The 288,358-nt window shown below is 46.1% G+C and overlaps 1 protein-coding gene and 1 long non-coding RNA gene across 3 annotated transcripts; one reads left to right on the top strand and one right to left on the bottom strand.

Moving 5' to 3' along the window:
- Nucleotides 1-85,110: 85,110 nt before the first annotated feature.
- On the bottom strand, nucleotides 85,111-86,246 carry LOC125533370 (Calcium-binding EF-hand family protein). Its single transcript, XM_048696974.2, has one exon. The coding sequence runs from the start codon at nucleotides 86,002-86,004 to the stop codon at nucleotides 85,423-85,425; it is 582 nt and encodes a 193-aa protein (XP_048552931.1). The 5' UTR covers nucleotides 86,005-86,246; the 3' UTR covers nucleotides 85,111-85,422.
- Nucleotides 86,247-171,092: 84,846 nt separating this feature from the next.
- On the top strand, nucleotides 171,093-173,170 carry LOC125533359 (uncharacterized). Of its 2 annotated transcripts, XR_007294245.2 has the most exons (3): nucleotides 171,093-171,681; nucleotides 171,788-172,351; nucleotides 172,465-173,170. It is a non-coding gene; the product is annotated as an uncharacterized LOC125533359 (long non-coding RNA). The 2 variants fall into 2 exon arrangements; XR_015602343.1 differs by having other exon boundaries at nucleotides 171,788-173,170.
- The last annotated feature ends 115,188 nt before the right edge of the window (nucleotides 173,171-288,358 follow it).

The raw sequence follows: 288,358 nt of genomic DNA, 5'->3' as shown, positions 1-288,358 counted from the left end.
TCTTGTAATGGATTGAGTTTCCCCTTTGAAGTTATCTTATCGGATTGAGTCTTTAAATATTTGAGAACACTTGATGTATGTCTTGCCGTGCGTATCTGTGGTGACAATGGGATACCACGTGATTCACTTGATGTTTGTTTTGGTGATCAACTTGCGGGTTCCGCCCATGAACCTATGCATAGGGGTTGGCACACGTTTTTGTCGTGATTCTCCGGTAGAAACTTTGGGGCACTCTTTGAGGTTCTATGTGTTGGTTGAATAGATGAATCTGAGATTGTGTGATGCATATCGTATAATCATACCCACGGATACTTGAGGTGACATTGGAGTATCTAGTTGACATTAGGGTTTTGGTTGATTTGTGTCTTAAGGTGTTATTCTAGTACGAACTCTAGGGCTGTTTGTGACACTTATAGGAATAGCCCAATGGATTGATTGGAAAGAATAAGTTTGAGGTGGTCTCGGGAGGGCTAATCTGGAGTCCGTTCGGGGCTCCGGAGAGGGGAATCCGTCGCCATCGTCATCATCAACCATCCTCCATCACCAATTTCATGATGCTCACCGCTATGCGTGAGTAATTCCATCGTAGGCTTGCTGGACGGTGATGGGTTGGATGGGATCTATCATGTAATCGAGTTAGTTTTGTTAGGGTTTGATCCCTAGTATCCACTATGTTCTGAGATTGATGTTTCTATGACTTTGCTATGCTTAATGCTTGTCACTAGGGCCCGAGTGCCATGATTTCAGATCTGAACCTATTATGTTTTCATCAATATATATGAGAGTTTTTGATCCTATCTTGCAAGTCTATAGTCACCTACTATGTGTTATGATCCGGCAACCCCGAAGTGACAATAATCAGGACCACTCCCGGTGATGACCGTAGTTTGAGGAGTTCATGTATTCACTATGTGTTAATGCTTTGTTCCGGTACTCTATTAAAAGGAGGCCTTAATATCCCTTAATTTCCATTAGGACCCCGCTGCCATGGGAGGGTAGGACAAAAGATGTCATGCAAGTTATTTTCCATAAGCACGTATGACTATATTCCGAATACATGCCTACATTACATTGATGAACTGGAGCTAGTTCTGTGTCACCCTAGGTTATGACTGTTACATGATGAACCGCATCCGGCATAATTCTCCGTCACTGATCCATTGCCTACGAGCTTTCCATATATTGTTCTTCGCTTATTTACTTTTCATTGTTATTGCTATCATTATTACAAAATACCAAAAACATTACTTTTTCTACTATTACCTTTTGCTACCGTTACCACTACTACCATATTACTTTGCTACTAAATACTTTGCTGCAGATATTAAGTTTCCAGGTGCGGTTGAATTGACAACTCAGCTGCTAATACTTGAGAATATTCTTTGGCTCCCCTTGTGTCGAATCAATAAATTTGGGTTGAACACTCTACCCTCGAAAACTGTTGCGATCCCCTATACTTGTGGGTTATCAGGGACTTGCCCTTCTTCTTGAAACTAGTGGTCTTGTTGACCATCAACACTATTTTGTTCTTCTTCATTCCAGATTCCACAGTTTTGATCATAGCAAACAACTCATGTGCACTTTTTCTCCACCCATTCATGTTGTAATTCATGCTAAAGCCATCATAAGATGGGGAGTGAAGCAAGTACAATATATGTATCGAGTGTTGGTGGAATTCCAAATTTCAGTGAAGCCAGTCTATCAACATAGTGATATGTCTCCAATGTATCTATAATTTTTGATTGTTCCATGCTATTATATTATCTGTTTTGGATGTTTTATATGCATTTATATGCTATTTTATATTATTTTGGGACTAACCTATTAACCAAGAGCCCAGTGCCAGTTCCTGTTTTTCCTTGTTTTTGAGTTTCGCAGAAAAGGAATACCAAACGGAGTCCAAACGGAATAAAACCTTCGCGATGATTTTTTCTTGGACCAAAAGACAACCAAGAGACTTGGAGATGAAGTCGGAGGAGCCACGAGGAGGGCACAAGGACGGAGGGCGTGCCCAGGGGGTAGGGTGCGCCACCAGCCTTGTGGGCCCGTCGTGCACCTCCTGACCTAAGTATTTCGCCTATATATACCCATATATCCCCAAACCAACAGGGGAAGCCACAAAAACACTTTTCCACCACCGCAACCTTCTATACCCGTGAGATCCCATCTAGGGGCCTTTTCCGGCGTCCTGCCGGAGGGGGATTCGATCACGGAGGGATTCTACATCAACTCTATTGCCCTTCCGATGAAGCGTGAGTAGTTTATTTCAGACCTACGGGTCCATAGCTAGTAGCTAGGTGGCTTCTTCTCTCTCCTTGATTCTTAATACCATGTTCTCCTCGATGTTCTTGGAGATCTATTCGATGTAATACTCTTTGGCGGTGTTTTTTTTGAGATCCGATGAATTGTGGATTTATGACCAGCTTATCTATGATTATTATTTGAATCTTCTGTGAATTCTTTTATGCATGATTTGATATCTTTGTAATTCTCATCGAACTATCGGTTTGGTTTGGCCAACTAAATTGGTTTTTCTTGCAATGGGATAAGTGCTTAGATTTGGGTTCAATCTTGCGGTGTCCTTTCCTAGTGACAGTAGGGGCAGCAAGGCACGTATTGTATTGTTGTCATCGAGGATAAAAAGATGGGGTTTTCATCATATTGCTTGATTTAATTCCTCTACATCATGTCATCTTACCTAATGCATTACTCCGTTCTTTATAAACTTAATACTCTAGATGCATGCTGGATAGCGGTCGATGTGTGGAGTAATAGTAGTAGATGCAGAATCGTTTCAATCTACTTGACACGGACGTGATGCCTATATTCATGATCATTTCCTTAGATATCGTCATAGCTTTGCGCTTTTATATCAATTGCTCGGCAGTAATTTGTTCACCCACCGTATTATTTTCTATCTTGAGAGAAGCCTCTAGTGAAACCTATGGCCCCGGGTCTATTTTCCATCATATAAGTTTCCGATTTACTATTTTTTCAATCTTTTACTTTCCGATCTATAAAACAAAAATACCAAAAATATTTACTTTACTATTTATCTATCTTTATCAGATCTCACTTTTGCAAGTAACCGTGAAGGGATTGGCAACCCCTTTATCGCGTTGGGTGCAAGTTGTTGTTTGTTTGTGCAGGTATTCTGTGACTTGTGCATTGTATCCTACTGGAGTGATACCTTGGTTATCAAACTGAGGGAAATACTTATCTCTACTTTGCTGCATCACCCTTTCCTCTTCAAGGTAAAAACAAATGCAAGCTCAAGAAGTAGCAGGAAGAATTTCTGGCGATGTTGCCGGGGAGATCTACGCCAAGTCAAGACATAACAAGTACCCATCATAAACTCTCATCTCTTGCATTACATTATTCGCCTCTTGTTTTCCTCTCCCCCACTTCTAAAACGATTTTCAAAAAGATTTGACTTTTTGTTCGCCCCTCTCTCGTTCGTCTTCTTCATTTGCCTTTGGTTTGCTTGTTGGTTTGTTGCTACCATGTCTGAAATTGGGGATGTTATCACTGAAAAGGATAGTAGTAATGATGGGGGGAACTTTAATGCTTTTGCTAATACTAATCCTCATTAAGAATCTACTATTCTACACAGTAAAAAGCTTCGCATAGGTAGCGGAAATATTATTGGAAAAGGGGTTATTCAAGATTTCTTTACTTTTGCCGGTGCGCTTCCCACTTTGGGTAGATCTATTCTCCATAAAACTAGTAGTCTTGCGGATGCTATATCTTTGCTCGTAGTTGAACTTGAAAGACAATCCATACAAAGGATTTTTCTAGAGTTTTCTAATATTGAGCATTGTTCTGTTAAGCGCGCCACCACTGTATTTCTAGCCCACGAATTTAGATTTATTATGAAAGAAGCTAGTGAAATTTTTGCGCATTATAAAGTAGATGGTGGTCGTCCTCCCATACAGGGAATTCTCTTCAATCAAGAGTACATAATGTGTTACGATCTTTAGATCATGTTGCTTACAATGAAAATTTAAGAAAGAGGGTCACTACCGATGTTTTAGTTGATAAGATTTCCGAGCTTAATAATAATTTTGCTATACAAAACAAGGATTGGGTTTCTCTCTTGGACACAAGCTCATGATTTTTTGCCAGAAGAATGCTTATAATGATGAGTTTATCATACAATATGAGGGGCCGAAGGAGGAACCAATTCCTCCCAAACTTGATCTTGGGGATTCTTATCCCATTAAATTTAGCCCTTTTGATTACTTTTGCTTACCACAAAGAAAACTTGCTGCTGAACAAAGGGAGTATGAGATGAGTTTTCGATATTTGCCTTACCATTATTACGGTTATACCTAGATCTATTCGTGTTTTTATGCCTAGCTAGGGGCGTTAAACAATAGCGCTTGTTGGGAGGCAACCCAATTTATTTTTGTTCCTGCTTTTTAGGTCCTGTTTTGCATTAAATAATTTATTTAGCCTCTGGTTAGATGTGGTTTTTTTGTTTTAATTAGTGTTTGTTCCAAGTAAGACCTTTGGGATAGCTTACGGTGATAGTTGATTTGATCTTGCTGAAAAACAGAAACTTTTGCACTCAGGAAAATGCTACCTCTTGAGCACTGCGTTGGTTTTCCCCGAAGAGGAAGGGATGATGCAGCAAAGTAGCGTAAGTATTTCCCTCAGTTTTTGAGAACCAAGGTATCAATCCAGTAGGAGGCTACGCGCGAGTCCCTCGTACCTGCACAAAACAAATAAATCCTCGCAACCAACGCAAATAGGGGTTGTCAATCCCTATAAGGCCACTTACAAGAGTGAGATCAGATAGATATGATAAGATAATATTTTTGGTATTTTTATGATAAAGATGCAAAGTAAAATAAAGGCAAAGTAAATAGCAAAGGAAATAACTAAGTAGTAGGAGATTAATATGATGAGGATAGACCCGGGGGCCATAGGTTTCACTAGTGGCTTCTCTCGAGAGCGTAAGTATTCTACGGTGGGTGAACAATTTACTGTTGAGCAATTGACATAATTGAGCATAGTTATGAGAATATCTAGGTATGATCATGTATATAGGCATCACATCCGAGACAAGTAGACCGACTCCTGCCTGCATCTACTACTATTACTCCACTCATCGACCGCTATCCAGCATGCATCTAGAGTATTAAGTTAAAAACAGAGTAACGCCTTAAGCAAGATGACATGATGTAGAGGGATAGACTCGTGCAATATGAAGAAAACCCCATCTTGTTATCCTCGATGGCAACAATACAATACGTGCCTTGCTGCCTCTACTGTCACTGGGAAAGGACACCGCAAGATTGAACCCAAAGCTAAGCACTTCTCCCATTGCAAGAAAGATCAATCTAGTAGGCCAAGCCAAACTGATAATTCGAAGAGACTTGCAAAGATAACCAATCATACATAAAAGAATTCAGAGAAGATTCAAATATTATTCATAGATAGACTTGATCATAAACCCACAATTCATCGGTCTCAACAAACACACCGCAAAAAGAAGATTACATCGAATAGTTCTCCACAAGAGAGGGGGAGAACATTGTATTGAGATCCAAAAAGAGAGAAGAAGCCATCTAGATACCAACTATCGACCTGTAGGTTTGAGGTAAACTACTCACACTTCATCGGAGGGGCTATGGTGTTGATGTAGAAGCCCTCCGTGATCGATGCCCCCTCCGGCGGAGCTCCGGAATAGGCCCCAAGATGGGATCTCGTGGATACAGAAAGTTGCAGCGGTGGAATTAGGTTTTTGGCTCCGTATCTGATCGTTTGGGGGTACGTAGGTATATATAGGAGGAAGGAGTACGTCGATGGAGCAACAGGGGGGCCACGAGGGTGGAGGGCGCGCCTGGGGAGTAGGCGCGCCCCCCTACCTCGTGGCCTCCTCTTTTCTTTCTTGACGTAGGGTCCAAGTCTTCCTGGTCTTGTTCATTGAGAAAATCACGTTCCCGAAGGTTTCATTCCGTTTGGACTCCGTTTGATATTCCTTTTCTTCGAAACCCTAAAACAGGCAAAAAACAGCAATTCTGGGCTGGGCCTTTGGTTAATAGGTTAGTCCCAAAAATAATATAAAAGTGGATAATAAAGCCCAATAATGTCCAAAACAGTAGATAATATAGCATGGAGCAATCAAAAATTATAGATACGTTGGAGACGTATCAAGCATCCCCAAGCTTAATTCTTGCTCGTCGTCGAGTAGGTAAATGATAAAAACGGAATTTTTGATGCGGAGTGCTACTTGGCATAATTTTAATGTAATTCTTCTTAATTGTGGTATTAATATTCAGATCCGAAAGATTCAAGACAAAAGTTCATATTGACATAAAAATAATACTTCAAGCATACTAACAAAGCAATTATGTCTTCTCAAAATAACATGGCTAACGAAAGTTATCCCTACAGAATCATATAGTCTGGCTATGCTCTATCTTCACCACACAAAATATTTAAATCATGCACAACCCCGATGACAAGCCAAGCAATTGTTTCATACTTTTTACATTCTCAAAACTTTTTCAATCTTCACGCAATACATGAGCGTGAGCCATGGATATAGCACTATAGGTGGAATAGAGTGGTGGTTGTGGAGAAGACAGAAAGGAGAAGATAGTCTCACATCAACTAGGCGTATCAACAGGCTATGGAGATGCCCATCAATAGATATCAATGTGAGTGAGTAGGGATTGCCATGCAATGGATGCACTAGAGCTATAAGTATATGAAAGCTCAAAAAGAAACTAAGTGGGTGTGCATCCAACTTGCTTGCTCATGAAGACCTAGGGCAATTTGAGGAAGCCCATCATTGGAATATACAAGCCAAGTTCTATAATGAAAGATTCCCACTAGTATATGAAAGTGATAACATGAGAGACTCTCTACTATAAAGATCATGGTGCTATTTTGAAGCACAAGTGTGGTAAAAGGATAGTAACATTGTCCCTTCTCTCTTTTTCTCTCATTTTTTATTTGGGCCTTTTCTCCTTTTTTATGGCCTCTTTTCTTTCTCCTTTTTTTATTTTTATTTGGGCTTCTTTGGCCTATTTTATTTATTTTTCGTCTGGAGTCTCATCCCGACTTGTGGGGGAATCATAGTCTCCATCATCCTTTCCTCACTGGGACAATGCTCTAATAATGATGATCATCACACTTTTATTTTTCTTATAACTCAACAATTACAACTTGATAACGGAACGGTGGAAAGTTGCATGGCAATATATCTCGGAATGGCTATGGAAATGCCATAATAGGTAGGTATGGTGGCTGTTTTGAGGAAGGTATATGGTGGGTGTATGATACCGGCGAAAGGTGCACGGTATTAGAGAGGCTAGCAAAGGTGGAAGGGTGAGAGTGCGTATAATCCATGGACTCAACATTAGTCATAAAGAACTCATATACTTATTGCAAAAATCTACTAGTTATCAAAGCAAAGTATTACACGCATGCTCCTAGGGGATAGATTGGTAGGAAAAGACCATCGCTTGTCCCCGACCTCCACTCATAAGGAAGACAATCAATAAATAAATCATGCTCCGACTTCATCACATAATGGTTCACCATACGTGCATGCTACGGGAATTACAAACTTCAACACAAGTATTTCTCAAATTCACAACTACTCAACTAGCATGACTTTAATATCACCATCTCCATATCTCAAAACAATTATCAAGTATCAAACTTATCATAGTATTCAACACACTCATAAGAAAGTTCTATTATTAATCTTGTATACCAAGCATATTAAGATTTTAAGCAAATTACCATGCTATTTAAGACTCTCAAAATAATCTAAGTGAAGCATGAGAGATCAATGGTTTTTATAAAACAAATCCACCACCGTGCTCTAAAAGATATAAGTGAACACTACAAAAAAAGACACATCCGTGACATTTTGGGCTGAACGAAAAAAAAATCTGTCATACATATGACACTTCTATGACGATAATTGTGACAAAACCTGGTATCATCATAGATGTGGTGGGCTCCTACTTCTATGACAAAAAATCATAACAGAAAATGGGCTTTTCGTCCTGGGCGGGCCAGAGACGCAGCTGCATGACATTCTTTGGGCCGTCCATGACGGAAAAAACCGTGGTAGAAGCAAGGGGGAGGAAAATTTCGGGGAGTTCCCGGTTACGGTGGGAGGTCGGGGCCGAGCGATGCGCGTTTCTCTCATACACGTACGCGCGTGTGTGCGAGGCGTTGGCTCTAACTGAAGCCGAGCGAGGCGTTGGGCTCTAATTAACTGAACCCAAGCGATTGCACTGCATGCTACGCGTTAATGAACCCGAGCGATCGATCGATGGATGTTAACTGAACCCGATCGAGCGATTCCTTCGCTACTGCTGCTAACAGAAGCCGATCGATGCTGCCTCTGGGATGAACAGTGAGCATTGCGGGGGGGGGGGGGGTTGGATGAACAGTGAGCGGTGGTGTTGCCTCTGGATGAACAGGACCCCGTGGCGTGGTGGAGGGCTGGATGAACAGTAGACGGTGGAGGGGTGCCCGTGGAGGGGTGGTTGAACAGGACCTCGTGGTGTGGAGGGCTGGATGAATAGTAGACGATGGAGGGGTGGTTGAACAGTAGCCGGTGGAGTAGCGCGCGGTGGAGGCTGGATGAACAGGAGCCCGTGGAGGCTGGAGGAGGTCGACGGTAGCCCGTGGAGGCTGGAGGAGGTCGATGGTGGGGATGAACAGTATCCCATGGAGTCCCATTTTGCGGTACGCTACACCCCTCCCGATGAACAGGACCCCCGTTTCGACCATAGCGCTTGGTGTGGAGGGCTGGATGAACAGTAGACAGTGGAGGGGTGGTTGAACAGTAGCCGGTGGAGTAGCGCACGGTGGAGGCTGGATGAACAGGAGCCCGTGGAGGCTGGAGGAGGTCGACGGTAGCCCGTGGAGGCTGGAGGAGGTCGACGGTGGAGATGAACAGTATCCCGTGGAGTCCCGTTTTGCGGTACGCCAGACCCCTCCCGATCAACAGGACCCCCGTTTCGACCGTAGGAGGTCCGTTTTCTCCGTTTTGCGGTACGCCAGACCCCTCCCGATCAACAGGACCCCGTTCCGAACGTAGGAGGTCTGGTTCCTCCATTGTGCGGTACGCCAGGCCTCGTTTCCATCGCATGTTCCGTCCAAGCCCTCCCGATGAACACGACCACGCATTCCGTTCCGACCCAGCCGGTTGGCTCCCACGCGTTTCGTTGTCTCCTGATGAACACGAGGCATTCCGTTGCCTCCCCATGAACACGACGCATTTCGTTGCCTCCCCATGAACATGACGACGACGTTGTTTCTCCATTCTGACCCAGCCATGTACACGAGCCCTGTTCGTACATATGCGCGTGTAGGCATTCAAGACCCCGCCCGTATGTACACATATGTGGCCGTATTTTCTCTCTTGCACCCTGGCCGCTATACGTGTACATGCTACGTGCACGCCTCTACTACGACATGTACGCGCCTCTACTACGACACATGCGCGCCTCTACATCCACCAGTATATATGTACGTACACGTTCGCGACTAGAATGACAACGCTACGTACGCTTCGACCAGGTGGGTCCCGACTGTCAGGCACTTCCTTGCCTGCGAAGATGTAGCTGGTGGGTCCCAGCAGTCAGGGGGGCGAATCATTTTTTTGCCTGGACGCACTTCCTTGCGTGCGAAGATGTAGCTGGTGGGTCCCAGCAGTCAGGGGGAAACGTTTTTTTTGCGAAATATGGTGGCCCGTCCGGTGGGTCCCCGCTATCAGGTGGACGAATAATTATTTTGCGCGTAATAAGGAGGCACTTCCTTGCTGCGGCCATGGACCCAGCTGTCAATCTCTCCACGTACAGTCCACGTCCGATGGAAGCCATTCCTTGACCACGTTGACCACGCCGCGCCGAGAGCACCAGGGCGGTGGACGATGGCGAGGCCTTGGAAGGGGACGACGCGGATCCGGGGAAGACGCGGCAGTGGATGCCCACGCGTAGAGGAGTATGAGGGTTCACTCGTTCGGCTGCGGTGTGAGGCTGCCGTCGCCGCAGAATAACAGGGGGTGTGGGTGCGTAGAGGGATGGCCTGGCCAGCGGTGGGAGTAGTAGGGGGCGGTGAGGCCTCCGCGGCATCACAGCCGGCCACGGGCGGCAGGAGCAGGCGGTACGACCGGCGCTGCTTTGGGCGGCTGGAGCAAGAAGACCAGAGGTTGAAGAAGCACTACGGCCATTGGATGGACATCGTACGGTCACTGGAGCTAGAATCGTTCATATATTGACTAAAGTTGACAAAGGCCTCCGTCCCAGTCAACTTAGTAGGCCCACAAGTCAGCCTCCCACCAAGGTGGGTCCCAGGTAGCAGGGGGTATTCATTTTTTGTGCGTAATAAGGAGGCACTTCCGGTGGGTCCGAGCTGACAATGGGGGGAACGTTTTTTCGCGAAATACGATGGCCCGCCTGTGGGTCCCAGCAATCAGGGGGAAACATTTTTTTCGCGAAATACTGGTGGCCTGTCCGGTGGGTCCCTGCTGTAAGGTGGAGGAATAATTATTTTCCGCATAATAAGGAGGCACTTCCTTGCGGCTGCCGTGGACCCAGCTGTCAGCCTCTCCACGTACAGTACTCTTCCGATGGAAGTCGGTCGTTGACCACATTGACCATGCCGTGCCGAGAGCACCACGGCGGTGGACGATGGTGAGGCCTAGGAAGGGGACGACACGGAGCCGGGGAAGACGCGGCAATGGAAGCCCGCGCGGAGAGGAGTACGAGGGTTCACCGGTTCGGCTGCGGTGTGAGGCTGTCGTCGCCGCAGAATAACAGGGGGTGTGGGTGAGTAGAGGGATGCCCTGGCCAGCGATGGGAGTAGTAGGCGGCGCTGAGGCCTGCGCGGCAGCACAACCGGCCATGGGAGGCGGGAGTAGGCGGTCCCGCCGGCGCTGCTTTGGCGGCTGGAGCAAGAAGATCAGAGATTGAAGAAACACGACGGTTGTTGGATTGACATCCAACGGTTACGTCTGCTAGAATCGTTTGTTGACGTATATAATAACTAAAAAAATCTTGCATGCGCGTCAACTAAACAGGCCCACAAGTCAGACCACTCCCTCTTTTTTTAATAATTTATATATAGCTCATGGCAACTTCTTATGCAATTTATTGCAGTCATTTTTTGGTTGGCCAGGGCCAATTTCGCATATTTCTGTGGGTTCCAAACTATTTTTAATACTGAAATGTCGATCCAGATTTAAAGTACTTTGAAGATATATTTAAATTAGGTTAATGCCCAGTGAAATAGGAATCTAAAAATGTGAAAAAATTTAGAAATTATAAAGTAATTGCCAATTTGTCATCTGTTTTTATATTTACAACCCATTTCATATTACTTTCAAGATTTGCAGGCGTCTTGAAAGAGTTGCAGCCCATTAGGGCGTAGAAAAATAAGTAGGCCTAGATTGGGTATTCTTCAGAAAAAATAAACTGGGCTCATTTTCACAAAGAAAAAATAGCTGGGCTGGTCACATGGTGAACATAAATATAAGCCCGGGCTAGACGGGCCACAACCCAGTTCAAACCCTACTCCGTCTCAACAATACCAAACAAAAAAATACTGCTCGAGTAGCTACGTCCCAGGTGTCAGCCGATCTTGTGCTGTTCTCTTGTCTATTGACTATATATGCTCACAATGTCGTGGGTCCCAGATGTCAGGAAAACACTAGGAGGAAGCATTTTATTTTTCCATACACTGACGTGGTGGGCCCCTACTGTCATCCTCTCCACGTACTTCTGTCGATTCCTGTTGTTTGTTGACCATGTTGACAACGCGAGAGGGCGGCGCCGCGGCGAGCACACCAAAGCACGCGGAGGACGTCGGTGTTAACGATTTTGGAGATGGTGGGGCGGCGATGCGTGCGCTGAGGCGCAGCCAGCCATGGGAGGCGGAAGCAGGCAGCCCCGCCGGCGCTGGTTTGGTATTGGCGGCTGGAGGAAGACATGACTGAAGAAACACGACAGACTGTAAAAGCAGCAGGAGTACTTAACAACCTTAACTGAAACCAGCAGGGGCACTTAACAACCAAAGCTGAAAGCAGTATGAGTACTTATACAGGTTCAACCGTACAAAGCACGCCTCGAACAGTGCTACTTTGCCTACAGTTAACCAAGGGTGAGACCGCCAAGTCCCAGGACAAGGCCCAGGCGCCACCCCGCGCATCCACAACCTTCTGAAAGCGGCTTCATCTCGCAACGTGGTCAATAAACAGGATATTCGCTTTAGAGCCATGGAAAAGCATGAACATAATCTTCTGTCCTATTCTCCAAGATGGACGGGCCTTCATTATTTGAGACCACCCATGAATAAGTATCTTTTCACCTCCAAGTGGAATTGAGTAGGTCGACATAAACATCATGTTGTGACCAAGCGCAAGTCTGACCCGACCATGGTCAGGCATCTGTATAGGAACAATATAACTCGGCAGTTCATGTTTCAAGAAGAGCACAGCTGTAAAACTGTGTATAAGCAATAGTTTATGAACAACATATATAACAGAAAACAGCTCGTACCATAAGTTTCTCGACACAGTTGGACCTGTTCAACGAGTGCAGCAGTGGCACACATATCCCACGTGGCCTTCCACCATTGAAACGCCCCACAAGGACCTCAAGACGATCAATAAAGTGTAGGAACTTGTGGATGTCGATCCAGTCAACTTCAGTGCCATTAGTAACAGCCGAGTTATTACAGAGTAACAAACGAGCAGACTGCTTAACTCTGAAAAAACCTACACATGCCACCAACTATAAGAAAATATTAGTTAGAAGTAGCATCTTCGTGAGAGATTCGTTGCTACTTCTAAAGTTAAATTGTGATTAGTTAGACATAATAGGTGGATTAAGAAGTAATCGAGGCAACAAGCAAGAACCAGATACAAAACTAACATGGATGAACAATTGGAATGACGTCGGGGTGGAAGATCGCAGTGAAGATGAGACCAGGTTCTGCTATTTCCATCAACATTCGTGCACCAACTTTCAATCTGTAACACTTGAGAAATTTTATCCAAGTTCGGCCATAAAAAAAGCAGTGATCTTCTTGGTTCATGAACCCAACTCGGAACTTATATCCATGGCTTGTCTTCACTGTGACCATTAAACTAGTGTATTCAGTTATGGCAAGGCCGAGTTTCTTGAGTACATGTGTTCTGGCAGAGCAAATAATACACTACAGGAAAAATAATATGAGAACACAACATGTTCAAAAAAACCCCACCCTCCCAGATAGAAAATAGGATTCTAGGAACATACTGTGCGCGTTTCAAAATGATGTGTTAGGATGAGAAGGAACAAGTGTGGCGTCTCGCCGAGGGCGCAGAAACCTGTAGGCTACTCGCACTTTGGGCACTGCACATGAAACACACTAGATTCAGTAGGAAGAAAAATGCATCAACGGCGGCGGCTGCCATCCTAGGATTACCTGCGACCAAGGGACTTGGATTTATCAGGGGTGGATGAAGAATTGATACCTGGTTCTCCATGAGAAAACCCTATGCAATCGCCGAGAGGGTTTTTTCTCTAAACAAGCAGACGAGGGAGAAGGGGATTCAGGCCCAGTGAAATATTGCCGCTTCGTCCGTCCAGCTTACTGCTAAAGCTAGAAAGGGGGGGTTGTGATTTGACGGCTCATTGGGCATTACTGCGGCGCTACGACCGGGGTGTGTCTACCGTGAAGTTGTGCACTCTAATTTGTGCATATGGCACGTGGACCCCGTTGCCGGTTGCCCCACATATCAGTGAAAGAAAGTAGAAAGACATGAGTAACTAGTTACACATAAATATATTTTTTGACAGAGAGAAACTCCCTCTATAAAGAAATATACAAATCTTTTATATCACAGGCTCACCTTGCCGCTCTGCAACGCACGGGCATTATGGGGGTTCAGCTAAGAATATAATACTCAGATAGGCTCACGGTTCTGGACTTTGGGCCGCAGGCCGACCCTGCATGTTTGGGGGCCCATGTGTTCTACCTCAGCGCTTTTCATATTGCAAGCGATCGGTACGGCGCTGGTTTTAGATGCTGTCGCAAGGCGAATACACAAGATTGAATAAAGCACGGCAGCTGTTGGAATGAAATCGAACGACAGTTCCTAACCAGCAATCAGAGTTGCAATTCTATCAATGATATACCATGTGATAAATAATATTGTCGTACTACTTATATACACAGGACACTTGTTTCACCATGCCAGGTTATTACATCAAAATCTCTCGGAGGATAGATCAGTTCGGCAGTTGCGTGCTGCTACTGAAGAATTTCAAAGTTGATTTGGACCAGCTCTCCTTGCCGAGAAAGTTCGATTTTAACATCATCCCCTACCGCAAGATATGATTTAGATTTGAACGTTGACCATCCTTTAGCATCAATCATCATGCGACCATCCTTTGTACTTACGGTATATTGAGCAGGTTCATTCACACCAAGGCTGCGCATGGTAAGAGAAACTTGTCCATGGTCGCTCGGATTGTTGAACGACTCCCTCGTTGCTCTAGGAATTCTCTGTTTGCAAACAAGAAGACATACCCAAATAGTTAGATCAACATAGTGAATCATGTGAAACAACATGGAAAGAAAAAAGAACGAAGCACTTGGGCGGCCAATGCTTACCAAGAAGGTGGACATGTCAGTTTTTGTAAGGACTTTGGTATATGAAGTGCGAACTGCAGCCCAGTCTGTTGCCGGTGCAACTGCACAGGTCAAAGCAGATGCAAGTGCAAGTGTTGGTGCAGGTGCCGAAGCCGCTGCCGCCGCCGAAGATGGTGCTCCTTGTAGAGCTGGTGCCGGTGTCGAAGCGGGTGCCGGTGTCGATGCCCGATCCTCCGGTAGATCAGACTGATCCGCTGACGCCGTCAGTGCCCAATCCTCAGCTGGATCAGACTGAGCTGCTGCCGCTGTCAGTGCTAGAGCAACTGCCGGTGCTCGATCTGTGCTCGACAGCGGCGATCGTGTATGGTCTGCTATGATTAGCTTTCTAACTTGACTAGGATCCGTAACCATGATCCAGTTTTTTTCTTCATTTCTTTTAAACGCGAGAAGGAGTAATTGTGGCATTTTTGTTAAACCAAACCGCAGTTCATCATAGGGATTCAGCTTGTACTCAGACAACAGACTGATCCAATTTTTTCCAATAATATAAGTGATGGACAGTGCCTTCATTACTGACATGACATAAGAAGTGAAACCTGCAAAAATAGCCATCGTAGAGCAAACCAAACGGTTTATTCTGTGATGAATGTCACATGGCAAAACCTGCATCGTAAAATTGCAGGAAAAGAAAGAAAACATGACATTAAATCAATAAGATTTAGATAGTAAATCAATAAGATTTACTTGATGTGACACGAGTGAATCCCTACCAGGAAATCACTATGTTGAAGTACTAAACAGAAGATTGATCATCCAACTACGCGTGGCATGAAGGGGCCCCGCCTACTCCCACAAGCAGGACAGTCCAAAGGTCGTGACAAATCGTATGGACCGAACATCCATGGGACTGGAAATCCTGGTGGGTGCGATAAACCCTGCAATGCATACAGATATTGGAGTGTAACCATAATTGATAAACCGTCCTCACAAAAAATATGATATGGATACTTCAAAATATACAGACTGAATTGAGTGGACAGACATTAACATAGACCGTTCTCAGGACTGACCACACACCAAAAGCGATAGTACTAATAAACAATACAGGGTTCACAAACACAAATCAAGTACTGAACAATAGTAATTACTACAAACAAGCAAAGTTGCACTAACTAAACTCTGCAGACTATTTCTTGCCACCGACCTACGGGATGAACCCCGCATAACTGACTAGGCCATGGACTTCGTGCGAGATGTCTACATGCACCATCACCACCTTGTCAACCTTGGAGAACCTAACAGAGTGGTCTTTCCACTCATAAACATGATGATGAAGACATGCCGCATCAGATTTGTTGGGAAGCTTTACAAGAACCACACCATTCGTAATCGAAGGCACAGCCAGGAAATTGTTGTGGTCAAGTACAGCCTCGAGAACACGCCTGACAATAATGCTACAGGAAAACACTAGTTCAGGACACGTGGCGACAAGGACACAACAGCTGGATAGTTCAGCAGTAGAACTCATCATCAGGTCTTCCAGATCACACGACATGACTTTAAGAACTTCATCTCCACCGCGGACCTGGTTCTAATTCAAACAGAAACCATATTTATTTACTACCTCCATTCAGAAATATAAGATGATTTTCGATATTATACTCCATATATGACTACATATACGCACAGAAATGAGTGACAAAGACACCAGAACATGTCTTCAAAGGCATGAGAGCAGAGGGATTACATGCAATATCCATAACACAAGTTACTGAGGCAAATATACCCTCTTAAAAGGTAGCATTGATGTTCATAAAGTACTCCAGTTGAAAGTAATATATAAGAAATCAGTGTCAACCACTCGCATGTTTCGGTCAAAAGAGGAATTTAGAACCGTCATTTGGCACACTAAAATCACATGCAAGATCACCCAGAAAGTTGTACTACCAGTACTAGTACTGCGTGTAAGATGAAAAACACGATCAAGATCGAGAAAAAGATCGTCAACAAGAGACATTACCTGGACTTGCTTAATGAGGGATCTCGGAGAGGGGGGCTTGGACAGGGCGATGGCTTTGAGCTTGTCTGTGGTAGTCTCGGCGAGGTGCTTGCGCTTGTTCGTACCATGAGCCTCGATGGTTTTGGCCAGAGCCATAGACATCACGTCGGCTGGTGCTCCAGTGTTCATCCAAGAGAGGAAGCTGAGAGAGAAGAGTGAAAGGAGGAACGAGATGAGGGAGAAGCGATGGGGGTTTTCTTCTAGAGAGGAAGCTGAGAGAGAAGAGTGAAATGATGGTTGCTTCGTCCGTCCAACTTACTGCTGTAAAGGAGGGGGTTTTGTGATTTGACGGCTCATTGGGCATTACTGCGGCGGTTCGATCGGGGTAGTCTACCGTCACTCTACTACGGAGTAATTTAGTGCATGGCTGGTGGACCCAGGTGCTGGCTGTCCCACACGACGGCGAAAGTGAGTAATTTAGTGCATGGCTGGAGGAGGATCCGCATGGTAGAGCGTGTCCACTATTTTTCTGAAGAAAAAAATGATTACAGCAAGCGTTTCCACTCTTACAACGGAGGAGTGCGAAACACGGCAACCACTTGAACATACACAGTGCTCCTACGACTAGGCATGTGCAGTGGTTCATACGTCAGTACTACACAATCTTGTTGCTAGTGTAGTAAGATATGACGATAACAAATTATGTTGTGCGCATGTCAACTACTCCTATATGTAACATAGTACCGCTTTTTCGACTGTCCGGTCAAGAATGAACGGTGAGATCAATGTTAACAGAACTAGGTCCACAACGCACGGAGAGTACGGTGCTACAGTACTCCACAAAACATGAACCATATGAAGCATGAATGGATTCCGGTGACGGGGCCCTGAAAGGATTCGCCAGGCAACGGCGACGGCAGCCCGCAACCCCTCCTTGTCCATCTCAGCACCCACCATCGCGCGGAGACGGCTCAGCTCCTCGGAGATATAGGTGAAGAAGGACACCAGGTCGGGAAGCCGCAGCTCATTGAAGTCGACCGGGTGCTCGAACGGGTTTAGCCCGACGGCCGGCATCGTCGCGCTGGCATGACGGTAGGCATCGCGCAGCCGCAACACGTGCGTGGCAACTTGGTTCACCAAGTGGCTAAGGCGATCCTGGACCTCGTCACGATCGGCCCGCTCGCACTCCAGCCGGCTCCCCTGACGGCCTACTGTATCTCCCGCTTTCTGCAGCAATGCCGCCGACGCCTCGAGCATCTTTGTGGTGGACGCCTGCCGCTTTTGAAGCTCCGTGAACTCCCGCACATAATGGAGGAGCATGGCACTCCTCTCCTCCTTGAGCTCACGGAGCTCCATGTCCTTGGCCCTGAGCTCCGCATCCTTGGCATGGAGCTCCGGTGTCAGGAGCCTCACCTCGGATTCCGTGATCTGCTGCGCCGCCATGGCACCAGGTAGAAGCAATGGGGAGAGGAAGCAAAGGGGGCGAAATGGCTGAAAGGCAATGCAATCTACAGGAAGGCAGATGGAGCAATGGGTTTTTACAGGCGGAGTCATCATGACTAATTGCTGCCCCGCTTGCTCCCGTCAATCAAAAAATTGAAAATCCTGCCACGCCTGCTCCCGTCAATCAAAAAATTAAAAATCCTGCCGCACCCAAACACCAGAGCAACGCCGCGGTGGATATTCTGCCGACAAGTAGATAAAAAAGGGGTGAAAAAACAAATGTGGCGGCGGCCTAGCTAATCAGTCGAACTAGCCCAACTAGCTAGCCACCGTGCTTCACTGATGTACTCGGCGGGAAAGGTGGTCTTTCGTGATTTGATGACTCATTTACTTGCTTCGGCGCTACGACCGAGGAGGACCCAGAAAACGCGCGGTAGGGCATCCCACGTCAGGAAGAATATATGCATGCACCACCCGGGAGGACCCCGAAACCGCGCGGTAGGGTGTGCCACATCTCGGCACGGAGGAAAAATGTGCCTGTAAAAATATACTGTATCAGACGTAGTACCTATGGTTCGACCTCGGGACCCGGCCAGTCGGTCGAAAACACCCCACTAGCCACACAGCTTCATCATGCAAACATGGCACGGGGGATAGACTTGGTTAGCCCCGTCTCGACCAGCCACAATGTCTCTTGTTCTAGGCGATTCTTCTATTTTCCAAGCTTTTTTTAGTTGTAATAACACCACGGCAAGCTAGCACCGCTCTTCGTGTGTGCCCGTGCAAAGGTTAGACGATGGAGAGAAGAGAGATTGAGATCGCAGACCTGGGACCCACCAGTAAGTGAGACAACGGTCATGCACATGTTGAGGAGGCACTCCCTCTACTCTACTCAACGCAAGTAATGTATAAATCAAGTTATGGGACAAAGGCAACAACCATTCGTTTTTCAGGCTATCGACTTACACTTTGTAGTCCAGGTTGCCAGTTCGAATCTCGTCTTTCAGATTTGTTAGTTTTAGGTCCAAATTTGATTAATGACAAGTGGGACCCTCGTGTGCTGTTCCGATATTTCAGTGTAGGATGGTTTTTTTTGAAAAAACACTTTGCACGGTTAGACAAGTAACGGCACGAGTTACACGTATTTTGCAAGTTTACAAACAAAAATGACAGCGACATAGATTATCACATCCACCCCGCAGCTTAGATACTATGGTGATACGAGTTTTTACACTGTTGGAAGTGAGATCCAATGGCTTGGGAGTAGTCTTTGTAATTATGCGCAATTTCCAAACTCTCCAAAGGTTTTTTTGCAAATAAAACATTCAGGCCTCGTGTGTGCCGCTGCATCTTCGAACCAACGGCTCCCCGGTGCTCATATTAGGTGCTCCCCGTAGCTTATATTACCCGCTACGGTGATATGAGCATCTAGGTCGTATGATCAGTGATCAGATGGCACATGCGTAGTACTTGTACTTTTTGTGCATTTCCCAAACTCTATCAGCCGTATATTGCAAAAACATTCAAACCTCCTACTGTGGGCCGTTAGATCTCAGTGAACTCGTATCACCATAGAATCTACGGTGCGGGAGCACCTCATACTCTCCCGTGCGAGAAAACATAAGGTGCTATTGCAGCTTGGATGCTACGGTGATACGAGCTTGGAGGTCGTTTGATCTGAGATCCAATGGCATCTGAGCAGTCTTTGTGCTTGTAAGCAGTGGCCGAACTCTTTTGGGGCTTTTCTGCAAAAAACCATTCGAACCACCAAGGAGGTGTTGGGTCACAAATCCAACGCCTCCGAAGAGCTTGTATCACCAAAGCATCTAAGATGTGGTAGCACATGATATTCTTACATACATGAGAATATGATGTCCTCCTTCATCTTAGATGCTACGGTGATACGAGCTTCGAGGTCGTTGGATATGGGATCAAAGGGCATCTAAGTAGTTTTTGTACAAATTGTGTGCAATTATCAAACTCATCAAGGTTTCCTGCAAAAATAGTAAGACACATCATGTGAGCTGCTATATCTCAGATCTACAAGCTCCAAGCAACTTGTATCGGCATATAGCATCTAAGGTATGGGGGCACATGATATTCTCCCCGGGAGGAGGGGTGGGGGTGCACAACCAATCGGTGGTTGGGAGGGTGGGGACAAATATAATCTAAACAACCCTAAACAGAGCTCCACAATTTTATCTAAGGTCGAGGGTTGACCCCCGACAATCATACCTCCGCCTAAACACAAGATTTGCATGTACTGTAGTACTAGACTTAATATTCATGTTTCAGTTTCATGTTCATTTTAAATATTGAACTGAGGACCATGGATGTCTTACATTTTACTCCCTTCCTTCCTAAATATTAGTCTTTTTAGAGGCTTCAAATGGACTAGCACATACGGATGTATATAGACATATTTTAGAGTCTAGATTCACTCATTTTGCTCCGTATGTAGTCACCTGTTGAACTCTCTAAAAGACTAATATTTAGGAATAGAAGGAGTATTTTTTGAATTCATGTCGTACATGCATGGTTTGGAAAAATAGATGCACTATACTTATTGGATTGTTGTTGTGTTCGTGCGTGTGTGTCTCTGTGTGTGTGTGTGGTCATATGCTTGATACATACAAAGTTTTCTCACCTCCATATTGTTCATCTTTTATATTTGAATTTGCATTGGAAAACTTACTAGGGATACCATGAAATGTGAAATCCACGTTGAGATCATTATATCACAAACTCACTCTAATTCAACAACTCGTCATAAATCAATTACCACGTTGAGATTAGTATTTGCAAGGAAAATACGGGTATTGTAATACACATAGATTCGTTTGGCAATTTAAAAGGTTCCTTTCATATTCTCGAATGGTAGGACCCAACAGCGTACCAGCCAGACCTTGGCTCGTGTTGATCCTAAAAAAACCAGGCTCGTGTCCTTCGGTGGCGTGCGTGGTACGCAGATTAGGCAACCCCAACCAGTCAAGCCTTAGTGTTTCAAGTCGAAATATCTAGCGGCCCGAATTCCAGCCCTAGGAGATTCCGCTCATGTCCCCGGTCCATAATGACTACCGATGAACAACGGAGGGATGCTTTAGTAACTAGACAATGTTACCAACCGTGCCGAGCACGGTTCAATTCCCTCGGCCGCCGCTCGTCAAGGTCACCCATCAACTGCATTGCCTAGTACTACTACTACTACACCAGGATGAGCACAGAATTGAGCCCATTTGTTCGTGCCTAGTACTTGAGTTAATATATCAGGCAATGCACTGGTACGGAGGGATTATCCTTTTACTCTGCATATATAACTTGACCAAATCCTTTCTTAAGAAATACAACAGGACAGATGTACGGCTTGAAAATTTATTGCATGATGCAGGTTATGATATTGTTTCGAATCCTGGATCTTAAATTTCAGAAAATCCAAGAGTGAGCATAAATTCTTGAAACTAAGCATGGTCACATGATATAGCACAAATATTACTTCATAAGTTTTTTCTTCAATTTGAGACAAGCTGCTTATGACAAGTTGCACAAATGAAGAGCCAAGGTATTTTGGAACAAAGAAAGACCTGTCATGTTAAGGCGAACGCTTTCACTATTGAAACCGTGGGCGTTTACGTGTCACCACGCGTCCCAGCTTCTCATCGGCAGGTGCCGTCCGAGCAAGCATGTGAGTCGACGGGAGGCGTGCGAGCAGACCGCTGCGCCGGCTGTCAGGGAGGCGTGCGAGCAGACCACTGTATAGGCCCACCGGGAGGCGAGCCCTTTGACCAGGCTCCGCCGCCCACCGTCGTCCCAACTGCTCCCACTTTTAATGTCGCCGACGCCGCAGTTTAAAATCAACCCCGCACTACCCGGTATCGCTACAATCCTCTCCCTTCCTCTCCGATTCTCCTGTCGTCTACCTCCAACTAGCCTGACCTAAACGTACGCCATGCCGCATCACGATGGTCTGCCCTTAGTGTTCCAGTTTCCTGAGGAAGACACCCAGCCAGAGTCTCAAGAACATAAGGCGCTTTGGGACGAGCTTGAACTGGCCTTGCGGGAAGACGCCGCACCTGTCCGCGCTCCCGTTCCGGCTCAAGTCGCCCCGACTGCGCCAGCGCCCATCCCCGTGCACCTGCCAGCGCATGCGCCTGCGCGTGCACTGATGTGTGCACCCGTGCCGGTGCCCGTGCAAACAAATGTATCCGCCGCATCGTTGACAGCGCCTGTCCCCACGCGGTTGTCAGTGCCCTCCTCAGCGGCATGGATGGCCGCCGTCGACCGCTTCCTTGCACCAACGCCAGTTGCCTCCTCCCGCCAGTTGACTCGCTCCGAAGTCCAGAACATTTTGGCCTTCCTTGAAGCTAGGCCAATGTCCAGGAGTACGCCAACAACGGCGCAAGACGCCGCTGTCGCCGTCGGTCAGTGGCCCGACGACACACAAAGCACGATAGAGGAGACGCTTCCCACCGCGAGACGCCCCTGCCGCTGCCGCGTAATCTAAATTTGCCATGAAAAACGTTCGTATTGCCATGCTTAAAATCCGAACGTTTATCATTTCCGTTTATTTTATATCGATCGTCGTATAATTTAAAGTCGGAGTCAGACTGAACGAAATGTATGGTTTGATCGATTGAATGTTCTGCTAGAGCCGTATCAAATTAAATATAAAACGTCATCAAGCCACATGTATTCCTTGTCATCCAACGACCTAGACTGCTTCAATGTCGAGCGCTCAACACGTTTAGCGTGCAGTTAATTTCATGCCAAAAATAGTGCTAATCACATGACAACACGCAAATAATATCCTAATAGTTAATATCCGCATGCACTTAATATACTTCGAAATTAACGTGCATTGCACGTACGCACTGACTAGTGCTGCTAGTACGTGAAACTGGTGCCGTGACTTGTGAACGCGTCCAGATATGGTCAACGGCAACATCGCCCGCGAATTCTTCCTGTTTTCCCATGCGCCTAAACGCAGAAGGGGAGGAGAGAGAGAGCACACATGGAACCCACTAGTGAGTGAAGGCGAATAGTATTAAAAATAATATTACATGTTATCCATTAATTAGGTTGTGGTAATATAAAAACATTATGTGAACAAAGGGGGTACAACAAACATTGCCATTCTACGTATGTTGCCTATTGACGTGCGGCTTGAAGGCCTGGTCGCATGTTCGATCCTCGTCCTTTATTTTTTAATTTGTATATGGGTCCAAATTTGTTTCATGACACGTGGGGCCCTCGGTGTGTAGTTTGTAGCACTTTAATTTGTGGGTCGAAATTTGTTCCATTCCAAGTGGACTATCGGTGTGTAGTTTTGTAGCTTATTTATAATAATTAAAGAGAACAACATAGTTTTTTCAATAATACCATGGTGCGACGTTGAAGGCGAGAAAGGATGTGCGAGAGAGCGATGACCGAGCCAGAGGGAAATCAACTAGGGGAGCTGCGTGGGTTGCAACGATGTTTGGAGTAGTTGTGGGCCGAATGCTACAAAAATATAATCTAAACCGACCGGAACAAATGCCTACACAAATTAATCCAAGGTTGGAGTGGCCCTCGCAATGTAAATGGCCCCGGCTTTGCGAGGGATGGAGAGGTAGTAGCTTCAACGCGTGGAAGATACGGTGTGAGAAAGCGAGGTCAATCGAGAGACATATAGATAGAGAGACAAAGTGAGTGTGGTCCGACATTCATTGAACAAATATATATGCTCTGGAGAGATATTGTCCGATTGAGCTTTTTGGCAAGGGTGAGGGATGTAAGATAGAGCTTGAGAGATGATCCAGTCACAGACGTGTAGATATATTTTGTGCGTGGGAGGAAGCAAGGTCAACCGATCACATAGGGTCGCCGTGCGATCGAAAGAGTGAGACGGGTTGAAGGGAGTGACCTAGATAGACGATGTGTGTGAGAGAGTGTACAATGTGAATAGGTCAAATTGGGCTCAAACATGGTGATATATCGTTTTTGTCCGAGAAAGAGCGAGGTCAATCGAGGCATACGGAGATAGAGAGAGAGAGAGAGATTGAGTGAGCGTGGCCCACCATGAGGTCAAAAGAGTGGCGGCGGCTTGGATGGACTGACCTAGATAGACAATCTGTGTGAGAGAGTATAGAGTGTGTCGATCGAGGTCCGAACAGGAAGATATATCATTTGTGTGTGAAAGAAAATGAGGTTAAACGAGACTCGGATAAAGAGAGCGAGATTGAGCGAGTGTGGCCCGCCGTGTGGAAGAAAGAGTGAGACAGTCTCGAGGGAGTAACCTAGATATACAACGTGCGTGCGTGCGCACGAGAGGTTGGGGGCTAGATAGGCAATGCATGTATTTAGCGCAAGAGGGTGAGAGGGAGAGGGGGGAGAGAGAGAGAGCTTGGCATGGGGTGCAATGGCGGGTGTGTGAGGTAAATACATTTGGTAACAGAGTGGAAAAGGGGGTTGTGTAGTTGAGAGACTTAGAGATCGAAACATGGAGAGAAATAATGAACGTGTGTTGGAAATCGATTGTAAGATTTGAACCGAGGACCAGGCATACAGGTAATTATTTCGAATTCGTGCCATACTAAGTTTCGAAAAGTTGACATTGACTCAGTTTGTTGTGCTATTTTGTAGGTCATATGTTTGAACCCATCCAAAAGTTTTCTCACTACCATGGTGTTCATCATATACATATGAATTTGTATTAAAAAAGTAGCATGGATACGGTGAAATGCGAAATCCACGTTAGAATTGGAGATCGCTACGTGACACACACTCTAATTCAAATAACTAATTATGTGACACACACTCTAATCCACATTAGCGTGGGTACCGTTTCGATTTTTTTTCAAATAACTCCTCATTAATTAATTTATAGTACTCCCTCTGTTCACTTTTATAAAACCTTGAAGACATTTCAGACAATGTGCAAAACAGTTCATTTTAAGTTGTCTGAAACGACTTACAAAAGTGAACGGATGGAGTATATCGTTTCGAATGACTAATTATTGCAAGGAAAACACGGGCATGGTAATACATACAGATTCGTTTGCAAATGAAAGAAGATTCATTTGCATTCTCAAATGTAGGCGCACCAGGCAGACCAGGGTCATGTCAGGGTGGACGCTGCTTCGGTGCCTTAAAGGCAAATGCCTTTGGGTCACTCACATGTGGGCCAGCCACCTTTTGGGCCCACATGTCATGGACACAAAGGCAGGTGCCTTAAGGCACCGAAGCATAGTCCTGTCGGGGTGGTCGTGTGTGTCGGACGGATGCGTAGCACCCAGGCACCCACCCCCACGACAATATAAGTTTGCGCTTCCACGTGTTGGATTGAAATATCTGGCGGCCCCAATTCTAGCCCTGCAAAATCTCTCTTCTCCATCGTCCCCTTCCGTGCCCAGATTGCTCAAATCCCTAATTCGCCGCCAACCCTCGAATCGCCCCTCGTCTCGTCTCTTTCCCCATCGTTCCCCACCTCTGTGCTGGACGACGACGACGAAGACAACGGTCGCGCTTCACCACCGCACCGGAGCTACCTCATCTACGCCCTCGTCCACCGCACCGGGTGGTCCACCGACAACGTCGGCCGCCGCAACCGACGTGCCTCACAGACACAGAGTTCCACCGTATTAGGTGTGCTTCACCGACGCCGTCTCCCAGCTCACCGGGGCTACTTCACCGAGCACATCATCGCACCTCCGCCCCCTCGAGGCCGTTGGGGCTTCACCAATGGTCTCGTCCACCGCATTGTAGCACTCCGCTGCCACTCAAGATCTGCATCCGTGCGCAGCCAGCCAACGCCAGCGCATCACCCTCAATGGCTCTGAAGTGACCCGCACTCTAGCTAGGCGAGCATGCCCAAACGCCGGCCCGAACTAGGTATCCACACATCACTCCCTTGTGCACTGTTCCGACGATGTTTGGATATCCTTTCACTGCTCTCTTAGCTTACACGCCTATGCAACTCTGACTTTAACTCTTATTTCTTCTGGAGATATCATCTGAAACAAGCAAATCCATTTTTTAGCGAAGCATGACGGCGCTACGGGATCTGGTACACATCCTGCACACCCGTATAACCTTGTAAGTATCTGTCCTCCGGTACAACATCAAGGTCGATTCCTCTTATTTGATCAACCATTCGTCGTATCAAAAATGCAGAGGTGGATGCAAGGAGCACAGGGCCTGCACATCCAAGCAAGTGGTAACATGGACTTGTACATGGAACATCCCAAGCGCAAGCAGAGCTGCAGTGAGCCTGTACAATGAGCTAGCGTAAGTCCCTGCGTTTCATTTAATTCGTACTGGCATTCGTGTATGATTTGTGTGCAGTGGCTGATCCACGAATTCAAGTTACCAGGGGCGAACATTTAACTTAAAAAATACGAAGGCACTTGCACTCCGGAAATCAACATAACTTGAGAAATGTGAAGCTACATGCACTTTGAAAACCAAACACTAAATGATGCAAGCACCAAAAAACACAAAATGCAACATGGTGTACAAGGACTACAAACATGGTCTGTACCTGCTTGAATTATTCGTTCTCTGGCTGAAAATATCAAAGTGTAATTGCACGTATAACCAGTACGCAAACTGCATATCAATATATCTATCCTGCACAAGTATGCCAGTAGTTTCAAACAACAGATTAGAAAAGTATTTATGCTATGTTGTCATGATACGGGGACTTTCTGGTAGATGGCCTCGACGTTTCCTCAAGCTATGAAAATGCACTATAATTTGCTTGTCATCAATGCCTACAAATCTCTGTCTCTCTCAACATAGTAGATCATCATTAGACACTAAATCCTTCAATGAGCTTGCAAAATGCTTGCATTAGATCCCTCATTAGACACTATATGTTCATCACCTGGAGCATGTAAAATGTTTGCATCAAATCCTTCATTAGCAGTTTGTTCATTAGACACTTCAAGCTCAAGAATAACATGAGCTTGTATGTTTGCACTGGAAACTTGATTAGATACATCAGATTCAGTTGGTTCAGTGTTGATTGGGGGAGTTATTAAATAAGTAGAAATTGGTTTCATTTTCTCATAGATTCCCTACATGCAAGCAGTTTTACAACACCGTCAGGTTTTACTATTGGCCAGAAATTGAAGAGTTGAATTAATATAATTAGGGATGTGATGTACCTGCTCGTTGCGCATGCTACTCTTGCAAGCTGCGACTGTCCGTTTGCGCACGCTCGATGCCATGCCCGTGCTGCCGCCGTTGCCTCCCACGCAGGCTACACCCAGGGTTGGATCTTCATCTTCTTGTCCTTCCGTTCGCTTGAAGCCCAGCGACCGCCCTCCAACGAGGGCATGAGGAACTGTAGTGTCGGTCTGTCCAGCGGCGGCTAGGTTAGGAGCGAACCAGACTAGAGGCTGGAGCGAATGAATTGGGATTTTTCCTGTTGTCGATCAATATGGGAGGCGCTCGTTTGGGCCGCGAGCCTGCTATAGGGCCTTCCTTTCACTTATGTTATTGGCCCATCCAAATTGAAACATTTTTCTTCATTTTTTACATTGCCTGCTCGTGCGTTGGGACGAACAAAACTAGTGTGGGCCAACCTGGACGACTCAAACTAGGTGCACACTTTACAGCCACCTGAGGCGACCGCCCATACCAGCCCCTATGGTGGCGTCACCCCTTTTTGCGTGTATGATTGGATAGTGAAAAATATTCCAGTGGCGCTTTTGATTTACCCACAGAATGGTTGAATTGCTTGTTTCTATGAATTGAGTTCGCCAATAATGTGAAGGATGCCAGTCTTTTCATCCTATTGTAGATTGCTTAGATCTCGATATGCCAAAAGTAATCGCATGAAATATAAAGTAAAAGCTAGTGTGATGTGTTTGGCTACAACTAGTCTGACTACATGTCCTCATATAACATATCAAGGACGCACCGTACCAGATTAACCATTCGACTTACCCATGCAGTGTGGGAAGAAAGAAGTATTGGGACTGCGTATCCAAGCAATTGATGCCATGGAATCCTTCGTACAACCTTGTAAGCGAAAAAGAAGTTGCAGTGTGCCTGTACAAAGAACTAGCGTAAGTTCAGTTACCTGCTTCTTGGAATTTTAGTTGGCCACTTATTGCAAAATTGTTCAATTACGTTGCTTGGCTTAATTTAGTTTGCTACTAATTACATAATGGCACAACCTGTTAATCATATTGTAGACTGCGCCTATCTATGTGTTTGATACTTACTGTTAAGAATTACCTGTTTGCCTTAACTTAAATATCTACTTGTTTGTTTAACTGCTTTGCTACTGCAACAGCGGGTTACAATGATGTTAATAACTACTTTTCAACATCCAATTGAAACTCTTTAATTCCTTGTTTGTTTAACTGGTTTGTTGTTATAACTCCCAGTTGAGATGTTTTGCTAACTTCAACTTTTCTGAATCCAATCGGAACTTTAATAGCAAAACAGGTTAGCCCAAGATCAAAGAGCGAGGTCCCCATGGACGTTGCATCATCCCACAGCAGTGGCACCGGCCCAATCGTGCATTATGAATTGCCAACTGCTGATGCTCTAGAGGCTAAACTAGTGGTAGAAAGAGATTCTGCTTCTGCACTTAGAGATGAAGTTGACATGTTGAGGAAGCAAACAGCACAATCACAAGCAGTACTCAAGACAACCATTAAATATTTGGTGGATTTCAAAACAAAGCAAGCTGAGACTGACCAGATTGTTAAGGTCCTGAAGGAAAAAAGGAAATTAAATTCCTACTTGGTAAATCATAGGTGAAATGTTCTTTCCATAGTTGAATAACCTTTGTGTTGTCTGTTCATGTAATCAATCAAACCATTTGTTTTAGAGATCATGTAATAATTGTTTTTTTGGTTTGTAATTTTATTTGAGCACAAGTCTGTATTAATTGATAAGACTCAGAGACATTTCATTTGGATTGCTGTGCCAGACCTACAAATATGCCAATCGGGCTGAATGTGCATTCAGCAATAGTAGTAGTATAGATGGACCATAAGTGGAACGCATCAGAAAGGGCCAAGATGTTGGCTAAAAAGGATGTTGTTGTAGCCAAAAAAGTACAGCGGCCTGGCTTATGTATGTTAGTTGATATTATTGATCCATATACTCTATAAGTGTTTATATGTCTGTTAGTTCTGTACATTCTTGGTTGATTGACTCGGTATTTGAATCTTGATACATCGCTTGTGTACATATCTAAATGGGAGTACACATTATGATGTGTGTGACATTTGAGTTGGACATGAAGTGTTCCAAATATTCGAATTCACCTTAAACTGGATTCTAGTTTCTGAATTTGAGTATCGGCATTTGTAAACCATATTCATATATGACAGTGGAATACATCTTTGTCGTCCTTTTGAAGATATATAAAAACATATAGAATGATTTATAAAGATTCATATAGGAATACAAAATGGATTCGAATTTAGTTGCCAGGGTAAACGTGGATGCTTATTGTCCCAAAATTCGAAAGAAGCAGCCAAATGTCCACTCCCACATCGGCTGCCCGAAGCCAAGTGTTTGGGAGATGGAAATTACTGTCTACCCATTACACAGACAATCCATCGGCCCGATTTCCACTGCTCTAAATAGGGGTAGGTTAGTAACTTCAATTAGACGTGACACGACCGCCTCTGAGCCCATTCCGACACGGTGGGCGTCAAACATGGGCGGCAAAACTCATTTGATTCAAGCTCGTCCGAAAGACCTCTGTTTCTCCCTCCATTACCCATTCATACACGGTGGGCGGCAAAATAAACTCGACTCGGCCGAAATTGATGTAGGCATATATTTTCAATAGGGGCAGGTTTGTAACTTCACTCAGACGTGACACAACTGTCCTACCTGTAAGCCCCGTTCATACACCATGGGCGCCAACCACCCTCTCCTCACCCAAAATCGCTCTGGGCAAATATTGGCGAGATGCGAGATCACCGTCCTATCCCCAACCGATGAGACGTCCAAATTTTAAACGGGGGCTAAGTTCGTAATTTTCCCATATTTCAGACAGGCGCGTCCCAAAAACATGGTTCCCCGTACCTCTCCCTCCATTTTCCCATTAATACACCGTCCGCGCTAGAACACCGCATCCCCACACCAGCCTTCGTCCGCCACCCCATCCATCGCCGCCGTCCTCCACCACATCCATCGCCACCGTCCTCCACCATGCTAGAGCGCCTACCAAGACCGCGTCGTCCATTGCTAGAGATGGACGTTTCTCATCCATGACGACGGACCAATAGCCTTGCATCGCGTCCTCTCGCTTCATCGGCGCTGTCATCCTCTTTGGCAGGGACGCTCACACGACCTTCTCTTCCACCGCAACGGGACTTATCCCCCGATGCACCCGTCTACCGTCGCAGATCTGCTTCAACGCCATCGACAGCCATCGCACCCCCGATGCATACACGGCGCCGCAAGAGAGGTGGTACTTCATATCTCCTCAACCTTTTGATCTCAACCATAAAATAGATCTTAACTTGGTTACTCTACTTTCTTTTCAGCTCTTAGAATTTAGTTCTTAGTTCGAAGCAAACAATGGATGCTAAATATCATTTCTCCGGTTTGCAGCTTCAAATCTGCCATGGCACAACCATAATACGATTTAATTTATCATGCTTAGGGTTTAATTGATCATGTTGGTTCTGTGGTGGTTTCTTTAATAGAAATCGGAGGGGAAACCCTCTTTTGCTAAAAAAATATGCTTAGAGTTTCCCCCTTTTATGATCACTATACGATCAGAATACGTGCTTTGTGTCATAATAACACTGCTCCACCCATCAAGCTAAACAAGCCTAGTTGTTCAAATACGGATCTGATATTATTAAAACAGAGTTGTTTAATTGGTCAGCTAAATGTTCCTAAATTATTTTCGAAAATGCATGTTCGCCGCTCGGGTGTGTATCTCTACAGGTCGCCCATGGTGGGCCAGCCCACCCTGGGATTTTGGGTCGTCCCAGGCCTCGATTCCCCTATGTTCTGCTGCGCACTTTTGATCTCTGCTCGCCCCCAGCCGCCTGCCTTGCCGGCGACTTACCTTCCCCGGACGGCATGACTCTAGGAGGAGATGCCGGACTAACAGGAGGCCAGGAGCCGCTCGCCCAACAGCGACACCACTGCCCGGGCGCACCGCTGTGCCTACCTTCCCAGTCTGTTCAGGGCTCAGGTGTGCAGCACCCACCAAGCCAACCCAATTTATCCTGAGATACGTCCTCAACACTCAGCAGCCACTCCTCATCACCCATTTTCTAATTGATTCATTACTCATTAGGCAGGACTTTCATTAGGGTTTGTTGTGTGCCCAGTGCTACCTACACTTAATGGTTTAGATGTATTTCGGTAATCTTTAGTACCTCTAAAGTTCACAGGGTTTTCAAAATTCCGGCCCTCGGAATAGATAATCTGACTACTTTTTATTTTTCATGAATCTCAGATTCTGAACAGCATCATAATGATTATGAGCTTGCGCGCATGAAAAGAATAAAGCAGAACAATGCCATGGCTGTCAAACTTGGCATTAAGGGACTGAAATCAAGTCTGGATGCAATGCAATGCAAACGCTCTCCACCCACAGATTCATGCTCAGAATATGATCCTAATAGTGATTCTGAGCTAGAGGGAGACCTAAGTCAATGTAGCTCCCTAGTGGAGGAGTCGGAGGAAGATACCCTATCTTATTCACCCATCAAGGTACTTGCTCTAACTTTCCAAGGTTACATTGCTCGCACATATCTTGCAACTGATGCTTTGCATTGCTTCTACTTTGTTGAACTGCCATTAGCTTAGTTTACACATCGTGTATGTGAATACGCCCTGCCTATCCATTTTCAGTACATATTCCATCTGTCATCATACCATACTTATCCATTCAAATGTTGTTCTTGTGTATCAGACGTTCAAAAGGAAGAGGGTGATTGCTGATCGTGGAGGAGCACAAACAAAGTATTTGGAAAAGGTAGTGGCACCTGATAAATCAAATAGCCCATTAGGTGTAGTTGCAATATCACCTGACCCACAAAAAATACCCCAACTCTAGCAGACTCTAGCCCTACTACACTAGTCATTTCTGATGCCCCAACTCAGCAGACCCCAACTGCAGCAAACAGTATGATTATGCCAGTTGACATAGCACCAGCTGTACGATGCAAAACCCCCATTCCAGCAAAGAGTACACCAAATCCAGTTGCCAAATCCCTTTTCGAACCAGAGAGAGCCCCAATTGCAGCAAATAGGACCCCTGTTCCATTTCTTCCCAGTTTAGAAGACGAAGCTTATGTTGTTGTCAGGAACTTTGTGCGCATCTTTCCTTCATGGAAAGATTATACCGCAGACACATAACAATTTCTAGTCTTCCTCCGCAACTTACGCGTAAGTAATGTACTAATGTTATTCATGGTCATTACTACATATGTTTCTGCTGACAGAAGACACAAGATTTCATTCTTTTAAATAGGCGAGGAGCAAACTGGATTGTGATGACGAGCAAGGGTTGGTTGCGCTTTTCAAGCACTCGTTTATGAAGTATCGTTCCTACCTGAGGCAAGCGCACTTCGATGGCAAGCCTCTGAACGAAATTTCTGTAAAGTCTCCGGTGCTACATTTATCCGACGGTGACTGGAATAATCTTGTTCACATTGGTCTCGGCTGCAGCGTAAGGTACTGTCTATGATATCACATCACAATTTGAACTACATTTCTGCATTTGCCTTAATGTCTCACTTGTACGAAAACTGTTAGCAGAAGAACATTCGTTCTCAAGGGACCATAGAATCTCGCAACTATACTACACACTGCATTGCTCTTGTGAGTACCTCTTGCCCTGTATGACCATACTTACTTTCATAGCTGTTTGATTATGTAGCATCACTGCACATGTTAGCCTCGTAATCGTCCATTTGGTGGACATTATAAGATCCGTATGGACTCTTACATAAATTGAATCAACCCAATGCTTTTGAAGAGGTTTAGCTCTGCAGTCCTCTTGTAAGGACTGAACGTGGTCTATCACTGTACTTACATTAATAGCTACCCCCTCCGTCCCATAATATAAGAATGTTTTGTATAGTACACCAGTGTTCAAAACACTCTTGTATTATGGGAAGAGGGATTGGTTCATTTTGTAGCATTTTGCATGTTATTTCCCTCGCCCACCATTTACTAAAAAAGATCAGTTCTATATTTAATCTTACCAACAAGTAGAATACACAGACAATGCCAGTGCAGAAGTGTAGCCCATTGCTCTTGTCAGTACATTTTGTCCTGTAACGCTTGTACTTCCAGGGATTGGTAGTTGATTATGTAGCATCAATCTGCATCTTATCTTCATTATCCTCTATCCCTTCCAGTATTATCATATCTATAATTACTCTCTACAAAATGTAGAGTATAGGCAATGCTTATGAAGAAGATTATGTGCTGAAATTCTTGAGTTATCCTTCCGTTGACATGGAGAAGGGAATTATAAAGCCGGTGTTAACTATTAATGTAAGTCAATCCTTTTAAAGCCTTTATCCTCAACTGCTGTTTAATTTGCTCATACTCCCTATTGTTTACTGCTGTTTAGTTTGTTGTTTCTACCAAAATGCATGTTCGTAAGAACCATAAGTTCTAAGTTTTACTTGTAAAACCAAATTCCTTATTCATACCATGCACATTACTTAATACTCCCTATATGTATGCTTGTTTTGTGGATCTATAATCCAGTGTGTGGTGAAGCAGCCCACGTTTGCACCTTGTCATATCCTGTTTTATCTTACTGATGTGGCTGATGATATGAACAACATGCCATGCACATTATCCAAAATAGATACAATGATTTTCTTTGCCCTTCATCTATGCTTGTTATGTTGACATGGTAATCCAGTAGTGTGGTGAAGCTCCCCGCATTATGAACAATGCCAAATTATGCTATTGATATTTTGAACTTACTCTTTATTTTCTAATTTGAAATTGGATAGAATTGAGAGAACAGTTATCATCTTTGTTTATACACGTGCAAAACCTGTCATCTCTCTGCTTTGTTTCAGGGTGATATGCCTGATGGCATGCACAAGTCTGCTGAAGGCTGTGAGACAAACCCAACATATATTGCAGCAAAGAAGGCAAAACATCTTGAAGATAGCGAGACAACCCCAAAGTCTTGTCTTGATGCAGTGTTCAAGTTACTTGAGACTAACAGTCAGACAAGCTCACAGAATTTGTTGTCTGAATCAGTTCGACTTCTTCAGTCCCAAGTTCTAGCAGAAAGGCATTCTGCAACTCAACTTCGACTTGAAGTCCTATCTCTAAGAAAGATTGCGGAGAACACCAATCAGAACCTCATCGCTAAACAGCTACACTTGGAAGCTATGACCGACATGCTAGGCCGGTCTCACAGCCTTGCTCGGCAGCTTGCGCAGCAGTTCCCCCGCAAGGCTAACCTTTCTTGAACTGTCTTGGAAGTGGTCTCGGTTCAGTATTATTTTGTTACGCTGCAATGGTGCCCAGTTTTTGTAATCTGCTTCTTCGTTGCGCTTTATGATCACTAGTGGCGAACTTCGATGCCCAGTGGATGTAATATACCTTAAATCCTTTATTGTATAGTGTAGGTTTATTCTTAGTTACTATGTCATAATTTCTTTATTGTATAGAGTAGGTTTGTTCTTAATTCCTACTAGTTACTGCAATCATTCGCTATCTGGAAAAAATCAGATGTAGTCGACTGGACCGAAACATTCGACTCTAACGGGCCAGGTTTTTAGCGGGCCTGAAACACGCCGAACAGCTCACGGGCCGGCAGCAGCCCAAAATGAACCCCGGCCCATGATTGTGCGAATCAAATCACGGGCTTTTAACAGGCCAAAATTGTCTCGGTCCTTGTTTGGCCCAATCAGATATCGGCTGTGAGCAGGCCGGATGCAAACCGGGCCGTAGTTAGGCCCAACTATATGACGGGCTTTTAACAGGCCGAAATTAATATAGGGACGAAATGTTAAACAGGCCCTTAACAGGCCAAAACTAATATCAGGCCGAATTACTAAGTGGGCCTTTAGCAAGTGGGCCCAAAAGCATAGTGTCCAGTTGACGGGCCGAATCTGATATGGGCCATAATTGAGCCCAAAGCCTCTTAAAGGGCCGGACCTGATCTGGGTCGTAATTTGGCCCAGAACGTGGTAGGCTTTTAACGGGCCGGATCTCATATGGGCCACTATTAGGCCCGGAGCGTGGCAGGCCATTAATGGACCGGATCAAATATGGGCCGGCACTTGGCCCAAAACATGACAGCCAGTTAATAGGCCGGCCTACTAGGGTCCTCAAAATCTTGTGGGCCTACAGCTGGGCCGGCCCATTAATGTCGGCGAAATCTCGTGGGCCTTTAGCTGGGCCGGCCCATTAAGATCTGCAAGAATCTTGTGGGCCTTTACTTGGGCCGGCCCATTATGGCACACAAAAATCTTGTGGGCCTTTACCTGGGCCGGCCCATTATGGCCCGCAAAATCTTGTGGGCCTTTAGCTGGGCCAGCACATTATGGTCTGCAAAATCTCGTGGGCTTTTAGCTGGGCCGACCCATTATGGTCCGCAAAATCTTGTGGGCCTTCAGTTGGGCCAGCCCATTTAAACTTGATGGGCTGGTCCACGTGTCAACATATCATAGGCGCGTCTCGCCCATTGGATGAGTGACACCTATGCCAACGCGGGCCTGACACGTGTCTCCTCCAGCCAATGATGATTTTACATGTGGAAAATCCCCATTGGTCGGGGCTGTTAATGGGTTATCGGATCCAAAACCCGACCCAATAGCTTAACGGCGTTCCGTTATGGTGGATGCCACGTGTCGGTCACCCTTGAGGAAAGCACTTCTGTGACGCACGATTTATCTTCATGGAAGTGGACACTTCCGTGATGATAATTTTGGTAATGTCATGGAACACTTCTACGACAGCACATGTATGACTATATTGATTCTGTCATAAATTTGTCATGGATGTACATGCATGACCAAAAACGCGACCTACTGTGACAAACACGTATCATCACGGAAGTGTATTTTTTTGTAGTGGAAGTACTAGAGCAAAATTATATAACTCAAAAGATATAAGCGAAGCACATAGAGTATTCTAACAAATTCCAAATCATGTATGGCTCTCTCAAAAGGTGTGTACAGCAAGGATGATTGTGGTAAACTAACAAACAAAGACTCAAATAATACAAGACGCTCCAAGCAAAACACATATCATGTGGCGAATAAAAATATAGCTCCAAGTAAAGTTACCGATAGAAGTAGACGAAAGAGGGGATGCCTTCCGGGGCATCCCCAAGCTTTGGCTTTTAGGTGTCCTTAGATTATCTTGGGGGTGCCATGGGCATCCCCAAGATTAGGCTCTTGCCACTCCTTGTTCCATAATTCATCAAATCTTTACCCAAAACTTGAAAACTTCACAACATAAAACTTAAAGTAGAAAATCTCGTGAGCTCCATTAGCGAAATAAAATAAAATACCACTTCAAGGTACTATAATGAACTCATTATTTATTTATATTGGTGTTATACCTACTGTATTCCAACTTCTCTATGGTTTATAAACTATTTTACTAGCCATAGATTCATCAAAATAAACAAACAACACACGAAAAACAGAATCTGTCAAAAACAGAACAGTCTGTAGTAATCTATATCTAGCACAAGATCTGGAACCCCAAAAATTCTAAAATAAATTGCTAGACGTGAGGAATTTATCTATTAATCATTTGCAAAAATAATTAACTAAATATCACATTCCAAATAAATATGACAGCAGTTCTCGTGAACGCTAAAGTTTCTGTTTTTTACAGCAAGTTCAACAAGACTTTCCCCAAGTCTTCCCAACGGCTCTACTTGGCACAAACACTAATTAAACACAAAAAACACAACCAAAAATAGGCTAGATAAATTATTTATTACTAAACAGGAGCAAAAAGCAAGGAATAAAAATAAAATTGGTTTGCCTGCCAACAAGCGCTATCGTTTAACACCCCTAGCTAGGCATATCAAGCAAGAATAGATCTAGGCATATCAAGCAAGATAAAAGTTCATATTGACATGAAAACAATAATAATTCAAGCATACTAACTAAGCAGTTATGTCTTCTCAAAATAACATGGCCAAAGAAAGCTATCCCTACAAAATCATATAGTCTGGCTATGCTCTATCTTCACCACACAAAATATTTAAATCATGCACAACCCCGATGACAAGCCAAGCAATTGTTTCATACTTTTGATGTTCTCAAACTTTTTCAATCTTCACGCAATACATGAGCGTGAGCCATGGTAATAGAACTATAGGTGGAATAGAGTGGTGGTTGTGGAGAAGACAAAAGGGGGAAGATAGTCTCACATCAACTAGGCGTATCAACGGGCTATGGAGATGCCCATCAATAGATATCAATGTGAGTGAGTAGGGATTGCCATGCAACGGATGCACCAGAGCTATAAGTGTATGAAAGATCAACAAAAGAAAATAGTGGGTGTGCATCCAACTCGCTTGCTCACAAAGACCTAGGGCATTTTAAGGAAGCCCATCATTGGAATATACAAGCCAAGTTCTATAATGAAAGATTCCCACTAGTATATGAAAGTGACCACATAGGAGACTTTCTATCATGAAGATCATCGTGCTACTTTGAAGCACAAGTGTGGTAAAAGGATAGTAGCATTGTCCCTTCTCTCTTTTTCTCTCATTTTTTTATTTTTTTATTTGAGCCTTTTCTCTTTTTTATGGCCTCTTTTCTTTCTATTTTTTTATTTGGGCTTCTTTGGCCTCTTTTATTTATTTTTCGTCCGGAGTCTCATCCCGACTTGTGGGGGAATCATGGTCTCCATCATCCTTTCCTCACTAGGACAATGCTCTAATAATGATGATCATCACACTTTTATTTACTTACAACTCAATAATTACAACTTGATACTTAGAACAAGATATGACTCTATATGAATGCCTCTGGCGGTGTACCGGGATGTGCAATGACTCATGAGTGACATGTATGAAAGAATTATGAATGGTGGCTTTGACACAAATACGATGTCAACTACATGATCATGCTAAGCAATATGACAATGATGAAGCGTGTCATAATAAACGGAATGGTGGAAAGTTGCATGGCAATATATCTCGGAATGGATATGGAAATGCCATAATAGGTAGGTATGGTGGCTGTTTTGAGGAAGGTATATGGTGGGTGTATGATACCGGCGAAAGGTGCGCGGTATTAGAGAGGCTAGCAATGGTGGAAGGGTGAGAGTGCGTATAATCCATGGACTCAACATTAGTCATAAAGAACTCACATACTTATTGCAAAAATCTATTAGTTATCGAAACAATGTACTACGCGCATGCTCCTAGGGGGATATATTGGTAGGAAAAGACCATCGCTCGTCCCCGACCGCCACTCATAAGGAAGGCAATCAATAAATAAATCATGCTCCGACCTCATCACATAACGGTTCACCGTACGTGCATGCTACGGGAATCACAAACTTCAACACAAGTATCTCTCAAATTCACATCTAATCAACTAGCATGACTCTAATATCACCATCTCCATATCTCAAAACAATCATCAAGTATCAAACTTCTCATAGTATTCAACACACTCATAAGAGAATTTTATTATTCTTGAATACCTAGCATATTAGGATTTTAAGCAAATTACCATGCTATTTAAGACTCTCAAAATAATATAAGTGAAGCATGAAAGTTCATCTATTTCTTCAAAATAAAACTACCACCATTCTCTAAAAGATATAAGTGAAGCACTAGAGCAAATGACAAACTACTCCGAAAGATATAAGTGAAGATCAATGAGTAGTCGAATAATTATGCAACTATGTGAAGAATCTCTAACATTTAATAATTTCAGATCTTGGTATTCTATTCAAACAGTGAGCAAAGCAAAATAAAATGACATTCTAATAATGGCAAACATCATGTGAAGAAGCAAAAACTTAGGATCAACCGAAACTAACCGATAGTTGTTGAAGAAGAAAGGTGGGATGCCAACCGGGGCATCCCCAAGCTTAGATGCTTGAGACTTCTTGAAATATTATCTTGGGGTGCCTTGCTCATCCCCAAGCTTGAGCTTTTGTGTCTCCTTAATTCCTCTCATATCAAGGTCTCCCTAAATCTCAAAAGCTACATCCACACAAAACTCAACAAGGACTCGTGAGATAATTAGTATAAACCATTGCCAAAACCTTATCATACTCTACTGTAGCAAATCACTAAAATTATTATTCAAAATTGCATACTAAATGTCTCTGCATATTTAATAGTCCTATCCTCAAATAGAGTCATTAAAGAAGCAAACATATGCAAACATAAAGCAATCTGCCTAAACAGGATAGTCTGTAAAGAATTCTGCAACATCCATACTTCCCTAGCTCCAAAAATTATGAAAGAAAATTCCCACTGTAGTAAATTAATCAGAGATTAATATTCAAAAGGTTTCAACATTTTATCACATCCTGACTTTTCTAGGGAATTATTGCAACAGCGGTAAACTTTCTGTTTTCAAACAGCAACATGTATACTTGTAACATAGGCATAGTAAAGGCTATCAATGCCACTTTTATTGAAATAAAAGATGCAAAACATTGTTCTAAATAACAGAAAGCAAATACTAACAAAATAAATTGACACTCCAAGCAAAACACATATCATGTGGTGAATAAAAATATAGCTCCAAGTAAAGTTACCGATGAACGAAGACGAAAGAGGGGATGCCTTCCGGGGCATACCCAAGCTTAGGCTCTTGGTTGTCCTTGAATATTACCTTGGGGTGCCTTGGGAATCCCCAAGCTTAGGATCTTACCACTCCTTGTTCCATAGTCCATCGAATCCTTACCCAAAACTTGAAAACTTCACAACACAAAACTTAACAAAAAACTCATAAGCTCCGTTAGTATAAGAAAATAAATCACCACTTCAAGGTACTGTAATGAACTCATTCTTTATTTATATTGGTGTTAAACCTACTGTATTCGAACTTCTATATGGTTTATAAACTATTTTACTAGCCATAGGTTCATCAAAATAAGTAAACAACACATGAAAAACAGAATCTGTCAAAAACAGAACAGTCTGTAGTAATCTGAGTGAAAAGTATACTTCTGGAACTCATAAAATTCTCAAATAAATTGCTGGACCTAAGGAATTTATCTATTAATCACCTGCAAAAATAATTAACTAAATAGCACTCTCCAAATAAAAATTACAGCAATTCTCGTGAGCGCTAAAGTTTCAGTTTTTTAGAGCATGATCAACAAGACTTTCCCAAAGTCTTCCCAAAGGTTCTACTTGGCACAAACACTGATTAAAAGCATAAAACCACATCTAAGCAGAGGATAGATGAATTATTTATTACTAAACAGGAACAAAAAGCAAGGAACTAAAATAAAATTGGGTTGCCTCCCAACAAGCGCTATCGTTTAACGCCCCTAGCTAGGCATGATGATTTCAATGATGCTCACATAAAGGATAAGAATTGTAACATAAAGAGAGCATCATGAAGAATATGACTAGCACATTTAAGTCTAACCCACTTCCTATGCATAGGGATTTTGTGAGCAAACAACTTATGGGAACAATAATCAACTTGCATAGGAAGGTAAAACAAGCATAACATCAAAATTTTAAGCACATAGAGAGGAAACTTGATATTATTGCAATTCCTACAAGCATATATTCCTCCCTCATAATAATTTTCAGTAGCATCATGAATGAATTCAACAATATAACCAGCACATAAGGCATTCTTTTCATGATCAACAAGCATGAAATTTTATTACTCTCCACACAAGCAAAATTCTTCTCATGAATAATAGTGGGAGCAAACTCAACAAAATAATTATCATGTGAGGCATAATCCAATTGAAAACTAAAATCGTGATGACGAGTTTCATGGTTATCATTATTTTCTATAGCATACAAGTCATCACAATAATCATCATAGATAGCAACTTTGTTCTCATAATCAATTGGAACCTCTTCCGAAATAGTGGATTCATCACAAAATAAAGTCATGACCTCTCCGAAACCACTTTCATCAATATAATCATCATAAATAGGAGGCATGCTTTCATCATAATAAATTTGTTCATCAAAACTTGGGGGACAAAAAATATCATCTTCATTAATCATAGCATCCCCAAGCTTGGGACAAACATTAATTGCAGCAAATATATTCTCAAAAACATCATCTTCATCAAACATAGCATCCCCAAGCTTGGGCCTTTTCATATCATAAGCATAATCACCCTCATCATTAATAGTATGGACATCACCAATAGTATAACAATTATCATATTCTTGCAAGCAAGTGCCAAAAAGATTTTCAAGATCATAAGAAGTATCATTATCTTCCACAATTATATTTTCATGAGGCACAATAGTAATAGGAGCAGCACTATTTGGGAGAGATATCTTTTTACCTCTCTTCCTTTCTCTTTTCTTCTTCTTCACCACATCATGTGTGGGTTCAATCCTCTTTTTGGAGCTCCTTATTAATGAGATTGGTTGAATAGGAGGCTCCTCCTCGTTACCTGATTCATCATAAGAAATAATAGGAGGATATTGGAAAGTCTCTTCCCTTTCATTAGTATTCTCTTCATCTTCTATTTGTTTTCTTTTCTTTATGTAGTTGGCAATATAAGGATTTTCAATGCAATTCACCGCACAATACATATAAATTTTCTCTAGATCAAAATGAAGAACTTTATCAAGGGCAAATTTTGGAATATCCTTAGTTCTACGTTTAATTTCTTCACAACCCAAGAGCAAACTAAGTTCATTATGATGTGCAAGGGAAATAAAGTCATCACAATTTTTGGACACAATACGCTCATGAAACAATTTGCATTGGGTACTAAAATGATCACGTTCATTGCAAAGTTCACAAGTAGGGCTAAGAAAAGATAAATTTTCAGCACATTCATCTAGCTCTTCTTGCAACAATTTGGTTTCTAAGTACTTATGCCTCTTGCAATATCTATCTTCCCTATTTGGTGTGTACTTGCAAACCCAGTCTACTCCACAAAAATTGACATGTTTATAGGAGGCATTTTCATCATAACTAGTGCAATCATCATTAGCATCATGGATATTCAAAGAATTCGTACTAACAAATTGCAATCATGCTCATCATTCAAATATTTAGTGCCAAACATTTTAGAGATCTCTTCTTCTAGCACTTGAGCACAATTATCCTTTCCATCATACTCACAAAAGATATTAAAAAGGTGAAGCGTATGAGACAAACTCAATTCCATTTTTTTTATAGTTTTCTTTTATAAACTAAACTAGTGATAAAACAAGAAACTAAAAGACTCGATTGCAAGATCTAAAGATATACCTTCAAGCGCTAACCTCCCCGGCAACGGCGCCAGAAAAGAGCTTGATGTCCACTACACAACCTTCTTCTTGTAGACGTTGTTTGGCCTCCAAGTGCAGAGGTTTGTAGGACAGTAGCAAATTTCCCTCAAGTGGATTGCCTAAGGTTTATTAATCCGTAGGAGGCGTAGGATGAAGATGGTCTCTCCCAAGCAACGCTGCAACCAAATAACAAAGAGTCTATTGTGTCCCCAACACACCCAATACAATGGTAAATTGTATAGGTGCACTAGTTCGGCGAAGAGATGGTGATACAAGTGGTATATGGATAGTAGATAAAGGTATTTGTAATCTGAAATTGTAAAAACAGCAAGGTAACTAATGATAAAAGTGAGCGTAAACGGTATTGCAATGCGTTGAAACAAGGCCTAGGGTTCATACTTTCACTAGTGCAAGTCCTCTCAACAATACTAACATAATTGGATCACATAACTATCCCTCAACATGCAACAAAGAGTCACTCAAAAGTCACTAATAGCGGAGAACGAACGAAGAGATTATGGTAGGGTACGAAACCACCTCAAAGTTATTCTTTCCAATCAATCCGTTGGGCTATTCTTATGTGTCATAAATAGCCATAGAGTTCGTACTAGAATAACACCTTAAGACACAAATCAACCAAAACCCTAATGTCACCTAGATACTCCAATGTCACCTCAAGTATCCGTGGGTATGATTATACGATATGCATCACACAATCTCAGATTCATCTATTCAACCAACACAAAAGGACCTCAAAGAGTGCCCCAAAGTTCTACCGGAGAATCACGACGAAAACATGTGCCAACCCCTATGCATAGGTTCATGGGCGGAACCCGCAAGTTGATCACCAAAACATACATCAAGTGAATCACGTGATATCCCATTGTCACCACTGATATCCACGGCAAGACATACATCAAGTGTTCTCAAATCTTTAAAGACTCAATCCGATAAGATTACTTCAAAGGGGAAACTCAATTCAATACAAGAGAGAATAGGGGGAGGAGAAACATAAGATCCAACTATAATAGCAAAGCTCGCGATACATCAAGATCGTGCCAAATCAAGAACACGAGAGAGAGAGAGAGAGATCAAACACATAGCTACTGGTACCTACCCTCAGCCCTGAGGGAAAACTACTCCCTCCTTGTCATGGAGAGCACCGGGATGATGAAGATGGACACGGAGAAGGATTCCCCCTCCGGCAGGGTGCCGGAACGGGTCTAGATTGGCTTTCGGTGGCTACGGAGATTTCTGGCGGCGGAACTCCCGATCTATTGTGCTCTCGGATGTTTTTAGGGTATATGGAGATATATAGGCGGAAGAAGTACGCCAGGGGGGCCACGAGGGGCCCACGAGGGTGGAGGGCGCGCCCAGGGGGTGGGTCCGCCCCCCTGCCTCGTGACCTCCTCGCAGGTCCCCCGACGTGCACTCCAAGTCTTCTGGGCTTCTTTCCTTCCAAAAATGAGTTCCGTGAAGTTTCAGGTCAATTGCACTCCCTTTGATTTTCCTTTTCTTCGAAACCCTAAAACAAGGTGAAAACATAAACTGGCACTGGGCTCTGGGTTAATAGGTTAGTCCCAAAAATGATATAAAAGTGTATAATAAAGCCCATAAACATTTAAAACAGTAAATAATATAGCATGGAGCAATCAAAAATTATAGATACGTTGGAGACGTATCAATATCCTCCGATACTACTCATAGATTCATCAAAATAAGCAAACAACACATCGAAAACAGAATCTGTCAAAAACAGAACAGTGTGTAGTAATCTGGATCAAACGTATACTTCTGGAACCCCAAAAATTCTAAAATAAATTACTGGACCTGATGAATTTATCTATTAATCATCTGCAGAAAGAATTAACTAAATAGCACTCTCCAATAAAAAATGGCAGCAATTCTCGTGAGCGCTAAAGTTTTTGTTTTTTACAGCAAGATGAAAAATACTTTTCCCAAGTCTTCCCAACGGTTCTACTTGGCACAAACACTAATTAAAAGCATAAAACCACATCTTATCTGAGGATAGATAAATTATCTATTACTAAACAGGAGCAAAAAGCAAGGAACAAAAATAAAATTGGGTTGCCCCCTACAAGCGCTGTCGTTTAACGCCCCTAGCTAGGCATGATGATTTCAATGATGCTCACATAAAAGATAAGAATTGAAACATAAAGAGAGCATCATGAAGAATATTACTAGCACATTTAAGTCTAACCCACTTCCTATGCATAGGGATTTTGGGAGCAAACAACTTGTGGGAACAAGAATCAACTTGCATAGAAGGTAAAACAAGCATAACTTCAAAATTTTAAGCACATAGAGAGGAAACTTGATATTATTGCAATTCCTACAAGCATATATTCCTCACTAATAATAAATTTCAGTAGCATAATGAATGAATTCAATAATATAACCAGCACCTAAAGCATTCTTTTCATGATCTACAAGCATAGAAATTTTATTACTCTCCACACAAGCAAAATTCTTCTCATGAATAATAGTGGGAGCAAACTCAACAAAATAATTATCATGTGAGGCATAATCCAATTGAAAACTAAAATCATGTTGATAAGTTTCATGGATATCATTATTCTTTATAGCATACAAGTCATCACAATAATCATCATAGATAGCAACTTTGTTCTCATAATCAATTGGGACCTCTTCCGGAATAGTGGACTCATCACAAAATAAAATCATGACCTCTCCAAATCCACTTTCATCAGTATAATCATCATAAATAGGAGGCATGCTTTCATCATAATAAATTTGCTCATCAAAACTTGGGGGACAAAAAATATCATCTTCATCAAACATAGCTTCCCCAAGCTTGTGGCTTTGCATATCATTAGCATCATGGATATTCAAGGAATTCATACTAACAACATTGCAATCATGCTCATCATTCAAATATTTAGTGCCAAACATTCTAATGCATTCTTCTTCTAACACTTTGGCACAATTTTCTTTTCCATCATACTCATGAAAGATATTAAAAAGATGAAGCGTATGAGGCAAACTTAATTCCATTTTTTGTAATTTTCTTTTATAAACTAAACTAGTGATAAAACAAGAACCTAAAAGACTCGATTGCAAGATGTAAAGATATACCTTCAAGCACTCACCTCCCCGGCAACGGCGCCAAAAAAGAGCTTGATGACTACTACACAACCTTCTTGTAGACGTTGTTGGGCCTCCAAGTGCAGAGGTTTGTAGGACAGTAGCAAATTTCCCTCAAGTGGATGACCTAAGGTTTATCAATCCGTAGGAGGCGTAGGATGAATATGGTCTCTCTCAAGCAACCCTGCAACCAAATAACAAAGAGTCTCTTGTGTCCCCAACACACCCAATACAATGGTAAATTGTATAGGTGCACTAGTTCGGCGAAGAGATGGTGATACAAGTGGTATATGGATAGTAGATATAGGTTTTTGTAATCTGAAAATATAAAAACAGCAAGGTAACTAATGATAAAAGTGAGCGTAAACGGTATTGCAATGCGTTGAAACAAGGCCTAGGGTTCATACTTTCACTAGTGCAAGTCCTCTAAACAATAATAGCATAATTGGATCACATAACTATCCCTCAACATGCAACAAAGAGTCACTCCAAAGTCACTAATAGCGGAGAACAAACGAATAGATTATGGTAGGGTACAAAACCACCTCAAAGTTATTCTTTCCAATCAATCCATTGGGCTATTCCTATAAGTGTCACAAACAGCCCTAGAATTCGTACTAGAATAACACCTTAAGACACAAATCAACCAAAACCCTAATGTCACCTAGATACTCCAATGTCACCTCAAGTATCCGTGGGTATGATTATACGATATGCATCACACAATCTCAGATTCATCTATTCAACCAACACATAGAACCTGAAAGAGTGCCCCAAAGTTTCTACCGGAGAATCACGACGAAAACGTGTTCCAACCCCTATGCATAGGTTCATGGGCGGAACCCGCAAGTTGATCACCAAAACATACATCAAATGAATCACGTGGTATCCCATTGTCACCACAGATACGCACGGCAAGACATACATCAAGTGTTCTCAAATCTTTAAAGACTCAATCCGATAAGATAACTTCAAAGGAGAAACTCAATCCATTACAAGAGAGTGGAGGGGGGAGAAAACATCACAGGATCCAAATATAATAGTAAAGCTCGCGATACATCAAGATGTTGGGGAACATAGTAATTTCAAAAAAATTCCTATGCACACGCAAGATCATGGTGATGCATAGCAACGAGAGGGGAGAGTATTGTCCACGTACCCTCGTAGACCGAAAGCGGAAGCGTTAGCACAACGCGGTTGATGTAGTCGGACGTCTTCACGATCCGACCGATCCAAGTACCGAACGCATGGCACCTCCGAGTTCAGCACACGTTCAGCTCGATGACGTCCCGCAAACTCCGATCCAGCAAAGCTTCACGGGAGAGTTCCGTCAGCACGACGGCGTGGTGACAGTGATGATGTTGCTACCGACGCAGGGCTTCGCCTAAGCACCGCTGTGATATGACCGAGGTGGAATATGGTGGAGGGGGGCACCGCACACGGCTGGGAGAGATCAACTGATCAACTTCTATCTAGAGGTGCCCCCTGCCCCTGTATATAAAGGAGCAAGGGGAGAGGTGGCTGGCCTAGGAGGAGGGCGCGCAAAGGGGGGCGTCCTACTCCCACCGGGAGTAGGACTCCTCCTTCCCTTGTTGGAGTAGGAGAGAAGGAAAGAGGGGGAGAGGAACAAGGAAAAGTGGGCTGCACCCGTTGTCCAATTTGGACCAGAGGGGGGGCGCGCGCGTCCTTCCTTTTGGCCTCTCTCCTCTATTCCCGTATGGCCCAATAAGGCCCATATACTCTCCAGCGAATTCCCGTAACTCTCTGGTACTCCGAAAAATATCCGAATCATTCGGAACCTTTCCTATGTATGAATATAGTCATCCAATATATCGATCTTTACATCTCGACCATTTTGAGACTCCTCATCATGTCCCCGATCTCATCCGGGACTCCGAACTCCTTCGGTACATCAAAACTCATAAACTCATAATATAACTATCATCGAAACCTTAAGCGTGCAGACCCTACGGGTTCGAGATCAATGTAGACATGACCGAGACACGTCTCTGGTCAATAACCAATAGCGGAACCTGGATGCTCATATTGGCTCCCACATATTCTACGAAGATCTTTATCGGTCAGACCGCATAACAACATACGTTGTTCCCTTTGTAATCGATATGTTACTTGCCCGAGATTTGATCGTCGGTATCTCAATAGCTAGTTCAATCTCGTTACTGGCAAGTCTCTTTACTCGTTCCGTAATACATCATCCCGCAACTAACTCATTAGTTGCAATGCTTGCAAGGCTTAAGTGATGTGCATTACCGAGAGGGCCCAGAGATACCTCTCCGACAGTCGGAGTGGCAAATCCTAATCTCGAAATACGCCAACCCAACAATTACCTTCGGAGACACCTGTAGAGAACCTTTATAATCACCCAGTTATGTTGTGACGTTTGGTAGCACACAAAGAGTTCCTCCGGTAAACGGGAGTTGCATAATCTCATAGTCATAGAAACATGTATAAGTTATGAAGAAAGCAATAGCAACAAACTAAACGATCAAGTGCTATGCTAACGGAATGGGTCAAGTCAATCACATCATTCTCCTAATGATGTGATCCCGTTAATCAAATGACAACTCATGTCTATGGTTAGGAAACATAACCATCTTTGATCAACGAGCTAGTCAAGTAGAAGCATACTAGTGACACTCTATTTGTCTATGTATTCACACATGTATTATGTTTCTAGTTAATACAATTCTAGCATGAATAATAAATATTTGTCATGATATAAGGAAATAAATAATAACTTTATCATTGCCTCTAGGGCATATTTCCTTCAGTCTCCCACTTGCACTTGAGTTAATAATCTAGTTCACATCACCATGTGATTTAATACCAATAGTTCACATCACCATGTGATTAACACCCATAGTTCACATCGACATGTGACCAACACCCAAAGGGTTTACTAGAGTCAATAATCTAGTTCACATCGCTATGTGATTAACACCCAAAGAGTACTAAGGTGTGATCATGTTTTGCTTGTGAGAGAAGTTTTGTCAACGGGTCTGCCATATTCAGATCCGTACATATTTTGCAAATTTCTATGTCAACAATGCTCTGCACGGAGCTACTCTAGCTAATTGCTCCCACTTTCAATATGTATCCAGATTGAGACTTAGAGTCATCTAGATTAGTGTCAAAACTTGCATTGACGTAACCCTTTACGACGAACCTTTTATCACCTCCATAATCGAGAAACATATCCTTGTTCCACTAAGGATAATTTTGACCAATTTCCAGTGATCTACTCCTAGATCACTATTGTACTCCCTTGCCAAACTCAGGGCAGGGTATACAATAGGTCTGGTACACAGCATGGCATACTTTATAGAACCTATGGTTGAGGCATAGGGAATGACTTTCATTCTCTCTCTATCTTCTGCCGTGGTCGGGCTTTGAGTCTTACTCAATTTCACACCTTGTAATACAGGCAAGAACTCTTTCTTTGACTGTTCCATTTTGAACTACTTCGAAAACTTGTCAAGGTATGTACTCATTGAAAACTTATCAAGCGTCTTGATCTATCTCTATAGATCTTGATGCTCAATATGTAAGCAGCTTCACCGAGGTCTTTATTTGAAAAACTCCTTTCAAACACTCCTTTATGCTTTGCAGAATAATTCTACATTATTTCCGATCAACAATATGTCATACACATATACTTATCAAAAATGTTGTAGTGCTCCCACTCACTTTCTTGTAAATACAGGCTTCATCGCAAGTCTGTATAAAACTATATGCTTTGATTAACTTATCAAAGTGTATATTCCAACTCCGAGATGCTTGCACCAGTCCATAGATGGATCATTGGAGCTTGCATATTTTGTTAGTACCTTTAGGATTGACAAAACCTTCTGGTTGCATCATATACAACTCTTCTTTAATAAATCCATTAAGGAATGAAGTTTTGTTTATCCATTTTCCATATTTCATAAAATGCGGTAATTGCTAACATGATTCGGACAGACTTAAGCATAGATACGAGTGAGAAACTCTCATCATAGTCAAAACCTTGAACTTGTCAAAAACCTTTTGCGACAATTCTAGCTTTGTAGATAGTAACACTAGTATCAGCGTCCGTCTTCCTCTTGAAGATCCATTTAATCTCAATGACTCGCCGATCATTGGGCAAGTCAATCAAAGTCCATACTTTGTTCTCATACATGGATCTCATCTCAGATTTCATGGCCTCAAACCATTTCGCGGAATCTGGGCTCATCATCGCTTCCTCATAGTTCGCAAGTTCGTCATGGTCTAGTAACATGACTTCCAGAACAGGATTACCGTACCACTCTGGTGCAGATCTCACTCTGGTTTACCTACGAGGTTCGGTAGTAACTTGATATGAAGTTACATAATCATCATCATTAGCTTCCTCACTAATTGGTGTAGTAGTCACAGGAACAGATTTCTATGATGAACTACTTTCCAATAAGGGAGCAGGTACAGTTACCTCATCAAGTTCTACTTTCCTCCCACTCACTTCTTTCGAGAGAAACTCCTTCTCTAGAAAGGATCCATTCTCAGCAATGAATATCTTGCCTTCGGATCTGTGATAGAAGGTGTACCCAACATTTTCTTTTGGGTATCCTATGAAGATTTACTTCTCCGATTTGGGTTCGAGCTTATCAAGTTGAATTTTTTTCACATAAGCATCACAGTCCCAAACTTTAAGAAACGACAGCTTAGGTTTCTCGCCAAACCACAGTTCATACGGCGTCGTCTCAACGGATTTAGATGGTGCCCTATTTAACGTGAATGTAGCTGTCTCTAATGCATAACCACAAAACGATAGTGGTAATCGATAAGAGACATCATAGATCGCACCATATCTAATAAAGCACGGTTACGACGTTCGGACACACCATTACACTGTGGTGTTCCTGGTGGCGTGAGTAGTGAAACTATTTCACATTGTTTTAACTGAAGGCCAAACTCGTAACTCAAATATTTTACTTCTGCGATCATATCGTAGAAATTTTTATTTTTGTTACGATGATTCTCCACTTCACTCTGAAATTCTTTGAACTTTTCAAATATTTCAGACTTGTGTTTCATCAAGTAGATATACTCATATATGCTCAAATCATCTATGAAGATCAGAAAATAATGATACCTGCCGCGAGCCTCAATATTCATCAGACCACATACATCAGTATGTATGATTTCCAACAAATCTGTTGCTCGCTCCATTGTTCCGGAGAACAGAGTCTTAGTCATCTTGCCCATGAGGCATGGTTCGCAAGCATCAACTGATTCATAATCAAGTGATTCCAAAAGCCCATCAGCATGGATTTTCTTCATGCGCTTTACACCAATATGACCTAAACGGCAGTGCCACAAATAAGCTGCACTATCATTATTAACTTTGCATCTTTTGGCTTCAATATTATGAAAATGTGTATTACCACGATCGAGATCCAACAAACCATTTTCATTGGGTGTATGACCATAAAAGGTTTTATTCATGTAAACAAAACAACAATTATTCTCTAACTTACATGAATAATCGTATTGCAATAAACATGATCCAATCATATTTATTCTTAATGCAAACACCAAATAACATTTATTTAGGTTCAACACTAATCCCGAAAGTATAGGGAGTGTGCGATGATGATCATATCAATCTTGGAACCACTTCCAACACACATCGTCACTTCACCCTTAACTAGTCTCTGTTTATTTTGCAACTCCCATTTCGAGTTACTACTCTTAGCAACTGAACCAGTATCAAGTACCGAGGGGTTGCTATAAACACTAGTAAAGTACACATCAATAACATGTATATCAAATATAGCATTGTTCAGTTTCCCATCCTTCTTATCCGCCAAATACTTGGGGTAGTTCCGCTTGCAGTGACCAGTCCCTTTGCAGTAGAAGCACTTAGTCTCAGGCTTAGGTACAGACTTGGGCTTCTTCTATTGAGTAGCAACTTGCTTGCCGTTCTTCTTGAAGTTCCCCTTCTTCCCTTTGCCCTTTTCTTGAAACTAGTGGTCTTGTCAACCATCAACACTTGATGCTTTTCTTGATTTCTACCTTCGTCGATTTCAGCATCACGAAGAGCTTGGGAATTGTTTTCGTCATCCCTTGCATACTATAGTTCATCACGAAGTTCTACTAACTTGGTGATGGTGACTAGAGAATTCTGTCAATCACTATTTTATCTGGAAGATTAACTTCCACTTGATTCAAGCGATTGTAGTACCCAGACAATCTGAGCACATGCTCACTGCTTGAGCTATTCTCCTCCATCTTTTAGCTATAGAACTTGTTGGAGACTTCATATCTCTCAACTCGGGTATTTGCTTGAAATATTAACTTCAACTCCTGGAACATCTCATATGGTCCATGACTTTCAAAACGTATTTGAAGTCCCGATTCTAAGCCGTTTAAGCATGGTGCACTAAACTATCAAGTAGTCATCATATTGAGCTAGCCAAACGTTCATAACATCTGCATCTGCTCCTGCAATAGGTTTGTCACCTAGCGGTGCGTCAAGGACATAATTCTTCTGTGCAGCAATGAGGATAAACCTCAGATCACGGACCCAATCCGCGTCATTGCTACTAACACCTTTCAACTTAGTTTTCTCTAGGAACATATCAAAGATAAAACAGAGGAGCTAAACGCGAGCTATTGATCTACAACATAGATATGCTAATACTACCAGGACTAAGTTCATGATAAATTTAAGTTCAATTAATCATATTACTTAAGAACTCCCACTTAGAAAGACATCCCTCTAATCTTCTAAGTGATCACGTGATCCAAATCAACTAAACCATAACCGATCATCACGTGAAATGGAGTAGCTTCCAATGGTGAACATCAATATGTTGATCATATCTACTATATGATTCATGCTCGACCTTTCGGTCTCAGTGTTCCGAGGCCATATCTGCATATGCTAGGCTCGTCAAGTTTAACCTGAGTATTCTGCGTGTGCAAAACTGGCTTGCACCCGTTGTAGATGGACGTAGAGCTTATCACACCCGATCATCACGTGGTGTCTGGGCACGACGAACTTTGGCAATGGTGCATACTCAGGGAGAACACTTTTATCTTGAAATTTAGTGAGAGATCATCTCATAATGCTACTATCAATCAAAGCAAGATAAGATGCATAAAAGATAAACATCACATGCAATCAATATAAGTGATATGATATGGCCATCATCATCTTGTGCTTGTGATCTCCATCTCCGAAGCACCGTCATGATCACCATCGTCACCGGCGCGACACCTTGATCACCATCGTAGCATCGTTGTCGTCTTGCCAATCTTATTCTTCCACGACTATCGCTACCGCTTAGTGATAAAGTAAAGCATTACAGCGCAATTGCATTGCATACAATAAAGCGACAACCATATGGCTCCTGCCAGTTGCCGATAACTCAGTTACAAAACATGATCATCTCATACAATAAAATTTAGCATCATGTCTTGACCATATCACATCACAACATGCCCTGCAAAAATAAGTTAGACGCCCTCTACTTTGTTGTTGCAAGTTTTACATGGCTGCTACGGGCTTAGCAAGAACCGTTCTTACCTACGCATCAAAACCACAACGATAGTTTGTCAAGTTGGTGCTGTTTTAACCTTCGCAAGGACCGGGCGTTGCCACACTTGGTTCAACTAAAGTTGGAGAAACTGACACCCGCCAGCCACCTGTGTGCAAAGCACGTCGGTAGAACCAGTCTCGCGTAAGCATACGCGTAATGTTGGTCCGGGCCGCTTCATCCAACAATACCGCCGAGCCAAAGTATGACATGCTGGTAAGCAGTATGACTTATATCGCCCACAACTCACTTGCGTTCTACTCATGCACAACATCAACGCATAAAACTTAGGCTCGGATGCCACTGTTGGGGAACATAGTAATTTCAAAAAATTTCCTACGCACACGCAAGATCATGGTGATGCATAGAAAAGAGAGGGGAGAGTATTGTCCACGTACCCTCGTAGACCGAAAACGGAAGCGTTAGCACAACGCGGTTGATGTAGTCGAACGTCTTCACGATCCGACCGATCCAAGTACCAAACGCACGGCACCTCCGAGTTCAGCACACGTTCAGCTCGATGACGTCCCGCAAACTCCGATCCAGCAGAGCTTCATGGGAGAGTTCCTTCAGCACGACGACGTGGTGACAGTGATGATGTTGCTACCAACGCAGGGCTTCGCCTAAGCACCGCTACAATATGACCGAGGTGGAATATGGTGGAGGGGGGCACCGCACACGGCTGGGAGAGATCAATTGATCAACTTCTATCTAGAGGTGCCCCCCTGCCCCTATATATAAAGGAGCAAGGGGGGAGGTGGCCGGCCTAGGAGGAGGGCGCGCCAAGGGGGGAGTCCTACTCCCACCGGGAGTAGGACTCCTCCTTCCCTTGTTGGAGTAGGAGAGAAGGAAAGAGGGGGAGAGGAACAAGGAAAAGTGGGCTGCACCCCTTGTCCAATTCAGACCAGAGGGGGGGCGCGCCCCTCCTTCCTTTTGGCCTCTCTCCTCTATTCCCGTATGGCCCAATAAGGCCCATATACTCCCCGACGAATTCCCGTAACTCTCCGGTACTCTGAAAAATACCCGAATCATTCGGAACCTTTCCGATGTTCGAATATAGTCGTCCAATATATCGATCTTTACATCTCGACCATTTCGAGACTCCTCGTCATGTCCCCGATCTCATCCGGGACTCTGAACTCCTTCGGTACATCAAAACTCATAAACTCATAATATAACTGTCATCTAAACCTTAAGCGTGCGGACCCTACGAGTTCGAGAAGAATGTAGACATGACCGAGACACGTCTCCGGTCAATAACCAATAGCAGAACCTGGATGCTCATATTGGCTCCCACATATTCTACGAAGATCTTTATCGGTCAGACCGCATAACAACATACGTTGTTCCCTTTGTCATCGGTATGTTACTTGCCCGAGATTTGATCATCGGTATCTCAATACCTAGTTCAATCTCGTTACCGGCAAGTCTCTTTACTTGTTCCGTAATACATCATCCCGCAACTAACTCATTAGTTGCAATGCTTAAGTGATGTGCATTACCGAGAGGGCCTAGAGATACCTCTCCGACAGTCGGAGTGACAAATCCTAATCTCGAAATACGCCAACCCAACAAGTACCTTCGGAGACACCTGTAGAGCACCTTTATAATCACCCAGTTACATTGTGACGTTTGGTAGAACACAAAGTGTTCCTCCGGTAAAGGGGAGTTGCATAATCTCATAGTCATAGAAACATGTATAAGTTATGAAGAAAGCAATAACAACAAACTAAACGATCAAGTGCTATGCTAACAGAATGGGTCCAAGTCAATCACATCATTCTCCTAATGATGTGATCCCGTTAATCAAATGACAACTCATGTCTATGGTTAGGAAACATAACCATCTTTGATCAACGAGCTAGTCAAGTAGAGGCATACTAGTGACACTCTGTTTGTCTATGTATTCACACATGTATTATGTTTCCAGTTAATACAATTCTAGCATGAATAATAAACATTTATCATGATATAAGGAAATAAATAATAACTTTATCATTGCCTCTAGGGCATATTTCCTTCACAAGATCGTACCACCTCAAGAACACGAGAGAGAGAGAGATCAAACACATAGCTACTGGTACATACCCTCAGCCCCGAGGGAGAACTACTCCCTCCTCGTCATGGAGAGCACCGGGATGATGAAGATGGCCACTGGAGAGGGATTCCCCCCTCCGACAGGGTGCCGGAACGGGTCTAGATTGGTCTTCGGTGGCTATGGAGGCTTCTGGCGGCAGAACTCCCGATCTATTATGCTCCCCGATCGTTTTAGGGTATATGGGTATATATAGGAGGAAGAAGTACGTCAGGGGAGCCACGAGATGCCTACGAGGGTGGAGGGCGCGCCCAGGGGGGGTGGGCGCGCCCCCTGCCTCGTGGCTTCCTCGTTGCTTCCCTTACGTGGTCTCCAAGTCTCCCGGGTTGCTTTCCTTCCAAAAATAAGTTCCGTGAAGTTTCAGGTCAATTGGACTCCGTTTGATTTTCCTTTTCTGCGATACTCTAAAACAAGGAAAAAAAACAGAAACTGGCACTGGGCTCTGGGTTAATAGGTTAGTCACAAAAATAATATAAAAGTGTATAATAAAGCCCATAAACATCCAAAACACATAATATAATAGCATGGAACAATCAAAAATTATAGATATGTTGGAGACGTATCACATAACAACCAAGAGATGGCAATATCTTCCATGCTACACACATTATAGGCGGTTCCCAAACAGAATGGTAAAGTTTATACTCCCCCTTCCACCAACAAGCATCAATCCATGGCTTGCTCGAAACAATGGGTGCCTCCAACTAACAAGAGTCCCAGGGGGAGTTTTGTTTGCAATTATTTTGATTTGATTTGCATAAAGCATGGGACTGGGCATCCCGGTGACCAGCCACTTTCTCGTGAGTGAGGAGCGGAGTCCACTCCTCTTGAGAATAACCCGCCTAACATGGAAGATACGGACAGCCCTAGTTGATACATGAGCTATTCGAGCATACAAAACAGGATATTTATTTGAAGGTTTAGAGTTTAGCACATACCGTATATAGGTAGGTATGGTGGACTCATATGGAATAACTTTGGGGTTTATGGAGTTGGATGCACAAGCAGTATTCCCGCTTAGTACAAGTGAAGGCTAGCAAAAGACTGGGAAGCGACCAGCTAGAGAGCGACAATAGTCATGAACATGCATTAAAATTAATCAACACTAAATGGAAGCATGAGTAGGATATAATCCACCATGAACATAAATATCGTGAAGGCTATGCTGATTTTGTTTCAACTACATGCGTGAACATGTGCCAAGTCAAGTCACTTAAATCATTCAGAGGAGGATACCACCCTATCATGCCACATCACAACCATTTTAATAGCGTGTTGGCATGCAAGGTAAACCATTATAACTCATAGCTAATCAAGCATGGCACAAGAAACTATGATCTCTAGTTGTCATTGCAAACATGTTTATTCATAATAGGCTGAATCAGGAATGATGAACTAATCATATTTACAAAAACAAAAGAGGTTGAGTTCATACCAGCTTTTCTCATCTTAGTTAGTCCATGATATATCGTCATAGTTGCCTTTCACTTGCACGACCGAATGATGTGAATAATAATAATAGTGCGCGTGCATTGGACTAAGCTGGAATCTGCAAGCATTCAATAAACAGGAGAAGACAAGGCAATATGGGCTCTTTTGTCAGATCAACAATAATGCATATAAGAGCCACTTCAACAATTTAATTATGGTCTTCTCCTATCGACCCCCAAAGAAAAGAAAAGAAATAAAACTATTTACACAGGAAAGCTCCCAACAAGCAAAAGAAGAACATGATATCTTTTTGGGTTTTCTTTTTAATTACTACTATAAGCATGGAAAGTAAACTAATTAAAAGCTACAACTAATTTTTTTGATTTTTCTTAAGGTTTATTAAACAGACAAGAAGAGAACATAAAAAGGAAAATAAACTAGCATGGATGATACAATGAAAAAGTATGAGCACCGACATCTAGCAATGATTGTGTGAACATAAATGTAATGTCGGTGAGAAATACGTACTCCCCCAAGCTTAGGCTTTTGGCCTAAGTTGGTCTATGGCCACGGCTGGCCTGGTGGATATCCATAATAGTAGTTGGGGTCGTACTGAGATGAAGAAGACTCTGATTGCCACTGGTTGGCAATCATCTCCGGATCCCACTGGTAATTAGACTGTCATGGAGGATCAACTGGTGGTTCTGACTTTGGCTCTGTGGCTGGTGCAGGGTTCCGGTAGGCGTGAATGTCCTTCGGCGAGACAAGGTACTGGCCTGCAGATAAATCAAACAAGCAAGGAGCAGGCAAGGTAATAGTCTCGGAATGATGTTTATCAAAGAACAATTTGTATTTAAGCTCCCCCTCCCTATTCTTTATAATGAAATCATGTCCTACCATACTCTTATAATCTAAATATACACGAGGCAACAATTTTTCTTCCTTCTCATAATGCCTAATAGGTATGTTAAAATGTGCAGCTAGGCGTGAAGCATAGATACCACCAAAGATGGGGCCCTTTGTACGGTTCAGACTCAACCGTTTAGCAATAATACCGCCCATACTCACAGAGTTATCACAGAATAACCCGTGGAACAAAATGATAATATCAGGAATACTAAGGTTTCCACAGTTTCCATGACCAATTAAGCAACGACTAGCAAATATTGCGAAGTAGCGTAAAACAGGAAAATGTATGCTAGTGATTCGTGCATCGGAAACCTTCCTTGTTTCCCCTACAGTGATGGTATCAATAAACCCATCCACATCATCATGATGTGGTTACTCTATTTTGCCCTCGAAAGGGATCAAACAAACCCGACAAAAGTCATAATGTGACATCTTCTTAACCACATCATATAAATGAAACTCTACTGAAGGAGGTGATTCCCTAGGATAATAGTAGAAGTTTTGCACAAAAGTATTGGTGAGTAGATGCTGTTCGCGTTGGTCGTGGAGGAAGTCGGTGAGGCCTGCATTCTTAGCCAATTCATAAAAATCCTCATAAATCTCGGTGGCTCTCAAGAAATCATCGGAGGGCCATTCACACGGCCTAACCTCCGTGGTGCGAGGCAAATTATATTTGGGCTTCTGTGCCTCTTCATTTTGCTTTTCCCTTGAGCTTCGGCTCGATGAGCCCCTAAAAAATCTCTTCATCATTTTCTGAAAAATTCTGAAATTTTTAGTAACTTCAAAATAAAAGTGAACCAAACTCAATAATATTGATAGCAACTACTCCTACAAGTGCCTAGAGCCTATATCATGCATCAAAACTACTTGGAACAATATAAATTTGACATGCAAGCTCAAAAACATGGTCATCTAGGCAGCACAAATTTGCAATGAATAAAGCACTAGAACAAAAACTAATTGGACCAATGGAAGAGTCACCTACCAAGGAACAATCTCCCCAAGCAGTTTTGTGAGAGGTGCTTTGAGCAAGGAGATCGAAAATGGCAGCAAAATGAGCTTGGACTCGGGTTTGAGCTGGTTATTCGTGTTTGTGGGAGGAAGAAGGAGTGTGTGGGTGAAAGTATAAGTGGAGGAGGGCCACCGTAGGCCCACGAGGCAGGGGGCGCGCCCAGGGGGTAGGGCGCGCCCCTGACCCTCGTGGCCAGGTGCCAGCTCCTCCTGATGTGTTCTCAGTGCCAGATATTCTCAAATATTCCAGAAAAAATCATATTTAAATTTCAGGGCATTTGGAGAACTTTTATTTTTGGGGTATTTTTATATTGCACGGATAATTCAGATAACAGACAGAAAATACTATTTTTTTATTTAATATAAATAACAGAAAGTAAAAGTGGGATACAGAAGGTTGTGCCTTCTAGTTTCATCCATCTCATGCTCATCTAAAGGAATCCACTAACAAGGTTGATCAAGTCTTGTTAACGAACTCATTCCGAATAACATGGAACCGGAGAAATTTCGAATAACACTATGTTACCTCAACGGGGATATGCACATCCCCAATAATAAGAATATCACATTTCTTCTTGACAGTAGGAAGAGGAAATTCAAAACCTCCAAATATAATCGATGGAAATTTTTCAATAGAATTGATACTATGGACTTGAGGTTGTTTCCTCGGAAAGTGTACCATATGCTCATTACCATTAACATGAAAAGTGACATTGCCTTTAGTGCAATCAATAACAGCCCCTGCAATATTCAAAAAGTGTCTTCCAAGAATAATAGACATACTATCATCCTCGGGAATATCAAGAATAACAAAGTCTGTTAAAATAGTAACGTTTGCAACTACAACAGGCACATCCTCACAAATACCGACAGGTATAGCAGTTGATTTATCAGCCATTTGCAAAGATATTTCAGTAGGTGTCAACTTATTCAAATCAAGTCTACGATATAAAGAGAGAGGCATAACACTAACACCGGCTCCAAGATCACATAAAGCAGTTTTAACATAGTTTCTTTTAATAGAGCATGGTATAGTGGGTACTCCTGGATCTCCAAGTTTCTTTGGTATTCCGCCCTCAAAAGTATAATTAGCAAGCATGGTGGAAATTTCAGCTTCCGGTATATTTCTTTTATTTGTAACAATATCTTTCATATACTTAGCATAAGGATTCATTTTGAGCATATCAGTTAATCGCATACGCAAAAAGATAGGTCTAATCATTTCAGCAAAGCGCTCAAAATCCTCATCATCCTTTTTCTTGGATGGTTTGGGAGGAAAATGCATGGGTTTCTGAACCCATGGTTCTCTTTCTTTACCATGTTTCCTAGCAACAAAGTCTTTCTTATCATAACATTGATTCTTTGATTGTGGGTTATCAAGATCAACAGCAGGTTCAATTTCTATATCATTATCATTACTAGGTTGAGCATCATCATGAGCATTATCATTAACATTATCACTAGTTTCAGGTTCAACACCAGATTGTGTTTCAGCATCAGAAATAGAAATATCATTTGGATTCTCAGGTGTTTCAGTAATAGGTTTACTAGAAGCATGCAAAGTCCTATCATTTTTCTTTTTCTTCCTATTAGAAGGACTAGGTGCATCTACATTATTTCTCTGACAATCTTGCTCAATTCTCTTAGGATGGCCTTCAGGATACAAAGGTTCCTTAGTCATTTTACCACCTCTAGTCATAACTCTAACAACATTATCATTATTTTTACTATTCAATTTATTGAGCAAATCATTTTGAGCTTTAAGTACTTGTTCTACTTGAGTGGTAACCATAGAAGCATGTTTGCTAATAAGTTTAAGTTCACCTTTAACATTAGCCATATAATCACCCAAGTGTTCAGGCATATTTCAATTGTATTTCAATTGTCTACCAAAATAAGCATTAAAATCTTCTTGCTTAGCCATAAATTTATCAAACTCATCTAAGCATGGGCTAGCAAACTTAGTAAATGGGATTTCAGCTTTATCATATCTATAGAGAGAATTTACCTTTACTACCTGTGTCGGGTTATCAAGACCATGAGTTTCTTCAATAGGTAATGGATTAAGATCATATGTTTCTTCAACAGGCGGTAAATTAAGACCATGTATTTCTTTAATAGGAGGTAAATTCTTAACATCTTCAGCTTTAATACCTCTTTCTTTCATAGATTTCTTTGCCTCTTGCATATCTTCAGGACTGAGAAATAGAATACCTCTCTTATTCGGAGTTGGTTTAGGAATAGGCTCAGGAACTGGCTCAGGAGGTGTCCAATTATTTTCATTTGTCAACATATTATTCAATAGAATTTCAGCTTCATCCGGTGTTCTTTCCCTGAAAACAGAACCAGCACAACTATCCAGGTAATCTCTGGAGGCATCGGTTAGTCCATTATAAATGATATCAAGTATTTCATTTTTCTTAAGAGGAGGATCAGGCAAAGCATTAAGTAATTTGAGAAGCCTCCCCCAAGCTTGTGGGAGACTCTCTTCTTCTATTTGCACAAAATTATATATATCCCTCAAAGCAGCTTGTTTCTTATGAGCAGGGAAATATTTAGCACAGAAGTAATAAATCGTATCCTGGGGACTACACACACAACCAGGATCAAGAGAATTAAACCATATCTTAGCATCACCCTTTAATGAGAACGTAAATATTTTAAGGATATAAAAGTAACGAGTTCTCTCATCATTAGTGAACAGGGTAGCTATATCATTTAATTTAGTAAGATGTGCCACAACAGTTTTAGATTCATAGCCATGAAAAGGATCAGATTCAACCAAAGTAATTATATCAGGATCAACAGAGAATTCATAATCCTTATCGGTAACACAGATAGGTGAAGTAGAAAAAGCAGGGCCAGGTTTCATTCTAGCATTTAGAGATTGCTGATTCCATTTAGCTAATAACCTCTTGAGTTCGTATCTATCTTTGCAAGCTAAAATAGCTAAAGAAGCTTCTTTATCAAAAACATAACCCTTAGGAATAACGGGCAAGTCTTCATCAGTATTATCGGATTCAATATTTTCATTCTCTCTAACCCTAGCAAGTTGTTCATCAAGAAATTCATCAAGTGGCACAGTAGTATCAAGCATAGAAGTAGTTTCATCATAAGTATCATGCATAGCAGAAGTGGCATCATCAATAACATGAGACATATCAGAACGAATAGCAGAAGCAGGTTTAGGTGTCGCAAGCTTACTCAAAACATAAGGTGAATCAAGTGTAGAGCTAGATGGCAGTTCCTTACCTCCCCTCGTAGTTGAGGGATAAATCTTGGTTTTTGGATCTCTCAAGTTCTTCATAATGTTAAGCAGATATAAATCCCAAGTGACTCAAAGAATAGAGCTATGCTCCCCAGCAACGGCACCAGAAAATAGTCTTGCTAACCCACAAGTATAGGGGATCGCAACAGTTTTCGAGGGTAGAGTATTCAACCCAAATTTATTGATTCGACACAAGGGGAGCCAAAGAATATTCTCAAGTATTAGTAGCTGAGTTGTCAATTCAACCGCACCTGGAAACTTAATATCTGCAGCAAAGTATTTAGTAGCAAAATAATATGATAGTAGTGGTAACGGTAGCAAAAGGTAATAGTAGCAAAAGTAATGTTTTTGGTATTTTGTAATAATGATAGCAATAGCAACGGAAAAGTAAATAAGCGAAGAACAATATATGGAAAGCTCGTAGGCAATGGATCAGTGACGGAGAATTATGCCGGATGCGGTTCATCATGTAACAGTCATAACCTAGGGTGACACAGAACTAGCTCTAGTTCATCAATGTAATGTAGGCATGTATTCCGAATATAGTCATACGTGCTTATGGAAAAGAACTTGCATGACATCTTTTGTCCTACCCTCCCGTGATAGCGGGGTCGTAACGGAAACTAAGGGATATTAAGGCCTCCTTTTAATAGAGTACCGGAACAAAGAATTATCACATAGTGAATACATGAACTCCTCAAACTACGGTCATCACCGGTAAGTATCCCGATTATTGTCACTTCGGAGTTAATGGATCATAACACATAATAGGTGACTATAGACTTGCAGATAGGATCAAGAACTCTCATATATTGATGAAAACATAATAGGTTCAGATCTGAAATCATGGCACTCGGGCCCTAGTGACAAGCATTAAGCATAGCAAAGTCATAGCAACATCAATCTCAGAACATAGTGGATACTAGGGATCAAACCCTAACAAAACTAACTCGATTACATGATAGATCTCATGTAACACCCACGATGCAGCTATATCTCCCACGTGTCGGAGCACGACTTAGAGGCATGGCCGCATAGTAGGCATGTCGTAAGAGGAGTAATCTTTACACATCCCATGTACTAAAAAAGAAAGGGATAAAGAGTTGGCTTACAATCGCCACTTCACACAATACATAAATATAGCATTACATCATCCAGATACAATCAAGGTCCGACTACGGAACCAAATAAAGAAACACAACCCCTAATGCAAAAGATCCCCGATCGCCCCAACTGGGCTCCACTACTGATCAATTGGAAACGAAACAACACAACAAACACGATCTTCACCGAGCTCCCACTTGAGCTCAGTTGCGTCACCTGCACTGGTATCATCGGCACCTGCAACTGTTTGGAAGTATCTGTGAGTCACGGGGACCCAGCAATATCACACCCTCATGATCAAGACTATTTAAGCTTTAGGTAGGAAAAGAGGTAGTGAGGTGGAGCTGCAGCAAGCACTAGCATATATGGTGGCTAACATACGCAAATAAGAGCGAGAAGAGAAACAAAGCAACGGTCATGAACTAGAAGTGATCAAGAAGTGATCCTGAAACTACTTACGTTCAAGCATAACACAAGAACCGTGTTCACTTCCCGGACTCCACCGGAAAGAGACCATCACGGCTACACACGCGGTTGATTCATTTTAATTAAATTAAGTGTCAAGTTTTCTACAACCGGATATTAACAAATTCCCATCTGCCCATAACCGCGGGCACGGCTTTCAAAAGTTCAAAACCCTGCAGGGGTGTCCCAACTTAGCCCATCACAAGCTCTCACAGCCAACGAAGGATATTCCTTCTCCCAGGAAGACCCGATCAGACTCAGAATCCTGGTTACAAGACATTTCGACAATGGTAAAACAAGACCAGCAAAGCCTCCCGATGTGCTGACAAATCCCGATAGGAGCTGCACATATCTCGTTCTCAAGGCACACCGGATGAACACTACGTACAACTAAAACCAACCCTCAAATTTCCCCGAGGTGGCGCTGCAAGTGGCTCTGTTTTGGACCAACACTCAGAGGAGCACTGGCCCGGGGGTTTAAAATAAAGATGACCCTTGAGTCTGCAGAACCCAAAGGAAAAAGGCTTAGGTGGCAAATGGTAAAACCAAGGTTGGGCCTTGATGGAGGAGTTTTATTCAAAGCGAACTGTCAAGGGGTTCCCATTATAACCCAACCGCGTAAGGAACGCAAAATCAAGGAACATAACACCTGTATGATGGAAACTAGGGTGGCAAGAGTGGAACAAAACACCAGGCATAAGGCCGAGCCTTCAACCCTTTACCAAGCATATAGATGCATTAAAGTAAACAAGATATAATAATGATATCCCAACAAATATCCATGTTCCAACATGGAAAAAACTTCATCTTCACCTGCAACTAGCAACGCTATAAGAGGGGCTGAGCAAAGCGGTAACATAGCCAAACAACAGTTTGCTAGGAAAGGTGGGTTAGAGGCTTGACATGGCAATATGGGAGGCATGATATAGCAAGTGGTAGGTATCGCAGCATAACAATAGAGTGAGCAACTAGCAAGCAAAGATAGAAGTGATTTCGAGGGTATGGTCATCTTGCCTGAGATCCCGCAAGGAAGAAGAACGAGTTCATGAAGAAGACAAACGGACGTAGTCGAATGAATCCTCACAACTCCGGAACGGAACCGAAGGTAATGAGAGAAGCAACCCGGAAAGAAGCAAGCCACATAGTAAACAACCAACACATAACCATGGCATGATGCACAACCAAGTATGATGCATGTCCGGTTTAATGAGGCATGGCATGGCAAAGTGCACAAGCAAAACTACAAGTTAAGTGAAGCTCGATATGCAACGAGTTGCATATTGACGAAACACCACATCAATTATTTAGTTCGCTCTTGGTTATGAACCCAACAATATTAGAAGTTGTCAAACATGGCAAGAGGTGAAGCATATGAAAACTACCTATCTAGACAAGTTTAAATGAGGCCGGAACACCAAACAACAATTCTGAAAAATCCCCATGTGCAATTTATGGATTTTGTACTATTCTACCCTAAACCCAATTTTAGAGTTATTAAACATGCAAAGTAAAGCCACCAAGTTAAACTAGGCATTTTTCTACCCCATTTACATATAAAGTTTATTTAAAATGGAGCTATGGTTATTAAGTTATGAAATAAATCATTTTAGCATGGCATTTGAGCAAATTAAAGCAAACATCATTTTAAGCATTTCAAACATTAATGAAAGTGGCAAATTATTAATCTACACAAAATTCTAAGGAAGTTTCATATTTTAAGTTTTTTACATGTGATGCATGGTTGGTGAGTTATTAAATGCAAGAAGAATAGGGACTTTTCTGTAAACAGTCATCTCTGGAATAATGGCAAAATTCGCAGGACCAGGGAAAAACCATAGCGGGTCGAATCTGGCCGGCCCAAAAGTGGAAGGGTGGGGCGTAGCGGTGGCTCACCATGGGCCGAGGCCCACTTGGTGCAGAGGCTGGACCGGGCAGAGTGGGTCGCGCGGGGCGTGGAAGGAGCTGGGCCTTGCAGCTGGCCTCGCTGGCGCCGGATCGGTCCAACGACGGGGTGATGCTCGTCCTGTGGCTCAAAGCAGAGGGAGCCAGTAGGCGCGGCTTGGACTCCGGCGACGACGAGGTAGAGCAACGGCAAGGCGAGGCAGGGACCCGCCGGATCCGGCGGGGGTCGGAACTTGGACGACGACGACGAGGTCGACGACAAGCACCAGCGGCGGCGGCTTGCTGCGAGGGAGAGAGAGAGAGAGTTGGTGAGGAGAAGGATGGGGAAAGGTAAGGGAGAGAGAGCCAGAAGCGTGACCTGGGCGCCGGTCGGAGCAGGGGTCGCCGGCGGATCTGGCCTGGGGGTGGAGGAGGCCGGTGACGGCGGCGCTCCGGCGCGGTGGCGAGGTCGAGCAGACGGAATGGTCGGGGTCGAGGGGCTCCTCCCCTCGATCCAGATCGAGAGCGAGGGAGCTTGAGGCGCAGGGGCGATCGGGCCCAGGGCAGCCCGGGGCGGGTCTCCCATGGGCTTCGCGGGTGGGAATCGGTTGGGGCGACGTGGCAGAAGCGGAGAGGCTGAGGGTGGCGGCGCTGGGCGGCGGCTGGCCGCTGGCGGTGCGCCAAGTGGCAGAGGTGGGCTGGCGGCGCCAGATCCGAGGGAAAAATGGCGGCTGGCTGCGGAATTTGAGGAGGGGTGTAGGTAGGAGGCCAAAATGGCATGTGGATGGTGTTTATATAAGGAAGGGGTTAGGGTTTGGTGGGTTTGAGGCCGTTTTAGAGCGTCCGATCGCGATCTGGTGGTTCCGATCGGAGGGGGGTTTAGAGAGCTAGTTGTGGGCTATGTAGAGGGCCATGGGCTGAGAGGAGAGAATATAAGTGCAGCCCGGCAAGACTTTCGGAGACCGAAAACTTCCGATGTTTGATCGACTATATTGCCGCCATAGTTTAACGGTTGGGGTATCAAACGAACTTTGAATGCGATGAAACTTGGCAGGCGGTCTACTGACAACATAACAAAACCGCACGCCAACTTTCAACCCATTCCGAGAACATTTTTCGGCCACTTATAAAATAAAATTTCGGACATGCCGCGGGCGCGTGCAAGTGTGGTTGGACTCAGAACGGACAGTGGAGAGAACGGGGGAACCCGAACGGATGCAAGTTTTGAGAACATGATGATGCAATGCGGATGGTGACATGGCAACGTCAGCGAATAACTGGAAGACACCTGGCACATCGGTCTCGGGGTGTCACAACACTCCACCACTATGAGAGGATCTCGTCCCGAGATCTAGGACGGCACCGGAGGGAAACGGAAGAGGAAGAGAAGAGGTAAAACTAAGTTGCTTCTTTGACAAACGGGTGAAACCACAAACCTTGAGAGGTTGAACAAATTGAAAGAAAGAAAAACCACGAAGATGAACAAAGTTGAAAACAATCCGTTAGAAAGGAGGAACAAGGAACATTACGGGAACCTTGTAGGTTTAAAGACATAAGAAGAGGGTTACAATGGACAAGGAGTACATGCAAGCACTCCGGTAGAACGAGATGCAAGACTTGATGAGGCAAAAAGAACTTTAGCAGAGGGCACAACACTCCGGTTAAATGAATAAACACGAAAAAAACACGATCCTTACAACTTGAGATGATGAGAGAAAAGAGCAACATCACAATGCCTTCGGAACAAATGAATGGAAAACTAGATGGTTGGAAAGAAAAGAATGGATAAGAAGAATGGCAACTCTCGCAATTAAAATTACAAGGGCATGCTTACGAAGAAAAGGTTGAACGGAGTTGTTGGAAAATCAACAACAACAAAACAAGCTTGCAGTGGGCTTATGGAGAACATCTCAAAACTATGAGGTGAAATTCTGCCACTAATGAAAAGAATAGATTGGATTGATGTCAACAAGGAGACGAGAAGCTTATTTCACCGGGATGATAACTAAAGAACTCGAGTCATTTATAAGCACCATAAATAGCAACAATCCTTAGGGAAAGCTTTAGGTGAAATATAACCCAAGATAACTCCAATGAAGGAATGATTGGTTGAAAAGATGTCTTGAGCGAATAGAAAATGATGGATTTAGATATGTCACTCTTGAAAACTTGTGAATCATGAAACATGAAGGGAAATTATCAACAATGACATAACACCACCTCAAAAGATGAGATATGAAAGAATTGCACTTGGGAATGCAAGATTAAGAATTCTTGAACTCCTCAAAACAAAACATGTGTTGGGCACCATGTTGATTAAAGAGTATAGCTTAGAGGATCAATATTCCGAGAGAAATCTTGAAGAACAATTTAAGAATGAAAAGAGTCCTTGACGAACCACCATGTAGAGTCTCCATGAAGAACTCCGGTAATAAAAGAATGATCAAAAGAAGTGAAGGATGAAAGAATAAGATTGAGTCCTTGCAATGGTTGGATGAAGCTTTGCGACGAGATAAAGTGGAAACTTGGAACTCCGGAAGAAAAGATAAAGCATCTCGAACTGAGAATGTGATATGATGAACCACTCCGGAAAGAAGAAATTAGATCACTTGGATGAAACAATAATAAGAATTACGTTATGCGTATCCTTCACCAATTAAATTGATGACGAGCAACGGATTTGGCATACTACTTATTCTCGTAGAAAGCATTAATATAGATATAGCGCCAACTTGGGAAGGTCTTCTGCGAACCACCGGTAGGATTGGGAAGATTGAATGAATTGATATGATAAACGAAGGAAGAAGAATCTTGGAAGAACCACCATAAGAATTGAAAACGAACAAAGAAAAGATAGCGAAACACCGGGAGGAATTAGAAAATGAACAAAGATACTTGAGAGAATTTAGATGCAAGTGAACGAAGAGATCTCGAGTTTATTAGATAATACTTGAATGATGCACCGGTAAGATTTAGAGAAAGAGAGCTGAAAACTGAGAATGAATAATTCTGATATGATGGCCTCCGGAGAATCAAACTGAAAAGACTCTTGAAATGCTCCGGATAGATAAAAAGAATTCTCACAATAAAAAACAATTATGAGAGGATGGCATCAAGCTTGAACTACGCATCTTCGAGAGAACAGACCAAGATTTAGAGGAAACACTTCTTCAGTCTTCACATCCGAGAATGACGATGAGAAACACCACAAAGAATTGTTGAGGCACTCCGGAATGAAAATTAGAAAGGTTGAACCAATGATGAAAAGAATTATAAGATCTTGGAGAAACCATCTGACTGATGATAATTCATTCTTATGTCAAACTTGGAAAAGAATTTGAAAATCACTCCGGAAAGAATTAGAAGAGTCAGGTAAGATCCTGGGAAAGACCTGTGGGTTAGGGCCCACTCAAAAGAAAACACCGTTGAACGATTTCTTGAAAAGAGAGATTGCACCGGTTGAATTAAATGGCTTGAATGAGATAACAACCTTGAAATAGGTTGAACGGATCGAATGAGATAACATCTTCTGAGATATCTTCGCACTCCGGAACAAATGAATAGAGAGAGGTGAATGATTAAGAGGTGCAACGGCATGGGAAAGCATTTGAAACAATGAAAGGAATATGATCAACACTGAAAACTTGAATTGAATCCATCGGAGAAGAAAAAGAATGAAGAATATTGAACTTGTAGCTTCCTTAGCATCTTCATGAGAATCATCGGATAAGAACATTGATGGAAAAGAATGGAGAGACTTCACATCCATAAAATAAATACTTGATTAAGAACTATGAGTCCTTGAAGAAACAAAGGGTGGGAGGGCGGGAAAACAAAGGCAACTTGGGACGGATGAAGCAAACACCGTTGACGAAAACTGAGTTGATCTTGTGGATGTTGAAAAAATGATAGGATCATCTTGAAGAGAACCACACCGGTTGAAAAGGATTGACATGACAATCTCGATTATCATGAAGGATTAGTATTCACATAGAAATATGAGAACACCGCTTGGAAAAGGTATGGAATCAACACTTGACATCGAAGCAACTCGAATACCACAACTGAAAAACAAAACAAAGGATTGACTTGCAAAATAAGCCGGAAACAAACATATGATAGATCCCATATCGTATCATGTGTCTGTTCGAAAGATATTCTAGGAGCTACTTGAATTCCCACTTATAAACTCCCGAAACTTTCTGGTTATGCAATCAGGTTTTGGGGATACAGGGGAAGCATAATATCTCACCCAACACTAGCAAATCCTACATCCAGCTGTATCCAACACATAACCAAGAAACCTTCGGAAATCATTTACCTCAACCTTCGAAAAGCATCCGTTATACGAGTTATGGCAATCCTCCCGAACTCCTGCCCCAGTACTGGATGGCGCCGAGGTTATCTCACCAACAACTACATAAAAGATATTTTCGATGTCGGCGAACTCAGGTATTCCAGAACTGCAACGATAAAATTGTGACGGCAGCACCTCGGAGCTCAACTCCCCGGGACACTGCCACAACCCCTAAATGTCAGGAGGCACCAAGAATAATGTTCTCGTCACAAAAACATCGGAACGATTCCAAGATACCCGCATGATCCTAAAAAAATTTCGTGAAATTTGAGAAGAGAAGAGTCAAAACTCTACGTCAGGAGGCCTCACCAGAGCGACGAAGGGACTGGGGAGTAAAAAGAATCCTACTCTCCGATATATATAATCCTATAAGACTCAAAACATTTTTCTAGACTCAACAACGCCAGCGATTCGATCAAGCAGGGGGATCCTAAGTCGGGGATGGCTCTGATTACCAACTTGTAACACCCACGATGCGGCTATATCTCCCACGTGTTGGAGCATGATTAGAGGCATAGCCGCATAGTAGGCATGTCGCAACAGGGGTAATCTTTACACATCCCATGTACTGAAAAAGAAAGGGATAAAAAGTTGGCTTACAATCGCCACTTCACACAATACACAAATATAGCATTACATCATCCAGATACAATCAAGGTCCGACTATGAAACCAAATAAAGAAAGACAACCCTTAATGCAAAAGATCCCCGATCGCCCCAACTGGGCTCCAGTACTGATCAACTGGAAACGAAACAACACAACAAACACGATCTTCACCGAGCTCCCACTTGAGCTCAGTTACGTCACCTGCACTAGTATCATCGGCACCTGCAACTGTTTGGAAGTATCTATGAGTCACGGGGACTCAGCAATCTCACACCCTCGTGATCAAGACTATTTAAGCTTTAGGTAGGAAAAGGGGTAGTGAGGTGGAGCTGCAGCAAGCACTAGCATATATGGTGGCTAACATACGCAAATAAGAGCGAGAAGAGAAACAAAGCAACGGTCGTGAACTAGAAGTGATCAAGAAGTGAACCTGAAACTACTTACGTTCAAGCATAACACAAGAACCGTCTTCACTTCCCAGACTCCGCCGGAAAGAGACCATCACGGCTACGCACGTGGTTGATTCATTTTAATTAAATTAATGTCAAGTTTTCTACAACCGGATATTAACAAATTCCCATCTGCCCATAACCGCGGGCATGACTTTCGAAAGTTCAAAACCCTGCAGGGGTGTCCCAACTTAGCCCATCACAAGCTCTCACGGGATATTCCTTCTCCTAGGAAGACCCGATCAGACTCGGAATCCCGGTTACAAGACATTTCGACAATGGTAAAATAAGACCAGCAAAGCCGCCCGATGTGCCGACAAATCCCGACAGGAGCTGCACATATCTCGTTCTCAGGGCACACCGGATGAACACTACGTACAACTAAAACCAACCCTCAAGTTTCCCCTAGGTGGCACTGCAAGTGGCTCTGTTTTGGACCAACACTCAGAGGAGCACTGGCCCAGGGGTTTAAAATAAAGATGACCCTTGAGTCTGCAGAACCCAAGGGAAAAAGGCTTAGGTGGCAAATGGTAAAACCAAGGTTGGCCCTTGCTGGAGGAGTTTTATTCAAAGCAAACTGTCAAGGGGTTCCCATTATAACCCAACCGCGTAAGGAACACAAAATGAAGGAACATAACACTGTATGACGGAAACAAGGGCGGCAAGAGTGGAACGAAACACCAGGCATAAGGCCGAGCCTTCCACCCTTTACCAAGTATATAGATGCATTAAACTAAACAAGATATAATAATGATATCCCAACAAATATCCATGTTCCAACATGGAACAAACTTCATCTTCACCTGCAACTAGCAACGCTATAAGAGGGGCTGAGCAAAGCGGTAACATAGCCAAACAACGGTTTGCTAGGAAAGGTGGGTTAGAGGCTTGACATGGCAATATGGGAGCCATGATATAGCAAGTGGTAGGTATCGCAACAAAGCAATAGAGCGAGCAACTAGCAAGCAAAGATAGAAGTGATTTCGAGGGTATGGTCATCTTGCCTGAGATCCCGCAAGGAAGAAGAACGAGTCCATGAAGAAGACAAACGGACGTAGTCGAACGAATCCTCACAACTCCGGAACGGAACCGAAGCTAACGAGAGAAGCAACCCGGAAAGAAGCAAGCCACATTGTAAACAACCAACACATAACCATGGCATGATGCACTACAAGTTAAGTGGAGCTCGATATGCAACTAGTTGCATATTGACGAAACACCACATCAATTATTTAGTTCACTCTTGGTTATGAACCCAACAATATTAAAAGTTGTCAAACATGGCAAGAGGTGAAGCATATAAAAACTACCTATCTAGACAAGTTTAAATGAGGCCGAAACGCCAAACAACAATTCTGAAAAATCCCCATGTGCAATTTATGGACTTTGTACTGTTCTACCCTAAACCCAATTTTAGAGTTATTAAACATCCAAAGTAAAGCCACCAGGTTAAACTAGGCATTTTTCTACCCCATTTACATATAAAGTTTATTTAAAATGGAGCTACGATTATTAAGTTATGAAATAAATCATTTTAGCATGGCATTTGAGCAAACTAAAGCAAACATCATTTTAAGAATTTCAAACATGAATGAAAGTGGAAAATTATTAATCTACACAAAATTCTAAGCAAGTTTCATATATTAAGTTTTTACATGTGATGCATGGTTGGTGAGTTATTAAATGCAAGAAGAACAGGGACTTTTCTGTAAAACAGTCATCTCTGGAATAATGGCAAAATTCGCAGGACCAGGGAAAAACCATAGCGGGCCGAATCTGGCCGCCCAAAAGTGGAAGGGTCGGGTGCAGCGGTGGCTCACCATGGGCCGAGGCCCACTTGGTGCAGAGGCTGGACCGGGCGGACTGGGCCGCGCGGTGCGTGGAAGGAGCTTGGCCTTGCAGCTGGCCTCGCTGGCGCCGGATCGGGCCAGCGACGGGGCGACGCTCGTCCTGTGGCTTGAAGCAGAGGGAGCCAGCAGGCGCGGCTTGGACTCCGGCGATGACGAGGTAGAGCAGCGGCGAGGCGAGGCAGGGACCCGCCGGATCCGGCGGGGGTCGGAACTTGGACGACGATGACGAGGTCGACGGCGAGCACCAGCGGCGGCGGCTTGCTGCGAGGGAGAGAGAGAGCTGGTGAGGAGAAGGATGGGGAAAGGTAAGGCAGAGAGAGCCGGCAGCCTGACCTGGGCGCTGGTCGAAGTAGGGGTCGCCGGCGAATCTGGCCTAGGGGTGGAGGAGGCCGATAACGGCGGCGCTCCGGCGCTGTGGCGAGGTCGAGCAGACGGAACGGTCGGGGTCGAGGAGCTCCTCCCCTCGATCCAGATCGAGAGCGAGGGAGCTTGAGGCGCGGGGGTGATCGGGCCCAAGTCGGCCCGGGACGGGTCTCCCGTGGGCTTCGCGGGCTGCGGCAGTGGGAACCGGTTGGGGCGACGTGGCAGAAGCGGAGAGGCTGAGGGTGGCGGTGCTGGGCGGCGGCTGGCCGCTGGTGGCGCGCCAAGTGGCGGAGGTGCGCTGGCGGCGCCAGATCCGAGGGAAAAACGGCGGCTGGCTGCGGAATTTGAGGAGGGGGGTAGGTAGGAGGCCAAAATGGCATGTGGAGGGTGTTTATATAAGGAAGGGGTTAGGGTTTGGTGGGTTTGAGGCCGTTTCAAGGCGTCCGATCGCGATCCGGTGGTTCCGATCGGAGGGGGTTTAGAGAGCTAGTTGTGGGCTGTGTAGAGGGCCATGGGCTGAGAGGAGAGAAGAGAAGTGCAGCCCGACAAGACTTTCGGAGACCGAAAACGTCCGATATTTGACCGGCTATATTGCCACTATAGTTTAACGGTTGGGCTATCAAACGGACTCTGAATGCGGTGAACCTTGGCAGGCGGTCTACTGACAACATAACAACACCGCACGCCAACTTTCAACCCATTCCGAGAACATTTTTTGGCCACTTATAAAATAAAATTTCGGACATGCCGCTGGCGCGTGCAAGTGTGGTTGGACTCAGAACGGAGAGCGGAGAGAACGGGGGAACCCGGACAGATGCAAGTTTTGAGAACATGATGATGCAATGCGGATGGTGACATGGCAACATCAGCGAATAACTGGAAGACACCTGGCACACCGGTCTCGGGGCGTCACATCTCATCCAACCCATCACCGTCCAGCTAGCCTACGATGGAATTACTCACGCACGGTGGTGAGCATCATGAAATTGGTGATGGAGGATGGTTGATGATGACGATGGCGACGGATTCCCCTCTCCGGAGCCCCGAACGGACTCTAGATCAGCCCTCTCGAGAGGTTTTAGGGCTTGGCGGCGGCTCCGTATCGTAAAACGCGATGATTTCTTCTCTCTGATTTTTTTCTCCCCGAAAGCAAATATATAGAGTTGGTCTTGAGGTCGGAGGAGCTCCATGATAACCCACAAGTATAGGGGATCGCAACAGCTTTCGAGGGTAGAGTATTCAACCCAAATTTATTGATTCGACACAAGGGGAGCCAAAGAATATTCTCAAGTATTAGCAGCCGAGTTGTCAATTCAACCACACCTAGAAACTTAGTATCTGCATTAGAGTGTTTAGTAGCAAAGTAATATGATAGTGATGGTAACGGTAACAAAAGAGCAATGAAAGCAAAGTAATGTTTTTGGTATTTTGTAGTGATTGTAACAATAGCAACGGGAAAGTAAATAAGCGTAAACCAGTATATGGAAAGCTTGTAGGCATCGGATCAATGATGGATAATTATGCCGGATGCGGTTCATCATGTAATAGTCATAACATAGGGTGACACAGAACTAGCTCCAATTCGTCAATGTAATGTGGGCATGTATTCCGAATATAGTCATACGTGCTAATGGAAAAGAACTTGCATGACATCTTTTGTCCTACCCTCCCGTGGCAGCAGGGTCCTAATGGAAACTAAGGGATATTAAGGCCTCCTTTTAATAGAGAACCGGAACAAAGCATTAGCACATAGTGAATACATGAACTCCTCAAACTACGGTCATCACCGGTAAGTATCCCGATTATTGTCACTTCGGGGTTAACGGATCATAACACATAATAGGTGACTATAGACTTGCAAGATAGGATCTAGAACTCTCATATATTGATGAAAACATAATAGGTTCAGATCTGAAATCATGGCACTCGGGCCCTAGTGACAAGCATTAAGCATAGAAAAGTCATAGCAACATCAATCTCAGAACATAGTGGATACTAGGGATCAAACCCTAACAAAACTAACTTGATTACATGGTGAATCTCATCCAACCCATCACCATCCAACAAGCCTATGATGGAATTACTCACGCACGGCGGTGAGCATCATGAAATTGGTGATGGAGGATGGTTGATGATGACGACGACGAATCCCCCTCTCCGGAGCCCCGAACGGACTCCAGATCAGCCCTCCCGAGAGGTTTTAGGGCTTGGCGGCGGCTCCGTATCGTAAAACGCGATGATTTCTTCTCTCCTATTTTTCTCTCCCTGAAAGCAGTTATATAGAGTTGGAGTTGGATTCGGGGGGTCTCCAGGGGGCCCACGAGGTAGGGAGGCACGCCCTAGGGGGGGGGCGCCCCCACCCTCGTGATATGGGTGTGGGCCCCCTGGTCTTCATCTTTGGCAAGGATTTTTTATTATTTATTGTAAGATATTCCGTGGAGTTTCAGGTCATTCCGAGAACTTTTGTTTACTGCACATAAAACAACATCATGGCAATTCTGCTGAAAACATCGTCAGTCCGGGTTAGTTCCATTCAAATCATACAAGTTAGAGTCCAAAACAAGGGCAAAAGTGTTTGGAAAAGTAGATACGACGGAGACGTATCACTCCAGGGGGCCCACGAGGTAGGGGGGCAGGCGCGCCCCCACCCTTGTGGGCAGGTGGTGGGCCCCCTGGTCTTCATCTTTTGCAGGTATTTTTTATATTTTCCGAATAGATGTTCTGTGAAGTTTCAGGTCATTCCAAGAACTTTTGTTTCTGCACATAAATAACACCATGGTAATTCTGCTGAAAACAGCGTCAGTCCGGGTTAGTTCCATTCAAATCATGCAAGTTAGAGTCCAAAATAAGGGTAAAAGTGTTTGGAAAAGTAGATATAACGAAGAGGTATCGGTCCCAGAAGAAGAAATGTTTTGAAACCGGTAAGACCGAGTCTCAGAAGAATAACAAGGGTGGAGCCTCTAAAGAGACTGAATGTTTCTACTGCAAACAGAAAGGTCACTAGAAGCATAAGTGCAAGAAGTATTTGGCGGATAAGATGAATGGTTCTTCCGGTTAAGGTATAATCGTTATACAAAGTTAATGTTATTCTACTTGTAAATTTATGTATGTCATGAGTATTTGATACTTATTGGTTGCTCCTGTTTTGCAAACCGATACAGGGACTACAGAAAGCTCACAAGGAGAGAAGAAATAAAGTCGTGATACAAGTTGGGAATGGTGATGGGATCGCTACTCGGTGACCATCGAAGTCATGTCTTTAGTTTATCTTCATGATTTATCTTATAAATAAAATAATTGTTATTCGGGGTTATGTAATTGATAACCCACAAGTATAGGGGATCGCAACAGTTTTCGAGGGTAGAGTATTCAACCCAAATTTATAGGTTCGACACAATGGGAGCCAAAGAATATTTGCAGGTATTAGCAACTGAGTTGTCAATTCAACCACACCTGGAGACTAATTATCTACATCAACGTGATCAGTAGCAAAGTCGTATGATAGTTTTGATAGTAGTGACAGCAGCAATGATAACGGTAACAGTGATAGCAGTAGTTTTGTAGCAAGTGCAACATTAATGATAGCAATTGTAACTTAGCAGGAACAATATAAGATAAATTCGTAGGCATTGGATCGGTGACTTGTTGGATGATATTCATCATGAGATAGTTATAACCTAGGGCAATACGGCACTAGCTCCAGTTCATCAATATAATGTAGGCATGTATTCTGTAAATAGTCATGCGTGCTTATGGAAAGAACTTGCATGGCATCTTTTGTCCTACCCTCCCGTGGCAGCAGGGTCCTATTGGAAACTAAGGGATATAAGGCCTCCTTTTAATAGAGAACCGAAACAAAGCATTAACACACGGTGAATACATGAACTCCTCAAACTACGGTCATTACCGGGAGTGGTCCCGACTATTGTCACTCCAGGGTTGCTGGATCATAACATGTAGTAGGTGACTATAACTTGCAAGATCAGATCTAGAACATGGATATAATGGTGATAACATAAACGGTTCGGATCTGAATTCATGGCACCCGGGCCCAAAGTGACAAGCATTAAGCATGGCAAAGTCATAGCAACATCAATCTTCGAACATAGTGGATACTAGGGATCATGCCCTAACAAAACTAACTCAATTACATGATGATTCTGATCCAACTCCTCACTGACCAGCGAGCCTATGAAGAAATTACTCACTCATGGTGGGGAGCATCATGGAATTGGCGACGGAGAAGGGTTGGTGATGACGAAGAACGAAGATCCCCCTCTCCGGAGCCCCAAACGGACTCCAGATCTGGCCTCCCGATGAAGAACAGGAGGTGACGGCGACTCCGTCTCGTGGATCGCAACAATTATTTCTCCCTGATTTTTTTCTAGAAAAATAGGATTTTATAGCGTCGGTTTCAGGGTCTGGGGGGCCACGAGGTGGGGACAACCCACTTGGGCGTGCTAGGAGGGGGGCATGCCCTGGTGGGTTGTGCCCACCCAGGTGCCCCCTTCTAGTGGATCTTGGCTTTAGAAATTCTTATTTATTGCATAAAAAATCCTTGCAAAGATTCGTTCCATTCCGAGAACTTTTATTTCTGCACAAAAACAGCACACATGGTAGTTCTGCTGAAAACAACGTCAGTCCGGGATTAGTTTCATTCAAATCATGCAAATTAGAGTCCAAAACAAGAGGAAAAGCGTTAAGAAAAGTAGATACGTTGGAGACATATCAGTAATGCATTATCCTATTGATTATGTGATGGATATTCTTATAAGTTTTAAACAATAGTTGTTCGGATTATTATGAGAATATGATTTTTGATTAAACCTCTATTTTGTGACGGTTTATCCATGATGACTCTTGAAGTTGGTGATCTATAACATTAAAGCTAAACGTCTTGAGAAGACTGCTACTTGTGAGTTGCGTTGTTATATCCTCGAAGAGGAGAGGATGAAGCAGTACAATAGAGATACGTATTTCCCTCAGTTAAGAACCAAGGTTATCAGTCCAGTAGGAGAACCACATGAAACCTCGTTAACAACCTACACATAAAAGAGCAAATACTTGCACCCAACGCAGTCAAGGGGGTTATCAATCCCCTTGGCGGTTATTTGCAAGGATCAAATCTGATAGTGATAGATAGATAGATAAAACATAAACTAAAATAATGGTAAATAAATTATAGTAATGTATTTTTGTATTTAATATATGATAAATGTAGACCCGAGGGCCATAGTTTTCACTAGAGGCTTCTCTCTCAAACAAAAATCATACGATAGGTAATCAAATTACTATTGGGCAATTGTTGGAAAAGCGCATATTTATGACGATATTCAAGGCAATGGTCATGTATATAGGCATCATGTCCAAGACAAGTAGACCGACTCCTGCCTGCATCTACTACTATTACTCCACCCATCAACAGCTATCCAGCATGCATCTAGGGTATTAAGTTCATGAAAAATGGAGTAACGCCTTAAGAAAGATAACATGATGTAGACAAAGTAAACCCAAGCAATATGAACAAACCCCGTCATTTTCCCCTTAATGGCAACAATACAAATATGTGTCATGCCCCCTTCTGTCACTAGGACTGAGCACTGCAAGATTGAACCCATTACAAAGCACCTCTCCCATTGCAAGATAAATCAATCTAGTTGGCCAAACCAAATGGATAGATCGGAGAGAAATACAAAGCTATAATAATCATTTATAAAAGAATTCAGAGAAGACTTAGTTAATATTCATGAATAACCTGATCATAAACCCACAATTCATCGGGTCCCAACAAACACACTGCAAAAGAAGGTTACATCGAATAGATCCCCAAGAATAGCGAGGAGAACATTGTATTGAAGATTAAAGAGAGAGAAGAAGCCATATAGCTACTAGCTATGGACCCATAGGTCTGTGGTAAACTACTCACGCATCATCGGAAGGGTATCAAGGTTGATTTAGAAGCCCTCCGTGATCAATCCCCCCTCCAGCAGAGTACCGGAAAAGGCCTCCAGATGCCGAAGAACAGAAACTTGCGGCGGCGAAAAAAGTATTTGAGGTGGCTCTCTGATGTATTGGGAATATTTGGGAATTTATAAAGGTGGAATTAGGTCAAGAGGTGCCATGAGGGGCCCACAAGCTTGGGGGCACGCCTCCCGAGCTTGTCGGTCCCTCGTGGCTCTTCAGGTCTTCTGCCAAACCTTCTAGGGTCCCTTCGCTCCATAAAAAAATAATCCAAAGTTTTTTCTCCATTTGGACTCTGTTTGATATTGATTTTTTGAAAACCCCAAAACAAGCAAAGAACAACAACTGGCACTAGGCACTAGCTCAATAGGCTAGTCCCCAGAAATGATATAAAATTGCATATAGAACATCCAAGATTGATACTATAATAGCATGGAACAATAAAAAAATTATAGATACGTTGGAGATGTATCAAGCATCCCCAAGCTTAATTCCTGCTCGTCCTCAAGTAGGTAAATGATAAAAACAAATTTTTTGATGTGGAATGCTACCTAACATGTATATCATATAATCTTTCTTTTATGGTATGAATATTTAAATCCGAATGATTCAAAATAATAGTCTATAATTTGACATAAAGACGTTAATACTCAGGCATACTAACAAACAATCATGCCTTTCAAAATATAAATGCTAAATAACGTTATCCCTACAAAATCATATAGCCTTGTCATGCTCCATCTTCTTAATGCAAAGTATAAATCATGCACTACCCCGGTGTCAGCCAAGCAATTGGTTCATAATTTTTAACACGCTTCAGCTTTTTCAACCCCCACGCAATACATTAGCACATGCCATGGATATAGCACTATGGGTAGAATAAAATGCAGTGGTAAAGATTAATTTGGAGAAGAGAAAAACGGAGAAAGTCTCACATTTACAGGCTATGGAGATGCTGATCAATTGATGTCAGTGCAAGGATTAGGGATTGCCATGCAACAGATGCACTAAGAGCTATAAGTGTATGAAATCTCAAAATGAAAACTAAGTGGGTGTGCATACAACTTGCTTGCTCTAAAAGACCTCGGGCATTTGAGGAAGCCCATCTTCGGAATATACAAGCCAAGTTCTATAATGAAAAATTCCCACTAGTATATGAAAGTGACTATATAGGAGACTCTCTATATGAAAAACATGGTGCTACTTTGAAGCGCAAGTGTGGAAAAAGATAGTAACATTGTCCCTTCTCTCTTTTTCTCTCTTTTTCTTGGTGGGCTATTTGTGGCCTCTTTTTTCTGGGCTCTTTCTGGCCTCTCTTTTTATTTCCTCACTGGGATAATGCTCTAATAATGAATCATGATGATCATCGCACTTCTGTTTACTTACAACTAAAAATTACAATTCGATACTAGAACAAAATATGACTCTATATGAATGCCTTTGGCGGTGTACAAGGATGTGCAATGATCTAGCGTAACAAGTATAAAAAATGACGAATGGTGGTTGAGCCACAAATACTATATATGTCAGCTATATGATCATGCAAAGCAATATGGCAATGATGATGTGTGTCATAATAACGGAACGATGGAAGTTGCATGGCAATATATCTCAGAATGGTTATGAAAATGCCATAATAGGTAGGTATGATGGCTATTTTGAGGAATATATAAAGAGGCTTATGTGTGATAGAGTGTTTGGATGCACCAGCGAAGTTTGCACCACATCTCGAGGTGAGAAAGGACAATGCATGATACCGAAGAGGCTAGCAAATGGCGGAAAGGTGATAGTGCGTATAATCCATGGACTCACATTAGTCATAAAGAACTCACATATTTATTACAAAAGTCTATTAGCCCTCGAGGCAAAGTACTACTATGCATGCCCCTAGGTGGGAGGTTGATAGGAGTTAACCATCGTGCGCCCCCGACCTTCACGCGAAGTGATACGTCTCCAACATATCTATAATTTTTTATTGTTCCATGCTATTATATTATTTGTTTTGGATATTTTATATGCATTAATATGCTATTTTATACTATTTTGGGACTAACCTATTAACCTAGAGCCCAGTGCCAGTTTATGTTTTTCCTTGTTTTTTAGCTTCACAGAAAAGTAATATCGAACAGAGTCCAAACGAAATAAAACTTTCGTGATGATTTTTCTTGGACCAAAAGACACCCGGGACACTTGGAGTGCAAGTCAGAAGAGCCAAGAGGCGGTGACAAGGGTGGAAGGCGCACCCTAGGGGGGCGCCCCTACCTTGTGGGCCCCTCGGCGACCCCCTAACCTAGTTCTTCCTCCTATATATTCACATATATTTCCGAACCTCCAGAAGCATCCACGAAAACACTTTTCCACCGCCGCAACCTTCTGTTCCCATGAGATCCCATCTTGGGGCCTTTTCTGGCATCCTGCCATAGGGGGATTCGATCACGGAGGGCATCTACATCAGCACCATTGCCCTTCCGATGAAGCATGAGTAGTTTACCTCAGACCTACGGGTCCATAGCTAGTAGCTAGATGGCTTCTTCTCTCTCTTTGATTCTCAATACCATGTTCTCCTCGATGTTCTTGGAGATCTATCCGATGCAATCTTCTTCTGCGGTGTGTTTGTCGAGATTTGATGAATTGTGGATTTATGATCAGATTATCTATGAATATTATTTGAATCTTCTCTGAATTCTTATATGCATGATTTGATATCTTTGTATTTCTCTTTGAACTATTGGTTTGGTTCGGCCAACTAGATTGGTTTTTCTTGCAATGTGAGAAGTGCTTAGCTTTGGGTTCAATCTTGCGGTGTCCTCACCCAGTGACAAAGTAGGGGTAGCGAGGCACGTATTGTATTGTTGTCATTGAGGATAAAAAGATGGGTTTTACATCATCTTGCTTGAGTTTATTCATCTACATCATGTCATCTTACTTAAAGCATTACTCTGGTCTTTATGAACTTAATACTCTAGATGCAGGCAGGAGTTGGTCGATGTGTGGAGTGATAGTAGTAGATGCAGGCAGGAGTCGGTCTACTTGACACGGACATGATGCCTATATCACATAATCATTGCCTTGGATATCATCATAACTTTGCGCTTTTCTATCAATTGCCCAACAGTAATTTGTTCACCCACCGTATTATTTGCCTTCATGAGAGAAGCCTCTAGTGAAACCTATGCCCCCCGAGTCTATTTTCCATCATATTAGTTTTCGATCTACTATTTTGCAATCTTTTATTTTCAGATCTATAAACCAAAAAATCGAAAACTACTTAGTTATCTTTTTGTTTAGTTTTATTTATCTCTATCAGATCTCACCTTTGCAAGTGACCGTGAAGGGATTGACAACCCCTTTTTCGCGTTGGGTGCAAGTGTTTGATTGTTTGTGCAGGTATTGGTGATTTGCGCGTTCTTCTCCTACTGTGTTGATACCTTTGTTTTTAATTGAGGGAAATACTTATCTCTACCGTGCCGCATCACCCTTTCCTCTTCAAGGAAAAAACAAACGCAGGCTCAAGAAATAGCAGGAAGCAAGACACTCAATAATAAATCGTGCCCTAACTTCTTAGCATGATGAGAGACTATACGTGCATGCTTCGGGAATCACTAACCTTAACACCAATATTCTTACTAAACCACAATTACTCACTAGCACAACCCACACATTACCATCTCTATATCTCAAAGCTATTGCAAGGAATCAAACTTATCATATTCGGTGATCTACATGGAAGTTTTTATTATATCCCTCTTGAATACCCATCGTATTAGGACCAATTTCATAACCCGTGCATATTGCCATTACTATTTATTAAACTCTCAAAATAATATAAGTGAAGCATGGGAGTGCAAATATAACCACCTCCGTGCTCTAAAAGAAATAAGTGAAGCACTAGAGCAATTGCATAGCTCAAAAGATATAAGTGAAGCACCTACAATATTCTAACAAATCACGAATAAATGTGTGTCCATCTCAAAAGGTGTATTCATCAAAGATGATTGTGGAAAACTAAAAAGCAAATAAAGCAAAGACTCGTATAATACACGACGCTCCAAGAAAAACTCATATCATGTGATGAATAAAAATATAGCTTGAAGTTATATACCGATCGTTGGTAGAAGAAAGAGGGGATGCCTTCCGGGGCATCCCCAAGCTTAGAGTCTTGTGTATCCTTGAATATTACCTTGGGGTTCCTTGGGCATCCCCAATCTTAGGGTCTTGCCACTCCTTATTCCTTCATCCATCGTGATCTCACTCAAAACTTGAAAACTTCAGCACACAAAACTGAACAGAAAACTTGTGAGATCCGTTTGTATAACAAGAAAAATCATAAACTTTAGGTACTGTTGTTAACCCATTCATATTTTATTGTTGCATAATACCTAATGTATTCTAACTTCCCCATGACTTATACCCCCCGATACAATCCATAAATTCATTAAAACAAGCAAACTATGCAGCGAAAACAAAATATGTAAAAAACAGAACAGACTGTGATGATCTGCACGAACTCAATAGTTTTGTAACCCCAAAAAATTCTCTGAACAATTAGGACAACGTAGGCAATTTTTATATCAACCATGTGTAAAAAAATCAGGATTTTATCGCATTCAAGTGAATTTAAACAATTATGTTACTCGGCGCAATTTTTTTTGTTTTTCACAGAATCAAATCAACTATCAACCAAATCACCCCAAAGGCTATAGTTGACACAAACACTAATTTAAACACAAAAACACAACCATAATAGTAGCATAATTGTGTGCACACTCAAAAACAGAAAACAAAAAAGGAAAAGTAAAGATAACTATTGGGTTGCCTCCCAACAAGTGTTATTGTTTTACGCCCCTAACTAGACGTAAGGGATACTTTCAAGTGTTGTCATCCTTAGTTTTAAGAGATCTAGCAATCGCTATTTCACTCTCTTTGCCATTATCAATAATATGAACTAAACGATCAAGCTTGGTGCTAAGAGTTTTTATTTCTTTTAAAACACAAAGAGCATCAACCCTTTGTTTCAAAGTATCAAATCTCCTATTTTGTGACATCACACTGCCATTTATTTTAGAAGCAAGATTAAATATCTCTCCAAAGTTGGATTCCATACTATTTTTAGTTTATTTTATTATCTCAGTTTGTCGATTGCTTACTAGAATGGCAGGTTCAATAGTTTCTACTTTTGGTTGTCCAAATATGCTTTTCATCTTTTCATAGGTGTCAAAGGCATTATTCCAAGGAAATCATTTTCAAACATAGAATCCTTGTGTTCTCGATGCTCAATCAAACCCCCTTTTTTTTTATGAAATCTTCCTCTGGGCTCTTCTATCCGTCTTCCGAATCTTCTTCCAAGTCTTCCTTTAAAGTATCATATTTTTCTTTTGCGCTCTTCCCAGGGCTGTCATATTCTTCTTCTCAGCTCAACTGTGAATGGCCCAAACAGAATATAGTCGTGCAACAAAATAACATACAGCTCAACTTCTTCGGTTGTTATTATGTCCAAATTAGTTGGACACGAGAGACCATCCACCTTTAAAACAAGCATGATTGCAGCTACAGGGCATAAGAAATACCGACCAGCAGACAGCTATCTGGCCAAATCATACTCGAGACACATTGAGCCTTTTCACTGGAATCTGGCCAGGCATCCCGACGGCTACAGCTGGTGGTGAAAGATAACCACGCATGATCCGTTCAACACGAGTGATCACAGGAATACTTCAACAGCTCACACAAAACCTAACCTAATAAAAAGGCAATGGCTGCCAGCCATGCGCTGAATTTGTTTTGTACTTCCTCCGTCCACGAATAAGTGTACTTCTACGTTTTGTTCTAAGTCCGATGTTTTAAAATTTGACCAATTCTATAGAAAATAGTAGTAGCATATATGACATCAAATTGGTACTACTTTAGTGTCATAAATGCTGTTATTTTTTCTTATGAAGTTGGTCAAAGTTTTAATACTTTGACTGACAAAAACTAGATGTACACTTATTCGCAGACGGATGAGGACGGCCGTCTCTTCGTCCTTGCCTCCTTGGACAACATGAGCAAAGAACAAAGTCACTCCCCGCAAAAAAAAAGAACAAAGTCACTGATAATGGACCCAACCATTCATGGACAAATTCTCCTTATCCTTAATAATGTCGAACACTTGATTTATGTGAGCATCAGATGACCATCTTGCGAGATTTAGGACGATCGATTGACGGGAGCAAATTAATCAGCAAACACAATGTGCATTTTGCATGGATAATTCATTCCTTGACCCCTAAAGTAATCTTGCCACTGTCATTCTGGGTTTGTTCAATCTGTTTGTTATTCATAACACACAACAGCTCATCTCACCAACACCTGCAGCCTAAAAATTATCTGATCACTGACCTCCCCGTCCCCGGACAAGAACACAAACGATCGAGAGAAGCACGGACACCAACAGAGCGCGATCAATGATGACGCGCGACATGGATCGAATCCGCACGGAGGTTGAAGGCGATGGATGGTCGGGCCTCTCTCAGGTCGACGGCTCGGTCAGGAGAAGACGTTGTCGAAGGCGGCGGCGGTGATGGCGCGGGAGAACTCACGGAAGTTGATCCGGCCGTCGCCGTCAGTGTCGGCCTCCTCGATCATTCCGGTGAGCTCCTTGGCGGTGAGCGCGTGGCCGAGCTTGGCCATGGAGTGCGCGAGCTCGGCGGCGGTGATGAAGCCGTTGCCGTCGCGGTCGAAGATCTCGAAGAGCCTGCGGAGCTGGTCCTCGGAGTAGGGGGAACGGTCGTCGAGGAGTTCGGGGGAGACGAGGGCGACGAACTCGGAGAACTCGACGAGGCCGTTGGAGTTGGTGTCGGCGCGGTGGATGAGGGCGTCGAGCTCGTCGGTGCTGGGCTTGAGGCCGAGGGAGCGGAGGAGGGAGCCCAGCTCCAGCTGCGTCAGGCTGCCGTCCTTGTTGCGGTCGAAGGACCGGAAGATCTGCCGCAACTCCGACAGCTGGTCCGCGTCGTCCTGCGTCTCGGGCTGCGCCTGCGCCTGCGCCTGCTGCTGCTGCTGCTGATTGGCGGTGGCGGTGGCGTCAGGGTCGTCTCCGGCGGCGGCGGTCGTCGCGGGTGCCTCGCTCATGGCGCACTGGAGCGATCGGGAGGCTGGGAGGAGGAAGAGGAAGAGGGGGCGGTCGAGAGCGTTGGAGGTTGTTGGGTCGGGAGAATTTTGGGTGGTGCGCGCGGAGAAGGCGGGGGACTGGCAGCTACGAGGAAGTTGGCGCGCCGGAGAGGCGGATCGGGGAAGACGGACACGATTGTACTGGACCTCCCCTGATCAATTGATCATGGCGACGTGCTCCGCATAGTTGAAATGCACCGGGTATATATTACACCACGGCGAAGAAAGAGAAGCCGCAAAATGGTTGGTTCGAATTTATCTTGCCGCATTTACAAATCACCAATTATTGTATATATATCCGGACAAAGAAAAAATTTCATTTATATCTATATATATTCCTTCATTCAAGTATAAATATCAAGTATAAAAGGCACGAATTAAGTTTGATCCGATTTATAAAAAATGCAGTCAATATAAAATAGCAGCTTAAGTTTAATCCAAGCTATTTAATATATTCAATATAAAAAAGCATGAATTAAGTTTGATCCAATTTGTTATAGTATATTCAATATAAAATTCACTACTTAATTAAGTTTGATCTGAGCTATTTAATCTACTCAATATAAAAAAATGAATTATGAACCAACCTATTATAAAGTAACAAAGAAAATATCACCCATTCACTAATCTCCCGCCTCCCACTCCGAGTTTTTCGCCAGAACTCCTTTGCGCCAGTTTTTTATTTTATTTGCTGACCCCCTCCTCCCAGTTCATTCATTGAACCACAAGTGCGCATGTCTCCAAAGAAGGAAACTACCGTGACCTCTTGTCGTGGTGGGCACACGGTAGATGCCAAAGGGTGGCTAAAGAAAAGAGGAGGCTCGAGGGCATAGGTGGGCTCCAGAGGCAATGCCGGCATGAGGAGCGAGGGACGCAAGACATATCCAGGTTCGGGACTCTCCGGAGAGATAACACCCCTAGTCCTGCCGAGTGTGGTTTATATGAACTAGTACAGAGTTGCTCCTAGAGCTGTTTGGATGAAGAAGGAAGACATGCCAAGGCTTAGGCTGCTCCCTCTCCTGTGTGTGTGGGCTACTGATCGTTTGCTTGACCCCCCCTGCATGGATGCCTCCTGGGGGGGGGGGGTGGGGGGTGGGGGGGTTATAGGTCACCCCCCAGGGCTATAATGGTAAAGTTACATGGATGTGGGGCTGGGTTGTCAGCGTCCAGGAAGTTGGTGCTGGGACCCGCCGGGTGCCAGGGCTCGCTGGGTTCTTCGGGCGCGGGCCCTGTGTGCCAGAGGGCACTATTCTCCGTCTTGTCGATCATCAGGAGTGTCCGGGTCGACTCGGCTACAATGGCGCACCGCCTGGTCGCTGTCGGTTCTATATCCGACATATCTCGTAGTAAGGGTCCTAAGCTAGGCATCTTGGAGCGATGGTAACATGGACACGGGATTTTACCCAGGTTCAGACCCTCTTGATGGAGGTAAAACCCTACATCCTGCTTTTGATTGTATTCATATGGTGTGTAGTACAGAGTACACGTATCTACCACGAGATTGTTCTAATGAATATTAGATTGTCTATTGACTAGCCTGGCCTCGGTTTATATATGCACCGTAGGCCTAGGGTTTAGAGGAGTCCTTGTCTTGTGCGCCAAGTCTTGTGGAATCCTCCTTGTATGCGGCATCGGCTGTCCGAAGTGGCCCATAAGTGAACCGCCATCGGGGTCCTTGGCCCGATCCAGCTGGTCGGGAGACGATGTGGTGAGTACCCCTAAGTCCAGGACACCGTCAGTAGCCCCCTGAACCGGTCTTCAAATTGAGGATGCTCCTCGATTCTTCCGAACTATTCTTCATCTTCGGTCGTCGGTCTTGAAAACTAGTTTAACAAATCTCCTCATCTTCGATCTTGAGGACCGCTGAAGTGAATCCAAAGAGTTTACACATCGGGTATCTGAGGAGCCCCTTTAAGTTTTCGGCCTTTAGGAATGCCTTGTTATTTTTTTACGCCACACCTCGGGTTCGAAGTTGTTTCCCTGCGGCGATGTCCTCTTGTGTCCGAGCTCCAAGGCCGGACTACATCCGAGGTATCTTTTGCAGCCGAACACCAACATCGGACCGCTTCTGAGCTCCAACATCGGACTGTATCCGAAGCGTCATAGATTACCTCGTGTTTAAATTTTTTGAAGGAGGTTACCCGAGCTTATCGCTGAAAAAGTTCTTTATGGAGCCAGCTGCTCGCAGGCGAGTTTTATGCCGGACTGCTTCCGAGGTGATGAACCACCTCGAGCTTGGGCTGATTGTTTGCGGATTTTATTTCCGATTGATGCAATTTATTTACTGACGAGATATATAGCCAGTATCCCTCAAGGTGTGTGTCGGCCTAAAATCCGAGATGCACATTAGAGGAGATAGTGATCGGCGGACGGGCCCTTGAGAGAGGGTTTTGAGAAGTCATCGTAATATATTAGCTTGATGCTGGATAAGTCCCAGATGGTACCTATTGTTGTCCGAAGACGCATTTGCATATAGTTCGGTCAAGCCAAACACTGAGCACTTTGAATTTTCTGTATTGAATAGGCAATGCAGTAGCCCCCGAGACACTGGTCGGGTGGCAACACCAGATCAGAGGATCAATGTGCCCCTTTAATGTTAGTAAATGATAAGCCCAAAGCCCAGTAGCCCCCGAGCCGTAATGTGGGCACAGATGGCCGAATTAAGGATCGATATCCGGAGTAAAATCACAAATTTTGTGTAATGATTCTACGTATCCAAGCACTCTACATTATTAATGCTCGGATCCGCATTGTACAAAACTTTGATGACCGACCATCGGCTTCAACCTCCTCGATTAGTAGCCGGGGAGTGTTTTTCCTACTTTATAAAGCCTTTATAAGGGCAAAGACTTATGACAAACAAGGCAATCTGGCCATATGGTTTTAAAAACAAAGGTACACGGAGAGATATGTTATATTACTTTTTAACGTAAGAAACATCTTCCAAAAAAATAGTCCCGCTATCGGTTCCTTTCTTTGGCTTGTCATGTTGATCAAGATCATGAAACCTCACCTCTGATCAATGTGGGAAGAAAATATCGAGGATTTAGTGTGGGGAAAGTTCCCGAACTCTATGGTCTTAATGAACCAAAATTTTCACTTCCGTCGCTGCCGACCAATTATATTCTTAATATAGCTAGCTTTCGGCTTCACCCAGTCCGAGGTACTAATCCGGATGACCCGGTAGTAACAATCACAGAGGTGCTCCTAGCTGAACAATCGGGAACGTAGGGTTAAACACAGGAGCCAGGCAACCCAGCTTGGCCAAAATCTGAAGCCAAATTTGATGCATATTTATGGATTTATAACGATAATTACGGAAGGCAGCGCTTGTATATTGAATACAAACACTGAGAATATATGTTTATTTTGACTCTGTTGCGACCGTTTATCAGCTGAAAGTGGCCCATCATCGGTTTCTACACCTTTGTAGATACTACGCAGGGTGTTTCCGCAGTAACAAAACAACTCTTAGCCGACGTCTCGGTGCTCGAAGGCGGTTGTGTTAGCGGAAACAAGGCAATCAGATACGCGAGCTTTATAACTTTCACTTAGTCGTAGGAGCTTTAAACTGGGGAAGCTAGCTACAAGCCCCCGGTTAGTGTTCGGCATCGACCGAAGTCTAACCATTAACACTTCGGCCAATGTTATGAAAGGCCCATCGGTTTAACACGGAGTAATCGGTATCGATCTATAGTTTGACACCTGATACGTCTCCAACGTATCTATAACTTTCGATTGCTCCATGCTACATTATCTACTATTTTGGACGTTATTGGGCTTTATTATGCACTTTTATATTATTTTTGGGACTAACCTATTAACCGGAGGCCCAGCCCAGAATTGCTGTTTTTTCCGCCTATTTTAGGGTTTTGAAGAAAAGGAATATCAAACGGAGTCCAAACGGAATGAGACCTTCCGGAACATGATTTTCTCAACGAACAAGACCTGGGAGACTTGGACCCTACGTCAAGAAAGAAAAGAGGAGGCCACAAGGTAGGGGGCGCGCCTACCCCCCCAGGCGCGCCCTCCACCCTCGTGGCCCCCTGTTGCTCCACCGACGTACTCCTTCCTCCTATATATACCTACGTACCCCAAACGATCAGAGACGGAGCCAAAACCCTAATTCCACCGCCTTAACTTTCTGTATCCACGAGATCCCATCTTGGGGCCTGTTTTGGAGCTCCGCCGGAGGGGCATCAATCACGGAGGGCTTCTACATCAACACCATAGCCCCTCCGATGAAGTGTGAGTAGTTTACCTCAGACCTACAGGTCCATAGTTAGTAGCTAGATGGCTTCTTCTCTCTTTTTGGATCTCAATACAATGTTCTCCCCCTCTCTTGTGGGGAACTATTCGATGTTGTAAGTGCATCTAGTGCCACCCCTAGTTGGTTTTGGAGAATTGACGACACACCTAGTTGAGGGACTAATGTGTTTGTGAGAATTGCAGGATAACACAGGTAGAAGTCCCTCATTGATTCGGTTTTCCTACCAGAGATGACCCCTAAAAATGTATGAAGACATTGAAGTCAAAGGTGGTATATGAAGATATTCACATTGAAGACTATGACAAGAGAAGACACCACATGAAGCCTATGGAGCTCGAAGACTTAGATCTTTCGTAGTTCTCTTTCTTCTGTGTTGAGTCATAGGAACCACCGTATTGTTAAGTGGGGTCCAAGAGAACCAGTCAGAATGACTGAAGTGATGCTTAAACAAAACCTATGTCTTCGAGTGAAGACTTTGAGAGCAAATCTTGTCCAGAGTCGGGCAAGTCAGCTTTGCTTGAAGCCCAAGTAAAGTTGCCGTGTGAGTTTGAAATCTGACCGTTGGAACACGTGTCAGTTCCTTAGTGACCCAGGGTCATTTCGGACAAATCAGGTCGGGTTGCCAAGTGGCTATAAATAGCCCACCCCCTACAACCATAAACGGTTGGCTGCTCAGATTCAAGCCTTTGAGAGAGAATTCCTTGAGAGGATAAAGCCCTAACCACCCAGAGCCAAAGAGAATTAGGCATCACTTAAGTCTTCTTGTCTGTGTGATCTGAAGACTTATTACACTTGAGGACTGTGCATCCTCCAGCCGGTTAGGCGTCGCGTTCTGAGCATCCAAGAGACATTGTGGATTGCCGGTGAACGAAGTCTGTGAAGGTTTGGGAGTCTACCTTGAAGACTTACCAGAGTGATTGGGCAATGTCTGTGTGACCTTAGCTCAAGGGGAATACGGTGAGGACTGGGTGTCCTGAGCTGCGTGTTCAGGACTGGGTGTCCGGGACTGTGTGTCCTAAGGTTTAAATACCTAGCCGCCCCAACCAGACGTACAGTTGTCACAGCAACTGGAACTGGTCCAACAAATCATTGTCTTCAGCGAGTCACTGGTTTCATCTTCCCTTCCCTTTACTTACTGTTACTCCTTGTGAAGTCATTGTATGTTCGCACTATCTTTTGTCTTCACTGAGTGACTACGTGTTCTATGTGGCTTCACAATATCTTCCTACCTGATCCTTACTACATTGTTGCTATTAGTCATTGTGCTTTCACTCTATTGAATACTTGACTATGGCTTCCCTAGTGTAGTCTACCTTCCGCTGCAGGGTAATAGGTTTATTTCTATCGTTTGTCTTCATAACTTCCACGTTTTGAAGACTGTCATAAAAATCGCCTATTCACCCCCCTCTAGTCGATATAACGCACTTTCAATTGGTATCAGAGCAAGGTGCTCCCTTGTTTTGTGTGATTCGGTTTAACCACCTGGAGTTTTAGCTATGTCGACTGCAGGGATAATTAAAGTCTCTGCTGCGTGCCCCGTCTTTGATGGAACTGAATATCCCTACTGGAAGAATAAGATGCGCATGCATCTTGAAGCCATTGACGTCGACCTATGGTATGTCGTCAAGAACGGCGTTCCCAAGGCTAGAGAAGGTGTCACTGCTGCTGATGTCAAGAAGTTCGTTCAATTGGACTCTACTGCCAAGAATATCATCTGTGGTCATCTGACCAAAGGACAGTATGGCCGTGTGAGTGCTTTGGAAACATCTAAGCTGGTCTGGGACTGGCTCTCCAAGGTCAATGAAGGCGTCTCAACCCAGAGAGATCAGAGAATCAGTGTCCTTCGCAACCTCTTCAACCGCTTCAAGCGAAATGACAATGAGAATGTCCAGCTCACATTTGACCGACTCACTGACATCACAAATGAGCTTCAAGCCCTCGGCGCTACTGAGATCACCAAACATGAAGTCGTCAACACACTACTGAGATCACTTGATAGTTTGTTTGACACCCTAGCCCTGATGATTCAAGAACGTCCTGATTTCAAGACACTCGATCCGTCTGACATACTTGAGAGGCTCAACACACATGAGTTTCAGCTTTCTGAGAAAAGAGATATCTACGGTCCAAACTATGGGCGAACTCGTGCCTTGAAGGCAAAAGCTGTCTCCTCATCTGAAGAAGAATCTGACAGCAGTTCGGATGATCCTGAAGACATTGGAAGGGAACTTGCTATGCTTGTGAAGAAGTTCCAAAAATTCACCAAGAAGAAAGGTTTCAGAAAATCTTCCCGATCAAGCTCAAGGAATGATGAAGCTTCTGCTCACGACTACAAGAAGAAAACATGTCACAAGTGCAAGAAACTTGGCCACTTCATCTCTGAGTGTCCACAGTGGGACAATGAGAACAAAAAGAAGAAGAAGAGCAAGGAATATGACTCTGACGACAAGAAGAAGAAATACTCAAAGTATTCTTCCAAGTCTTCCTCAAAGTCTTCATCACACAAGAAGAGCTCATCTGGCAAGGCACATGCATTTGTTGGCAAGGAAATGGATTTAGAGGAGGAGTCCGCTTCTGAGGAGGCGGAGGTGGAGTCTGAGGAGGAGTCCGATTCAGGCGTCGCAAGTCTGGCTACAGCATACGTTGCCAAGTCCATCTTCAACACTGAAGACAATGCCTTCATCACCGACACCGATGCAAATGACAAGGACTACTCCGCTTCTACCTACTGCTTCATGGCAGGCGGTGCCAAGGTAAACACACGCACTACTCACTATCAAACATCTAGTGACGATGACTCTGATTGTGGTTCAAAACCCAGCTACAAAACACTTGCTAAAATTGCAACTGAACAACAGAAAGCTATGGAACATATTCAAAAACTGTTAGACAGAAGCGATGATCTATTAGGTGCTGAAATGACTCGATCTGAATCCTTAATTGAAGACATAAAAAATCTTCACGTTAAGTATGAGGAACTTGAAAGTCGTCATGAAACTCTCTCAACAACTCATGAAAAGCTTTCCTATGATTATATTCAAAGGAAGCAAGATCTCGAGAAATTGAGAGCGGCTCATGAAGATCTTCAAAAGGAAAATGAGTCACTTCGCGCCAAACAGATCAGTTCCGCTCAGGAAGGATTTGAACCACCATGTCTTAAATGCATTGAGCGTGATAATGCTACTTCTGTTGCTGAATGTTCTACTGCTACTACTGTTGCAATATCTTCAACTGTTGATGTGGTAACTAACCCCTCTGCTGAGGATACCACTGCTATTGCTGATGAGAATGCTAGGTTGAAGACATTGCTTGAAACAGGGATGTACAAAAGTCTTAAAAGGGCATCAGACACTATGTGATGTCCTCAAAAAGCAGATTCTGAACCGAAACCCGAGGAAAGAGGGTGTTGGGTTCATAAGGAAAATGAATGCTGATGGCTCTTACTGGAAACCTGAGCAGTACCCCAAAACCATGTGGGTTGCTGCAAAGGAACCTTCAGCAGATCCATCCAATCTATCTGGCTTCACTTGTGCTAACCCCATTATCATTGATGAATCCCTTGATGCAAACTATAAACTATTTAAGAATCAGAATGGTGAAGTGTTTGCCAGGTACATTGGTACTAACTACAGGAATGGACCGCCTATGAAGAAGATTTGGGTTCCGAAAAGGTGTCTGGAGAATCTTCTATGAATGTCATCATGACACCTCACGTGAAGAAGACAAACCTCAGACCAAAGGCTTCATACGGTCCAAAGGCTTCATACAGACAGAGGACTCACCTGAGTCACACTAACGTAAATGTTTTGTAGGGAAACCATACTCAGACATATGAATATGAGAGCGGTTCATCAAACCGCCATGTTCATAAGACCAAGAACTATTCTGCTTATTCTTATGAGTACTATTGTCCGCCTGCAAGACTGTTTGCTAGGGCTCCAAAGCCAAAGTTCTCAGATGCTGCACTTAGACTTATTGCTTCTAAGCCACCCTTGAAGATGTGGGTGGCTAAGAAAGCTTAACTCTCTTTTGCAGGGAAAGGTCTCCAGCAGAAAACCAAAATAGTCTGACGCTATTGCTGGGGACCTTAAACATCTTGTAGGGCGCAAGATCAAATGCCTGAATGGTCTTACTATGTACTTCGTTCCTAAATCGCTTGCTACTCTCCCTATTAGTCCTAATCTGGATCTAAGCTTTCATAACCCACTGGTTCGTCAAATGTTTTTGCTTCACAATGCTCTTCGTGAAGCCTATCCCCCTAACTGCACTGTAGGGTATGACACCAGCGTCTTCAGAATGGATTATTGATAGTGGGTGTACAAATCACATGATTGGCAAAAGAAGCCTTCTTATGGACTCAACCTTACGTCCATCCGACAAGAGCCACATCACATTTGCTGACACTAGTAAAAGTAAGGTATTGGGTCTAGGTAGAGTTGCAATCTCAAGGGATCAACACATGGATAAAGTCATTCTTGTTGAATCCCTTGGCTTCAACTTAATGTCTGTCTCAATGCTTTGCGATTTAAACATGATCGTAATATTTGGAAAATATCGTTGCCTTGTTCTAATGGAATCTGACAAGTCTCTAGTATTTGAAGGGTATCGAAAAGATGATTTGTACGTGGTAGATTTCTCAGCAGGACCACAGCTTGCCATATGTCTTCTAGCAAAAGCTTCAGAATGCTGACTCTGGCATCGGAGGCTTGGGCATGCTGGCATGAGGAACCTCCACACCCTAGCAAAGAAGAAGCATGTCATAGGCATCGAGGGCGTCAAGTTCAAGAAAGATCACTTATGCGGTGCCTGTGAGGCAGGAAAGATGACGAGGGCCAAACATCCCTCGAAGACAATCATGACCACTACTCGACCCTTCGAACTGCTTCACATGGATCTTTTCGGTCCCACTCATTACTCAACTCTTACTACTACTGCTTGTCTCTATGGCTTTGTCATTGTTGATGATTATTCTAGATATACTTGGGTGCACATAATCCTTTACAAGACTGAAGTGCAGGATGTCTTCAGATGCTTCGCCAATCGAGCAATGAACAACTATGGCGCCAAGATAAAGCATATCAGAAGTGACAATGGCACTGAATTCAAGAACACCGGCCTTGATACATATCTTGATACCTTGGGCATCACACATGAATTCTCAGCCCCGTACACGCCACAGCAGAATGGGGTCGTCGAACGCAAGAACATAACACTCATTGAGATGGCCAGAACGATGCTAGATGAATACAAGACTCCAAGAAAATTCTGGCCTGAAGCCATTGATACTGCATGCCATACAATCAATCGGGTTTATCTTCACAAGCTTCTGAACAAGACATCTTATGAGCTCCTTACTGGCAAGAAGCCAAATGTCAGTTACTTCAGAGTATTTGGCGCCAGGTGCTGGATCAAGGACCCACATCACACCTCAAAGTTTGCACCAAAAGCACATGAGGGTTTTATGCTTGGATATGGAAAGGATTCGCACTCCTACAGAGTCTTCAATCTCTTTCATTACAAAGTGGTTGAAAGAGTGGATGTGCGGTTCGATGAGACCAACGGTTCACAAAGAGAGCAACTTCCAAATGTGCTAGATGAAGTTCCATCCAGTGAATCAATCAAGTTAATGGGAACTGGAGAAATTATACCTTCTGAAGCTCATCCTGAAGAAGAACTGGAGAAATTGCACCTGATCAACATGAATACAATGCTCAGCCTGAAGACATTCCTTCTAACAACGACAATGATCAGCAAGAGCAAAATCTTCGCCCTGTACATCCTCGCGTTGCCAATGAATTGCAGATTGAAAGAATAATTGATAGCATCAATGCACCCGGTCCACTCACTCGTTCAAGGGCAACTCAGCTAGCAAATTTCTCTGGGCACTTCACATTCGTCTCAATAATAGAACCCAAGAAAGTTGAAGAAGCCTTCATGGAACCTGAATGGATTCAAGCTATGCAAGACGAGCTTCAACAGTTTGAGCTGAATAATGTATGGGAACTAGTCAAGCGTCCCGATCCTCGGAAGCACAACATAATAGGCACCAAATGGATATACCGCAACAAGGAAGATGAGCATGGTCAAGTTGTCAGAAACAAAGCTCGTCTCGTTGCTCAAGGATATACTCAAGTGGAAGGCATTGACTTCGATGAAACATTTGCTCCTGTGGCTAGACTTGAAGCCATACGCATACTGCGGGCCTATGCAAATCATCACAACATACTTCTTTATCAAATGGATGTGAAGAGCGCCTTCCTCAATGGCAAGATTGAAGAAGAAGTGTATGTTGCACAACCTCCTAGCTTTGAAGATCCAAAACATCCTGACATGGTATACAAGCTCAACAAGGCACTGTATGGCCTCAAACAAGCCCCTCGGGCCTGGTATGACACACTCAAATACTTCCTGAAGAGCAAAGGCTTCATACCTGGTTCTCTCGACCCCACTCTCTTCACGAAGACATATGATGGTGAACTGTTTGTGTGCTAAATATATGTGGATGACATTATCTTCGGCTGCACCAATCAGAAGTACAGTGAAGAGTTTGGATATATGATGCAAGAGCAATATCAAATGTCTATGATGGGAGAGCTGAAGTTCTTTCTCGGTCTTCAAATACGACAACAACGAAACGACATCTTCATATCTCAAGAGAAGTATCTCAAAGATTGCCTGAAGAAGTTCGGTATGCAAGACTGCAAAGGCTTCACGACGCCAATGCCAGCCAAGCATCATCTGGGTCCTGACGACAATGGTAAAGAGTTCGATCAAAAGGTATACCACTCCATGATTGGTTCTTTACTTTATCAATGTGCATCTAGGCCAGATATTATGCTTAGTGTTTGCATGTGTGCTCGATTTCAAGCGGCACCAAAGGAGTCGCATCACTTAGCTGTGAAGCGAATTCTTCGATATTTGGCTCACACCCCAACTCTAGGATTATGGTATCCAAAGGGCTCAGAGTTTGATCTGGTTGGATTCTCGGATGCTGATTATGCTGGTGACAAAGTTGATCGCAAGTCTACATCAGGCACATGTCACTTTCTGGGACGATCACTTGTATGTTGGTCTTCAAAGAAGCAGAACTATGTATCTCTCTCCACTGCTGAATCTGAATACATTGTTGCTGGATCTTGCTGCGCTCAGCTTCTGTGGATGAAGCAAACGCTCAAAGACTATGGCATTCATCTGAAGCAAGTGCCACTCTACTGCGACAATGAAAGCGCCATCAAAATTGCCAACAACCCAGTTCAGCACTCGAAGACAAAGCACATTGAAATTCATCATCACTTTCTCAGAGATCATGTTGTGAAGGAAGATATTGATATCATACACGTCAACACTGAAGAGCAATTGGCACATATCTTCACCAAGCCCTTGGATGAGAAGAGATTTTGCAAGTTGCGGTGTGAGCTAAATATCCTGGAATCCTCAAATGTCCTGTGATCAGGCACACATCCTAACCCTTATGCATATTGATGACTTAGATGTGCAACACACGAAGTAAAGTATATCGTCAATCAATGAAGACATACATTCTAAGTGTGAATACATTAATGTGGAATTTGACTTCGGAGTGCCACGATAATTGTGCGCCATGTCTGGGTCTAATACTTCCTATACGGTGGGTAACGCCACCACCAAATGTTCTATTTTGATGTGTTTCACTCATGGCGTTACCTTGCTATGTCTTCACATTTGGTTTGGCTTCAATCTCAACATGTCTTCATGATTATCTTCACTATGTTGATTATATATATATATACACTAGTGTTCTGTCCTCTACAGCATTCACTTATAGCTATGTCTTCTTGTTGAATCTTTTGAACTAAGTGAATGTGATCGGACCCTAACCTCTCTATGCTATCTATCTCAAACTCTATCTCTCCAAATCATATGCATTCTATTGAAACTGTCGAATGTCTTCTCTGCGTCCTTGTCAGCAGAAGATACAAAGACAAACCTTAAGTCCACCTTCAATGCTCATTCCTCCACATGAAACCCGGAGAAGTAGGAACGACCACCCGACAATCCAGGCGTGCGTGGGACGTGGAACAAACCCCAAAATTCTGCATGATGGCCACGTGTTCCTCAGATGCGAATCGCCAGGGGCACCTGTGTAATAACGCAGTGCCGCCCCTGTACCTATAAATACACACTTCATGGCGGTCATTATCTCTTCTTCCACTCTCGCACGAACCCTAGCGCCACCGCTAGCCCTCGACGACGCCGGCGACGAAGCGCTTCGCTGCCGCAACCTCTCCGACGCCGTCTTCACGCCGACCGCGAACATCGTCCTCTCCGCCGTCGCTGTAGGTGTCCTCCGTCGCCAAGTTAGGGCACGGAAGATCAAACTGCTCGGCCTCATCTTCCACTCCGTCTAGCAGTTCTTAGTGTGGTAAATAAAACTTCTTTTTTACGGCACCGTTGATCCTATGGCTTTGTCACTTTCTACCACAAGCAGTTTCTATTCACACAAGTTAGATCTCTCTCATACTGCATCTCATAACATGCCTAGTATATTCACTTATGCTTCACAAAGTAGTTAGATTCCTCACTTGTACTGATCTCTGGATTCGTACAAATCTGGAACCAACTCCTTATCTATGAGTGAATGTCTTCGCACGATGAGGTCAATGTCTTCTAAACTGATTTATATTCAAAATCTTCTGAGAATGCATATGACCTCTTCCCCTTCTCTCGCACCTTAATGCTGTCATGGGTACATGTCCGTGGGAGAATCCCTTGGTTCTCATAGTCTGCATTCATTTGCAGAATTCTTACAGCATCATATAAATTCTCCCGAAGCAAGTTCCTGTTTGTCTAGCAAGCGAAAATCTTTGAAGCCTTTGAATGTGTTGAAGCCTTTCAGTTTAAAGTTCATGGCTTCAGAGAAATCAGCAAGGAAGGGTGGCAGAAAGCGTCATGGAGAAACATCTAGAGATCTGCCAGATGACCTCTCAGAACTGTACAAGACAGATCCTGAAGAGGATTACAATCAGCGCAAGACCCGAATCCAATGGATTCGAAGATATTGGGCAGAACAATGGTTCAAATACCGATTTGTAACCCAGGAATATGCTGAGAAAAATGCCATCAAGAGACCGTGGGGAGACATCCTATACAAGAATCTTCAACCCAGGTCCAGAGATGAAGCCATTGAACAAGACTTCTATCCCTGCATGGTCTGTGGGCCACAGCCTGTTGATGCACACCCATCGTCACTACTATGGTGTCGTGACGACATTCTGTTCAAGCGCAACTTCCAGTTTGCCCAGAACTCAGCGAAGCAAAACAAGAAGACATTGGGACTAGACTTCAACCCTAGTCCCTCAGCTCCAAGGGTTGATGGCACACGAGATGCAGAACCCAATGTCGTCGGTCCTTTCTACAACCTTGAAGGCCTCATCACCCATATCTTGGTTCAAGGGACTGCAGTGAATGAGCCTGCAGCTGATGCTGAATCAGATGAAGCGCCTGCAGCGCCGAAGCCAAAGAAGTTGAAGAAGCCTAAAGCTTCAAAGCCTGCCCCTTCACCAAAAATCTCACGGGCGAAGCCACTGGCAACTGCACCTCCTGAAGATAGTGTGCAGTCCGAAGATTTATCACGCATCTCCAAGCCCCAGAAGGTCAAGATGCCTCTGCCACACACCGGCCAAGAGCTAACAGCTGCTGCCATTTTGCGCAATGATGCCATTGATCTGTCAAGTGATGAAGATCTTGCAGATGACGCTCTTGAGCAACTCATCAAGAGCAAAGAAGAAGCAGAAATCTTCAATGATCTGCCTCTCTTTAATGTAACAATCATCCACAACTTCATTGATGAATGGTTTGACACGCCAAACATCAGCTTCGACGATCTCCAACTACCCATTGGCCTCAGTGTCGCATTCCATGGCGCCATTGCTTCAGAGTTAGCTATCGCCCAGCGCATTGTTGAACTAAAGCAGAAGATTGACTTTGAGAAATCTCAGTTCAAGAAGCATATGGCCAAGCTCAGCGTGCAAGACGTGAAGAATTTCAAGATTATGCTGCACGAGCTCAAGGAAGCCTTTCTAAAGAAACGTGCAGAAGCTCAGGGTTCTCGTGAGCGCATGAAGGTCCTAGCTGATAGGTGTGTGCAAGCCTACAATGAGGCTGAGAAGCGCAAGGCCCTTGGGCGTCCTGGCATCGACCCCAGGATGGCTGCCAAGAAGTAGAAGAAGCCCGCTATGGCTGAACCTGAAGCACCAAGGCAGGAGGCAGATCCCCTTGTCTTCCCAACTAGCATGACTGGCCCGAAGCCAAAGGTCAGGTCAACCGCTTCAGAACTGAAGAAGACCAGGACTGCTGAGGCTGAAGCAAGGAAGAGAAAACATCCTGAAGCCTCTGCTACTGCCCCTGCCAAGAAGAAAAGAATGACCATGAAGGAACGGGCTGCTCCCACAGAGCCCTTGATTGTTGAACCCATTTCCATGGTTCACCCCGACGCCGATCCACAAGAACGTCAACTGACTGTCCATGAGCCTGCTTTCACAGAGGCTCATGAAGCTGAAGACTTTCCAGCAGCTGATCCCATCACTGCTGAAGACATTGGTCATCATGACCATGTTGAAGATGATGCAGCCCTTCCTCAGCTAGAACACCAACAGGTATCATCGCCTGTGCTAACGCACAGCGAACTCATCAGCATTGGTCGTCCACTGACGCCAATTGCACAGGATGCTTCATGGGCGGATCGCCCACAAGAGAATGAAGACCTTGAGGCCCAGCCAACAGCAACTCCACAGGCGTCACCCGCATTGCGCAGGCTTTGCAAAGGTCCAAGGCATCAAGTCTCTGCTGAAGACAATCCGGCTGCATCAGCCGCGGAAGAAGAAGTCCCACAAGTTGCCACTCCCCTGTCCCACCAAGAAGCAGTTCTCGAGGTGAACGTGATCGTGACCGATCCTCCTGCTCGTCAAGTGGAGGTTGAACATCTTGAGGCTGCCACCAACAACACCACTGAAGCCACTGACGCTGTCATGGCTGAAGCTAATGTGGAGCCCTCACCAACAAAAGCACCAGAAGTCAGTGAAGCCACTGATCCCGCCACTTATGTTCCTGAGTCTGCTGCCGGTCCCCAATTCGACTATCATGTTGAGCATAGGCCTCAGGTACAGAAGCCAATCCCAAGATTGCCAAGGTTCCCAGGTCCTGCATCAGCACCTGGCTCCTTCAATATCAATGGCTTCAGAGCAGACAACACATTCTTCAACAGCTCCAGGAACCCCTACTCCAAGGAAAGAATATCATCTGATCGGTTCTGGAGTTATCCGCAGCGAAGCTATTACTCATGCGTTCTTTACAACCAAGGTCGCATCTTCCCACACAAGCGCCTTGACATTGAAGCAATAGCTGGTCTGCCCTGTCTGGAAGAAGCTCTGGATTGCTTCAAAGAGGTTGGACTGCTGCTGTTCGTCACTGACCAAGAGCATTGGAATGAAGAGTTGCTGCTCCAATTCTATGCCACACTTCACATCCGCGGGTATAACAGAGATCCGAAGACTTGGGTCCTGGAGTGGATGACAGGAAACGTTCATCACGAAGCCAAAGCCTTTGACATCATTGAGCTCGCTGGTTTTCCCACTCCTGGCGATCTCTATGAGCATGGCTGTCAGCTTCATAGTGAAGCTATTGAGAGCATCTTTCAGAAGACTGAACCTAATATAAGTCAGATGCTCAGTATGATGAAGCCATTTCCCCAAGATGCTGCTTATCCCACGGAGTTCTTCATTGAAGACCTTGAGTATCTGCCAAGAACCATTTATCACATCATAAGGCGAACTCTCTGGCCAATCAAAGGACATTCTCCCCATGCCAAGCTGGAAGGTGCAATGAAGACTTTGGTCTTCTACATTCTTCATGGAAAATGCTTCAATACACAGGATTTCTTCATTCGCCAACTTGCTGCATCTGGCTCTAATCTGTTTGGTTTGAAGTTCTACGCCCCTTGGGTGATGCGACTGATCAAACTTCACTCCGCTATCTCATATCAGCCCTCGGCCCGCAACCATCGGATCTTTTTGCCTGATGTGGATATGTCTATTGAAGCCATCTATCCTGAGCCTGCCAAGGAACCTCTCAGTCTTCAGAATGCAAAGCATCAAAGTTTCACTCAGAACGTTGAAGGCGTGGAAGCCGTAACTCGTGTGTATCCTTTGGCTGGCACTACACATGCACCGCATCCTGCTCTCACTGAAGCCACTGACAGTACAACTGCTCCACAACCCAAGAAGCGCACTCGTGTTCTCAACGACCGAGAGCTTCTTGTGGCTCTTCATCAGAAACAGGATAGGCATCATGACTGGCTGAAGCGTCAGATGCAAAGCCTCTTGGTGGATGTTAATCGCATTCGCAATCTTGCCACCAAGAATGCTTTTGTTGCCCATGAAACCTCTCGCCGCACATGGAAAGGGCTAACGCTGATGTGTTCTGAAGATGATCTTCAAGAGGATGGCTTCACTGAGCGATTCAAGTTTGACTCCACACCTCCTCGAAGGGCAGTGCTGCGACGAACTCCATCCCTTGAAGACTCTGAGTTCTCTTCCTCTACTGCAACTGTGAATGCTAGAGTGATCGAGGATGAAGACGATGCTACTTCACCGCCACCTCCTTCAGCATGCTTCGACTCTGCTCCAAGCTCTTCAGCACCGCCAAACACCACCAACGACCCTGCTGCTTCACCTACTCCTCATGGGAATGAGTAGATGCTTTATGTCTTCAAACCTTTTTGGTCCTTACTGACAAAAGGGGGAGAAGCATATGAGGTTGATAGTCTTCAAGCGGGTCCATATGGGCGGGTGCTTTATATTTTGGCTCGTGCTTACAACTCTCGTTTTGCTACATTTGGTTCTTTGAGTTGTAACACTTAAACTCGATGGTCGTCTGCTACTTATCTGCCACCTTATGTGTGACGATAAATTCCGCACTTAGATCATTCTGTAGATGTCCATTTTCCATTATGCATGTCATTATCTTCATATATTTTCACGTGCATAGTGGATTGTCATCATAAGTTGAAGTGGATCTCCACAAGTACAACCTGCCATGTGCATTTGCATTCCAAAAGCAAATTACTTATATGCACATCTTCAGGGGGAGCCCTTGCAACTTATGAAGACAATTCCTTATCCTTTACAATTTCACAGATTATATTCCCCATTGAAAACTTCAACTAGTTTGTCATCAATCACCAAAAAGGGTGAGATTGTAAGTGCATCTAGTGCCACCCCTAGTTGGTTTTGGAGAATTGACGACAAACCTAGATGACGGACTAATGTGTTTGTGAGAATTGCAGGATAACACAGGTAGAAGTCCCTCATTGATTCGGTTTTCCTACCAGAGATGACCCCTAAAAATGTATGAAGACATTGAAGTCAAAGGTGGTATATGAAGATATTCACATTGAAGACTATGACAAGAGAAGACATGTAACACCCCGGTTGTAACTTTCCCTATTTGTACTCCAACTCTTGCCATTTCCGGCGTTAAGTTATATTTATTTCTCGGGTTCAGGTCTTTGTCTCTGTGTGTTGTTTTCTTTTTCATGCATCTCATATCATGCCGTCATGTGCATTGCATTTGCATACGTGTTCATCTCATGCATTCGAGCATTTTCCCCGTTGTCCATTTTGCATTCCGGCGCTTCGTTCTCCTCCGGTGGCCATTTCTAGCTTTCTTTCGTGTGTGGAGATTAAACATTTCCAGATTGGACCGAGACTTGCCAAGCGGCCTTGGTTTACCACCGGTAGACCGCCTGTCAAGTTTCGTATCATTTGGACTTCGTTTGATACTCCAACGGTTAACCGAGGGACCGAAAAGGCCTCGTGTGTGTTGCATCCCAACACCCCTCTAATTTGGCCCAAAACCCACCAAACTCTGCTCCATGTCCTAGAGCGTTCGATCACGATCTTGTGGCCGAAAACCGCACCTCATTTGGACTCTCCTAGCTCCACTTATGCCTATATATACACCCCTCCATTTTCGGATCTCTCCCTCTTCCCGAAACCCTAGTCTAAAAAAAACAGATCTCGGGCGAGCCGGACAACGTCCGACCCCCCCCCCCCCCCGGACAATCGCCGCCGCCTACCGGGGCGCGCCACGTGGCACGGGCGCCCCACTTCGCCGCCTCTCAGCCGCCGGCCCGGGAGGCCCGTTCCCGGCCCCCGCGGCCCGAAGTCGCCGCCACCAGCCTCGCCTACCCCGCCGCCCGCGCCGCCTTCGCCCCCTCCGCGACCGGCCGCCGCCCGCAGCCGAGTCCGGCGCCGGCCGCCCCGTTCCTCGTCGCCGGCGAGAGGAGAGCCCGACGCCGGCCGCCTCGAAGATCGCGCCGCCCCACCGCGCCAAGTCGCCGCCGCGGTCGGGCCCCCGCCTCCGCCGGCCGCCTCGTTGCCGGATGCTCCGCCCGCGCCGCCGCCACCATCAGCTACAGTGCCGCCGCCGCCTCGGGAACCGTGCCCCGATCTGGATCTGAGGAGAGACTAGGGTTGACCCCTCTTTTTTTTACTAAGTCCTCAGAATTTTTACTCCATATGCTCCTGTTCGAGGCCCCGTAACTTTACATCCGTAGCTCCGATTTGGACATATAGTATATCAAAATGTTCGTCTCGACGAGTACATCATTTAATTCCATTGCATCATTTTCATTTGAGCTCATCTTGATGCCCAAAATGCTGTTAGAAGGAGGCTTCGTGAGTTAATTGTCAGATCTGCTAGTTCATCTTAGACTTTTGTCATTTTTGCCATCATTATTGTGTGCCTGCTATGCCTGTGAGTCCTTCATATGTTTTGTTAAGGATTTTGTCTTCTTTCCAGAGGTGCAACCCATGCATTTTTAGGATGTGTGTGGTGACTTGTGCAAGCTCGCAAAGAGAGGCACCCGGTAGATCTGTTTTCAGAGACTTAGTAGTTTTCACTAAGACTGGAATTATTTAGTTCATGATGCCATATGTTCAGCTTGTTTCCTAGTGATCCGTGCCTCTTTTGAGGATGGTCAGTAAAGGAGTTTTGTTAATCATGTTATTCTCTATCCATCCATGTCTTTGTTTGCAATTATGGAGCACATTAACTTGAGTCAATCGAGCTCTCATTTTGCTTCGTTGCGAATCTGGGCAGATCGTCAACTCGTTTGCGATTTTGCCGATGCTATTGTAGTTGATCCGTGCATGCCATGCCATTGTTCTTGCCATGTCTAGCTTGTATTTTGTGCCTTCTTAATGGATGTATGCCTGCCTTGCCATGACTTGCACCATGGTGAGTGCATCGAGCTTGTTTACATGCCTTCGTGAGTTATATTTCAGCATGTCTCTGTTTTCACCAAGTCTGAGAACTAATTGTGTTTTTGCTATGTTCGTGTGCCCGTTAGTATATTTTGTGATCCCTTTTGGCCCCAGGTCACTTTGGGTCTTTTGTTAAGCTTGTTGAGTAGCTCCATGCCATGTTCTTCTTTGTCATAATAAGTTCATGTATCATGTTGTTTTGCTGCTCCGAAGAGGGCTTCGTGATCTGAAATTTCAGACAAGTGTTAATTTCACTAAGTCTGGAATCTGTTTTGCATTTGCGTTTTTGTCATGCTTGTTTGAACCTCATAATGGATGAATTGGCCGTCGCTCAGTGCTAGTCTTTTGTTAAGCATCTTGTGTGCATCCCTGCCATGTATTTTTTTGTCATGTTTGGTGGCTGTAGCATGTTCGTTGCATTGCGTTTAGATGCCTACTTACTGTAAATCGCAGACCGATGTCATATCCTAAAACACTTGCCATTTCCAAACCGTAACTCCGATTCCAATGATCTTTATATCGTTTTCAAGCGATTTCATCTCATATTTCCAGTGGCACCCTTGGAATTCCAAGTTGAGGCCAGGTTCATGCATTTCCTGTCATATCTTGCATTTTGCATCCCGCATAGCATATCTTTATTTCATCATATTGCTTGGTCTTGCACGTGGTTGATTGTATCCTTGTTGCTTGTTTTTCTTGTTGGGTAGATCCAGGAGACGAGTTTGCTACCGAGGAGCCCGTTGAGTTTGCTTGTGAGGATCCAGTCAACTCTGACAACTGTGCAGGCAAGATGATCATACCCTCGAAATCACTACTATCTTTGCTATGCTAGTTTGCTCGCTCTTTGCTATGCCAGTGCTATGATGCCTACCATTTGCTTGTCAGCCTCCCAATTGCCATGTTGAACCTCTAACCCACCATGTCCTAGCAAACCATTGATTGGCTATGTTACCGCTTTGCTCAGCCCCTCTTATAGCGTTGCTAGTTGCAGGTGAAGACTGGAAGCCGTTCCTTGTTGGAACATTTACTTACTTGTTGGGATATAATTATATTGCTATGTTATCTTAATGCATCTATATACTTGGTAAAGGGTGGAAGGCTCGGCCTCTCGCCTAGTGTTTTGTTCCACTCTTGCCGCCCTAGTTTCCGTCATATCGGTGTTATGTTCCCGGATTTTGCGTTCCTTACGTGGTTGGGTTATAATGGGAACCCCTTGATAGTTCGCCTTGATTAAAGCTTTTCTAGCAATGCCCAACATTGGTTTTACCATTCGCCACCTAGCCTCTTTTTCCCTTGGGCTACCGGAGCCCAAGGGTCATCTTATTTTAAACCCCCCCGGGCCAGTGGTCCTCTGAGTGTTGGTCCGACCGAGTAGACTGCGGGGCCACCTTGGGGCAACTTGAGGGTTGGTTTTACTCGTAGGATGTCTCATCTGAGTGTGCCCTGAGAAAGAGATATGTGCAGCTCCTATCGGGATTTGTCGGCACATTCGGGCGGTGTTGCTGGTCTCGTTTTAACCTGTCGAATTGTCTTGTTGTACCGGGTTACCGAGCCTGATCGGTGTGTCTCGGGTGGAGGTCTATTCCTTCGTTGACCATGAGAGCTTGTCATGGGCTAAGTTGGGACTCCCCTGCAGGGATTGAACTTTCAAAAGCTGTGCCCGCGGTTATGGGCAGATGGGAATTTGTTAATGTCCGGTTGTAGATAACTTGAACCTTAACTAAATTAAAATGAATCAACCGAGTGTGTTACCGTGATGGCCTCTTCTCGGCGGAGTCCGGGAAGTGGACACGGTGTTGGAGTAATGCTTGCGCAGGTTGTTCCTTTAGATTCTCGCTCGTGCTTTGCCTCCTCTTCTCGCTCTCTTTTGCGAATAAGATAGCCACCATATATGCTAGTCGCTTGCTGCAGCTCCACTTATAATTGCCTTACCCTTCCTATAAGCTTAAATAGTCTTGATCGCGAGGGTGTGAGATTGCTGAGTCCCTGTGGCTCACAGATACTATAACTCCAGATGCAGGTCCAGGTGATTCCGCTCCAGGTGACGAGTACGAGCTCAAGTGGGAGTTCGACGAGGACTCTCAGCGATACTACGTGTCTTTTCCTGATGATCAGTAGTGGTGCCTAGTTGGGGTTCGATTCAGGGCCTTGTCGCATGTTGGGTTTTCTTCTATTTTGGCGCCGTAGTCGGGCCATGAGTGTTTGTATGATGGATGTTATTTATGTACTTTGATGTGACGTGGCGAGTGTAAGCCAACTATGTTTCTCCCCCTCTTATTATATATTACATGGGATGTTGTAATGATTGCCTGACTTGCGACATTGCTTTCAATGCGGTTATGTCTCTAAGTCGTGCCTCGACACATGGGAGCTATAGCCGCATCGAGGGCGTTACAAGACACCACATGAAGCCTATGGAGCTCGAAGACTTAGATCTTTCGTAGTTCTCTTTCTTCTGTGTTGAGTCATAGGAACCACCATACTGTTAAGTGGGGTCCAAGAGAACCAGTCAGAATGACTGAAGTGATGCTTAAACAAAACCTATGTCTTCGAGTGAAGACTTTGAGAGCGAATCTTGTCCAGAGTCGGGCAAGTCAGCTTTGCTTGAAGCCCAAGTAAAGTTGCCGTGTGAGTTTGAAATCTGACCGTTGGAACACGTGTCAGTTCCTTAGTGACCCAGGGTCATTCCGGACAAATCAAGTCGGGTTGCCAAGTGGCTATAAATAGCCCACCCCCTACAACCATAAACGGTTGGCTGCTCAGATTCAGAGTACGGCTTTTGTCGTTTGAGAGAAACCCACCTCGAAGCCTTTAAGAGAGAATTCCTTGCGAGGATAAAGCCCTAACCACCCAGAGCTAAAGAGAATTAGGCATCACTTAAGTCTTCTTGTTTGTGTGATCTGAATACTTATTACACTTGAGGACTGTGCATCCTCCAGCCGGTTAGGCGTCGCGTTCTGAGCATCCAAGAGACATTGTGGATTGCCGGTGAACAAAGTCTGTGAAGGTTTGGGAGTCTACCTTGAAGACTTACCAGAGTGATTGGGCAAGGTCTGTGTGACCTTAGCTCAAGGGGAATACGGTGAGGACTGGGTGTCGTGAGCTGCGTGTTCAGGACTGGGTGTCTGGGACTGTGTGTCATAAGGTTTAAATACCTAGTCGCCCCAACCAGACGTACAGTTGTCACAGCAACTGGAACTGATCCAACAAATCATTGTCTTCAGCGAGTCACTGGTTTCATCTTCCCTTCCCTTTACTTACTGTTACTCCTTGTGAAGTCATTGTATGTTCGCACTATCTTTTGTCTTCACTGAGTGACTACGTGTTCTGTGTGGCTTCACAATATCTTCCTACCTGATCCTTACTACATTGCTGCTATTAGTCATTGTGCTTTCACTCTATTGAATACTTGACTATGGCTTGCCTAGTGTAGTCTACCTTCCGCTGCAGGGTAATAGGTTTATTTCTATCGTTCGTCTTCATAACTTCCATGTTTTGAAGACTATCATAAAAATCGCCTATTCACCCCCCCTCTAGTCGATATAACGCACTTTCAGATGTAATCTTCTTTTTGCGGTGTGTTTGTTGATACCGATGAATTGTGGGTTTATGATCAAGTCTATCTATGAATAATATTTGAATCTTCTCTGAATTCTTTTATGTATGATTGGTTATCTTTGCAAGTCTCTTCGAATTATCAGTTTGGTTTGGCCTACTAGATTGATCTTTCTTGCAATGGGAGAAGTGCTTAGCTTTGGGTTCAATCTTGCGGTGTCCTTTCCCAGTGATAGTAGGGGAAGCAAGGCACATATTGTATTGTTGCCATCGAGGATAACAAGATGGGGTTTTCTTCATATTGCATGAGTCTATCCCTCTACATCATGTCATCTTGCTTAAGGCGTTACTCTATTTTTAACTTAATACTCTAGATGCATGCTGGATAACGGTCGATGAGTGGAGTAATAGTAGTAGATGCAGGCAGGAGTCGGTCTACTTGTCTCGGACGTGATGCCTATATACATGATCATACCTAGATATTCTCATAACTATGCTCAATTCTGTCAATTGCTCAACAGTAATTTGTTCACCCACCGTAGAATACTTATGATCTCGAGAGAAGCCACTAGTGAAACCTATGGCCCCCGGGTCTATCTTCATCATATTAATCTCCTACTACTTAGTTATTTCCTTTGCTATTTACTTTGACTTTATTTTACTTTGCATCTTTATCATAAAAATACCAAAAAAATTATCTTATCATATCTATCAGTTCTCACTCTCGTAAGTGGCCTTATAGGGATTGACAACCCCTATTTGCGTTGGTTGCGAGGATTTATTTGTTTTGTGCAGGTACGAGGGACTCGCGCGTAGCCTCTTACTGGATTGATACCTTGATTCTCAAAAACTGAGGGAAATACTTACGCTACTTTGCTGCATCATCCCTTCCTCTTCGGGGAAAACCAACGCAGTGCTCAAGAGGTAGCAAGAAGGATTTGTGGCGCCGTTGCCGGGGAGGTCTACGCAAAAGTCAACATACCACGTACCCATCACATAGCCTTATCTCCCGCATTACATTATTTGCCATTTGCCTCTCGTTTTCCTCTCCCCCACTTCACCCTTGCCGTTTTATTTGCCCTCTCTCTCTATCATTCCTCTCTTTCTCTATTTGCCTCTTTTTACCCATTTGCTTTCTGTTTGCTTGTGTGTTAGTTCGTTTGCTTGTCGTTATGGCTAGTCCCTTGTCTTCTCCGTTGTCTCCCAAGAATGAAATTCTAAATTTTAAGCAAAGGAAGGGAGAAAATCTAAAAGATGCTTGGTATAGAATTTGCAATGCTCAAAATATATTTACTAGGAAGCAATCTACTTCCGTTCTTCTTCGCAATTTTTATGTATGCATTACTCCTTGGCACCGTTATGTTCTTGATACTATTACCGGAGGGACCTTTTTGGGTAGCCGTACTTTTGATTCTTATAATGCTATGTTAGATTTATTTGGCTCACCTCCTCTCTTGGTTAATGGAACTATATTAACTTTGGAGCATGTAATGCAAAGGATTGAAATTATTGAAAATAAGGTTCCTACCGTAGAGTTAATTGAAAATTTGGATAAAAAGATCCACAGCCGAATCTCTCAATATGGATCTAAAGTAGGAGTTACTTTGAAAAATATTAAAGAAAAGGAACCCATAGTTAATGAGAAAATAAATCACGATTCCACTAGGATCGATAAACTTGAGGGTATTATGAGCAACTTGGGAACCGCTTTTTCTTCCGTAAAGAATACTCCAAGTCCTCCCACTAAAATTTCCAAGCTTATGTATGTTCCTAAAAATAAGGGTGAATCCTCTAGTAAGGAAAATGCGGATCTCAAATCTATAAGTATTCATCCCAATCTTTTTGCTATCATTAAGGAACCATTTGTTACAAATGAATTTTTCGATCTTGTGCCTAAAAGTTTGATAATTAATAAAAATAAAGAAATTTCTAAAGATGGTAGATGCCTCATTGAAGAATTGCCCACCAAAGATGACAATACCTAGATCTATTCTTGCTTGTTATGCCTAGCTAGGGGCGTTAAACGATAGCGCTTGTTAGGAGGCAACCCAATTTTATTTTTATTCCTTGATTTTGCTCCTGTTTAGTAATAAATAATTTATCTAGCCTCTGTTTTGGTTTTTTGTGTGTGTTTAATTAGTGTTTTTGCCAAGTAGAACCGTTGGGAAGACTTGGGGAAAGTCTTGTTGAACTTGCTGTAAAAAACAGAAACTTTAGCGCTCACGAGAAATGCTGTCATTTTTATTTGAAAAGTGCTATTTAGTTAATTATTTTTGCATATGATTAATAGATTAATTCCTCACGCCCAGAAATTTATTTTAGAATTTTTGGGGTTACAGATCTTGCGCTAGCTACAGATTACTACAGACTGTTCTGTTTTTGACAGATTCTGTTTTTCGAGTGTTGTTTGCTTATTTTGATGAATCTATGGCTAGTAAAATAGTTTATATACCATAGAGAAGTTGTAATACAGTAGTTATAACACCAATATAAATAAATAATGAGTTCATTACAGTACCTTGAAGTGGTCTTTTATTTTCTTTTGCTAACAGAGCTCACGAGATTTTCTACTTTAAGTTTTGTGTTGTGAAGTTTTCAAGTTTTGGGTAAAGATTTGATGGATCATGGAACAAGGAGTGGCAAGAGCCTAAGCTTGGGCATGCCCATGGCACCCCCAAGATAATCTAAGGACACCTAAAAGCCAAAGCTTGGGGATGCCCCGGAAGGCATCCCCTCTTTCGTCTACTTCTATCGATAACTTTACTTGGAGCTATATTTTTATTTGCCACATGACATGTGTTTTTCTTGGAGCGTCTTGTATTATTTGAGTCTTTAATTTTTAGTTTACCACAATCATCCTTGCTGTACACACCTTTTGAGAGAGCCATACATGATTTGGAATTTGTTAGAATACTCTATGTGCTTTGCTTATATCTTTTGAGTTATATAGTTTTGCTCTAGTACTTCACTTATATCTTATAGAGCACGGTGGTGGATTTGTTTTATAGAAACTATGGATCTCTCATGCTTCACTTAGATTATTTTGAGAGTCTTAATAGCATGGTAATTTGCTTAAAATCCTAATATGCTAGGTATTCAAAGTTAGTAAAATTTCCTTAAGAGTGTTTTGAATACTAAGAGAAGTTTGATGCTTGATGATTGTTTTGAGATATGGAGGTAATAATATCGAAGTCGTGCTAGTTGAGTAGTTGTGAAATTGAGAAATACTTGTGTTGAAGTTTGCAAGTCCCGTAGCATGCACGTATGGTAAACGTTATGCAACAAATTTGAAACATGAGGTGTTATATGATTGTCTTCCTTATGAGTGGCGGTCGGGGACGAGCGATGGTCTTTTCCTACCAATCTATCCCCCTAGGAGCATGCGCGTAGTACCAAGGTTTTTGATGACTTGTAGATTTTTGCAATAAGTATGTGAGTTCTTTATGACTAATGTTGAGTCCATGGATTATGCGCACTCTCACTCTTCCATCCTTGCTAGCCTCTTCGGTACCGTGCATTGCCCTTTCTCACATTGAGAGTTGGCGCAAACTTCGCCGGTGCATCCAAACCCCGTGATATGATATGTTCTTTCACACATAAACCTCCTTATATCTTCCTCAAAACAGCCGCCATACCTACCTATTATGGCATTTCCATAGCCATTCCAAGATATATTGCCATGCAACTTTCCATCATTCCGTTCATCATGACACATTCATTATTGTCATATTGCTTAGCATGATCATGTAGTTGACATAGTATTTTTGGCAAAGCCACCATTCATAATTCTTTCATACATGTCACTCTTGGTCCATTACATATCCCGGTACACCGCCGAAGGCATTCATATAGAGTCATCCTTTGTTCTAGTATCGAGTTGTAATCATTGAGATGTAAATAAATAAAAGTGTGATGATTATCATTTTCTAGAGCATTGTCCCAAGTGAGGAATAAAAAAAAGAGAAAGGCGAAAGAGAAGGCCCAAAAAGAGAGAGAGAGAGAGAGAAAGGCCATAAAAAAGAGAAGGCCCAAAAAAATGAGAGAAAAAGAGAGAAGGGACAATGTTACTATCCTTTGCCACACTTGTGCTTCAAAGTAGCACCGTAATCTTCAAGTTAGAGAGTCTCTTGTTTTGTCACTTTCATATACTAGTGGGAATTTTTCATTATAGAACTTGGCTTGTATATTCCAACAATGGGCCTCCTCAAGTGCGCTAGGTCTTCGTGAGCAAGCAGTTGGATGCACACCCACTAGTTTCTTTTGTTGAGCTTTCATACATTTATAGCTCTAGTGCATCTGTTGCATGGCAATCCCTACTCCTTGCATTAACATCAATCAGTGGGCATCTCCATAGCCCATTGATTAGCCTCGTTGATGTGAGACTTTCTCCTTTTTTTGTCTTCTCCACATAACCCCCCTCATTATACTCTATTCCACCCATAGTGCTATGTCCATGGCTCGCGCTCATATATTGCGTGAAAGTTTATAGGTTTGAGATTACTAAAGTATGAAACAATTGCTTGGCTTGTCATTGGGGGTTTGCATGATGAGAGCATTCTTGTGTGACGAAAATGAAACATGGCTAAACTATATGATTTTGTAGGGATGAACTTTCTTTGGCCATGTTATTTTGAGAAGACATAATTGCTTAGTTAGTATGCTTGAAGTATTATTATTTTTATGTCAATGTGAAATTTTGTCTTGAATCTTTTGGATCTGAATATTCATATCACAATTGAGAAGAATTACATTAAAATTATGCCAAGTAGCACTCCGCATCAAAAATTCTATTTTTATAATTTACCTACTCGAGGACGAGCAGGAATTAAGCTTGGGGATGCTTGATACGTCTCCAGCGTATCTATAATTTTTGATTGCTCCATGCTATATTATCTACTGTTTTGGATGTTATTGGGCTTTATTATCCACTTTTATATTATTTTTGGAACTAACCTATTAACCGGAGGCCCAGCCCAGAATTGCTATTTTTTTGCCTATTTTAGGGTTTTGAAGAAAAGGAATATCAAACGGAGTCCAAACGGAATGAAACCTTCGGGAACATATTTTCCCAACGAATAAGACCCGGGAGACTTGGACCCTATGTCAAGAAAGAAAAGAGGAGGCCACGAGGTAGGGGGCGCGCCTACCCCCAGGCGCGCCCTCCACCCTTGTGGGCCTCCTGTTGCTCCACCGACGTACTCCTTCCTCCTATATATACCTACATACCCCCAAACAATCAGAGACGGAGTCAAAACCCTAATTCCACCACCGTAACTTTCTGTATCCACGAGATCCCCTCTTGGGGCCTGTTCCAGAGCTCCGCCGGAGGGGGCATCGATCACGGAGGGCTTCTACATCAACACCATAGCCCCTCCGATGAAGTGTGAGTAGTTTACCTCAGACCTAGGGGTCCATAGTTAGTAGCTAGATGGCTTCTTCTCTCTTTTTGGATCTCAATACAATGTTCTCCCCCTCTCTTGTGGAGAACTATTCGATGTAATCTTCTTTTTGCGGTGTGTTTGTTGACACCGATGAATTGTGGGTTTATGATCAAGTCTATCTTTGAATAATATTTGAATCTTCTCTGAATTCTTTTATGTATGATTGGTTATCTTTGCAAGTCTCTTCGAATTATCAGTTTGGTTTGGCCTACTAGATTGATCTTTCTTGCAATGGGAGAAGTGCTTAGCTTTGGGTTCAATCTTGCAGTGTCCTTTCCCAGTGACAGTAGGGGCAGCAAGGCACATATTGTATTGTTGACATCGAGGATAACAAGATGGGGTTTTCTTCATATTGCATGAGTCTATCCCTCTACATCATGTCATCTTGCTTAAGGCATTACTCTGTTTTTAACTTAATACTCTAGATGCATGCTGGATAGCGGTCGATGAGTGGAGTAATAGTAGTAGATGCAGGCAGGAGTCAGTCTACTTGTCTCGGACGTGATGCCTATATACATGATCATACCTAGATATTCTCATAACTATGCTCAATTCTGTCAATTGCTCAACAGTAATTTGTTCACCCACCGTAGAATACTTATGCTCTCGAGAGAAGCCACTAGTGAAACCTATGGCCCCCGGGTCTATCTTCATCATATTAATCTCCTACTACTTAGTTATTTCCTTTGCTATTTACTTTTCCTTTATTTTACTTTGCATCTTTATCATAAAAATACCAAAAAATTATCTTATCATATCTATCAGATCTCACTCTCGTAAGTGGCCTTATAGGGATTGACAACCCCTATTTGCGTTGGTTGCGAGGATTTATTTGTTTTGTGCAGGTACGAGGGACTCACGCATAGCCTCCTACTGGATTGATACCTTGGTTCTCAAAAACTAAGGGAAATACTTACGCTACTTTGCTGCATCATCCCTTCCTCTTCATGGAAAACCAACACAGTACTCAAGAGGTAGCAACACCGTCATCGGATCGCTGACTAATTTACGCCCATTGTGACAGTCAGTTTTTGGCTTTCTCCACTAAGGTGCTTAACCATTCGAGATGGAAGCACAATCGCAGTGGTTCTCCCTTTGCACACCTAGCTGAACAAAGCGAAACGTAGGAGGCAAGCGCAGGAGCCGGGCAACCTAACTATTGACCGAAGACACAATTCAAAACCGATGCATATATAGCAATATCCGATAATGTTTTTGCCAAATCTCTAATGGTGTCCGGCATTGCACTCCGAGACTTATGCTAGAAACACACAAATAGTTTAAAAGTGACATAGGCTTGGAAAACCAAAAACTTCAGTAAAAACTTTACGCCCGAACTAAATCAAGTCATTTGGTGCCAATCCAAAAATTGGTCTTATTTTTGTTCTTATGTCGTGCATTAATATGATACATCTGATCTCAAGACTTCAAGCGGGTCGGCCTACGGCTGCCACCTCCTATCCCGAAGGCGGAGTACTGCTTGTTAGTCTAGTTTAGCGAACTAAACTCGAGCAATATTAGAGAGAAAACGGGCTATCCGGCTATTGACCACACACTCAAGTCGAGAAAGGAGTGGTAGAAAAAGACTTTGCAACGACTAGAAAGAAAACAATTATTATAGAACGACTCATACAAATTTAAGAGCCCCTAGTTAACTTGGGTATAGGAAGTGTTTTTAACAAATAACGTTTTTAACAAACTAAGTTTTTTGTTTAACATAAATATAAAGTTTGGTCGAACCGAACGAGAATTAAAAAAACTAAGCATGGAAGTGACTTAGCTGGTTAATGAACTCGATGTCGATGCGCAGCCCGAGCTTACAGCGTGACGAGGTCCCAGCCCCCAAGCCGGTCCCGAGGTGGCGGAGCAAAGAGCTCGACATTTCGAAGTGGCATAGCACGGCCAATGTGGCGAGATGGAACCCCCAATCCGACCGAGGCGACGGAGCAGGCCGGTAGTATGACGCCGAAGTCCTCGGTGTGGTTTAATGAAGTGATGACAAAGCCACCGGTCCAGCCGAGGTGGCGTGGTACATCAGTACGACGAGGTGACAGTGCTGCCCAACCCAGATCATTTAGCTGTGCACAGAAAATAGTGCAAGCCTAAGATAATAGTAATAAATTAAAAAAAGCGTTGCATAATTAATAATTTATGCAAAGCGATAATAAAAGAAATATGGCCCGTGTGTCATACACTTGATGAGGTAGAGCTCTCTCAGCGATGCCGAAATCACCGAGGCAATCGAACATGTCGGTATGGCAATTCAACCAACAAGGTGATCACGCGAGCTGATTTATGCCGATTGGGACGACGACGTCGGCTTGCCGAAGTGACCGCGTGATGCATTCGAAGTCGATTACCTACACGTGTAAAATAGTGCAGTCCAAGAAATAATAATATAAATATATCAAAAATCCTCGCATAATTAATTCACGCAAATTAATTTTTAAAGAGACGTGGCCTGGTGTCGAAGCCAATGTCAATGCGGGGCGTCGGCGTGGCAAAGCCTGAATTCACAGGGCGGTCCTAGTACGCGCTGTGGCATTTGCCGAATTGCAGACGGGAAACTAACCGAACAATCACCCAACCATCGTTAATGCGGCCAACATTTGACAGTTCTGTGTACAGAGGATGAAACAAACCAGAGTAATATACCTCGGGAAAATAAAGCCCATGCAAGCAAAAAATTAGTAGGAATAATAGCACTTGATTTATTTGTTGTAGCAATCCAAAGAGACCCACGCGGGCATTCATATATTTGCTTCTAGTAATAGTACTAGTGCCAGCACTAGGTTGATATTGTGTGCGCGTGCTCGGCCGGGACGCGGTGAAGCGAAGCCCCAGGTCCAGCTAACATGACGAAGCTGGTCGGCTTGTGACACTAAAGTCTCCGAAGTAGGTTGATGAAGAGATGGTGAAGCTCCCAGTCCAGCCGAGGTGATGGAGCAGGTCGGTAAGGTGATGTTGCATCCACCGTGCCAGTCGAGGTGTTGAAGCGGTTCGGCGTGGGAGACATTGTTTTGAAGAAGCTACGGGTCGGCCATGCCAACACTGGTCATAACTTCTGACGCGGTCAATGCCGGATTGACGAAGTGACCGAGCGGCGATGTCGACGTGCCTGACCTATGCAATCTGTGGGGCGATGGTGTTGGTGATGATTTAGCCTTCGCGATGCCGAACTCTTGTTCGGCTTGCCGAGATGATGATCCGATAAGGTTAGGCTCGGCTCGATGAAGCGATGATCTGTCTATCGCAGGTTGGCAGACGTGGAGTAAGGGCTAGTTTGACACCGGTCCAACGGTGAAGGTTACCTCCGAAAAGGAGCAAAATTTTTGAGCATGTGTTCGAAAATAAAAAACAATACCCTCGAAAGAGATTCTTTTAAAAAGGTTGTCCAATATCCCGTTGGTGGAAAAAGATGAACTCAGGTTGGAATGGTATTCGCGTAGGAAACAATTCCAAGAAGTGATGCACTAATTAGAAGGTTCCCGGAGTTTGAACAGTCGGATCGAGCTGAAATTTTGAGAGGTGGTAGATGTGGAAAGTACGCAGAAGATGAACGGTTGGATCATCCAAATAACCTCCGAGCTAGACTCTGGAGACCAGACCCTAAACTCATCCAGATTCCCGTCCAGATCGACAGGTCTCCGGTATATCATAGATCGCTGGAGATTCATCCATCGGAAGGCAACGAAATTTTACAGGGTTGTTTTATACTTAGTTCCACACAATTCCACCAAAGGGTTCGTCAAATCGACTCTCGAGGAGATGGTGGGGGCGAAAACAATTCTGCTGTACAGAAAAAACTGTGCGATCGCACGAGGGCAATGTTGACGATGAGCCCCAGGCTCCATGGACGACTTTTCCATGGTCTCAATTGAAATTAAGCTGATGATGATGAAAGTATCCATCTGATCTTGATGATCTGACATGGGGCGCAGTCCTCGGTCCAGCCGACGTGACCGGTCGAGCTGGCAACAAAGATGCCGACATCAACCATAAAGCTCGGCTCCGATGCGTAGATCGCGTCGGAGACGATCCGAATTCCCATCGCACCATGGCGACTGCCAGCAGGCTCTTAATGAAAGCACAAATGTCGATTTTATATCCGGCATATCTCGTAGTACGGATCCTATGCTAGGTGTTTTGGAGCGATGGTAACATGGACACGGGATGTCACCCACGTTCGGACCCTCTTGATGGAGGTAAAACCCTACGTCCTGCTTTTGACCGTATTCATATGGGGTGTAGTACAGAGTACATGTCTCTACCACAAGATTGTTTTAATGAATATTAGATTGTCTATTGACTAGCCTGGCCTCGGTTTATATATGCACCATAGGCCTAGGGTTTAGAGGAGTCCTTGTCTTGTGCGCCAAGTCTTGTGGAATCCTCCTTGTATGCGGCATGGGCTGCCCAAAGTGGCCCATAAGTGAACCGACATGGGGGTCCTCGGCCCAATCGAGCTGGTCGGGTGTAACGCCCTCGATGCGGCTATATCTCCCACGTGTCGAAGCACGACTTAGAGGCATAACCGCATTGAAAGCAATGTCACAAGTGAGGTAATCTTCACACAACCCATGTAATACATAAGGGAAAGAGATACATAGTTAGCTTACAATCGCCACTTCACACAATACATGAATAAAGCATTACATCATCCAGATACAAACAAGGTCCGACTATGGAACCAAAATAAAAGAAGACTACCCCAAATGCTACACAGATCCCCGATCGTCCCGACTGGGCTCCACTACTGATCAACTGGAAACGGAACAATATAAAGGACAAGATCTTCATCGAGCTCCTCCTTGAGCTTGGTTGCGTCATCTGCATGGTTCAACGGCACCTGCAAGCTGGTTTTGGAAGTATCTGTGAGTCACGGGGACTCAGCAATCTCACACCCTCGCGATCAAGACTATTTAAGCTTATGGGTAAGGTAAAGGTATGAGGTGGAGCTGCAGCAAGCGACTAGCATATATGGTGGCTAACATACGCAAATTAGAGCGAGAAGAGAAGGCAAAAGCACGATTGAACAACTATGATCAAGAAGTGATCCTAGAACAACCTACGTCAAACAATACTCCAACACCGTGTTCACTTCCCGGACTCCGCTGAGAAGAGACCATCACGATTACACACGAGGTTGATGTATTTTAATTAAGGTTTTCTACAACCGGACATTAACAAATTCTCATCTGCCCATAACCGCGGGCACGGCTTTCGAAAGTTCATAACCCTGCAGGGGTGTCCCAACTTAGCCCATCACAAGCTCTCACGGTCAATGAAGGATATTCCTTCTAGCGGGAGACCCGATCAGGCTCGGAATCCTGGTTACAAGACATTTCGACAATGGTAAAATAAGACCAGCAACACCGCCCGAATGTGCCGACAAATCCCGATAGGAGCTACACATATCTCGTTCTCAAGGCACACTCAGATGAGCACTACGTACAACTAAAACCAGCCCTCGAGTTTCCCCGAGGTGGCGCTACAAGTGGCTCTGTTTGGACCAACACTCAGAGGAGCACTGGCTCGGGAGGGGGTAAAATAAAGATGACCCTCAGGAGCGCGACTCCCAAGGGAAAAAGAGGCTAGGTGGTGAATGGTAAAACCAATGTTGGGCATTGCTGGAGGAGTTTTATTCAAGGCGAACTGTCAAGGGGTTCCCATTATAACCCAACCGCGTAAGGAACGCAAAATCCGGGAACATAACACCGATATGACGGAAACTAGGGCGGCAAGAGTGGAACAAAACACCAGGCATAAAGCCGAGCCTTCCACCCTTTACCAAGTATATAGATGCATTAATTAAATAAGAGATATTGTGATATCCCAACAAAATATCCATGTCCAACATGGAACAAGCTCCAATCTTCACCTGCAACTAACAACGCTATAAGAGGGGCTGAGCAAAGCGGTAACATAGCCAAACAACGGTTTGCTAGGACAAGGTGGGTTAGAGGCTTGGCTTAACAATACGGGAGGCATGACAAAGCATGTGGTAGGTATCGCAGCATAGGCATAGCAAAAGAGCGAGCAACTAGCAAGCAAATATAGAAGTGATTTCGAGGGTATGGTCATCTTGCCTGAAATCCCGCAAGGAAGAAGAACAAGTCCATGAAGAAGACAAACGGACGTAGTCGAACGGGTCCTCACAAACGCGACATTATCAGAACCAACCCGAAGAAGCAACACCGGAAAGAAGCACACAATATAGTAAACAACCACCACATGAACATGGCATGATGCACAAACCAGTATGATGCATGTCCGGTTAATGAGGCATGTCATGGCAAAGTGCACAAGCAATTCTACAAATTAAGTGGAGATCAATATGCAACGGTGCATATTGACGAAACACCACGACAAGTTATTTAGTTCGATCTCGTTTATGTACCCAATAATATTAAATGTTGATTAGCATGGCAAGGGGTGAAGCAAAACAAAACTACCTATCTAGGCAAGTTTAAATGAGGCCGGAAACAACTAACAACAATTCCGGTAAATCCCCATATGCATATATTAGGTTTGGTACTGTTCTACCCTAAACCCATTTTTAGAGTTGTTAGACATGCAAAGTGATGCGACCATGTTAAACTAGACATTTTTCCACCCCACTTACATATAAAGATTATTAGGTATGGAGCTACGGTTATTTAGTTATGCAATAAATCATTTTAGCATGGCAATAGGCAAAATTTAAACAAACAACATTTTAAACATTTCAAACATGCATGATAGTTGAAAATTATTAAACTAGACAAAATTCTAAGCAACTTTCATATAAAGTTTGTTTTAAAATGATGCACCGTTTGTGAGTTATTATATGCATGTTGTGCAAGGGGTTTTCTGTAAAACTGCAAAACCTGGGAAATTAGACAAATTCGCATAACTAAAAAAATAGAAACAGGCCGAAACAAGACTGGCCCAATAGTGCACAAGGGGGCTGCTCACTTTGGGCCCAGAGGAAAAGATGGGTCGGCTGGGCCTTGGCGCGGCATAGGGGAGCGACTGGGCCGGCTGGCGCAGGGGAGCGGCTGGGCCGGCTCGCGCAGGGGAGAGGTCAACGCTCGCGGTTCCCTCGCTCGCTCGACCTGGAGCAGAGGAGGCAGATGCTAGCGACGCGATCAGGGGTTGTCTCCGGCCTGTGCCCACCGGATCCGGCGACGACGGGCGCGGGGACGATGAACTGGGCGCGGGGAGGTCCAGGAGCGGGACGACGGGCCGATGCAGGGCAGCAGCAGGTTCAGTACAGGGGCGCAGCGGTGGCGTGGGACTTGCCACGGCGGGCGCTGCATTGGAGAGGAAGCAGAGGAACGAGCGGGCCGCGCTTCGCCTTGGAGCAGGACGACGGCGGCGGCCTAGCGCGTCTCCGGCGAGGTCCAGTGCGCGAGATGGCTGGAGAGGCGGATCCACAGCGGTGGAGACTGGATCCGGGCATGGGGAAGGAGGCAGGGGTGCGCGGCTCAACGTGGTTCACCGGAAAGACGGCAGCGGCGGCGGACTTGACGGAGCTCGGCGAGAAGAGCAGCCATGGCGCTGGAGCTCCTGTAGGTGGTCATCGGCAGCGGCGCCGGTCGTCGAGGTGAGGTGGTGGAGCGGTGGATGGATCGATCGATGAAATTGGCTGGATTTGGTTGACTGGTGTGAAATTGAGGAGGGGATGGATCCCAAGAGGGATTTGGTGGAGTGGCGGCGGCGATGGGACAAACCCCCTAGAAATTAGGGCTGGCTTGATTTAGTAGGGGTTGGACTATATATATAAAGCAGGGGATTTTGGGTAGGGGCTAATCCGTCTCTCCGATCCTAATCGGACGGTCGGGAAAAATAGGCTAGGGAGCCTAAATAAGAAAACAGTGATATTTTGTAGATGTTTGGGGATGTTCCAGACACAACGGTAACGATAGTCCGGGTTGGGCCCGGGACAGCTGTCGGACGCGTGCGCGAGGAGGGCCGCGGGATGACGAGAGAGCTTAGGTTGGATCTGGCGGTAGGTAGTGGGCTGTGTAGATGGTCTCGAGCTGAGAGAAGAGAAGAGAGGGAGGCTCGGCGACTGTTTCCAGAGACCGAAAACGTCCAACGTTAGACCGACTATATTGTCGCTATAGTTAATCGTTGGGGCGTCAAACGAACTCCGAATGCGATGAAATTTGGCAGGCGGCCTACTGGCAACAACACCGCACGCCAACTTTCAACCCATTCCGAGAACATTTTCCAGCCACTTATAAAACACTATTTCGGACAAGCCGTGGGCGTGTGCAAGTGTGGTTGGGCTCAGAACGGACAACGGAGAGGACGAGGAGACCGGGACGGATGCAAGTTTTGAAAACATGATGATGCAATGCACATGATGACATGACAAGAAGCGACACACCATCAAAAGACATGGCAACGACAACGAATCACTGGAAGACACCTGGCGCAACGGACTCGGGGCGTCACAACACTCCACAACTACGAGAGGATCTCGTCCCGAGATCTAGAATGGCACCGGAGGGAAAACGGAAGAGGAAGAGAAGAGGTAAAACTAAGTTGCTCTTTTGACAAATGAGTGAAACCACGAGCCTTGAGAGGTTGAGCAAATTGAAAGAAAGAATGCAACGGGAATGAATGAAGCTGAAAACACTCCGTTGGAAAAGAGGAACAAGGAACATTACAGAAACTTGAGATTGCAAAGCTAAGAATGACGAGCGCAAAGGACAAGAAGGAATCGACACCACTCTGTTTGAAATGAGATAAACAAAGATCAAAGAAGAATAATCTCGGGCAGAACTCCGATTGAAAAGGAAGGGGATTGAATAAGAACTTGATAAGATGAGGGAACTTGAGCAGAGGGCACAACACTCCGGTTAAATGAATAAGCACGACAAGAACATGATCTTCACACTTCGATATGATGATTGAAAAGAGCAACATCACAATGCCTCCGCGACAAAAGAATAGAAGATGGATAATTGAAATAGGAGAATGGAGAAGAAAATGTCAACTTCTGCCACAAAAGAGCTTGAAAAGGCATCTTTAGGAGAAGGGTCAAACGGAGTTGTTGGAAAACCAACAACGAAAAGGATAAGCTTGACATGTGCTTATAGAAGGCCTCTCACCAATATGAGGTGACAACTTGCCACCCACGGAAAAGATTTGATTGATATCAACAAGGAGACGAGAACTTATTTCACCGGGAGGATAGATGAAGAACTTGGATCATATATTATCACCATTAATAGCAACAATCCTTAGGGAAAGCTTTAGGTGAAATATAACCCAAGATAATTCCAACGCAGAGGTTGATGGATTTAAAATATCTCATTCTTAATAACATGTGAATCATGAAACATGAACTCAAATTATCAAGAATGACATAATACCACCTCCAATGATAAGGTAGAAAGAATTGCACTCCGGATTGCAAGATGAAGAATGCATGAGCTCCTCTGAAAAGAATCTCGATGAACACTTCGAGAAGGAATTAAATCCTTGATGAACCATCATGCAAAAACTTCATGAAGAACTCCGGTAAACAAAAGAATGATCAAACGAAAACAAAGAGAAGTTGAAAACACAAGGTGAATCCTTGCAATGATTTAGATGAATCTCCGTGGAGATGTAATTGAAAAAGGTTGGAACTCCGGGAAAAAGAGAAGATGAAACAAGAATAAGAATTACATTATGCTTAACCTTCACCAATTAAATTGATGACAATCAACGGATTTGGCATACTACTTATTCTCGTGGAAAGGATTAAAGAGAGGTATCGATAACTTGATAAGGTCTTCAATGAAACACCGTTAGGATTGAAACAACGAATGAATTGATATGATCACCAAGGAAGAGAATCTTGAGAAAACCACCGTAAGAATTGGGAACGATCAAAGGAAAGATATCGAAGCACCGGGGGGAATTAGCAAAAGAACGAAGATGTTTGAGAGAGTTTAGATACAAGTGAAACGAATAGATCATAGACCGATTAGAGATCGCTTGAACGATGCACTGGTAAGTTCGGAGAATGATAACTTAAAGCTGAGAATGAATAAACCTGAATGATGGGCTCCGGATGATCAAACTGAAAATAATCCTGAATTTGCTCCGGATAGGTGAAAAAAATTCTCACAATCCAAAAACAACTATGAGAGGATGGCAACCAGCTAGAATGACGAATCTTTGAGAGAACGGATAAGATATGGAGGAAAAACTCTTCTTCGGTCTTCAAAACCTGAGGATGACAACGAGAAACACCACCAAGAATTGTTGAGGCACTCAGGAATGAAAAATTAGAAAGGTTGAGCCACCGATGAAAAGAATTTGATAGATCTTGGAGAAAGACACATGACTGATGATAATTCATTCTTACATCAAACTTTGAAATAATTTGAGGATAGCTCCGGAAAATAGAAGAGTCAGGTAAGATCCTGGGAAAAAGACCTATGGGTTAGGGCCCACTCAAAAGATACACCGTTGAAATGATTTAAAGAGAGAGATTGCACCGGTTGAATTAAATGACTTGAATGAGATAACATCCTCGACAAAGTTTGAACGAAGCATAGTGGAAACACGAATCTTCTGAGCTATCTTCGACACTCCGGAACAAATGTAAAGCGGGAGGTGAATGATTAAGAGGTGCACCGGTAAGAGGTGGCATTTGAAGCAAGGAAAAGAATATGATCAACACAGAAAACTTGAAGTGAATCCACCGAAGAAGAAAAAGAATGAGGAATGACAAACTTAAGGCTCCGTTAGGATCTTCATGAGAATCACCAGGTAAGAACATTGACGGAAAAGAATGGAGAGGCTTCACATCAAAGAAATGGATACTTGATTAAGAAATCTGAGTCCTTGAAGAAAAAGGGTGGGAGGGCGGGAAAAACAAAGGCAGCTTGGGACGAATTAAATGAACACCGTTGAGAAGAACTAGTAATAGATCTTGCTGATATTGAAATGATCGGATCCACTTGAAGAGAAGCACACCGGTTGAAAAGGATTGACATGACAGTCTCGATTATCATGAAGGTTTGGTATTCACATAGGAGTACGAGAACACCATTTGAGGAAGGTATGGAATCAACACTTGACATTGAAGCAACTCGAATACCACAACTCAAAACAAAACAAAGGATTGTCTTGCAGAATAAACCGGAACAAACATGTGATAGAGATTTCGTCCGAAGTTTTCGTGGTGGGGCCTACACGGGCTCGATCATACATCACCATCATGTACAAGGCAGTGCACATGACATACGAAGCGTCCCCGAGTCGGCATAGCCAAGGACTCTTTAAGACACAACGAAACCACTGTAAAACCAACCGTGGATAGGCAGACCACTAGACGTCGAACCCCAATTTCATATCATACATCTGTCGGAAAGATATCCTAAGAGCTACTTGAATTCCCACTTATAAACTCCCGAAACTTTCCCAGTTATGCAATCAGGTGTTGGGGATACAGGGGAAGCATAATATCTCACCCAAAACTAACAAATCCTACATCCAGCTGTATCCATCCTTCAACACATAACCAAGAAACCTTCAGAAATTGTCTACCTCAACCTTTGAAAAGCATCCGTTATACGAGTTATGGCAATACTCCCGAACTCCCGCCCCAGTACTGGGTGGCGTCGAGGTTATCTCAACAACAACTGCATACAAGAGATTTTCGATGTCGGCGAAACTAAACTCAGGTATTCCAGAACTGCAACGATAAAATTGTGACGGTAACACCTCGGAGCTCAACTCCCCGGGACACTGCCACAACCCCTAAATGATAGGAGGCACCAAGAACAATGTTCTCGTCACAAAACCATCGGAACGATTCCAAGATACCCGCGTGATCCTAATTTTTTTAGTGAAATTTGAGAAGAGAAGAGTCAAAACTCTACGTCAGGATCCCTCACCAGATCGACAAAGGGACTGAGGAGTGAAAAGAAGTCCTAACTCTCCGATATATATAATTCCTAAATGACTCGAAACATTTCTAGACTCAATAACGCCAGCGATTCGATCAAGCAGGGGGCTCCTAAGGTCGGGGAAGGCTCTGATACCAACTTGTAACGCCCTCGATGCGGCTATATCTCCCACATGTCGAAGCATGACTTAGAGGCGTAACCGCATTGAAAGCAATGTCGCAAGTGAGGTAATCTTCACACAACCCATGTAATACATAACGGAAAGAGATACATAGTTGGCTTACCATCGCCACTTCACACAATACATGAATAAAGCATTACATCATCCAGATACAAACAAGGTCCGACTACGGAACCAAAATAAAAGAAGACTACCCCAAATGCTACACAGATCCCCGATCGTCCCGACTGGGCTCCACTACTGATCAACTGGAAACGGAACAACATAAAGGACAAGATCTTCATCGAGCTCCTCCTTGAGCTTGGTTGCGTCATCTGCATGGTTCAACGGCACCTGCAAGCTGGTTTTGGAAGTATCTGTGAGTCACGGGGACTCAGCAATCTCACACCCTCGCGATCAAGACTATTTAAGCTTATGGGTAAGGTAAAGGTATGAGGTGGAGCTGCAGCAAGCGACTAGCATATATGGTGGCTAACATACGCAAATGAGAGCGAGAAGAGAAGGCAAAAGCACGATCGAACAACTATGATCAAGAAGTGATCCTAGAACAACCTACGTCAAACAATACTCCAACACCGTGTTCACTTCCCGGACTCCGCTGAGAAGAGACCATCACGATTACACACGCGGTTGATGTATTTTAATTAAGGTCAACTTCAGGTTTTCTACAACCGGACATTAACAAATTCCCATCTGCCCATAACCGTGGGCACGGCTTTCGAAAGTTCATAACCCTGCAGGGGTGTCCCAACTTAGCCCATCACAAGCTCTCACGGTCAACGAAGGATATTCCTTCTAGCGGGAGACCCGATCAGGCTCGGAATCCTGGTTACAAGACATTTCGACAATGGTAAAACAAGACTAGCAACACCGCCCGAATGTGCCGACAAATCCCGATAGGAGCTACACATATCTCATTCTCAAGACACACTCAGATGAGCACTACGTACAACTAAAACCAGCCCTCGAGTTTCCCCGAGGTGGCGCTGCAAGTGGCTCTGTTTGGACCAACACTCAGAGGAGCACTGGCCCGGGGGTAAAATAAAGATGACCCTTAGGAGCGCGACTCCCAAGGGAAAAAGAGGCTAGGTGGCGAATGGTAAAACCAATGTTGGGCATTGCTGGAGGAGTTTTATTCAAGGTGAACTGTCAAGGGGTTCCCATTATAACCCAACCACGTAAGGAACGCAAAATCCGGGAACATAACACTGATATGACGGAAACTAGGGCGGCAAGAGTGGAACAAAACACCAGGCATAAAGCCGAGCCTTCCACCCTTTACCAAGTATATAGATGCATTAATTAAATAAGAGATATTGTGATATCCCAACAAAATATGCATGTTCCAACATGGAACAAGCTCCAATCTTCACCTGCAACTAACAACGCTATAAGAGGGGCTGAGCAAAGTGGTAACATAGCCAAACAACGGTTTTCTAGGACAAGGTGGGTTAGAGGCTTGGCTTAACAATATGGGAGGCATGACAAAGCATGTGGTAGGTATCGCAACATAGGCATAGCAAAAGAGCGAGCAACTAGCAAGCAAAGATAGAAGTGATTTCGAGGGTATGGTCATCTTGCCTGAAATCCCGCAAGCAAGAAGAACGAGTCCTTGAAGACGACACACGGACGTAGTCGAACAGGTCCTCACAAACGCGACGTTATCGGAACCAACCCGAAGAAGCAACACCGGAAAGAAGCACACAATATAGTAAACAACCACCACATGAACATGACATGATGCACAAACCAGTATGATGCATGTCCGGTTAATGAGGCATGTCATGGCAAAGTGCACAAGCAATTCTACAAATCAAGTGGAGATCAATATGCAACGGTGCATATTGATGAAACACCACGACAAGTTATTTAGTTCGATCTCATTTATGTACCCAACAATATTAAATGTGGATTAGCATGGCAAGGGGTGAAGCAAAACAAAACTACCTATCTAGGCAAGTTTAAATGAGGCCGGAAACAACGAACAACAATTCCGGTAAATCCCCATATGCATATATTAGGTTTGGTACTGTTCTGCCCTAAACCCATTTTTAGAGTTGTTAGACATGCAAAGTGATGCCACCATGTTAAACTAGACATTTTTCCACCCCATTTACATATAACAATTATTAGGTTTGGAGCTACGGTTATTTAGTTATGGAATAAATCATTTTAGCATGGCAATTGGCAAAATTTAAACAAACAACATTTTAAACATTTCATACATGCATGAAAGTTGAAAATTATTAAACTAGACAAAATTCTAAGCAACTTTCATATAAAGTTTGTTTTAAAATGATGCACCGTTTGTGAGTTATTATATGCATGTTGTGCAAGGGGTTTTCTGTAAAACTGCAAAACCTGGGAAATTAGACACATTCGCATAACTAAAAAAACAGAAATAGGCCGAAACAAGACTGGCCCAATAGTGCACAAGGGGGCTGCTCACTTTGGGCCCAGAGGAAAAGATGGGCCGGCTGGGCCTTGGCGCGGCACAGGGGAGCGACTGGGCCGGCTGGCGCAGGGGAGCGGCTGGGACGGCTCACGCAGGGGAGAGGTCAACGCTCGCGGTTCCCTCGCTCGCTCGACCTGGAGCAGAGGAGGCAGATGCTAGCGACGCGAGCAGGGGCTGTCTCCGGCTTGTGCCCACCGGATCCGGTGACGACGGGCGCGGGGATGATGAACTGGGCGCGGGGAGGTCCAGGAGCGGGACGACGGGCTGATGCAGGGCAGCAGCAGGTTCAGTACAGGGGCGCAGCGGCGGCGTGGGACTTGCCGCGGCGGGCGCTGCGCTGGAGAGGAAGCAGAGGAACGAGCGGGCCATGCTTCGCCTTGGAGCAGGATGACGGCGGCGGCCTAGCCGTCTTCGGCGAGGTCCAGTGTGCAGGATGGCTGGAGAGGCGGATCCGCAACGGTGGAGACTGGATCCGGGCATGGGGAAGGAGGCAGGGGTGCGCGGCTCAACGTGGTTCACTGGGAAGACGGCAGCGGTGGCAGACTTGACGGAGCTCGGTGAGAAGAGCAACCATGGCGCTGGAGCTCCTGTAGGTGGTCATCGGCAGCGGCGCCGGTCGTCGAGGTGAGGTGGTGGAGCGGTGGATGGATGGATCGATGGAATTGGCTGGATTTGGTTGACTTGTGTGAAATCAAGGAGGGGATGGATCCCAAGAGGGATTTGGTGGAGTGGCGGCGGCGATGGGACAAACCCCCTAGAAATTAGGGCTGGCTTGATTTAGCAGGGGTTGGACTATATATATAAAGCAGGGGATTTTGGGTAGGGGCTAATCCGTCTCTCGGATCCTAATCGGACGGTCAGGAAAAATAGGCTAGGGAGCCTAAATAAGAAAACGGTGATATTTTGTAGATGTTTGGGGATGTTCCGGACACAACGGTAACAATAGTCCGGGTCGGGCCCGGGACAGCTATCGGACACGCGCGCGAGGAGGGCCGCGGGATGACGAGAGAGCTTAGGTTGGATTTGGCGGTAGGTAGTGAGCTGTGTAGACGGTCTCGAGCTGAGAGAAGAGAAGAGAGGAAGGCCCGACGACTGTTTCCAGAGACCGAAAACGTCCGACATTAGACTGACTATATTGTCGCTATAGTTAATCGTTGGGGCGTCAAACGAACTCCGAATGTGATGAAATTTGGCAGGCGGCCTACTGGCAACAACACCGCACGCCAACTTTCAACCCATTCCGAGAACATTTTCTAGCCACTTATAAAACACTATTTTGGACAAGCCGCGGGCGCGTGCAAGTGTGGTTGGGCTCAGAACAGACAACGGAGAGGACGAGGACACCGGGACAGATGCAAGTTTTGAAAACATGATGATGCAATGCACATGATGACATGACAAGAAGCGACACACCAGCAAAAGACATGGCAACGACAGCGAATCACTGGAAGACACCTGGCGCAACGGACTCGGGGCGTCACATCGGGAGACGATGTGGTGAGTACCCCCTAATCCAGGACACCATCAGTCGCTGTCAGCTGGTGTCAGCAATGACGTGGGGTGTACCATAGCCACGCCGGCCTCAGTCAGCGGAGTAGGTAGGCCACTGTTTCCATGCTTCTGCCTGTCAGGAGAGTTGGTAGGTTACTGTGGCCACGCTCATCCCTTCTATGGGGACTTGTTCCATCGTACGCCTCGGATGGGACAGAAGCTGACCCGTGGCCGGGTTGAGGAAGACGCCACGGGGGAGTTGGCTTATTGGAGAAGTCTTGATTAGCCGGGTTCGGCCGGCTCTCACCAGCCGTTTTGGCCGGGTTGAGGGACTTGGTCGGGTTGATGAACCCGGCCAAGCACATGCCGGATTGAGGGGCGATGCGGGCCCCGATGTTTTTTGAAAAGGATCCGGATTTCGTTGCCTGCCCGGGGTTCATCCCCCAACACCTCTCCTTCTCTCTGACCGAGCCCTAGCTGCTCCAATTCTCTATGGTCCCTTCCCTAGCCTCCTCGACAACATCAGATCCAGAAGGCTGCCAAGAAGGCCAACACGGACTCGCGCAAGGGCACACCATGATGCGCTTCATCGCGCCATAACCGTCTAGCGGGTTGCATTGGTGCCATGCCGCCACACCCCACTCCTCGTTCTCCATCCACTACCTCCACGCGGTTGGACAAGATGACGTGCAAGAATGAGAAGGCATGGAAAGATGGAAAGATCCTCATCATGATGGTGCTGGGGAAGAAGGACGTGTTGGGCCCGAGCGACTTTTTGACTGTTGGGAAACTTAGTAGAAAACAAAAAAATGCACCTACGGTCACCCAAGATCAATATGAAGATGCATAACGGGTTGGGATCACGATCGTTACCGTCACCAAGTTGCGGCGGAAGAAGAACGTGTCAGTGTAGATCATAGTTGGAGTCCCTCGAACCGTCAATGAACGATCCCTCGTACCACCCATGAACAGTCTCCGAACTAAAGACCGAAAGCGTGGCCTCTCTACTTGATTGCAAGCGTGCAACCTTCATGATCCGGCAGCGCTTCGCCGTCCAGAGCTAATTGTCACCAAAGAATTAGAGGGAGGAGATTAGAACCATATTGGGCTTCAAATTATGAGTACAATAGGATTAGCCAAGCTCTAATTAGTCAACTAGGACCAAGTAGAACAAGAACTAGAAGAACTAGAGGAGGCTCCAAAACTTATATATTCAAAAGGGCAAAATCCTCATGTATATATAGGTTGGAGGGGGAGGAGAGGCAAGCCACCAAGGGGGGAAGTTTTCCCCTTGGTGCGCTTGCCTAGGATGGGGAGGAGGATTCCTCCCCTTGTCCAATTTGGCCTCCTTCCTTAGGGAAGGAGGCACTTTCCCACTTGGGCCTTTTTGGCCCAAGTTGCCTTCTACCTCTTGGCCTTTTTAGGCCTGTTGATATTTAAATTAAATATAAAATGTTATAATTACTTCTAATCCACACACATATATATATTAACATCTCGGGAAACTTTTTCCACCTATATATAATTTATCGGTAATACCCTGTATTACCCGATACTCACCGAAACCCTTCTCGTGACCCCGAAACGCTTCCAGATCCTCTCCAAACTATTCTGAATATTCATAAAATAATTCTACAAATATATTCTCATGACTCCCACCTCACTAAAACTCAGTAGATTGTTATTGGCTTAAGCTTGTGACCCCGTAGGTTAGGTAACTCACAGACATGGGTGAAACCGTTCGTTCAATGACCGGCAACGGGACCGTGGACGTCTATACTAGTCCCTGTGAGCACACGAATGATATTTGAGTGAACCTTTGGTTATAATGTGATGTTTCCTTTGCTTCATGATACTTCACAAAACCCAGGATGCATCGGTATCCTCCTGAGTCATCACCATGCTCACTGTACCGAAATCCTCGTTACCGGTTTTGTTCTTCTTTCTCGTTATTGTGTTCCGGCATCCCCGTGACGAAGTCACGTGTGTCTGGCCAGATGATCATTGATGTCATCACACCTAGAGGGGCCTAATAATATCTCTCCATCGTAGGAGGAGCAAATCCCACTCTCGAGCTATCCGGTCACTTGCCAAACTTTCCGATGAACCAGTAAGTTCTCATTATGATCACCGTGTTACAAGTGACGTTTCAGCAACCCCAAAGCCCAACATGCGTAAGAAGTGACCATGGTACTCTCATGGTCTAAGGAGAAATACCACACGTTAACACTCCGTGTTATTACAATTGAATGCAAATGATATTAACTCAATTCATAACAAACAAGATTGGGTCGATTCAATATGATCGCTCTTCTAACGTCATAATCTCAGTGTTGTTTTAGGATCATCATTACACTTAATGATATCCTAAATCTAGAAAATGTGATCAAAAACACTTGATGTAGTCCTAGAGGCAAGACTAGGGGCCTTTTATTTACCGCTTATCATTCCACAAGTGCATATGAGTTTTCCACTGAATTGCATATTCCAGGATCACAACAATTATAACATAGAATATAAACTCTTAATTATGAACATGGAAACATAATAATACAAATATTGAAATATTATTGCCTCTAGGGCATATTTCCAACAGTCTCCCACTTGCACTAGAGTCAATAATCTAGTTGCATGGTTTTCTTAACACATATGGCCAAACTTATCAATATGATCGTTCTTCTAACGTCATAATCTCAGTGTTGTTTTAGGATCATCATTACACTTAATGATATCCTAAATCTGGAAAATGTGATAAAAAACACTTGATGTAGTCCTAGAGGCAAGACTAGGGGCCTTTTATTTACCGCTTATCATTCCACAAGTGCATATGAGTTTTCCACTGAATTGCATATTCCAGGATCACAACAATTATAACATAGAATATAAACTCTTAATTATGAACACGGAAACATAATAATACAAATATTGAAATATTATTGCCTCTAGGGCATATTTCCAACAGTCTCCCACTTGCACTAGAGTCAATAATCTAGTTGCATGGTTTTCTTAACACATATGGCTTATCTGATGCTGCTCATGCTTTGCTAGTGGCAGAGCCTTTGTCACTGGATCTAACACTCTTCAAATCCCAATGTTATTTGTGTCGGTAACATTTGGTTTTATTGTGTAATTCATTTATTCCATTAATGGTGACACTATATCTCCATATGGTCCATTCCGTAGTAACACTATATCTCCATATAATCCAATTGCTATATCTTCATATAGTCAATATTTATTTGGAACTACATCAATAAACTTTTATTGATCCATATTATATTATATTGAAAACTTCTCAAGTCTCTAACTATGTCATTTATAGATCCACAATTTATGTTCATTTCTAAAACTATTTCAAAATTTATAGCCCGATAGTTTATTAGTCATGAAGTTGTCTTGTGTAAATTTTACAACAATTATTTTGTGTAACCTTCACAACAATCTCTTCATCTCCCCTAAATACAAGAAGCAAAGCTCTCATCCAACTGAGGTACTTAAAACTTTAAGCAATTACCATTGTGAATCTTTTAGAGATCACTATGGTACTTACTACTAATAGTTAGCCTATTCAAAAAGTATGGCTTTGTACATTTTGATAACACACATGATAAATTCAATTTCTGAAGTAAAGTGAACCCTATTGATTTTGCATAGTTTTATATTGTGTGACATTTTGAGAAAGCATTTTCTCCTTTTTAAACTTATTTAAAACTTTATCATCGTACATGTCTTAGTGTAATCAGAAGTTTCGATCTATCTATATAGACTTTCATCCAATTATTCTAAGTCCTTTTAGAAAGATTATTTTATATTATTTCTGATCAGGTGATATGTTAGATCATAAATGTCATAGAACTCCCACTAAATTTCTTGTATCCACAAGTTTTTGATATAATTCTAAATTCTCCAACTATTTTATCAAATTCCAGCTATTTGATACATTATTTCAAATCATACTCATGACTTGAAATGTTGATATCATGTTGGTATTCTTGTCAAAACTCTTTGATTGTATCTTATATACATTCTTTTGAAATCTCTTTCAAAATAGTTTTGTTTGTTATATATCAATAACACTCTCCATTGTAATCCATTTACACTTTTATTATTGCTACTAAAATAAAGATTTGACAAGATCAGTTCTTCCTTTTCAACAAAACTTTTGTAAAAAACTTTTTTTTCAAGATTACTAGCCATGAACATTTTGAAGATCCATTTATACACCTTGTGAAGGTTTCATCATTTCAAAACTTGTTCCTTACATATTGTCCTCACTTTGGATTTAAATGGCTTTAGTAATACCAATCCTAGTTGGGCGCCATCATAGCTTCCTCGTAGTGTATAGGTTTCATCTTATTCTAACATGACGTAGCAGGTTCGATAATTTAACCTTTGCATTTTGTTACCGTCTTAACTGAAAACTTCTACATCTAATGTAGCAATTACTGTGCTTAGATTTACAAACAAAATATTCTAGAACATTTCTGGTTTAGTCTTGTCATATCTTAAGCCAGAGATTAATAATCTCAAGAAACTGTATCATACTCCCACTTGCTCCTTTAACAAAAAAACTTTCCTTGAAAAATATTCATTCTATGATAAACATTTTGTAATTTGAATTTAATTAGAGGAACACAAAACCCTACAATGAAGCCTTCGTCTAAAATATTCCATAACTCTATATAGTTTTTATCAACCCTTTTAGACGGTGCATCTGTTTAGTGAATATTACACTATTTCATTCATAATCCCCCAAAATTTAATAAGAGAAAATTGGTAATAATAGCTCCACAATTATTCAATTGCTTGCTAAACTCATGACTTAGATATAGTTCTTCATGAAAGAAGAATCCTTTTATCTTCTGTCATAATGATATTATATCTGCATCCTGAATTTCTTTCAACTGCTTCAAATATTTTAGTTCTTATGTTTTATCAAGTAAATCATATTTACTCATATAACATTCATGAAGTATAAATATTCACCGAATCCTATTATATCCATTGAACTTTATACATCTCAATTGTATTCAATTAATTCAAAACTTATACTTCATCTCTATGAAGATTAATTATCCGATATAATCGAGTATTGCCACACACAAGTGATTTTATCAGTCTTTGATACATCTCCAATGTATATATATATTTTGATTATTCCATGCTATTATAGTACCAATCTTGGATATTTTATATTTTCACAGCCCTAGAATAATGTTTGTAAATAGTGGCATTTGCATCCATGCATCATGTCTAAATTTATTTGAAATCTGAATTGGGGATGATCAAAACTCTAGCACCAAATTAAATCAATAGGTTAAAATAAATTCTTTTTCAATGGACCCAAAATGCCCTTCAGAAAAGTTCATCATTTTTTAAAAGGGTGCAAACCTCTGCAAAAATGGTGCACATTTTTTCTAGGTCATTTCTGGATTTTTGAATTAAGGCATAAAACTATTTGGACTGGGGTTATAATCGCTATAAATCATTTATAGCTCCGGTAATTGATAACCCACAAGTATAGGGGATCACAACAGTTTTCGATAAGTAAGAGTGTCGAGCCCAACGAGGAGCTAAAGGTAGAACAAATATTCCCTCAAGTTCTATCGACCACCGATACAACTCTATGCACGCTTGACGTTCGCTTCACCTAGAACAAGTATGAAACTAGAAGTACTTTGTAGGTGTTGTTGGATAGGCTTGCAAGATAATAAAGATTACTTAAATAAAAACTAGGGGCTGTTTAGATAAATAAACAATAAAGTAAATATAGAGAGTGTGGAAAAGTGGTGGCAGGAGTTGTGAAATTTCCCCAAAGCAATTGACTACTTTACTAGACCGATAGCAAGTATTATGTGGGAGAGGCCACTACTAGCATGTCATCCCTGACTTGGAATTCTATGCACTTATGATTGGAACTATTAGCAAGCATCCGCAACTACTAACGTTTATTAAGGTAAAACCCAACCATAGCATTAAGATAAATTGGTCCCCCTTCAATCCCGTATGCATCAATTTCTATGCTAGGTTGAAGCTTCTGTCACTCTTGCCCTCCAATACATAGTCCTATCAACATACAACTAACCCTAGGGTGTGATCCACGCGCGCAATCATATGATGGGCACCAAAGGACAGCAACATAACCACAAGCAAATTAAATCAATCATAGAAATTCATCAACCACCGATAGGACAACAAAAATCTACTCAGACATCATAGGATGGCAACACATCATTGGATAATAATATGAAGCATAAAGCACCATGTTCGAGTAGAGCGTACAACGGGTTTTGGGAGAGTGGACCGCTGTAGATAGAGGGGGGAAGGTGATGGAGATGTTGGTGAAGATGGCGGAGGTGTTGGTGTAGATCGTGGTGATGATGATGGCCCCCGGTGGCACTCCGGTGCCACCGGAAGCGAGGGGGAGAGAGCCCCCCTCCTTCTTCTTCTTCTTCTTCTTCTTCCTTGACCTCATCCCTAGATGGGAGAAGGGTTTCCCCTCTGGTCCATGGCCTCCATGGCACGGGAGGGGCAAGAGCCCCTCCGAGATTGGATTTGTCTCTCTGTCTCTCTCTGTTTCTGCGTTCTTAGATTCTTCCCTTTCACCGTTTCTTATATTCCCGGAGATCCGTAACTCTGATTGGGTTGAAATTTTGACACGATCTCTATCCGGAAATTAGCTTTCTTGCGGCGAAAGAACGGCACCAACCGCCTTACGGGTGGCCCACGAGGGTCAGGGGCGCGCCCAGGGGGGCAGGCGCGCCCCTTGCCTCATGGCCACCTCGGGCACCGTCTCGCATGGATTTTTCTTCCCAAAAATCATATATATTCCAAAAAATCTCCATCAGTTTTTATCCCGTTTGGACTCCGTTTGATATGGATATTCTGTGAAACAAAAAACATGCAATAAGGAGGAACTGGCACTGGGCACTGGATCAATATGTTAGTCCCAAAAATAGTATAAAAAGTTGCCAAAAGTATATGAAAGTTGTAGAATATTGGCATGGAACAAACAAAAATTATAGATACGATGGAGACGTATCAGTAATTCTGAAATATTTTGTGGGGCTTTGGAATAACTCAGTTAGCTCCCACAATAATTTTCAGAAGCAACAAAAATAATTCGGTTAGCAAACCAAATTCAAAACAACTGCAGAAAATAGAATAGAAAATGGAAAAAACAAATAAGAGATAGCCCAACCTAGCTATGTTGTGCCAGTCATCTTCCTACTTTGGATAGAAGGACTAGGCACGAGCCCTACGCGCGCCGGCACGCGCCCGACCACCTCCTACCCGTCTGATCGCTACTACCATCTCCCTCGAGCGACATGACACCCCTTCGACCCCCTCCCATTCTCCATCGTCCTCACCCTCTCCTCTGCCTCTCTCCCCCTCTCTCCTTGCTCATGGCCAAGAGCACTAACGAGCACCACCGTCCACCCCTCACCTCATCGACATGTCCAGAAGATCCGCATCATTGCCCTCTTCGTCTATAGCAAGCCAAGCAGGCCAGGAAGCCCTGACGCATCACCATTGAGCTTGTCTTCAACCTTCGGCCGCCGCACGCCTCCAATCGATCCGCTCCCTCCCGTGCTTCCCCAGCCTCATCACCTACTCTATTCAAATTGATGTGAGATCCCACGCATTCTCCCTCTATCCCCTTCTTCTAATTCATGCTCTAGCCCTGATCCCCGCCATGCTCGTGAGCTCCTCGCCGCTACCCATGTTGCTGTCATCGATATAGTGCACAACCGTCGCGTTTGAGCACGGGTTTGGACCCCTGGAGCTCTCAGAAACCCAACCAAGCGCCCAGCATGACTCCTCGTGCCCTGCAGCCCCATGCCCGCACCTAGCCGAGCTCTAGCTGCCGCCAAGGTCACCATGGTCGTCGTCTCCGGCCACCTCGAGCCTTCCATGGGCTCCTATCGATGCATGCAAGGATGGGCATTCCTTTGGTGCCTCCAGCGCATCCAGCCGACGCTCGTAGCGCCGTCCCGATGGGACTCCGCTTTGAGGAAAAGTCATCGGCGGCTAATCGCCAGCATAGCCGATGTGGCACCATCATTAGCACTAATGACGGGGCTAACTAACCTCCCGGTTCAATGAAAACCGGGCCCCATGCCCTAATTAACAAGCTAAATTAGTTTAGGTTTAAATAAAACCCTGCTTAACTCACTGTGTCGTGTGGACCGCACACGTCAGGTTTGACCCTGGCCGACCTAGTTGACTGCTAACATCACTATGACGCCGTGTTGATGTCATGAATACATTCACTAGAATTTTCATATTTCTAAATAAAATTGGAAATTTCAGAAAATGTTTAAAACTTCTAAAATTCATAGAAATTCAACCGTAACTTAGATGAAAAAAATTATATATTAAAAATTATCCAAAAAATATGAAGAATCGGTTTATGTCATGATCATGCATGTTTGAACAGGTTAACATCACTAAATAGGACAAATCATGATTAGGCCAATTTATGAAATAACATTCGGAGGTTGAATTTGATCTTGTTTGAATTCCACTTCAATTAACTTGGCTAAATATTGCATTAGGTGAATTCAATACCTTAATATGACATGTCATTCATGTGAATGTGCATTGCATTGATTGTGTTCCTTCTCTGCTAGCCGGTGTTCTTCCTTCTCGGTAGCCGACGTTTCCGATGTTGTGATCATTGACACCGATGAAGAACATTACTATCTTTAGAAGTGTCAGGCAAGCAAACCTCTCTTTGAGCATTCCGATACAACCCCAGTCTCTCACTCTTGATCTATTTTACTACATTAGGAAAACAACGATTCAACTGTTACATGTTGCGGTAGTTGAACCCATTCCTTTGCATGACCTGTCTTTGCCATAGTAAATAGTTGAAACCTACTAGCATGAGTAGGAATTGCTTGAGCCATGTTGTGACTACACATCCATGCTTGCTTGTTATGCCTGCTATGCTTAGAGTTGTGTTGGGTCTAATCCATCTGGGCAATGAATTGGAATGGTTCTGTTCATGTCCTACTGTGTGTGAGCTAAGTGTGTGACCACGATTTGGTAAAGGTAGCTTATACGTCTCCAACGTATCTACTTTTCCTAACTCTTTTCCTCTTGTTTTGGACTCTAATTTGCATGATTTGAATGAAACTAACCCTGGACTAACGTTGTTTTCAGCAGAACTACCATGGTTTTGTTTTTGTGCAGAAATAGAAGTTCTCGGAATGGAACGAAACTTTGCGAGGATTTTTTGTACAATAAATAAGAATTTCTGGAACCAAGATCCACCGAAGGGGGCACCTGGGTGGGACAACCCACCAGGGCACGCCACCCCTCCTGGCGCGCGCAGGTGGGTTCTCCCCACCTGGTGGCCTCGCAGACCCTAAAACCGACGCTAAAAAAAATCTTATTTTTCCAAAAAAATCAGGGAGAAAGAATTATCGCGATCCATGAGACGGAGCCGCCGTCACCTCCTGTTCTTCATCGGGAGGCCAGATCTAGAGTCCGTTTGGGGCTCCAGAGAGGGGGATCTTCGTTCTTCGTCATCACCAACCCTTCTCCATCGCCAAATTCCATGATGCTCCCCACCGTGAGTGAGTAATTCCTTTGTAGGCTCGCTGGTCGGTGAGGAGTTGGATGAGATTCATCATGTAATCGAGTTAGTTTTGTTAGGGCCTGATCCCTAGTATCCACTATGTTCTAAGATTGATGTTGCTATGACTTTGCCATGCTTAATGCTTGTCACTTTGGGCCCGGGTGCCATGATTTCAGATCTAAACCATTTATGTTATCACCATTATATCCATGTTCTATATCCGATCTTGCAAGTTATAGTCACCTACTACGTGTTATGATCCGGCAACCCCGGAGTGACAATAGTCGGGACCACTCCCGGTGATGACCGTAGTTTGAGGAGTTCATGTATTCACCATGTGTTAATGCTTTGTTCCAGTTTTCTATTAAAAGGAGGCCTTCATATCCCTTAGTTTCTGTATGGACCCCGCTGTCGCGGGATGGTAGGACAAAAGATGTCATGCAAGTTCTTTCCATAGGCATGTATGACTATTTACGGAATACATGCCTGCATTATATTAATGAACTGGAGCTAGTGCCGTATCGCCCTAGGTTATAACTATCTCATGATGAATATAATCCAACAAGTCACCGATCCAATGCCTACGAATTTATCTTATATTGTTCTTGCTAAGTTACTATTGCTATCGTTACTGTTGCACTTGTTACAAAACTAATGTTATCACCGTTACCGTTACCATTGCTGCTGCTATTATTATCAAAACTATCATATTACTTTGCTACTAATCACGTTGCTGCAGATAATTAATCTCCAGGTGTGGTTGAATTGACAACTCAGCTGCTAATACCTTCAAATATTCTTTGGCTCCCCTTGTGTCGAACCTATAAATTTAGGTTGAATACTCTACCCTCGAAAACTGTTGCGATCCCCTATACTTGTGGGTTATCAAGACCTTTTTCTGGCGCCGTTGCCGGGGAGCATAGCTTTATTTGTTGAGTCACTTGGGATTATTATCAATTTATCACTATGAAGAATCTGAAGGATGCTAAGACTAAGATTTATCCCTCTAAGACGAGGGGAGGTAAGGAACTGCCATCCAGTTATGCTTTAGATTCACCTTTTGTTATAAGTAAACTTGCAACACCACCACAAGCTATTAATCCTGATATGTCGCAAGTTATTGATGATGCTACTTCTGCTATGGATAATGCTTATGATGATTATAGTACCTTGCTTGATGATAATGATGTGCCACTTGGTGATTTTCTTGATGAACAAATTGCTAGAGTAATACAACATGATGTTGTTGAATTTGATGATGAGCTTGAAACTAAAACTACTAAAACACCTGCTAGTACTAGCCTTCCTAGATATGAATTGCCTAAGGTGCCGGAAGGTTATGTCTCTACTCTTATAAAAAGCAGAGTTGGTGATGATGGTGTGCCTGCCATCCTGCAATATAGGCCGTCCAATCTATATCTGACGGATAGGAAGGAAACTATGACAATTGACCCGCACTCCTCTCCACATTTGCAGATAAGGCCTTCCCTCATTCATCTCTCTCTCCCAGAAGATAAACTACTCATACAAATGCATCTTGATGTCCCGTGCAACGCACGGGCATCTTGCTAGTTATTATTATATATAAAAAAAGGAGTTGGTGATGATGGTGTGCCTTCCATCTTGCAATATAGGCCGTCCGATTTATATCTGACGGATATGAAGGAAACTATGGTAATTTTGCAAAAATATACCCACACCCCTCTCCACATTTGCAAATAAGGCCTTCCCTCGTTCATCCTTTTCTCTCACAAGATAAACTACTCATAGAAATGCATCCTGATGTTCCGTGCAACGCATGGGCATCTTGCTAGTTATGAATGAGGAGACAACTAAAGATATTATGGCTTGTAGGGATAGAGATGATCTAGAGAAATTATTATGCAAGTATAAGAAAAAATCTCTGAATGCTAGAATGAAATATGATCCTAAGTTTTCTACTTCACCAATCTTTACTAATGATAAGGATTATGAATTCTACGTCGACCCAGAGTTAATTACATTGGTTGAATCTGATCCTTTCGTTGGTTATGAAACTGAAACTGTTGTGGCACATCTTACTAAGTTGAATGACATAGCCACCCTTTTTACTCATGATGAGAAAACTCGCTATTACTTTATTCTCAAATTATTTCCGTTCTCATTAAAGGGTGATGCTAAAGCTTGGTACAATACTCTTGCTCCTATTTGTGTGCGTAGTTCCCAGGATATGATTTATTACTTCTCTGAAAATATTTCCCTGCTCATAAAAAACAAGCTGCTTTATAGGAAATATTTAACTTTGTGCAAACCAAAGAAGAGAGTCTCCCATAAGCTTGGAAGAGGCTTTGCCAGTTACTTAATGCTTTGCCTGATTATCCTCATAAGAAAAATGAAATACTTGATATCTTCTATAATGGACTAACCGATGCTTCTAGGGATTTCCTAGATAGTTGTGTTGGTTGTGTTTTCAGGGAACGAACTGTTGGGCAAGCTATAGAATTATTGAATAATATATTGAAAAAATATGATGATTGGACTCTTCCTGAACCACCAGTTAAACCCACTCCGAAGAAGAGGGGTATACTATATCTCAATCCTGAAGATATGCAAGAGGCAAACAAATCTATGAAGGAAAAAGGTATTAAAGTTGAGGATGTCAAAATTTTACGTCCTATTGAAGAAATACATGGGCTTAATACACCATAATTGCCTAAGGTGGTAGAGGTAAATTCTTTAATGAAGTTCAATGATAATGACAATCCTCGCAATATGCACCCTAGCCAATGTCTTTATGAGTTTGAAAACTACATTAGAAAGCAAGATCACTTCAATGCAAATGTTATGAAACAATTAAAATACAATTCTGATATGATTGCTCGCTTGAGTGACTTGTTATTTAGAATCTCAAATGATGTTAGAGGTGTTGGAAAGCATGCTTCTATGGTTCAAACTCAGTTAGAACAAGTTGCTAAATCTCAAAGAGAATTGCTTGATGAAATGAATAATAATATACATGACTTCGCTGTTAGAGTTGTAACTAGAGGAGGTAGAATGATTTAGGAACCACTTTATCCTGAGGGACACCCAAAAAGAATTGAACAAGATTCACAAAGGAACAAACACCACCGCACCTAGTTCTTCTAAAAAGAAAAAGAAAATTGATAGGACTTTGCCTGCTCCTAGTGAACCTGAAATGGAAAAACCTCCTAATAATGATAATGAAGTTTCTATCTCTGATGCTGAAACTCAACCTGGTAGTGAACACTCACCTTCTGATAATGAAAAAGCTAATGATGAGGTTCATGAGGATAGTCAACCAAATAGTAAAGAGCCAGAAAATGATGTTGACATAGAACCACCAGTTGATCTTGATAACCCACAACCTAAAAATAAAAGATATGATAAAAGAGACTTTGTTGCTAGAAAACACGGTAAAGAAAGAGAACCGTGGGTTCAAAAACCTATGCCCTTTCCACCTAAGTCAACTAAAAAGAAAAATGATAAGGAATTTGAACGCTTTGCTGAAATGTTGAGGCCAGTCTTTTTGCATACCCGCTTGACTGATATCTTGAAAATGCCTCCTTATGCAAACTATATGAAAGACATCATCACTAATAAGAGAAAAATACCGAAAGCTGAAATCTCCACTATTCTTGCTAATTATATTTTTAAAGATGGAGTACCTAAAAAACTTGGAGATCCAGGAATACCAACTATACCTTGCTCCATCAAAAACAATTATGTGAAAACTGCTTTGTGTGATTTAGGAGCCAGCGTTAGTGTTATGCCTTTCTCTTTATATAAAAGACTTGATTTGAATAAACTCACACCTACTGAAATATCTTTGCAAACGGCTGACAAATCAACTGCCATACCTATCGGTATCTATGAGGATGTGCCCGTTGTTGTTGCTAATGTTACTATTTTGACTGACTTATACTTGAGATGTCTGAGGACAACAACATGTCGATTATCCTTGGTAGACCCTTCTTGAATACTGCAGGGGCTATTATTGATTGCAATAAAGGCAAGGTCACTTTTCATACCAATGGTAATGAGCATACGGTGCACTTTCTGAAGAAACAATTCCAAGTGAATGGTCTTAATGTAATTGAAAAATCTCTGATAATCACTATTAGAAGTTTTCAAATACCTCTACCTACTATCAAAAAGAAATATGAAATGCTTATTGTTGGGGACATTCATATCCCCGTTGAGGTAACTTAGTGATTTATGATAGTTCTTCGGTTTCATGCTAATTGAAAGTGGTTGTTAATAAGACTTGATCAACCTTATTAATGGATCATTTTTGAGCGGTATGAAGTTGATGAATTTAGTGAGCACTACCTTCTGTCCCTACATTTTTTTTTCTGTTTTTATTAGTTAAATAAAATAAAATGCCATGTTTTATCTGTTTTTTGAATTTCCCGTGCAATAAAAAATGACCCAAAAATAAAAGTTCTCAAAATGATCTGAAAATTTAATATGATTTTTTTTTCTGAATATTTAATTATTTCTGGTGCAAATAATATTAGAGGAGGCCAGGTAGGCACAACCCACCTGGGCGCGCCAGGACCCCCAGGCATGCCTTTGTGGATCCATATGGAATTATGGCTTTCACTGACTTGGGTATCCGGACCCTGATGGTCGTGCAAAAATCATCATACCTTTGTTGTTAGCCTCAACCTTTAATGGTCATGATTTTATTTGTTAGGATACCTTACTGAAATAACTTGACCACACCTGTCCTTGATTCTTCGTATGACCATGGATGTGATTAATATTTTTGACATTATTCCTTGTGCTTGTTTTTCTGACCTGGGTCCGCACATATGACATATACTCGGGGTTTGTGGCTACACGGAGCTCCTTGCTGAGGCCAATCATACAAGAAGGTGACAAGGTTTTAGGACATCTCCTTGTCAGTTGCGGGAATAATGACCTTGATGACCATTGTCAAGGTTGTTGATTCTGTGATGTCATCTCCAGATCTTGTCGATCCTTGTATTATATGAAATGTATCTCTGTTTATCTTCATTTGCGTGATTCATGAGGCTGTGGGATCCCTACTTTCCTTAGGTATATCTGTTGGATCCTTGCCGCATCTCGTATGAGTGACTGATGAGACTGGGGATGCATGCTCACCATATATAAAAATCATATGCAACCAAACACTTAATTCTTGAGGTAGGCATATGTTTTGACTGCACTGTACCTTTGACAAAATTATTGCAAATCTGACCCTTGAACTGCGGAGAAAAGCCATTCGTGTAGCTTGCTGAGGAAGGCTCGTTAGCTTCTGCTCGAAGCTTTTGTCTCGGTAAAGTGCAGAAGAAGCCTCGATAGCTTACACACGAAGCTTGACATGATTATTGTGTAGGAGAAGCCGGGTTTCCGTACTTGAGAAGCTTCTCCTCGGGTTGCTTATCGAGAAGGATTCATTTTCCGTCTGTCAGAAGCTTTTACTGAGGTATCTTGCGGAGAAAGGCCGGGTATCTTGGACCAGAAATTGTTCACATATCATGCTGAGGAAAATTGAGGAGCCTTGCATCATAAATTTCTTCCGATAACATGTGGGAGAAGGCTGGGTTTCTTTCATCAAAGCTTCATACTAATATGCAGACTGAAATCTACACACACGCCCATAATATTCGGTGGCTGATTATTTGCATGAGAAAATTTGTTTGACTGTCTTCCTTGAGAATATCACATGCTGACTTTATTTCGGATGATAACATATTTCAAGCATCGTGCATCGTTGAGCCAAAATTTTGTATATGATCCATACCTTTGACTGAAAATACACCGTTAAGCTTGTACCCATCTTGTCTTGCTGCTGGCTTGATCATTACTGTTGCGAGGATTTGGTACCGATGGGGACTTGATTTATCAGTACTGTTGTGAGGCATGCACACTAATGCAAAATTGATTATCATCCTCAAAATCAGATATTCCCCATTTCACTGCAGTCGGCTGAGAATTCCATTCTATTTAGATGAGTTCCCAAATATTTGAACTCCTTGCTGATTCTTCGGATCCGGTGTCGGTTGATGAGCAACTCTTTATAGGGGAGAAATAATGTAACACCGGGGCCCAAAAGAAAGAAGCAAAAGAAAACTCAAATAAACAAAAGCACACAACAACAATCAATTCACACACAATCAGTGTCACATATTACTGCTAGTCACACAATATGCATGCCTACTTAAGCACACAAATCTTGCAGGATCTCCGGTTCTACGATCTAGCATGCTGTGATGATGTGCACGACGACGAATAAATGTGTGGAAGAATTGGTGTAAACAATGCTACACCAAGTGCTAGCTTAGCCAGGTAGCAACCTGGACTAGCTTGGAGGCGAGGACATACTTAGTAACCATGTAGCAGGACACAGAATGTCGCAACCACATTATTATCAAGTGGACGAAAAAAGATCCGTACTCGTCCAAGAAATAGGATAGCTGGGGAAAACTGAGGCTGCTGACATTGCCCTTTTTATGATGACTAAGATCATTAAGGGTTGCCAACATGACAATAAAAAGGACGATCCAGGGTAGAAGCATGGCTACCACCAAAACAAAATGGGGCTGAAGGAAGGAATTCGGCGCAATACCTGAGCACCATTTTTGAAAACAGTGTCGGGATCACTTGGCATCACTCTGCTGGGACAGAAATGACGCCAAACACCGAAGAATGAGCAGGAAAAGAAAACTGGAGAAATGCAAAGGCTGAGCTATAGTGGATTCGAGCCGATGCCATCTACACTCACCAAATAAATCGTCAGCAGCAAATAAGGCTATATGCATGATGTGCAACAAACAAATGCAATAAACCAGCCAACCTTTAAACTACCGATTTCTACCGCTCGCACTGACTAGGGCGTCCTATAGCCAGACCTGCTCTGATACCAAGCGATGTGGCACCCTGGCTCAGAGAAACCGGAACGCCCCGTATTCCAGCCTAGAGATCAAGGAAAAGTCTCTGGAATACAGCACTACTTGACATAGAACAAATCAGCTCTTATTACAAGAATAATAATATAAGGGTCTGAGGTTACAAAGAAGCACATCAGCACGGCGACACTACGCCTGCGATACTACACTTGCTCTATGCTAGCAGCGGAACAACTCGAAGCACCAGAATACTTCTAGCAGTGGAACAACGACGAAGGTGGTGAACTCCACTCCGCAGGGACTCTGGCTGGGACACGATCTAGCGCGCACGCACGTCAACCTCGACAAGCAATCAAGCAAGCATGGCATCACCTGCAATCTAGCATGACACGCCAGGTCAGTACATTTAATGTACTTGCAAGCTCACAACAACCATAAACATCAAGGCAAGTCAATAACATAGCATTAATAGGTTAATTAATTGACAACTACCATGATGAAACAACTACTAAGCATGGTATGAAACTGATACAATACTAATAAATCACCATCTCAGATCTCCATAACCATATATCCCTTGGCTAACCGGCCAAGCAATATACCATCTCGATCACCTCGTGATCAAAACCAAACGGTGATCTTCCCGGCGATCACAACCATGACCAACACTTGGTCCCAAACGGTGATCTTTCCGGCGATCACTACCATGACCAACACTTGGTCTCCAACATCATCATTAACATCCTGCCAATCTGTACTGCTCAAAATATCAACATATAAATCACCTATAAGTCATTCCGTCATGTGAGTGTTGATCGAATGGTGTGACCTAGTACGAACCCATGCCCTTGACTGAGGACGCGGCTATCAATAGTTTAAACAAACACACTCTGCAGAGGTAGTGCACTTTACCCACACCACGGAACCCATGGCCTCGCACTCCCAGTCGGGTGGACCAACGACGTTCCGACAAAACCGATCTACTGCCATGACACTCTCCCGGCCACTCTGACTCACTCCCCACTTGGCTAGCCCTGGGTGGCCCCGTGTCTACCAAAGACACTAATGGCCACCGTCGTGGCCAAAATAATAAACTGTCCCAAACGGGGACATGTGCACATAACAACAACAACGGGCACACAAGGCTTATGTCCGCCTACCTGATCAGGGTAGCACGCGCCCATAACCTTCCCTCATTGGAGGCACCGGCGAGAGACACGGGAATAGCATCGCGTTAGGGCCTTCCCATAAAGGCAAATGTGGTTGCACTGGAGAAAGCCCAGTTCGGTGGCACCTGACCAACTTAATGACGGAATTTATCCCCAAAAATATAACTGTGATAACTGATACTCCGATATCAACTATCAAACTACAACCCAAGTCATAGCAATATCCAACAAATAATCCAAGTCTTAATATCGTCATATCAAAATACTCCGAGGATAGTATAACACTACTATCATGATGAATCCAAGAACGATAATACTACTACTCAAATATCAAGAACTAACTATCCAGCTATAATCCATATGCAAGCATCATCTCTATCATCATACTCCAAAACACAATATCAACTAGCATCATGCTGAAACTAACACTAGCCACTAATAATCCAAAGGCAACATGATATCCAAAGTAATACTCCAAAATAATACTAGATACCATCATGAAACTAATCATAATAGCCACTAAGAATCCAAAGGCACATGTCATCCAAAGTAATACTCCAAAATATAATAACGGATATCATCATGAAAACAAGCATAATATCAACCACTAATACTCCAATGGCAACATGATACTCATCAACTACAAACATAACTCCTAGTAATCGAAACAACAACATGGCAACAACAAGATCAAAATAATACTCTGAGAAACTGCCATGCACAAAGTCATGTAGCTAAAGCAATATTTTGAACAAGTTCAAATAGATTAAACCATGTCACTGCATTACAGTGATGCAGATGGAGGGTGTGGCTTGCCTGGGGTGTAAGAAATCACCGGGAAGAAGTGCGAGAAGCTCGCAGGAAGAATTGCCGGAAATCTTTCTCTCTCGAAGGGGGCTGAATAAAGGCAAGGACATAATGGTCATTTTCAGAATGTCAGAACATGGTGAAAATTATTCCATCGGAACGGGATCGACGAAATGAAGAAGTGGGCTTTGGAATCACCTCATTTGGAGTTGGGAGTAAAAAGTTGTGAAGTGTTTTCTGCCAGGGACCTATTTGCAAAGAAAAACTTCACAAACTGGGCCTGGACAGAAAAACAGAAATCATACTTTGCAGAACTACGCCTTCTCCTCTAGAAAACGTATTACACGCTGAAACAAAGAGAAAGTACGCTTTCAGGAAAGGAAAACGTACTTCACCTGAAGGAGAGGGAAAATGCGCTTTCTAAAAGTGAAAACATATTCACAGGTTTCCGTCTCCACTTAATCCAGTCAGCAGAGGCGGGACCGGGGCTAGAGCCACTGGCAGGTGGGGCCGCAGTGTCCACGCGCCAACTGGAGGGAAGGGGCCGTGGTCTTCGTCTTCTCCTCGTGCTCGCCCGTGGAGCAGAGGGAAGTCGCCGGCACCTGCTACCTCTTGAGCACTGCGTTGGATTTCCCCGAAGAGGAGAGGATGATGCAGCAAAGTAGCGTAAGTATTTCCCTCAGTTTTTGAGAACCAAGGTATCAATCCAGTAGGAGGCTACGCGCGAGTCCCTCGTACCTACATAAAAATAATAGCTCAACGCAACCAATGCGCTTAGGGGTTGCCAATCCCTGCACGGTCACTTACGAAAGTGAGATCTGATAGAGATGATAAATAATATTTTTGGTATAGATATGCAAAGTGAAAAGTAAAAGGCAAAGTAAAAAAGCAAAGCAATAATAAAGTGATGTAGATTGATATGATGAGAAAGAGACCCGGGGGCCATAGGTTTCACTAGTGGCTTCTCTCAAGAGCATAAGTATTATACGGTGGGTGAACAAATTTCTGTTGAGCAATTGACAGAATTGAGCATAGTTATGAGAATATCTAGGTATGGCATCACGTCCAAGACAAGTAGACCGACTCCTGCCTGCATCTACTACTATTACTCCACTCATCGACCGCTATCCAGCATGCATCTAGAGTATTAAGTTAAAAATAGAGTAACGCCTTAAGCAAGATGACATGATGTAGAGGGATAGTTTCATGCAATATGATAAAAAAAACCATCTTGTTATCCTCGATGGCAACAATACAATACGTGCCTTGCTGCCCCTTCTGTCACTGCGAAAGGACACCGCAAGATCGAACCCAAAGCTAAGCACTTCTCCCATGGCAAGAACAACCAATCTAGTAGGCCAAACCAAACTGATAATTCGAAGAGACTTGCAAAGATAACCAATCATACATAAAAGAATTCAGAGAAGATTCAAATATTATTCATAGATAGACTGGATCATAAACCCACAATTCATCGGTCTCAACAAACACACCGCAAAAAGAAGATTACATCGAATAGATCTCCACGAGAGAGGGGGAGAACATTGTATTGAGATCCAAAAAGAGAGAAGAAGCCATCTAGCTACTAACTATGGACCCGTAGGTCTGAAGTAAACTACTCACACTTCATCGGAGGGGCTTGTATGATGATGTAGAAGCCCTCCGTGATCGATGCCCCCTCCGATGGAGCTCCGGGACAGGCCCCAAGATGGGATCTCGTGGATACAGAAAGTTGCGCCGGTGGAATTAGGTTTGGGAAAATTTTCTTTTTGCCACTCTAGATTTTGCCAATTTTCCTTATGCCACTCTAGATTTTGACATTTCACTTTTGCCACTCTTAGTTTTTGAAAATTATCTGAATTGCCATTCCGGTGGCAAAAGCAAAAATTTCGGAGTGGCAATTGTTATACATTTCAAAAGCTAAGAGTGGCAAAAATGAAATAAAATTATTCTACTTTTGCCACGGAATGGCAATTGTGATAATTGTCAAAAGCTATGAGTGGAAAAAGTGAAATGTCAAAATCTAGAATGGTATAAGGAAAATTGGCAAAATCTAGAGTGGCAAAAACAAAATTATCCCATTGGGTTTTCGGCTCCGTATCTGATCGTTTGGGGGTACGTGGATATTTATAGGAGTAAGAAGTACGTCGGTGGAGCAACATGGGGCCCACGAGGGTGGAGGGCGCGCCTGGGGGGGTGGGCAGGCGCGCCCCCCTACCTCGTGGCCTCCTGTTAATTGGCTTGACATAGGGTCCAAGTCTCCTGAGTTGTATTCGGTGAGAAAATCACGTTCCCGAATGTTTCATTCCGTTTGGACTCCATTTGATATTCCTTTTCTTCGAAACCCTAAAACAGGCAAAAAACAACAATTCCGGGATGGGCCTCCGGTTAATAGGTTAGTCCCAAAAATAATATAAAAGTGGATAATAAAGCCCAATAATGTCCAAAATAGTAGATAATATAGCATGGAGCAATCAAAAATTATAGATAAGTTGGAGACGTATCAGCGCTAGCGCTCGCATGGCCGACTCCGGCCGTCCCCCGAGCCATGCAGCACATCGGCGTGCTCAGGGAGATGAGCCGCACCCGCCTGGAGCATCCACACACCGTGGGGAGGATGGCATTGAGCAAAGCCGCGACTGCAGCGGACGACGGCTCCGGGCGGTGATGGGCTTGTGGCCAGAGGCCATTGGAGGAGGAGGCTAAGGGCGGGGAGGAGCCAGGGGTGTCCGTGAGGGGCTCTGGTGGTGGCGTAAGGAGGGGAGGGGCTCGGTCTCGCTCGGATTTGAGCAGAGGCCATCGGCGGCCGAGGCGGCCATTGGAGGACTCGAGAGCTCTTGGAGCTCAGGTAAGGGGCCAGGGAGGCTTCTGGGAGTGAGTGAGGTCGAGTAGTGAGGAGAAACGCGCCCGGGACGGCCTTATATAGGCAGGGGAGGGGTGTGTCGCGCTGTCGTCACCGCAGACACGTGGCCAGCGCCACGGACGCGTGTGCACGCGCATGAGCTCGCTGGTAGACGACGGGGGAGGAGAAGTGGAGGTTCTCACGGGGTAGAGGAGGCCAACGGAGCACAGGGAGGAAGATGAGGGCGATGCACTGAGCCAAAACGCCACTGTACGTCCGTGGGCACGTGGCGGTTTGCATCGGTAAGGAAGATGACGGAGGGGAAGAGGGGTCCAGGGGAACCGCGACGACGAGATGCAGCCACTGGACATGCTCACAAGCTCTAAGACGACGAGAGGGGAGCAGACGAAGCAGAAACGGTGCCCTAGACGAGGCCACTGCGCACAGAGCGCGCGCACAGCCTCGCCATCATCGTAGTCACCATGTGAACCGGGGCATTCAATGCTCTATAGCACCCAAAACATTGTCTAGCTGATAGTCCTTCCAAACTGGAGCATTGATGGGGCCATGGCTGGATCTGGGGTGCTATGGTTAAATGGTAACTAAGCTCTGAAGTTTACTATAGTAAACTTGGCCGTGCACTGGTGATTCACAGGGATTTGATTGGGTCAAATGGAGTTGTCTGCAATGATTAACTAAGGAAGGACTATGATCCTGGAGGTTTTGGGCATAATGGAGCACAGACTAATATAGTTGCTGTGAAACCCCCAAAATTGGTCCAAAATCAAGATTTGGATGATGCACTCACATGATGATGCCACTTGAGCTCAAATTTGGCAAGGCTTAATGATTTGATCATTTGAAGATGCTGTAAAAGTTTCATACCAAATGTATTTACCAAAATGGTACTTCCTTCACAACTATCTTCATTGACCAGAATCTTGCAATAATTCTAGAGAAATATTATCTTGGTGAAATGGTGCCAAAATTGGTGGAGAGAAGTTATTCAGGTAGGAGAACAGTCTGGTAATTTATTAGGATTTGTGAAGCAATATAAAATGCACTTGCTTCACAACCTGAAAATTTTACCAGAAGTAAAGATTTGGTCCTGTGCCCACATAGACGACTGGATGGGGCTGAATTTTAGATGAGCGGGATAATATGAGCACAATAAGAGTCATGCAAAATTTCAACTTATTTGGGTACCCCTAGCTAGCACTTCCTTCACACTGGCTTCTGTTTGACAGAAAATTAGAAAAATCACTGAGAAAGTTTGGCTAGGCAAATAAAGTTGAATTTTTGCATGAGGCCATGATTTGGACATAAGAGAATGCCCAAACGATTTGGTAGTAATCAGGAAAGGATAGGTGGAACTTCCTTCACAAAGTGCCCCTCTGGACAGAAATGAAGAATAATTAGTGAGGAATTATTCTTGGGCTAGGACAGGAAAGTTTGGGCATATTTGAGCAATATATGACCCAAAGAAATTATGAGAATTAATTGAGATTTTTGGGAGTGACAGAAACATAGGTTGCTTCACAACCTAGGGCAGACAGGGTTATTCCTTTAATAGAAAAAGGAATATTTCCTAGAAAAAGATTTTAGGGTTTGGTCAAGCATTGGAGTGACATGATGTTGGAAATTTTTTAGAATGATGAGCCACTTGGGAGAGGAAATGAAGATGATTTTCTAGGTGACAAGGCCACAGAACCACTCCAAAAAGAAAAATAGAGCAAAAACCAATAAATCAGAAAGAAAAAGAAAAGGGCCAAAAACCAGGCTGTTACAGCTTCCCGGCATCTTGAGGACATTGTAGCCGTGATTGGTCACCGCCATGAACTTGGCTAGGGCTGGATACCCGAGGATGGCGTTGTATGGCAGGTGGATGTAGGCGACGTCGAAGTCGATGAGTTCGGTGCGGTAGTTGTTGCGTTCTCCGAAGGTAATGGGGAGGCGGACCTGCCCGATCGGGGTAGTAGAGCCGTCGGTCATTCCTGAGAAAGGCTTGGTAGGCTGAAGCTGGTCATATGGCACTTGGAGGTTGTCGGACGTGTTGACGGACAGGAAATTGAACCCTGCACCGCAGTCGATGAGGGTCTTGGTAACTTGCACGTTGCTGATGACTGGTGAACAGAGCATTGGGAGGACGCCTGCAGTAGCCGCGCACTTGAGCTGATCTACGGAACTGAACGTGATGGGGCACCTGGACCATCTGAGTAGGTGTGTGGCCTCGAGCTTGGGGAGAACTGCATTCACTTCACGAGCAAACTGTTTGAAGATACGCTGCGAGGCTGGGGCTTGAACTCCGCCCAAGATGCAGGCGATAATGTGTGGCTCCTGGTAGCCCCCAGCCCCCTCATCTTGATGGTGGTCGTCATTCCTTCTGGGTGGTGGCGGTAGTGGAGGAAGGCCAACGTTTCCTTGAGGACGAGCCTCACGAGGCTGGTCCCTCCAAGTACCCTCGCGAGGCTGATCCTGCTAGCGGTCCTCATGAGGCCGGTCGTGCCACTCCTGGTGTGGGCCACGGTCATCCCAGCGTACGCCACCGCATCCTCCTCCTCGGTCGTAGCCCCGGTCGCTGCACTCGGGGCCTCGACCGAAGCGTCCTTCTCGAATGGCTCTGAGCTCTTGATAGTCGCTGGTGTTGTGGGTGTGCAGGTTGTGGAAGGCGCAGAACGGTCCGCTGCTCTTGGATGACTCGGGCTGGTCTCTGCCTTGCTTGGTGTTTCGTTCTGCCGCGAGTAAGGCAGTTCCCTTGCGCTTCACGTCCTTGGCCTTGGCTTTCTTCTCCTCCGGGTCCGCAGCAGGGAGCTCGAGGAGGGAGAGGCGCCCCTCCTCAGCTCTTGCACACTTGGTCGCGATGTTGAACAGCTCCAAGGTCGTGCACATCTCCTCATGGATGGCGAGCTCCTCCTTCATCTTGACGTCGTGGACGCCATCGGAGAACGTAGAGATGATGACCTCGTCGGTCACCTTGGGGATTTTTATGCGTGCGTTGTTGAAGCACTGGATGTACTTCTGCAGGGTCTCTCCTGGTTGTTGCTTGATGCGGCGCAGGTCACCCGCGACCGGGGGGCGGGCGCGAGTGCCCTGGAAGTTGGCGATGAAGCGGTTGCACATCTCGTCCTAGGAGGAAATCGAGCCTGGAGGCAGGTTCAGGAGCCAGGAGTGGGGGCCATCCTTGAGAACCATGGGAAACTAGTTCACCATGACTTTTTCATCGCCGTTGGCCGCCTCGATGCTCAGCTCATAGAGCTGCAGGAACTCTGCGGGGTCAGGGGTGCCATTGTACTAAGGAAGCAGATCTAGCTTGAACTTGCCTGGCCAGGCGATGCTAGGCAGCTCAGGGTGAAGGCGCGGCAGCCGGCCGTGGTCATCGAGGCCCGCCTTGGAGGTGGAGCTTGGTCTTGGCGCCCACGCGCCGCTACGGCAAGTGGCGCGGGGCCTTGCTGCAGCAAACGATCCTAGCGCGGCGGTGCGAGGAGTGGCAGAGCGTTCCCTTGCGGTCGAGGGACTTCTTGACAGCTTCTTTCTTCACGCGCGGGCGCCAGACGCAGTGGGTCGCGCCGTGGAGCCGCGTGCCTTGGCGCTAGGGCGCCGTCTTGGTGCAGAGGTGGCGAAGGTGCATCGTGAGCTGCGTCGCCCGTGGCTGGAGGAGGGCGAGGCAGAGAGTGGGACGACGCAGGGGAGCCCCCTGCAGCACGGACAAGCTCGGCGATGTGGTCAAGCCAGTCATCGTAGAGGTCGTCGACTAGGCAGTAGCACAGGAGCTCAGGCGCCATGAGGAGCGCGGCCCGTGCGTTCGCGGGAACGCGACGAGCGTGAGACGACGAACCAGCGGGAGTCAATGATGGAGTGGCGGTGCGGCCGTCCCATTGCACCAAGGGGTGCAGCGAGGATGCTTGCTGCTCGTTCCCCGCCGGGCCGATGGCGGCGTTGGCGGTAGGCGACGGAGAGCGACGGGGTAGCCCGCCGATCGGGGCCGTCTGAGCAACACGGGTGGCGAGGGAAGCCCGGCGCTCGGTGCGGGCACGACGTGCGTACGCCATGGAGACGATGAATCAACGTGACGCAGAGCGACGAAAAGGAAGCTTCGGCGCACCCCTGCCTAGCGCGCCAAATGTCGGATCACGAGTTCCGGCAAAACCCTTAAGGTTCAAACACTGGGGTGCGCACGAAGATTTCCCCCCTATCGATCCATGTCCTAACTTAGCTAAGATCTTACAAACTAACTCGACGAACTCACAACACTAAGGACACAAGATTTATACTGGTTCGGGCCACCGTTGTGGTGTAATACCCTACTCCAGTGTGGTGGTGGTGGATTGCCTCTTGGGCTGAGGATGAACAGTACAAGGGGAAGAACAGCCTCCTGAGGAGAGGTGTTCTTGTTCTCGGTGGGTGTGTGGACAAGGATGTGGGTGGCTTCAATCTCAGATCTCTCCTCCCTAGCTACGATGGCGGACAGTTCTATTTATAGTGGCCTTGGTCCTCTCCCCAAATATTGAGCGGGAAGGGAGCCAACAACGGCCAATTTGAAAGGGGACAGCTAGTACAAGCTATCCTGACAAAAGCAATCTTCGCCTGCCAAAGGCTCTGGTGGTGACGCCGTCTTGGGCTCCACGGTGACCTCCATCTTGCCGTCCTTCTGGTCTTGGTCTCATTGCACCGATATGGAAACCTTTGCTTGACGCCTTGGTACTCCGCGCTTGCACTTGCCCCCTTAGCACCAAAGAGGAAACAAGGACACTACGCGCGCTGGCGCCCGCCTGGTCTCCATCGTCATGGCTCACGTCACGAGAACCTCGCGACGTTTTCCTGGCCTTGAACTCTCCGCCCCTCACGAGCCAGCCTGGTGAGGCCGCTCCTGAGGAGGTCTTGTGTCGTCCGCCTCGCAAGGCTTGGCCCCTCGCGAGGGTCTTGATTCCTTGTTGATGAAGCACTACAAAAAAAGACACATCCGTGACATTTTGGGCCAAACGAATTTTTTTCTGTCATACATATGACACTTCTATGAAGATAATTGTGACAAAACCCGTTATCATCATAGATGTGGTGGGCTCCTACTTCGATGACAAAAAATCATGATAGAAAATGGGCTTTTCGTCCTGGGCGGGCCGGAGACGCAGCTGCATGACATTCTTTGGGCCGTCCATGACGGAAAAAACCATGGTAGAAGCGAGGGGGAGGAAAATTTTGGGGAGTTCCCGGTTACGGTGTGAGGTCGGCGGCTGAGCGATGCGCGTTTCTCTCGTACACGTACGCGCGTGTGTGTGAGGCGTTTGCTCTAACTGAACCCGAGCGAGGCGTTGGGCTCTAACTGAACCCGAGCGATTGCACTGCAGGCTACGCGTTACTGAACCCGAGCAATCGATCGATGGCTGTTAACTGAACCCGATCGAGCGATTCCTTCGCTACTGCTGCTAAATGAAGCCGATCGATGCTGCCTCTGGGATGAATAGTGAGTGTTGCGGGGGGTTTGGATGAACAGTGAGCGGTGTCGTTGCCTCTGGATGAACAGGACCCCGTGGTGTGGTGGAGGGCTGGATGAACAGTAGACGATGGAGGGGTGCCCGTGGAGGGGTGGTTGAACAGGACCCCGTGGTGTAGAGGGCTCAATGAACAGTAGATAGTGGAGGGGTGGTTGAACAGTAGCCGGTGGAGTAGCGCGCGGTGGAGGCTGGATGAACAGGAACCCGTGGAGGCTGGAGGAGGTCGACGGTAGCCCATGGAGGCTGGAGGTGGTCGACGGTGGAGATGAACAGTATCCCGTGGAGTCCCCTTTTGCCGTACGCCACACCCCTCCCGATGAACAGGACCCCTGTTTCGACCGTAGGAGGCCCGTTTCGTCCGTTTTGCGGTACGGCACACCCCTCCCGATCAACAGGACTCCCGTTTCGACCATAGGAGGTCCGTTTCGTCCGTTTTGCGGTACGCCACACCCCTCCCGATCAACAGGACCCCCGTTTCGACCGTAGGAGGTCCGTTTTCTCCGTTTTGCAGTACGCCAGACCCCTCCCGATCAACAGGACCCCGTTCAGGCCTCGTTTCCATCGCCTGTTCTGTCCAAGCCCTCCCGGTGAACACGACCACGCATTCCGTTCCGACCCAGCCGGTTGGCTCCCACGCGTTCCGTTGCCTCCCGATGAACATGACGCATTCCGTTGCCTCCCCATGAACACGACGCATTACGTTGCCTCCCCATGAACACGACGCATTCCATTGCCTCCCCATGAACACGACGATGACGCTGTTTCGCCGTTCCGACCCAGCCATGTACACGAGCCTTGGCCGTACATATACGCGAGTAGGCGTTCGAGACCCCGCCCATATGTACACATATGAGGCCGTATTTTCTTTCTTGCACCCTGGCCGTTGTACGTACGTGTACATGCTACGTGCGCGCCTCTACTACGACACGTGCGCGCCTCTACTATGAAATGTGCGTGCCTCTACATCGACCTGTATGTACGTACACGTTCGCGACCAGAATGACAACGCTACGTACGCTTCGACCAGGTGGGTCCCGACTGTCAGGAACTTCCTTGCGTGCGAAGATGTAGCTGGTGGGTCCCAGCAGTCAGGGGGCGAATCGTTTTTTTGCCCGGACGCACTTCCTTGCGTGCGAAGGTGTAGCTGGTGGGTCCAAACAGTCAGGGGGAAACATTTTTTTCGCGAAATACGGTGGCCCATCCAGTGGGTCCCCACTGTCAGGTGAAGGAATAATTATTTTGCACGTAATAAGGAGGCACTTCCTTGCTGCGGCCGTGGACCCAGCTAGGAGCCTCTCCACGTACAGCAAAGTCCGATGGAAGCCGTTCCTTGACCAAGTTGACCACGCTGCGCCGAGAGCACCTGGGCGGTGGACGACGGCGAGGCCTAGGAAGGGGGCAACGCAGAGCCGGGGAAGACGCGGCAGTGGATGCCCACGCGTAGAGGAGTACGAGGGTTCACTGGTTCGCTGCGGTGTGAGGCTGCCGTCACCGCAGAATAACAGGGGGTGTGGGTGAGTAGAGGGATGGCCTGGCCAGTGGTGGGAGTAGTAGGGGGCGGTGAGGCCTCCGCTGCATCGCAGCCGTCCATGGGAGGCAGGAGCATGAGGCACGACCGGCGCTGGTTTGGGCGGCTGGAGCAAGAAGACCAGAGGTTGAAGAAGCACTACGGCCGTTGGATGGACATGGTACGGTCACTGGAGCTAGAATCGTGCATATTGACTAAGTTGACAAAGCCCTCCGTCCCCGTAAACTTAGTAAGTCCACAAGTCAGCCTGCCACTATACTGGGTCCCAGCTAACAGGGGGAGTATTCATTTTTTTTGTGCGTAATAAGGAGGCACCTCCTTGCGTGCGAAGATATAGCTGGTGGGTTTGAGCTGTCAGCGGCGGTAACGTTTTGTTCGCGAAATAAAAATGCCCTTTCGGTGGGTCCCTGATGTCAGGTGGAGGAATCATTATTTTGCGTGTAATAAGGAGGCATTTCCTTGCGTGCGGCCATGGACCCAGCTGTCGGCCTCTCCACGTACAGTCCACTTCAGATGCATGTCGGTCGTTGACCACGTTGACCAGGCCACGCCGAGAGCACCAGGGCGGTGGACGATGGCGAGGCCTAGGAAGGGAACGACACAGAGGCAGGGAATACTCGGCAGTTGTTTCCCACGCGGAGGGGAGTACGACTGTACGAGGGTTTACTGGTTCGTCTACCGCCGCCGGAGAATAACAGCATGTGTGGGTGAGTAGAGGGATGGCTAGGCTAGCGATGGGAGTACGGTGGGGCGGTGAGGCCTGCGCGGCAGCACAGCCGGCCGCGGGGGGGAGGGAGCAGGCAGTCCCGCCGGCGCTTGTTTGAGCGACTGGAGCAGGAAGAGCAGAGATTGAAGAAGCACGACGGCCGTTCGATGGACATCATACAGTCACTGGAGCTAGAATCGTTCATATTGACTAAGTTGACAAAACCCTCCGTCCCCGTCAACTTAGTAGGCCCACAAATCAGCCTCCCACCATGGTGGGTCCCAACTAGCAGGGGGAGTATTCATTTTTCTGTGCGTAATAAGGAGGCACTTCCGGTGGGTCCGAGCTGACAGTGGGGGGAACGTTTTTTCGCGAAATACGGTGGTCCGTCCGGTGGGTCCCAGCAGTCAGGGGAAACGTTTTTTTCATGAAATACGGTGGCCCGTCCAGTGGGTCCCAGCAGTCAGGGGGGAAATGTTTTTTCCGCGAAATACTGGTGGCCCATTCGGTGGGTCCCTGCTGTCAGGTGGAGGAATAATTATTTTGCGCGCAATAAGGAGGCACTTCCTTACGGCTGCCGTGGACCCAGCTGTCAGCCTCTCCATGTACAGTACTCTTCCGATGGAAGTCGGTCGTTGACCACGCCGCGTCGAGAGCACCACAGCGGTGGACGGCGGCGAGGCCTGGGAAGGGGACGACGCGGAGCCGGGGAAGACGCGGCAGTGGATGCCCACACGGAGAGGAGTACGAGGGTTCACTGGTTCGGCTGCGGTGTGAGGCTGCCGTCGCTGCAGAATAACAGGGAGAGTGGGGGAGTGGAGGTATGGCCTGGCCAGCGGTGGGAGTAGTATGGGGACGGTGAGGCCTCCGCGGCAGCACAGCCGGCCACAGGAGGCAGGAGCATGCAACACGACCGGCGCTGCTTTGGGCGGCTGGGGCAAGAAGACCAGAGGTTGAAGAAGCACTACGGCCATTGGATGGACATCGTTGACCAAGCCGCACCGAGAGCACCAGGGCGGTGGACGATGGCGAGGCCTATGAAAGGAACGACACGGAGCCGGGGAAGACACGACAGTGGCTGCCCACACGGTGGAGAGTACGAGGGTTGACTGGTTCGGCTGTCGTCGCCGGAAAATAACAGGAGGTGTGGGTGAGTAGAGGGATAGACAGGCCAGGGATGCGAGTATGATGGGGCCGTGAGGCCTGCCTGGCAGCACTGCCGGCCACGGGAGGCGGGAGCAGGTGGTTCCGACGGCGCTGGTTTGGGCGGCTGGGGCAGGAATATCAGAGACTGAAGAAGCACGATTGACGTTAGATTGACATCTAACGGTCTGACGCTGGTAGAGTCGATTGTTGACTAAGTTTCTTTTTTGAGAAACCTTGTGTACGCATGAACTTAGTAGGCCCACAAGTCAGCCTCCAAATCTGTGGCAGACAACATAAAGCCCATTTGCTATTTTTTATAATTTGCAGCCCATTTGCTAATTCTTAAGTAATTTATTACAGCCCATTTTCTGCCCAGGACCACGGTCAAAAAGTTCAACCTTATTTTGCATATTTCGGTGGAGTCCGAACTGTTGTAATCCCGAAATGATAAACATTTTTTCAAGAACTTATTGATTTGCCAAAAAAATCATTTTGTTTTTGTAAGCAAATAAGACGTGGGACAATTGAGTTGGTTTAAGGGAAAACCAGTGGTAAAAAATCAGCGCTGGGTGGGAAAAAACAACAAAAATAAGGATGTAAATACGAAAAGGGAATTTTATGTGTTTTGAATATAATGATACGTGTATATGAACTAGTAAAACTATAGGTAGAGATTAGAAAACGGATGTAGGACATGTGTTTCAAGAGGATAATAGAACTGGGATGTGTGTTTGATTCAGTAAAAAAACTGCCTGCGAATGTTGTAAGACAAAATATAACTAACACTGGCGGGCCAGAGGCCAGTAGATACCTGTTGGATCTTTGTGCCCCGTTGTCGTCATGGGCTGGTGTCGGTGTACTAAAGTAGGGGTACCCTTAGTACCCCAAACTTGTGCACGGGCAGTCGCAGCGTCCCGCGGCAAGGCCTGCCAGGTCACCGCCAAGATTCCCCGCGGTCCCTCTGAAGACCATTCAAGAACAAAGTACTCAAGACAAGACCCCGGCAAGAGGAGCTTGCCGGGAAGAAGGCAAGACCCCGGCAAGAGGAGCTTGCCGGGAAGGCCATCAGAAGCGTTCCAAGGCCCCGGCAAGAGGCGCTTGTCGGGAAGGCCGTCCGAGGCATTCCAAGGAACTTGCCGTGGCGCGCTACGCGCCCCAACAAGGCCCGGTGACCGACAAGCTCCCGGAAGTGACAAGTCGACGGCCGCGGCAAGGCGCTTGCCGCGGCAAGCCCCCACTCCACGCCCGCGCTCCAGCACATCCACCCACGTGTCGCTCCGGGGCCCCTCCTGAGCGCACGTGGCAGGAGGCTGCGCAGCTAGGGGCGTGCGGTGGCGCGCAGGCGCTGACAAGACAACCATCGTGGCAAGACGGTGGCGTCCCTAGCGGTCCCTTTCGGTGTTGTCTAGGCGACACAGACGGGCATTTAATGCCCTTGTCCCCTGCCGTCAGGGTTAGGTATGATAGAACTGTAGCAGCTAGCTGTGCCTACTACAGCACCTAGCTGTGCCTACCCACGGCACCCTTTCCATTTTTGCCCTTGGCCCCCCGTTGCTCTATGTCGGTAACCCCTTGAGTATAAAAGGAGGCCCGTGTGCAACGTAGAGGGGGTCGGCCATCTGGAGAGCTCTCGCGAGGTTCAGCAATTCCACACACTCACGCTCGCTCCCGAGCTAGAAATCAATACCAATCCACAAAGCAGGAGTAGGGTTTTACGCATCCGTGCGGCCCGAACCTGGGTAAATCGCCCGCGTGCTTTGCCTCGATTTACTCCTCGCATGACCAACCGCCCGCTTGCTTCGCCTCGATCTTCTCTTTGCGCAACCTCCGCCCCCCGCCGAACCAAAAGGGACTCGGTCCGCCGGTCCCATAGGTGCCCGTGGATCAGCAACCCCGGCATCTCTGGCGCGCCAGGTAGGGGGCGTCGAAGTGGTGTGAATCAGATCCGGCGTTCTTGCGAGCTAGATCTTCATCTTCTTCATCAACATGCCGCCAAAGAAGAAAGTTTCGGGGGCAGCCGCTCCGTCCTCGCCGAGCCACCCACCGCCGGAGCAAGCGGATGGTGGGGCAGGCGCCGGCGGAAGGGCACGCATCGACGAGGGAACTCACGGTGCTGCCAGGTCCCAGGGCAAGGCTGCGCTGCCCATCGGCGGCGTGGCCGGCTCCCACAACGACCGGGCGCACTCCAAGACCTCGGCGTCCGTGCATGCACCGCGCCCATCTCAGGAGGCGCGGGACCGGCAGCGTCATGGTACTCACGGTACCATGCACTCGCTGGATCAAGATCGAGCTGGTGGATCTCGGAGCGCCCAAGACCACCATGCACATCAACACACCCAGAACAGATAAGTTGCCAAAGCCTGAGCAACCAGATCTCTAATTTTTAAGCTATTCCCCGCGGATCGGCTCACTTTGTATGAGAAGCCTGTGCGCGGAGGAGCCAACTCGTAGCTGGCTGCGCCCTTGCGTTGTTTCGAGCTCGCTCAACAACATTAGGTGAGCTGCGGCTAGTTGCTACACTAACCGCACCCTTGCATTGTTTTGAGCCTGCTCAACAACGTAAGTTAGCTGCGGCTAGTTGCTACACTAGCCGCGCCCTTACTTTGCTTCGAGCCCCGCTCAGCAACTTAAGTGAGTTGCGGCTGGCTACGACAAGGTTTCTTGCCGGTAGCGACACCGCCAGTTCCGCGCCCAGCGCTCGCGGTCCGGATGCCTGCACCGGCAAGTTCCCTAAAAGCGCAGGGCAAAAACATACAAAGTTGACGCCGAAGTGGGAAGGCCCTTACCGGGTGAAACGAGTCACTGGGCCCGGCGCTGTCCGCCTTGAGACCGAAGATAGCATCCCAGTGAGCAACTCCTGGAACATCTAGCATCTTTGTAAGTTTTACCCGTAAGGCGCGGTTGTCGGAACCCGTTCCGGCAACCACCTCTTGTACAAAGTCTTGCCGCTGTTGCATGTGATCCTTTGTACGAGGCCGGGCGCAGATCCCGTGCGCAGTAAAGCTCGCGTGCTCCGCACATTTTGTCGATTTTATGCTTTCTATTTTCTGGCATATATGATCTGACATTTGTGCAGCACCAACCCCACGGTAAGCGATAACGAGCTGCAAGGCTCTATATCTTTATTTTCTCTTCTTTCTTTTCTTCCTTCTTCCAAGGAAAGAAAGGATCCCTAAGGAAAGAAAGGATCCCTCACCCACAAGTTTGCCGGGGGGAAGGGAGAAGAAAAGGATATGGACCAGGCGTCGTTCAAGAATTTCGCCTTGCCGGGAAGCAAACGACAGAAAAGCTAAGTTGCCAAAGTTTGAGCAGCCGAGTTTTATAAATTTTAAGTTATCTCCCTTGAACGACTGCACTTTGTATGGGAAACCTGTGCGCGGAGGAGCCAACTCGTAGCTGGCTGCGCCCTTGCGTTGTTTCGAGCTCGCTCAACAGCGCTAGGTGAGCTGCGGCTAGTTGCTACACTAGCCGCGCCCTTGCATTGAGCCTGCTCAACAACGTAAGTTAGCTGCGGCTAGTTGCTACACTAGCCGCGCCCTTACTTTGCTTCGAGCCCTGCTCAGCAACTTAAGTGAGCTGCAGCTGGCTGCGACAAGGTTTCTTGCCGGTAGCGACACCGCCAGTTCCGCGCTCAGTGCTCGCGGTCTGGATGCCTGCACTGGCAAGTTCCCTAAAAGCGTAGGGCAACAACATACAAAGGGAGGAGTCAAGTAAAGGGAATAACATTGCAATGGCTACCCAGAAGAAAGTTATATTACAAAATAGCTTGTCGCAGCTCTAATAAATGTTTCCTATGACATAGCTAGCAGCGACAAGGAAAGAAGGAAGCCGGCGGCCTAGTCGACGCGGTCGCCCTCGACCCTCTTGATCCCGCTCACCTTGTCCACAATGGGTGCGACAAGGGCCTTGAGCTCTTCCTGATCGATATCAGGCGGCAAGGATCTGAGGACGTTGTGGAGGCGGAGGCCTGGATTGCGGAAGGCCACCTTCATCAACACCTTTTGAAGGGCTCCCGCATAGATCTCGCGCGACTCGTCGGCCAGCCGCTTCGGGATCTCATCCCGGAGCCGCTGGAGGGCCGTCGCCACGCCTTGGAAGAACATAGTGAGCTTGGCGCTAGGTTGGAGGTTCTCGTTGGAGGAGTACCCGAAGTCCTCCACCCCCAGCTGCGCCAGCTCCTTGTCGATGTCCCCGGCGGCGTTCACGAGGCTCTCTGTCCAGTGCTCCACCGTATCCCTAAAGGCGTTTTGGGTGGTGGCAGCACTCTCCAGCAACGCCTTGTCGGCATCGATCTCCTTCTTCAAGGCCGCCTCCCGCTCCTTGGCGCCGTCCAGCGCCTTGGTCAAAGCGACCAGCCTCGACACGAGGGCGGCGTTGGAGTCCTTGGCGGCGCTGAGCTCTTCGCCATATGCTTTGCGATCAGCCTCCAGCTGCACCACCTTCATCTCCAGCACCTTTTTGGCGGCCTCGGCAGCGGCGGCAGCGTCCTCCGCTTGCTTGAGGGCTCCGCCCAGTTTCTCCTTGCGCGCAGCAAGCTCCTCCTCGTGAGCGTCGAGGTTGACCTTCCGCTGCGCCTGCTCGCCCACTTCCGCGGCTAGCTTCACGGTTGCAAGTCGCTGCAGCTCTTCGGCTTCGGCCTTCTCGAGGAGAAAGGCCTTCTTCGCCTCAGCGAGCTGCTCCCGCTCCTCTGCCAAGGATCGGACGGCTTCCCGGTGGAAACCCGCGAGCTCGTCTGCGCGCTTCTCAATGTCTGCTCCCTCCTTCGCGACAAGCGCCTCGCGGGACTCCAGCTTGGCTTGTCGCGCGCGGTAGAGCGACATCAACCTGCGCAGCAGCCGCTCCTCTTCGGGCTCATTGCTACTGCTGCTCGGCGCATCGACCAGCTTCAGACCCGCGGAGGCAAGCACTTCCTCGTCGAAGACCTCCCCCTCGATCGGCGCCCTGGAGCTTGATGCCCAGGGGAGGTTGATGAAGACGCCTTCGCCGGCTTTCAAGTAAACGCCCGGCTGGGGCTCCTCGATGCTTGGCGCTGCGGCTGCGGCGGACGGGTGGCGGTCGGTGCAGCGCCTGGCTCTCTTGCGGCCTCTGGGCCGTCAGTACGATCGCCAGATCCCTCGCCATCCGCCGCGGCGCCAGCCTCGGCGGCCTCGGCGCTGGCGGCGTCGCCACCACCGGCTACGTCCTCAGCGGCGACCTCGGTCTCCATCCGCTCCACAGCGGATGGGTCTGATGGCCGGCAAAGGGGGAAAGAGTCAAACAAGATCCAGCCAAAAACTCAAAGAGACCAGAAGAAGAAGAACCCAAGGGAAGATTTGAAGCAAGGAGATTACCTGCGCTGGGCTCGGTGGCCATGGTCTCTGCCGCTGGGGGGATGCTGGTGCCGTCCCTTGGCGGAGAGCTTCCCCTTGCCGGAGAGCCACCCCCTGCCGATGAATCTCTTGCCGGAGAATTTTCCCTGGGCGGCGTAGTTGAAGCAGATGGCATGCCGGGGGCTGTCTCCGGACGCTCCTGGTGAGGCTGCTCTGCTCCTACACAAGGCAACAAGCGGATATCAGCAAAGACAAGTACCCATGCGCGCCTCACCGCGGCAAAAAGTTCACACACTTACGCTTCTTCATCCTCCTTGTCGGAGCTCAGCGCGGAGAAGTCGAAGCCCGGCACGCTCCCAGAGCGAGGAGGCGGAGGAGAAGCTTCCCTTGGCCGCTTAGCGGGAGCAGTGGTGGCGGTCTGAGAAGACCCCGCTCCGGCTGTCGGCACGGCACGGGAAGCGGCAGGGACCGAAGCGGTGGTCCGGCTGGACCCCGCTCCAGTTGCCGTCGTAGCATGAGGCGCTCCCGCGGCAACGGTGTTTGCCGTGGTCGAGCGCGTCACGCGGCGTGGCGACTGTCGACCCGCTTGCCGCTCCGCCTCATCGCCAACCCTGCGGAGACGCCTCCTGGGCGGCGTTGGGGCCTCTGATTCTGGTGGGCCGTCCGGAGGCAAGGAGGAAGAGGAGTCGACTCGCCGCGAGCTGCCCGTATCTTTGGTAGGCTCGCTCGGCTCAGCATCCTGCTCGGCAAGCGCCTCCTTGCCGGCAGACTCCCCTTGCTCGCCACGGCTCGCCACTTCTGCCGCGTCTGCTTCCACGGTGGTGAACCCAAACTCGCCCGCGGCCGCGGCTTCCGCCACCTCCTCCAGCCTGGTGGCGATGCGCGCCATCTCCGCGTCGGTGGTGTCGCAGGTAAGGCCGTCCTTCTCATCGGGGCGGACTGCCACTTCCACCAAGTTGTCGAAGAAGTGCTGCACGACCTCGTCGGCAGGCTCCTGCCAAGTTGGCACAATCCCGTGCGAGTCGCATTCCGGCATCATTGCGCGGATGCGGTCGAGCGCGGAGTTGTTGCACAAAGGCACGACGCCCCCCGGCAACCTGAACACCTCGGGATGCTGGGGGTCATATCTGAACAGCTCCTGCAGCATCGCATGGAGCTCTAGAACTATGAAGTTGAAGTTGAGGCCCGACCGCAGCCTCATAATGTCTGCCGCGTTCTTGAACTCCCAAGTTGGCCTCCCTCGCTCTTGCAGGGGGCGATGCGGCGGCGGAGGAAGTCTGCGCCAACCGCGCCGACAGTGAGCCCGGCATTCCGGAGGCGCAAAATCCTGGTGACGGCGATCTCCAGCCTGTCATCCTCCGGGGCCAGGTCGCTCCAGTCGTCGCCGCGCGCCACCGGGGTTTGGCGCCGGGCGGTGATCTCCTCGACAATCCAGCACCAATCAGCCCTCCACTCCTCCCACTTGCCGCGGAACTCTCCCTCCAGATAAGTCTCCTTCTTGCCGGTCCTCGAGACCCAGGCGATTCCGCCGGATAGAGGCTCTCCCCTCTCTACTCGAGGAGTGAAGAAATGGCGGAAGAGGGCTACGTTGGGGAGAACTCCGACAAAGTTTTCGCACAGATGCGCGAAAACTGCCATTGTCAGAACGGCATTGGGGGTGAAGTCAAGGAGGTGGAATCCATAGGTGTTCATGACATCGCAGAAGAAATCAGAGAAAGGCGGGCAGAGCCCGCAGTGGAAGAACAATGCGAAGAAGGCGTATCCAGTCGGAGCCTCCTTGCAAGCGGCGGCGGGGAGTACCTTTGTGCGCGGATGCGCGCGCGTCTCCGCCGACCAGAACAGAGAGTAGTCCTCCCACAGCTCCTTCGCGCCGAGCCTGGGGGGGGGGGGGGGGAAACAGCCCGCGTCTTCCGCAACGCCGCGAGCCGATGCGCCTCGGTCGTCTTCACGGTCTTCCCCCTATCGGCTTTCGGAGCCATGGCGGAAGCAGTGGAGGGGATCGACGGCGTTGGTGGTGCTGGCGACGGGGGAGGGCGGAGCACTGCTCTCTCTCTCTCTCTGCTTTGGGGAGGCGAGAGGGCGGCGGAGATTTCCGAGATTGGGAACGGCAACGGGCGAATGGGCCAACTGCCCCCGCTTCCCCTGCTCTTAAAGGGGGAAGGGGGCGGACGTTCCGCATTTCGAGAGAAGGAACCCCCACGACCTCCCCCACGACGCCGCATTCAACGCATGCCGTCGGGGGGAGGGCGCGGTGGAGGCGGAGGAAGATTTGGCGTAACCTAGGTCGCGCGTGCCCGTGCACTGTTTTGGGCCTGGCCCAACAGCGCTCGGCACCGTGTCTGGCCCAGGCCCGGGGGCTCCTGTCGGTGTACTAAAGTAGGGGTACCCTTAGTACCCCGAACTTGTGCACGGGCAGTCGCAGCGTCCCGCGGCAAGGCCTGCCAGGTCACCGCCAAGATTCCCCGCGGTCCCTCTGAAGACCATTCAAGAACAAAATACTCAAGACAAGACCCCGGCAAGAGGAGCTTGCCGGGAAGAAGGCAAGACCCCGGCAAGAGGAGCTTGCCGGGAAGGCCATCAGAAGCGTTCCAAGGCCCCGGCAAGAGGCGCTTGCCGGGAAGGCCGTCCGAGGCATTCCAAGAAACTTGCCGCGGTGCGCTACGCGCCCCGACAAGGCCCGGTGAGCGACAAGCTCCCGGAAGCGACAAGTCGACGGCCGCGGAAAGGCGCTTGCCGCGGCAAGCCCCCACTCCACGCCCGCGCTCCAGCACATCCACCCACGTGTCGCTCCGGGGCCCCTCCCGAGCGCACGTGGCAGGAGGCTGCGCAGCTAGGGGCGTGCGGTGGCGCGCAGGCGCTGACAAGACAACCATCATGGCAAGACGGTGGCGTCCCTAGCGGTCCCTTTCGGTGCTGTCTAGGTGACACAGACGGGCATTTAATGCCCTTGTCCCCTGCCGTCAGGGTTAGGTATGATAGCACTGTAGCAGCTAGCTGTGCCTACTACAGCACCTAGCTGTGCCTACCCACGGCACCCTTTCCATTTTTGCCCTTGGCCCCCGTTGCTCTATGTCGGTAACCCCTTGAGTATAAAAGGAGGCCCGTGTGCAACGTAGAGGGGGTCGGCCATCTGGAGAGCTCTCGCGAGGTTCAGCAATTCCACACACTCACGCTCGCTCCCGAGCTAGAAATCAATACCAATCCACAAAGCAGGAGTAGGGTTTTACGCATCCGTGCGGCCCGAACCTGGGTAAATCGCCCGCGTGCTTCGCCTCAATTTACTCCTCGCACGACCAACCGCCCGCTTGCTTTGCCTCGATCTGCTCTTTGCGCAACCTCCGCCCCCCGCCGAACCAAAAGGGACTCGGTCCGCCGGTCCCATAGGTGCCCGTGGATCAGCAACCCCGGCAGCTGGGCCTATTAAAAACAAAACCAACCCTGGGCAGTCTACAGCCCAGTTGAAACTTGCTCGACCTGAAAAAACAATATACGTGCTCAATAAACGAGAGAATTCTGCAAGTACAGACTAATAACTGGGATGCAACACGGATATTTTTTTTATCGTGATAATAAGTGCATGCACTTGTTTCAAAAAAATTGAAGGACTGGAAATTCAAACGGTGGGTGCTTATGCTACCCATCAAATAAAAATCAGGTGCCTGAAAATTCGTTTCGAAACAAATGATTCAACTTTATATCCACGTCGACCCTCGGCATGATGGTTGGAAGCAAATGCAAGTTCATACCAAAAGATCGTTAACAACAATACCAACTTGCAGACGACAAGGTAGTACAACTACCAATACCAAACTAACTTATAATCTTTTTACTCCTGGCCCTATTGTTCGTCTGGTAGAAAATCTTGCAGAGGACCAGCTCCCGCTCCTTCTCTTGCTCCAGGTCCCCGAGGTGTTACTGGTGCATCACCCAGTTGGTCCTCTGCTGGTCGAAGTTTTTTTTGGTATGCAGCACCAGAACCTTTTTTGCTGCCCGTCTGCCGGTCGTTGACCATCACCGGTAAGGTATTGCCGGTCTTGTGCCACATCGCGTGCATGCCGCGCTCCGACTGTATCTTGCGACGCTTTCACGTGCCCCTTTTGAACGCACTGGAATTGCGCTGGAAGAAATGCTTCCTTAGGCCACTCAGTGTGATACCTGCAGTATTGTGAAATACAGGTTTTAGTGTACCTAGTTGGCATTTTCATAACATCTTTGGCATGTTGCAGTCACTTGTTTCACTTTTTATTAACTGTCAAATTGTAATTGCTTCACCAGGTCTGCGTCTAAAAATAAAAATAGAGCTATAAACAAATGAATATGTTTGTGCAAGTAGACGGCCGATCGGTGTCTTAGCTGGAAGTTTCTCAGGTTGGGTGTAGCATATGCCGTGCTCGCTGTCGATGGTTGGTATGAACAAATCGATGAGAGACTGAAATCTCGCGCTGTCAGCACTCACTTTGGCCTCAAGGTGCTCGATCAGCTCCTGATCCATGGGATCGAACTTGACGCCAGCCGGCAGCACCGGCCAATCCTTCTTCGACTTGCATCGGTAATTCCAGTTATATGGTACTCAATGTATGATCAATCGACTGTTTTAAGTGAATGATGAAATATTTCGACAGATAAGTGGTACTCCAAATCTGAAGTCCAGAATACCCGAACACGCCGCCGGGATTCTTGTGTCACCTCACGCGCAGCGTGTTGTCACGTCAATTCAATGTGTGGACATGATGAATAATTTGACCGACGTATACTAGTACTGCTACTGTACTGGAGTACTTACTAGTCGTATTTAGTGTCACAATTTATACATAGGTTTCACTAACAAGTACGCACTTGAAACCTAACTGATATATATATATATATATATATATATATATATATATATATAAGCACTATTTGAATCCCAGGATCAGAATAGTTATTCGGATCACGGTCGGCGCTATATAGGCCCGAAGACACGTTCCCGAGCTCCCGAAACCCACGAAGAAAAAAATAAGCCCACTCCACACCTCCTCGTCCACCACCTCGCCCGATCCCCAACCTTCGGATCTCCCCAGTCCCAGCGACGCCGAGCTCCCCCTGACCCCGCCTCCACCCGGCGTCGCCGCCCCCGCCCCCTCCCACTCCCGCCCTGCCGGCAAGCCGAGCGCCGCCATGCCCGCCCTTCCCTTTGACCGATCTCCTCCTTCCTCACTGTCGACGTCATGGGAGCACCCATCCCGCTGCCCAGACCCTAGCCGGTGATGCCGCCATCGCCATGCAGCCGCAGCCACGCCCCTGTCGGTGGCGCCGCCGCAGCCCCACCCCCGCCGGCGACGCAACCTTAGCCCCGACCCCAGCCGATGACGCGCAACACCACCTGCCAGAGCACCTCGTGGAAGCTCGATCCGGCAAGGATCCTTCACCACCCTTCACTCTCCGGCGACTACCAGCCCGCGTGCGGATGGTGTGCTATCCTGCAGATCGAGGAGGCGTCGAACTTCAGATGGAGGAGGCCACAACCTGCAGCTGGCCGCGCCATGGTTGCGTGTCGCCGGCATCCTCCGTCACGCTCGGCACCTCCTGAGCATTGGAGTGAAGGTCGACTCATATGCACTCTGCAGTTCAATTTCTACTGATCCTGTAGCGCCTAAATCCATCGCGCACTTATATCGCAAGGTTCTTGCATGTGTGTTTTGTCCTGCAGGGCATTTTCTTCAGGGCAGTGGAGAGCACCCTCACCCTGATCCCATCTGTAGCAACGCCCCGAGTCCTCCCAAAGCAGCCTTGAGCCGTTCAAGTATGCAGCCCTGGGCCGTTCAACGACGGAGCTGCCGACCATTCGTGAACACAACACCCCTTATCCTGCTGCCCACCATCCTATAAAGGGAGACTTATTGTGAAGACTTCAAACTGAGTACAGAAGACTCGATTAATTTTTGCTCCCTTCTTGAAAGGAAGAGGGGAGTTGGTTCTCTTTTGAGGTTGCGACTCGATTAGTCGATTAATTACAGCTTATTTTCGACCTTCCTGTGCTAGTAGATCTTTTCCCAATTCTGATCTTCTTTCGGTTGCTGTTTGGATTGATTCCCTTCGCTCTTCTTCGACCGCGCTCATAAATACGGCCTTGTAATCTTGTGGAAAGGAGCAGTGCAGTGCATGTGAATACATATGGCCTGAAGCTGCTATAATTGTCCAAAATCCGGTGTTTGCTGCTGCAATCCGAGTGAAGTATATTTGGAAACATGCCTACCTCGAGTCTTCTACTCCGGTATGCTCGCATCACACAGTATGACAGTATACTACACAAAATAGCATGGGAGTGATTCCTGCAAAAGCTCAAATTCTGCTGACAAGTTGTGTGCTGCGTTTGGCACTTTTCAGTCCTGAACCAGCAGTCCTCGAGGCAGGATGTACTACTACCTGGACTCATCTGCCCCGGAGGCACAACACGAACCAAGCCCCATGTATTTCAGTGACTGACTCAGTAGTCCTTGATGGTCAAACATCCGGCAGCTAGCCCGTACTGCACCACCATATCTTGCCATCTTATGATCCCAGCAAAATGTTGAAGTAAAACACACACCACCAGGAGGAGAGTATATGTCAAGGAAGGACTGGTGAAATAGCAGGGCAGAGATGCCACAGTAATGCTGAGCCGGAGTGGTAGCGTGTGTGCGAGAAGACTCGTTTGTTTGGGTTAGGGAGCCAGCCGAGCCAACGCACACTTGGTGGACAGTCTATCTGGTTCGTACGCCCGGCCATGATATTGTGTCCGAAAAGAAGACTCAAATGGGCACGTTCAACTACTGTGTCCCCAACCATGAAAAATCATGGCCCGTCATGGTCTCCTTACACCTAAACGGCTACCATTTTTCTATTAGTGAAATTTCCTCTGTTTTGGATTTATGAAGATGGGACAGATCACTGTTTAGAGTTTTGTTGGTACGCTGTTGCTGCAGTTTGATTTTGGGCTTGGATGTACAAGTTGTATGATGAAGGTGAGACAACTAAGTGAAGTCCATTTGCACATGTGAAATTCAGTGAGCCGTATGAAAGGGAATAAGATCGTTTGTTTATTTGGCCCCCATTTGTACATCGGGTTATCTAATTTCTTGTTTTCTATTGTTTCATGAAGTTCAATAGTATGCTTTGATGCAAAAAAAAGTGCTTTTAGTATGTTTAATGTAAAAAAACTAAAAAAGGTGAAGCCCCAAACAAAAACTACGACACATAGACGTCCAAAACAGCGAGAAGTTCAACTACTACACAAAATGCGTTTCAAATGAGAATAGAAAAGTTAGAGTGGTTCGATGTCTATAAAAACTCAGATTTTTTATGTTACTAAGAGAAGCAAAGAGACATTAAAATTGATAAGAGCCAGAAGTTCACGTACTACACGGTGTGCATTTTGTATTAAAAAAAGAATGAAAAAGAAAATGCTAAAAAAATTGTTGCTAGAAGTTCAAGTGCTCTACCCGAGAAAGTTCAGAAATTCTTGTAAGAGAGTTTGAATAAAAATACGTGACAGAAGTTCAAGGTGAAAACAGTGGGAAGTTCAACTACTTCACGGAATGCGTTTCAGAAGAGAATAAAAGAATATGAAACTAAAAGCCTAAAAGTTTGTTGCAAGAAGTTCACGTGCCCCACCCTGCATGGTTCAAAAATTATATTTACGAGATGTCCGTCGTTCATTTACATGTTGTTTTCAAAGGTAAAAAACAACGTTGTTTTGCTATTTAAAAAACTGCTCTCAAACGGCAACGAATTTGTAACACATGTCTACATGAAAAACATGTTGCGATTCATAAGCTTTCCACCGATTCATAAGCTTTCCGTATAAAAATCGAATACTATTCTTTACTCAAATATGAAAAGGTGAAGTTCAAATTGAAATAACAGAGAAGTTTGGAGTTTATTAGAACCTAGGATTTACCTGTTCAAAAAATAAAAAACACAACGCCATTTTTTGCACTTTTAAAAACAACCCATAAATGAAAAAAAGTTGCTAGAAGTTCAAGTACTCAGCGAGGAAAAGTTCAAAAAAATTCTTGTGAGAGAGGTACACCGTGTATTTAGATGTCTAAAATACATAAAAAATGTTTTTTGTGTTTTAAAATAACTCTCTCAAACCAGAGAGAAATTCAAAGTGATAACAACCGGAAGTTCACGTACTACATGGTGTGTATTTCATATAAGAAAAAAATACAAAAAAGTGAAACAGAGTGAAGTTCAAACAGGCATGCCTCAGAAGTTCAACTACTTCATGCAGTGCATAAAATAGCACGTCAAAAACAAAGTGAAGTTCAAACAGACATGCCCTAGAAGTTCTACTACTTCATGCAGTGCATTTCCGTTCTGATGAATGCAGAAATCATGATCTCGCCATTTTCTAATTTACCTCAAAATGGCAGGAATATTATTTGTGTAAATTCAAGTCCTCGGTCGGAGAAAGTTAAAAAAATATTGTGAGAGAGGTTTGTACAAAAAGAATATCATTTGTGTAACACTGACGAAATGGATGAGAAAATTACAAACGAAAATACTACTTCACAGAAATTCAACGTGAAAACAGCAGGAAGTTCACCTACTACACTGAATGAATTTCAGATGAAAAACTTTCAAAATCGTCGCGAGTATGAAAAAATGATCAACACGGGAAAGTTGCGTGTTTACAGCAGCTTTCCACTAGTATATAACTTGCTCAATTCCGGTGAGTGGATGGAAAGCTACGAGAAAAAAACACGTGAAAACAGAGTGAAGTTCAAGTAGACATGCCGAGAAGTTCAGGTTCTTCACGCGGTGCATTTTCGAAGAATCTGTTTCGAGATAAAGGCAGAACGAATGATCTCGCCATTTTGAAAATTACTTGAAAACGGCCAAGATTCAGAGAAAACCATCAACATGAAAAAGTTTCGCATTTTCCGTAGCTTTTCAGCGGTATATTATTTGCCCCATTCCGATAAAGTTTGTAGAAATTACGGCAAAAAAACGTTTTTAACCATTTTCAAAACTGACATAAACCGTAATGAATTAGGAGAAACAATATATACAGAAAAGTTTCGCATTTCTTCAAGCTTTCCAATGCCATATCATTTGCTGCATTTGGACGTACGGTTAAAAAATTAGCTCGAAAATATGAACTCGGTGGAACTTGTACCGTTTTCTAAATTACTTTTAAACCATTCAAAATTAGAAAACACTTTTAACATAAAAAAGTAGCGCATTTTCATAAGCTTTCCAACGCCATATTATTTGCCTTAATTGGATTAGCCGTTTAGAAATGGCGTCAAAAATACGAACTCGGGTGTTCGGTTTGCGAAATTTTATGATTTTCTGAATTATTCTTTAACCGTAGGGAATTAGAGAAAACTTTCAACATGTGGAAGGAGCGGTTTTGCAGCAGCTTTCCAACGCCATATTATTTGTCTCATTCCGATAAACGGTTTAAAAATGCGATCGAAAATACGATTCATGTTTTTTGTATGAAGAAAAAACGGTTTTCAAAATTGCTCTTAAACCGCTTACATTTTGCCAAAAATTTAACTTGGGTCATGATACTGATGTCCATAGTTATCCAACGGTATATCACAAGCCCCATTTGGACACCTTTTAGCTAAAGTTCAACCTAGTACTCGGGGAAGGTCAGGCGCGTTACTCGGGAAGTTCATGTTGTGATCAGAATAGTGTTTATGTGTATATATATATATATGGCTTCTGCACAGCATCTCCATCATTATCAGTACATCCTACGCAGGTGAGTTAGGATGCACTTGATCCCAGGAAGGTATCTATCCTTCAAACTAGAGGGGTGCTTCAAACTAACAACAATACATAATAGCCAACAAAAGAGGGTCGTGCTACAGCAGCAGAATACATGGCTCAGTCTAGATATCAACATGAATCAAGTTGTGCATATTTGTTGTTGGCATGAACCACATCGCCGCATGTCGGGTTTGCAAAAGCCATCCATCACATGGAAGCTTGATGCCTTTCAAACATTGAAGATTATCTGGCAACAAGCTGTGTCGACGAATCTCTGGATATGGTGATGCATGAAACCCATGGTATGATGTGTAAACACAGCCCCCCTCGCGAATGGAAGTTGCATAGCACAGTAATCATCGCCGGTGATATGATCGATGATTGGTTGGGTGTGGTTGCCGAGGCTGTAAACCATGGAACAAAGGAGTGGTTGCCGAGGCTGTAAACCCGCCTCCAGTTGAATACGCATGGCCCAATGGAGCTGGGATCTTTCTCGAACACGAAGCAGCCATAGCCATCAATGTCATGAACGCCCCACGCATTGTACTGCATGTGGTTTGATGTAATGGTTTGGTCAATTTGGTACGTGCGAATGAGCATCAAATGACCGCCGTCAGCTGAACGAGCGATAAACCACCAGCCATCGGCTGGTATGATTCCAGGTCCTGGAATCATGAAGGCCAGCGCATTTGCGTCTGCTGCAACAATTCAAATTGGAGACCAAAAGGACAAAAATAAACAATAATGTTCAGAGTATGTGTGAAATTAAGATTATTATAACAGTGACACATATCATAGACAGAGAATTGCAATGCCGTGGTCATAATCATACCCCAAGTTAAAAAAAAATAAGCCAATGGCTTTCATATTCTAGCAATATGTCATGGTTCAAACATCATGTAACAATGAGAGGAAAACAGCTATGACAGCGCCTACTCATATTCTACCATAGCACTTACTACTACTGTTCTCATATCAACTCTAAGCAATAACATGCATTGTTATAAAAATCTTGTAAACGAGAGTAACATATAGCAATCATGATGTTATGCTCATAATATGTATTCTAACAATCATTAGATGCCAATTGTTCTCATATCAACTCTAACAATAACATGTGTGGTCATAAAAATCTAGGAAATGAGAGGAACATATAGCAATGATGTGGTTATAGACATGCTATGCATTCTAAATTTGTAACAAATGAACAGGCAGTTGTATTCATGAGGTAAAGATGAGATGAGATAGAACAATTACACGATGATAGATTCCACCAGTATAGGCAAGCAATTTGTGCGTCGACCGCGTAAACGATGCCATCGTGCACTATAGCATCAGACAGAAATGTTGCCTCAACAGTATTGATGATGAGCCATAACCATGTATGGCGACCGGATTCCAGATATACTAATCCCATGTTGAACAAGGCAATGAGCTTGTATTCCATGTAGTCTTCTGATGGTGTGGGCACTTCGCGGATTACAACTTTCTGTAAACAGAGGTCAAGCCAAAAGCTTGACGCGTTTCGTGCGTAGTAGGCAGGAGTGTCCAACGATGGAAGGGTGATCTCTCGCTGGGTGTAGATATCCACAAGACGCCACGGACTACCGGTGTGGTGGATGAGGACGATCCAGTTGGCCTTCAGGCCCGCCCAGCAGCGGCCGCGCATGAAGGACATGTGGACGGGTAGTGGTAGCATGTCGAGGGGCACCACGGCAACCTCCGTAGGATCGTCAAGTCGTTGTCTTGGCCACCTGCGAGGATCGGGCATCAGCAAGCAGGGTGTCTTGAAAAGAGCCGGCCGGTTGCAGATGAGTAGACGGTAGAAAGACACCGAGCATGCGGACAGACGGACGGTGCTGAGTAGGTCCATACGACTACATATCTGCTCCAAGAGAACATCGGGGAGGGAATTCCAATCGCGGCTCTGTGTATCAGTCGGTTCTGCCATTAGGGTTTTCGGTGCCTGCGAGCCAGCGGGGAAGTGGATTCGAGTGGGTGAGCGAAGAGGCTTCTCCTCGTGTGGCTGAGCAGTGAGCGGGGGGATATGGTACGCGCGAGCTACCAAGGAAGATGGCGCGGGCGGGCGAGCAGTGAGCAGGGGTAAATTGTGTGCGGCCGACGATGGGGAAGAGAGGAGGAAGAAGAAGAGATGGCAGTACTGGGTAAGGCTGATTTAGTAACACCAACATGCTGGTTCAGCTTATTAATTATGTGTCCCATCTGCTGCAGCGTGTATTGTCACTTCACTGCGAAGACGTTCTCTCTGACCGAGATGGGGAATAATGGATCGCGAGGACTTCCTTTCTACAGTATCCCTATGCCTCTACGCTCACTTCACTCATTTTGCTCCGTGCCTAGTCACCTATTGAAATCTGTAGAAAGACAAATACTCCGTATTCGGGAACAGAGGGAGGCTTTTACTCTGTACTATTTGGGAACAGAGGGAGTATACCATATGGAGGGAATAGAGGAAGCTTTAAATATGAACATGTCAATGGGAGGGAGTAAGCCCCATGCATGCATGCGTGCAACATGCAACACTCACACATACACATGGACACACGCAACACTCATGCACCCATGCGGCACACAGCACACGATGCAACACACACGCTCACGCTCAAGTGCTCAACCTACTCCCTACGTCTGTGAAAGACTGTACATTTAGAGATTTACACATTGACCAGGGCATAATTAACGCCCAAAAGTAGCAGACTTATGTGTGCATGCGACCATTGAAATAAGAAGATTAAATGAAGGCCGTTGCATGCTGTAATTAAGGACAGACATGTAGCCTATACCTACAGCACAAGTTGGTGCATTAGTCAATCAATATCGATTTAGATTAAAGGCTAAATGCATTGGAAGTGTAGATGTACATCATGTACTACACTCTTTGTTTTATAGCCGATGTACACTCTTTGTTGGAAGACCAAGGGAGGACACGTGCATGCACTCACATACACAGCAAGGGCGGTTCGCGCGCAAGGGTTGGACTCGTGTCGCGCCTACGTAAAGTTTTGTTTAACTAATTTCTTTGCTCTGCCAACTGACAGGTGGGACCCAAAAACCAGGTGACAATTTAACCAGTCAACAAAGTGCCACGTCGACTATGTGGCCGGTCAGTAGGGTGCAATACGGTGCTCTACGATGAGCTAGTGATTGTATAATCGCCGCAAAACTATATATAGTGACCGTAAAGAGCGTATTGTTACATACGTTGACCGCCAGTGTATTTTTCTTGTTTCAAATTAAGCCATATTAATCGGAAAGGACGCAGTATGGAATACTACTACTAGTACTAGTACTGCTTTGATGTGTCCCGTCAACTCACCGAACGAGGAGAAGCTTGCTTACTACGCCTCTCCCTCGCCCACGCGCGCGGTGGTTCGCAGGACGAGGAGAGGGTTTTGACTACAGCGCCCTCCTCTCCCTCGCCCTCGCCCTCGCGGTGGACATGCAGCAGTTCAATCGGTGTTAGATTGCCAGAAGCATATTATACTGTAGTATCATCATTGTTGGACCTTTCGAAGAGGCGAAGAGCCAAGTGCAAGGTTCACACGAGTACGAACTGTTGAACCTCCCGAAGAGGCAAAGAGCCAAGCACAAGGTTTTATAGGAGTTGCCGTCCTAGTAGGAGTGTACTACAACTATAGCGAACGATGCTACTGTATGATGCCGCCATGTCACGTATATCCAAAGCTGTGCCACCTTTTTTTCTCAAAGAGCATGTTGGAGCCTGTGCAACAACTACACAAGTTGCACGCACACATAACACATTTACTAGTAATAAATTCTAAAGGATAAATGCCAGTATGCCACACAAGTTCATCTCCAATTCATGTGATAATTTGTGCACGACTAGTCTACATATATTCACAGCGCTACTGTTCACAATTACCGTACTCCACTTACACGTTACAGATGGGCTACATGTCCTGCTCCAGGTTCCAGTCTCAGGTGTTCTTCATGGATGGCACGATCCATAGCGGTGGGCAACAGGAATCATTGTCGCATCTTTCTTGTCCGGTTCCACACGATGGAGACTCATCCAAGCTGAAGCGGCATAAATCAGAGATAGCGTGTCCCAGCATGTCATTCATCCGGCGGTGCACACTGAAGACACAACCATGCTTCATGAATGGCAGGCCTTCCGTGTCGTGCACGGAAGGTGGCATCCACTTCACAATGGGGTAGCTGTCCCCGATGAAAAGCGAGTACTCTCCAAGAGTGTTCCTCGGCACCCACGTAGCATCACGGGGGTCGAACTCGGCGCCGTTCATCTGTTACGCGCGGCATCCCAGATCTGGACACATGGTGACGTACATAGTCAAGGTCCATGCATAATAATGTTGTGCTCAAATATGGCGGTCAGTAATACTGTGCAGCAAATAGTACTACTCCGGTATAGAGGAAGTAAAATAACCGGCTTATTATATATAGCCACTCTTGGCTACATGGATGAGATAGTAAGACATGGAAAAACAAAAATGGTGGCAGCTAGTGGGTTCAAGTCTTCAAGGGCCTAGCTAGCTATATGCGTCCTCCAAGGTAAAAAGTACTCCTACTAGTACTACAAAGTATACTACTAGTACAACAATGAAAGAGAAGGCGAGAGGGTTAAAAAATGGAATACCTGGGTAGATGGTGACGGTCCGATCGTGGTAGATTGTGTGACCATGTTGCACATCAGTGGTACCATGGGTAACGACTGCTAAGATAGTTGATCCCAATATGCCAAAGTCAGCTACAAGGTTCCAGGTTAGACCGAATCGCGGATGCAAATGCACATCCAGGATCGGTGATCTTATTTTGATCGGGGGATGACTGGTCCCTGCAAAATAATGGAGTACCATTAGGGATGCAAATGGTTTGTGCATTCCGTTTGTAATCTCCCGTACCTTAGGATGGCAACCAGATGAAACAAGTCCCCTGGCTTGTCACCGCGAAGATGCGGCCTAGATGGCGCACGGCGTCTTCGAACGTGTAGGGGTACAAATCGGCCGCCGCCAACATGCGCCAGCCTCTGCCGTTACTGCCTCTTGCATTGATGGCAATCCTTATGTCAAACACCGTGATGAGATAGTAATCGTCGTAGCCGCGTCGCTTTGTCGACGGGTCCGCAATTGCTATCTTCTTCAATCTCATGTAGGCATCATCATACGTATTCAAGCCCAGCCAGTCCAGAAGGCCGATCCCAATGGTGGAGAAGGGGTCTACCGAAACGGCCGCACTGCTGTGGATGTTGTGCAAAATGATGGTGGTATCCGGCCGGAGGTATGCAAGCCAATCTTCGTTGGCACCGACCCAGACCTATTTATAAGACGGTGGGCAGCGGAGAAATTACGGGATGGAAATGGAATAACTAAGTACTACATGATCAAACTCCATTACTGACCTGCTCATCTGACAAAATCCGACTACCTCTCAACGTCGGCAACTCTAGCGGAGTCAACGTGCAACCATGGCCAGGGAGCGGTGGACTATTCGAAGGATTGTCCTGATGTCTACTACACAACCTTGTTCTTGTAGACGTTCTTGGGCCTCCAAGTGCAGAGGTTTGTAGGACAGTAGCAAATTTCCCTCAAGTGGATGACCTAAGGTTTATCAATCCGTAGGAGGCGTAGGATGAAGATGGTCTCTCTCAAGCAACCCTGCAACCAAATAACAAAGAGTCTCTTGTGTCCCCAACACAGCCAATACAATGGTAAATTGTATAGGTGCACTAGTTCGGCGAAGAGATGGTGATACAAGTGGTATATGGATGGTAGATAATAGTTTTTGTAATCTGAAATAATAAAAACAGCAAGGTAGCAAGTGATAAAAGTGAGCGTGAATGGTATTGCAATGATAGGAAATAGGGCCTAGGGTTCATACTTTCACTAGTGTAAGTCCTCTCAACAATACTAACATAATTGGATCATAAAACTATCCCTCAACATGCAACAAAGAGTCACTCCAAAGTCACTAATAGCGGAGAACGAACGAAGAGATTATGGTAGGGTACGAAACCACCTCAAAGTTATTCTTTCCAATCAATCCGTTGGGCTATTCCTATAAGTTTCACAAACAACCCTAGAGTTCTTACTATAATAACACCTTAAGACACAAATCAACCAAAACCCTAATGTCACCTAGATACTCCAATGTCACCTCAAGTATCCGTGGGCATGATTATACGATATGCATCACACAATCTCAATTCATCTATTCAACCAACACATAGAACCTCAAAGAGTGCCCCAAAGTTTCTACCGGAGACTCACGATGAAAACGTGTTCCAACCCCTATGCATAGGTTCATGGGCAGAACCCGCAAGTTGGTCACCAAAACATACATCAAGTGGCACGTGATATCCCATTGTCACCACAGATATCCACGGCAAGACATACATCAAGTGTTCTTAAATCTTTAAAGACTCAATCCGATAAGATAACTTCAAAGGGGAAACTCAATTCGTTACAAGAGAGAAGATGGGGAGGAGAAACATAAGATCTAACTATAATAGCAAAGCTCGCGATACATCAAGATCGTGTCAAATCAAGAACATGAGAGAGAGAGAGAGATCAAACACATAGCTACTAGTACATACCCTCAGCCCCGAGGGAGAACTACTCCCTCCTTGTCATGGAGAGCGCTGGGATGATGAAGATGGCCACCAGTGCGGGTTCCCCCCTCCGGCAGGGTGCCGGAACAGGGTCCCGATTGACTTTTGGTTGCTACGGAGGCTTCTGGCGGCAGAACTCCCGATCTATTCTTTGTTTTGGAAGTTTTAGGGTACGACGATATATATGGGTGCAGGAAGTACGTCGGAGGAGCCACGGGGGCCCCACAAGGCAGGGGGCGCGCCCCCCAACCTCGTGGGCAGCCTGTGTCTCCCCTGACGTGCACTCCAAGTTCCCTGGGTTGCTTTCCTTCCAAAAATAACTTCTCCAGTTGATTTCGTTCCGTTTCGACTTCGTTTGATATTCCTTTTCTTTGAAACACTGAAATAGGCATAAAACAACAAATCTGGGCTGGGCCTCCGGTTAATAGGTTAGTCCCAAAAATAATATAAAAGTGGAAAATAAAGCCCAATATTTCCCAAAACAGTAGATAATATAGCATGGAGCAATCAAAAATTATAGATACGTTGGAGACGTATCAAGCATCCCCAAGCTTAATTCCTGCTCGTCCTTGAGTAGGTAAATGATAAAAAGATAATTTTTGATGTGGAATGCTATTTAGCATAATTTCAATGTAATTCTTCTTACTTGTGATATGAATATTCAGATCCATAAGATTCAAGACAAAAGTTCATATTAACATAGAAATAATAATACTTCAAGCATACTAACTAAGCAATCATGTCTTCTCAAAATAACATGGCCAAAGAAAGTTATCCCTACAAAATCATATAGTCTGGCTATGCTCTATCTTCACCACACAAAATATTTAAATCATGCACAACCCCGATGACAAGCCAAGCAATTGTTTCATACTTTTGATGTTCTCAAACTTTTTCAATCTTCACGCAATACATGAGCGTGAGCCATGGACATAGCACTATAGGTGGAATAGAATGGTGGTTGTGGAGAGGACAAAAAGGGAGAAGATAGTCTCACATCAACTAGGCGTATCAACGGGCTATGGAGATGCCCATCAATAGATATCAATGTGAGTGAGTAGGGATTGCCATGCAACGGATGCACTAGAGCTATAAGTATATGAAAGCTCAACAAAAGAAACTAGTGGGTGTGCATCCAACTCGCTTGCTCACGAAGACCTAGGGCATTTTGAGGAAGCCCATCATTGGAATATACAAGCCAAGTTCTATAATTAAAGATTCCCACTAGTATAAGAAAGTGACAACATAGGAGACTCTCTATCATGAAGATCACGGTGCTACTTTAAAGCACAAGTGTGGTAAAAGGATAGTAGCATTGTCCCCCTTTTTTATTTGGCCTTTCTTTTTTTTGGCCTTTATTTTTTTATTTGGCCTTTCTCTTTTTTTTGGTACAATGCTCTATTGAATGATGATCATCACACTTCTATTTATTTACAACTCAATGATACAACTCGATACTAGAACAAAGTATGACTCTATATGAATGCCTCCGGCGGTGTACCGGGATATGTAATGAATCAAGAGTGACAAGTATGAAAAATTATGAACGGTGGCTTTGCTGCAAATACTATGTCAACTACATGATCATGCTAAGCAATATGACAATGATGAATGTGTCATGATGAACTAGATGGTGGAAAGTTGCATGGCAATATATCTCGGAATGGCTATGGAAATGCCATAATAGGTAGGTATGGTGGCTGTTTTGAGGAAGGTAAATGATGGGTTTATGGTACCGGCGAAAGGTGCGCGGTACTAGAGAGGCTAGCAAGGGTGGAAGGGTGAGAGTGCGTATAATCCATGGACTCAACATTCGTCATAAAGAACTCACATACTTATTGCAAAAATCTATTAGTTATCGAAACAAAGTACTACGCGCATGCTCCTAGGGGGATAGATTGGTAGGAAAAGACCATCGCTCGTCCCCGACCGCCACTCATAAGGAGGACAATCAATAAATAAATCATGCTCCGACTTCATCACATAACGGTTCACCATACGTGCATGCTACAGGAATCACAAACTTCAACACAAGTATTTCTCAAATTCATAACCACTCAACTAGCATGACTCTAATATCACCATCCTCATATCTCAAAACAATTATCAAGCATCAAACTTCTCATAGTATTCAACACACTCATAAGAAAGTTTTATTATTCTTGAATACCTAGCATATTAGGATTTTAAGCAAATTACCATGCTATTTAAGACTCTCAAAATAATATAAGTGAAGCACTAGAGCAAATGACAAACTACTCCGAAAGATATAAGTGAAGATCAATGAGTAGTTGAATAATTATGCAACCATGTGAAGACTCTCTAACATTTAAGAATTTCATACCTTGGTATTTTATTCAAACAGCAAGCAAAGCAAAATAAAATTACATTCTAAGAATGGCAAACATTATGTGAAGAAGCAAAAACTTAGGATCAACTGAAACTAACCGATAATTGTTGAAGAAGAAAGGTGGGATGCCAACCGGGGCATCCCCTAGCTTAGACGCTTGAGACTTCTTGAAATATTATCTTGGGGTGCCTTGGGCATCCCCAATCTTGAGCTTTTGTGTCGCCTTAATTCTTCTCATATCAAGTTCTCCCTAAATCTCAAAAGCTTCATCCACACAAAACTCAACAAGGACTCATGAGATAAGTTATTATAAACCATTGCAAAAACCTTATCATACTCTACTGTAGCAAATCCCTAAAATTATTATTCAACATTGCATACTAAATGCCTCTGCATATTTATTAGTCCTATCCTCAAATAGAATCATTAAGGAAGCAACCATGTGCAAACAATGCAAATATAACAGCAATCTGCCTAAACAGGATAGTCTGTAAAGAATGCAGCAACATCCATACTTCCCTATCTCCAAAAATTATGAAAGAAAATTCCCACTGTAGTAAATTTATCAAAGCTTAATATGCAAAAGGTTTCAACATTTTATCACATTCTTACTTTTCTAGCGAATTATTGCAACAGCAGTAAACTTTCTGTTTTCAAACAGCAACATGTATACTTGTAACATCGGCATAATAAGGGCTATCAATGCCACTTTTATTGAAATAAAGGATGCAAAACATTGTTCTAAATAACAGCATGCAAATCCTAACAAAATAAATTGATGCTCCAAGCAAAACACATATCATGTGGTGAATAAAAATATAGCTCCAAGTAAAGTTACCGATGAACAAAGACGAAAGAGGGGATGCCTTCCGGGGCATCCCCAAGCTTAGGCTCTTGGATATCCTTGAATATTACCTTGGGGTGCCTCGGTCATCCCCAAGCTTAGGCTCTTGCCACTCCTTATTCCATAGTCCATCGAATCCTTGCCCAAAACTTGAAAACTTCACAACACAAAACTTAACAGAAAACTCGTAAGCTCCGTTAGTATAAAAAAGTAAATCACCACTTCAAGGTACTGTAATGAACTCATTCTTTATTTATATTGGTGCTAAACCTACTGTATTCCAACTTCTCTATGGTTTATAAACTATTTTACTAGCCATAGATTCATCAAAATAAGCAAACAACACATCGAAAACAGAATCTGTCAAAAACAGAATCTGTCAAAAACAGAACAGTCTGTAGTAATCTGGATCAAACGTATACTTCTGGAAATCATAAAATTATAAAATAACTAGCTGGACCTGAGGAATTTATCTATTAATCATCTGCAAAAATAATTAACTAAATATCACTCTCCAAATAAAAATGGCAGCAGTTCTCGTGAGCGCTAAAGTTTCTGTTTTTGACAGCATGATCAACAAGACTTTCCCCAAGTCTTCCCAAAGGTTCTACTTGGCACAAACACTAATTAAAAACATAAAACCGCATCTAAGCAGAGGCTAGATGAATTATTTATTACTAAACAGGAGCAAAAAGCAAGGAACAAAAATTATATCGGGTTGCCTCCCAACAAGCGCTATCGTTTAACGCCCCTAGCTAGGCATGATGATTTCAATGATGCTCACATAAAAGATAAGAATTGAAACATAAAGAGAGCATCATAAATAATATGACTAGCACACTTAAGTCTAACATACTTCCTACGCATAGGTATTTTGTGATCAAACAACTTATGGCAACAAGAATCAACTTGCATAGGAAGGTAAAACAAGCATAACTTCAAAACTTTAAGCACATAGAGAGGAACCTTGATATTATTGCAACTCCTACAAGCATATATTCCTCCCTCATAATAATTTTCAGTAGCATCATGAATGAATTCAATAATATAACCAGCACCTAAAGCATTCTTTTCATGATCTACAAGCATATAATTTTTATTACTCTCCACATAAGCAAAATTCTTCTTATTCGGAATAGTGGGAGTATCATAGGAAACTTGAATACTATAAATTGTTTCCACATTAAAAGAGTAATGTTCAGAGAAGGGGTAATCATAACCATGTCAAGTTTTATAAATATAATCACTACTTTTTATAGCATAAGTATCATCACAATAATCATCATAAGTAGGAGGCATGCTATCATCATTATAAACTTGCATATCAAAACTTGGGAGACTAAAAATATCATCTTCATTAATCATAGCTTCCCCAAGCTTGGGACAAACATTAATTGCAGCAAATATATTCTCAAATATGTCATCCTCATCAAACATAGCTTCCCCAAGCTTGGGCCTTTTCATATCATAAGCATAATCACTCTCATCATTAATAGTATGGATATCACCGATAGTATAGCAATTATTATATTCTTTGAAGAAAGTACCAAAAATATTTTCAAGATCATAAGAAGTATCATTATCTTCCCAATCATAATCATCACAACAAGCAATAGGCATAACCAGATCATCATCAAGTGTATCATCTTCATTTTCATGAGGCACAACAATAATAGGAGCAACTTTATTTGGGAGAGATACCTTTTTACCTCTCTTCCTTTTTCTTTTCTTCTTCTTCACCACATCATGTGTGGGTTCAATCCTCTTTTTGGAGCTCCTTATTAATGAGATTGGTTGGATAGAAAGCTCCTCCTCGTTACCTGATTCATCATAAGAAATAATAGGAGGATATTGGGAAGTCTCTTCCCTTTCATTAGTATTCTCTTCATCCTCTATTTGTTTTCTTTTCTTTATGTAATTGGCAATATAAGGATTTTCAATGCAATTCACCGCACAATATATATAAATCTTCTCTAGATCAAAACCAAGAAGTTTATCGAGATTAAATTTTGGAATACCCTCAGTTATACGTTTCATTTCTTCATAACCCAAGAGCAAACTTAGTTAATTATGATGTGCAAGGGAAATCAAGTCATCACAATTTTTGGACACGATACGGTCATGGAACAATTTGCATTTGATATTTAAATGACCATGTTCATTGCAAAGTTCGCAAGTATGGGTAAGATATCTTAAATTTTCAGCACATTCATCTAGCTCTTCTTGCAACAATTTGGTTTCTAAGTACTTATGCCTCTTGCAATATCTATCTTCCCTATTTGGTGTGTACTTGCAAACCGAGTCTACTCCACAAAAATTGACATGTTTATAGGAGGAATTTTCATTATAACTGGTGCAATCATCATTAGCATCATGGATATTCAAAGAATTCGTACTAACAACATTGCAATCATGCTCATCATTCACATATTTAGTGCCAAACATTTTATAGATTTCTTCTTCTAGCACTTGAGCACAATTATCTTTTCCATCATACTCACGAAAGATATTAAAAAGGTGAAGCGTATGAGACAAACTCAATTCCATTTTTTATAGTTTTCTTTTATGAACTAAACTAGTGATAAAAACAAGAAACTAAAAGACTTGATTGCAAGATCTAAAGATATACCTTCAAGCACTCACCTCCCCGGCAATGGCGCCAGAAAAGAGCTTGATGTCTACTACACAACCTTCTTCTTGTAGACGTTGTTGGGCCTCCAAGTGCAGAGGTTTGTAGGACAGTAGCAAATTTCCCTCAAGTGGATGACCTAAGGTTTATCAATCCATAGGAGGCATAGGATGAAGATGGTCCCTCTCAAGCAACCCTGCAACCAAATAACAAAGAGTCTCTTGTGTCCCCAACACAGCCAATACAATGGTAAATTGTATAGGTGCACTAGTTCGGCGAAGAGATGGTGATACAAGTGGTATATGGATGGTAGATAATAGTTTTTGTAATCTGAAATAATAAAAACAGCAAGGTAGCAAGTGATAAAAGTGAGCGTAAACAGTATTGCAATGATAGGAAACAGGGCCTAGGGTTCATACTTTCACTAGTGTAAGTCCTCTCAACAATACTAACATAATTGGATCATAAAACTATCCCTCAACATGCAACAAAGAGTCACTCCAAAGTCACTAATAGCGGAGAACGAATGAAGAGATTATGGTAGGGTACGAAACCACCTCAAAGTTATTCTTTCCAATCAATCCGTTGGGCTATTCCTATAAGTTTCACAAACAGCCCTAGAGTTCGTACTAGAATAACACCTTAAGACACAAATCAACCAAAACCCTAATGTCACCTAGATACTCCAATGTCACCTCAAGTATCCGTGGGCATGATTATATGATATGCATCACACAATCTCAATTCATCTATTCAACCAACACATAGAACCTCAAAGAGTGCCCCAAAGTTTCTACCGGAGAATCACGATGAAAACGTGTTCCAACCCCTATGCATAGGTTCATGGGCAGAACCCGCAAGTTGGTCACCAAAACATACATCAAGTGGCACGTGGTATCCCATTGTCACCACAGATATCCACGGCAAGACATACATCAAGTGTTCTCAAATCTTTAAAGACTCAATCCGATAAGATAACTTCACAGGGGAAACTCAATTCATTACAAGAGAGAAGAGGGGGAGGAGAAACATAAGATCCAACTATAATAGCAAAGCTCACGATACATCAAGATCGTGCCAAATCAAGAACACGAGAGAGAGAGATCAAACACATAGCTACTGGTACATACCCTCAGCCCCGAGGGAGAACTACTCCCTCCTCGTCACGGAGAGCGCCGGGATGATAAAGATGGCCACCGGTGAGGGTTCCCCCCTCCGGCAGGGTGCCGGAACAGGGTCCCGATTGACTTTTGGTGGCTACGGAGGCTTCTGGCGGCGGAACTCCTGATCTATTCTTCGTTTTGGAAGTTTTAGGGTACGATGATATATATGGGTGCAGGAAGTACGTCGGAGGAGCCACGGGGGCCCCACAAGGCAGGGGCGCGCCCTAGGGGGGTGGGCGCGCCCCCCACCCTCGTGGGCAGCCCGTGTCTCCTGTGACGTGCACTCCAAGTTCCCTGGGTTGCTTTCCTTCCAAAAATAACTTCTCTAGTTGATTTCGTTCCGTTTCGACTTCGTTCGATATTCCTTTTCTTCGAAACACTGAAATAGGCATAAAACAGCAAATATGGGCTGGGCCTCCGGTTAATAGGTTAGTCCCAAAAATAATATAAATGTGGAAAATAAAGCCCAATATTGCCCAAAACAGTAGATAATATAGCATGGAGCAATCAAAAATTATAGATACGTTGGAGACGTATCATGTCCCATAGAAGAACCTTCTCCCCGAGGACGCTTGGAAGACCAACAAGCATGGCGTGTTTAAGCAGCATCTTGAAAAAGTTGGTGCAGGAAGCACCGAGTCTTGCGGCGGTGAGGACGTCGGAGCGGTGTGTGATTTCTCCCACAGGATCGTCGTCCAAGGTCTCCCAGCCCCGACAAGGAGGAGAACCGCCTGGCGAATCCATGGGAGCAGCGACGAACTGCCTTCTCTTTGGGGGGAGGGGAACTGGCGAGGAGGAGATAAGAGCATAGTAACCGCAGGGCCTCGTCCCTTCCAACTGTAGATCGTTCCTCAGCGAAGGGGTGAGGCTATTATTTACTACTAGTACTCCCTCTGATTATTTTTACTCTGCGCATAAGAGCAGACCCGGATACCAAGGCAGGGGCTCACTGCATGCTTTCTGGATGGAAATACCCCTGGCGCATGGATGGGAGGAGCTAGCAGCTATAAATGCCCCATGCAGCCCATTGGCTGTCCGCCCGCGTTCTCCTCTCTCTGCATGCTGCATGGATGTCTCCCTCTCTCTCACATGACTGCATGCGGTGGCGCTGGCCTATGAGAAGCTCGTGTGGAGATAGCAATCTTCTCTCTAGAAGAGATTTTTTTGAAAGAAAGGGATTGTGGAACGTTATGGGATTGCATTATACTGTAAATAATAGCACTAGTAAGAAATTTTTGGCACTAGGTAGTAGTTTTTGGCGTGGATTAAGAAATTTTGGGTATGTTTTTGCCATTTTTTGTACACGCCAACTAGTGTCAAAAAACGCCTTACATTATGTGATGGAGGAGTACGTACTCATACTATAGCAGTACTAGTACTACTTTTCTCAACTAGTAGTGCGATGTACTGTACTTCTAGTCTAGTCTACTATAGTGCACCAGTTTTGAACTCTTGAATCTCAGGGCCAAGGAGCTACAGTTGGAAGTGGAGGGTACTACTGTTCTCTAGAACCACCGCTATACTATCAATGCAGGGGAAGTACACCTGCCTAGTGGCCTAGTGGGTACTCTCGGTGCTCTATTCAGCCGCTCCTCTCACATAGCTGGCCTACTCAACCGCTCCTCTCACGCACACACTAGCAGCCTGTTTATCAGCGACGGTTACTGCGGGGGCAGAACATTTGAGTTATTTGATACAGCGAGACTAGGCTTTTCGCTTCCATTTGTGGAGGTGTAATGGATCTCGTCGAACTTTTTTAGTAGTTCCTTCTTTATGAACGAGATGAAGCAATGCTTTTGCCTCCATTTCAAAAAAAAACATGTCAAGAGGAATTTCTTTTATAGTAGAGCCGATAATGGAGTGAAGTCCATGCGTGTAACGCCACAAGCTACAGAGTAGTAGTACTTCCTCCGTCTAGGTGTGTAAGTCATCTTACGTTGTGCATCGCGACCAAGGCGGAGAGGAAAACGAGAAAACTTAATGTCTTTTTGCTAATTAATAGCATTGAATGCAATGAACTAACCACTGCATGTTATGTTTGGTAGTCTCAAGTCATTGAAAGCATGCACAGCCCACATATCTTATTGGTTGATATGCCACAAAACAAAAAATGAGAAGGGAGTTAATGTACGGTGCCTAAGTGTTTTGGGATTATTTGGTTTTCGTAAGGTGACTTTCACACCTAGACGGAGGGAGTAGAGCACTTTACGTACAGAGCCATATTGCACAGTTCCCAATGCCCTGCCAGGCTTTTCCGGCTCCTCGGGCTTAATTGGGAGGCGCTAGTTTAAATATGCTACTAGCTGATGAGGAAGCTGCAAGCGAGGTGCGGCTAGGGCGAGCACGCGAGCCACGAGATGTTGGGAAGGAAAACCCGTTCACGTGGCTAGGCTGTCCAGTGCACCCAGATTGTGGGGCCGCATGTCCGTTTGACTTCAAAACTCAAACTACCCGTGTAAAATATTGGCTCACAGCGAAGTGTAGTAGTACTATTTAAAAAAAAGGCCGCCGTGCGTTCGACCGGGATCGAACCAAGAAAACGAGGTATACACTCCCGCGACCACTAGTAGTACTCGTTGGAGTACAACGCAACCTAGAATCGCCTTTTGTCGCTAGTAGTACGTACATTGTTCCTTACAAGAAACCCCTATCATCTGCTGCTGGCTATAAGCCAGTGCCATGTCATCTACAGCCCATCTTATAGCCAACATGTACAATAATAGATCAAAAGACTGTACTACTTTTTTTATGTGGCCCACTTCTCATTCTCACAAAGTGCATAGGAGCACGTGCTAGAGCTGGCTCTTCACGAAGAGCCCGCTTACCTTCTCTCTCCTCTTATCTTTCCTCCAACTAAGCAGAAATATACTAGTTTATTTCTTATAGCCCACTGACTCAGCTCTATTATACTTGCTCTAATAATGCAAGAAACCAATAAAATGCCAAGAAACTACTACCACTTGCATACGTGGTAGACTTAAGATAAGACTACCTTATCAACCATTGTACATGCTCTTACCAACAAAAATCCTCGAGTGACCTCCTACCTCCGGCCCGTCCACCTAGTCATCCTCGGCCATGGGACGCAGCTACCGCCACCGGCAGAAGGCGAGGTCAAAACCGCCGGCGGTGCAGAGCCCATGTGCAGCAGCCCGGATGCCAGCTCTGTCCGGCGCTCGCGGCCGCTAGCTAGCCAAGATAGCTCCATCCAGTTGCTTGTCTACAAGGTTTGCTAGCTAGATTGGCACGGCAACACGGCGGCTTGCTCGCGCGCGCCGCGCTAAGGCCAGCCATCTGGCTCGAGCGAAGGCCAGCACGGCGGCTTGCTCACTCGTGAGTCATGCTCGGGCCAGCTTGCCAACCCGTGCGGAGGCCAGCGCAGTGTCTGGCCCATCCGGTGGAGCAGCGACCAACTCGCTCATCACCGGCGCCACCGACGAACACGCATCAGTACTGTTTGAAGTAATGTTCAGGAAAAATAATGATTTGAGGGGGAATAACATGATAGAAGGTGAGATGTGGGTCCCTCGTGTCAATGGTCAAACAAAATGTGTTGGTTTAAGCTGCCTCATCAGCACAGACGTGTGGGCCAACCCTGTCATAAATGGGTTTAAACGAACCTAATCGGTAGGAGTACTAGGTAGTTTTTGGCGTGGATTAAGAAATTTTGGGTATGTTTTTGCTATTTTTTGTACAATAGATTCTTCCTAGGGCTGGTTGAAAGTGGTAGTTTTTTGTTAAATACTCTACATATTGTAAGTAGGAGTGAAAGTTAAGCTTTGGAAGCCAATAAGCAAGGCTAGTTACATAGTGCATATGTGTACATGATTGAAAGTAAATATCAACCATGAGTGACTAATATCTTTATGGAAAACTCGAAATTATGGAATACTAGGAAAAAAAATGCATGGTTGGAAATATTAGCAATGTTCATGTCCGTTGCAACGAATCATAATTAGAATAATACTTATTCACAAACTTGGTACAAAACACTCTAATTTTGATATACATATGTCACTAGAGATATATTATGTTTCAATTAGAATATATTCCTTGGGCTATTTTGGTGAGGTCAGGGAGGGATGTGGTCGGTTTTAAGATACTAATTATGGGGTTTTCTGCAAATTGGTAGACAAGTGGGATGTTGGTGAGAAAAGGCAACAACTTACCTCAAAATCGCTAGATGTAGATCTAATGGTCAAAAACGATAGATGGCAGACACACCAGCATCACCAACATAGTCTTGTGTAGGAGTACTAGCAAGATCCGTGCATTGCACGGAACATCAAGATGCATTTTTTTATAAAACACTTGTTGTGATTGACCCTTGCGGGAGTAATCCCATGTGTAAAAACTAATGATATCTCGAGAAATATGAGATAATGTGAAGAGGAGTGGGGTATGGTGGTGGTTGGTGGTCGGACTGAGCGGAGGCATGGGGATTGACGACGCCGGTAGTGGCCACCAGGCCAGTTTGTTCCAGAGGCTTCCTTTCTTAATTGCTCAACAATGAGGTTTGTTGGAGATAAGGATGAACGAGGGAAGGCCTTGTCTTCAAATGTGGAGAGGGGTGCGGGTATCTTTTAGTTTAATTTCCATCCGTCAAATATAGATCGGACGGTCTATATTGCAAGATGGCACACGTACCATCATCACCAACTCGGTTTTTTATAAGAGAAGAAATATAAGTATGGAGATACAAACGTATTATCGATACTTGCTTCCGTAAACTAGCATCTACATTCTATTCAACGCCTCGGCATGTGGGGCCTTAGCACAATGACTTCTCGACTGTGTAAAACAAAGATTTTCCCATCACCGACAAGGAGGGGGTGACGGCGGCGCGCTTTTTGGTTTGCTCTAGTCCTAGTAGTCATACTAGGTGGTCTAAGCACGTGTAGATTTATTCTTTTTCACATCTCGTGTTTGCCGTACTGCCACGACTGTTGATGAATAGACGGTAAGTTATTCACGGGGAAACCCTTGTTGAGCGTGTTTGCGAGATAGAGAGAGAGAGAGAGTGTGCGTGTGTGATATGTTAGAGACTGAGGCAATGATAACATATTCTTTGTGTCTATGTGTGTGGAGGATAGAGAGAGACATGTACATGGGGCTTTGTGTTGTGTAACGTGGAGACACATATACATAATTAGAGAGTGAGTGTGTGAGATACACATGCGGACATGAGGAGAGATGAGGATCAAGATAAATGGGTGTTTGTGCGTGTCTGTGTGTGTTTGTGCACGCGTTTGTGTGTGAGAGGGAGAGAGTGTATGTGGAGTAGAGAGACCACTGATGATGTAAACCTAGTATAAGGGAAGGGGGAATGGTGTGACATGTGTAGTAGCGAGATAGCACGGGTGCGGGCGGGGGAGCAGACTATTTGGAAGAACATCGAGTGTGTGTGTGGGAGAGGGGTGTGAGATCTAGAGAAAGAGAGAGCTAGCGATGGAGAAGAGAGAGAGAGAGAGAGAGAGAGAGGAAGAGAGGGGGCGAGAGGGGTCGTTTGTGTCCATAAATGGCGTATAGATAGGGAGACAATGTTGATGTTGTCCGAAATTGGCCTATGAACGGAGACGCAAGGGAAGCGAGTCATCGTGTGTGTGATAGGGACTTCATGAGAGATCTAGAATAGATGGTGTAGAGAACAATGTGCGAAATCGAGAACGATTATACATTAGGGAGCTATGCAAAGAGTCACGGCATATATGTATACAGGGAAGGAGATGGGGCGGGTCCGCATGTGGGAGAGATAGAAAGAGGAGAGTGGTGCACAAGGGGACAAAGTGTGCTTGTTTGCAGTGGGGGTGGTGTGTGAGGTGAGTGCGCGAGAACCACATAACTAGGGAGATAGACATTTGGGGGCGACGTTTTGTGTGTATGGGAAATATACACTCTACATAGTGCGTGTGCTTGGGTAAGAGAGATAGCGGGAGACCTAGAGAGTGAGGGAAGAGATGTGTGCATGCCCGAGAGACAAAGTGATAGAGACATATGTTGGGGTCCAGACTTTACAAGAGAGAGGGGTGTTAATGTGCTCGTGTGTTGGTGTTTGGGGGAGAGAACGACTTCTCTATGTGTGTGTGTGTGGTGGGGGGTTGACTTAAGATAAAGAGTGAGGTGTCTATATTTGAGGGACTTTAGCGTAATTGAGATATTGTGCACTCATGGTTGATCAATTTGTTTCACAGTTTGTACTATGAGATAACGATACTTTTGAACATGCGTGATATACCTTGATGTACCAGAATTACAAACCTAAGATTGGAATTTTGGAATTCGACTCCATCATTAGCTTTTGTAATTCATTTATACGGAGGTACATTTTTTCAGCCGGGATTTCGTGATTTCAAATTCATATATCAAACCTACAGATATACACATACGGGCATGTTCAAACTTTATAATCATCCACTTTATTCATACACGTACACATTTTTGCTTTTGTCATCATATTTAGGATAAACACATTTGGAATTTCATTTGAATTGGACCGTATGATGGTATTTGCTTGTAGTAGCTCAATGATCCATATTTGAATTGAATGGACAATCTAAGTTTCGAGTTGGAGACATTGATTTTCAAAACTTGCACATTTTTTGTGTGCGAAACAAACAAATTGTCGGCCAAGATATCATAGTCGGCCGTACGAGAGCAGAATACTTATAATTTTAGGCGCCAAAAGCTTTCAAACTTCCCGCTCACATCGAAATATCACGCGCCCAAAAGTTTAGCCCTGCGATATTCCTGTTTTACCCCTACCACATGAACGGAAAAGGGCTGCTTTGGTAACTCCATTGTTTTCCCCTCTTTGCCCCCAACATTCTTCCCCAGAGCCCCTCCCCTTCCCCTCCCCGACCCCCCAACCACGGCAAGCTGCCGAATCTAGTCCTCCGCCGCAGCGGTGGACCTCACACCCCGCCGGATCTACCTTCCGCACCTTGGAACCCCCAACTGCCAACTCACCACTTCACCGGAGCTGCTTCAGCGACTGGCTTGTCCACCGCCCCAGATCTCCTTGACCGCCATCATGGTCCACCGCACCGGATGTGCTTAACCGGCGCCCTCGTCCACATAGCGTAGGCCCTTCACTAACTCCCTCGTCCGCCCCTTCGCTGGCCCTTCATACAAGCCCTCGTTCGCCGCAACAGATCCACCTCACCGAAAGCACTATACAACGCGCCCGCCGAAGCCTTCGTCCACTGCACCAGACCCGCTCCACGGACGCCATATTCAACTCCACCGACCCTGCTTTACCGTTGCTGCAGCCTCATCAGGTTATTTCGATTTGTACTCCTTCGGTTTTTCTCTTTATCGTGCAACTGTTCACTTACCACAGCCGACCTTTCTGGTATGTCGACAGGCGCCGGAACCGTAGCACCGGAGCCGCTTCAGCAACGGTGACAGCCAGCCCAAACTCAACCGCAACACAAGCACCATCAATGATCCTTAGCTATCAAGTATGACAACGATACCCATACTCCGCCAAGAATCGGGTACTATTATCCAACGACCGGCGCCTACGTTCACTTTCCTAGCATAAGCACCGCACCTTTGAATTTCTTCAGGGCATCATTCAGTTTTTCATGAGACGCGTTATTCTGCTTGCACCTGTAGGTCCATACTTCTGGCAGTGAACATGTTACATGTGCTAAATTACATACCAGTGCACATATAGTTAATATGCTTTATTTTTGTTCTGATGCCACCTGTTGGTTCCATCAGACTGCTTAATGTTCTCTATGCTTAATTACACATCAGCAAACTAGCATGTGGTTCCGCTGCTTTTTGTTCGTTTTACCCTACATTTTCTGATGCTAGCTATTACATCACGGCTCCGAGCCTCTGTTCATTACTTGTTTGTGTGTTCTTGATCTTCCCAAGTTGCATGACTAATTTGATGCTTCTATTAATTATGGAGCTGCCAACCCCATCAAGCAAAATATTTGTTCTTTTGGGGCTGGCACCTCGAACAAGCATAAAATAGAGGGAAGCAGATATATTGTCGTGTATGCACACACCCTTCTTTCATTAGTTTAGATGAACCATTAATGATCAATTCGGACCAGTGCATGCGATTAAAATTAATTTTACCTAAATAGATGGTGCAGAATAAACTACAACAACTAGATTTGCAACCAGGGGATGCTGATGATATCTTCAAAGAACATTGCAACAACAGCTAGGCTTCACAGCAACATATGGTAAGCCAGTGTGTTTTAGTACATGTGAAATATAATGCGAGTGGGCTGCTTTCTTGGCTTGTGCCCTCAACGTGTAATGCTACCAAATTACAAATAGTTCAGTTGTTTGCTTTGTTGTATTGCTTGATTTGAATGCTTATTTGTTGTTACGCTATACCTGAGTTGGCCAATATGTCAGTAGTGCATGCTGTATTATCGTAAAGAAATGCATGCCTATTTCATTTGAGTCCTTAACTTTTCCTCTCAACTTCATCACAAGACTGTCTTCGTAGTTTATATGAGGCCACACTGTTAAGTGCTTTCTCAGATTATTTCAACTGCTTAGATGCCTTGGCAACTTAAATATAGTGGTTGTACACTCCCTTTCAACTAGGGATGTCAACTGGGTCCCGTTTAATCCTGATTAAAGTCCACTAGTGGTATGATAGTTCAAAAGAGTTTTTGTTTTTTGAGGAAAATGAACTAGGGAGGTAGCAAAAACTAACTAGATGGGACTGGCGGATGTCGTGTATTTGCCACTTACATCCCTAGTTTCATCTTACCATTTTAATTTCTTTTCGGCTGATGCTGCTTCGAACCATTTAAATATAGTTTGCCATGCTCGGCAATAATTCGTCCGTCGTTTACCATGTTAGCTTACTGCTTGGATCATACGCTAACTATCTCTTACTGATGTCCAGCGGAAACCTTTCAGGATGCCGTTCACACTAGGACACAATGTACAACCCCAGAATCTATTTGTGGAAGCAGTGCACCATCCATGTTACCAGATGGGAGCAGTTCAGAGGCAACACCACCGGAGAGCAGTCTGAGCATAGATATTATAGTGCTTGAGGCTCTACTAGAGGCAGAAAGAGATGGTGTGGCTACCATGAATGAGGTAGTCTTTATCTTGAGGCTGGAAATTACGGAATTAGCGGCACTCATTATGCAAGCAACCCAAGAAATGGAGGAAGTAAGAATGTTGCATTTGAATACGGAGGAGGTCTTGCTGTTTCTGCTATCTGAAGCCCAAGGTAATACTGGTTCTTCTTTAGATACCAGTTGAAATTGTCATTAGATTATCGTACTTGCATGTTGTGTCATGTCTCTGAATGAATTATGTTGCAAGACCCCCTATGTCGTCCATGTGTTGTAATGATCCGAAATTTTTAGGCGGGGTAATCCTCAGTACTTGTATGATTGACATAAGGTGAACTGTTTTTCGTGTGAGCATATTGTATTGGATGAAATAACTGTTTGACTCAGAGTGTATCCAACCTACTGAATTCGAAGATCACGGAATTTCTAAATCATAATCATATATAAAGGTGGAATAAATCTTTGTTGTGGTTTTGAAGAAATAAATAACAAAACATATAATTATCTGTGGATATTCGTAATCAAATACAAATTGGATTTGAATTTAGTTTGCCAGGTCCCAGGGCAAACGTGAATGCTAATTCTCCCAAGTTTTGAACGAAGTGGCTAAACACCCACTATAATTTGTGGGCTGCCCAAAGCAAGTGTTTGCGAGATGGAAATTACTGTCTACCCCTGACACTTGACATCCTTATCGACCGGATTTACACTGCTGTCGATAGGGGTAGACTAGTAACTTCAATCAGACGTGACACGACGACCTCTGAGCCCATTCAGACACGGTGGGCGCCAAACATGGGCGGCAAAACACATTTGATTCAAGCTCGTCTGAAAGACATGTGTCTCTTCCTCCATTTCCCCATTCATACACAGTGGGCAGCAAAACAAACTCTCCTCATCCGAAATCGATGTAGGCTAATATTTTAAATAGGGGCAGATGTGTAACTTCCATCAGATGTGACACAACTGCCCTACCTGTCAGCCCCGTTCATACACCATGGGCGCCAACCGTGGGCGACAAAACACCCACTCCTCGCCCAAAATAGTTACCGGCAAATATTTGGGAGATGTGAGATTACCGTCCTATCCCCAACCGACGCGATGTTCGAAATTTTAAACGGGGGATAAGTTCGTAACTTTCCCCCATTTCATAGAAGCGCGTCCCAAAGTTTGAGACCCCCCTCCCCTCCATTTCCCCATTCATACACCGTCGGCGGCACGACAACCTCCGCACTGTGGCCAACCTCCTCCGTCCGCCACCCCATCCTCCACCTTGCCGGAGCCGCTATCCCTACCCCGTTGTCCACTACAAGAGATGGACATCTCTCATCCACGGCACTGGACCAGGATCCTTTCATCGCCTCCTCTCGCTTCATCGGCGCCATCGTCCACCTTGCCGTTGCCGCTCCTACGACCGCCTCGTCCACGGCAACAGGATATATCCCCTGACCCGGCCGTCTGCCGTCTAAAGTCTTCTTCCCCGCCGCCGATAGCCATCGCACCCACAGCACCCTCAACGTATCAGCATAGGCCTACACGGCGTCGCAAGAGAGGTGGTACTCTTCCATATGTGCTTAAGTTATTGATCTCACCCGGAAAATAGATCGTAATTTGTTACTGTACTTTTCTTGTTCGTACCAAATCGTAGTGGCTAGTTGAAAGCAAACATTGGTTGCGAAGTAGCTTTGTTCGGTTTGCACCTTCAGATCCGCCATGGCACGGGCACTATACTCATAAATCTTATGGTTTCCCCCCTTTATATTCACTACCATCATCGTAGGTGCTTTGTGTCGTGCTAGCACTGCTCCTCAAGACCTCAACCCAAAGCTTACATGTTGAAATACGAATATGATATGATGCTCACATCACTAAAACAGAGAACGTTTAATTGGTCACCTAATGTTCCTATATTCGTTTCGAAGAGCATGTGCGCCACCCACTGGTCCAGCTAGTTCCACTTTCCTGATTTTTCTCTTGATGCTAAGGGTTTTTCCCTTTTATCTACTCCCTCCGTTCGGAATTACTTGTCTTGGAAATGGATGTACCTAGAACTAAAATACGTCTAGATACATCCATTTCTGCGACAAGTAATTCCGAACGGAGGGAGTACTCTACTATGATCTGCGTAGGTGCTTTTTGTCGTACTAGCATTGCTCCACCCTTCAAGCTAAACAACACAACACTCAGAATTCGAAAGCTTAGTTGTTCAAATATGATTGTGATATGATACTGATATTAGTTAACCGACACATTTAATTGGTTAGCTAAAGGTCCCACTTGAGTTTCCAAATGCATGTCGCGACATATAGAGAGACAGCATAATTGCATTTCTTTGTCACTTGTTGACCGTACTTTCTTGTCCATACCAAATCTTAGTTGTTATTTCAAAGCAAACATCGGTTGCTAACTACCCTTTACGCGGTTTGCAGCTTTAGATCTGCCATCCCACTGCCACGGTCAACACTGTACTCATCATGCTTATGTTTTCCCCATTTTATGATGACCACAATCAGCCTACATGGTTCGTGTCGTAATAGCACTACTCCACCCATCGAGCTAAACAAGCTTAGTTGTACAAATTCATATATGATATTATTGCTGATATTAGTAAAACTGAGAGATGTTTAATTGGTTAGCTAAATGTTCCTACTTTAGTTTTGAAATGTATGTGAGCCACATATGGAGAGACCGGAAAGAATAGTATTTCTTTGTGCGCTCTGGTTCATCATGGGTGGCCAACCGACATTGTATTGAAAGACTTGTGATATCTTCAATCTGCTTGCTCTTCTGCTCTTCTTTAAGATGATACTCTTCTCTTGCGGTTGACTGGTCAGGTCGAGTTGTTGTCCCTTAGTATATTTTGAATCTGTCAGGTCATGTCAACTTGTTCTTCTTTACTATATGTTGAAGCTATCATCTGCGAAGTGTCATCTCTTTTGGAGCTCTCATATTTTGAGTAGTAGGCCACATTATATTAATGCACACAACAAATTACAGCATGCATGGCATCGTTTAAAAGAATTGCAGAGATAGCACAAAGGGGTTTACAGGGAGGCAGTATTGGATTAGAATCACTTCAGCATTACAAAGAAAATCTCACTTGTTTTTATGTTTTCATGCATGTCAGATATTGAACATTATCAAAATGAATATGAGAATGGGCGCACGAGAGGAATATTGCGGAACAATCCACTGGCTAACAAACTTGGCATGGTGGAGGATGGCCTATCTTATTCACCCATCAAGGTGCTGGCTCTAACTTTGCAAAGTTGTATTGGTCACACATATTTGGCATCTGAACTCTTGCATTACTTCTACTTTGTTACAACATCTACTTAGTTTAAGCATCATATATGAGTATATGCCATACCTATCCATTTTCTGTACCTATTCCATGTGTCGTCACACTATGTTTTTCCAGTCAAATGTTGTTCTTTCGTAATAGATGTCCAAAACGAAGAGGGTGAGTGCAGATCCTCAAGGAGTACAAACTAGGTATTTGGAAAAGGTAGTGATACTTGTTAAATCCGATAGATTAGCAGCCACAGAAAACACAGGCCCAACTGTACCACACTTTACCCCTACTCTAGTGGCCAGACCCCTATTAGAACTGCTGGGAGCCCAGCGTCAGGTACTGTCTATGATATCAATTCAAAATTTGAACTCCTAAATTTCTTCTTGTGCCTTACCTTCTCTCTTGTATGAAAACTAATTTCAGATGAATCTCCTTGCTCAAAGGATCATACGATCTCAAAACAATAATGGGCTCTGCATTGCTCTTGTTAGTACCTCTCTCCCTTTTGCCTTGTAATGTTGTACTTAATTAATTGCTATTTGATTATGTATCATCAGTCTGCACCTGAGCTTCATTATCCTCTGTTTCTTCCATTATTATTTGATCTATATTTACTCTTTGAAAAATTTAGAATAATGGCAACGCTTATAAATAATTTTCTTTGGGGAATTTATTGGATTATCCTTCCATCAACATGGAGAAGGGCTTTGTCCAGCCCTGTTAACATGTAATGTAAGTTCATCCTTATCAAGCCTTCAAACTTTGTTCTAGTATAGATTTGGATAGGCATCATTTCCTCCACTGTTGTTTGATTTGCTGTTTACATCTGATTAGATGTTTGCAACAACTACCAGTTTCAAATTGTAGTTGTAAAAACATGTTCCTTATGCAGAACAGATCCATTTATTTGCTTATATAATTGTGAAACCTCTTACGTGTCTCCTTGTTTCTCTTTCAGACTCGTATCTCTTACGCTAGGCAGAACTTTAGGGAAGATAGTGAGCCAAACCATCTTGAGGACAGTGTAATGACCCCAAGGTCCTGTCTTGATGAAGACAGTGAGTTGAAGCTACTCACCAGCAGGTGTGAGACAACCTCTCTGCAGTCATTGCCTCAATCAGTTTGACTTCTTCGGTCTCAACTTAAAGTGGAAAGGCTTGCTTCAGCTCAGCTCCGACTTGAAGTCAAAGATGCAATGAAGATGTCAGAGGACTGCCGTGCGCACAATCATGCCTTAAATCTAGTGTTGATGCATCTATCATTGACACAACTAAGGTCTACTCAGCTTCTTCAGCTGTTTGGGGGGGGGGCGACCTGGCTAGGCCTAGTGCCTTCTGAAGTGCTCTCAGTTTTGTATATTCTTTTGTCGGCGCGTTTATTTGCACTGGTGGTGAACTTTGATGCCCAGTGGATGTAATATGTGTGATAGCCGTGATAGCCTAGAGTAAGTTGCTTTCTTATTTATTTCCTTATTGTCTTGTTTATTTGTTTGCTTGTAGTCGTTGCAGTTCTTTTTCCGCGGTTTGCTAGTGGCTGCAATAACCTATTTTTTAAAACTAGGCCACAATAACCATGGGCTAATATTTACTGTAGTGACACTGGGCCTCCTACGGGCCGTAGAAACAGTGGGCCTTCTATGGGCCGTAGAAACAGTGGGCCTTCTACGGGCCGTAGAAACAATGGGCCTTCTACGGGCCATAGAAACAATGGGCCTTCTACGGGCCATATCATCAATGGGCCTTATAGGGGCAGTATGATCGATTGGCCAAACATGGGCCAATAATAGGCCACATTATGGTCGTAAACGGGCTAGAGTTGGAATTGTCCGTTCATGGGCCGACCATAATGGGCCATCGTTAATAGGCCGTATTTGATGACGCTATGAAAATGGCCCAACGTATTAATGAACCACAAACGGGCCGACTGTAACCACGAGCTGAATTTGGCCCACAAGCAAAAAATAACAGTAACGGGCCGTAAGTAAACGAATGCTGGAAATGAGCCCAAGAATAAATGGGCTCTGAGAAGGCCGAAAGGTAACATGGGTTGGAAACGGCCCAACGGAATAACGGGCCGTTAATGGGTATAAAGTGATACACTGTTCATTACGGGCCAGTTTCACCACGGGCCATTAATGGGTGTAAAGTGATACACTGTTCATTACGGGACAGTTTCACCACGAGCTGTTAATAGGCCAAGAGTTACATAGGGCCTCATATGGGCCGAAAGACGTCATGGGCCATACATGGGCCAGAAGTGAAAACGGGCTGAAATCATATTGGGTAGCCCAGATGACACTATTGGGCCTAATTCGGATAGGGCGTAACGGGCCTTGGGTTAGCGGGCTGTAAATGGGCTATATGTGAACAGGCCATTAACAGGCTTTACATGGGCCAGCCGCCACTTTTAACCAAATCAAATGGGCCGGCCTTTTCACAGGAATGGGCCATTGTTGGGCCGTGCCACATGTCGACGTATCATAGGCGCCTTCTGTCCAATTGGTGGATGACATCTGTCCCAACGATGAGCCGACACATGTTTCCTCCAGCCAATGATGATTTTACACGTGGAAAATCCCCATTGGTCGGGGCTGTTAACGGGTTATCGGATCCAAAACCCGACCCGATAGCTTAACAGCGTTCCGTTACGGTGGATGCCACGTGTCGGTCACCCTTGACGAAAGCACTTCTATAACGCGGGATTTATCGTCATGGAAGTGGACACTTCCATGATGATAATTTTGGTAATGCCATGGAACACTTCTACGATAGCACAGGTATGACTATCTTGATTCTGTCATAAAATCATCATGGATGTACATTCATGACAGAAAATGCGACCTACTGTGACAAACACGTATCATCAGGAAAGTGTATTTTTTGTAGTGAAGGTGGGCCGTACAAGCCTGCTAGCAAAGCCACAACATTGGTCGCAGGCAGGCAAGTCTGGGGACCCCCGTTCCCAGAACGCCGACAACATCTACGCATAAACCTGGCTCGGATGCCACTATTGGGGAACGTAGTAATTTCAAAATAAATCCTACGCACACGCAAGATCATGGTGATGCATAGCAACGAGCGGGGAGAGTGTCATCTACGTACCCTCGTAGACCGTAAGCGGAAGTGTTATGACAACACGGTTGATGTAGTCGTACGTCTTCACGATCGACCGATCCTCAGTACCGAATGTACGGCACCTCCACATTCAGCACACGTTCAGCTCGGTGACATCTCGCGAACTCACGATCCATTAGTGTTTCCAGGAAGAGCTTCTTCAGCATGACGGTGTGGTGACAGTGTTGATGAAGCTACCGACGCAGGGCTTCGCCTAAGCACTGCTACGATATGACCGAGGTGGATTATGGTGGAGGGGGGCACCACACACGGCTAAAAGATCAATGATCAATTGTTGTGTCTCCAAGGGGTGCCCCCTCCCCGTATATAAAGGAGTGGAGGAGAGGGAGGGGCCGGCCTCCTATGGCGCGCCCCATGAGGAGTCCTACTCCCATCAGGAGTAGGACTCCCCCCTTCCAAGTAGGAGTAGGAGTAGGAGAGGAAAGGAGATAAGAAGAGAAGGAAAGGGGGGCGCCGTGCTACGTCTTGAGCTTGCATTGGTTTTCCCCGAAGAGGAAGGGATGATGCAGCAGAGTAGCGTAAGTATTTCCCTCAGTTTTTGAGAACCAAGGTATCAATCCAAGGAGGAGTAGGAGTAGGAGAGGAAAGGAGAGAAGAAGAGAAGGAAAGGGGGGCGCCGCCCCCCTCCTTGTGAAAGTCGGACTAGAGGGGGAGGGAGCGCGCGGCTGGCCTGGTCGCCCCTCCTCTTCTCCCACTAAGGCACATTAGGCCCAATATACTCCCCGGGGGGTTCTGGTAACCCCCCGATACTCTGGTATATGTGTGAAACCTCTCGAAACACTTCCGTTGTTCGAAAATAGTCGTCCAGTATATCGATCTTTACGTCTCGACCATTTTGAGACTCCTCGTCATGTCCAAATCATATCCGGGACTCCGAACTACCTTCGGTACATCAAAACACAAAAACTCATAATACCGATCGTCACTGAACTTTAAGCGTGCGGACCCGACGGGTTCAAGAGTTATGTAGACATGACCGAGACACGTCTCCAGTCAATAACCAATAGCGGAACCCGGATGGTCATATTGGTTCCTACATATTCTACGAAGATCTTTATCGGTCAAACCGCATAACAACATACATTGTTCCCTTTGTCATCGGTATGTTACTTGCCCGAGATTCGATCGTCGGTATCTCAATACCTAGTTCAATCTCGTTACCGACAAGTCTCTTTACTCGTTCCGTAATGCATCATCCCGTAACTAACTCATTAGTCACATTTCTTGCAAGGCTTATAGTGATGTGCATTACCGAGAGGGCCCAGAGATACCTCTCCGATAATTTGAGTGATAAATCCTATTCTCGATCTATGCCAACTCAACGAACACCATCGGAGACACCTGTAGAGCACCTTTATAATCACCCAGTTACGTTGGGACGTTTGGTAGCACACAAAGTGTTCTTCCGGTAATCGGGAGTTGCATAATCTCATAGTCATAGGATCATGTATAAGTCATGAAGAAAGCAATAGTAGTAAACTAAATGATCAAGTGCTAAGCTAACGGAATGGGTCATGTCAATCACATCATTCTCCTAATGATGTGATCCCGTTGATCAAATGACAACTCATGTCTACGGCTAGGAAACCCAACCATCTTTGATCAACGAGCTAGTGAAGTAGAGGCATACTAGTGACACTATGTTTGTCTATGTATTCACACATGTATTATGTTTCCGGTTAATACAATTCTAGCATGAATAATAAACATTTATCGTGATATGAGGAAATAAATAATAACTTTATTATTGCCTCTAGGCCATATTTCCTTCAGTCTCCCACTTGCACTAGAGTCAATAATCTAGATTACACAGTAATGATTCTAACACCCATGGAGTCTTGGTGCTGATCATGTTTTGCTCGTGGAAGAGGCTTAGTCAACGGGTCTGCAACATTCAGATACGTATGTATCTTGCAAATATCTATGTCTCCCACCTGGACTTGATCCCGGATGGAATTGAAGAGTCTCTTGATGTGCTTGGTTTGTGAAATCTGGATTCCTTTGCCAAGGCAATTGCACCAGTATTGTCACAAAAGATTTTCATTGGACCCGATGCACTAGGTAGGACACCTAGATCGGATATTAACTCCTTCATCCAGACTCCTTCATTTGCTGCTTCCGAAGCAGCTATGTACTCCGCTTCACACGTAGATCCCGACACGACGCTTTGTTTAGAACTGCTCCAACTAACAGCACCACCGTTCAATATAAACACGTATCTGGTTTGCGATTTAGAATCATCCGGATCAATGTCAAAGCTTGCATCGATGCAACCATTTACGACAAGCTCTTTATCACTTCCATAAACGAGAAACATATCCTTAGTCCTTTTCAGGTATTTCAGGATGTTCTTGACCGCTGTCCAGTGATCCACTCCTAGATTACTTTGGTACCTCCCTGCTAAACTAATAGAAAGGCACACATCAGGTCTGGTACACGGCATTGCATACATGATAGAGCCTATGGCTGAAGCATAGGGAACACTTTTCATCTTCTCTCTATCTTCTGCAGTGGTCGGGCATTGAGTCTTACTCAACTTCACACCTTGTAACACAGGCAAGAACCCTTTCTTTGCTTGATCCATTTTGAACTTCTTCAAAACTTTATCAAGGTATGTGCTTTGTGAAAGTCCAATTAAGCGTCTTGATCTATCTCTATAGATCTTGATGCCCAGTATATAAGCAGCTTCTCCGAGGTCTTTCATTGAAAAACTCTTATTCAAGTATCCTTTTATGCTATCCAGAAATTCTATATCATTTCCAATCAAAAATATGTCATCCAAATATAATATTAGAAATGCTACAGAGCTCCCACTCACTTTCTTGTAAATATAGGCTTCTCCAAAAGTCTGTATAAAACCATATGCTTTGATCACACTATCAAAACGTTTATTCCAACTCCAAGAGGCTTGCACCAGTCCATAAATGGATCGCTGGAGCTTGCACACTTTGTTAGCACCCTTTGGATCGACAAAACCTTCTGGTTGCATCATATACAACTCTTCTTCCAGAAATCCATTCAGGAATGCAGTTTTGACATCCATTTGCCAAATTTCATAATCATAAAATGTGGCAATTGCTAACATGATTCGGACAGACTTAAGCATCGCTACGGGTGAGAAAGTCTCATCATAGTCAACCCCTTGAACTTGTCGAAAACCTTTCGCAACAAGTCGAGCTTTGTAGATAGTAACATTACCGTCAGCGTCAGTCTTCCTCTTGAAGATCCATTTATTCTCGATGGCTTGCCGATCATCGGGCAAGTCAACCAAAGTCCACACTTTGTTCTCATACATGGATCCCATCTCAGATTTCATGGCCTCAACACATTTTGCGGAATCTGGGCTCACCATCGCTTCTTCATAGTTCGTAGGTTCACCATGGTCAAGTAACATGACTTCCAGAACAGGATTACCATACCACTCTGGTGCGGATCTTACTCTGGTTGACCTACGAGGTTTGGTAGTAACTTGATCTGAAGTTTCATGATCATCATCATTAGCTTCCTCACTAATTGGTGTAGGTGTCACAGGAACCGATTTCTGTGATGAGCTACTTTCCAATAAGGGAGCATGTACAGTTACCTCATCAAGATCTACTTTCCTCCCACTCACTTCTTTCGAGAGAAACTCCTTCTCTTGAAAGGATCCATTCTTAGCAACAAATGTCTTGCCTTCGGATATGTGATAGAAGGTGTACCCAATAGTTTCCTTTGGGTATCCTATGAAGACACATTTCTCCGATTTGGGTTCGAGCTTATTAGGTTGAAGTTTTTTCACATAATCATCGCAGCCCCAAACTTTAAGAAACGACAACTTCGGTTTCTTGCCAAACCACAGTTCATAAGGCGTCATCTCAACGGATTTTGACGTTTCCCTATTTAACGTGAATGCATCTGTCCATAAAGCATAACCCCAAAACGATAGCGGTAAATCAGTAAGAGACATCATAGATCGCACCATATCTAGTAAATTACGATTATGACGTCCGGACACACCATTACGCTGTGGTGTTCCGGGTGGCGTGAGTTGCGAAACTATTCTGCATTGTTTCAAATGTAGGCCAAACTCGTAACTCAAATATTCTCCTCCATGATCAGATCGTAGAAACTTTATTTTCTTGTTACAATGATTTTCCACTTCACTCTGAAATTCTTTGAACTTTTCAAATGTTTCAGACTTATGTTTCATTAAGTAGATATACCCATATCTGCTTAAATCATCTGTGAAGGTGAGAAAATAACGATACCCGCCGCGAGCCTCAATATTCATTGGACCACATACATCAGTATGTATGATTTCCAATAAATTTGTTGCTCGCTCCATTGTTCTGGAGAACAACGTTTTAGTCATCTTGCCCATGAGGCATGGTTCGCAAGTACCAAGTGATTCATAATCAAGTGATTCCAAAAGTCCATCATTATGGAGTTTCTTCATGCGCTTTACACCAATATGACCTAAACGGCAGTGCCACAAATAAGTTGCACTATCATTATCAACTCTGCATCTTTTGGCTTCAACATTATGAACATGTGTATTACTACTATCGAGATTCAACACAAATAGACCACTCTTCAAGGGTGCATGACCATAAAAGATATTACTCATATAAATAGAAAAACCATTATTCTCAGATTTAAATGAATAACCGTCTCACATCAAACAAGATCCAGATATAATGTTCATGCTTAAGCTGGCACCAAATAACAATTATTTAGGTCTAAAATTAATCCTGAAGGTAGATGTAGAGGTAGCGTGCCGACGACGATCACATCGACTTTGGAACCATTTCCCACACGCATCGTCACCTCGTCCTTAGCTAATCTTCGCTCAATCCGTAGTCCCTGTTTCGAGTTGCAAATATTAGCAACAGAACCACTATCAAGTACCCAGGTTTTACTGCGAGCTCTAGTAAGGTACACATCAATAACATGTATATCACATATACCTTTGTTCACCTTGCCATCCTTCTTATCCGCCAAATACTTGGGGCAGTTCCGCTTCCAGTTACCAGTCTGTTTGCAGTAGAAGCACTCAGTCTCAGGCTTAGGTCCAGACTTGGGTTTCTTCTCCTGAGCAGCAACTTGTTTGCCGTTCTTTTTGAGGTTCCCCTTCTTCTTCCCTTTACCCTTTTTCTTGAAACTGGTGGTCTTGTTGACCATCAACACTTGATGCTCCTTCTTGATTTCTACCTCCGTAGCTTTTAGCATTGCGAAGAGCTCGGGAATCATCTTATCTATCCCTTGCATATTATATTTCATCACGAAGCTCTTGTAGCTTGGTGGCAGTGATTAAAGAACTCTATCAATGACACTATCAACAGGAAGATTAACTCCCAGTTGAGTCAAGTGGTTATGGTACCCAGACATTCTGAGTATATGTTCACTGACAGAACTATTCTCCTCCATTTTGCAGCTGTAGAACTTATTGGAGACTTCATATCTCTCAATCTAGGCATTTGCTTGAAATATTAACTTCAACTCCTGGAACATCTCATATGCTCCATGACATTCAAAACGTCGTTGAAGTCCCGGTTCTAAGCCGTAAAGCATGGCACACTGAACTATCGAGTAGTCATCAGCTTTTCTCTGCCAGACGTTCTCAACGTCATCAGTAGCATCTGCAGCAGGCCTGGCACCCGGTGGTGCTTCCAGGACGTAATTCTTCTGTGCAGTAATGAGGATAATCCGTAAGTTACAGACCCAGTCCGTGTAATTGCTACCATCATCTTTCAACTTTGATTTCTCGAGGAACGCATTAAAATTCAACGGAACAACAACACGGGCCATCTATCTACAACAACATAGACAAGCTAAATACTATCAGGTACTAAGTTCATGACAAATTTAAGTTCAATTTAATCATATACTTGAGAACTCCCACTTAGATAGACATCCCTCTAATCATCTAAGTGATCACGTGATCCAAATCAACTAAGCCATAATCGATCATCACGTGAAATGGAGTAGTTTTCAATTGTGAACATCACTATGTTGATCATATCTACTATATGATTCATGCTCGACCTTTCGGTCTCAGTGTTCCGAGGCCATATCTGCATATGCTAGGCTCGTCAAGTTTAACCTGAGTATTCTGCGTGTGCAAAACTGGCTTGCACCCGTTGTAGATGGACGTAGAGCTTATCACACCAGATCATCACGTGGTGTCTTGGCACGACGATCTTTTGTAACGGTGCATACTCAGGGAGAACACTTGTACCTTGAAATTTTTAGTGAGAGATCATCTTATAATGCTACCGTCAATCAAAGCAGAATAAGATGCATAAAGGATAGACATCACATGCAATCAATATAAGTGATATGATATGGCCATCATCATCTTGTGCCTTTGATCTCCATCTCCAAAGCACTATCATGATCACCATCGTCACCGGCGCGACACTTTGATCTCCATTGTAGCATCGTTGTCGTCTCGCCAACTACTGCTTCTATGACTATCGCTACCGCTTAGTGATAAAGTAAAGCAATTACATGGCGATTGCATTTCATACAATAAAGCGACAACCATATGGCTCCTGCCAGTTGCCGATAACTCCGTTACAAAACATGATCATCTCATACAATAAAATATAGCATCATGCCTTGACCATATCACATCACAACATGCCCTGCAAAAACAAGTTAGACGTCCTCTACTTTGTTTTTGCAAGTTTTACGTGGCTGCTACGGGCTGAGCAAGAACCGTTCTTACTTACGCATCAAAACCACAACGATAGTTCGTCAAGTTAGTGCCGTTTTAACCTTCAACAAGGACCGGGCGTAGTCACACTCAGTTCAACTAAAGTTGGAGAAACTAACACCCGCCAGCCACCTATGTGCAACGCACGTCGGTAGAACCAGTCTCGCATAAGCGTACGCGTAATGTCGGTCCGGGCCGTTTCATCCAACAATACCGTCGAACCAAAGTATGACATGCTGGTAAGCAGTATTACTTGTATCGCCCACAACTCACTTGTGTTCTGCTCGTTCATATAACATCTACGCATAAACCTGGCTCGGATGCCACTGTTGGGGAACGTAGTAATTTCAAAAAAATTCCTACGCACACGCAAGATCATGGTGATGCATAGCAACGAGAGGGGAGAGTGTCGTCTACGTACCCTCATAGACCGTAAGCGGAACCGCTATGACAACGCGGTTGATGTAGTCGTACATCTTCATGATCGACCGATCCCTAGTACCGAATGTACGGCACCTCCGTGTTCAGCACACGTTCAGCTCGGTGACGTCCTGCGAACTCACAATCTAGTAGAGTTTCCGAGAAGAGATTCGTCAGCACGACGGTGTGGTGACGGTGTTGATGAAGCTACCGACGCAGGGCTTCGCCTAAGCACCGCTACGATATGACCGAGGTGTATTATGGTGGAGGGGGACACCGCACATGGCTAAAGGATCAATGATAAATTATTGTGTCTCCAAGGGGTGCCCCCCTCCCCGTATATAAAGGAGTGGAGGAGAGGGAGGGGCCGGCCTCCTATGGCGCGCCCCATGAGGAGTCCTACTCCCATCAGGAGTAGGACTCCCCCCTTCCAAGTAGGAGTAGGAGTAGGAGAGGAAAGGAGATAAGAAGAGAAGGAAAGGGGGGCGCCGTGCTACGTCTTGAACTTGCGTTGGTTTTCCCCGAAGAGGAAGGGATGATGCAGCAGAGTAGCGTAAGTATTTCCCTCAGTTTTTGAGAACCAAGGTATCAATCCAGTAGGAGGCCACGCTCAAGTCCCTCGTACCTGCACAAAGCGATAGCTACTCGCAACCAACGCGATTAGGGGTTGTCAATCCCTTCACGGTCACTTACGAGAGTGAGATATGATAGATATAATATTTTTGGTATTTTTGGTATAAAGATGCAAAGTAAAAAGTAAAAGCAAAGTAAAAAGCAAAGCAAGATTAAAGTGATGGAGATTGATATGATGAGAATAGACCGGGGGGCCATAGGTTTCACTAGTGGCTTCTCTCAAGAGCATAAGTATTCTACGGTGGGTGAACAAATTACTGTTGAGCAATTGATAGAACTGAGCATAATTATGAGAATATCTAGGCATGATCATGTCTATAGGCATCACGTCCGGGACAAGTAGATCGAAATGATTCTGCATCTACTACTATTACTCCACTCATCGACCACTATCCAGCATGCATCTAGAGTATTAAGTTAAAAACAAAGTAACGCCTTAAGCAAGATGACATGATGTAGAGAGATAAATTCATGCAATATGAAATAAACCCCATCTTGTTATCCTCGATGGCAACGATGCAATACGTGCCTTGCTGCCCCTTCTGTCACTGGGAAAGGACACCGCAAGATCGAACCCAAAGCTAAGCACTTCTCCCATGGCAAGAACTACCAATCTAGTTGGCCAAACCAAACGGATAATTCGAAGAGACTTGCAAAGATAACCAATCATACATAAAAGAATTCAGAGAAGATTCAAATATTATTCATAGATAGACTTGATCATAAACCCACAATTCATTGGTCTCAACAAACACACCGCGAAAAGAAGATTACATCGAATAGATCTCCACAAGAGAGGGGGAGAACTTTGTATTGAGATTCAAAAAGAGAGAAGAAGCCATCTAGCTACTAACTATGGACCCGAAGGTCTGAGGTAAACTACTCACACTTCATCGGAGAGGCTATGATGATGTAGAAGCCCTCCTTGATGACGGTCCTCTTCTGGCGGAGCTCCGGAACAGGCCCCAAGATGGGATCTCGTGGATACAGAAAGTTTCAGCGGTGGAATTAGGTTTTTGGCTCTTGTTCTGATCGTTTGGGGGTACGTAGGTATATATAGGAGGAAGGAGTACGTCGGTGGAGCACTGAGGGGCCCACGAGGCAGGGGGCGCGCCCTAGGGGGGGCGCTCCCCACCCTCGTGACCTCCTCTATGACTCCCTGGAGTAGGGTCCAAGTCTCCTGGATCATGTTCGGTGAGAAAATCACGTTACCGAAGATTTTATTCTGTTTGGACTCCGTTTGATATTCTGTTTCTCCGAAACACTGAAATAGGCAAAAAACAGCAATTCTGGGCCGGGCCTCCAGTTAATAGGTTAGTCGCAAAAATAATATAAAAGTGGAAAATAAAGCCCAATATAGTCCAAAATAGTAGATAATATAGCATGGAGCAATAAAAAATTATAGATACATTGGAGACGTATCAGGCATCCCCAAGCTTAATTCCTGCTCGTCCTCGAGTAGGTAAATGATAAAAAGAGAATTTTTTGATGCGGAGTGCTACTTGGCACAATTTCAATGCAAATCTTCTTAATTGTGGTATGAATATTCAGATTAGAAAGATTCAAGACAAAAGTTTATATTGACATAAAAATAATAATACTTCAAGCATACTAACAAAGCAATTATGTCTTCTCAAAATAACATGGCCAAAGAAAGTTATCCCTACAAAATCATATAGTCTGGCTATGCTCCATCTTCACCACACAAAGTATTTAAATCATGCACAACCCCGATGACAAGCCAAGAAATTGTTTCATACTCTAAATTTTTCAAAAAAAATCAATCTTCATGCAATACATGAGCGTGAGCCATGGATATAGCACTATAGGTGGAATAGAATGGTGGTTGTGGAGAAGACAAAAAGGAGAAGATAGTCTCACATCAACTAGGCGTATCAACGGGCTATAGAGATGCCCATCAATAGATATCAATGTGAGTGAGTAGGGATTGCCATGCAACGGATGCACTAGAGCTATAAATGTATGAAAGCTCAAAATGAAACTAAGTGGGTGTGCATCCAACTTGCTTGCTCCTGAAGACCTAGGGAAATTTTGAGGAAGCCCATCATTGGAATATACAGGCCAAGTTCTATAATGTAAAATTCCCACTAGTATATGAAAGTGATAACATGAGAGACTCTCTACTATGAAGATCATGGTGCTAAGCATAATATATGAGACTCGCTATATCATGGTGCTACTTTGAAGCACAAGTGTGGGAAAAAAAGATAGTAGCATTGCCCCTTTTTTTGGGCCTTCTTTTTTTCTTTGGCCTTTCTCTCTTTTTTTGGGACAATGCTCTATTGAATGATGATCATCACACTTTTATTTATTTACAACTCAATGATTACAACTCGATTCTAAAACAAAGTATGACTCTATATGGATGCCTCCGGGGGTGTACCGGGATATGCAATGAATCAAGAGTGACAAGTATGAAGAAATTATGAACGGTGACTTTGCCACAAATACTATGTCAACTACATGATCATGCTAAGCAATATGACAATGATGAATGTGCCATGATGAACTAGATGGTGGAAAGTTGCATGGAAATATATCTCAGAATGGCTATGGAAATGCCATAATAGGTAGGTATGGTGGCTGTTTTGAGGAAGGTATATGGTAGGTGTATGATACCGGCGAAAGGTGCGCGGTATTAGAGAGGCTAGCAAAGGTGGAAGGGTGAGAGTGCGTATAATCCATGGACTCAACATTAGTCATAAAGAACTCATATACTTATTGCAAAAATCTAGAAGTTATCAAAGCAAAGTATTACGCGCATGCTCCTAGGGGGATAGATTGGTAGGAAAAGACCATCGCTCGTCCCCGACCGCCACTCATAAGGAAGACAATCAATAAATAAATCATGCTCCGACTTCATCACATAACGGTTCACCATACGTGCATGCTACGGGAATCACAAACTTTAACACAAGTATTCTTTAAATTCACAACTACTCAACTAGCATGACTTTAATATTATCACCTCCATATCTCAAAACAATTATCATGCTTGAATATTTTCTTAGTATTCAACACACTCAAAAGAAAGTTTCACAAATCTTAAATACCAAGCTGCCGGGGGTCTAATCCACGAGCACCTATGGGACCGGCGGACCGAGTCCCTTTCGGTTCGGCGGGGGCGGAGGTAGCACGAAGAGCGGATCGAGGCGAAGCACACGAGAGGTTTACCCAGGTTCGGGCCGCACGGATGCGTAAAACCCTACTCCTGCCTTGTGGTTTGTATTGAGTTCTTGCTCGGGAGCGCGGAGTGCTACAGTACACCCCAGCAGCTAACGAGACCGAGCCTGAATGTTCTCTCCCTTTCGGAACCCCCTCTACGTTGCGCATGAGCCTCCTTTTATATGCTCAAGGGGTCACCGACAGGTGGCAACGTAGACAAGGGTAAAAATGGAAAGGTGCTGCGGTTGGTACAGCTACCTGCTACAGTGTATCATACCTAACCCTGACGGCAGGGGACAAGGGCATCTAATGCCCGTCTGCGTCGCCTGAATAGTGTAAAAGGGACCGTCAGGGACGCCACCGCTCGCCACGATGGCAATCTTGTCAGCGCCGCTTGCCACCGCGCGCCGCGGGCTGCACAGCCCCCCGCCACGTACGCCTGGAAGGGTCCCAGGACGACACGTTGGTGGAAGTGCTGGAGCGCGGGCAAGGAGTGGTGGCTTGCCGCGGCAAGCGCCTTGCCGCGGTCGTTGCCTTGTCGCGTCCGGGAGCTTGTCGCTCACCGGGCCTTGCCGGGACGTGTGGCGTGTCGTGGCAAGTTCCTTGAGATGCCTTGTTTGGCCTTCCCGGCAAGCTCCTCTTGCCGGGGTCTTGTCTCCTTGGCTTGGATACTTTGTTCTTGAATGGCTCCAAAGGAACCACAGAGGGCCTTGGTGGTCACCTGGCAAGCCTTGCCGCGGGATGCTGCGACTGCCTGTGCACAAGTTCGGGATACTAGGGTACCCCTATTCTAGTACACCGACAGGAGCCCCCGGGCCTGGGCCATACGTGCTGAGCGCTGTTGGGCCAGGCCCAAAACAGGGCACGGGCACGCGCGGCCTTGGTTACGCCGTATCTCTCCCTGTATCCACCGCGCCCTCCCCGAATGGCACGCGTTGAATGCGGCGTCGTGGGGGAGATCGTGGGTGGTTTCTTTATTCGGAAATGCGGAATGTCCGCCCCCTCCCTCTTTATAAGCAGGGGAAACAGGGGTAGTTCGCCCATTCGCCGGTTGCTACTCCAATCTCAGAAATCTCTGCCGCTCCCTCGTCCTTCCAAAGCTGAAAGAGAGCAGCGCCCTGCCCCTCATCGCCACCAGCACCACCAACACCGTCGACCTCCTCCACCACTTCCGCCATGGCTCCGAAAGCTGACAAGGGGAAGGTTGTGAAGTTGACCGAGGCGCAGCGGCTTGCGGCGCTGCGGAAGGAGCGGGCAATCTTCCCCCCCAAGCTCGCCGCGAGGGAGCTGAGGGAGAACTACTACCTCTTCCGGTCGACGGAGACGCGAGCGCATCCGCGCACAAAGGTACTCCCAGCCGCCGCTTGGAAAATGGCTCCAAACGGATATCCTTTCTTCGCCTTGTTCTTCTACTGCGGGCTCTGCCCGCCTTTCTCTGAGTTCTTCTGCGATATTATGAACACCTACAGGTTCCACCTCCTTGACTTCACCCCCAATGCCGTTGTGACCATGGCAGTTTTCGCACATCTCTGCGAAAACTTTGTCGGAGTCCATCCCAATGTAGCCCTTTTTCGCCACTTCTTTATTCCCCGAGTAGAGAGAGGAGAGCCTATATCCGGCGGAATCGCCTGGATCTCGAGGGCCGGCAAGAAGGACACTTATCTGGAGGGAGAGTTCCGCGGCAAGTGGGAGGAATGGAGAGCAGACTGGTGCTGGATTGTCGAGGAGAACCCACAGCCGTTTACCGCCCGGCGCCAAGCCCCTGTAGCACGCGGCAGTGATTGGAGTGACGTGGCCCCAGAAGATGATAGGCTGAAGATTGCCGTCACCCAGATCCTACGCCTCAGGCTTGCCGGGCTCACTTTAGGCGCTGTTGGCGCAGATTTTCTTCGTCGCCACATAGCCCCCCCTGCAGGAACGGGGGAGACCCGCCTGGGAATTCAAGAATGCGGCGGATATCATGAGGCTGTGCCCAGGCCTCAACTTCAACTTCACTGTTCTGGAGCTTAACGCGATGCTCCAGGAGCTGTTCAAGTACGACCCTCAACATCCCGAAGTGTTCAGGTTGCCGGGGGGTGTCGTTCCGCTGTGCAACAACTCCTCGCTCGACCGCATCAATGCAATGATGCCGCTGTGTGATTCGCATGGAATTGTCCCAACCTGGCAAGAGCCTGCAGACGACGTCGTGCAGGAGTTCTTTGACGGCTTGGTAGAAGTACTGGTCCGTGCCGACGAAAAGGATAGCCTTACCCGCGACACCACCGATGCGGAGATGACACGCATCGCCACTAGGCTGGAAGAGGCGGCGGCAGCCGCAGCCGCGGGCGAATTTGGATTCACCGTGGAGGAGGCAGATGCAGCAGAGGCGGCAAGCCGTGCCGAGCGAGAGGAGCGCGTCGGCGAGAAAGAGCTTGCAGGGCAAAATGTCGAGTCGAGCGAGCCCGCCAAGGATACGAGCGACTCGCTGGAGATCAACTCCTCTTCCTCATCTTCAGGCAGTTCGCCGCAAGCAGAGCCTCCATCCCCACCAAGAAGGCGTCTCCGCAAGGCCGGGGACGTAGCGGGGCAGCGGGCAAGTGAACAGCCGCCACGCCGCGCAACACGCTCCACCGCGGCAAGCACTGTTGCCGCGGGAGCATCTCACGCTGCTGTGGCAACTGGAGCGGGGTCCAGCCGGACCGCCGCTTCTGCTCCTGCCGCTTCTCATGCCGCGGCGGCAGCCGGAGCGGAATCGTCTCAGACCACCGCCACTGTTTCCGCCAAGCGGCCAAGGGAAACTACTCCTCCGCCTCCCCGCGCCGGGCGTGAGCCGGACTTCGACTTCTCCGTGTTCAGCTCCGACGAGGAAGAAGAAGAGTAAGATTTTCTTGTTGTACTTGTAGTTCCTCAATTCTTGCTGTTTTGTCTTGCATCTCATTTGCTTTACCCTGAACTTGTTCCTTTTTAGGACTCTGGCCCAGAGAGCAGCGAAGAGAGCCAAGGTCCTGGTGATTATCATCGAGGACGAACCCACTGCGACAGCAGGGGGTGCGTCCGAGACAACCTTGCCAGACCCGGCAACTTTTCTCCAGAGCAGCCCCCAGCGTAAGTATATGGTTCGCTTTCCGCTGTGAGGCGCGCATGGATACTCTGTATTTGCTGATATCTGACTGTTGGTTTGTGTAGGAGCAGAGCAGCCCCACCAGGAGCGCCCGGAGGCCACCCCCGAAATGCCAAGGAAGAGTCCTCCGGCAAGGGAGAGTTCTCCAGCAAGGGAGAAGTCTCCGGCAAGGGAGAGCTCTCCGGCAAGGGACAACACCAGCGGCCCTCCGGCGGCGGGGACCACGACTGCAGAACCCGGTACAGGTAATCCTCTCGCTTCAAAACTTCCCTTGGGTTCTTCTTCTTTTGATCTTCTTTTTTGGATATTGGCTTGACTCTTCTCCCTTTTCCGGCCGTCAGACCTATCTGCTGCTGACGATCCCGCCGGCGCAGAGGCCGCCAAAGCCGCCGCCGCAGAAGCAGGCGGGGGGTTTGGCGATCGCACTGACGGCCCTGAGGCCGCAGGAGCGACATGCGCTACGTCGACCGCCGACCCGTCCGCCGCTGCCGCAGCGCCAGGCTCCGAAGAGCCCCAGCCAGGCGTCTACTTGAAGGCCGGCAATGGCGTCTTCATCAACCTCCCCTGGGCGTCAAGCTCCAGGGCGCCGGTCGAGGGAGAGAGCTTCGACGGAGAGGTGCTCGCCTCCGCTGGGCTGACGCTGGTTGATGCGCCGAGCAGCAGCAGCGGCGAGCCTGAGGAGAAGCGGTTGCTGTGGAAGCTGTTGTCGCTCTACCGCGCGCGGCAAGCCAAGCTGGAATCCCGCGAGGCGCTTGTCGCGAAGGCGGGAGCGGACATCGAGAAGCGCGCGGAGGAGCTTCGGGGTCTCCACCAGGAAGCTCTCCGGTCCCTGGCAGATGAACGGGAGCAACTCGCCGAAGAGCAGAAGGCCTTCCTCCTCGAGAAGGCCGATGTTGAAGAGCAACAGCGGCTTGCCGCTGAGAAGCTGTTTGCGCAGGAGGGCGAGCTGGCGCAGCGGAAAGTTAACCTCGACAGCCACGAGGAGGAGCTTGCCTCGCGTGAGCAGAACTTCGGCGGATCCCTTAAGCAAGCAGAGGATGCTGCCGCAGCCGCCGAGGCCGCCAAGAAGGAGCTGGAGGCCAAGGTGGCACAGCTGGAGGCCGATCTCAAGGCGAGTGGCGAAGAGCTTAGCGCCGCCAAGGACTCCAACACAGATCTTGAGTTGAAGCTGACCACTTTGACCAAGACGCAGGACGGCGCCAAGGAGCAGGAGGTGGCATTGAAGGAGGAGATCAAGGTCGACAAGGCGCTGCTGGAGAGTGCTGCCGCTGCCCAGAATGCTTTTAGGGAAAATGTGGAGCACTGGACGGAGGGTCTTGTGAATGTTGCCGCAGACATTGACAGGGAGCTGGCGCAGCTGGGGATGGAGGATCTCGGGTATCCCTCCAACGAGAACCTCCAACCCAGCGCCAAGCTCATCTTGTTCTTCAAAGGCGTGGCGACGGCCCTCCAGCGACTTCGGGAGAGGATTCCAAAGCAGCTGGCTGACAAGTCGCGCATGATCTATGCAGGAGCTCTTCAAAAGGTGTTGGTGAAGGTGGCCTTCCGCAACCCGGGCCTCAACCTCACCAACGTCCTCAAGACCCTGCCGCCGGATGCTGATCTGGAGGCGCTCAAGACCCTTGTCGCACCCATTGTGGACAAGGTGAGCGGGATCAAGAGGATTTAGGGCGATCGCGTAGACTAGGCCGCCCATTTTATTCTTTTCTTGTCGCTGCTGGCCATGTTATGAAAACAATCTGTTAGAGCCGCGACAAGCTATCTTGTAATATAACTCTATTCTGGGTAATGATTGCAATGTTATTCCCTTTACTTGATTCCTCCCTTTGTATGTTTTTGCCCTACGCTTTTAGGGAACTTGCTGGTGCAGGCACCTTAGCCGCGAGCGCTGAGTGCGGAACGTCAGCAGCCTGCTGGCGGTGCCGTTACCAACAAGAAACCTTGTCGCAACTAGTCGCAGCTCACTTAAGTTGTTGAGCGGACTCGAAACAAAGTAAGGGCGCAACTAGCTACGAGTTGGTTCCTCCGCGCACAGGTTTTCCATACAAAGTGCGGTCGTTCAAGGGAGATAACTTAAAAATTTAAAAAACCTGATTGCTCAAACTTTGGCAACTTAGCTTTTCTATTGTTTGCTTCCCGGTAAGGCGAAACTTTCTTGAACGACGTTTGGTCCATACCATTATCTTCTCCTTTCCCCCCCCCCCGGCAAACTTGTGGGCGAGGGAACCTTCCTTTCCTTGAGAAAAAAGAAAGAAGAGAAAATAAAGATATGAAGCCTTACGACTCGTTATTGCTTACCGGGGAGTAGGTGCTGCACAAAGTGTCAGATCACATATGCAAAAGATAGAAAGCATGAAATTGACAAGATGTGCGGAGCACATGAGCTTTACTTATGCACGGGGTCTGCGCCCGGCTTTGTACAAAGGATTACATGCAACAGCGGCAAGACTTGTACAAAAGGTGGTTGCCGGAACAGGTTCCGGCAACCGCGCCTTACGGGTAAAACTTATGAAGATGCTCAATGTTCCAGGAGTTGCTCACCGGAATGCTATCTTCGGTCTCAAGGCGGACAGCGCCAGGCCTAGTGACTCGTTTCACTCGGTAAGGGCCTTCCCACTTCAGCGTCAACTTGTTGGAATTCTTGGCGGACTGAACACGCTGAAGAACAAGGTCGCCTTCCTCGAGACTTCTGGCGTTAACTTTGCGGCTATGGTAGCGGCGCAAAGCTTGCTGGTAGCGAGCAGCTCGTACAGCAGCCTGAAGACGGTCTTCCTCAAGGAGCAGCGCGTAATCTTGTTGCAGCTGCTCTTACTCAAGCTCATCATAAGCGAGCACTCGAGGTGACCCGTATACGAGTTCCGTGGGGAGAACTGCCTCTGCTCCATAGACTAGAGCGAAAGGTGTCTGGCCAGTGGCTCGATTTGGCGTCGTCCTGATCGACCAAAGAACCACCGGAAGCTCCTTGATCCAGTTTCTTCCGCACTTGTGCAGCCTGTCGAAAGTCCTGGTCTTGAGCCCACGCAACACTTCGGCATTTGCCCTCTCCGCTTGACCGTTGCTTCTTGGGTGAGCAACAGAAGCGAAGCAGACCTTGGCGCCAAGATCTTGGACGTACTGCATGAAGGTGCGGCTCGTGAGTTGCGTACCGTTGTTGGTGATTATCCTGTTAGGGATCTCGAAGCGGCAAACAATCGACCTGAAGAACTTGACTGCTGACTGTGCTGTCACCTTCCTCATTGGTTCCACTTCCGGCCACTTTGTGAACTTGTCGATTGCAATGTACAAGTACTCAAAGCCCCCGACTGCTCGGGGAAAGGGGCCGAGGATGTCGAGCCCCCAGACTGAAAATGGCCAGGATAAAGGGATCGTCTGGAGAGCTTGAGCTAGTTGGTGTATCTGCTTGGAATGGAACTGGCACGCTTCACACTTGGTTACTTGTGCAGTTGCATCCTGGAGGGCTGTCGGCCAAAAGAAACCTTGCCGAAATGCTTTGCCGGCAAGTGCTCTTGCGCCAATGTGGTGTCCACATATGCCTCCATGTATCTCTGCCAACAGCTTTTGTCCGTCTTCCCGGTGAATACACTTCAATTTCACACCATTGAGTCTTCTTCTGTATAGTGTCTTGTCGACAAACTGGTATATACTTGACTGCCGGGCTACTCTTTCCGCTTCTTCTTGCTCTTCGGGAAGTTCTCCTGTCTAAAGGAAACGGACAATCCGCTGTGCCCATGCTGGAGCTTGTGGCTCGACAACAAGGACTAAAGGCAAATCTGCTGCTGCGGGAACATCCGCTTCTACGGCGAGAACCTGCGGCTCTGCCGGAGCTTGACGTTCCCCGGCAAGCTTGCCGGAGCAAAACTTGTCGGGAGCTTCTGCTTCAACGGAACAAACCGGGCTTGCCGGAGCAGACTGCTCCTCAGCGCTCTTGGCGTTGATCTTGGGGACCTTCTTGGCGGCGGCTTCGGGAAGCTCTGCCGGCAAATAGTCACCAGAAATCAACTTCCTCTTCTTGCTCTGTCCAGTTGATGGCGTTACAGACGGTTGGGTCAGCTTGAGCACAAAGATCCCTGGTTCCATAGGTAACTTAAGTGCGGCGCACTTTGATAGGCCATCGGCAATGGCGTTCTGAGTTCTTGGAACATGCTCCATCTGTAGGCCATCAAAGTGCTCTTCTAGCTTTCTCACTTCGTCGACGTAGGCTTCCATCAACGGACTCTGATAGCTCTTGTTTACTTGGCGGATGACAAGCTGCGAGTCTCCCCTGACAATGAGCTTCTTGATCCCAAGGTCTGCCGCGATCCTGAGACCGGCAAGTAAGCCTTCATACTCTGCAGTATTGTTTGTTGCTTGCTCCTTGGGAAAGTGCATCTGGACTACGTACTTGAGGTGCTCTCCGGTGGGTGCGACAAGCAGCACGCCAGCGCCGGCGCCTTGCAGCGAAAAGGCACCATCAAAGTACATCAGCCACTCTTTGCTTGCTTGTTTGACGGGGATGCTTGTTTCAGGAATTTCTTCATCTCGTGTTGGCGTCCATTCTGCTATGAATTCTGCCAATGCTCTGCTTTGGATAGTTGAAGTACTCTCAAACTTGAGGCCAAAGCTTGACAGTTCCAGTGCCCACTCAACAATCCTGCCTGTCGCTTCTGGATTCTGTAGTATCCTCTTCAGCGGAAAGCGAGTGACAACTATGATCTCATGTGCTTGGAAGTAATGGCGCAGCTTTCTCGAGGCCATGAGAAGGCCGAAAAGCAATTTCTGCACGCCATAGTACCTTGACCTAGCCCCCTGCAGAAGGGAACTGACAAAGTAAACAGAGCGCTGTACCATCCTCTTCTGTATCTCCTCGCGCGTCTGCGCAGATCCACCCTTGTCGGGACCAGAGCTTGTCGGGGAAGCCCCCTGCTTGTCGCTGGATGCGCCTGCCATGGTTGCTGGCTCGTCATCTGCCTCCCTCTCTGCCACTAACGCAGCACTAACCACTTGATTGGTTGCCGCTATATACAGCAGCAACTTCTCTTGTGGCTTAGGTGCGACAAGTGTTGGAGCGGAGGACAGGTATCTCTTCAAGTCTTGCAGCGCAGCCTCCGCTTCCGGAGTCCATTTCATTGGACCTGCCTTTTTCAATAATTTGAAAAACGGCAGGGCGCGCTCAGCAGACCTAGAGATAAACCTGCTGAGAGCAGCCACGCAACCGGCAAGTCTTTGTACATCCTTGACACGCTTTGGTGCTTCAATCTGCTCAATGGCCTTGATCTTGTCGGGATTGGCTTCGATTCCCCGCTGAGACACGAAGAACCCGAGAAGTTTGCCGGAGGGGACTCCAAACACACACTTCTCAGGGTTGAGCTTGAGGCTAATCTTGCGCAGATTTGCAAAGGTCTCGTCTAAATCTTGAATCAGAGTTGCCTTGTCCTTGCTCTTGACCATTATGTCATCCATGTAGGCTTCCACATTTCTGTGTATTTGTGGCTCAAGAGCGACATGGACTACCCTTGCAAATGTTGAACCAGCATTTTTTAAACCGAAAGGCATCCGTATGAAGCAGTACGTGCCACATGGAGTGATGAATGCGGTCTTCTCCTATCCTCTTCTGCCATGAAGATCTGATGGTATCCTGAGTATGCGTCAAGAAATGAAAGCAAGTCACATCTGGCCGTGGAGTCAACAATCTGGTCAATGCGCGGCAAAGGAAATGGGTCTTTGGGACAAGCTTAGTTAACATCGGTAAAGTCGATACAAAGTCTCCATTTCCCGTTCGCCTTGCGCACGACTACAGGATTGGCTAACCACGTGGGATGGAGCACTCCTCTAACAAGGCCTGCTGCTTCCAACTTCTTGATCTCTTCTGCGATGAATTCTTGGCGCTCCACTGCTTGCTTCCTGACCTTCTGGTTGACGGGCCGCGCATGAGGACAAACGGCAAGATGGTGCTCAATTACTTTCCTGGGAACACCGGGGATGTCAGACGGTTGCCACGCAAACACGTCGACATTCACCCGCAGGAAAGCAATGAGCGCGCTTTCCTATTTAGGGTCGAGAGTGGCACCAATGGTGAAGGTACCACCAGTGCCGTCCTCCTTGGCGGACACCTTCTTGGTCTCTGGCGGAGCTGCCATTGTCTTCTTACACCTGCCGGCGGAGCTCGATGGTGCGTCCTCGACGGCAGCGCAGCACTCCGAAGAGGTGCGCTTGCCGGAGTGGGCACCAGAACTCTTGCCGGACTTGGTCTTCTTCTTCCCCCCAGGAGCTTCAACGGCAGGTGATTTGTGATCTGTTGCGGCTGCCGCTTCCTGGTAGATCTTGTCGGCGCAGATAAGAGCATCCTTCTTGTCGCCAGGGACAGAGATGACGCTTATCGGGCCTGGCATCTTTAGCATGTTGTATGCGTAGTGAGAGGCTGCCATGAACTTGGCGAGTGCTGGACGGCCGAGTATCCCATTGTAAGGCAATGGAAAATCGGCAACGTCAAAAGTGACCCTCTCAGTCCTGAAGTTCACCTCGCTGCCAAATGTTACTGGCAACGTGACTTTCCCCTTCGGCTTGCTCCTTCCCGGGTTGATTCCTTGGAATGTGCCGGTCTCTTCAAGCTCGCTGTCAGGGATCTGGAGTTTCTGGAGTACAGCGGAGGAGATCAGGTTCAAGCCGGCCCCGCCGTCAACTAACATCTTAGTGACCTTGAGGTTGCGGATAGTTGGTGAAACCAACATCGGCAAGCACCTGACCGCAGTTGTGTGATTAGGGTGGTCCTCAATATCAAAGATGATAGGCGTGCTGGACCATTTCAGAAGTTTGCGTGACTCGACAGGTGGTTCCGCCGCATTGACTTCCCGCACCCACTGCTTGAGTTGGCGGTGCGAAGTATGCAGAGAAGCACCGCCATCAACGCACAAGACCTCTGTGGCTTTCTGGAACTCCTGCTCACTGGTCTCGACATCATCCATGTCTTCGTCGTCGTCGTCATCTTCATCCTTGTCGCGGCCGCGGGGAGGTCTGTCTCCTTGCCGCTGCTTGGCCTTGCCGCGGCATCCTCCCCGGCCAGCGCGCTTCTTGCCGGATTCTCCAGCGCCTCCTTGGGCCCTCTCCTTGTCGCATCGCTCGTATTCAGCTTTTTGCTGCTGGACAAGCTGCTCGACCTTCTTGCAGCTCTGGAGGTCATGGCCCTTGGTGCGGTGGATCTTGCAGTACTGCTTGTCGGTGCCATCCTGCTTGTCGGTGACCGCCACAGCCTGGCAGTTGGTGCATGCAGCAATCTCCTTGCCGGAGCTACCAGCTTTGGCTTTCTTGGTGCCACCTTCGTTGCCGGACTGCTCAACGACTAGCACATCTTTGCCTTTCTTCTTCCTGTTGTTCCGCCGCCGGTTTCTCTTTGCCGGGGCAGCATCCTCGCTGTCAGATCCTCCTACTCCTGTATTCTCTCCGGGGAGTTTCCTCCCTTCCTCAGCACGTGCACACTTGTCGGCCAAGGCATACAGCTCACTGACGTCTCTGATCCTGCACATCACCATCTCCTCCCGCATCCTGCGGTTACGCACGTTCTGATGGAACGCGCTGATGACTGCGGCAGGGTGGACATCTGGGATATTGTGCTATACACGCCTGAATCTCTGAATGTACTTGCGCAGGGGCTCTCCTTCCTTCTGGGCGAGCAGATGAAGGTCACTCTCTTGGCCATGGGGTTTGTGGCCGCCTGTAAAGGCGCCGACAAACTGATGGCATAGGTCTGCCCAGGAGGATATGGAGTTGTCCGGCAAGTGCATGAGCCAGGACCTGACGTTGGGCTTGAGCACCAGCGGGAAGTAGTTGGCAAGGATCTTGTCGTCCCGCCCCCCGGCAGCCTGCACCCCGATGGTGTAGATGCTGAGGAACTCCGACGGATGCGACTTGCCGTCGTACTTCTCTGGTACGTCTGGCTTGAAATTCTTCGTGCTGGGCCACTGGACTTGCCGCAGCTCACGGGTAAACGCAGGGCAACCTACCGCATACGGCAAGTCGCCTGGTTCCCCTGGCGCATGCATGTCGACAGAGGGCCCAGCGCGCTAGTCCGATTGACGTCGCGCTTCTCTTCGGCGCTCGATGCGAGTACGAGCGTCTTCTTGCTGTCGTTCGTGGAGAACTTGGCGCTGATCGCGACGGGCTCGTGGATCTGATGATGCGGTGGAGTCGCTGTCGAGGTGGATCCGGCAAGTCGGCGATCTTGGCCTTCGGGGCGGAGAGTGCACAGTGGTTGCACCCCCACCGGTCTTGTCGCCACCGGCTCGTGCCTGGCTGACTTGCCGCAGCTGCGACATGCTCGGCTGCCGTTGAGTGTCGCCGTTGGCGAAGCCGATGAGATTCTGAATGGTGGCCCTCCAGTCGTCGATCTTGTCTGCCATTGGAGGGTAGTCCAGGAGCAGTTGAGCTCGCGCCAAAGCTTCTGCTGGAGTGGCGGGTGGTGGTGGCGAACGGTGCGAGGAGCGGGATATGCTCGGACTTCTAACTATGTTAGAAGGAGCAGTATCCTGTCCAGGCGGCCGTGCCTCGCTCGTGCCAGCATGTTGGCGTGCATGCTGGTCTTGAGCACTCCGAGATCCACCAGCTCGATCTTGGTCCAGCAAACGCATGGTACCGTGAGTACCATGACGCTGCCGGTCCCGCGCCTCCTGTGATGGGCGCGGTGCATGTACGGACGCCGAGACCTTGGAGTGCGCCAGGTCATTGTGGGAGCCGGCTACGCTGCCGATGGGCAGCGCAGCCTTGTCCTTGGACCTGGCAGCACCGTGAGCTCCCTCGTCGACGCCCGTTCTTCCGCCGGCATCTGCCCCACCAGCCGTTTGCTCCGGCGGTGGTGGGTCCGGCGCGGACGGAGCAGCCGCCTCCGAAGCCTTCTTCTTCGGCGGCATGTCGATGAAGATAATGAAGATCTAGCTCGTGTGAACGCCGGATCTGGTTCACACAACCTCGACGCCCCTACCTGGCGCACCAAAGATGCCAGGGGTCTAATCCACGAGCACCTATGGGACCGGCGGACCGAGTCCCTTTCGGTTCGGCGGGGGCGGAGGTAGCACGAAGAGCGGATTGAGGCGAAGCACACGAGAGGTTTACCCAGGTTCGGGCCGCACGGATGCGTAAAACCCTACTCCTGCCTTGTGGTTTGTATTGAGTTCTTGCTCGGGAGCGCGGAGTGCTACAGTACACCCCAGCAGCTAACGAGGCCGAGCCTGAATGTTCTCTCCCTTTCGGAACCCCCTCTATGTTGCGCATGGGCCTCCTTTTATATGCTCAAGGGGTCACCGACAGGTGGCAACGTAGACAAGGGTAAAAATGGAAAGGTGCTGCGGTTGGTACAGCTACCTGCTACAGTGTATCATACCTAACCCTGACGGCAGGGGACAAGGGCATTTAATGCCCGTCTGCGTCGCCTAAATAGTGTAAAAGGGACCGTCAGGGACGCCACCGCTCGCCACGATGGCAATCTTGTCAGCGCCGCTTGCCACCGCGCGCCGCTGGCTGCACAGCCCCCCGCCACGTACGCCTGGAAGGGTCCCAGGACGACACGTTGGTGGAAGTGCTGGAGCGCGGGCAAGGAGTGGTGGCTTTCCGTGGCAAGCGCCTTGCCGCGGTCATTGCCTTGTCGCGTCCGGGAGCTTGTCGCTCACCGGGCCTTGCCGGGACGCGTGGCGTGTCGTGGCAAGTTCCTTGAGATGCCTTGTTTGGCCTTCCCGGCAAGCTCCTCTTGCCGGGGTCTTGTCTCCTTGGCTTGGATACTTTGTTCTTGAATGGCTCCAAAGGAACCACGGAGGGCCTTGGCGGTCACCCGGCAAGCCTTGCCGCGGGATGCTGCGACTGCCCGTGCACAAGTTCGGGATACTAGGGTACCCCTATTCTAGTACACCGACACAAGCATATTATTATTAAGAAAATTACCATGCTATTAAGACTCTCAAAATAATTTAAGTGAATCATGAGAGATCAATAGTTTCTTTAAAACAAATCCACCATAATGCTCAAAAGATCTAAGTGAAGCACATAGAGCAAAATTATAATGCTCAAAAGATATAAGTGAAGCACATAGAGCAAAATTATAACGCTCAAAAGATATAAGTGAAGCACATAGAGCAAAACTACTTAGCTTAAGAGATATAAGTGAAGCACATAGAGCAAAACTACTTAGCTCAAAAGATACAAGTGAAGCACATAGAGCAAAACTACTTAGCTCAAGAGATATAAGTGAAGCACATAGAGTATTCTATCAAATTTTAATTCATGTATGTCTCTATCAAAAGGTGTGTACAGCAAGGATGATTGTGGCATACTAAGACACAAAGACACAAATAATACAAGACGCTCCAAGCAAAACACATATCATGTTGGTGAATAAAAATATAGCTCCAAGTAAATTACCGATGGAAGTGGACGAAAGAGGGGATGCCTTCCGGGGCATCCCCAAGCTTTGACTTTTTGGTGTCCTTGGATTATCTTGGGGGTGCCATGGGCATCCCCAAGCTTAGGCTCTTGCCACTCCTTGTTCCATGATCCATCAAAAGAATTCACCCAAAACTTGAAAACTTCACAACACAAAACTCAAAATAGAAAACTCGTGAGCTCCGTTAGCGAAAGAAAACAAAAGACCACTTCAAGGTACTGTAATGAACTCATTCTTTATTTATATTGGTGTTAAATCTACTGTATTCCAACTTCTCTATGGATTATAAACTATTTTACTAACCATAGATTCATCAAAATAAGCAAACAACACACGAGAAACAGAATCTGTCAAAAACAGAACAGTCTGTAGTAATCTGTAGCTAGCGCAAGATTTGGAACCCCAAAAATTCTATAATAAATTTCTGTACGTGAGGAATTTATCTATTAATAATATGAAAAAATAATTAACTAAATATCACTCTTCAAATAAAAATGACAGCAGTTCTCATTAGCGCTAAAGTTTCTGTTTTTTTACAGCAAGTTCAACAAGACTTTCCCCAAGTCTTCCCAACGGTTCTACTTGGCACAAGCACTAATTAAACACAAAAAATACAACCAAAACAGAGGCTAGATAATTTATTTATTACTAAACATGAGCAAAAATCAAGGAATAAAAATAAAATTGGGTTGCCTCCCAACAAGCGCTATCGTTTAACGCCCCTAGCTAGGCATAAAAGCGAGGATAGATCTAGGTATTGCCATCTTTGGTAGGCAATCCATAAGTGGCTCTTATGATAGTTTCATATGGCAACTTTATTTTCTTTCTTGGAAAGTGTTCCATGCCCTTTTTTAATGGAAATTGAAATCTAATATTCCCTTCCTTCATATCAATAATCGCACCAACCGTTCTAAGGAAAGGTCTACCAAGAATAATAGGGCAAGAAGGATTGCAATCTATATCAAGAACAATGAAATCTATGGGCACATAATTCCTATTTTCAACAATAAGAACATCATTAATCCTTCCCATAGGTTTCTTAATAGTGGAATCCGCAAGATGCAAGTTTAGAGAGCAATCATCAAAATTGCGGAAATCTAGTAAATCACACAAAGTCTTGGGAATAGTAGAGACACTAGCACCCAAATCACACAAAGCATAAAACTCATGATCTTTAATTTTAATTTTAATAGTTGGTTCCCACTCGTCATAGAGTTTTCTAGGGATAGAAACTTCCAAATCAAGTTTTTCTTCATAAGATTGCATCAAGGCATCAACAATATGTTCGGTGAAGGATTTATTTTGACTATAAGCATGTGGAGAATTTAGCACGAATTGTAACAAGGAAATACAATCAATTAAAGAGCAACTTTCATAATTAAATTCCTTAAAATCCAATATAGTGGGTTTAGCAACATCTATATTTTTATTTCTTTCAATCCTACTTTCATCAATTTCATCATTAAGATCTAAATAGTCCGAATTTTTAGAACGCCTTCTAGGTAAAGGAAGATCATATTTAGTTTGATCAAGATTTATATTGCAAAACAAAGATTTAATAGGGGACACATGAATAACTTTTAGATCTTCATCTTGATTTTCATAGGAATTGGAGGAACACGCTTTAATAAAGGCATCTTTGGAAGCACGCATCCTAGCGGTTCTTTCCTTGCACTCATCAATGGAAATTCTCATGGCTTTGAGAGACTCATTGATATCATGCTTAGGAGGAATAGATCTAAGCTTTAAAGAATCAATCTCAAGAGAAATTCTATCAACGTTCCTAGCCAAATCATCAACTTTAAGAAATTTCTCTTCAAGCAAAGCATTAAAATTCTTTTGTGAATTCATAAACTCTTTAACACTATTCTCAAATTCAGAGGGCATCTTATTATAATTTCCATAAGAGTTGTTGTAGGAATTCCCATAATTATTAGAAGGATTACTAGGATATGGCCTGGGATTAAAATTCCCTCTATAAGCGTTGTTACCAAAATTATTCCTACCAACAAAATTCACATCCATAGATTCATTGTTATTCTCAATCAAAGTAGACAAAGGCATATCATTAGGATCAGAAGAAACACTCTTAGTAGCAAATAATTTCATAAGTTCATCCATCTTTGCACTCAACACATTAATTTCTTCTATCGCATGCACCTTTTTATTAGAAGATCTTTCAGTATGCCATTGAGAATAATTAACCATAATATTATCTAGGAGTTTAGTAGCATCTCCTAAAGTGATTTCCATAAAAGTGCCTCCCACGGCCGAATCTAAAAGATTTCTAGAAGGAAAATTCAATCCGACATAAATTTTTTGTATGATCATCCACAAATTCAAACCATGAGTAGGGCAATTACGTATCATTAATTTCATTCTCTCCCAAGCTTGTGCAACATGTTCATGATCAAGTTGTTTAAAGTTCATAATATCATTTCTAAGAGAGATGATCTTAGCGGGAGGAAAATACTTAGAGATAAAAGCATCTTTGCACTTGTTCCATGACTCAATACTATTTTTAGGCAAAGACGAAAACCAAGCTTTAGCACGATCTCTAAGCGAAAAAGGAAATAGCTTCAATTTAACGACATCATTATTGACATCTGTTTTCTTTTGCATATCACATAAATCAACGAAGCTATTCAGATGAGTAGCAGCATCTTCACTAGGAAGGCCGGCGAATTGATCTTTCATAACAAGATTCAACAAAGCAGTATTAATTTCACAAGATTCAGCATCGGTAAGAGGAGCAATCGGAGTGCTAAGGAAATCATTATTATTTGTATTGGTGAAGTCACACAATTTAGTATTATCTTGAGCCATCGCGACAAACAAGCAATCTAACACACGAGCAAACAAAAAGGCAAGCGGGCAAAAAGAGGCAAATAGAGAGGGAGGATAGAGAGAGAGGGCGAATAAAACGGCAAGGGTGAAGTGGAGGAGAGGAAAACGAGAGGCAAATGGCAAATAATGTAATGCGAGAGATAGGGATTGTGATGGGTACTTGGTATGTTGACTTTTTGCGTAGACTCCCCGGCAACGGCGCCAGAAATCCTTCTTTCTACGTCTTGAGCTTGCGTTGGTTTTCCCCGAAGAGGAAGGGATGATGCAGCAGAGTAGCGTAAGTATTTCCCTCAGTTTTTGAGAACCAAGGTATCAATCCAGTAGGAGGCCACGCTCAAGTCCCTCGTACCTGCACAAAGCGATAGCTACTCGCAACCAACACGATTAGGGGTTGTCAATCCCTTCACGATCACTTACGAGAGTGAGATCTGATAGATATAATATTTTTGGTATTTTTGGTATAAAGATGCGAAGTAAAAAGTAAAAGCAAAGTAAAAAAGCAAAGCAAGATTAAAGTGATGGAGATTGATATGATGAGAATAGACACGGGGGCCATAGGTTTCACTAGTGGCTTCTCTCAAGAGCATAAGTATTCTACGGTGGGTGAACAAATTACTGTTGAGCAATTGACAGAATTGAGCATAATTATGAGAATATCTAGGCATGATCATGTATATAGGCATCACGTCCGTGACAAGTAGATCGAAACGATTCTGCATCTACTACTATTACTCCACTCGTCGACCGCTATCCAGCATGCATCTAGAGTATTAAGTTAAAAATAGAGTAACGCCTTAAGCAAGATGACATGATGTAGAGAGATAAATTCATGCAATATGAAATAAATCCCATCTTGTTATCCTCGACGGCAACGATGCAATACGTGCCTTGCTGCCCCTTCTGTCACTGGGAAAGGACACCGCAAGATCGAACCCAAAGCTAAGCACTTCTCCCATGGCAAGAACTACCAATCTAGTTGGCCAAACCAAACGGATAATTCAAAGAGACTTGCAAAGATAACCAATCATACATAAAAGAATTTAGAGAATATTCAAATATTATTCATAGATAGACCTGATCATAAACCCACAATTCATCGGTCTCAACAAACACACCGCAAAAACAAGATTACATTGAATAGATCTCCACAAGAGAGGGGGAGAACTTTGTATTGAGATTCAAAAAGAGAGAAGAAGCCATCTAGCTACTAACTATGGACCCGAAGGTCTGAGGTAAACTACTCACACTTCATCGGAGAGGCTATGATGATGTGAAGCCCTCCGTGATGACGGCGCTCTTCCGGCGGAGCTCCGGAACAGGCCCCAAGATGGGATCTCATGTATACAGAAAGTTGCGGCGGTGGAATTAGGTTTTTGGCTCCTGTTCTGATCGTTTGGGAGTACGTAGGTATATATAGGAGGAAGGAGTACGTCGGTGGAGCACCGAGGGGCCCACGAGGCAGGGGGCGCACCCTAGGGGGGGCGCCCCCCCACCCTCGTGACCTCCTCTTTGACTCCCTGGAGTAGGGTCCAAGTCTCCTAGATCACGTTCGGTGAGAAAATCACGTTCCCAAAGATTTTATTCCGTTTGGACTCCGTTTGATATTCTGTTTCTCCGAAACACTGAAATAGGCAAAAAACAGCAATTCTGGGCTGGGCCTCCGGTTAATAGGTTAGTCCCAAAAATAATATAAAAGTGGAAAATAAAGCCCAATATAGTCCAAAACAGTAGATAATATAGCATGGAGCAATCAAAAATTATAGATACGTTGGAGACGTATCACGCCGCCCCCCTTGTCCAAATCGGACTAGAGGGGGAGGGGCGTGCAGCTGGCCTGGTCGCCCCTCCTCTTCGCCCACTAAGGCCCATTAGGCCCAATACATTCCCTGGGGGGTTCCGGTAACCCCCAGGTACTCCGGTACAAGTCTGAAACCTCCCGAAACACTTCCGGTGTCCGAACAAAGTCGTCCAATATATCGATCTTTACGTCTCGACCATTTCGAGACTCCTCGTCATGTCCGTGATCATATCCGGGACTCCGAACTACCTTCGGTACATCAAAACACAAAAACTCATAATACCGATCATCACAGAACTTTAAGCATGTGGACCCTACGGGTTCGAGAACTATGTAGACATGAACGAGACACGTCTCCGGTCAATATCCAATAGCGGAACCTGGATACTCATATTGGTTCCTACATATTCTACGAAGATCTTTATCGGTCAAACGGCATAACAACATACGTTGTTCCCTTTGTCATCGGTATGTTACTTGCCCGAGATTCAATCGTCGGTATCTCAATACCTAGTTCAATCTCGTTACCGACAAGTCTCTTTACTCGTTCCGTAATGCATCATCCCGTAACTAACTTATAGTCACATTGCTTGCAAGGCTTATAGTGATGTGCATTACCGAGAGGGCCCAGAGATACCTCTCCCATAATCGGAGTGACAAATCCTATTCTCGATCTATGCCAACTCAACGAACACCATCGGAGACACCTGTAGAGCACCTTTATAATCACCCAGTTACGTTGTGACGTTTGGTAGCACACAAAGTGTCCTTTCAGTAATCGGGAGTTGCATAATCTCATAGTCATAGGAACATGTATAAGTCATGAAGAAAGCAATAGCAGTAAACTAAATGATCAAGTGCTAAGCTAACGGAATGGGTCATGTCAATCACATCATTCTCCTAATGATGTGATCCCGTTGATCAAATGACAACTCATGTCTATGGCTAGGAAACTCAACCATCTTTGATCAACGAGCTAGTCAAGTATAGTCATACTAGTGACACTATGTTTGTCTATGTATTCACACATGTATTATGTTTCCGGTTAATACAATTCTAGCATGAATAATAAACATTTATCATGATATGAGGAAATAAATAATAATTTTATTATTGCCTCTAGGGCATATTTCCTTCATTTACTTCGCGGAAAATGAATACTAAACGGATTCCAAATGCAGCAAAACTTTTTGGAGAATTTTTCTGGGCTAGAAGACACACAATGGGCCAAAGAAGTACCAAAGGGGTGCCCCGAGGGGGGCACAACCCACCTGGGGGCATAGGCGCGCCCTGGTCGGTTGTGCCCACCTTGGTGGCCTCCCGCACCGCCTCTTTGCCCTATAAATACCCTAATATTCCAGAAACCCTAGGGGAGTCAATGAAAAACAATTCCAACCACCGCAAGTTCCATAAACGACAGATCCAATCTAGAAACCATCATGGAGGGGTTCATCATCCTCATTGGTGCCTCTCCGATGATGCGTGAGTAGTTCATTGTATACTTACGAGTCCATAGTTAGTAGCTAGATGGCTTCCTATCTCTCTCTCTCTCTCTCTCTCTCTTTTGATTCTCAATACAATGGTCTCTTGGAAATCTATTTGATGTAACTCTTTTTGCGGTGTGTTTGTTGGGATGTGATGAACTTTGAGTTTATGATCAGATCTATGTTTTTATCTATGAAAGTTATTTGAGTCTTTTGATCTCTTATATGCATGATTACTTATAGCCTTGCATTTCTTCTTCGAATCTTTGGTTTAGTTAGGCCGACTAGATCGATTGTCCTTGTCATGGGAAGAGGTGCTTTGTGATGGCTTCGATCTTTGATACGTCTCCAACGTATCTATAATTTTTTATTGTTCCATGCTATTATATTATCTGTTTTGGATGTTTAATGGCCTTTAATATGCACTTTTATATTATTTTTGGGACTAACCTATTAACTGAAGGCCCAGTGCAAATTGCTGTTTTTTTGCCTATTTCAGTGTTTCGCAGAAAGGGAATATCAAACGGAATCCAAACGGAATGAAACCTTCGCGAGGATCTTTTTGGAACAAACGCAATCCAGGAGACACTACAAAAAAAGACACATCCGTGACATTTTGGGCCAAACGAAAAAAATTGTTGTCATACATATGACACTTCTATGACGATAATTGTGACAAAACCCGGTATCATCATAGATGTGGTGGGCTCCTACTTCTATGACAAAAAAATCATGACAGAAAATGGGCTTTTCGTCCTGGGAGGGCCGGAGACGCAGCTGCATGACGTTCTTTGGGCCGTCCATGACGGAAAAAACCATGGTAGAAGCAAGGGCGAGGAAAATTTCGGGGAGTTCCCGGTTATGGTGGGAGGTCGGGGGCCGAGCGATGCGCGTTTCTCTCGTACATGTACGCGCGTGTGTGCAAGGGGTTGGCTCTAACTGAACCCGAGCGATTGCACTGCAGGCTACACGTTACTGAACCCGAGCGATTGATCGATGGCTGTTAACTGAACCCGATCGAGCGATTCCTTCACTACTGCTGCTAACTGAAGCCGGTCGATTGGATGAATAGGAGCCCGTGGAGGCTAGAGGAGGTCGACGGTAGCCCGTGGAGGCTAGAGGATGTCGATGGTGGAGATGAACAGTATCCCGTGGAGTCCCATTTTGCGGTACGCCACACCCCTCCCGATGAACAGGACCCCCGTTTCGACCATAGCAGGTCCGTTTCGTCCGTTTTGCAGTACGCCACACCCCTCCCGATCAACAGGACCCCCGTTTCAGACGTAGGAGGTTCGTTTCCTCCATTTTTCGGTACGCCACACCCTTCCTGATCAATAGGACCCCCGTTTCGACCGTAGGAGGTCCATTTCCTCCATTCTGCGGTACGCCAGGCCTCGTTTCCTTCGCCTGTTCCGTCCAAGCCCTCCCGATGAACACGACCACGCATTCCGTTTCGACCCAGCCGGTTGGCTCCCACGCGTTCCGTTGCCTCCCGATGAACACGCCGCATTCCGTTGCCTCCCGATGGACACGACGCATTCCGTTGCCTCCCCATGAACACGACGCATTCCGTTGCCTCCCCATGAACACGACGCATTCCGTTGCCTCCCCATGAACACGACGATGACACTGTTTCTCCGTTCCGACCCAGCCAAGTACACGAGCCCTGGCCGTACGTATGCGCGAGTAGGCGTTCGAGACCCCGCCCGCATGTACACATACGTGGCCGTATTTTCTTTCTTGCACCCTGGCCGATGTACGTATGTGTACATGCTATGTGCGCGCCTCTACTATGACACGTGCGCGCCTCTACATCCACCAGTATGTACGTACACGTTCGCGACCAGAATGACAATGCTACGTATGCTTCGACCAGGTGGGTCCCGACTGTCAGGCACTTCCTTGCCTGCGAAGATGTAGCTGGTGGCTCCCAGCAGTCAGGGGGGCGAACCGTTTTTTTGCCCGGACGCACTTCCTTGTGTGCGAAGGTGTAGCTACTGGGTCCCAGCAGTCAGGGGGGAGAATCGTTTTGTTTGCCTGGACGCACTTCCTTGCGTGCGAAGGTGTAGCTGGTGGGTCCCAGCAGTCGGGGGGCAAATCATTTTTTTTTCGGATGCACTTCCTTGCGTGCGAAGATGTAGCTGGTGGGTCCCAGTAGTCAGGGGGCGAATCATTTTTTCCCGGACACACTTCCTTGCGTGCGAAGATGTAGCTGGTGGGTCCCAGCAGTCAGGGGGCGAATCATTTTTTGCGAAATACGGTGGCCCGTCCGGTGGGTCCCCGTTGTCAGGTGGAGGAATAATTATTTTGCACGTAATAAGGAGGCACTTCCTTGCGGCTGCCGTGGACCTAGCTGTCAGCCTCTCCACGTACAGTCCACGTCCGATGGAAGTCGTTCCTTGACCACGTTGACCACGCCACGCCGAGAGCACCAGTGCGGTGGACGATGGTGAGGCCTAGGATGGGGACAACGCAGAGCCGGGGAAGACGCGGCAGTGGATGCACACGCGGAGAGGCGTACGAGGGTTCACTGGTTCGGCTGCGCTGTCATCGCCGCAGAATAACAGGGGTTGTGGGTGAGTGGAGGGATGGCCTGGCCAACGATGGGAGTAGTAGGGGGCGGTGAGGCCTCTGCGGCAGCACAGCCGGCCACGGGAGGCAGGAGCACGCGGCACGACCGGCACTGCTTTGGGCGGCTGGAGCAAGAAGACCAGAGGTTGAAGAAGCACGACGGCCGTTGGATGGACATCATACGGTCACTGCAGCTAGAATCATTTATATTGACTAAGTTGACAAAGCCCTTGGTACGTCAACTTAGTAGGCCCACAGGTCAGCTTCCAAAACGGTGCGCCCCAGATGTCAGGGGGAGGAATCATTTTTTGGGCGGGTGAAGCTAGAATATCCGAGATTGAAGAAGAAGCACGGCATCCATTAGATGGACATCCAACGGCCACTCCCGCTAGAACCGTGTGTTGACTATAAGTTGACAAAGCCTTGCATACGCGTCAACTCTGTTTTTTAGGGGACGCGTCAACTTAGTAAGGCCAGAAGTGTGTGGCAGAGAACTTATAGCCCATTTGAGATTTGTAAGAATGTGTAGCCCATTTTTGAATTCTAATGGAATTTACTACAACCCATTTACATTTTGTTAAAAGTACAGGCCATTTCAACCAACCGTTCAAAACAGAATTCAATAAAATTTCCCACATTTTGATGGGATCCGAAATATTTTTATCCCGAAATTTCTAGTCAGATTAAATACAATTTCAATATAAATTTATATTACGTAAAAATCCAACGAAACATTGCGCTCGCTACAATTAATGAGATTAAAATTTTCAATATCCAAAAATAATATTTTATAAAGTAATCATGTGTTTGGTGCATTTTTTTATAGTTACTGCCCAGTTTTTATAATTACATCCCATTTATTATTTCTTAAAGCCCATTTTCTTGTTAAGCCTAATTCATGCCTCCTAGGAAAGATTTGCAGCCCAGCGGGGTGGAGAATAACAACTTGACCTTGCCTGGGTATTCCTAAAAAAGTATAGATGGGCTAGCCATTTTCAGCTTGAAAAAAATTAATATCTGGGCTGGATATCTGGCCTGGGCTAGACGGGCCACAGCCCGCCCAGTTAATACCTGCAGTGATGTTTTCGTTGTTGTTCAGAGGAGAAAAATTAATATTTGGGCTAAACATCGAAAAACTCTGCAGTGCTCACACCTCAAAAACACAAATACTGCTCGAGCTGCTTGGTCCCAGCTGTCGGCCGCTTCTTGTGCAATTCTCTCGTTTATTGACCACTCCCTCCTTTCCGGTTTATAAGGATCAATTAAAAAATCTCACCAACCAAGGTAGATGATGAGTGGTGGAATATTTTTTGTAGTTTGCAAAAGCACCCAATTAATGCTCTTTTTTTCCTCAAAAAATTATGTTTACGAATGCATTAATTGCAATGCATGCATGCATAAAGTGCATGCATTGGTCACTTTTCTCTTAATACTTGCATGCAATGATTTAATGCACCTTGAAATCTGAACATGTGATGGGGAACAACCAAATTGAGCCTTATAAAATGGAAAAAACTAAAATTTTGAGATAAGCCCTATAAACCGGAAAGAGGGAGTACTACATAGGTTGACAATGGTGTGGGACCATGATGTCAGGAAACCAGGAGGAAGCAAAATAAATTATAGTTATATATATATAATAAGGAGGCACTTGCGTACGTGAGGCTATGGACCTGGTGGGTCCCCATTGTCATCCTCTCCAAGTAAAGTCATCTCCTCGCCCGTGTGCGCTTTCCGCCCGAAACAGTCAACGCTGCCCGCCCTGCTTCCCGGTGCAGGCGATTGCTCCGCCTTCAAACAACATAAGTGTCGTCCGTCCGTCCATCTGCCGCCCACATTAATGATATGCGGTTGCCAAGGCGGCTACTCAGGTGCCACACGTCCGTCCCTCCGCCCTCCCACCATTGCTATATAAACTGCTGCGCCGGCCATAGCCGCAGTCATCTGCATCTGTTCCCTTTCTCCTGTCCACACTACTACCCACCATGGCTTCCTCGCGCTCTAGCGCTCTTCGGGACGGGCGGACGACGGACCATAAGGAGATGGCAGCCATTGCTGCCGACCGGCTGGCCGACAGGTAGCCGGAGGACGACGACGTCCCAATGGAGAACATGGTAGTCGACGATCCGCCACCAACCCCCTCCTCCGTGCCATCCTCGCTGGTGCATTCCATCATGACCATCGGAGAGGCCCGTGCCCAATATATAGACAGGGTGAGGCAGATGCGTGAGGAGCAGTTATGGGAGGCGCAGGCCGACACCGCCTACAACCACCATCTTCTCCAGGAGCACTTGCAGGCGAAGGAGCAGATCACCGTGGAGCGGGCGGAGCAGGAGGCGCTGCTCGACTCATAACGCTCCGCCCGCAAGGTCCACCTCGAGCACTGGCGGTACCGCATGCAGGTGGCGGAGGCTGCGGCCGCCTACAAAGAGGCTAGCAAAGAGGGCGATGAAGCAGGCGAGGCGCTATTTGGCGAGACCGAGGACGAGGCAGAGGACAATGCCGGCTCCGACGAGTCCCCGCTCCACTGGCGTCGACGAGGCCCTACTCCGCCGAGGCCCCGCGGCGCCAACAACGAGGCAGAGGACACCGCTGGCTCCGCTGAGGCCCCGCCCCACAAACAACGAGGCAAAGGATATCGCCGGCTCAGCCGAGGCCCCACCTGGCCGGCAATGAGACAGAGGACATCGCCGTCTCCGCCGAGGCCCCGCCCCGCTGCCAATGAGGCCGTGCCACACAGAAAACGAGGAAGAGAAGAACACGGTAGGTCGCCGCCGCTCGGGTCCATGTAATGCCACCACTGCTACCCTCCGGTTGAAGCGAAGCTAGGTGGGTTGACCATTGACGGCCGGTTAGCTTCTTGGCGGCGACGTGGAGTCGGAGAGCTGCGCTGGAGAAGAACGCTGCTTCTACTTAACTGCAGGTGCAGTTGGCTGACTGACATGTGGGCCCAATAGGCCACATGTCAGTTATGCAACTGCACCTATAGTTAAGTCACTAAAGCTTCTGTTCGGCTCAGCGGGACACAGGTGGGTAGCTTCAGTTAATTAATTATACCTCCAGCGCACCCCTTTTTAGTTGAAGAGTGTATGAAATGTAATGAAATCTGGCATGTTTATATGAAATCCGACTGTGTATGAATGAATTTATTTCGATTAGTTCGAATTCCTGTATCACTGGCATTGGATGAACATGCAAAACAATACGTACTAGTATTATTCCCAGGGTGATCACCTCGTTTGCAGCAGTTTCACATGTACTCCCTCCGGTCCTTTCTAGTCTGCATACAAGTTTTGTCTGCAGTCAAAGTATCTCTACTTTGACCAATCTTATACAAAAAAGTATGCACTTTCACAATGTGCGAAAGTAAAAAGGAACAGAAGGAGTACAAAGAGTTTGAGCAGCTTTTTAGCGTTTCTGTACATTGCAATCAAACACACATGCCTGACAATTCATAGAGAACATTCAAAACAATCGATGATTATGCATCTGAGCGACTCACATGTCAGAGGCAATATTTACTTCACAACTAAAGAATAAAGAAAAAATTGATCGACGCTGCTGACAGCAATGGGTGTCCCATTCGAAAATATCAAACGCATGCCTTGCTAAAATCAATGAGCAAAATTTGACAAGGTTGTCCCATTCCAAAATATCAAATGCCTACGATTGTGGAATGGGCAGGGTTTGCCATCAGTTTGGACATTGACATGGCACCTCGTGCTAAATAAACTAGCTGTTCTTTTTGTGCAGTTCCACCAAAATCAACCAAATTCGCACGTAGCTTGTATGATTTCGCCCTTATATGTTGCAACGCCTTGAACTTATCGGCACCTCCTTTCTTCTGGTGGAAATGAATGATTCGATGTATTCATGAACATTTTGTGCAGTTCCCATTGAAATCAAGCTGAGCACCCCTGTTTGCACAAATACAAAAAAGTGATTAGTATAAAGCAAACTATACTATGAATTGACAGTTTCAACAGGCACATACATGGTCCATGTAGAGCACACTTTTAGAAAAATGGAACTCACCAGAAAGAACCCTAGAACAACATTGTACTCGCGCATCACAACAAAAAAATGGAGATTTGTCAATCCTTCTGAGCTGAAGTTAGTTTGGTCTTGTGGGGAGTAATGTAACCATCCTTCAACTGCTCCTTCTGATGAGAAGATAGACAGGGCTTCTTCATCCTGGCATAATCGGAACTAGTCACTTCACGTACTCCATATTCTTCTTCAGAGGAAGATGATCCTGTTGTGCAAAGACAAGAGGACAACTAAATGCTAGTATCCCTGTTTGCTCGAAAAAAGGAAAGGAAATATTTAAAACAACATAGATGAAGCACTTCTCAAGGATAATACCACTTTTTCATGACAGTATCTAAACAGTAGCACAACACCAATAGAGATGACAAAGGTCAATCATATGGATGAAATCAGTGGGCGAGTATCAACCTTTGTCAAGAGGCTTATTGTGTAGAGCATACAGATGAAGCACTTCTCCGGAACCATCTGTTGCTATCTACAGTGGTGGCCATGCTTACTATATACTCCTCGATTAGTTTAATGTTTCCAACATCTTCTTGTGCAGTTCCACTAAAATATATGGTATCTTCAAAGAAGATCCCTGTTTGCACAAGTAGAGATAATTACATATTACATTAAGAGTGGCATCAAATCAGTGGCAAAACAATTGCTTGTTCCAGCCATAGCAATAAATTAAGATGCAAAACTATATCATTACTTGTGTCATCACAGTTCCAGTGCTTCATTACAGCACCGGGAGTTGATTTTTGTTTTTCTTCCGCTTGTTCTTCCCCTTCATCACTTGGTTCAATAACAGACAAGCTTCGCCTTCAATGTAAGATTTGGCATGTCAATTAGGGAGCACAAGTATAGTACTAAACTTAATTTTCTGATAAAAGTGGCAAAATACAGGCCAACAGTTGTGAAATATCCTTATCTTTACCTCAATGGGATATTACGGTGCACATACAGATTGGAAGTCTTGTCTCCATTTGTGCAGTTCACTAAAATCAAGCAACATTATCATACAAGTAGCACAACATATGAAATAAAATTGCAGAACCATGTGAAAGAAGGCTAGTAATGACATCTCATGATGCAGAATTCAAACAACTCACAAGAAGAAGATCTGAACCAAATTCGCCTTAACGGATAGGAAGTAAGATCTCCTCTTGTGCAGTTCCACTAAGATCAAGCAATCAAGCAACATTGTCGGTGTGACATTTTGGTTGAACTGCACGAAACACTTTTAAAACAAAAGTGTTTTGTGCAGTGCAACAAAAGGTCACAATGGCAACGAGGTGAAGTAGATAACCCTATTTACACAAAGGTGCAAAGGAAACAATTAGTGGTCAATAATGGTGGATGACACAGAAGCCAACAAAAAGAAGCATCTACCTTATCTAAATGGGAAAGAAAGCAAGACAGTAGCATTTCTCAAACGGTGGCATTGATTAATATTAACATAGAGATTATATTAACAATAAAATTTGTTAAACATGTAATTTGCTTTTAACTATGGCATTGCATCAATTTTCCAGCGGCATTATTAGAGGGTGTTTGTTTACAGTGACATTTTGGTGTAGGGACTAAAAAAACTCCGTTTCAGTCCCATCTAAACCGAACAGGAGGGACTTTTAGGGACTAAAAGTGGGCATTTGGGACTAAAGAAAGAAGACCCCAAGGGAGTCTTTTTGGGACTTTTTCCAATAGTTGCCCCCGCCACGCATCGCACCTTCTCTCTATTAGTTCATTACTAGGGGTAACATGGTCTTTTAGCATGTCATTTAATAACCTCTAGTCCATGTTTAGTCCCTGGAACCAAGAAGGTAGGGACTAGGGAGTTTTTAACCAAACAGGGCCTTAGATTAACAACAGCTAATGAGTTGCACGGGACAGTGGACGCACCAGCACCATGTGCATCTACCGATGTACTGTGGTCATGCACAGTCTGTTACGACAAAGAACAAACAACCAAGGAGCATATTTGTGTTGGTCCCTATTTTGTTATCTTTAGACACCTTTCCCTATGTGAGCGCAACAAATCTAGTCCTGCTCAAACTCTACAGCCTTGTCTCTTCCTTTCCTTTTTGAACTAGTACTTCCGCCCCTTCCTTTCCTCTTTGAACCACGTCCTAGATTTATGTGATACAACTTTCCCCACTACTTTCCCCCATTCCTTTCCTCTTTGAACCACGTCCTAGATTCATGCTATATAACTTTCCCCCTTCATTTCCTCTTTGAACCACGTCCTAGATTCATGCTATATACAACTTTTCCCACTACTTTCCCCCACTCCTTTCCTCTTTGAACCACGTCCTAGATTCATGGTATACAGGCAGCTAGAGCAATGCATGTGGAGTAAGTAAATTATACCTTAAGGTTCTTGGGGTGTGGTTCGGTGGGCGACGGGACGGCGGCGAAGAAGAAGGGGTCGAAGGCCCTCCCGCGCCGCCGTTAGGTGGAAAGTGAACAGCTGCGTAGTCCCTCGCCGACGGCGACAACGTTAAGCCTCCTTCCCTTCCTGGCAGACGGATCGTGCCAGCTCTTTGAGCAGCAGTGAGGGGAGAGAGAGGCCAACGAAGTCTTGTTTAGATCTGGAGAGGGCGAGAGAGAGTGAAGAGAGCAACTACAAGCGCTGAGGCTCCAGCGGGAGAGGGCGAGAGAGTGTGAAGAGAGCAACTACAAGCGCTGAGGCTCCAGCGTGTATATATATAGTGGAGAGAGAGTGTGAAGCGTGTAAACCCTAGAAAACATTTTGACCAGTCAAAGAATCCTCCTGGCACAAATTATGCTCAAGTGTAGTTATCGAACCCGAGACCTCAAGTTTGATGAACGAACAGGCTAACCAGCTACACAACCCTCCCGTTATGTTCAACGAGAGGGAAATAACCTTTTATACATTCCTGCATTCGTGTGACAAGCATGCCATGTTTTTTTGTGTGTGTGTGTGTGGGAGTCATTGGGATTTCAATCATAATCGTGTCATGTGGCTTTGGTGGTAAGACTATCCACAGTGGTGCAGAAATAATGCAGCCTTAGTCACCTTACCTCTCTCCACGTAGTACGTTGGGTCCCACCAGTCAGAGGATGAAACAAACAAATTAATAAGAAAATTTAAAAGTTCTAGCGGTGTTTCTTACCTCACACATCTCGCTACTGCTCGGGAACACTGTCCAATTGATCCCTCTCTTCGCTCACATACTATTTTAAGTGAATCCTTATTATAACATGCACACAAATTTTGGGCACTTGTATTCGACTTAAGTCAGTGTGCCACCGTATCTCGTATACTTACTACTCCCTTCGTCTAGGTGTAATAAGTCACATTAGAAGGTGCAACGGGACCAAGGTGCGTGCATGTGCGTGTGTGTGTGTGTGTTTAACAGCATGTGTGTGTTAGAGAGAGCGACAGATCGACCTACTCCTACAAAGAGATGTTGTGTAGTGTACGATTTTAGCCGCGAGAGTTGGTGCATCCTCTTGTTTCCGGGCGTGTCTGGTAGGGACATGCGGACAGCTGCCACGCCCGCTCCTGACCAGCCTGGCCCACCCAAAGCCCCTCCATCGCCTGCGCGCGCTTCCCGCCCGAAACGGTCAGCGCCGCTCCAAAGAATCGGTGCCGCATTCATGCCCGGGCAGAGCAGACGCGACCTCTCACTGGCACAAGAGTGATGGTTTCTTCGTCCGTCCAACTTACTGCTGGGTCTATGTGATTTGATGGCTCATTGGTCTTTATTACTGAGGTGGTAGGACTGTTGGATGTCCCATGCTTTCGGCGAAAGGAGGTACTACTACTAGATTATAATTTTCTCCATTCTTACAGCAGAGGCGTGCAAGAGCAGTGAAAACACGCAGGCTCAGTGATTACATGGCCCACCTCACACTATCACCGTGCGACACCTAACTCTTTACATAGTACTCCCTCCGTTCCTAAATATTACTGGATGAGTCCCCGCGCGTTGCCGCGGAACAACGGTATATCTCTCTGCGAAAAATTATCGATTTCATAGAACTAAAAAAACTCTATAACCGCATGACAAATGTGGTATCCAAACTAAATAAACTCCCATCATCATTTAGATCATCCCACGTAAGGAAAAAAGATCAGCCAACTCCTACTGCATAATGGGATTATATTTTTCTTTTTGACATGTTAACGGGACTTAAAATCACACTTACATGCATGCTACCGGTGCATGCTTGCATGCAGACATGTTGATGTTATTTAAAACCCACTCACATGCATGTGCCACGGTATTTCTGCATGCTTGCATGTGGCTTAGTGCGGAGCCTCTCAACGTCTAGATCAGACGGCTATTATGGACTGATTTACTTCATCTAACGGCTACATCAATTTTGATGATTTGGCTCAAGGAGAGGATAGAGAACTCCTAGTAGTGGGGGCTAGCTATTACTAGTAGATAAGTCTTTGTAGAGATTCCACTACATATGGAACAAAATGAATGAATCTACACTTAAAATGCATCTATATACATCCGCATGTGGTTCATGGTGAAATCTCTACAAATACTTATATTTAGGAACGGGGGAGACGGCGTACTAAGCAAGCTTGTCCTTGTTCTGCGAGTTGACAGGACACATCAAAAGTACTCTAGTGTATAGAGACTTGCCTCTAAGGTAGGTCCCACATGGTTTGCCTCTTTTTTAACATAACACGTCAAGTCGCAATTTGTTTGTTCACCCGTGGTAGACGATCCTCCCTACACCAAGTGGAGAACCAGTACACGTGCCAAATTACCACGTGGGCTGCCTTTTTCATACAGAAATGAGCTCCATTGTGTACCCGCACGGGTGTGGTTGGGAAAGAGACAGTAGTACGTGCACTGTGCATGCACCTCTTCTCTTCGTGCATGTCCCCCACCTATGTGGGTGTGTGTGAGAGATACAAACCGCGTTCGTGAGTGTTTTTTGTTTTGGGGTGGGGGTGGGGTGGGGGTTGATTTTGTGAATTATTTGTGGGAATATGTGTCGATGACATCTCAAACAAAATTTTGCATGCAATGTGTGTGAAACGGAGGCCTATCCATATGATACATAGAGGGTCAGGCAATCCACGAGAAGAGAGGGAGGGGTCATAGCTATCGATAGAGTCGAAGAGAGGATCAAGTGGGTGGGTGCGAGATCGATGAAGAGAGCCATCGAAATTGTGTGTGTGTGCAAGTAAAAGATATAGGGCGACTGGCCTACCGGAACGTTAGAGGGCACATGTCAAGTTTGTGTGTGGCAGGGAGACATGACTAGAGCGCTCGATGTATCGGTGTGTGTGGGGGAGGGGGTGGGGGGAGGGGTAGGCAGAGGCCTAACTACAGAGGTAGAACGACTCGTATATGTGTTGAGAAGGAGAGACCCAGCTATGTCTCGAGGGAGATCGGTCGACATCCATACATAACTGAAGGACGGGAAATATGATGGGACAGAGAGAGAGGAGAGAGAGGGAGGGAGAGGGGTAGAGTGTTGGATGGGTGATGGAGTTGCTTCTCGAAGATGGTGGGAGAGGCCTACTAGACAAACTGAGGGTGGAACTGCAATGTTATCAATAAGAGTGGGGATGTGTTTCTGTGTGTGCCTGTGCGTGATAGATCTGTCGGGACGCATCCATGGATGATGAAGGGGAACCATGTGTTTGGTAAGCAAACCTAACTAGATCGGTAGATCAATTGTTGTTTGTCGGAGGAAGGGAGAGACACAACTAATGAGGTAGATCGATTGACGTGTGGGTAAAAACGAGTTATAAGGACCTAGCTAGCTATATGTATAGCGAGAGATCGGTGGGTGCACGTCCATTTGTTAGAGGCAAATAAGGCCCAGCGAGACGGATAGACAGAGAGAATGGAGCTAGGAGGTGGTGCGAGAGGCCCAACTACTAGCTAGATAGGGGGAGGAGTGTGCGGTTGTGAGATCGATGAAAAGAGGGGCGAGAGTTTACACGTGTGTCTGACCGTATGAGAGACACAAGGCAAGGACACATAAAGGAGGAGATTGAAGGTGTGTGTGTATGTTGTAGGCAGGCATCGCTGGAGAGGTTTATCGATCGATGTGTGTCGGAAAGGAGTTGTGGAGACTCTGGGAGAACGACCTAAAGAAAAAAATGAATGTGCCCGGTGTATAGAATGCCGAGGGAGGGGGAGGGCGAGGAGGGCGTGTGCATGCACGAGAGAAAGTTAGTGGTAGCTACAAAGGTTAGAGGATTGTGTGGGTGTAAGAGACTAACAAAGATCATAATTTGATATGAAAGCGGATTCATATATTTGAATAGGAGATCATAGTGTTTTAAACATTGCATGCATGAATATAGCGGTGATACACGTGTTGTGCACATGTTATACCATAATGTGATAATGCATGGCGTTTGCAACTCACAGCTAAATGCCGAACAATCTAAACCATACTATACATCAAACAATCTCACATTTTATTTGAATTTGTGATAATGTGTGGCATTTGCAGCTTACAACTAAATATCGAACAATCTAAACAATACTATATATCAAACATTCTCACATTTTATTTGAATTTGTGGTAATGTGTGGTGTTTGCAACTCACATCTAAATACTTGTAGGCGTAGGGGGCGGGGCACCATACATAATGTGATAAACACATTATACATATGAGATATGGTTTAGATTATGAAGATCTAGCTAGAGCTAGAAATGTAGTGTGATTTGAAATCAAAATAAAGTGGATTCAAAAAATCTAGTTCGAGTTCATATAGTACACATAGTTCATATGTAACTCGAGACTAATCATGTGGTGTGCTGTGAAGATAATACACAAACGATGGTTTAACTTGACAATAATGATGATTGTAGATCTTATTAAAACAGAGAAACGAATTCAAATGCTTTGACTTCACAACAATCATTACTATAGATCTTATTCAAATAGAGAAACGAATTCAAATTTAGTTCATATTGAAGCGGTAGTATATACGTTTGGAATGCACTAAAATGTTCATTTGAGTAGTAGGTTGCATGCATTATACACGTAGCAAAATATTTTAATTGAACATAACATGAATTCAAGGTTTTGAATGACATTTGTAGTGCACATTGATTTGGTACAGTACATGTTAGGCTTGTCCGGAAATTTCAACCCGTGCCTTGTTAGCCCGAAATATTTAAGATATATCTTTGTCTCGTTGTGCTCCGACAACTCCCTCCATCTCAAGCCGCGCCTTGCTATTCCGAAATTACAACGCGAAAACTCCCACCTCCTGTGAAATCCCGACACGCGAAATGCCCGTGGTACCCTTGAACCGAAAGAACAGCCTCAAATCGGTGGGGTACTTTCATAACTTACCCCACATTTCGGACAAGCACGTCTCTAAGCCATGGTTCCCCGCTGCCATCCCATCCGCCCACCCATTCATACACCGAGGCGGCAAAAATCCACGACGAAACCCCACACCATGCTCCATCCGCCACCCTGCCGGAGCCTCTTCCCCGACGACGTCGTCCACAGCAACACCTCGACGTCCCTCATCCACCGTACCGGATGAGGATCCGTCGTCGATCTCATCGTCCCGCCGGTTCAGCCACCCCGTCCTCCACCTCCAAGGAGCTGCCCCAACGTTCCCCTTGTCTTTCGCGCCACCTCCATTCCCACACCGCCATCTTCACCTGCACCACCGAAAGAGCATCATCATCACCGTTTCCTCGGATGAAGCTGCGGCCTAACCGGCGCCACCAAAGAGGTTGTACACTAATCGCCGCATTTTCTTCTTGATTTGATCTCACGGTGCTGCCAGCGCTCGGTCTCGAGCCGAGACGGCGCGGCTCCATCCACGGTGGCGTCGCCGGCCACTTCCTCCACGGCGTCGCTCCCTCGGCGATGACATCCACATCAGTAGGAGCTACTGCTGCTTTAGCTCTCGCTCGCGCTGCTGCTCTGCTCTTGCTCTCGGTCCCCTGCCTGGTCTGCTCTTGCTATTGCTCATGCTCGCGCTGCTGCTCTCACTCTTGCTCTTGCTTGCGATGCTGCTCCGATTTAGCTACACTTCCGTCGACTGAATCGACTTTTGGGTCAGTCGATTTTCAGGGGGGGCTCGCCGGGGTGAAGGAAGAACCAGCCGCAGCGGGGAGGGGGGCTCACCGGAGAGGTACCCCACTATCTATATTAGGGTTCAGGACGGGGGCGGTGGTCGCCGGCGGTGGCGGGGCGTTGGCGGGGCGGTGGCGTGGGGATCGCCGGAGAAAAAGCTCGGCACGGGGGGCCTAGAGGGAAGCCGGGGCGGCGGCGGATCGGCGGTGGGGAGTGTTTTCGGGGCAGGCAGGGCGGTGCACTGCGGGCCGCGGGCGGCGGGGGGCTGCTGTTTAGCCGGTGGTGGCTAGCGGCTCAGGGGGGTGGAGGTTGAAGATGAACCGCAGGCCCTTGATTTCGTATCCAACGGCTGCAAAATCGACTGACCGGAGATGAAAAAGTCAGTCGACCGACGTGTAGCCTCACCTTGCTAATGCGTTCAGTTTCGACAGCAAAATTCAATTTCGACAGCAAAATTCAGTTTCGACAGTTAAGTCCAGTTTCGATAGTTAAGTTCAGAGATGAGCGGCTGATGTATTTTACATCGAGCACTTTGTGGTTATGTATTTTACGTCATGTATTGGAGATGCTATTATAATTCCACTCAGGTTAACGTTGTTCATTGTCTCTCTTGTCCTACTTCAGCCTCAGCATCGTACAACTCACCGGAGCTGCTCCAACGACGAAACCCTCCATCACAGCGGAGTGGTACCTCGGGCTCCATCTCCAGACGCCTAAGATCTTCTTCCCCTACTCCGACAGCAAAGTCATCCGGAGCATCCTCACCGGCCAACCCAATTACGCTGAGATCGACATGGCTTCGCCAAAGAGGTTGTACACTTGTTGCATCTGTTTTTTACTCTACATGTTATATATATTGTCCACTGGGCACACGGATTTGTTCCTTTAGTGTCTCCCTGAAAGAAAAAATGTAGGAATTTTAATTTTCACTTGTCCTCCTTTTCAAATTCCTATTCATGAAGCACAAGACTAAGAGATAGTAGCATAATAGCACTATAACCGTACATTTTCTTGTGGTTTGACTTAATCTCACAATGCTTCTTTGCATCCTGTGATCTTCCAATTGTTGTGAATCAAACACCCAGATTGGCAGAAATCCTGTGTTTTTAAATTCTCTATTTTGCACATGCATTCCTATCCTATTCCTGTCTATTTCCTATCCCTGCATTATTGGAATCCTCCAATTCAAACGAGCCCTTACAGAATTACTTCTCTTACAGATAGTTGTCAAAGAAAACCTTGTGTGGTTTGTCCCGCTCCTGCTGCACCATCATCCACCCCAGCTCAACTGCTCCAACGACAGAAGGGTCCAGCACAGCAGGGATCTGGCCTCCAGATTGTCTTTCGCCGCCTCAGATCTTCTTCCCCGCCGCTGGCAGCCATGAAAACTGCATTACCATCATCAACCGAGAAGATGACCTCGAGGACTACACGGGTCCGCAAGAGAGGTTGCACTCTTTCGTGTCTGCTTACGTTATGCATCACTTAATATTACATGCTACTTTATCATCCTGTTCACCGATTAGACTCTGAGTCAGCTCCAAACTAATGGTCAAACTTGAGTTTTTAAATGGTTGTGGGGTACATATCGGGGCCGCTATCAATAGTATCTATCTACTATCTGGTTAATCTCCTGTGTCTACTATGAGTTTCATGTTGGGTGGGAAACAAACAGTAAAGAAGCCATTATCTGCTTGCTATTATTGGTTTTGGGTCTATCCACAGGTTGCTACCATCACTCTGGATTTCTGCATGCACTCCTTACATAATCTCACTATGTTTTATTCCTATGCATGACAATTATTGTAACAATGGAACTGAACATGTAGAGCAAAAGAGACGAGCCTTGCATGGCAATAAAATTTCATGCAGACGTCGCTCCATGGTAGGCGCAAAGGTAGGCCCCCCCTCCATGCATTTTGGATTGTAATCGAGAGGAAGATATCTGTTCTGAGGGGATTCAGAAGGAGAAGACAACTCCTATTTACCCCCTGAGGTCTTCACTCTAACTTGGCATGCTGATGTTGGTTATATCATGCATATATTGCTTACTTTATACATCAAATATGTCATCTGCTTAGTTTAGACATCCTTTGTGCGAATGCCATCTGTTTAGTTTATTCATCGTTTATGTGAATTATGCAACGCCATCTTGTTTGGCCAGGCATCATATATGTGAATTTTGCAATGCCATCCTGCTTAGCCAGTTATCTTATATGTAAATTATATCAGGCCATCCTTTTTTTTGTTACATATTACATTTGTCAACAATGTTAGTACATTCAACTGCTCTTCGTGTGCATCATCCATTTGACACGGTGATGGCAAATTCTGGAGTGAAAACAAGGTCTTTAGAGCAGACTATGCTATCTGACGAAGCGCATATCTCGCTGGTTACAGATAGCTCCTCAGAGGAGGATTCAGAGATAGATGACCAGTCCTATCCCCCCCCGAGGTGTATCCTCTAACTTGGCAGGGTTATGTTGCTCATATCATGCGTATGGTGTCTCGCATTGCTATGTCGTTCGATTAGTTTAGACATGCACTACAAAAAAAGACACATCCGCGACATTTTGGGCCGAACGAAATTTTTTTCTTCCTACATATGACACTTCTATGATGATAATTGTGACAAACCCCGGTATCATCATAGATGTGGTGGGCTCCTACTTCTATGACAAAAAATCATGACAGAAAATGGGCTTTTCGTCCTGGGTGGGACGGAGATGCAACTGCATGACATTCTTTGGGCCGTGCATGACGGAAAAAACCATGGTAGAAGCGAGGGTGAGGAAAATTTCGGGGAGTTCCCGGTTACGGTGGGAGGTCGGGGGCCGAGCGATGCGCGTTTCTCTCATACATGTGCGCGCGTGTGTGCGAGGCATTGGCTTTAACTGAACCCGAGCAAGGCGTTGGGCTCTAACTGAACCCGAGCGATTGCACTACAGGCTACGCGTTACTGAACCCGAGCGATCGATCGATGGCAGTTAACTGAACCCGATCGAGCGATTCCTTTGCTACTACTGCTAACTGAAGCCGATCGATGTTGCCTCTGGATGAACAGTGAGCGTTGCGGGGGGGGGGGGGGTTGGATGAACAGTTCTCGGTGAGGGTGGATGACAGGACCCCGTGGTGTTGCCTCTGGATGAACAGGACCCCGATTGATCGAGCCGGTTGTGGTTGGATGAACAGGACCCCGTGGAGGGTTGGATGAACAGGACCACCCCATGGAGGGCTGGATGAACAGTAGACGATGGAGGGCAGGATGAACAGTAGCACGTGGAGGGGTGGTTGAACAGGAGCCCGTGGAGAGGCCTGGTTGAACAGTAGCCGGTGGAATAGCGCGCGGTGGAGGCTGGATGAACTGGAGCCCGTGGATGAACAGTCGCAGGTGGAGGCTAGAGGAGGTCGATGGTGGATGAATAGTAGCTCGTGGAGGCTGGAGGGGGTCGACGGTGGAGATGAACAGTATCCCGTGGTGTCCCGTTTTGTGGTACGCCACACCCCTCCCGATGAACAGGACCTCGTTTTCGACCGTAGGAGGTCCGTTTCGTCCGTTTTGCGGTACGCCACACCCCTCCCGATGAACAGGACCCCCGGTTCGACCGTAGGAGGTCCGTTTCCTCCGTTTTGCGGTACGCCAGACCCCTCCCGATCAACAGGATCCCATTTCGAACGTGGACGGTCGAACACAAGGCCGTTTCCTCCGTTCTGCGGTACGCCAGGCCTCGTTTCCATCGCCTGTTCCGTCCAAGCCCTCCCGATGAACACGACGCATTCCGTTGCCTCCCCATGAACACGACACATTCTGTTGCCTCCCCATGAACATGACGCATTCCGTTGCCTTCCCATGAACACGAAGACGACACTGTTTCTCCATTTCGACCTAGCCATGTACACGAGCCCTGGCCGTACGTATGCGCGAGTAGGCGTTCGAGACCCCGCCCGTATGTACACATACGTGGCCGTATTTTCTTTCTTGCACCCTGGCCGCCTCTACTACAACACGTGCGCGCCTCTACATCGACCAATATATATGTACGTACACGTTTGCGACCAGAATAACAACGCTACGTATGCTTCGACCAGGTGGGTCCCGACTGTCAGGCACTTCCTTGCGTACGAAGATGTAGCTGGTGGGTCCCAGCAGTCAGGGGGGCGAAATACGATGGCCCGTCCGGTGGGTCCCGCTGTCAAGTGGAGGAATAATTATTTTGCACGTAATAAGGAGGCACTTCCTTCCTGTGGCCGTGGACCGAGCTGTCAACCTCTCCACATACTGTCCACGTCCGATGGAAGCCGTTCCTTGACCACGTTGACCACGCCGCGCCGAGAGCACCAGGGCGGTGGATGACGGTGAGGCCTAGGAAGGGGACGACGCGGAGCCGGGGAAGACGTGGCAGTGGATGCCCACACGTAGAGGAGTACGAGGGTTCACTGGTTCGTTGCAGTGTGAGGCTGCCGTCGCGGCAGAATAATAGGGGGTGTGGGTGAGTAGAGGGATGGCCTGGCCAGCGGTGGGAGTAGTAGGGGCGGTGAGGCCTCCGCCGCATCGCAGCCGGCCACGGGAGGTAGGAGCACGAGGCACGACCGGCGCTGGTTTGGGTGGCTGGAGCAAGAAGACCGGAGGTTGAAGAAGCACTACGGCCGTTGGATGGACATCGTACGGTCACTGGAGCTAGAATCATGCATATTGACTAAGTTGACAAAGCCCTTCATCCCCGTCAACTTAGTAGGCCCACAAGTCAGCCTGCCACTATACTGGGTCCCAGCTAACAGGGGGAGTATTCATTTTTTTGTGCGTAATAAGGAGGCACTTCCTTGCGTGCAAAGATATAGCTGGTGGGTCCGAGCTGTCAGCGGCGGTAACATTTTTCGCGAAATACAGATGCCCTTTCGGTGGGTCCCTGATGTCAGGTGGAGGAATCATTATTTTGCGTGTAATAAGGAGGCATTTCCTTGCGTGCGGCCGTGGACCCAGCTGTCGGCCTCTCCACGTAAAGTCCACTTCAGATGCATGTCGATCGTTGACCATGTTGACCAGGCCGCGCTGAGAGCACCAATGTGGTGGACGACGCTGAGGCCTAGGAAGGGAACGACATGGAGGTAGGGAAGACTCGGCAGTTGTTTCCCACGCGGAGGGGAGTACGACTGTACGAGGGTTTACTGGTTCGTCTGCTGTTGCCGGAGAATAACAGCAGGTGTGGGTGAGTAGAGGGATGGCTAGGCCAGCGATGGGAGTACGGTGGGGCGGTGAGGCCTGCGCGGCAGCAGAGCCGACCGCGGGGAGGAGGGAACAGGCAATCCCGCCGGCGCCTGTTTGAGCGGCTGGAGCAGGAAGAGCAGAGATTGAAGAAGCACGACGGCCGTTGGATGGCCATCCAACAGTCACTGCTTGTGCGTCAACCTTTTTTTAGGAAAGCCTCAAATCTGTGGAAAACAGCATACAACCCATCTGCCATTATTTCTAATAATTTACATCCCATTTACTAATTATTAAGGTTTTTTTGGAGCCCATATTCTTTTTGTTAGCATTATAGCCCATATTGTGGCCACGGTTAAACAATTATACGAAATTTTGCATATTTCGGTGCCGTCCGAACTGTTTTTAATCCCGAAATTTCGACTCACATTCAAACTGATTTTAAAAATAAATGTATATCAATATAAAATCCAACAAATTCTCCACGTATAAAAATTAATGTAATTTCAAATCTCGAAATGAAAAAAAGATATTTTAAACTAATTGCCGGTTTGGTGTGTTTTAAAAATGTACAGCCCATTTCTCATTACTGATGGGCCATTTTCTCGGCCAGCCGAATGAAAGCTCTCCTTGTCTTGAAAGATTTGCAGCCCAACAGGCCTGACAAAGCGACTTACTTGGCAAATCACAAAAAAACCGGGCTGTAGCCATGGACCCAGCTGTCAGCCTCTCCACGTACAGTACTCTTCCGATGGAATGCTGTTGACCACGCCGCACCGAGAGCACCAAGGCGGTGGACGACAACAAGGCCTATGAAGGGGACGACGCGAAGCCGAGGAAGACGCAGCAGTGGATGCCCACGCGAAGAGGAGTACGAGGGTTCACTGGTTCGGCTGCGGTGTGAGGCTGCCATCGCTGCAGGGCCTGGCTAGCGGTGGGAGTAGTAGGGGGCGATGAGGCCTCATCTGCAGCACAGCCGGCCACTGGAGGCAGGAGCAGGCGGTCTCCCCGGCGCTAGTTTGGGCGGCTGGTGCAAGAAGAGCAGCGATTGAAGAAGCAGCAGGACCGTTCGATTCAAATCCAATGGTTACTACTTCTAGAATCGTTTGTTGACTAAGTTGACAAGCCCTGCGTACGCGTCAACTTAGTAGGACCACAGGTCAGCCTCCCAACCGGTGCGCCCCAGATGTTAGTGGGAGGAATCATTTTTTCGTGTAATAAGGAGGCAGTTGATTGCGTGCGGCCAGGCCAGTGGAGGGAGTAGGGTGGGCCGAGGAAGCCTGCGCGGCATCACAGCAGGCCACAAGAGGGGGGAGCAGGCAGCCCCGCCAGCGCTAGTTTAGGCGGCTGGAGGAGGAAGATCAGAGATTGAAGAAGCACGTCGGCCGTTGGATGGACATCCAACACTAACTGCTGCTAGAATCGTGTGTTCACTGACAAAGCCTTGCATAAACAAGTCAGCCTCGAAATCTGTGGCGTGTACAACCCATTTGCTATTATTTTTCTAATTTTTACTCATTTTCTAATTCATATGGAATTTATTGCAGCCCGTTTTCCATTTTTAGAATTGCTGGCCATTTTCTGGTCAGTACCAGGGTCAAAAAATTAAGTAAATATGTGGGAAATTTTGAAAATTTGCAAATTTTTTCTGGGGAACAAAATATTCTTAATCCAAAAATTAATAGCCATACTAAAACAAATTTAAAAATAAATTAGTACTATGTCATGTTAAATCCAATGAAATACGTATAAGATATCAGTGAAGAACAAAAACAAAAGAAGAAACTGGTATCCCATTTGCTATAAATTTTTTGGAATTTTCAACCCCTTTTGATATTACTTTTAACAGACATTGACCATACTCTTAAGCCAGGCCGGAATGCATCCCTCCTCATCTTGAAAGATTTGCAGCCGAGTAATTCAGAGAAAACAAATAGGCCTAGCTTGGGTATTCTTCAAAAAGAAATACTGGGCTACCTATTTTCCCAAAGAACAGGTGCATGAGCATTTAGCTTTATTTATTTATTTATTTACTTATTTATGTTTAGGGGACCATGAGCATGTACCTGGGCCGGATTCATGTGAGAGCCTCCCTTCCAGTTAAATATGGGCTTCTCTATTGGGCCTTCATCAGTGGGCTGCATGTTATCAACAAGTGGAAAATGTATTCCGAGTTTGAAAAAAATGTGTTCCATATGATAAATAGTATGCGCTACGTACGGTACGAGGCACTAAAGGATTGAATCGTGCATCGACTTCCAAAACATTGTGTTTGTCGTTCTAACAACACATTTATTCAACCAACAGATGAAATATACTACTGATTGTACATTGAAAACAACAGCAGGAGCAACCAGGGCTGGGGGTGCAATAGAAGCAGTAAGCATGCCAGAAGAGTGAAGACGCAGCTCTCTCTTCCAAACCAAACATCAGCCATCATTACAAAAGGGCTACCAAAAAGAACAAGTGTATGCATCAAACTAAATAAAGATCCTACTACACCAAGTGTATGTATCTAACTAACTGGCTCAGTTAGACGTTACTATTTATTAAGCTATGGAGATTGGCTGACGGCTTGAACCAGATGAGTGCCTGACGGGGGAAACTCCAGCCAGCAGGTCGAAGTCTGATACTTGCGACTGTAAGTGCATCTAGTGCCACCCCTAGTTGGTTTTGGAGTATTGACGACAAACCTAGCTGAGGGACTAATGTGTTTGTGAGAATTGCAGGAAAACACAGGTAGAAGTCCCTCATTGATTCGGTTTTACTACCAGAGATGACCCCTAAAAATGTACGAAGACATTGAAGACAATGGTGGTTTATGAAGATATTCATATTGAAGACAATGACATGAGAAGACTCCCTATGAAGCTTTTGGAACTCGAAGACCTAGATCCTTCGTAGTTTTATTTCATTCATGTTGTGTCATAGGAACCACCGTACTGTTAAGTGGGGTCGAAGAGAACCAGTCAGAATGACTGAAGTGATGCCTAATTCAAATCCTATGTCTTCGAGCGAAGGCTATGAGAGAAAATCTTGTCCAGAGTCAGACAAGTCAGCTTTACTTGTAGCCCAAGTAAAGTTGCCGTGTGAGTTCGAAATCCGACCGTTGGTACACGTGTCAGTTCCTTAGTGACCCAGGGTCATTTCGGACAGATCAGGTCGGGTTGCCAAGTGGCTATAAATAGTCCACCCGCCACAACCTTAAATGGTTGGCTGCTCAGATTTCAGTGCACGGCTTTTGTCGTTTGAGAGCAACCAACCTCGAAGCCTTTGAAAGAAAAATTCCCAGTGAGGAGAAAAGCCCTAACCACCCAGAGCCAGAGTAAATTGGGCATCACTTAAGTCTTCGTGTCTGTGTGATTTGAAGACTTATTACACTTGAGGACTGTGCATCCTCCAGACGGTTAGGCGTCGCGTTCAGAGCATCCAAGAGAAATTGTGGATTGCTAGTGAACGAAGTCTGTGAAGGTTTGGGAGTCTACCTTGAAGACTTACCAGAGTGATTGGGCGAGGTCTGTGTGACCTTAGCTCAAGGAGAAAACGGTGAGGACTGGGTGTCTTGGACTAAGTGTCCTTGACTGGGTGTCTGGGACTGTGTGTCCTTTGGTTTAAATACCTAGCCGCTCCAACCAGACGTACAGTTGTCACAGCAACTGGAACTGGTCCAACAAATCATTGTCTTCAACGTGTCACTGGTTTCATCTTCACTTCCTTTCACTTACAGTTATTCATTGTGAAGCCATTGCATGCTTGCTTTATCTTTTGTCTTCACAACATGAATGTATGATCTGTTTGGCTTCATAACTTCTTCCTACCTGATCCTTATTACACTGAAGCTGTTTGTCACTGCGCTTTCACTCTATTGAACACATGACCATGGCTGGACTAGTGTAATCTAACTTCCACTGCATAGTAATAGGCATGATCTTCACTGTTTGTCTTCACAACTCTCACGTTTTGAAGACTTTCATAAAAATCGCCTATTCACCCCCCCTCTAGTCGATATAACGCACTTGCAATTGGTATCAGAGCAAGGTGCTCCCTTGTTCTGTGTGATTCGGTTTAACCACCTGGAGCTTTAGCTATGTCGACTGCAGGGATAATCAAAGTCTTCGCTGCTTGTCCCGTCTTCGATGGAACTGAATATCCCTACTGGAAGAATAAGATGCGCATGCATCTTGAAGCCATTGACGTCGACCTATGGTATGTCGTCGAAAACGGCGTTCCCAAGGCTGGAGAAGGTGTCACTGCTGCTGATGTCAAGAAGTTCGTTCAACTGGACTCTACTGCCAAGAATATCATCTGTGGTCATCTGACCAAAGGACAGTATGGCCGTGTGAGTGCCTTGAAGACATCCAAACTGGTCTGGGATTGGCTCTCCAAAGTTAATGAAGGCATATCAACCCAGAGAGATCAAAGAATCAGTGTCCTTCGCAATCTCTTCAACCGCTTCAAACGAAATGACTGAGAATGTCCAGCACACCTTTGATCGGCTCACTGACATCACAAATGAGCTTCAAGCCCTCGGCGCTACTGAGATCACCAAACATGAAATCGTCAAGACGCTGCTGAGATCACTTGATAGTTCGTTTGACATTCTGGCCCTGATGATTCAAGAACGTCCTGATTTCAAGACACTCGATCCGTCTGACATACTTGAGAGGCTCAACACACATGAGTTTCAGCTTTCTGAGAAAAGAGATATCTACGGTCCAAACTATGGGCGAACTCGTGCCTTCAAGGCAAAAGCTGTCTCCTCATCTGAAGAAGAATCTGACTGCAGTTCTGATGATCCTGAAGACATTGGAAGAGAACTTGCAATGCTAGTGAAGAAGTTCCAAAAATTCACTAAGAAGAAAGGCTTCAGGAAATCTTCACGATCAAGCTCAAGGAATGATGAAGCTTCTGCTCATGACTACAAGAAGAAAACATGTCACAAGTGCAAGAAAACTGGGCACTTCATCTCTGAGTGTCCACAGTGGGACAATGAGAACAGAAGGAAGAAGAAGAGCAAGGAATATGATTCTGACGATAAGAAGAAGAAGAAACACTCAAAGTCTTCTTCCAAGTCTTCATCAAAGTCTTCATCACACAAGAAGAGCTCATCTGGCAAGGCGCGTGCGTTTGTAGGCAAGGAGATGGATTCAGAGGAGGAATCCGCATCTGAGGAGGCAGAGGTGGAGTCTGAGGAGGAGTCTGATTCTGCCATTGCGAGTCTGGCTACAGCATACATCGCCAAGTCCATCTTCAATACTGAAGACAATGACTGCATCACCGACACCGATGCAAATGACAATAACGACTCCACTCCTACCTACTGCTTCATGGCACGCGGTGCCAAGGTAAACACACGCACAACTCGCTATGAAACATCTAGTGACGATGACTCTGAATGTGATTCAAAACCTAGCTACAAAACACTTGCTAAAATTGCAACTGAACAACAGAAAGCTATGGAACATATTCAAAAATTGTTAGACAGAAGCGATGATCTGTTGGGTGCTGAAATGACTCGATCTGAATCCTTAATTGAAGACATAAAAAACCTTCACGTTAAGAATCAGGAACTTGAAGATCGTCATGATACTCTCTCAACAACTCATGAAAAGCTTTCCTATGATTATCTTCAAAGGAAGCAAGAACTTGAGAAATTGAGGGTGGCTCATGAAGATCTTCAAAAGGAAAACGAGTCACTTCGCGCTGAAAAGATTAGTCCCGCTCAGGAAGGATTTGAACCACCATGTCTTAAATGCATTGAGCGTGATAATGCTGCTTCTGTTGCTGAATGTTCCACTGCTACTACTGTTTCAATATCTTCAACTGTTGATGTGGTAACTAACCCCTCTGCTGAGGATACCACTGCTATTGCTGATGAGAATGCTAGGTTGAAGACATTGCTTGAAACAGGGATGTACAAAAGTTTGAAAGGGCATCAGACATTATGTGATGTCCTTAAGAAGCAGATTCTGAACCGAAACCCTAGGAAAGAGGGTGTTGGGTTCGTGAGGAAAATTAATGCAGATGGGTCTTACTGGAAACCTGAGCAGTACCCCAAAACCACATGGGTTGCTGCAAAGGAATCCTCAGCAGATCCATCCAATCTGTCTGGCTTCACTTGTGCTAACCCAATTATCATTGATGAATCCTTTGATGCAAACTATAAACTGTTTAAGAATCAGAATGATGAAGTGTTTGCCAGGTACATTGGTACAAACTGCAGGAATGGACCGCCTATGAAGAAGATCTGGGTTCCGAAAACATGTCTGGAAAATCTTCCTGTGAATGTCTTCATGACACCTCACTTGAAGAAGACAAACCTCAGACCAAAGGCTTCATATGGTCCAAATGCTTCATACAAACCGGGGACTCACCTGAGTCGCACTAATGCAAATGTTTTGCAGGGGAACCATACTCAGGCATATGAATATGAGAGTGGTTCATCGAACCGTCATGTTCACATGACCAAAAATTATTCTGCTTATTCCTATGAGTATTATTGTCCTCCTGCTAGACTGTTTGCTAAGGTTTCAAAGCCAAAATTCTCAGATGCTGCACTTAGACTTATAGCTTCTAAGCCACCCTTGAAGATGTGGGTGGTTAAGAAATCTTAACTCTCCTTTGCAGGGAAAGGTCTCCAGCACAAAAACAAAATCTTCTGATGCTATTGCTGGGGACCATAAAAATCTTGTGGGGCGCAAGATAAAATGCCCAAATGGCATCATTATGTACTTCGTTCCTGAATCGCATGCTACTCTCCCCATTAGTCCTAATCTGGATCTAAGTTTTCATAACCCACTGGTTCGTCAAATGTTTATGCTTCACAACACTCTTCGTGAAGCCTATCCGCCTAACTGCACTGTAGGGTACGATACCACCGACTTCAAAGTCTTCAGAATGGATTATTGACAGTGGGTGTACAAATCACATGACTGGTAGAAGAAGCCTTCTTATGGACTCAACTTTACGTCCATCCGACAAGAGCCACATTACATTCACTGACACTGGTAAAAGTAAGGTATTGGGTCTAGGTAGAGTTGCAATCTCAAAGGATCAACACATGGATAAAGTCATGCTTGTTGAATCCCTTGGCTTCAACTTAATGTCTGTCTCAATGCTTTGCGATTTGAATATGATTGTAATGTTTGGCAAATATCGCTGCCTGGTGCTAATGGAATCTGACAAATCTCTAGTGTTTGAAGGGTATAGGAAAGGTGATTTGTATGTGGTAGATTTCTCAGCAGGACCACAACTTGCAGTATGTCTTCTTGCAAAAGCTTCAGAATGCTGGCTTTGGCATCGAAGGCTTGGGCATGCTGGCATGAGGAACCTCCACACCCTTGCGAAGAGAAAGCACGTCATAGGCATCGAGGGCGTCAAGTTTAAGAAAGATCACTTATGCGGTGCCTGTGAAGCAGGGAAGATGACAAGGGCAAAACATCCTTCGAAGACAGTCATGACTACTACACAACCCTTTGAACTGCTTCACATGGATCTTTTCGGTCCCACTCACTACTCAACTTTTACTACTTCTGCATGCCTCTATGGCTTCGTAATTGTTGATGATTATTCTAGATATACTTGGGTGCACATAATCCTTTACAAGACTGAAGTGCAGGTTGTCTTCAGACGCTTCGCAAATCGAGCCATGAACAATTTTGGCGCCAAGATAAAGCACATCAGAAGTGACAATGGTACTGAATTCAAGAACACTGGTCTTGATAGATATCTGGACACCTTGGGCATCACACATGAATTCTCAGCTCCATACACGCCACAGCAAAATGGCGTCGTCGAACGCAAGAACAGAACACTCATTGAGATGGCCAGAACAATGCTAGATGAATACAAGACTCCAAGAAAATTCTGGACTGAAGCCATTGATACTGCATGCCATACAATCAATCGTGTTTGTCTTCACAAGCTCCTGAACAAGACATCCTATGAACTCCTAACTGGCAAGAAGCCAAATGTGAGTTACTTCAGAGTATTTGGCGCAAAATGCTGGATCAAGGACCCACACCACACCTCAAAGTTTGCACCAAAAGCACATGAAGGCTTCATGCTTGGATATGGAAAGGATTCGCACTCCTACAGAGTCTTCAATCTCTTCCACTACAAAGTGGTTGAAACAGTGGATGTGCGATTTGATGAAACCAATGGATCACAAAGAAAGCAATTGCCAAATGTGCTAGATGAAGTTCCAGCAAATGAATCAATCAAGCTTATGGGAACTGGAGAAATTGTACCTTCTGAAGCTCAACCTGAAGAAGAACTTATCATCTCAGCACCTGATCCACATGAAGACAATGCTCAGCCTGAAGATATACCTTTAAATGACCACATAGATCAGCAAGAGCAAAGTCTTCGCCCCACACACCCTCGTGTTGCAAATGAAGTACAAATTGACAAAATACTGGACAGCATCAATGCACCTGGTCCACTCACTCGTTCAAGGGCAACTCAGCTAACAAACTTCTGTGGGCATTTCGCATTCGTCTCAATATCAGAACCCAAGAAAGTTGAAGAAGCCTTCATGGAACCTGAATGGATTCAAGCTATGCAAGAAGAGCTTCAACAGTTTGAGCTGAATAATGTATGGGAACTGGTTAAGCGTCCTGATCCACGGAAGCACAACATAATAGGCACCAAATGGATATACCGCAACAAGCAAGATGAGCATGGTCAAGTTGTCAGAAACAAAGCTCGTCTAGTTGCTCAAGGATATACTCAAGTGGAGGGCATTGACTTCGATGAAACATTTGCTCCTGTGGCTAGGCTTGAAGCCATACGCATACTGCTGGCCTATGCAAATCATCATAACATACTTCTCTATCAGATGGATGTGAAAAGTGCCTTTCTCAATGGCAAGATTGAAGAAGTGTATGTTGCACAACCACCTGGCTTTGAAAATCCAAAACATCCTGATATGGTATACAAGCTCAACAAGGCACTGTATGGCCTCAAACAAGCCCCTAGGGCCTGGTATGATACACTCAAGTACTTTCTGAAGAGCAAAGGCTTCATACCTGGTTCCCTGGATCCCACTCTTTTCACGAAGACATATGATGGTGAACTGTTTGTGTGCCAAATATATGTGGATGACATTATCTTCGGCTACACCAATCAGAAATATAGTGAAGAGTTTGGATATATGATGCAAGAGCAATATCAGATGTCCATGATGGGTGAGCTGAAGTTCTTCCTCGGTCTTCAAATACGGCAACAACACAACGGCATCTTCATATCACAAGAGAAATATCTTAAAGAGTGCCTGAAGAAGTTCGGTATGCAAGACTGCAAAGGCTTCACAACACCAATGCCAGCCAAGCATCATCTGGGTCCCGACGACAATGGTAAAGAGTTCGATCAAAAGGTATACCGCTCCATGATTGGGTCTTTGCTTTATTTATGTGCATCTAGGCCAGATATCATGCTTAGTGTTTGCATGTGTGCTCGATTTCAAGCGGCACCAAAGGAGTCGCATCACTTAGTTGTGAAGCGAATTCTTCGATATTTGGCTCACACCTCAACTCTAGGATTATGGTATCCAAAGGGCTCAGAGTTTGATCTGGTTGGATTTTCGGATGCTGATTATGCTGGTGACAAAGTTGATCGCAAGTCTACATCAGGCACATGTCACTTTCTGGGACGATCACTTGTATGTTGGTCTTCAAAGAAGCAGAACTGTGTATCACTCTCCACTGCTGAATCTGAATACATTGCTGCTGGATCTTGCTGCGCTCAGCTTCTGTGGATGAAGCAAACACTCAAGGATTATGGCATTCATCTGAAGCAAGTGCCACTTTACTGCGACAACGAAAGCGCCATCAAGATTGCCAACAACCCAGTTCAGCACTCGAAGACAAAGCACATTGAAATTCGTCATCACTTTCTCAGAGATCATGTTGTGAAGGAAGACATTGATATCATACATGTCAACACTGAAGAGCAATTGGCAGATATCTTCACAAAGCCCTTGGATGAGAAGAGATTTTGCAAGTTACGGTGTGAGCTAAATATCTTGGAATCCTCAAATGTCCTGTGATCAGGCACACATCCTAACACTTAAGCATATTGATGACTTAGATGTGCAACACACGAAGTAGCATATATCTTCAAACAATGAAGACATACATTCTAAGTGTGAATACATTAATGTGGAATTTGACTTCGGAGCGCCACGATAATTGTGCGCCGTGTCTGGGTCTAATACTTCCTATACGGTGGGTAACGCCACCACCAAACGTTCTATTTTGAAGTGTTTCACTCATGGCGTTACCTCGCAATGTCTTCACATTTGGTTTGGCTTCATTCTCAATATGTCTTCATGACTATCTTCACCGCGTTGATTATATGGATACATATGTACTGATGTTCTGTCCTCTACAGCATTCACTTATAGCTATGTCTTCTTGGTTGAATCTTTTGAACTAAGTGAATGTGATCGGACCCTAACCTCTCTATGCTTTCTATCTCAAACTCTATCTCTCCAAGTCATATGCATTCTGTTGAAACTGTCAAATGTCTTCACTGTGTCCTTGTCAGCTGAAGACATAGTGACAACCATAAAAGTCCGTTTTTAATGCTCATTCCTCCACATAAAATCCGGAGAAGAAGGAATGACCGCCCGACAATTTAGGCGTGCGTGGGACATGGAACAAATCCCAATCTTCCTCTAACTGGCCACGCGTGCCTCAAATGCGAACCGCCAGGGGTACCTGTGTAATAGCGCAGTGCCGCCTCTATCCCTATAAATACTCGATTCATTGCGGTCATTATCTCCTTCTTCCACCCTCGCACGAACCCTAGCACCACCGCTAGCACTCAACGACGCCGGCGACGAAGCACTTCACTGCCGCAACCTCTCCGACGCCGTTTTCACGCCGACAGCGGACATCGCTCTCTCCGCCGCCGCCGTAGGTGTCTTCCGTTGCCAAGTTAGGGCACGGAGGATCGAACTGCTCGACCTCAACTCTCACTTCGTCTAGCAGTTCCAAGTGTGGTAAATAAAACCTCTTTTTTTACAGCCTCTTTTGATCCTAAAGTTCAGTCACTTTCTGCCATAAGAAGTTTCTCTTCACACCAGTTAAATCTCTCGCTGCATCTCATAACATGCCTAGTATATTCACTTGTGCTTCATAAAGTAGTTAGATTCCTCACTTGTACTGATCTATGGGTTCGTACAAATCTGGAACCAACTTCTTATCTATAAGTGAATGTCTTCGCATAATGAGGTCAATGTCTTCTAAACCGATTTATCTTCAAAATCTTTTGAGAATGCATATGACCTCTTCCCCTTCCCTCGCACCTTAATGCTGTCACAGGTACATGTCCGTGGGAGAATCCTTTGGTTCTCATAGTCTGCATTCATTTGCAGAGTACTTGCAGCATCACATCAACTCGCCTGAAGCCAGTTCCTGCAAAAGGAAGCCTTTGAAGCCTTTGAACATCTTGAAGCCTTCCAAGTTATTCATGGCTTCAGAAACAGCAGCAAGGAAGGGAGGCAGACAGCGACGTGGTGAAACGTCCAAAGATCTGCCTGATGAATTGGCAGAGATGTACAAAACTGATCCTGAAGAAAGCTATGGTCAGCGCAAGACACGAATCCAATGGATTCGAAGATATTGGGCAGAGCAATGGTTTCACTACCGCTTCGTCACTCAGGAATATGCGGAGAAGTGCGCCATCAAGAGACCGTGGGGAGATGTATTATACAAAAATCTCGTACCCAGGTCCAGAGACGAAGCCATTGCTCAAGGCTTCTATCCATGCATGGTGAGAGGACCACAGCCAGCTGAGGCACATCCGTCATCACTTCTCTGGTGCCGCGATGATAATCTCTTCAAGCGCAACTTTAAGTTTGCACAACAGCCAGCGAAGATAAACAAGAAGAAATTTGGGCTTGACTTCAACCCTGGTCCCTCCTCACCAAGGGCAGATGGCACACGCAACGCCGATCCCAATATCATCGGGCCGTATGCCAATCTTGCAGGCCTCATCACTCGCATCCTAGTCCAAGGGACTGCTGTGAATGACCCTCCAGCAGATACTGAGTCAGATGACGCCCCTGCTGCTCTGAAGCCAAAGCAGAAGAAGCCAAAAAAAACTCCAAAAGCTTCAAAGGCAGCCGCTTCTCCCAAGATCGCAAGAGTGAAGCCTTTAGCAACTGCACCTCCTGAAGCCAGTGTGCAGTCAGAAGGCTTATCACGAGTGTCCAAGCCCCAAAAAGCCAAGAAGCCTCAGCCACACACAGGCAAAGAGCTCACAGCTGCTGACATTCTGTGCTGCGAAGCCATTGATCTCTCAAGCGATGAAGATCTTGGAGATGATGCTCTTGAGCAGCTCATCAAGAGCAAGGAGGAGGCTGAAATCTTCAACAATCTGCCTCTGTTTGATGTCGCCATCATCCACAACTTCATCGATGAATGGTTTGACACACCAGACATAAGCTTCAATGATCTGCAGCTACCCATCGGCCTCAGCGTTGCCTTTCAAGGTGCAATCGCTTCAGAACTTGCCATAGCTCAGCGAATTGTAGAACTGAAGCAGAAAATTGATCATGAAAAGGCTCAGTTCAAGAAGCACGTGGCCAAGCTCAGTGTGCAAGAAGTGAAAAACTTCAAGATCATGTTGCACGAGCTGAAAGAAAACTTCCTGAAGACGCGTGCCGAAGCTCAAGGCTCGCGAGAACGCATGAAGACTTTGGCTGATCGCTGCGTGCAAGCCTACAATGAGGCAGAAAAGCGCAAGGCACTTGGGCGTCCCGGCATTGACCCCAGGATGGCCGCGAAGAAGAAAAAGAAGGCGGCTGTGCCCGAACCTGAAGCGCCAAGGTCAGAACCTGATGCTCCGATTGTCTTCCCCGCTGCAACGACTGGCTCAAAGCCAAAGAGTTGATCAACCGCCTCACAGCACAAGAAGACACGGACTGCAGAGGCTGAAGCTAAGAAGAGAAAACATTCTGAAGCCTCTCCTTCTGAACCCATCATCAAGAAGCGCAAGACCAAGAAATCTCGGGCTGCTCCCACAGAGCCCCTGATAGTTGAACCCCTCTGCGTCCGCTATCCTGACGCAGATCGTCAGTTGACAGTGCATGAGCCTGCTTACATAGAGGCTTCGCACGCTGAAGACATTCCAGCAGCCAACCCCAATGCTGCTGAAGACATTGGTCCCCAAGACAATGTGCAAGGTGATGCAGCCCTTCCTCAGCTTGAGACAAGCGAACAGATCAGTATTGGTCGTCCATTGACGCCAATCACACAAGATGCGTCGTGGGCAGATCGCCCACAGGAGGAAGATGAGCCCCAACCCACTGCAACTCCATCGGCGCCTACACTCCATAGGCTTCGCAAAGGGCCAAGGGCTCAGGCTGCTGAAGACATTCCAGCTGCATCAGCTGAAGAGAAAGCAGAAATACCACAAGCTCCAACTCCCCCGCACCAACAAGAAGCAGTTCTCAAGGAGAACGTGCCTGAAGCTGAAAATGTTGAGGCTGCCACAAACAACGTCGAAGCAAATGTGGAGCCCTCCCCAACAACAGCTTCAGAAGACACCGAAGCTACTGCTCCTGAACATTCTGTGCCTGAGTCTGCTGCCGGACCACAATTCAACTATCATATTGCGCACAGGCCCCAGGTCCAGAAGCCGATCCCACGACTACCAAGGTTCCCAGGTCCTGCATCAGCTCCTGGTTCCTTCAACATCAACGGCTTCAGGGCAGATAACACGTTTTTCGACCGCTCCAAGAACCCTTATTCAAGGGAACGGATTGTATCAGATAGGTTCTGGAGCCATCAACAGCGCAGCTATTATTCATGCATCCTCTACAACCAAGGCCGCATCTTTCCTCACAAGCGCCTTGAGGTTGAAGCTGTTGCAGGTCTGCCTAGTCTGGAAGAAGCACTGGATTGCTTCAAGCAAGTGGGTTTGCTGCCATTTATCACTGACGAAGAGCACTGGAACGAAGAGCTTCTGCTCCAGTTCTATGCCACTTTGCATATCAAAGGCTATAACAGAGATCCGAAGACATGGATCCTGGAGTGGATGACAGGCAATATCCATCATGAAGCCAATGCTTTCGACCTAATTGAGCTTACCGGCCTTCCCACTCCTGGCGAATTCTTTGAAGAAGGGTGCCAACTCCATGCTGAAGCAATTGAGAGCATATTTCAGCGTCCTGAGCCAGATATGAGTCAGATGCTCTCAATGATGAAGCCATTTCCTCCAAATGCACCCTATCCAACTAGGTTCTTCGTTGAAGACTTAGAGTACCTGCCCAGAACAATATATCACATCATAAGGCGGACTCTCTGGCCAGTCAAGGGACACTCTCGATATGCAACGATTGATGGTGCAATGAAGACTCTCATCTTCTGCATTCTTCATGGCAAATGCTTCAATGCACAGGATCTCTTCATCCGTCAATTTGCAGCGTCTGCTTCAGAACTGTTTGGATTAAAGTTTTATGCTCCTTGGGTTATGAGGCTGATCAAGCTTCACTCTGCAATCTCCTATCAACCCTCAGCCCGCAATCATAGGATATTTTTGCCAGATGTGGACACATCTGCTGAAGCAATATATCCAGAGCCGGCCAAGCAACCACTAAGTCTTCAGAATGCAGAACACCAGAGCTTCACTCAAAATATTGAAGGTGTTGAAGCTCTCTCCCGAGTGTATCCAATGGCTGGCACCACACGTGCCCCTGCATCAACTGAAGCCACCAACAGCACAGCTGCAAAGAGACCCAAGAAGCACGCTCGTGCACTCAATAACAGAGAGCTTCTTGTGGCTCTTCACCAAAAGCAAGATAGCCATCATGACTGGCTCAAGAGGCAGATGAGAAGCATCATGCAAGATGTCAATCGCCTCAGAAATATGGCAACCAAGAATGCGTTTGTCACACACGAGACCTGTCGCCGCACTTGGAAGGGCCTCACCATGATGTGCCCTGAAGCTGAACTGCATGAGGATGGCTTCACAGAGCACTTCAAATTTGACTCCACGCCTCCAAGAAGAGCGGTGATGCGCAGCACACCATCACTTGAAGAGTCAGAGTTCTCTTCTTCTGCTGCCACCGTGTCTGCCCGGATTATTGAAGAAGAAGAAGACACGACATCATCTCCATCTGCTTCAACGCGCGTCGAATCTGCACCAAGCTCGTCTGCACCACCGCCAAACAACTCCACCGACCCTGCTGCGCCTGGGAACGCGTAGAAACCTCTATGTCTTCAAACCTTTTTGGTCATCACTGACAAAAGGGGGAGAAGCATATGATGGTTATAGTCTTCAAGCGGGTCACTATGGGCGGGTGCCTTCATATTTTGCTACATTTTGCTTCGTGCTTACAACTCCCGTTTTTTTTGCTACATTTGCTTCATTGAGTTGTAACACTTAGCCTTGATGGTCGTCTGCTACCTGTTTGTCACTCCGGTTTGCGAAGATAAATTCCGCACTCATCTCATTCTGCAGACGTCCATTTTCCATTATGCATGTCATTATCTTCATATACTTTCACATGCATAGTGGATTGTCATAAGTTGAAGTGGATCTCCACAAGTACAACCTGCCATGTGCATTTGCATTCAAGAAGCAAATTACTTATATGCACATCTTCAGGGGGAGCCCTTGCAACTTATGAAGACAATTCTTTTACAATTTCACAAATTATGTTTCCCTTTGAAAACTTCAACTAGTTTGTCATCAATCACCAAAAAGGGGGAGATTGTAAGTGCATCTAGTGCCACCCCTAGTTGGTTTTGGAGTATTGACGACAAACCTAGCTGAGGAACTAATGTGTTTGTGAGAATTGCAGGAAAACACAGGTAGAAGTCCCTCATTGATTCAGTTTTACTACCAGAGATGACCCCTAAAAATGTACGAAGACATTGAAGACAATGGTGGTTTATGAAGATATTCATATTGAAGACAATGACATGAGAAGACTCCCTATGAAGCTTTTGGAACTCGAAGACCTAGATCCTTCGTAGTTTTATTTCATTCATGTTGTGTCATAGGAACCACCGTACTGTTAAGTGGGGTCGAAGAGAACCAGTCAGAATGACTGAAGTGATGCCTAATTCAAATCCTATGTCTTCGAGCGAAGCCTATGAGAGAAAATCTTGTCCAGAGTCAGACAAGTCAGCTTTACTTGTAGCCCAAGTAAAGTTGCCGTGTGAGTTCGAAATCCGACCGTTGGTACACGTGTCAGTTCCTTAGTGACCCAGGGTCATTTCGGACAGATCAGGTCGGGTTGCCAAGTGGCTATAAATAGTCCACCCCCACAACCTTAAATGGTTGGCTGCTCAGATTTCAGTGCATGGCTTTTGTCGTTTGAGAGCAACCCACCTCGAAGCCTTTGAAAGAAAAATTCCCAGTGAGGAGAAAAGCCCTAACCACCCAGAGCCAGAGTAAATTGGGCATCACTTAAGTCTTCGTGTCTGTGTGATTTGAAGACTTATTACACTTGAGGACTGTGCATCCTCCAGACGGTTAGGCGTCGCGTTCAGAGCATCCAAGAGAAATTGTGGATTGCTAGTGAACGAAGTCTGTGAAGGTTTGGGAGTCTACCTTGAAGACTTACCAGAGTGATTGGGCGAGGTCTGTGTGACCTTAGCTCAAGGAGAAAACGGTGAGGACTGGGTGTCTTGGACTAAGTGTCCTTGACTGGGTGTCCGAGACTGTGTGTCCTTTGGTTTAAATACCTAGCCGCTCCAACCAGACGTACAATTGTCACAGCAACTGGAACTGGTCCAACAAATCATTGTCTTCAACGTGTCACTGGTTTCATCTTCACTTCCTTTCACTTACAGTTATTCATTGTGAAGCCATTGCATGCTTGCTTTATCTTTTGTCTTCACAACATGAATGTATGATCTGTTTGGCTTCATAACTTCTTCCTACCTGATCCTTATTACACTGAAGCTGTTTGTCACTGCGCTTTCACTCTATTGAACACATGACCATGGCTGGACTAGTGTAATCTAACTTCCGCTACATAGTAATAGGCATGATCTTCACTGTTTGTCTTCACAACTCTCACGTTTTGAAGACTTCCATAAAAATCGCCTATTCACCCCCCCTCTAGTCGATATAACGCACTTTCAGCGACCCTCTCTCCTACTTTGGGCTGCTGAGCTGGCAGCACATATCAGGGTATGGTGCATGCAGAGACGCATGGTACGCTGTGTACACACAGTTTTGCCTGATGAACAAAACCGCGCTGCCATCATGATCCTTGCCATCGGTTATCTCCTGGTTAATCGGATAATTCAGTCCGACAAACAGAGAGCGTGTACCAAGGCTACTTACCAGCCTCCAGTCAAAAATTCCTGAAGGCCCAGAGAAGCTGGGATCCTACTCAAAGACCTTGTAGTGACTGTGATTGTATTCCGCGAAACAACACGTCCGGTACGTGCGAACGATCATCAATCTTTTGCCGTCGTATGATCGAGCCAGGAACCACCTGCAACTGCCATGCCGCTTTTCTTTGAAAGGTTCTGGGATTAGGAAGGGTAGGGACACCAGGCGGCCTACAACATCATATCAAGTTGGAGTCAAATAAAAAAGGGCTCTTGGTTTAGTCAATCTTAAGAACAGCATGTTATGAGCATGAATATTTTTTCAGGAAATGTTGACAGTAATATAAGCAAGCCATCATGATATCATAGGAAAGTAACATACTGCTGTTACAGCCGTTTGTATCGATGACTGGAGTAGGCCAGCAATACGTCCAGCCATAGAAGGAGTCGACAGCGTAAATGAAGCCCTTGTGTTCAATGGCATCAGAGAACCATGGAGGATGTATGATCCTGCGATGGACGTGCAGACTTATCCACTTACCGCAGTGACCTGTCAGATAGGCGAGACCGCGGTTGAAGAACGCAATTAGCCTGAAGTCTTTATAATTCGCAGATCTTTTGGGCACTTGGCAGATTACAACCTTGAGCAAATCAAACTTGGTATCATGTTGGCTACTGTAAGATTCCGAGTATTCTGGGCCGCGGTGCCAAAGCAGTGCAGTGTTAATCAAAGGAAGGGGGATCAATTGCCGGGTGTAGACCTCCATGAGCATCCAGCTGCCGCGACCGTCGACGAGCACCATCCAAGACGTGTTCATGCCGACCCAGTACATACCGTTAGTGTAGTTGAGGCTGACGGGGACCAGATCGCAGTCAAGGGTGTTGATGCTCTCCACCCTACGATCGTTATGCTGCATGACACGCCGTTTCTGAAGATCAGGCGGCATCAGCAAGCAAGGAGCTAGCTTAAAAAGCTCCGGCCTGAGGGCTTTGAGTAAATGGTACAGCTCCGACGAGCACGCGGCGAGCGGCATGGTACTGAGATTGTCCACATGCGAAACAATGAGCTTGATTACCTCCATGGGGAGCGAATTCCAGCCACTCTTTTGGTGGACGCTGCTCGGTTCTGCCATTGTTAGTGCTTGGGTTTCGGACGAGGGGGGAGGCGCCTTAGCGGGGATGGAAGATTGGACGAGATTATGTGCGGACAAAGATGGAGAAGCGAATATGTGTTGCGGGAAGTGAACAGGTGATGATGACTATAGCATGCCGCTTGACTTATGAGACACATACCAGCAGCATAGGCTCATGGCGATGCCAGACAACTTGCTTGAGTGATCACAGTACTGGTACTCCCTACAATGCTATGCCCTAACTTGCTTGAGTAGAGTAGTAGAGTAGGACTCTGCTCTACTACTAGCACCGGAGGAGTAGTATATTCTAATCTAAAATAGTTACAAACTTCAATGCCCGAGTGTGGAACGACTATGAACCGTGCTCAAAGACCGTGTCTACGTGGTGTTTGGACATGGGCGACAACCTCAACACCAACGGTGCTGCTCCCGTTGCACCGTATGTGTTTCTGTCCTTCCTGTTTGAAATCATGGTAGAATTCATGTTTCTACTCTGTATCCTAGTACTATGCTAGTCCACATGATTAGTTGTGAACAATGACTTCTTCCCCGACCTCGGCAACCTCATCCTCGACGACATGGGCGACAACGTCAACACCGGCAACCAGTGAGATACAGGGTGTACGAAGCGGTTTGGGAATTTGCATGCCTTTCCAACCAGTGAGATACTCCGTACAAAGTACGACAGAGAAATAACCACAGAGAAGGAAGCTAAAAGTAAACAATCAAACGAGCATTTTTGCATTTGTTTTGCATTGAATCGTTTCACAAGCTTGACTAGTGCTGTGTTTCTACTTTTACAAAAACCGCATCGTAATGTTAAAACGTGCATTTGCACGTACATAAGTAATAGTAGTACTCCCTCCGTCTAGGTGTATAAGTCTTCCCTCCTTCTTGGTCACGGTGCACAACCGAAGATGACTTATTGACCTGGACGGAAGGAGTAGCACAATCTGCAAGCATATATCGAGAGAGACGTGTAGTGCGATAGTATATAGTAAAGTTTGTGCTATATGCATGTACTTGCGAAATGCGTACGAATACACAAGGTTTCCAAACTTTCCCTTTTACATACTTAATTAAGGATGCTAAAAATTCCTGAACGTTCAGGATTTATCATTTGTGTCCCAAAACTAATGAGATCGCCTTACGAAACAAAAAATATACTCCTCCTAAAAGCCACGGCGCTCACAGGAGCGCTTGCGGCGCGCCACGAGTGCCTTGGTGTGTGGCCGTTTCCAAGCGCACCGACACAATGCCTCTTCCTTAGCCTCGCAACTCGCGAGGTGCTGATTGGCGGCTTCCCGGCGGGCGAGCGCGATCTCACCAGTGTGGTGATCTGGCGCCAACAGGTACTCCTCCTCGCTGGTAGCGTGCACCCGTTCCACGTACCGCCAAGCGTAGATGAGGCGCTTGGGCCCGACTGCACTCAGGATGTCGGCACGGGCGTCCTCCACCACCCACACGGCCCTCGCACGAGCCTTCTGCCAAAGAGCCAATTGCCCGACTCTCTCGGACGTGACATAGGCCTCCCAGGCAGCTTGTTCCGCGGTGCGCTTCTCTTCCTCGGCCTTCTTCTCGCCTCTATTTTGGTGCGCTCTGCTGGAGGCAAAGCCTCCCACAAGGCGACATCCATTTCTTTCCAAAGCTCCTTAAGGCTGGGGGGCTCGGCGAGGGCGCAGCATTCTCCTCGTAGCGGGGAGTCGACGCGTCCTCCGGCGCGCGTGCTGGCGAGATTGGGAATGCCAACGCGTCCATCTCGATGCGTCGCGGCGAGGAGCGGAACACCGACGCGTCCTCCTCGACTAGTGGCGGCGAGGAACGGAACGGCAACGCATCACGTAGCGGCAAGGAGCGGAACACCGACGCGTCCTCCTCGACTAGTGGCGGCGAGGAACGGAAAGGCGACGTGTGATCGTCTGCGCGGTGCAGCGAGGGGCTCCTAGGGCTTGGGAGGGGTGATGCCATGGTGGTCGACGTGAGAGGGAGGGGGAGGAGATAGCGATGAACGTGAACGTGAGGGGGAGGAGATAGCGATGTCATGGGAGGCGCAGTATTTGTAGAGAGCAATGGCACACCTACGTAAGATATGGACTGAGCTGCACTGACTTAACTGCCGGTCTAGTTGCATCACTGACATGTGGGCCAGACCCCTGTTGGGCCCATATGTCAGTGACCGAATTGCCGGGGTTTCTGATCCACGGGCACCTATGGGACCGGCGGACCGGGTCCCTTTTCGTTCAGCGGGGGGCGGAGGTTGCGCAAAGAGCAGATCGAGGCGAAGCAAGCGGGCGGTTGGTCGTGCGAGGAGTAAATCGAGGCGAAGCACGCGAGCGATTTACCCAGGTTCGGGCCACACGGATGCGTAAAACCCTACTCCTGCTTTGTGGATTGGTATTGATTTCTAGCTCGGGAGCGAGCGTGAGTGTGTGGAATTGCTGAACCTCGCGAGAGCTCTCGAGATGGCCGACCCCCTCTACGTTGCACACGGGCCTCCTTTTATACTCAAGGGGTTGCCGACATAGAACAACGGGGGCCAAGGGCAAAAATGGAAAGGGTGCCGTGGGTAGGCACAGCTAGGTGCTGTAGTAGGCACAGCTATCTGCTACAGTGTTATCATACCTAACCCTGACGGCAGGGGACAAGGGCATTAAATGCCCGTCTGTGTCGCCTAGACATCACCGAAAGGGACCGCTAGGGACGCCACCGTCTTGCCACGACGGTTGTCTTGTCAGCGCCTGCGTGCCACCGCACGCCCCTAGCTGCACAGCCTCCTGCCACGTGCGCTTGGGAGGGGCCCCGGAGCGACACGTGGGCGGATGTGCTGGAGCGCGGGCGTGGAGTGGGGCTTGCCGCGGCAAGCGCCTTGCCGCGGCCGTCGACTTGTCGCTTCCGGGAGCTTGTCGCTCACCGGGCCTTGCCGGGGCGCGTAGCACGCCGCGGCAAGTTCCTTGGAGTGCCTTGGATGGCCTTCCCGGCAAGCGCCTCTTGCCGGGGCCTTGGGACGCTTCTAATGGCCTTCCCGGCAAGCGCCTCTTGCCGGGGTCTTGCCTTCTTCCCGGCAAGCTCCTCTTGCCGGGGTCTTGTCTGGAGTACTTTGTTCTTGAATGGTCTTCAAAGGGACCACGAAGGGTCTTGGCGGTGACCTGGCAGGCCTTGCCGCGGGACGCTGCGACTGCCCGTGCACAAGTTCGGGGTACTAAGGGTACCCCTACTTTAGTACACCGACAGGAGCCACCGGGCCTGGGCCAGCCACGGTGCCGAGCGCTGTTGGGTCAGGCCCAAAACAGTGCACGGGCACGCGCGGCCTAGGTCACGCCGCACGTCCCTCCGCTTCCATCGCGCATGCCCGTAACGGCGCGCGTCAAACGCAGCGTCGTGGGTGACGCGGGCGGCATGGGCGCGCGGGGCTGAGCCCTGCGAGCATGCGTCAGGTTATGATGAAGGGGAACGGCCCACGCCCTCTTCTCCAAACGGAGGTAGGCGTGGGGGCGTGGCGCATTTACTGGACGGGGCCGGTGCGCGGTTTCCGAAGCGCCCACTCCCCGGGATCACGGGGTAGGGCAAGGCCGCCCCATCCGTCGCCTCAGTTCTGCATCTCCGCCACGCGGCTCTTCAGCTTCTGCTCCCCTTTCTCTCATTTGCCATGGAGAAAGGGAATCCTGGGCCTTCATCGGTGGCGGCGAGGGTCGCCGCCAGACAGCGCACCCTCCCCTTTTCCTCGCTCGTGGTGGCAGAGCCAGCCATAAGGGGAAGAGGGAGGGGGCGAGGTCGTGGACGAGGTCGAGGCGCTCGGGGAAGAGGCGGACGGGGCGACGCGCCAGCTTCGCCCCCGCCGGCGGCTCCTCCCCCCGCGGCGGTCCATATAGGGGACAACCCTTGCGAGTTCTTTGTCAAGCTGCGCCGGGCGCCTCGTCGTCGCCTCCGGCTTCCAGCTCCGTTCGCGAGCGTGATGGAGTCGGACCCGCCCGAAACTCTGAGATTACACATGAGGGGCTGTGGGATCAGCGGCATGCGAGTCCGCGTGGTGTTCCCAGTCCCTAATGTGATGTATCTAGATCGAGGGTGGAAGACGTTCGCCCGCATCCACAGCTTGACGGGGGGACTCACCCTCCATTTTAAGCTGGTGGAGGGCGATCTCCTCTCCGTCAAGGTCTTCGGGTGCTTCGGCACCCGAGCGAAGTGCTGCGTGGACAGCTCCTCTGATAGCGAAGGCTCCTCCTCGAGCGAGAGTGACGAGGAGGAGAGCGGCAGTGATGGTGAGGGTGGCGGGCGGCAGGATGGCGGCTCCGACTAGGTGTCGGGCGCCGTCTTGTGCGGCACCGGCGACCCCACCATCCGCGCCGCCGGCTTCTTGAACTCCCCAGGGGCGTCTCCTTGGGCGGCTGGCGTAGGGAGGCCGTGGAAGGGGAAGAGGGCTGGTGACAAGACCGTCAGGTCGGAGTACGAGGGCGTGGTGCCCTCGACAGCGTGCTGACGTCCTGCCGCCCCTCCTTCGCACCCTTCTCCCGGCGTCGCCATCACCGTCCGGCCCCCGGGATGTTCTCTTGGTGTCTTCTGGCACCTGTTGCTCGCCTTGGCGCCCCTTTCCCCTTTTCGCCTCCTTGATCTACCTCCTGAAGAGAGGGACAGGAAAGGGATTACGGGCACCTTATATTTTTAATTGTAAGCCTTCGGGCCTTAGCTGTATCTAAAACTTGTAATCCTCTCTTTCATGTTTTTCATCCTCTATGGACTGTACCTGTATGGGATGTTTTTTAATGAAAAGGGGATGTTTGCCGGGTTATTTGCCTCGCGGGTTAAACCCTCGCCAAGGAACAAATCCTTGGTATCTCTCGGACAGGCATTCCCGGCTACAGGCCCTGCCGCCTTCCCACGTCGCTTCGACCGTTCTAGCGCCTTTGACGGAGGCGGGAACGAGGTGGGTGCGGCCTCCTCGTTTCATCCCTTTGCTGTCGCGGCTACGACCAAACTTGGCCCCGGGAACGCACTCCAGGGCCTAGAGTTTGGGGAGCACGGCAGTTTACGGGAAGAAACGCGGTTTCATATTCCCCAGTCCATAAGGGGATGCATGAAGAGGGATGGAAAACTTATCTGATATCGCAGCCCCCGGCAACTCTGGCTTGCCGGGGGTGACATCTTGGCATTCGCAACCCCCGGCGTTCTTGCCGGGGCCCAGGTGCCGGTGCGCCCTTCTTCTCCTTTTCGTCTCCAGGTGGTCTGGCCAGGACGTGCGAGCCCTGCGAACGAAGGAAAAGCAAAGGGACGGACTCTCGACCTCTAAGCTAGGGGTTAGCCGCTGTTAGGGACTATCGACCCTAACCAAGGACGAGACTCAGACTCAACCTAGCATGCATGCTATAGCCCCCGGGGTATGCAGCACTTCATTTTCTTGTGCCAGGGTCTGCGCCTGGCTCTGTATAGAGGTTTACATGCAACAGCGGCAAGACTCGCACAGAGAGGTGGTTGCCGGACGGGGTCCGACAACCGCGCCTTACGAACGAAATTTGCGAAGAGGCTCGATGTCCCAGGAGTTGCTCACTGGCGTGCCATCTCCGGTCTCCAGGCGGACAGCGCCAGGCCTGGTGACTCGTTTCACCCGGTAAGGGCCTTCCCACTTCGGCGTCGAATTGTTTGGATCTTGGCCAACTGAACGCGCCGAAGAACAAGGTCGCCTTCCTCGAAGCTTCTGGCACGGGCTGGGAGCGACGGCTCGCACAGCGGCCTGAAGACGATCTTCCTCAAGGAGCAGCGCGTCATCTTGCCGCAGCCACTCTTGCTCAAGCTCATCATGAGCGAGCAATCGAGGTGACCCGTATACGAGTTCCGTGAGGATATCTGTTTCTGCGCCAGGGTCTACGCCTGGCTCTGTACAAAGGATTACATGCAGCAGCGGCAAGACTTGCACAGAGAGGTGGTCGCCGGACGGGGTTCGAAAACCGGGCCTTACGGGTAAAACTTGCGAAGATGCTCGATGTTCCAAGAGTTGCTCACTGGAATACCGTCTTCGGTCTCCAGGCGGACAGCGCCAGGCCTGGTGACTCGTCTCACCCGGTAAGGGCCTTCCCACTTCGGCATCAACTTGTTGGAATTCTTGGCGGACTGAGCGCGCCGAAGAACAAGGTCGCCTTCCTCGAGACTCCTGGCATTAACTCTGCGGCTGTGGTAGCGGCGCAGAGCTTGCTGGTAGCGAGCAGCTCGCACAGCAGCCTGGAGACGATCTTCCTCAAGGAGCAGTGCGTCATCTTTCCGCAACCGCTCTTGCTCAAGCTCATCATAAGCGAGCACTCGAGGTGACCTGTATTCGAGTTCCGTGGGGGTAACTGCCTCTGCTCCATAGACTAGAGCAAAGGGTGTCTGTCCAGTGGCTCGATTTGGCGTCGTTCTGATCGACCAAAGAACCACCGGTAGCTCCTCGATCCAGTTTCTTCCACACTTGTGCAGCCTGTCAAAATTTCTGGTCTTGAGCCCGCGCAGCACCTCGGCGTTTGCCCTTTCCGCTTGACCGTTGCTTTTTGGGTGAGCAACAGAAGCGAAGCAGACCTTGGTGCCGAGATCTTGGACGTACTGCATGAAGGCGTGGCTCGTGAACTGTGTGCCGTTGTCGGTGATTATCCGGTTAGGGATCCTGAAGCGGCAGACAATCGACCTGAAGAACTTGACGGCTGACTGTGCGGTCACCTTCCTCACTGGTTCCACTTCCGGCCACTTTGTGAACTTGTCGATTGCGACGTACAAGTACTCAAAGCCCCCGACGGCTCGGGGGAAGGGGCCGAGGATGTCGAGCCCCCAGACCGAAAATGGCCAGGATAAAGGGATCGTCTGGAGAGCTTGAGCTGGCTGATGTATCTGCTTGGAATGGAACTGGCACACTTCACACTTGGTTACTTGTGCAGTTGCATCCTGGAGGGCTGTTGGCCAGAAGGATCCTTGCCGGAATGCTTTGCCGACAAGTGCTCTCGCGCCAATGTGGTGACCACATATGCCTCCGTGTATCTCTGCCAACAGCTTCTGTCCATCTTCCCAGGAAATGCACCTCAATTTCACACCGTTGAGTCTTCTTCTGTACAGCGTCTTGTCGACGAACTGGTACATACTTGACTGCCGGGCTATTCTTTCGGCTTCTTCTTGCTCTTCGGGAAGTTCTCCTGTCTGAAGGAAACGGACAATCTGCTGCGCCCATGTTGGAGCTCGTGGCTCGACAACAGGGACTAAAGGCGACTCTGCTGCCGCAGGAACATCCGCTTCTACGGCGAGAAGCTGTGTCTCTGCCGGAGCTTGACGTTCCGCGACAAGCTTGCCGGGAGCTTCAGCTTCAACGGAACAAACCCTAGGGTTTGCCGGAGCATCTTGCTCCCCGGCGCTCTTGGCGTTGATCTTGGAGGCTGCTGCGGGAATATCCGCTTCTACGGAGAGAAGATGTGTCTCTGTCGGAGCGTGACATTCGCGACAAGCTTGCCGGGGGCTTCTGCTTCAACGGAACAAGCCCTAGGGCTTGCCGGAGCATCTGGCTCCCCGGCGCCCTTGGCGTTGATCTTGGGGACCTTCTTGGCGGCGGCTTCGGGAAGCTCTGCCGGCAGGTAGTCACCAGGAATCAACTTCCTCTTCTCGCTTTGTCCAGTTGATGGTGTTACGAACGGTTGAGTCAGCTTGAGCACAAAGGTCCCTGGTTCCACAGGTAACTTAAGTGCGGCGCGTTTTGACAGGTCATCTGCAATGGCGTTCTGAGATCTCGGAACGTGCTCCATTTGCAGGCCGTCAAAGCGCTCTTCTAGCTTTCTCACTTCCTCGACGTAATCTTCCATCAACGGACTCTGATAATTCTTGTTTACTTGGCAGACGACAAGCTGTGAGTCACCCCTGACAATGAGCTTCTTGATCCCAAGGTTTGCCGCGATCCGGAGACCGGCAAGCAATCCCTCAAACTCGGCAGTATTGTTTGTCGCTTGCTCCTTGGGAAAGTGCATCTGGACTATGTACTTGAGGTGCTCTCCGGTGGGCGCGATAAGCAGCACACCAGCGCCGGCGCCTTGCAGCAAGAAGGCACCATCAAAGTACATCAGCCACTCTTTGCTCGCTTCTTTGTCGGGGATGCTCGTTTCCGGGATTTCTTCATCCGGAGTTGGCATCCATTCCGCTATGAATTCTGCCAATGCTCTGCTCTGGATAGTTGAGGCGCTCTCAAACTTGAGACCAAAGCTTGACAGTTCCAGCGCCCACTCAGCAATCCTGCCTGTCGCTTCTGGATTCTGCAGTATCCTCTTCAGCGGAAAGCGAGTGACCACTGTGATCTCATGTGCTTGGAAGTAATGGCGCAGCTTTCTCGAGGCCATGAGAAGGCCGAAAAGCAGTTTCTGCACACCAGAGTACCTTGACCTAGCCCCCTGCAAGAGGGAACTGACAAAGTAAACTGGGCACTGCACCATTTTCTTCCGTATCTCCTCGTGTATCAGCGCAGGTTCATCTTTGTCGGGACCAGAGCTTGTCGGGCAAGCCCCCTGCTTGTCGCCGGATGCGCTTGCCGCGGTTGCTAGCTCATCATCCGCCTCCCTCTCTGCCACTAATGCAGCACTAACCACTTGATTGGTTGCCGCTATGTACAGCAGCAACTTCTCTTGCGGTTTAGGTGCGACAAGTATTGGAGGGGAGGACAGGTATCTCTTCAGGTCTTGCAGCGCAGCCTCCGCTTCCGGAGTCCATTTCATTGGACCTGCCTTTTTCAATGATTTGAAAAATGGCAGGGCACGCTCAGAAGACCGAGAGATGAACCTGCTGAGAGCAGCCACGCAACCGGCAAGTTTCTGTACATCCTTGACGCACTTCGGTGCTTCAATCTGCTCAATGGCCTTGATCTTGTCGGGATTGGCTTCAATCCCCCGCTGAGACACGAAGAACCCGAGAAGCTTGCCGGAGGGAACTCCAAACACGCACTTCTCTGGGTTGAGCTTGAGGTTGATCTTGCGCAGATTTGCAAAAGTCTCGTCCAAGTCTTGGATCAGGGTTGCCCTGTCCTTGCTCTTGACCACTATATCATCCATGTAGGCTTCCACATTTCTGTGTATTTGTGGCTCAAGAGCAATATGGACTACTCTTGCAAATGTCGAACCAGCATTTTTTAATCCGAAAGGCATCCGCACAAAGCAGTACGTGCCACATGCAGTAATAAATGCGGTCTTCTCCTCATCCTCTTCTGCCATGAAGATTTGATGATACCCGGAGTACGCATCAAGAAATGAAAGCAAATCACATCCAGCTGTGGAGTCAACAATCTGGTCAATGCGCGGCAAAGGAAATGGGTCTTTGGAACAAGATTTGTTAACATCGGTGAAATCGATGCAAAGCCTCCATTTCCCGTTTGCCTTGCGCACGACTACAGGATTGGCCAACCACGTGGGATGGAGCACTCCTCTGACGAGGCCTGCTGCTTCCAGTTTCTTGATTTCCTCCGCACTGAATTCTTGGCGCTCCACCGCCTGCTTCCGGACTTTCTGCTTGACGGGCCGCGCATGAGGACAAATGGCAAGGTGGTGCTCAATCACTTTCCTGGGAACACCGGGGATGTCAGATGGTTGCCATGCAAATACGTCGACATTCACCCGCAGGAAAGCAACAAGCGCGCTTTCCTATTTAGGGTCAAGTGTGGCACTGATGGTGAAGGTACCACCAGCGCCGTCCACCTTGGCGGGTACCCTCTTCGTTTCTGGCGGAGCTGCCATCGTCTTCTTGCGCTTGCCTGTGAAGCTCGATGGTGCGTCCTCGACGGTAGCGCAGCACTCCGAAGAGGCGCGCTTGCCGGAGTGGGCATCGGAGCTTTTGCCGGACTGGGTCTTCTTGTCGGTGGAGCTCGATGGTGCGTCCTCGATGGCAGCGCAGCACTCCAAAGAGGTGCGCTTGCCGGAGTGGGCACCAGAGCTCTTGCCGGACTTGGTCTTCTTGCCGGTGGAGCTCGATGGTGCGTCCTCGACGGCAGCGCAGCACTCCGAAGAGGTGCGCGTGCCGGAGTAGGCACCAGAACTCTTGCCAGACTTGGTCTTCTTGGTCCCGGGGGCTTCAGCGGCAAGTGGATCGCGGTCTGCCGTGGCTGCCGCTTCCCGGTAGATCTTGTCGGCACAGATAAGAGCGTCCTTCTTGTCGCCAGGGACAGAAATGACGCTTATCGGGCCTGGCATCTTCAGCACGTTATACGCGTAGTGAGAGGCCGCCATGAACTTGGCGAGTGCTGGACGGCCAAGTATCCCATTGTAAGGCAACGGGATATCGGCAACGTCGAACGTGACCTTCTCAGTCCTGAAGTTTAACTCGCTGCCGAATGTTACCGGTAGCGTGACCTTCCCCTTCGGCTTGCTCCTTCCCGGATTGATTCCTTGGAATGTGCCGGTCTCTTCGAGCTCGCCGTCAGGGATCTGGAGTTTTCGGAGCACAGCGGAGGAGATCAGGTTTAAGCCAGCCCCGCCGTCAACTAGCATCTTGGTGACCTTGAGGTTGCAGATAGTTGGTGAAACCAACATCGGCAAACACCCGACCGCGGTTGTGCGGTCAGGGTGGTCCTCAATGTCAAAGATGATAGGCGTGCTGGACCACTTCAGAAGCTTACGCGATTCGATGGGTGGTTCCGCTGCATTGACTTCCCGCACCCACTGCTTGAGTTGGCGGTGCGAGGTATGCAGGGAAGCACCCCCGTCAACGCACAAGACTTCTGTGGCTTTCTGAAACTCCTGCTCACTGGTCTCAACGTCATCCATGTCTTCATCCTCGCCGTCGTCATTGTCGTTGTCGCGACCGCGGGGAGGTCTGTCTCCTTGCCGCTGCTTGGCCTTGCCGCGGCGTCCTTCCTGGCCGGTGCGCTTCTGGCCAGGTTTCTCGGCACCCCCTTGGGCTCTCTCCCTGTCACGCTGCTCGTATTCAGCCCTCTGTTGCTGGACGAGCTGCTCGACCTTCTTGCAGCTCTGGAGGTCATGGCCCTTGGTGCGGTGAATCTTACAGTATTGCTTGCCGGAGCCGTCCCGCTTGTCGGCGACCGCCACAGCCTGACAGTTGGTGCACGCGGCAACTCCCTTGCCTGAGCTACCAACTGTAGCCTTCGTGGCGTCACCTTCATTGCCGGACTGCTCAACGACCAGCACCTCGCTGTTCTGCTTCTTCCTGTTGTTGCGCCGCCGGCTTCTCTTTGCCGGGGCGGCATCCTCACTGTCAGATCCTTCTGCTCCAGTGCTTTCTCCGGGGAATTTCCTCCCCTCCTCAGCGCGTGCACATTTGTCGGCCAGGGCATAAAGCTCGCTGACGTCCCGAATCTTGCACATCGCCAACTCCTCCCGCATCCTGCGGTTACGCACGTTCTGATGGAACGCGCTGATTACCGCGGCAGGGTGGATATTTGGGATGTTGTGGTGTACACGGCTGAACCTCTGGATGTACTAGCGCAGGGGCTCTCCTTCCTTCTGGACGAGCAGATGAAGATCGCTCTCTTGGCCATGAGGTTTGTGGCCGCCCGTGAAGGCACCAACAAACTGATGGCACAGGTCAGCCCAGGAGGATACGGAGTTGTCCGGCAAGTGCATGAGCCAGGACCTGACGTTGGGCTTAAGCACCAGCGGGAAGTAGTTGGCAAGGATCTTGTCGTCCCGTCCCCCAGCAGCCTGCACCGCGATGGTGTAGATGCTGAGGAACTCCGACGGATGCAACTTGCCGTCGTACTTCTCTGGTACGTCGGGCTTGAAGTTCTTCGTACTGGGCCACTGGACTTGCCGCAGCTCACGAGTGAACGCAGGGCAACCAACCGGGTACGGCAAGTCGCCTGGTTCCCCTGGCGCATGCATGTCAACAGAGGGCCCAGCACGCTGGTTTGACTGACGTCGCGCTTCTCTCCGGCGCTCGATGCGAGTACGAGCGTCTTCCTGCTGTCGTTCTTGAAGAACCTGGCGTTGATCGCGACGAGCTCGCGGATCCGACGACGCGGTGGAGTCGCTGTCGTGGCGGATCCGGCGGGTCGGCGATCTTGGCCTTCGGGGTGGGGAGTGCACAGTAGTTGCACCCCCACCAGTCTTGTCTCCACCGGTTCGCGCCTGGCTGACCCGCTGCGGCTGCAACGTGCTCAGCTGCCGAGGAGTGTCGCCGTTGGCGAAGCCGATGAGACTCTGGATAGTGGCCCTCCAGTCGTCGATCTTGTCCGCCGCTGGAGGGTAGTCTAGGAGCAGCTGAGCTCGCGCCAGAGCTTCTGCTGCGGTGGCGGGCGGCGGTAGCGAACGGTGCGAGGAGCGGGATAAGCTCGGACTTCTAACTATGTTAGAAGGAGCAGTATCTCGTCCAGGCGACCGTGTCTCGCTCGCGCCGGCTTGTTGACGCGCATGGTGGTCCTGGGCGCTCCGGGATCCACCAGCTCGATCCGGGTCCAGCGAGCGCATGGTACCGTGAGTACCATGACGCTGCCGGTCCCGCGCCTCCTGAGATGGGCGCGGTGCATGCACGGACGCCGAGGTCTTGGAGTGTGCCCGGTCGTTGTGGGAGCCGGCCACGCCGTCGATGGGCAGCGCAGCCTTGCCCTGGGACCTGGCAGCACCGTGAGTTCCCTCGTCGATGTGTGCCCTTCCGCCGGCGCCCGCCCCACCATCCGTTTGCTCCGGCGGTGGGTGGCTCGGCGCGAACGGAGCGGCTGCCTCCGAAACTTTCTTCTTCGGCAGCATGTTGATGAAGATGATGAAGATCGATGAAGAAGATGAAGATCTAGCCTGCAAGAACGCCGGATCTGATTCACACAACTTCGACGCCCCCTACCTGGCACGCCAGAGATGCCGGGGTTTCTGATCCATGGGCACCTATGGGACCGGCGGACCGGGTCCCTTTTGGTTCGGCGGGGGGCGGAGGTTGCGCAAAGAGCAGATCGAGGCGAAGCAAGCGGGCGGTTGGTCGTGCGAGGAGTAAATCGAGGCGAAGCACGCGAGCGATTTACCCAGGTTCGGGCCGCACGGATGCGTAAAACCCTACTCCTGCTTTGTGGATTGGTATTGATTTCTAGCTCGGGAGCGAGCGTGAGTGTGTGGAATTGCTGAACCTTGCGAGAGCTCTCGAGATGGCCGACCCCCTCTACGTTGCACACGGGCCTCCTTTTATACTCAAGGGGTTACCGACATAGAACAACGGGGGCCAAGGGCAAAAATGGAAAGGGTGCCGTGGGTAGGCACAGCTAGGTGCTGTAGTAGGCACAGCTAGCTGCTACAGTGTTATCATACCTAACCCTGACGGCAGGGGACAAGGGCATTAAATGCCCGTCTGTGTCGCCTAGACATCACCGAAAGGGACCGCTAGGGACGCCACCGTCTTGCCACGACGGTTGTCTTGTCAGCGCCTGCGTGCCACCGCACGCCCCTAGCTGCACAGCCTCCTGCCACGTGCGCTTGGGAGGGGCCCCGGAGCGACACGTGGGCGGATGTGCTGGAGCGCGGGCGTGGAGTGGGGCTTGCCGCGGCAAGCGCCTTGCCGCGGCCGTCGACTTGTCGCTTCCGGGAGCTTGTCGCTCACCGGGCCTTGCCGGGGCGCGTAGCACGCCGCGGCAAGTTCCTTGGAGTGCCTTGGATGGCCTTCCCGGCAAGCGCCTCTTGCCGGGGCCTTGGGACGCTTCTGATGGCCTTCCCGGCAAGCGCCTCTTGCCGGGGTCTTGCCTTCTTCCCGGCAAGCTCCTCTTGCCGGGGTCTTGTCTGGAGTACTTTGTTCTTGAATGGTCTTCAAAGGGACCACGGAGGGTCTTGGCGGTGATCTGGCAGGCCTTGCCGCGGGACGCTGCGACTGCCCGTGCACAAGTTCGGGGTACTAAGGGTACCCCTACTTTAGTACACCGACACGAATGCACCTGCATTTAAGAACACCTATGTGGGCATATTTGTTGGAGTAAATTGCGGGGGAGCGAAGGGGTGGAAATATTGCTGGTCACAACGGATTGGACGAGCGTGGGGGGAGGAGAGTCATGCATGCAGATTTTTTCACACGGGGTGGAGTGGTGGGACCGCCGGAGGGAGAAGGGGAGTTTGGAAGGCATATTGTTTCCACACATGGAGAGGAAAAAATTTGGAGACGAACGGGCTTTCTGCAGGTATGGGGAACGGTGCATAATAAGTCATCTTGCATGCCGAGCTAGGTATAGTCTCAAGTCATTAAAAACAAACACGCCCCACACATGTTCATATTTCAAGGTGCACTAAATTATTGCATGCGATGATTAAGGCTGGCCATAATGGTGGTATCTTAGCTGGTATCATGCACACGGGAATAGAAAACATGCTGATGTGGCAAAGAATTAAAGAAGAGAGGGGGTTAGAGTAACTAGAGTTCATGCATGCATTGGTAAACACATTTTTTTGTGGAGAACGACAACACTAGTTGAGTACTTTTGCAGACTTCAAAAACTATTCCACAATGTGTCAACATTCACAATGTCAAATCGATATGTTTACACTCGTTATAAAACTTAGTTCTTATACTCCCTCCTTCCATCTATATAGGGCCTAATGCGTTTTTCGAGGCTAACTTTGACCAAATGTTAGAGCAATAATATATGACATGCA

Source organism: Triticum urartu, chromosome 1A (assembly GCF_056163025.1).
Source record: "Triticum urartu cultivar PI428250 chromosome 1A, HENAU_Tu73, whole genome shotgun sequence".
Classification (NCBI taxonomy): Eukaryota; Viridiplantae; Streptophyta; class Magnoliopsida; order Poales; family Poaceae; genus Triticum; species Triticum urartu.
This window is presented reverse-complemented; position numbering and strand designations above follow the sequence as displayed.

Excerpts from the sequence above, each read along its gene's own strand:
- LOC125533370 (XM_048696974.2), bottom strand. The coding sequence starts at position 86,004 with ATGAGCGAGGCACCCGCGACGACCGCCGCCGCCGGAGACGACCCTGAC.